Here is a 204,931-nt window from a genome sequence, read left to right as displayed (position 1 = left end):
GGGTGGTGAATTTGTGGAACTCGCTGCCCCATAGTGCAGTGGAGTGTGAAGCGATGAATGGTTTCAAGAGGGAGATTTCTAATAAAAAGAGGGATATTGGGAACGGGGGAGGTGGATTGGAGACTAGGAAAGAGATCAGCCATGATCTGATTGCTGAATTTGCCTACTTCTGCTCCTAATTCCTATGTTCCTATTCCTGTTTATATCACTGCCACCTCACAGTGACAGAGACCCGGATTCGATTCCCGGCTTGGGTCACTGTCTGTGCGGAGTCTGCGCGTTCTCCCCGTGTCCGTGTGGGTTTCCTCCGGGTGCCCTGGTTTCCTCCCACAGTCCAAAAGACGTACTGGTTAGGTGCATTGGCCATGCTAAATTCTCCCTCAGTGTACCCGAACAGGCACCGGAGTGTGGCGACTAGGGGATTTTCACAGTAACTTCATTGCAGTGTTAATGTAAGCCTATTTGTGACACTAATAAATAAACTTTATTCTCAGTTTGTTAGGCTTATTTTAAAATTTGAGGTATAATATTTTCATCCCATACAATTCTGATTTTCTACCTTGGATTTTCGACTGGCTCTGATTAACCTTGTATTTACTTCACTTGCTGAAATAATTTATTTTAATGTCTTAATCATTTCAGTATTGCCTTTTTAATATTCACTCTCCATTAGCACTTTTTCCTCCCTCCCTTTTGTCCAGTGGCCTGAGAATGGCATAACTGGGCCGTAGAGAGGGAATCATGTGAGAGTACATTTCATAAGTTGAACAGAGCAAGAGCAGGGTAGCGCTATGAGAAATGATCGGAAGAGACAATGCAAACATAATTCAGGGTGCTGCAGAGTGTGGAAAATGGTTTTAAAGAAAGACAGAATTAAAGGTTCGGTATCTAAATACACACAGCATTCATTACAAAATGATGGATGAATTGAGAGCTCAAATATGAATAAATATGATGGCAATTAGAGAGATGTGGTTACAAAGTGACCAAGGCTGGGATCTGGGTATTCAAGAGTATTTGGCATTTCAGAAGGGCAGGAAGAAAGGAAAAGGTGGTGGGGTAGCTCCGTCATTAAACAATGAGGTAAGTATCTCCACATCATTAAACAATGAGGAAAGTATCTCCACATCATTAAACAATGAGATCAGTGCCATAGTGAGAAATGATCTTGGTTTCGAAGAAGATGTAGAATTGGTTTGGTTGGAGATGAGAAATAGCAAAGAAGGCACTGATGGGAGTAGTTTATGCCGCCCCCCCCCCCCCCCCCCCCCCCCCCGGCCCCCACAACAATATCTACACTAAGTACGTATAGATGAAAAAAAATAATAAGGGCTTGTTTTGGGGAAAAAAAAGGTACTGCAATACTTGTAGGAGATCATAATTTTCATTATTTTTGGGGGTTTCTCAGGCAGCGAGGATGAGCCTCCCAGAGTGTCCAAGGCCCAACCCGAGGCCGGGGCAGCTGCAGAGGCCCATCTCCAGGCCCCAGGGTCGCCCAACACCAAACTCCTGCACACCAAGCGGCTGTACCAGTAAGAGAGGGGTCCTGAGGCCAATAGGGGGGTCCTGAGGCCAATAGGGGGGTCCTGAGGCCAATAGGGAGGTCCTGAGGCCAATAGGGGGTGTCCTGAGGCCAATGGGGGGGGGGGTGTCCTGAGGCCAATGGGGGGGGTGTGTCCTGAGGCCAATGGGGGGGGGGGTGTGTCCTGAGGCCAATGGGGGGGGGTGTCCTGAGGCCAATGGGGGGGGTGTCCTGAGGCCAATGGGGGGGGGGTGTCCTGAGGCCAATGGGGGGGGGGGGTGTCCTGAGGCCAATGGGGGGGGGTGTCCTGAGGCCAATGGGGGGGGTGTCCTGAGGCCAATGGGGGGGGTGTCCTGAGGCCAATGGGGGGGGGTGTCCTGAGGCCAATGGGGGGTGGGGGTGTCCTGAGGCCAATGGGGGGGGTGTCCTGAGGCCAATGGGGGGGGTGTCCTGAGGCCAATGGGGGGGTGGGGGATGTCCTGAGGCCCGGGGGGGGAGGGGGTGTCCTGAGGCCAATGGGGGGGGGGGTGTCCTGAGGCCAATGGGGGGGGGGGTGTCCTGAGGCCATTGGGGGGGTGGGGGTGGTCCTGAGGCCAATGGGGGGGTGTCCTGAGGCCAATGGGGGGATGTCCTGAGGCCAATGGGGGAGGTGTCCTGAGGCCAACATGGCGGGAGGGGGATGCTGAGGCCAAAGTCGGGGGGCTAGCTAAGGTAAATGCATGGGGTTATGGGGATAGCGCCTGGGTGCGATTATGGTCGGTGCAGACTCGATGGGCTGAATGGCCTCTTTCAACACTGTAGGGATTCTATGATTAGATAAACCAAATTGGCAAAGGTAGCCTGGTAGAAGAGTTCATAAAGTGTATTTGGGACAATTTCTTAGAGCAGTACTTTGTTATTTTAAACTTAGCGATGTGTACCAAGACAGGAATACTTAATTACCTCATAGTAAAGGATCCTCTGGCATGATCAAAACATGACAGAATTTTGCATTTAGTTTCAGTGTGAGAAATGTGGATTAAAGACCAATATCTTAAGCTTAAAGGTAATTACAAGGTGTTGGAGTAAACTTGAAATTAAAAGATACAAAATGGTTACCTGGCACAAAATGGACTCTGTGAAAAGATATTAAGATGTGCTGACTTAGGCACAGACATTGCACAACGAGTTAAATCCTGTTAGTGTCTAATTGCTACAGGAAATAAATCAGACCTTGAGGCCCAGATGGTCACCTTAGCTTGAGATAAAGCAGAACCAAAACAATGAGTTTTGGTAACGAGATCAGTCGTTGATGGGGGGGGGGGGGGCATAAATGTATAACGATGTGATAACTGCTAATGTCCGTACTTGTCCACTATTTGAAAATGTATAAAAGAAGCTCAGCTGCCATTTTAAAGTTGAGAAGGTGACTGCGTGCACTGCGGAGAGCCCAGCGCTTCTCCCAAAACTTTGTCCGATAAGACTGCATGTTGAATCTTTAAATCTGACTCCGAGTGGTGATTTTCCCACAACAAATTGGCGTAGTCAGCAGGATCTCTCTGCTGGTGAGTTGATCGGTTGGCCTCGATCGGCGAACTGGAGTAGAGATTATTGAACCTGTGGGAGTCAGACTGACCCAACAATGCAGTTAAAAAGGGGTGAAAATTAGGGGAATTTATGGGACTATCGGATAGAAACAGGAATTGATTGCTTGTGCTGATCGACTAAGGACAAGGAAGTGCCTGGTTCAAACGCGCAGCCTTAGGCCGGTGGATAAGAGGGGAAACCCCCCATGTGAAGGTCAGGACCCTGAAGTGGGCATAGAGGCACCAAGGCACTTAGAATCGTGAAGCACAAGTGATAAAGGTCATTTAGCATCAAACTCTGTAGTGGCGAACAAACGCAGTGTTTGCCACCTGTTTGCATAAAAGTTTGTGTACTTGTCTGTCACGTTGTAAAGCGGTGCGGTAAGGAGCAGATTACCCTGACCTAGAGCCGGACTCCGGTGGAGGAAACACGTTGCCGAAGAGGTAATCGTGGCCGGGGCATAGAAGTCTGCAACATGGCAGGTAAAGAAACTAAGTGGGGACCTGCGGGTTCCCTTATTGATAAATATATGACAGACAGACACTCGTTGATTAAGAATATGCAAAAGGAATGGCTGGGATGTTTCTCAGACCTTAGAACAACAGAGAAAGTGGGTAGATGGGGAAAAGAGAGACAAAACAAAAAAGGCAGGGGTATTATTAGTACATCAGTTAGCTGGACTAATTGAACAAGTAGTCGCTTCCACTAAAAAGTGGAACGAAGATAAGGATAAGATTAAAAAATTAGAATCCAGAGTAAGGGAATTGGAGAAAAGGAATCGAGTATTAGAGGAGAATCAATGGGGAGGGGAAACTGTTCCTCTGCCCCCTTATGAGTCCATACAACAGGGACCAACCGCCCCTCCAGAGGAAGGGGAAGGGCTAGAACACAACTTGGTGCCAGTAACCCGAGGGGGAACAGACGCGCAGCCAACAGCAAATTATAAACCATTCACCTCGGGCGAAAGACAACAGATAATGGCCTCCCTGGGTAAACTACAACCCAGAAGCATAAATACGAAATTTTGGGCAGAATTAGATACGGTTTGGGTAGACACCAACTGCACTTAAGGGATATACACCAATTGGTTAGGGCCGCATGTCCAGTGGATAAATGGAGGCAGGTAGCCAGAGGGCCCGCCATTCCCCCGGCACAGGACTACAGTGGGGGACGTTGGACACACGCAGTAGCCCTAACAACAGAAATAGATACCCAACAGGCACCCTTCGCCCTGTTTAAAACAGAAGTCCAGAGAGTTTTAGGAAATGCCCCTACCAATTGGAGTAAAATCACAACGACCAAGCAACAAAAGGGGGAAGGGGCCTCTGAATATGGGGAACGGTTGTTCCAAGTATACCAGGAATGCTCAGGGCAAGGAAACCCAGGCCGTGGGATCAAGCCTTCATCCAGGCTTTCAAGGATGGGCTCTCCGGTGCCCACCAAACCATCTTAAAAATGGGAGTGATCATGTCCCAGGATTATGATGAACTGGTGGAATGGGCTAGTGATGTACACGGAGGGAGGGAGGAGAAATCTCAGACCAGGATAAAGCAGGAGAGAGTAGCCGCCTACGGTAGCAGGAGTGGAACTAAGCCCAAACTGACCTGTCACAATTGTGGCCGACAGGGGCACTTTGCAAAGGAGTGCCGGGTCCCAAGGAAAGGAAATAAATTTGGAAACCGTGGGAGACATTGTAATTATTGTAATAAAAATGGACACACGGAAGCAATATGTTGGGACAAACATGGGAGACCCCCGCCCCGATCCATGTCCAAGGCAGAATTGGAGGAACTAAGGAACCTCCGAGATCAGCAAGACTGACGGCCTGCAGCCCCCATTCAAAAGGGTAAGAAGGAGGGAAGGATCTATGTGTCTGCACTGGTAGGGGGCAGGCAATGTGAGATGCTGGTGGACACAGGAGCATCCATATCTGTCACCGACCTACCCTTACCCACTACAAGTAGGATGATTTATCTAACAGGGATAGGAGGGAACAAAACACCCGCCCACCTGAGCGAGATCACGTTAGTAGAAATAAATAATTTGTATATAACCTATGAGATTCTATGTATGTAAAAATAACGAGGGTACAATAATGGGAAATGATTTAATGAAGGAGTATGAAATTTTGATTGGCTGTGGGAAGGGAGAGCTAATCTGGCTGAAACGGGACGGTCGGAAAACCGGAATGGGAAACCTCACGAGTCTCCTCGAGACTATCAAGGTGGCCACACCCACCACCAGAGATTGGTGACTAGAAATAAAGGGGTTTGGAGCCAACTGTGCCTCCGTCCCCGGAGTATGGGCTGAAACGAAATTAGATACTGGGCGGCACGGTAGCACAGTGGTTAGCACTGCTGCTTCACAGCTCCAGGGTCCCAGGTTCGATTTCCGGCTCGGGTCACTGTGTGGAGTTTGCACATTCTCCTCGTGTCTGCGTGGGTTTTCTCCAGGTGCTCCGGTTTCCTCCCACAGTCCAAAGATGTGTGGGTTAGGTTGATTGGCCAGGTTAAAAAAAAATTGCCCCTTAGAGTCCTGAGATGCGTAGGTTAGAGGGATTAGCGGGTAAATATGTGGGGGTAGGGCCTGGGTGGGATTGTGGTCGGTGCAGACTCGATGGGCCGAATGGCCTCCTTCTGCACTTTAGGGTTTCTATGATTTCTAACCAAAACTGACCCGATAAAGGTGCCCGGACTGGAGCATAAGCCCCACTGACAGTACCCAATAAAACCGGAAGCAAAGGCAGCTGGAGTAGAAATAGTTAAAGGGTTAGTGGAGAAAGGAATCCTGAGGGAAACTACGAGTACCACTAACTCCCCTACCTGGCCAGTGAGCAAACCCGACGGAAGTTACAGACTCACAATAGACTACACTGCCCTCAATAAAGTCACGTCCAAATTGCACCCCATTGTAGCAAGCCCCTCGACAATCCTGAATGGATTGTCACCGGAGCATAAAATCTTTACCGTATTAGATACAGTCAATGGATTCTGGTCCCTACCCTTGGATCCTGAATCCCAAGGAAAATTCGCATTTACAGTGGGAGACAAACAGTACACTTGGACTCGCCTACTGCAGGGATTCCACAATAGCCCCGCCATCTTCCATTGAGTAAAGAGTGACATCCTGAAAAGGGTGGAACTACCAAAGGGTAGCACGATTCTACTATACGTGGATGATATATTAATAGCCTCAGAATCTAAGTCAGGACATCAGGGAGCACTATACCTAGTGTTGAATGAACTGAAAACCACAGGGTTAAAGGTGAGCCCCAAAAAGGCACAAATCGGGAAAGCACAAGTCCTGTACCTGGGACACTTAATATCACAAGGGCTTAAAGAAATGCCAACAGGCCGAAAGAAGGCGGTACAACAAATGCCGCGGCTGGTCACCGTAAGAGGAGTCAGGAAGGTGCTGGGACTGTTTAATTATAGCCAGAAGTTTTATCCCAGAATTTGCAAAATTGGCAGAGCCTATACAGAGGCTAGTTAAAGGGGGAAAGCCAGCTTTAAACTCCGTAGAATGGGGACCTGAGCAAGAAGAGGCCTATAATAAGTTAAAGGCAGAACTGATATCAGCCCCCAGACTGGGACTACCAGATTCCAATAAAGATTTCCACATACATTGTAACAATGAAGGGGGGTTCTACTCTGCAGTCGTAACGCAAGATCATGGCGATAAACGGAGACCAATAGGTTACTATTCAACAGCGGAAGGGCCGGTAGTAACCGGACTGCCAAGGTGCAGAGCTGCCTTAGATTGCGCCGCCTGGGCCGTAAAGGTTAGCGAACCGATAATAATGACAGGGAACATAATCCTCCACACCAAACACACCTTGGTGGAAATGCTAAATACAGGAAAGTTAAGGTCCGTCTCGAACATGAGAAGGGCCAAATGGGAAGCCGTCCTCCTACCTCCCAGCAAATCAGTTATAATAGTAAGGGACACAGGAGATAACCTAGCAGAAGGAATTTTGGATACAGGAGAACCACATAACTGTGGAGACGTAGATATGGATATAGAAGAAGGTAGGGTAAAGGATGTACCTTTAGCAACAGCTGAAGAGACCCTTTTTGTAGATGGCTCACGTAAATACGTGGAAGGATCACCCCAGACAGGGTGGGCAGTAGTAAATGACAGATTGGAAACGGTAAAGTCAGAAAGAATTGACGGAGGTCTATCCGCGCAGGTGGCGGAACTAGTGGCACTCACAAAGGCACTAGAATTGTCCGAAGGAAAGACGGTAAACATATATACCGATAGTAGGTACGCACTCGGGGTAATACACGATTATATGACGGCATGGGGTAGGAGGGGGTTTGTAACCACGGTAGGAACTCCTAATAAACACCAACAAAGGATCGTGGCATCACTAAAAGCCAGCAAAAAACCCCGAGAAGCGGCAGTAATAAAAATTAAAGCGCATCAGAAGGAACCAGAAAGGTAAAACCCCGATTGGTTAAAATACAAAGGGAACCAAGCCGCAGATAGAGCAGTGCAACTAGCGTTAGAACAGGAGGCAGTTGGCGAGCTGCCAATAGCAGTAACGGGACAGACCGGGGACAAAATAGATATTCGGGACTTACACGAGGATACCGTGAAAGAGGAAAAGGGTAAGTGGGAAGCACAAGGAGCAGAGGGACTAATAATGTTTGGAGACACAATGACAAGGTAATGGCACTGGAGTGCATACAAAACACCCTCTTGGAACTACACCATGGACTCTCACATGCGGGAAGAGAGGCCATGGCAACTAGTATAGGAAAAGAATGGTGGTTTGGAAAGGGATGGGAAGGTACATTGCCCGACATTGTCACCGATGCGTGACATGCGCACAACACAACCCCGGTCGACCCATAAAAATTAAGATGGGACACCAACCCCAACCAAAGGGGCCCTGGGAACATCTGCAAATAGATTTCACAGGGCCACTACCACAATCCCATGGCAAAACCTATTGTTTGGTTGTCATAGACCAGCTTACCAGGTGGGTAGAAGCGTTCCCTACCACGGGGTTACTGATAGTGTGAGATAGTGTGACAGTAACCCCCACAGCTTGCCTCCTGGACTTGCAGAATCTCACTGGCTGTCCTGTCTGGAGACAATACACATCTCTTTAACCTGTGCTTAATGTTCCCTCCACTCACATTGTCTGTATCTTTAAGACCTGGTTGGCTGTAGAGATTCGCATTCTAATCAGTATTCTGTAACTTGATTTTGTGTCTCTGTGCCCTGTTTGAGAGCAGATAGCCACTCCATCTGATGAAGGAGCAGCGCTCCGAAAGCTAATGGCATTTGCTACCAAATAAACCTGTTGGACTTTAACCTGGTGTTGTTAAAACTCTTACTGTGTAATTATATGGAGAGACCTTGTATGTTACTGGTGTGTGATTAAATGAAGACTCAGCACGTCATTTCTACAAGGTTGCTGACCCTTGCTATAGAGGATTGGAAGTATTTGATGATTTCTTTAGTTCCTGTGGAATGATGCAAAATATTATTTTATTTATTTAAATGTTTTGTGGAGAGATTGTCAAGAGTATTTCACGTTTCTGTTTCCCAGCTAAATGCTGCCCCTCAGTGGCATTGTCCGTAAGTACATTGATACCCAGCTTTACCTCGCCACCTCCATGTCTAGGTTTTCACAATTGTCACGGACATGCAGCTGTGATATTATAGATTTTGTAGAAATGCTAATCTTCCTTTTTATATGGACACAAGATGGCTGCCAAACGTCACCTGACCTTTCGCACTGCAACGTGATCAAACTCCCAGCAAGCTCCATGTGGATTGCAGATCGACCTATCCAGACCCATGAAGACATTTGAAATTCAACTGGTGTTTCCACAAGGGATAAACAGAAGCTCATTGGAGCATCCGTGCAAGTGTGAATTACTCTTATCTCCATCCTGGGACAATGGGAACCATTGAAGTTAATGGCTGAGACCATTAAAAGTTCAATTTTCAGCGAAAAAGACAATGGGGTGGGATTTTCTGACCTCTACACCAGGCAAATTTGGAGAGCATCCGACTTTTAACAGCTCACTGAATTTTCCTATCCAGCTCGCCATAATGCCCACATCCTGTCAGGATTCCATCCCATCCTCTTAGCTCCTTCACCCCCCTCCGCAGCTGTTCCAATGATGCCACTTTCCATAATGACGCTGCTTATATGTCTCCCTTCCACCCTAATCATGGTTTTCCATCCATTGTGATTGACAGGGCTCTCAACTGTGTCTGACTGATCTTCCATGCCTCTGTTCTCACCCCCTCCCCTCCATCCCAGAACCAGGATATCCCTTAACCTCACTTTTCACCCCCCCCCCCCAAGCATCTGCATTCAAAGGATCATCATCTGCCATTTCTGCCAACTCCAACATGATGCCACCACCAAACACATCGTCTCTTCACCTCCTCTGTCAGCATTCCGCAGGGACACCCTACTCTACTCCCCCATCACACCCAACACCTATCCCACCACCCATGGTACCTTCCCGGGCAATCACAGTAGGTGCAACTGCTGTCCCTTTTCCTCCTTCCTGCTCACCATCCCAGGGCCCAAACACACTTTCCAGTTGAAGCAGCACTTCACGTGCACCTCCTTAGTCTGTTCTATTGCATTCGCTGCTCCCAATGCGGTCTACTCTACATCGGAGAGACCAAACGCAGACTGGGTGACCGCTTTGCAGATCACCTTCAGTCCGTCCGCAAGCAGGACCCAGGCCTTCCTGTCGCCTGTCATTTCAACACACCACCCTGTCCATGTGTCCGTCCTTGACCTTTTGCAATGTTCCAGTGAACCCCAACACAAACTGGAGGAACAGCACCTGATCTTCCGATTAAGCACTTTACAACCTTCCAGAGTGAACGTTGAGTTCAACAACTTCAGAGCATGAACTCTCCCCTCCATCTTCATCCCATTTATTTTGTTTCATTTCATTTCTTTGCATCTTATTAATCCATTTTTATGACATCACATTCTTATTATATATTTTAAATTTTAATTTCTTCTGTCGTTTCATTTGTCCACTCCTAAATCTCATTTTCCATCTTGTCCACACACCCCCGCTCCCCCATCGCCCCCACCCACCTCACCAAGGCCATCTGCCACATTCCCCAGGTTTATCCTGCACTTTTGCTCTGCCATTTACACATTCTGATCGGTTAATGGATGCTATTAGTCCCATTCGCAGCCTTTATGACCACCATTTACGTTCCCTTTGTCCTTTTGTCTATGGCATCTTGGTGAGTTACACCCCCCACTTCCCCCCCCCCCCCCCCATCCATATACAGTATGAATCTCGTCCTATTTTCTTTGTCTTTAGCTCTGACAACCGGTCATCCAGACTCAAAACATTGGCTCTATTCTCTCTCCACAGATGCCATCGGCCCTTCTAAGACTTTCCAGCATTTTCTGTTTTTGTTTCCAATTCCAGCATCCGCAGTATTTTGCTTTTTTTTTCACACAGTTTAAGTAGGAATTTCCCTTCTGATCCAAAGCTCTGAACTCTTTCAGGACTTCCCTCTTACCAAATAAGATCCAATCCAATAGATCTATAAGTAATAGTTACCACCTGTATTTAATTGAGTAGTTATTCTGGGGAACATCTCTTTTTGGTTCAGCGAGGATATGGGTTTTAACTGCCTCCATGAAAGGTACTCTAAATGTTTGCTTCTGGTCTGCAAACCAGCACTGGCTTACAGGCTGCTAGCTGGACTCCGTCCCTCAGGCTGCTGGATGGATACTCCTCTCTGCTTCCACAAAAGGATTGCCAATTATATCATTGTTTCCCTTTGAAGATGCTCTCTGCAGGGAAATTGAGGGACTGGTCAAAAGGAAAAGAGAGGCGTATGTTAGGTCCAAGCAGCTAAAAACGGAGGGAGCTCTGGAGGAGTACAATGAAAGTAGGAAAATACTCAAACGGGGAATTAGAAGAGCAAAAAGGGGTCACGAAATGTTCTTGGCAGACAGGATTAAGGAGAATCCCAAGGCATTTTATTCATACGTTAGGAACAAAAGGGTTGTTAGGGAAAAAATCGGACCTCTCAGGGACAAAAGTGGGGACTTATGCTTGGAGCCCAAAGAAGTAGGGGAGATCCTAAATGAATACTTTGCGTCGGTATTCACAAAGGAGAGGGATGTGTTGACTGGGAGTGTCTCGGAGGGGAGTGTTGAACCGTTGGAGAAAATCTCCATTACAAAGGAGGAAGTGTTAGGTTTGTTAGAGAATTTAAAGACTGACAAATCCCCAGGGCCTGATGGAATCTATCCAAGGCTGCTCAGGGAGACGAGAGGTGAAATCGTTGGGCCTCTGACGCAAATCTTTGTCTCGTCACTGGACACAGGTGAGGTCCCAGAGGATTGGAGGATAGCCAATGTGGTCCCATTATTTAAGAAGGGTAGGAAGGATAACCCGGGTAATTATAGGCCGGTGAGCTTGACGTCCGTGGTGGGGAAGTTGTTGGAGAAGATTCTTAGAGATAGGATGTATGCGCATTTAGAAAGGAATAAACTCATTAACGATAGTCAACATGGTTTTGTGAGAGGGAGGTCATGCCTCACTAACCTGGTGGTGTTTTTTGAAGAAGTGACCAAAATGGTTGACGAAGGAAGGGCCGTGGATGTTGTCTATATGGACTTTAGTAAAGCGTTTGACAAAGTCCCTCATGGTAGGCTAGTGAAAAAGGTTGGATCCCATGGGATAAAGGGGGAGGTGGCTAGATGGGTGGAGAACTGGCTTGGTCATAGAAGACAGAGGGTGGTAGTGGAAGGGTCTTTTTCCGGCTGGAGGCCTGTGACTAGTGGTGTACCGCAGGGCTCTGTATTGGGACCTCTGCTGTTTGTGATTTATATAAATGATCTGGAAGAAGGAGTAACTGGGGTGATCAGTAAGTTTGCGGACGACACAAAACTGGCAGGACTTGCAGATAGTGAGGAACATTGTCAGAGGCTACAGAAGGATATAGATAGGCTGGAAATTTGGGCAAGGAAATGGCAGATGGAGTTCAATCCTGATAAATGCGAAGTGATGCATTTTGGTGGGAATAATGTAGGGAGGAGCTACACGATAAATGGAAGAACCATAAAGGGTGTAGAGACGCAGAGGGACCTGGGTGTGCAAGTCCACAGATCCTTGAAGGTGACGTCACAGGTGGAGAAGGTGGTGAAGAAGGCATATGGCATGCTTGCCTTTATAGGACGGGGCATAGAGTATAAGAGTTGGGGTCTGATGTTGCAGATGTATAGAACGTTGGTTCGGCCGCATTTGGAATACTGCGTCCAGTTCTGGTCGCCACACTACCAGAAGGACGTGGAGGCTTTGGAGAGAGTACAGAGGAGGTTTACCAGGATGTTGCCTGGTATGGAGGGGCTTGGTTATGAGGAGAGATTGGGGAAACTGGGGTTGTTCTCCTTGGAAAGACGGAGGATGAGGGGAGACTTAATAGAGGTGTATAAAATTATGAAAGGCATAGATAGGGTGAACGGTGGGAAGCTTTTCCCCGGGTCGGTGGTGACGTTCACGAGGGGTCATAGGTTCAAGGTGAAGGGGGGGAGGTTTAACACAGATATCAGAAGGACATATTTCACACAGAGGGTCGTGGGGGCCTGGAATGTGTTGCCGGGCAAGGTGGTGGAGGCGGACACACTGGGAACGTTTAAGACTTATCTAGACAGCTATATGAACGGAGTGGGAATGGAGGGATACAAAAGAGTGGTCTAGTTTGGACCAGGGAGCGGCGCGGGCTAATTGTTCCTTGTTTCTCGTTTCAAGGCCTCATTCTATGATCATCTTGCTGGTGCCAGTACAGAGCGAGTCTGCGGATAGTTGGGAACCTGTCTCGGGGGCAGGGAATTCATATGGTGTTCGTGGAAGTGGAAATGACTAGGGTTGGGAAGCATTTTCCGATCGGGGCCATTGTGATCTCCTGGACTCGTTTCGATCGCCTCAGGGGGTCGGAGAGGAATTTCCCAGATTTTTTTCCCCCATATTGGCCCTGGGGTTTTTCACTCTGGGTTTTCGCCTCTCCCTGGAGATCACATGGTCTGGAATGGGGGGGTGGGGGTGAGTTAATAGGTTGTAATGAACAAAGCATCGTAGCTGTGAGGGACAGCTCGGTGGATAGGATATTGGTATGTAGATAGGCTGGAAAATTGGGCGGGGATCCTGGATTCAGGATTCAATCCTGGACCGGGGAGCGGCGCGGGCTTGGAGGGCCGAAGGGCCTGTTCCTGTGCTGTATTGTTCTTTGTTCTTTGTTCTTTGCATATTTGGCTGGCTGTCCCTTCAATTAATTTAATATTAGCATAAGAAATACTTTGGGGTAGAAGATGGTACCATTCAGACATACAGAATGCTGTATTTCTTTTTTTGTCTCTTCACATCTGCTAATTTTATTGGGATTTGCATGCTTTTGATTTGATTTATTGTCACATGTTTTGGTATATTGGTTACATGTAAAGTATTATTTCTTGCGCACTATACAGACAAAAAAAACATTCATAGAGAAGGAGAGGGTTCAGAATGTAGTGTTACAGTCATAGCTAGGGTGTGGACAAAGATCAACTTGTGGAATACCTTTTGAAGCGCTGCTGGTCTCTAACCTGCTGCACATTTGTGATTTTGTTTTTCTTGCAACAATCTTCAATCCTTTATTTAGAAGCAGCAGAAGTGCAACTTTTAGAAGCTGAGGAAGTTTATTCCATCAGCAGTAAGTTCCTTTCTTTCACAGAGAGTACCTTTCACAGGGAGTATCCATCCACTAGATCCGGGGAAGAGAATGAAGTTATGAACCTTTCAGTTCTTCATGGAGTAAAGGTCAAAGGATGCAGGTACAGAAGGCACTGTGACATGATGACAATTCCCATGAAGATCTGCGGATCCGAATTGGCTCTTTCCAGAGAGTAATAAGCAAGAATCCTTTGGAGTACTGAGTGACCTTTCAGAGGATGAGGTCCTGGAGAATGAGTCTAGAAAAAACAAAAGAACAGATGAGGATTTCAGCAGTAGGTGAGCTAAGGCAGGGATGTAGTGATTGTAAGAGGTCTTTGTGATGGAGAGGAGATGGAAATATAAGGTTATTGTCATTGAGATCATATGAATTAGTAGCAGGAGCAGGCTGCCTGGCCCCTTGAGCCTGCCCCGCCATCCAATAAGATCATGGCTGATCTGATTATAACCTCAACTCCACATTCCTGCTTACCCTCGATAACCTTTCACCCCCGTGAAAAGTTATCTATCTACCTCTGCCTTCAAATTAGTGAAAGACTCTGCTCCCACCACCTTTTGAGGAAGAGAGTTCCAGTGACATATGACCCTCTGAGAATTCTCCAGTAAAACTTCCCTGAACTGTTTCCAATAGATTTGCATTCTTCCTTTAGAACAATACAGTACATGGCACTCCAGTTATGATTTTCTCTATGCCCTGTATAACTGAAGTATAACCTCCCTACTTTGCATCTAATTTCCCTCGCAATAAACCTTTAACATTCTTAGTTTTCCTAATTACTTGTTGTATCTGTATACTAACCTTTTATAATTTATGCAGTGAATCTCAGAGCTCTGCAGTCTCTTGGCATTTAGATAATAAGCTTATTTTTCATTCTTCCTACCAACATGGACAATTTCACTTTTTCCCACATTAATACTCCATGTGCCAGATCTTTGCCCACTTAATCAATAATAACTTAATAATTTTCAATGTTAAATGCCAAGAAACAAAGCAGGAAGGAAATATCAGCACGCATTGGATTTCTCTATAGGTATTAACCAAAAGCATGAGCAGTGGGTTTGAAGTCTATTTCATTTGTGGGACATGGACGTTGCTGGCTGGCCAGCATTTATTGCCAATCCCCAGTTGCCTTTGGAGAGCAGTTGAGAGTCAACCACATTGCTGTGGTTCTGGAGTCACATATAGGTCAGACGAGGTAAGGATGCCAGATTTCCTTCCCTAAAGGACATTAGTGAACCAGATGGGGTTTTCTGACGATCCAAAATGGTTTCATAGACGTCGGATTCTTAATTCTAGATATTTTTTATTGAATTCAAATTCCACCATTTGTCATGGTGGGATTCGAACTCAGGTCCCCAGAACGTTAGCTGAGTTTCTGAATTAATAGTCTATCAATAATAATAGTCCATCAGCTCCTCTGCCATTTGAATTGAGTGCAGACTGTTTTCTCTGTGGTTCTACGGTTTTGGTTAATAAACTTTGCAGTCTGAATCCAATTCCTGCTGGATGTGGGCCAATGATCAAACAAAATCCCTTAGTTTAGCATTAATTCAGAAAGCAGAAAGTTTAAGTTTATTTATTAGTGTAACAAGTAGGCTTACATTAACACTGCAATTAAGCTACAATCCCGTAGTCGCCACACTCCGGGTGCTTGTTCAGGTTCACTGAGGGTGAATTTAGCATGGACAAAGCACCCAACCAGCACATCTTTCGGACCATGGGAGGAAACTGGAGCAGCCAGAGGAAACCCACACAGACACGGGGAGAATGTACAGACTCCATAGAGACAGTGACCCAAGTCGGGAATCGAACTCGGGTCCCTGGTACTGTGAGGCTGGAATTGAACCTGGGTCTCTGGGCACTGTGAGGCAGCAGTGCGAATCACTGTGCCGCCCTAATGTCATATTGAAGCAGTAAGGAGTGTCCCAGAGGCAGCAGAGAAGAGATGGGAAAAAACAGAAAACGCTGGAAAATCTCAGCAGGTCTGACAGCATCTCAGTGTCTCTCTCCCCAACCCCCAGCTCAGCTGCAACGAAGGGTCATCCTGAAAAGAAACGTTGGCTGTTTCTCTTCCCCAAAGATGCTGTCAGACCTGCTGAGATTTTCCAGCAGTTTCAGATTGCAGCATCCGCATATTTCGCTTTTATATTGGAGACAGTTCACCCAGCAGTGATCACCCTGAGGCAGGTTGAGCTGAGGCTGACACTGATTCCCAGACTGACAGCAGCAGCTGCCTCCAGCCTGAGCCACCTGCAGACTCACTTCCGGGTGTCAACGTCATTGCGTAACCGCGGGGCTACCGGGACCACGTGTTTCCGGTCTGGGCGGAAGTGGGGGTTACCCGGGAGACGGGGCCTGCTGAAACAGGCTGTCTGAGCGGGAGAGGGTTAAACAGGCGGTAAGTGAGGCTGGCCCGGGACAGCGCTCCGATATCGGGGAGAGAATCTAATCCAGGCCCGGGAGAGGCCGTGTCCACCCCGGGGGGGGAGACACTGTGTCCACTCACTGTCCACTGGGGGGGGGGAGACACTGTCCACTCACTGTCCACTGGGGGGGGGGAGACACTGTGTCCACTCACTGTCCACCCTGGGAAGAGACACTCTGTCCACTCACTGTCCACCCTGGGAAGAGACACTCTGTCCACTGACTGTCCACTGGGGGGGGGGGGGGAGACACTGTGTCCACTCACTGTCCACCGGGGGAGACACTGTCCACTCACTGTCCACCCTGGGGAGAGACACTGTGTCCACTCACTGTCCATCCCGGGGATGACACTGTGTCCACTCACTGTCCATCCCGGGGGTGACACTGTGTCCACTCACTGTCCACCCTGGGGAGAGACACTGTGTCCCCTCACTGTCCACCCCGGGGAGAGACACTGTGTCCCCTCACTGTCCACCCCGGGGAGAGACACTGTGTCCCCTCACTGTCCACCCCGGGGAGAGACACTCTGTCCCCTCACTGTCCACCCCGGGGAGAGACACTGTGTCCCCTCACTGTCCACCCCGGGGAGAGACACTGTGTCCCCTCACTGTCCACCCTGGGGAGAGACACTGTGTCCACTCACTGTCCACCCTGGGGAGAGACACTGTGTCCCCTCACTGTCCACCCCGGGGAGAGACACTGTGTCCCCTCACTGTCCACCCCGGGGAGAGACACTGTGTCCCCTCACTGTCCACCCCGGGGAGAGACACTCTGTCCCCTCACTGTCCACCCCGGGGAGAGACACTGTGTCCACTCACTGTCCACCCGGGGGGAGGGAGACACTGTGTCCCCTCACTGTCCATCCCGAGGGTGACACTGTGTCCACTCACTGTCCATCCCGGGGGCGACACTGTGTCCACTCACTGTCCACCCTGGGGAGAGACACTGTGTCCCCTCACTGTCCACCCCGGGGAGAGACACTGTGTCCCCTCACTGTCCACCCCGGGGAGAGACACTGTGTCCCCTCACTGTCCACCCCGGGGAGAGACACTGTGTCCCCTCACTGTCCACCCCGGGGAGAGACACTCTGTCCCCTCACTGTCCACCCCGGGGAGAGACACTGTGTCCCCTCACTGTCCACCCCGGGGAGAGACACTGTGTCCCCTCACTGTCCACCCTGGGGAGAGACACTGTGTCCACTCACTGTCCACCCTGGGGAGAGACACTGTGTCCCCTCACTGTCCACCCCGGGGAGAGACACTGTGTCCCCTCACTGTCCACCCCGGGGAGAGACACTGTGTCCCCTCACTGTCCACCCCGGGGAGAGACACTCTGTCCCCTCACTGTCCACCCCGGGGAGAGACACTGTGTCCCCTCACTGTCCACCCTGGGGAGAGACACTGTGTCCCCTCACTGTCCACCCTGGGGAGAGACACTGTGTCCCCTCACTGTCCACCCTGGGGAGAGACACTGTGTCCCCTCACTGTCCACCCTGGGGAGAGACACTGTGTCCACTCACTGTCCACCCGGGGGGAGGGAGACACTGTGTCCCCTCACTGTCCATCCCGAGGGTGACACTGTGTCCACTCACTGTCCACCCCAGGGAGAGACACTGTGTCCCCTCACTGTTCACTCTGGGGTGAGACACTGTGTCCACTCTGTCTCCCTCCCCCGGGATGGACAGTCTGTCCACTCAATGTCCATTGTCCAGGGTGTGAGTGACCTGGCTCTGACTATCCACAAAGCTCAGTTTGGGTTCCGCCAGGACCATTTGGCTCATTACAACCTCTGTGAAACATGGAACACAAGGCTGAGTTCAGGGGGTGAGGTGTAAGTGTCTGTATTCGACATCAAAGAGCCCTGGTCGAGTGGACGTCATTGGGAATCACTGTCCACATGATCTATTTCCTTTTCCTTTTAGATGCTGTTGCAGTTCGATCAGTGGACACGTTTGAGTTGGTCTGGCTCCTCTTATCAGCTGATTGCTCAGTGAGTGAGCATCATGTCGTTGAGTCACTCTATTAAAGAACGGACAATTGCAGAGAACAGCCTCATCATCCTTCTCCAGGGAGTGCATGGCCACATCACCACCGTAGACCTCAGGGATGAGAGCTCTGTCAGGGGGTGTTTTGTTAACGTTGATGCCTTCATGAATATCCGGCTATCTGATGTGACATACACTGACAGGTGGGGCAGAGTGTCTCAGCTGGACAACTTCTTTGTGACTGGCAGGAATGTACGTTACGTTCACATCCCAGACGAGATCAATATCATTAAAACCATCCAGAGTCAATTGGAGAAAATCCACCGAGTACGCAACTTTGGGGGAAAAGATCGAGGGAGAAGAGAATTCCCATCAAGAAAGTAACAATGGGTTGATCCTGGAGATATGGCATCAGAACTGGGTGCAGAATTGGGCAATAAAGGAGAATATATCAGGGCTGGATGGTGGTGGGGAGGGGTTATTACGACTGGAGCGGGTGTCTGGACAGGGTGGCTGTTGAGGGGTTATCAGGACTGGGTGGTATTTGGCGGGGTTTTATGGAGGTGTATTGGGCAGGGGAGATATTGTGGGGGTTTCAGGACTGGATGGCGTTGGGGTCGTGTCAGGACTGGGTGGTTAATGGGGACAGGATATTAGGACCGGGTGGTGTTGGGGAGATAGCGGGAGCGGGCTGTCTGGACAGGGTGGACGTTGAGCGGGTAATAGGCCGGGGTGGTGTTGGAGGTTATTACTGGGTGGGGGGGGGGGGGGGGGGGGGGGTGTTTGGAGGGGTATTAGGGTAGGGGAGATGTCATGAGGCTGTCGGGACTGGATGGTGTTGAGATGGGGTACGAGGTCTGACAGTATCAGGGTGGGGTGTGAGGACTCAGTGGGATCAAAGTGGCTGCTGATCAGAACAAGCTGCATTTTGGCTCATTTGGCAGAATCCTCACCCCTCGGCTGGAAAGCTGTAGTTTCACTGACAGTCTGTCAGCCTGCATTCCAGAGCAGCACCGAGAGAGAGCTGCAGTTGGGGTTAAAGTCAGTTGTTAAAGTTGCTGTCCTTGGAAACATTAAAGCACTGTACCATCTGCTTGGTTTTGTGGGTGATGTGGACAATGCAGCCCCTTTGGCCGTATCGGAAAGACACAAAGTACTGGTTCCAGGGCAACGTCTTGACCAGGAGTATCAACACACTTTGACCTTGGGATCTTGCTGTGCAGAGAGGAGCCGCTGCATTCCATTACAGAAACATTTTGGGATATCTCTGTAAGGTGGGACAAGATGAAATATAAATGCAGTTCCATCTCTCACACTGTCACTGTGTTTATCTGTGCTGCCTCCTAATAGATGGGTTTTTGCAACAATGGTTTTATGGTCACCATTACTGAGATTAGCCTTTTAAAATTAATTCCAAATTTATTAATTGAATTGAAATTCCACCATCTGCCATGGTGGGATTTGAACCTGTGCCCCAGAGTATTAGTCTGTGTTTATGGATTATTTGTCCAGTGACATTACCGCAATGTCACAGCCTCCACCAAAAGCTTCTTTAGTGTTGTTGGAACTGTACTCATCCAGGCAAGTGGAGAGTATTCCATTGCACTCCTGACTTGTGCCTTGTTAATGGTGGACGGGTTTTGGGGAGTCAGGAAGCGTGTACAAAGAAAATTACAGCACAGGAACAGGCCCTTCGGCCCTCCAAGCCTGCACCGACCATGCTGCCCGACTTAACTAAAACTCCCTACGCTTCCGGGGACCAATATCCCTCTGTTCCCATCTCATTCATGTACTTGTCAAGGCACCTCTTAAAAGTCACTACCACTACGCCATCGCCTCCCCCGCACAGACTGAAGCCATTTGGCCCATTGCGTCTATGCTGGCCAAAGCAAGATACCCAGCCTAATCCCAACTTTAATTGTTTGGTCTGTAGCCCTGTCCTGACAGGTCCTGACACTTCAAATGCATATCCGAGTATTTTTTCAATATGTTGAGCATTTCTATCTGTACTCCTTTTCAGACATAGAGTTCCAAATGCTCACCACCTGGGGGAAGCATTTCTCTTCAATTGCTAATCGTCCTGCTAATTATTTAAACGTATGCTCCCTTGTTAGAGACAACTCCACTCAGGGACCTAAGAGTGTTTAGGAAGAAAGTACTTTGGTCCTTCATTCCCTATGTACCTCAATCAAATCTCCCTCACCTACTCTGCTCCAAAGAAAACAACCCCAGTCTATACAATCTTTCCTCGTCACTTAAAACATCTTTGTTCCTAACAACATCTATAAATCTATTCCATAATCTCTTGGTACAATCCCGTGCTCCCTGTAATGCAAAGAAAGAACAAAGAAAATTACAGCACAGGCCCTTCAAGCCTGCACTGACCATGCTGCCCGACTTAATTAAAACCCCCTACCCTTCTGGGGACCATATCCCTCCATTCCCATCCTATTCATGTATTTGTCAAGATACCCCTTAAAAGTCACTACCCTATCCGCTTCCACTACCTCCCCCGGCAACGGGTTCCAGGCACCCACCACCCTCAGTGTAAAAAATCTGCCTCGTACATCTGCTTTAAACCTTGCCCCTCGCACCTTAAACCTGTGCCCCCTAGTAATTGACTCTTCCACTCTGGGGAAAAGCTTCTGACTATCCACTCTGTCCATGCCTCTCATAATCTTGTAGACTTCTATCAGGTCTCCCCTCAACCTCCGTCGCTCCAGTGAGAACAAACCAAGTTTCTCCAACCTCTCCTCATAGCTAATGCCCTCCATACCAGACAACATCCTGGTAAATCTTTTCTGTACCCTCTCCAAAGCCTCCACATCCTTCTGGTAGTGTGGTGACCAGAATTGAACACTATATTCCAAGTGCGGCCTCACTAAGGTTTTATAAAGCGTCAACATGACTTGCCAATTTTTAAACTCAATACCCCAGTCGATGAAGGCAAGCATGCCGTATGCCTTCTTGACTACCTTCTCCACCTGCATTGCCACTTTCAGTGACCTGTGTACCTGTACACCCGGATCCCTTTGCTTATCAATACTCCTAACGGTTCTGCCATTTACTGTATATTTTCTATCTGTATTAGACCTTCCAAAATGCATTACCTCACATTTGTCCGGATTAAACTCCATCTGCCATCTCTCCGCCCAAGTCTCCAACTGATCTATATCCTGCTGTATCCTCTGATGGTCCTCATCGCTATCCGCAAATCCACCAACCTTTGTGTCGTCCGCAAACTTACTAATCAATCCAGTTACATTTTCCTCCAAAGCATTTATATATATATATTACTAACAGCAAAGGTCCCAGCACTGATCCCTGAGGAACACCACTTGTCACAGCCCTCCATTCAGAAACGCACCCTTCCACTGCTACCCTCTATCTTCTTTGACCAAGCCAGTTTTGTATCCACCTTGCCAGCTCACATCTGATCCCATGTGACTTCACCTTCTGCACCAGTCTGCCATGAGGGACCTTGCCTTACTGAAGTCCATGTAGACAACATCCACTGCCCTACCCTCATCAATCATCTTCGTCACTTCCTCGAAAAACTCGATCAAGTTCGTGAGACACGACCTCCCCTTCACAAAACCATGTTGCCTCTCACTAATACATTCACTTATTTCCAAGTGGGAATAAATCCTGTCTTGAAGAATCCTCTCCAATAATTTCCCTACCATTGATGTAAGGCTCACCAGCCTGTAATTACCTGGATTATTCTTGCTACCCTTCTTAAACAAAGGAACAACATTGGCTATTCTCCAATCCTCTGGGACCTCCCCTGTAGCCAGTGAGGATACAAAGATTTCTCTCAAGGCCCCAGCAATTTCCTCTCTTGCCTCTCTCAGTATTCTGGGGTACATCCCATCAGGCCCAGGAGACTTGTCTACCTTGATGTTTCTCAAGAACCCCAATACCTCTTCCTTTTTGATCTCAACATGACTCAAACTATCTACACATCCTTTCCCAGACTCATCATCCACCAAGTCCTTCTCTTTGGTGAATACTGACGCAAAGTACTCATTTAATACCTCGCCCATTTCCTCTGGCTCCACACATAGATTCCCTCCCTTGTCCTTGAGTGGGCCAACCCTCTCCCTGGCTACCCTCTTGCTCTTTATATACGCGTAAAAAACCTTGGGATTTTCCTTAATCCTGCTGGCCAATGCTTTTTCATGACCCCTTTTAGCTGCTCTTACTCCTTGCTTAAGTTTCTTTCTACTTTCCTTGTATTCCACACTTGCTTCGTGTGTTCCCAGCCTCCTAGCTTTGACAAATGCTTCCCTTTTCTCTTTGACTAGGCTCACAATATCTCTCGTTATCCAAGGTTCCCAAAACTTGCCATACTTATCCTTCATCCTTACAGGAATGTGCCGGTCCTGAATTCCTTTCAACTTACACTTGAAAGCCTCCCACTTGCCAGGTGTTGATTTGCCCTCAAACATCTGCCCCCAATCTACATTCTAATATTGTTGTAATTAGCCTTCCCCCAATTTAGCACCTTAACTTGAGGACTACACTTATCTTTATCCATCAGTATCTTAAAGCTTACTGAATTGTGGTCACTGTTCCCGAACTGCTCCCCTACTGAAACATCGACCACCTGGCCGGGCTCATTCCCCAATACCAGGTCCAGTATGGCCCCTTCCCTAGTTGGACTATCTACATACTGTTACAGGAAGCCCTCCTGGATGCTCCTTACAAACTCTGCCCCATCCACGCCCCCAACACTAAGTGAGTCCCAGTCAATATAGGGGAAATTAAAATCTCCCACCACAACAACCCTGTTACTTTTACACCTTGCCAAAATCTGCCTACACATCTGTTCCTCAATCTCTCGCTGGCAGTGGGTGGCCTATAGTAAACCCCCAACATTGTGACTACACCTTTCCTATTCCTGAGCTCTACCCATATTGCCTCGCTGTATGAGCCCTCCGAGATGTCTTCCCGGAGTACAGCTGTGATATTCTCCTTAACCAGTAGTGCAACTCCCCCACCCCTTTTACATCCCCTTCTATCCCGCCTGAAACATCTGTATCCTGAAATGTTAAGCTGCCAATCCTGTCCTTCCCTTAACCAAGTCTCTGTAATGGCAACAACATCATAGTTTCTAGTACTAATCCAAGCTCTAAGTTCATCTGCCTTACCTGTTACACTTCTCGCATTGAAACAAATGCACTTCAGTCCACCAGACCCTCCCTGATTTGCAATCCCACCCTGCCTGCTGTTTCTCTGAGTCTTACTGGCCCTACTCTTTCGTTCCCCTTCAGCTAATTCATCTTTGCTTTGGTTCCCACCCCCTGCCAAACTAGTTTAAATCCTCCCGTGTAACATGCCGCAGGATTCCTAGCCTCCCAGCTCCTGTAGCCACAGCATATATCTGCCCCATTTACATTTCTGTTCAGTGCTGACTCCCCATTAAATGTCATGGGGAGCTGGTTCGATTCTCTCATTAGCAGGGACATTTCCTGGTACTTGTGTAGCAGGAATGTTACTTGCCATCTCCTAGCCCAAGCCTGAATGTTGTCCAGGTCTTGCTGCAGGTGGGCAAGAACTGTTTAATTCTGAGGGAGTTGCAAATGGTACTGAACACTGTGCAACAATCAGTGAACACTTCTAACCATTAAATAGAGGGAAGTTCATTGAGGAAACGGCTGAAGATAATTAATCTTAGGACACCAACCTGAGGACCTCCTGTGGCAATGTCCAGAGGCTGAGATGATTGACCTCCAACAACCACAACCATCTTCCTTTGTGCCAGGAATGACTCCAACCAGCGGAGGGTCTTTCCATTGCCTTCAATTTTTCTAGGGATTTGATTTCACACTCGCATTCTGGATGTCAGGGACAGTCTCACCTCTGCTCTGGAATCCAGCTCTTTGTCCACATTCAGCTGTAGTGAAGTCAGGAGCTGAGTAGCTCTGGTGGAATCCAAACTGAGTGGGTTGTTGCTGAGTAATCATAGAAATCATAGAAACCCTACAGTGCAGAAGGAGGTCATTCGGCCCATCGAGTCTGCACCGACCACAATCCCACCCAGGCCCTACCCCCACATATTTTACCCACTAATCCCTCTAACCTACACATCCCAGGACTCTAAGGGGCAATTTTTTTAACCTGGCCAATCAACCTAACCTGCACATCTTTGGACTGTGGGAGGAAACCCACGCAGACACGAGGAGAATGTGCAAACTCCACACAGACAGTGACCCGAGCCGGGAATCGAACCCGGGACCCTGGAGCTGTGAAGCAGCAGTGCTAACCACTGTGCTACCATGCCGCCTGTAAGTACTGCTTGATAACAGTAAGTGCTGCTTGATAACACGGTCAATGACACCTTCCATCACTTTGCTGATGATTACGAGTGAAATGATGGGGTAGTAATTGGCCAGTTGATTAGACCCTGTTTTCTGTGGATAGAATACATCTAGACAACTTTGTAATTTATTCAGTAGAATTCTGCGTTGTGGCAACTGGCGAACTGACGAAGGAGCAGCGCTCCGAAAGCTAGTGGCATTTGTTACCAAATAAACCTGTTGGACTTTAACCTGGTGTTGTTAAAACTCTTACTGTGTTTACCCCAGTCCAACGCCAGCATCTCCACATTGTGGCAACTAGAACAGCTTAGCTCGAGGCATGGCTAGTTCGGGAGCACGAGTCTTCAGATATTGTCAGGGCACAAGTTATATCCAGTACCTTATACCATTTCCCGATGATACGTGGAGTAAATTAAATAGGTTGAAGACTGGTTTCTATGATGCTGGGGCATCAAGAGGAGGCTGAGCTGGTTCATCCATTCAGGACTTATTCCTGACGATTGTTGCAAATGCTTCAGCCTTGTCATTTCACACTCACATGCTGAACTCCCTCATCATTGAGGATGGGGATATTTGTGGAGCCTCCTCCTCCAGTAAGTTGTTTAATTGTCCACCACCATTCATGACTGGATGTGACAGATATTTTACCTAATCTTTTGGTTGCAGTCACTTTGTGTTGTCTAAAGCACGTTGCTTCCACTGTTCAGCTTGCATGTAGTCTGCATTCTAGTGCCATCATGTTAGTGTCTCGTGTGCCAGGTTCTGCTTTTGAGATGTTCTCCTATGCACCTCTCTGAAAGAGGGTTGATCCCCTGGCTTGATGGCAGTGGTAAGAGTGATGGATATCCCAGGCTATACGGTTACAGATTGTGGTTGAATATAATTCTGCTTTCTCAAGACTATCTTGGACTAATGCATCTCCACAGCTCGAATGGCCAGACCCACCGTTTTTAATTCCTCTACCCTGCCAGGGTTTCATTGTGTTTCAGATCAGACTTCACTGGCTATAACACAAAATGGGCAGTGAGTGAGAGAATGGCTTTGTGATGTTGCTGATTGCCAGATTACACACAGCAACAATGAACTGGATTTATCTATACTGAGCAGATTAACAGTGAGTCGTCACAACTTTAATCCAGCCTTCCTGAACAGAAAATCCAATCATTTTTGAAATCTCTGAACAGCCTGCTTAATAAACCTTCAAAAGGTTTGTGGGTGAAACTTGTCCACCTTCCATTCAACAATCTGTTCAAGATTTTTAAATAAAATGTAGTTTTCCTTTTACAGCTATTTGCCACATAGTGTCACCATTTCCTACTGGTTCCCAGAGTGCTCCCGTGAAGGTGGCAGCTTATTTTCTTTATAAGAATGAGGCAGAGTACCCCTTGGCACAGACACACTTAAAGATACAAGAGCCAAGTACTGCGGATGCTGCAAATCTGGAATGTCAAGAAAGAAAATACTCGGGATATTCAGCAGGTCTGGCAGCATCTGCAGAGAACAAAGCAGGTCACACATCAGAGTGCATCACTGATCTGAACCATTAACTGTGTACATATACACACACACACACACACACACACACGCTGCCTGGCCTAATGTGTACTTCCAGCATTTTCTGTTTAGCAAACATGCACCTCATCGCAGTCCCAGGATGTTTTTTGAACCGTGCTCTGAATTCAGCCCTCATCAAGCAGCCTGTGACAGACCGGTGACCACCGGTACCAGTTCACCCTGGTGTTGCGCAGCTCTGCTGGTGGAAACATGATATTTAGGGGGTCGCTTTATCTCAGTTGGCTGGACAGCTGGTTTGTGATGCAGAGCGACGCCTACAGCTCGGGGTTCAATTCCCGTACCGGCTGAGGTTATTCATCCCGTCTTCTCAACCTTGCCCCTCGCGTGAGGTGTGGTGACCTTCGGGTTAAATCAACACCAGTCAGCTCTCCCCCTCAAAGAGGAGAACAGCCTATGGTCATCTGGGACAATGGCGACTTTACCTTTTTTACTCTATATGATGTTTCGCTGTCAATCTGATCCCTGACTGACGTGACGTGTCAGGTTTCATAAAGGTGCAGCATCATACTGGAAAAACAAGTTATTCAGACAGGATGGAAAGCTTTTAAATATCTTTGGTCACACAAGGATGTTTGAAAAAAACATACTTTATATTGAAAATATAAATTTTCCCTTACCATAATAATGTCCCCTTTAAACCTTTTGAGCACTCTAAGTTCCTATGCTGTATTTCCCAAATACACCTCCTCGAAAGTAAACCCATCGTCTTTTTGTTTGTTTGATTACTAATCCATTTTTACCTTGCATCATCTCTTTTGACATTCAGTCATTCCTGCCCTCTCCGCCCCGTCATTTTTGCAACTTGCTTAAGAGCTGTTTCTCTCTCCAACTTCTGCCAGTTTGGATGCAAGGTCACAGACTGAACCCCTAACTCTGTTTCCCTCTCCACAGATGCTCCCTCACTGCTCTGCTATTTCCTGAGTTTTATTGCCTTGCCTTACTTTGCAGTCCGCATGAGTAAGCAAGAAATCTGTAGCTAATCGTGTTTGTACACAGTGTTGGTACATGTTCATTCAGAAGCTAGTTGTTAAACAGAGTGAGACAGCTGCAGAGTGCTCGCTGATGCAGAGTACCTGTAGTCAGAATTCAGATGGGGAATCAGTGCACATTTATGATGCCAGCTGTTTAACCAAGGGTGCAGAGTGACTTATTTACATCTTATTAGTGTGTTTCCTTCTTGACTGACTGCCATTTAATATGCTGAACAGCACATTGCCTGTAGTGCAGCCTTGTCACATACCTACAGACACAAGCACACACTTGTCACACACTCAATAGACGCACAAGCACCCACACACGGTCACTAGAGTTGCCAACCTTCCCAAATTGCCCCAGAAATTCAAGATTAATTTCATGGACACTGCTTGTGAGCAACACAGGAGAAAAATTACAGGCATTAAAATAGTTATTTTCATTTTCTTTGAAAACTTGTTTATTAGTTATAGAGCACAGTGGTTAGCACTGCTACCTCACAGCACCAGGGACATGGGTTCAATTCCAGCCTTGGGTGACTGTGTGGAGTTTGCACGTTCATCCCGTGTCTGTGTGGGTTTCCTCTGGTTTCCTCCCACACTCCAAAATGTGCAGGTTAGGTGGATTAGCCAGGCTAAATTGCCCCCTAGTGTCCCAAGATGTGTAGGTTGGGATTTGCGGGGTAAATGTATGGGGTTACAGGGATAGGGCCAGGGTGGGACATTCTATCGGAGAATCAGTGTAGACCCGATGGGCCAAATGGCCATCTTCTGCACTGTAGGGATTCTATGAGTCTATGAGAAAAATTGGTGATGGGAATAAGGCTGTTTGGCTGATAGTCAAGCAGAATTTGTTTTTCAATTGGAGTGGGAGTGCGTAGCACAATGATAGCGGATAAAACAGTGACTAGGGCCATTTGGGGGAGGGTTCACATAACAACTGGAATACACGAAGCCAAATCTGGCAAGTCGTATTCAAGATATCAGCTCAGTTACCAGCAGAACATAGTGATATGGAACAATCTGATCTCAGCAACAGGCACATTGCAGTCTGCACTCTGTACTCCTAGTACGTCCAACTGAAATATCAATCATTCCTCACTGCTGGACAGTGCCTCCTGCTGTAAAGTGCGAGTGTAAGTGGCTATCAAGCAGAAATAAAGAGTGCTGAGTTATGATTTGTAACCTCATATGACGCTGTCTATCCCTGCACATGCCGATGACCTTAACGATGAGGTTAATAGGAACTGTGCCTCGATAAAATTCACAGCCTTCGAGAGCAAGTAGGGAAAGCCCCAGAGGACAAAGCAGAGGGTTGATAGATTTCTAGATACCAATTACATTGAGATACGGGGATTGTGCTAATGGATGGCACTGAGTTAGAAGATCAGTAATGGTGTAGACCTGTGTCTTGCAAACTTTTTTTCCGGTGACCCACTTTCAGCAAATGGCCGTCCCTCGCGACCCATGTCACATAGATGTGTAATGAAATAAGACTTTTCCACTTTATTCTAACATTATACAATATATTGAACATCATGGGGTCCGTTTCAGATCCATTTTCCAATTTATTCCGGCCATATTCCAGCACAAAGAAAATGGGTGTCAGTATTTTGCAAACTCCTCTTGTCAACATATACATTCAAAATAAATGTCCAAAATCAGACAATACACTAGTTTTCTGTGCCTGAGCCATCCACAGGAAATTGACTGCCGTTTATTTGTGACAGATTTCTCGTTTATAATGCACTTCGGAATGCGGATTTCATCAGATCAACATGCTGTTTTTTAGGTGGAAACTAAGTTTCTTTATTGGTGTTACAAATAGGCTTACATTAACACTGCAATGAAGTCACTGTGAAGATCACCGAGGGCAGCACAGTGGTTAGCACTGCTGCCTCACAGCGCCTGGGACCCCGGTTCGATTCCCAGCTTGGGTCACTGTCTGTGCGGAGTCTGCACCTTCTCCCCGTGCCTGGGTGGGTTTCCTCCGGGGTGCTCCGGTTTCCTCCCACAGTCTGAAAAGATGTGCGGGTTAGGTGCTAAATTCTCCCTCAGTGTACCCGAACAGGCGCCCGAGTGTGGAGACTAGGGGATTTTCATTTCTCTATATAATGCACTTTTGTAATGCGGAGCTCATCAGATCAACATGTTTTTAGGTGGAAACTTAATAGAGCCAGTCGCCAATCATCTCTATCTGTTACCATCCCATCAATAAGCCTCCCTGGTAGGTGGGATATGTCACGTTGATCCGACCAAAGAACACACCCGTCAACTCAACACTCTGATCAAGACCTTTGATCCGGACCTTCAGAGCACCCTCCGTGCTCTCATCCCACGTACTCCCCGTGTTGGAGATCTCTACTGCCTCCCGAAGATACACAAGGCAAACACACCCGGCCGTCCCATCGTATCGGGCAATGGGACCCTGTGCGAGAACCTCACGGCATCTCCACATCATGACGTTGTTAAGACCCAGGCCAGAAACTCCAAGATATTTTGTGAAGTTAGCCTAGATCCAAATTTTACACTAGATTTTGGCATTGGTGAGTGTAAGGTGTTTCACTCCAGGTATAATTCAAATGACCCAGTGGAAAGCTTTTATCAAACAAAGTTTATTTAAGAACACAGAATATAACACAAAGTATTGCATAACTTTTACCAATTCCAAGACTTAAACATGAAGCAGTATAATTCTTAACAGCTAAGCTATCTATGTTGTTCTAATTTAAAATAATATCCCACAGACATACACCCTTCTTCAGAATTAGTGAACACAAAGACAAGAATTCTCATGTGATGCTGGATTTCACGCTTTTAAACAGTTCTGGACAGAGATCGTGACAGCAGTTTTCAGAGAAGGATATATCCTCCAAACAGCAAAACTTCAGAGAGGTAAACTTACTCTCTGGTAGTTCCCAGACTTCAGAGAGGGGAAACGAGAGAAACTTCTCTCTCTTAACTTAAAAGCAGCATCTAAAACAGCAACACTTTGACAGCAAAAACCCCAACTCCAGAGAGTGGGAGAAACACTGCTGTCTCTCTCAGCTCCAAGCAGCTTCTGAAAAACGAAACTAAAACTGGACTTCTCTGTGAACACAATAAGAAGTCTCACAACACCAGGTTAAAGTCCAACAGGTTTATTTGGTAGCAAATACCATAAGCTTTCGGAGCGCTGCTCCTTCGTCAGATGGAGTGGAAATGTGCTCTCAAACAGTGCACAGAGACACAAAGTCAAGTTACAGAATACTGATTAGAATGCGAATCCCTACAGCCAGCCAGGTCTTAAAGATACAGACAATGTGGGTGGAGGGAGCATTAAGCACAGGTTAAAGAGATGTGTATTGTCTCCAGACAGGACAGCCTGCAAGTCCAGGAGGCAAGCTGTGGGGGTTACTGATAATGTGACATAAATCCAACATCCCGGTTTAGGCCGTCCTCATGTGTGCGGAACCTGGCTATCAGTTTCTGCTCAGCGACTCTGCGCTGTCGTGTGTCGTGAAGGCCGCCTTGGAGAACGCTTACCTGAAGATCCAAGGCTAAATGCCCGTGACTGCTGAAGTGCTCCCCCACAGGAAGAGAACAGTCTTGCCTGGTGATTGTCGAGCGGTGTTCATTCATCCGTTGTCACAGCGTCTGCATGGTTTCTCCAATGTACCATGCCTCGGGACATCCTTTCCTGCAGCGATATCAGGTAGACAACGTTGGCCGAGTTGCAAGAGTAGGTACCGTGTACCTGGTAGATGGTGTTCTCACGTGAGATGATGGCATCCGTGTGGATGATCCGGCACGTCTTGCAGAGGTTGCTGTGGCAGGGTTGTGTGGTGTCGTGGTCACTGTTCTCCTGAAGGCTGGGTAGTTTGCTGCGGACAATGGTCTGTTTGAGGTTGCACGGTTGTTTGAAGGCAAGAAGTGGGGGTGTGGGGATGGCCTTGGCGAGATGTTCGTCTTCATCAATGACATGTTGAAGGCTCTGGAGGAGATGCCGTAGCTTCTCCGCTCTGGGGAAGTACTGGACGACGAAGGGTACTCTGTCCACCGTGTCCCGTGTTTGTCTTCTGAGGAGGTCGGTGCGGTTTTTCGCTGTGGCATGTCGGAACTGTTGATCGACGTGTCGAGCACCATATCCTGTTCTTATGAGGGCATCTTTCAGCGTCTGGAGGTGTCTGTTGCGATCCTCCTCATCCGAGCAGATCCTGTGTATTCGGAGCGCTTGTCCGTAGGGGATGGCTTCTTTAACGTGTTTAGGGTGGAAGCTGGAGAAGTGGAGCATCATGAGGTTATCCGTGGGCTTGCGGTACAGTGAGGTGCTGAGGTGACCGTCCTTAATGGAGATGCGTGTGTCCAAGAATGCAACCGATTCCGGAGAGTAGTCCATGGTGTGTCTGAAGGTGGGATGGAACTTGTTGATGTCATCATATAGTTGTTTCAGTGATTGCTCACCATGACTCCAAAGGAAGAAAATATCATCGATGTATCTAGTGTATAGCATCGGTTGAAGGTCCTGTGCGGTGAAGAAGTCTTGTTCACTGTGAAAACATAGCTGTCCCTCGTCATATGACCTGACTTGTTAATACCCCCAATCAAGCTTTACTCTGCCATGCTATGGGAACAGAAAAAAACAACACAACAGAGCCACAGCTGCCATCTTGTTGAGTTTCTTGGTCGTGTTGAACTTGTACATTTGTCAGCTTGTGCTGTGTTGCTTCTTGCCTGTCAACCACAAGGTGGCACCAAAGTAGCACATTTTACACGACACATTCACACCAAACCAGCAATTGGAGCAAGATTCCGAAACTCAAATGGGACAAAGTGAATTGTGTTATCACAGCCCTGAGTCATAGCGATCGAAAGATCATCAAATTTGGCATTATCTGAGATTCAGTCTCACTGGCATCTGTGGCTCAGTGTTAGCACCCGCCTTTAAATCAGAGGGCAGTGGGTTCCAGCCCCTCTCCCATTACAGAAACACAAATTGTGAGATTTTTGTAAGAGAATAAGCAATAAGAGTAAGTGGCCCCTCTAGCCCGTTCCACTATTCAATGAGATCACGGCTACATCAACACCACTTCCCCGCTCCATCCCAAAAACCTAGTGGTCTCAGTCTGAAATTTATTCAGCATCTATAGCCCTCTGGGAAATTCCAAAGATTCCCCCCTCTCTGAGTGCAGATTTCTCCTCACCTCATCCTCATTGGTTGATTACTTATTCTGAGATTATGATCCCTCGTTTTAAACCCTCCATTATAACATTTTTACAAAATCACCTAAACTCCAGAGCATTTAGGCCCATTCCAGGACAGCCCTCCCATAACAAGAATCAATTTAGTGAGTATTCATTGCATTCCGTCTTAGGGCGAATTAGATAAGGAGAATAAACTGTACACAGTTTGCTCTCGCAAAAGCCCCCTATAATTACAGCAGGGTTTCCTTTCTCTTACACTGAAACCATTGCAATAAAGGCTAACCTACCACATCTTCCCAAGAGCATGCTGTACCTGCCTATTGACTGTGTGATCTGTGTACAAGGACACCTAAATCCTTCATTTCATCCCAACAGTGTAGTCTCTGGCCTTCCAAAAACTTCTCCTTTTCTATTCTTTCCACCAAACTTCCCTATATCATACACCCATCTTCTTGTCACCTTGCTCAGTCGCTTAACTGGCCTACACCCCTAGACAACCACTGCTGCCTCACAGCACCAGCGATCCGGGTTTGGTTCCTGGCTTGGGTCACTGCCTGTGCAGAGTCTGTGCATTCGCCCCGTGTCTGTGTGGGTTTCCTCCGGGTGCTCCGGTTTCCTTCCACATTCCAAAAGACGTGCTGGTTGGGTGCATTGGCCATACTAAATTCCCCCTCAGTGTACCCAAACAGGCACCAGAGTGTGGCAACTAGGGGATTTTCACAGTAACTTCATTGCAGTGTTAACGTAAGCCTACTTGTGACATTAATTAATAAACTTTAAAACTTTCCTCATGGCTAACTTTCCCACCAAGATTTGTACTGTCAGCAAGCTTGGATACATTACACGCAGTCCCCCTCGCCAATGTCAGTGAGACAGTTTGTAAACAGTGAGATTAAAGCATCGATCCTCTATCTGTGACACCCTGCCACTCCGAAAATGACCCGTTTATTTTATATTCCCCAGTCACATGAGTCCTAATCCGGTGTAATCTTCAATTCACTTACCAGAAGTATTTACGAAATGTGCTAAATACATTTTCCAGTTCTGGAAATGTACAAATATTTCCTCCTCTATCAGTTGGCAAACTTTTAATGCTAATATGCTGTGTGAAAGTAGTGGATCTTTTCATACAATTCTCTTCACCTGATGCAGATTGTATTAGCTTTTCTGTATCACAAGAAGAATACAACATGATAACATTTGCAGCATATTGACTTTTGTGTGAAGGAATAGATGTGTTATTGTTTAATATTATACTTTGCCTAATTTAGCACAAAGACACTATAAAGTTATGTTCATACTAAAAATCTAAAGAATGTAATATTCTGACTTGTTTATCATAAGACTCAATGGAAGATGCCAACAATTTATAGTAACAAGAACGGAGGAGTTAGGAACAGGAGTCGACCATTCGGCCCTTCCAGTCCACTCCAGCATTCAATTAGATCATGACTGATCTTGTTGTGGTCTTGGCTCCACTTTCCAGCCTGTCCACCATTACCCTTGAATCCCTTCAACACTAATCAGCCTTGAATACATTTAAAGATCCAGCCTCCACTACCTTCTAGAGCAGAGAATTCCACCCTCCAATGACCCTCTGAGAGAAAAAAATTCTCCTCATCTGTAATCTTCAATTCACTTCCCACATAAAAGGGAGGCCTCTAATTCTTAAACCATGCCTTCAAGTTCTAGTCTCCCCTACAAGAGGAAACATCCTCCCGTTATCCACTCTGCCCAGGATCTCCGCGGGATCTTATATGTTTCAATAAGATCACCTCTCACTCCATCAAACTCCAGTGGGTACAGGCCCAACCTCTTCGACCTGCCTTTGTAAGATAAACCCTTCATCCCAGGAATGAGTCCAGTCAATCTTCTCAAAACTGCTTCTAAGCATCAACTTTCCATTTGTTAACCATGATGAGGATTAGAATGTGCATGTTATAACATTGACCTACACACTGATTGAAATTCTGAGTCACATTTAAAAGCATTTGAGTTCATTTGCAGGGCATGGCTGGTACTGGGAGTACAATATTTCCCCCTCAGCGAGTAATCAAAGTTCGGTCAGACTGACAACCTGAAGGACAGAGACCAGAGCAACATCTCAAGCATCAGCCAAGCTTTAAAGCATTCATTCACTCAGGAGTCAAGAGTGAGGGGCATTGGTCACAAACTTGTTTCCCCCATATCATCAAACTAGTAATCACCAATGTTTGGCATGTTATCAGCAGTGAAGCAATGGCATGGTGTGACAAATATGACCTCAAAACAGTTCTGCTGCATAGAAAATAAAGCTGTTCTGTAAGATATTTTGTGACAATAAAGATTTATTTTTCAAAACTATGATACTAAGTATTCAACACATCTTCAATCAATTGTTGCAGAATTGATTTGTCTGCTGCTCGGTATCAATCCCCTTTACACTTTATTGGGTTAATCCTTTGATTGGCGGTTGCAGGCGTTTGATCTTTCCCACAGGATGTTTGCCTTTGGGTTGCTTTATGCAAAGAGAATAGTGCAAAGAAAACAACTTTTGAGAGGGATCAAACATCTTCCGCTGTCAATCAAATAGATTAACTCCAACCCAGCACAACAGGAAATATTAAAGACTTTCTGGTTGATTCTGCAAGGATCCATGAAATTAATTCAAGTGATTACATGACAGAAATTAGATTGTTCTTTTTTAACCAGCACAGCTTTATAAATATATTTTTTTGCAATGGTCCCCTCTTTTCCTCAGACCCTCTGCTCTTTCTGTAATTGGGCTCCACCATCGACAACTTGACCCAAGGGACCGTTATTGGCAGCGGAATGTTGTCAGGTAATAGAACCATCAAAGTCATCACAGACAAGCCACCCGATAGTCACGCTCAGGGATTATTAGATAACAACAAGATTTAGGTGCTTCTAGTTAACCTTCTATCATCCCGGTGACCACAGGTTATTGAAGATTATCAAAGAATCATTGACTATTCACTGATGTCAGTTCCTTCCAATAAGTCTCCAGTGGGCTCGGATGGGGCAGCACGGAGGCACAGTGGTTAGTACAACTGCCTCACAACACCAGGGACCTGGGTTCGATTCCCGGCTTGGGTCACTGTCTGTGTGGAATCTGCACGTTCTCCCCATGTCTGCATGGGTTTCCTCCCGTGCTCCGGCTTCCTCCCACAGATCAAAGGTGTGCAGGTTAGGTGGATTGGCCGTGCTAAATAGCCCCTTAACGTCAGGGGGATTAGGAGGGCAAATATGTGGGGTTACGGGGGTAGGACAGGGCCTGGATGGGATTGTTGTGCAGACTCAATGGGCCAAATGGCCTCCTGCACTTTAGGTTCTATGATTCTATGAGGTGAGGAAAACGCCAGTGATGGAAACCGGTCCACCTGTTTCTCACATTTATACAAACATTGGGGGGGGAAGGAGGGGGGATTTTATGGAGCCCACAAGAGCGAGAAACCTGGCATGTGGAGTGACTGAATTAGGCAGGATGTTAAATTTCAATATCCAAATAACAGGGTTGAGATTCAGCCAGCGACACTTTTGTGTTGTGTCAGGACCCGTACTGTCCTGTAATGTGTTCATACTCGGAATACATTTGTAAGCGGTGAATACTCATTCACACAAAACCATTTCTTAATAAAGTTTTACTTTTCAGATAAAGTCAGCGGCATGTGAGAACCCTGCCAGACCCAGCTCTCGTTTGTTTGGAGGTGGCATTCACCAGGCAGCTTGGTGTAGTTCTGTCAGATTTTCCTCATGGAGCTCTGTGCCACGAGGGAAGGGAGCAGGAGAATGGCAGCTTGCACAGAGGCTCAGGACTGGCAGGGATGAGGAAGAGATGTGGAGTGGGGTTAGAGGCATGGAGGAGTGCAAAAGGGGTCCAAAGAAGGACATAGGGTGGGGTGAGGGACATGAAGGAGTGAAGCTGGAGGAGGTTGGTGTGGTGTGTTAGTGTCGAATAGGTTCTTTGGATGGGTGTTAAAAACTTACTAGTTTAAGGTGAACGGGTGTTGGGTAAAAAAAGGTAAAGTTGCTACAGGCTGCTGTCTCTTTTGAGGGGGAGAACTGACTGGTGATGATTTAACCCAAGGGCCACTACAACTCAGGCAAAGGGCAAAGTTGAGAAGGCTTCATGGATAACCTCAGCCAGTACGGGACTTGAGTGACTCACCAAAATGGCCAATTGTTTCCCTTCTCTACTGGTACCCTGAATAAAACAGACTTTAAACAGACATCTCTCAATAAACTCAGAACGATTGTTTATTATAAAACAAAACTTATTTTTTAGCAAAAGAGAAAATGCTGGAAAATCTTTCTTTTTTAACAAGTTACAAGACATGGTCTAACACTCAGTTTTGCTTGAGATATAACTATCTCCTCCTAAAACTTCCCCTAGTGCATGCACACACACACAAACAGGTAACAAGGGTCTCTCTGTAGAGGTGGGTTTTAGAGGATAGCCATTATAAAACAAAGGATAAAGTCCACAGGGTCTCAATGCTGTTGATTTGGAGTTCCCTTGTGTGAAACCAATAGTGGACATCTGGAAGTTCTCACTAACGGAACTTTGACATAGAGGGGACGATAGAACTGGATCAATTCTTCTTGTCTCAGCTTTGCAGGTCCAGATGTAGACAAGTTACACTCAGATAGGATTCTCTGGCAGCAGGTTGAGAATCACACACAGTTTCAGGTAAGGCAGAGGGAGGGAGAGAGAGAGAGATACTGGTAGGGTATCTTTCCCTTCTCAGCTTATTCCCCAACAAGTGTCATGGACAGAAGGGAGGGGATCAATATAAATTGCCCTGATTTCTCCACTATCTACCCACCCTTAAACACAGGGATGTTTTTTTATTGTGATTTTCCCTTTTATAAATGTTGGCATATTTTCCCCAAGCCTTACAGTTGGAAATGTTCCAATCCTCTGTTAATAATTGGCACAGCAAACTCGAAGTAAGATCAAATAAAAGGGTTGGTTTATTTTTACACCCACAAGAGGGATTTCACAACATCCACACCATTTACACTCACACAATAACTCCTCGAATTCAGTTCCACTGAACAATGTGACAAATGTGCTTGGGGGTGGTCGTGTGACACACTTCCTCAATGTTGGACAAAAAGACACATGTTCCCATGGCTGGAGTCTTGAGGTGTTTAAGTGGAGTCAGGATTCCTTTCTGTTTTCGGGAGACACTGGTTTCGGTGTAACTAACTAAACGCTCTTGTTGAAACTGTTGTGTTTGGACTGCTAATGCCCCATTATGGGAGATTAAGACCTGCGAAGGTTTGCCTATGTTCAGAGGTGGCTGGAGCAGACTCACTGTGCCCGTGGCCATTGTTACTTTGAATCGGCTGCAAGGCATCAGGCGAGCGGCTGGAGACATTCTGTCAGTCCAGCAATTTGTAAATCACAAAGAAAGTACTTTATAAAGTAGTCCAGCAGATGAATTTTTGTTTTCTGTCACGCCTCAACTGTGACACACGACTGACTTGAAAACCATCAGGTTCAAACCTTGAGTGTTGTCTCTGCCGTGTGATTTCCTGTAAGTGACTCTCCTTGTCTTTCAGTTTCTCTCCTATCAATTAAAGTGACTGCTGTTCGAAACCAACAAACAATTTTCCTCAACTGCCAAGCAGGCCGAGTGATTCCTTGGAAGAAATCAGGCTTGCTCCCAATCCAAGGTGAACTTATGATCCAAAAATATTCCAGGTTAGTCTCCAAGTGTCCAGATAATGCGACTTATTTCCATATTTAAACAACAAGATATAGTGTTGAAAGAAATGACTTTCCCAACAACATCCCGTGGCCATAAGTTGAAGATTGAGAATGGATGCAGCGGTACTGGATGAGGAATAGGCTCATTGAGAATATTAGTGAAAAATATGATATTTGTGTAAAGTACAGGAGAATGCCATTGCAACCAGTAGTAAGTCGTCTATTGGTGAGAAACTTTAATGAAGCCATAGTGATCAGCCTCAGAGTATGGGATAAAGAAAAGGTATTTTTCTTCTACATTTTGTAGATGTAGCGACTAGGTTTAGCCAGTCAATGGTAAAGGCAGGAAAGCAATTAGCAGCGAGAGAATGGAAAGGTGGATAGGGCCAGAGCTAGGAGCAACAGTGGACTTCCTAATGGATGATGGAGGAGAATTGGCCACTGATGAATTCAGGGGCATGGTGTGAAATTTTGAAGATTGTAGCAATGCACACAGCAGCAAGGGTACACAAGAGACATCATCACAGTGATTGACAAATACTCCTGAAATACTTTAGCTGACTAACTGAATTCCAAATTGACAACTGCTCTGGCATGGGCAGTACATTCAAAAAAACATGTTTCAGATGGTTGGGGGGCTGCAGCCCCTATCAATTAGTTATATTAGGTAGGAATCCTAAGGTACTTTCGACAATGTGGGACTATTCCCCACCTTTGGAGGAGGCTATCATTAGTTCCATTTTTGCAGAACATTTGAATGCTGTGCATGCGGGGGGGAGAGTGTTTGTTAAGGTGGAAGCTTCAGTAATAAATCAGCAGAGCTTTGAGGCATCAAGTCAGACCATCAGGAATGAATTTTAAGCCTGGGTTCATGGCGAAGGGCAGAAAGAATTTAAAAACCCAGAAAAAGTTGTAGGCACTGATAGCAAAATGGTAATTTTGTAACATGGCAACCAGACTGTTAGAGTACATTCCACGTGGCTTACTAACATTGATTACACATCGACGGAACCTGAACAGATGATGAAAACTGAAGAAGCACCATGTACTTTGCAAACATACATACCGGACCTGTACAAACAACAGATTGTGGCAGATAAGGAGCTAATTGAAAGAAAGCCAAGTGATAGCGATGATCAGGGTAAGACCATTTGTCACAAAGATCAGCTACTCCAAGTTGGAACTTGGGTGGCAGTTTTGCCAAGGGGGGGCTAGTGAGTGGAGGGAAGCCATCATAGTCGGAAGGGCAGGAAACACAAAACACTGTCTGAATGTATAAGACAAGAGGCAGAATATCAGATCTATGGATTGGTGGAAGGAAATAAAAATGTGGAAAGCCCCAAATTTAGTTTAAGTTCAGACAGTGGGGCTGATGGTGATCACAGCCCTGGAAAAGATCAATAACTTGTGAAAGGAAGTTTAGTCACAGGAAGGACAGGTCAAGCAGTAGTCATCCAGATAGGGACAGGAGATCTAGTAGAGCGTGCACTTTAACAAGCGCAAGGACCAAAGAACAGGTGAGGTGAGAGAAGGGGGGTGATTCTCCCATCCTGCTGCGCTAATTTTTTAGCGTAGTGGGCTGGGAGATTTCAGCGAGGCCGAATTAGCACGATCCGCGTTGGGCATCCAGCCTCGAGTGCCTCTCCCAGGCTGAATTCCCAGCGCTGACAGTTCCATGCTGAAAATAGACACGGAGCTGCATTAGACATGCAGAAAGCCATTTAAATATAATTCGCGGGCCCGGGACTGAAGTCTCCGGACCCGCTAGTGTCTCCCCTCCCCGCCAGAGTGTTCCTCTCCAGCGGAGTTTACAGTGGCTCCCCACTTTCAGGGAGCTGGCAGTCTGACCCCTGGAGTGAAGGGGCGCAATCGAGGCTCCCAGAGGGTTGGGCAGCAGGGGGGTGGCCCCTGGGCATGGGCACCTTGGCAGTGCCAGCCTGGGACCCCTGGCAGTGCCCTAGGGGCAAAGTGCCAATGCCCAGGGGGCATCTTGGCACTGCCCACCGGGCATCAGACAGTGCCAAGGGGACAGGGCCTGATGAGGATGGGGCCTGGGTGGGGGTGGGGAGTCCCGCTACCACTCTGCATGGGATTGGCGTGGAAGAGAGGGAGGCCCCAGTGATTGGGGCTGGTCATCGGGGTTGGGGGGGTCTGCCTGCTGAGTGGGGTTGGGACTGCCGGGGTTGTGGGGGGGTGGGGGGGGGGGCGGTTGGCACTGCAGGGTGGAGTGGGGAATCGAATGGGGGGGAGGGGTTGTGGCTGGGCCCGGGACATGTCGGGGGGCCAACAATCGGGGCGTGGGGGCAGAGGAGGGCCAGAGGAGGTCGCAGGGCTCACCAGTGATCGAGCTCGGGATGCTGGCAGACAGGATATAAGGTTGGGCGTTAGGCAGACTAACCCTAATTCAACAGCCTCTACATTGCTGAGGGTACCCAATGTTACTCAGTACACAGCACACTATCAGATAGGGTGAGGTGCACTGAACCCTTCATGACCACATTGCCCTCTCTAATTACCAACTCCAGCATGAGCTCTGAACTCACCAGAGTGGATTTCCTCCTTTCCCATTCTCCTGGCTGTCTACATGGTTCTTGTAATGACCAGGTGAGGAAGGGTGAACTGGCTCCTCTATATTCAACCTCCGTCATCAGTCACAACAAAGATTTCACTTTCTTTTTCACAAGGAGATGCCTGTTTTGAATCCAAATGAATTTAACTATTTAAGCTGTGAGCCAATCAAACAAGATTTTCTTGAGTCAAAGAAAGAGCAAATTTATAAACCACTAAACCCAAGAAAAAAATAGTGAAAGGCGACGCCATACACCCAGATATCAGAAATCAGAAGTACAATTAAAAAAATAGACACTTGAGTGTCCTTGAGGCATAGATTTCTAAACTTTGCAGCCAATTTAGATTAGCTGATGTTGTAAACAGGGTCAGATGTAGAAGATGTTGCAATAATTACAAAATCTCAGTTCTCTTGTAGACTTCTAGTAATGTTGGCTTCCAAACTGGTTAATATCTTTGTTCCAAAAGAGAGAGGGGGAGAGAGCCCAGCTTTCTACCTGTTTCCTCAGCCTTGAACATTCTTGTATTCTCTGCGATGGCCGCATGCTGGCCTGTTATACTTCACCCATTGTGAATTTCCAAGAGATTTTGGGCAGGTTTGTCTGCAGCAGCCATTGTTTCAATATCCAATACTTTACATTTTAATGTCTCTTCCTCAGACATTGACATATTTTGATGGGTCTCTGAATTATAGGAAATGTCTCTCTCTTCCTGAAAGTGACTTGTTTGTTTTTCATCTTGGAAGGTGGCCTTGCATTTTTAAGTAGTTTGTTTTGTCTCATTTGGAATTGCAAACTTTCCAGTCAGTTGAAACTTTGCAAATCATGTTTTCAAAATTAAAGAAGCGAAGCTTTGCGACACTCTCTCCCGCATTGCAATACCTGCTGGGAAAAATGGCACCTCTCCTGCCATCTCAGCCTTTCCTGTGGAGTATCTTTCTGTAGCAAGAATATCAGAGAAGGTGATTAGACACTGCTGTCTCCTGTGGCCAATGACATGTGTGTCTATTCATTAGAAGCTGCATGTCTCAATAGGTACAAGTTCTCAGCAGTCATTCTGAAGTGTAAGTAGGTGCCCTGGGCACATGTCCACCCATATTCAGGAGCAGCATGTGTCCTGAGGCTCCTCAGATGATGTATCTGCTGCAGGGTGAATACCCAGAGGCTTGTCTTGAGGGTAGGGGATTGCACTCACCTTGTCAGACCCTATCAGTTCACTGAGCTTTTTCTGGCACTCGATCCAGGTCTTTCTCACCATGTTCCACCCACTGACTGAGAGTGCCACCTGCACCGAGGCCTCCATAACCCGGATAGGTCGCCTCCTCCAGCCACTCTCCAGGGAGGGGACCTCCCTTGTCTCCATCATGGCCTTGAACATGAGATCAAGTTCCATATCCGATAACCTTTGGGGCAGAATTGCCCTGGGCGCAATTCTTCTGGCTTTGCTGAGGCCTCTGGCATGGCCCCAGTACTACCCAAGGTCCGATAATATCTACTGCTTTCTTCCTTCTGTCAAACGGCAGCCTCTTTAGTGACTTCCATGGTGAGTTTAAATCGGGCTGCTACTCCTTTGACCCGCCTCCATTCCTGCCCCTGTGGCCTCCAATTGGATAGCAAATCTGTTTCCATATCAACTAACAGGTCACCTCCACCCCATGAAAATAGTGACATAAATCAATTTCGCCCCAGGGGGATTTGGGACCTGTAAACAATCCCAAATCCTGTTTTCCTTCACCCAACCTGAAAATTCAGCCCAGTGTCACAGCGTATCAGGCGCACAGTGGTGGGTCAAATGCTGACACGGCCTTATTGGGGCGGCACGGAGGCACAGTGGTTAGCACTGCTGCCTCACAGCGCCAGGGACCCGGGTTCACTGTCTGTGTGGAGTTTGCATGTTCTCCCTGTGTCTGTGTGGGTTTCCTTTGGGTGCTCCAGTTTCCTCCCACAGTCCAAAAGACGTGCTGATCAGATGCATCGGCCATGCTAAATTCTCCCTCAGTGTTCCCGAACAGGCACCGGAGTGTGGCAACTGGGGTATTTTCGTAACTTCATTGCAGTGTTAATGTATGCCTACTTGTAACACTAATAAACTTTATATCTATCTGAGAGAGGAACAACCTCTCCCCACATTCCAGATAATAACCTACACAGAGATGTACACAGCCTCTTTCTCACACCTATACTGGATTGTGTTAACAAGAGCAGAAAGTGCTGGAAAAGCTCAGCAGATCTGGCAGCATCTGTGGAGAGAAACAGAATTCACAGGTGGGATTCTCTGATCTTGTCAATTCCTGCCCCACTGCCAGCGAGATCGGAGAATCTGGCACTCAGCCAAAACTCCATTCATAGAAGCGGGGCAGGAGAATCCCAGCCACGGGCGAGGGTTCTGGTGTACGTTCCATGTCTAATGTGACTCTTTTTTGGAACTGGGGCCACTACAGTGGAGCGTGGAGAAGGATCATTTTGATCAATAGCAGCAGTGAATTGAGGGAGTTTGCTCTTTGGGAGCCTGTTCTGGGTCTTGCAGCAACTGCTGATGGCCTAACTGCAACATCCTGTCTGTGATATCAGACAGCACTGACCACACTTCCTCTGGTGTCTCACTGGAGGGCAGGGTTGTGGGTAACATGCCCGTTTGAGGAGCTGTGTAACCTCACATGCCCATTGTGACAACTAAACAGGGGCAGGACGGGCGGCACGGTAGCACAGTGGTTAGCACTGCTGCCTCACAGCGCCAGGGACCTGGGTTCGATTCCCGGCTTGGGTCACTGTCTGTGCGGAGTCTGCACTTTCTCCCCATGTCTGCATGGGTTTCCTCCGGGTGTTCCAGTTTCCTCCCAGAATCAGAAAAATACGCTGGTTAGATGAATTGGCCATGCTAAATCCACATCTGGCATGTGGGAGTCTTTTAAGGAACAGTTGTTAGGGCTGCAGGACAGGCATGTGCCTGTAAAAAAGGATAGGAAGGGTAGGATTCGAGAACCGTGGATAACCAGGGAAATTGAGGGACTGGTCAAAAAGAAAAGAGAGGCGTACGTTAGGTCCAGGCAGTTAAAAACGGAGGGAGCTCTGGAGGAATACAAAGAAAGTAGGAAAGAACTCAAACGAGGAATTAGAAGGGCAAAAAGGGGTCACGAAATGTCCTTGGCAGACAGGATTAAGGAGAATCCCAAGGCATTTTATTCATACGTTAGGAACAAAAGGGTTGTCAGGGAAAAAATCGGACCTCTCAGGGACAAAAGTGGGGAATTATGCTTAGAGCCCAAAGAAGTAGGGGAGATCCTAAATGAATACTTTGCATTGGTATTCACAAAGGAGAGGGATATGTTGACTGGGAGTGTCTCGGAAGGGAGTGTTGAACCGTTAGAGAAAATTTCCATTACAAGGGAGGAAGTGTTAGGTTTTTTACAGAATATAAAGACTGACAAATCCCCAGGGCCTGACGGAATCTATCCAAGGCTGCTCAGGGAGACGAGAGATGAAATCGCTGGGCCTCTGACACAAATCTTTGTCTCGTCACTGGACACAGGTGAGGTCCCAGAGGATTGGAGGATAGCTAATGTGGTCCCGTTATTTAAGAAGGGTAGGAAGGATAACCCGGGTAATTATAGGCCGGTGAGCTTGACGTCCGTGGTAGGGAAGTTGTTGGAGAGGATTCTTAGAGATAGGATGTATGTGCATTTAGAAAGGAATAAACTCATTAACGATAGTCAGCATGGTTTTGTGAGAGGGAGGTCATGCCTCACTAACCTGGTGGAGTTTTTTGAAGAAGTGACTAGAATGGTTGACGAGGGAAGGGCCGTGGATGTCGTCTATATGGACTTTAGTAAAGCGTTTGCCAAAGTACCTCATGGTAGGTTGGTGCAAAAGGTTGGATTTCATGGGATAAAGGGGGAGGTGGCTAGATGGGTGGAGAACTGGCTTGGTCATAGAAGACAGAGGGTGGTAGTGGAAGGGTCTTTTTCCGGCTGGAGGCCTGTGACTAGTGGTGTTCCGCAGGGCTCTGTATTGGGACCTCTGCTGTTTGTGATTTATATAAACGATCTGCAAGAAGGTGTAACTGGGGTGACCAGTAAGTTTGCAGACGACACGAAATTGGCTGGACTTGCAGATAGTGAGGAACATTGTCAGAGGCTACAGAAGGATTTAGATAGGCTGGAAATTTGGGCAAAGAAATGGCAGATGGAGTTCAATCCAGATAAATGCAAAGTGATGCATTTTGGTAGAGCTAATGTAGGGGGGAGATATACGATAAATGGCAGAACCATAAAGGGTGTAGATACGCAGAGGGACCTGGGTGTGCAAGTCCACAGATCCTTGAAGGTGACGTCACAGGTGGAGAAGGTGGTGAAGAAGGCATATGGCAAGCTTGCCTTTATAGGACGGGGCATAGAGTATAAAAGTTGAGGTCTGATGTTGCAGATGTATAGAACGTTGGTTTGGCCGCATTTGGAATACTGCGTCCAGTTCTGGTCGCCACACTACCAGAAGGATGTGGAGGCTTTAGAGAGAGTGCAGAGGAGGTTTACCAGGATGTTGCCTGGTATGGAGAGGCTTAGTTATGAGGAGAGATTGGGTAAACTGGGGTTGTTCTCACTGGAAAGACAGAGGATGAGGGGAGACCTAATATAGGTGTATAAAATTATGAAAGGCATAGAAAAGGTGAACGGTGGGAAACTTTTTCCCAGGTCGGTGGTGATGTTCACGAGGGGTCATAGGTTCAAGGTGAGGGGGGGGGAGGTTTAACACGGATATCAGAAGGACGTATTTTACACAGAGGGTGGTGGGGGCCTGGAATGTGCTGTCAGGCAAGGTGGTGGAGGGAGGCAAACTGGAAACGTTTAAGACTTATCTAGATAGCCACATGAATGGAGTGGGAATGGAGGGATACAAAAGAATGGTCTAGTTTGGACCAGGGAGCGGCGCGGGCTTGGAGGGCCGAAGGGCCTGTTCCTGTGCTGTATTGTTCTTTGTTCATTGTTCTTTGTAAATTCTCCCTCAGTGTACCCGAACAGGCACCGGAGTGTGGTAACTAAGGGATTTTCACAGTAACTTCATTGCAGTGTTAATGTAAGCCTACTTGTGACTAATAAATAATAAATAAACTTTAAGAAAGGCATTTTGGACTGGGCATTGAGCAACAGTGAAAAAAGTCACTAATGTGAATGGGCGCTGGTGGAATAAAAAAGGGCAGTAACAAACTTAGTCATGGGCGACTTCTTAACTGCTTGGGCACATAAACCTGAGTTGAAGATGGTGGGATAGGAATGAGACCTGCTCCAGTGAGATAGTCACTGCAAAGTGATGCATTTCGGTAGATCTAATGTAAGGGGGAGATATACAATAAATGGCAGAACCATCAGGAGTATAGACACACAGAGGGACCTGGGTGTACAAGTCCACAGATCCTTAAAGGTGGCAGCACAGGTGGAGAGGGTGGTCAAGAAGGCATATGGCATGCTTGCCTTTATTGGATGGGGCATAGAATATAAAAGTTGGCATATGATGTTGCGGCTGTATAGAACGTTGGTTAGGCCACATTTGGAATGCTGCGTCCAGTTCTGGTCGCCACACTACCAGAAGGATGGGGAGGCTTTGGAGAGAGTACAGAAAAGGTTTACCAGGATGTTGCCTGTTGTCTTAGCTATGAGTAGAGTTTTGTAAGAGGAAGGTCGTGCCTTACAAATTTGGTGGAGTTTTTTGAGGAAGTGACAAAAACGGTTGACGAAGGAAGGGCCGTGGATGTCGTCTGTATGGATTTCAGTAAGGCATTTGACAAAGTCCCTCATGGCAGGTTGGTTAAGAAGGTTAAGGCTCATGGGATACAAGGAGAGGTGGCTAGATGGGTAGAAAACTGGCTTGGCCACAGGAGACAGAGGGTAACAGTCGAAGGGTCTTTTTCCGGCTGGAGGTCTGTGACCAGTGGTGTTCCGCAGGGCTCTGTACTGGGACCTCTGCTATTTGTGATTTATATAAATGATTTGGAAGAAGGTGTAGCTGGTGTAATCAGCAAGTTTGTGGATGACACGAAGATGGCTGGACTTGCAGATAGCGATGAACATTGTCGGACAATACAGCAGGATATAGATAGGCTGGAAAATTGGGCGGAGAAATGGCAGATGAAATTTAATCCAGATAAATGCGAAGTAATGCATTTTGGAAGAACTAATGTAGGGAGGAGTTATACAATAAATGGCAGAGCCATCAAGAGTATAGAAACACAGAGGGACCGAGGTGTACAAGTCCACAAATCCTTGATGGTGGCAGCACAGGTGGAGAAGGTGATGAAGAAGGCATATGGTATGCTTGCCTTTATAGGACGGGGTATAGAGTATAAAAGCTGGAGTCTAATGTTGCAGCTGTATAGAACGCTGGTTAGGCCACATTTGGAGTACTGCGTCCAGTTCTGGTCGCCGCACTACCAGAAGGACATGGAGGCTTTAGAGAGAGTGCGGAGAAGGTTTACCAGGATGTTGCCTGGTATGGAGGGTCTTAGCTATGAGGAGAGATTGGGTAAACTGGGCTTGTTCTCCCTGGAAAGACGGAGAATGAGGGGAGACCTAATAGAGGTGTACAAAATTATGAAGGGTATAGATAGGGTGAACAGTGGAAAGCTTTTTCCCAGGTCGGAGGTGACGATCACGAGGGGTCATGGGTTCAAGGTGAGAGGGGCGAGGTATAACTCAGATATCAGAGGGACGTTTTTTACACAGAGAGTGGTGGGGGCCTGGAATGCGCTGACAAGTAGGGTGGTGGAGGCAGACACGCTGGGATCATTTAAGACTTACCTGGATAGTCACATGAGCAATCTGGGAATGGAGGGATACAAACAAATGGTCTAGTTGGACCAATGAGCGACACAGGCTTGGAGGCTGAAGGGCCTGTTTCCTGTGCTGTACTGTTCTTTGTTCTTTGAGAGATTGGGTAAACTGGGGATGTTCTCTCTGGAAAGACGGAGGATGAGGAGCGACCTAATAGAAGTGTATAAAATTATGAAGGGCATAGATAGGGTGAACAGTGGGAAGCTTTTTCCCAGGTCGGAGGTGATGAACACAAGGGGTCACAGGTTCAAGGTGAGGGGGGCAAGGTTCAACACAGATGTCAGGGGGACGTATTTTACACAGAGGGTGGTGGGGGCCTGGAATTCACTGCCAAGCAAGGTGGTTGAGGCGGACACGCTGGGATTGTTTAAGACTTATCTAGATAGCCACATGAACAGACTGGGAATAGAGGGAGACAAACGAATGGTCTAGTTGTGCACATGAGCGGCGCAGGCTTGGAGGGCCAAAGGGCCTGTTCCTGTGCTGTATTGTTCTTTGTTCTGACCCTGTGGCATTTTCTGCAATTATCTGAGTTTCTGGTGAGCTTCCAGACTGTTGTGCCTGATTGGGGGCTTGTCATTTGAAAGAGGGGCAGGAGATGGTGAACTCTTGCAGAATTTCAATGCCTGCTGCAGCTTAAAGAATGAAAGATCCTTCTAACAGCATTAATCAGTGACGCTCGCAAGCATGCAGAGCTGATGGACTGGAATAGATCATCTGCTCTGTCAAGGCTGCCCCAGACCATAATGGCTGGAGCTTCACAGCTTCAACCAGGCCACCTCTGAGTCTATTCCGGCGTAAAATAATAGAGCCAGCTCCTTGAGTTTATCTGGATTACCAATATTCTTCAAGCTGGAATTGGAGCTCTGGTCTGGACATTTTCCAAGGAGACCATATTACCCACCATGTGAGGGGATCAGAATTGTGTGCTGTACTCCAGACGTGCGCTGTAGTCCAGATGTGCACTGGACTCCAGGTATGGTCTGACCAACAGTGTCAAATTGCTGTTCTTTGTATTACCTTGAATGATTCTATCAATGCGCAGTTTGTGTTAGCTAGAACGTTGGTCATGAACTTTCACAATACATGCACAATAAAGCATGACCTTTTTCTCTCTCAGCCACCTTCAGTATTAGTCTCTGCAGGTCTGAGAGGTGTGCAGGAGGGTTAAGCTCACTCCCTCATCTCACCCAGTTCAACAGGAAGCAGAGCGTTGGCCTGCACACATTGAGTCAGGACAGCAGTGGTAGGAAGTGGCCAGGACAGCGAGCGTGTGAATAATATCATACCACATATGACAGCTTAGTGCTGTGAAATGTTGATCAGCAGAGGCAAGAAAAGAGAAGTATGTAGAATCTTACAGAATTGCATAGCACAAGTCTGTTATCTATTTATTGTGTGTTGAGATGAGGGAATTGCTTATGACCAAAGGTCAGGAGCAGGATATTGCCATTTGTACCATTTACTTGGAAGCAATCCTTCCTCACAACCTTACATATTTATGCTCCATTAAAATACTAACATGGGGTTGCATTGTATGTGCCCTCAGCAGGCAATGTCTTGTGGAGGGAGGGACATGTAAAATGGGATAAGTGCCCATCTGACTACCATCCCACCCACCTCCAGACTCACCCCCATAAGGTGGGCAAGTGCCAAAATTGGCAGCCCGTCCGTCATATTTAACTGAACAATTAAGTGTCAATTAGGTTTGTTATCAAGTTAATTGATCCTGATAATACATCGATAACACTTGGCCTGATTTTCTACCTCATGTACTTAAAGGCTGGGAAGGAAAGGGGGTGGGGCACTCGTTGGGGGCTGCCCTTTGCCAATCATGGGGCAACCCCCTTAGCTTATGTTAGGGCGTTTAGGATAATCTGGGACTAAAAATACAAATAGATCAAGATAGATTAATTTAGAATCAATATAGTATAGAAAAAGTACAAAGTACCTATTTATAAAGGTACAGTTGTCATAGAAACACATATAACCACTGTTAGAGAATCTAAACATGTATTTTTATAGTCTGTATTAAAAGCACATACCTTGGCTAATGACACTCTAGGGCATGATGGGATACAGCTGAGTGAGAAGAACCACATTATTTTAAAACAATACAGCTACTGAGTGAAACAAAAAGAATTCTCTTATCAGTATAGGCTTTAGAAAGTACAAGCTTCCCAGACAGTAGAGTGAATAGAATAATACCATTTTCCCGGTAAGGGGTTGCTAAGTAGACAGTGGGAAAAGAACGTTTGAACTCTTATCGACCTACGTATTCAGGGCTGCTAGGAGATAGCGGGCAAGAACTTTCAGACTCCACGGATCTATGTATTCTCATGCTGCCAGAGAGTAGAATGTTATTGGTTAAGGTAAATGATTCATATTAAAATGATTGGCTCGCATCCGGTTAGGTGAGCAGAGTAGGTGGGAAAATAATTTCTGAAAAATGTATCATTGTAATATTGATAACAATGCAATTTAGACTAATTTGGGTTGCCCCAAATCGTTCTTCTATGCGTGTGGACCAGGCCTGGGCACCAAAGTGTGTCTACAACCAGAATTACTGTCTCCATGAGTTCTTTGTATTTGAACTGTAATTAATAAAGCTCTCTTAAAAGCTCCTACAGCTTGAAACTCTCTTCCATCCTAACCACTCCCTCCCTTAAATCCCTCTCCCCCCACCCCCTATTGCCCCTCCCCCTAACCTACTCAAACCCTCCCAGCCCAAGACTCCAGGTTTACCTGCTCTGGGGATCCAAGGCCTCGGGGTTTTTTCTTCTTCAGCAGTCCTGGCAGTGACCATTCATGGCTGCCTGATGGAGCAGCTGACCAATTGGATTGGCTGGCCGTTCAGGAGGATGGAATTTCTGTTCCAATGAGGGGTGGAAGTCCCAGGTGGTCCTCTGTAGTTTGGTAGTTTGTCTCACAGCGCATTAAGGCTCTGGGCCAGGATAACATGGAGAACATTGTCTTCACACTGACGTGGTTGGCATGTAATGGGGGAGGGGGTGGGGGGGGGGGCGGGGTGCATGTCAGGCAGCACAAGTGAATATTTAAATACTATTATAATGTTACAAGTTTCTGGCTCAAACACATTTTAGGCAGTGAGCTCCAGACTCCCAGCACCCTCTGGGTGAAAATGTTTCTCCTTAACTCCCCTCTTAACCTTCTACCTCTTACCTTAAATCTAAGCCCCCAGGTTATTGCCTCCTCTACTAATGGAAAAGTGCCTTCCTATCCACCCTATCTATGCCCTTCATAATCTTATCCACCTCTCAACTTTCACTGCTCCAAGTCTACCCCATGTCTATCCAATCTCTCCTCATAGCTCAGACTCTCCTGCCCAGGCAGCATCCTGGTAAATCTTCTCTGCATCTTCTCCAATGCAAGCACATCCTTCCTATAATGTGGTGACCAAAACTCCAGCTGTGGCCTAACCAGCATTTTATACAGTTTCAACATGGCCTCCCTGCTATGCCTCAACTAATAAAGGCTAGTAACCCATATGCCTTCTTAATTACCTTATCTACCGACTCTGCCACCTTGAGGGATCTGTGGATATGCATTCCAAGGTCCCTTTGATCTTCAGTATTATCCAGGGTCCCACCATTCATAGTGTAATCCTTAGCCTTCTTAGCCCTCCCAAGTGCATTAACTCACACTGTTCCAAGTTGAATTCCATTTGCCACTGCTCTGCCCACCTGACCAGTCCATTGATACTGTTCTGCAGTCTATGGCTATCCTCACTGTTTACCACCCTACCAATTTTCATGTCTTCTGCAAACTTCTTGATCATCCCCGCTACATTTAAGTCCAACTCATTAATGTACATCACAAACAGTAAGGGCCCCAGCACTGAGCCCTGGGGAACTCCACTGGAAACAGACTTCCAGTCACAGAAACATCTGTCTACCCCCACCCTCTGCTTTCTGTCTCCCAGCCAATTTTGGATCCAATGAGCCACTTAGGCTTGGATTTCATGGGCCTTTACTTTCTCGACCAGTCTGCCATGAGGGACCTTATCAGAAGTCTTCCTGAAGTCCACATAGACCCCATCAAATGTATTACCCTCATCAACACTCCTGGTTACTGCCTCAAAAAAGACGATCAAATCTGTCAAACACGAACTTCCTTTAACAATTCCATGCTGACTATCCCTGATTAATTTGTGTCTATCCAAGTGCATATATATTCTATCCCTCAGGATTGTTTCTGGTAACTTCCCCACCACCAAGGTTAGACTGACTGATCTATCATTTCCTGGTCTACCCTTGCTTCCTTCTTTTAATAATGGAACTATGTTAGCAGCCCTCTACTCCTCTGGCACCTCACCTATGGCAGGAGAGGATTTGAAAATTACTGCCAGTGCCCCTCATATCTCCTTCCTCAACAGCTTGGGATACATCTCATCTGGGCCTGTGGATTTATCCACTTCTAAGGCCGCAAAAACTGCTAATATTTCTCTCTCTCTCTCTGTTAGTTTCCCAGTCTTCCACCCTGATATCTACACCTGCGCTGTCCTTTCTGTTGTGGAGACGGACGCAAAGCGTTCATTGAGGACTGTACCCTCGTCTTCCAGGTCCACACATTACCCATATGGTTCCTAATTGACTTTACTCTTTGCCTCGTTATTCTCATGCTCTTGATATAGGTTTTAAAAACCCTTTGAGTTCTCCTTTATTCTACCCACCGAGCTTTTTCATGCACTCTCTTAGCTTTCTGAATTTCCTTTTTAAGTTCCCCCCCTGCACTTTTTATACTCCTCTAGGGACTGTGCCATATGGGCTCTCAGTATCTGCCATAAGCTTCCCTTTTTTCCTTAATCCTGACCTTTAAGTCCCTTGACATCCAGGGTTCGATGGTCTTGGTCCCACCCTTTGTGTTTACAGGGACATCTTTATCCTGTACTCTCGCTCTCTCCTCCTGGAGGGCCTCCCATTGCTCTGACACAGTTTCATCTGCAAGTAGTTATTCCCAGTCCACTTGGGCCATATTATATCTTATCTTAGTAAAATTAGCATTTCCCTAGTTAAGAACTTTTATTCCCAATCCATCCTTATCTTTTTCCACAACTATCCTAAATCTAAGTGAATTATGATCAATATCTCCAAAATGCTCGCCTATTGATACGCCTTCCACCTGCCCAGGCTAGAATTGCCCCTTCCCTTGTTGAACTTTCTACGTAATGGCTAAAAAGTTCTCCTGGATCCAATTTAGGAATTTTGCTCCCCACCGACCTTGCACACTAAAACTATTCCTGTTAATATTTTGGTACTTAAAATCCCCGACTATTAACTTATTACTACATATTTCTGAAATGTAGTTACATATTTGACCCTCTGGGCAAAATTTTCCTGTCCCGCCTGCCATGGGAATCGTAGCAGGCGGGGGATGGACCATGCAAAGGTCTGTTGACCTCAAGCGGAATTTTCATGGTCCTGGAACGAGCGCGGCCGGAAAATCCTGCCCTCTATCTTTCACTGACTGTTTGGGGGTCTATTGTACACACCCAACAGTGTGTTTGTCCCTTTTGTGTTTCTTACTTCTACCCACATGGCCTCATTCAATGATGCTTCCAGGGTATAATCCCTCCTCACTGCGATAATTGATTCCTTGATTCTGAAACTGTTTCGAGAGGAGGTTGATCCTGCCATGGTGCTAAGTATTTCTGCTCCTGTATTGATGGTATATCCCGACAAAAAATTCATTCTAGTTCCTCACTTTTGGAATTTCCTCAGTTTCTTTTCACACATTGGGCTACCTGCAGGTAGATGCAGTGCTCACGACAGGTCCGCTCTTGTACTGGGTGAACAACTCCCCCTCAACACAAGTGAATGCTGGCAGGTCAGGTATGACGTTAAATTCAATGTCCTTGTGCAGGAAACAGGACATGAGACTGAGTGCGTAATGTATGTACACGGTGCGCCCACTTTAAACTGTGACCCTGAGAGACCTTGTAAATTTCCACTGGAAAAATAGTTTAGTTACGACTGCAACCACAGAATGGAGCCTGTTAGAAACTGTTCCACCTGATGTTTGATCAAATGTGCTCGGCAGGTGTTGCCATGGTGAATAATCGCAAAGCTCTATTTGACCCATATTCTTATATTTCCTACGTTACTGAAGCTGTTCTGCAGTTAAAACTAATGAAGGCAGACAAAGGCAACAAACAACAATCTACATCATTAGTTGGGCTGTTCAAATGGACATGTCTTGGTATTAATGTAAATGTCAAGGTTATTTACCAATCATTTCCGGGCTTCCAATCTGGCTGTCTCGAGTTTGAACGTTCGACTATTTACAGATGACACAAAGCTTAGAATCGTACTCGTGAAAATAGTGGCAGGTTTCAGGAGGGCATTAGGCACATTGGTGAAATGGATCATTCCAGAGTAAATTATGTGCTACATTTTGGAACATAAAATGAAGAAAGGAGAAATAAATTAAATGGTACAAATTCAGAAAAGGGTTTGGGAACGGAGAGAATTGGGAGACTGTGCAATGTTCCTAAATAAATGCAGGCACAGAGTATAATAGCAAGGTGGGTATGCTAAAATCATTATAAATCACTGACAAGGCATCACTACAGTGTTCTGTACAATTCCCCACACCATACTTCTGGAAAGATGGATATTAAGGCTTTGAAAAGTGTGCAGGAGAGATTTACCAAAATGGTTCCAAGGATAAGGGACTTCAGATATATGGACAGAGGAGAGAAAATGACATTTGCCCTCCTTAGGGCAGAGAAGGTTGAGGAGAGGTTTGAAAGAGGTATTGAAAGTTCTCAAGTATTTTGCTACGAGTAGATGGGGAGAGACTGTTTCCTGCGCAGAAAGGTTGGTAACCAGAGGACACCAAATCCAGAAAGAACTTGCATAGCAAACTGGTGTAATCTGGAATTCACTGCCTGAAAAGATGGTGGATGGCAGATTTAACAGTAAATTTCAAAGGGGTTTGGATATATATATTTGGGTAGCACGATGGCAGAATGGTTAGCACTGCTGCCTCACAGTGTCAGGGACCCGGGTTCGATTCTGGCCTTGGGTGACTGTGCGGAGTTTGCACGTTCTCTTCGTGTCTGCGTGGGTTTCATTCCAGGAGCTCTGGTTTCCTCCCACAGTCTGAAAGACGTGCAGGTTAGGTGGATTGGCCGTGCTAAAATTACCCCTTATTGTCTAAAAATATACATAGGTTAGGTGGATTCACGCAGGATTATGGGGGCAGCGCAGGGAGATGGGCCTGGGTAAGATGCTCTTTCAGAGAGTCAGTGCAGACTCAATTGGCCGAATAGCCTCCTTCTCCACTGTAGGGATTCTATAGAAAGGAGAAATGTGCAAGGCTATAGGGAGGTGGCAGGGCAGTTGAACCAGTTGCACAATGCTTTCATAGAGATAGTAAAGGTAAAATTGTACTCCACTGTGAATTCTATATTGTATTTACACATTGTTAACTGAACACTGATGCTTCCCAGATGGGACTAATTCCATTGTGATAATTGCAGTCCAAGATATCACTTGTTTGAATTTGACCAGAATTTTCAAGAAGGTTTGGGGAAAAAAAGCATTAGCTCCTACTCCACTATTTTGAGTGATTGTTCAGTTATTACAATAGGGAATTTTAATAAGCTTGGGGAAATGAATAGACTGGTCGAGGTCATGGGGGAGAGACATGTTTGGTGTTATTGCTGATAGCAACAAAATCAATTTGATCCTAGTTTACCCTTAACAGGTAGTGAGTGTCTTCACCTGTATAGTCTTGTTCATCATGGCATTTTACATGGCAAGTATTTCATATGAACACATGAATTTGGAGCAGGACAAACCAGTTCCACCAATTGACAAGGTCATAGCTGATCTGATTGGGGCCTCTACCTTCCTCTCTACCCCCTATACATTTTGACTCCCTTGTCAGTCAAGAATGTACCGGATTCCACCTTAAAAATATTCAATGACCCCCGCCTCCACTGCTCTCTCTGGAAGAATTGCACAGACTGATGACCCTCAGAGAAAATTGTTCTTCTCATCTCCATCTTTAAATGGGAGGTCCCATATTTTTAATCCCCTAGTATCCATGTTATGATGGCCACAGGGAAACATTAATAGATCTCCCCGTGGGCCTCGTAAAATACGAGTTTCCCTATTAGATGAGTGGAGCCTCACCCAATCGGGAAGGAGCAGCGGGGAGTTTAAAATCACATTGTTCCACTCAGGCCGGCAGTCAAAGGCATGCACTCTGTAGCTGCTGAACGGCAATTTGAGCACACTGTAAATAAAGGGTGATGGTACTGGAAGACTGGCCTCGGTAAGATCATTACATTGGCGACGAGGGTTAAAATGAATTTTTTTCTTCCCTCTCGACCATCTTTACTGTCAAGACAAGTAATCCCTGGGTAAAAAAAATGCCTCTTTTTGGTAAACCTGAAGTCTATGATGAAAGCATAGAAGGCTGGGCCCAATATGCAGAGTGCATGCGTTACTTTATTCGGGCCATCAGCATTGAGGGGGATGAGAAGCAGAAAGTGGCCCTGTTGAGCTCAGGAACTACAGAGGATGTCAGACAACAGTATCCTCCGATTGGGGAAAGGGGTCTCATGCAACATCCATCTTTCAACTGAGAATGATGGTACCAGTAAAATACCTCAGAGTCCTTTACAGCAGTGGAGCGCAAGCCTTCCCAAAAGTACATGCCAATTAATATGCACAAAGGTCTACACACTTGCCTGCCCTTCGGGGTCTCATCTGCATGCACCATTTTTCGATGAGTCTTGGAGGTCAGAATATGCCTAAAAAGGAAAAATGTGTCTTCCAAGCAAGTGCCCTGGCCTATTTGGGCTATCGGGTGGATGGCAAGGATCTTCATCCAGTGAAGGACAAGACGAGAGTCATTAAGAAGGCCTGAGGTTAGTGACTTATTATGGGAAGTTTATTCCAAATTTAGCTTCCTGACTGGTCCCCTTGCGTATCCTACTACAGAAACATCAAAGGTGGTCTTGGGGTCGCCACAGCTGCAGGCTTTCAACAGCATTAAGCAGCAACTTTTATTGTCTAGTTATTTGTCCATTTTGACCCCAAAAAGGACCTTATCTTGACATGCGATGCCTCCCCTTACGGGGTTAGGACAGTACTGGCACATTGCTAGAAAGATGGAACACAGAAGCCTATTGCATATCCATCTAGGACCATCTCGGGTGTGGAGCAGACGTATTCCCAGATCGGGAAAGAGGTATTGGCAGTTGTCTTTGGCATTAAAATGTTCCATCAATACATCTATGGTCGGCGCTTTCTCATAGTACCTGATCATAAGCATCTGCTGGGAGTTTTTAAAGGAGGCAAGGCAATAACGCCATTGCCTCCACCTGAATAGAGCTTTGGGCCTTGTTACTGGTGGCTTATGAATACCACCTAGAGTACCTGGATAGCTAATGCCAATGCACTGAGTTGTCTGCCGTTGCCCATGAGCCCAGCTTCACTACCAGCTGTGGAAGAGGTCACGATGACCCTCAATTCTTTGGACACCTTGCTGGTGAGCTCCCCTATGAGGTGAGTGACGGCTCGCCCAATAGGGAAGGAACAGTGGGGGGTTAAAACCAGCTGGCTCCACTCACGCCAACAGTCAATAGACTTGGGACTGATCCGCACTTTGTAGTTGCTGAGCGGCACTTTGAACACATTGTAAATAAAGGGTGATGGTGATGGAAGACTGGCCTCAGTAAGATTATTATAGCCCTGTATTTCTAGCCTCTCCCACAAGGGGAAACATCTTCTCAGCATCCATCCTGTTAAGTCCGTTCAGGATTTTATATGTTTCAATCCAATCACCTCTCATTTTTCTAAACTCCAATGGATACAGGCCCAACCTGTCCAACCTTTACTCATAGGACAACCACTTCATCCCAGGAATCAGCCTAGTGAAGTTTCACTGCTTCCAATGCAATTAGATCCTTTCTTTTAAGTAAGGAGACCAAAACTGTATAGAGTACGCCGGATATGGGCTTGCCAACACCCTGTACAATTGTAGAAACAATTCCTACTTTTATTCTCTATTCCCCTTGCATTAAACATCAACATTCCATTTGTCTTCCTGATCACTTTCTGCACCAGCAAACTAATATTTTGTGATTCATGTACCAGGATGCCCAGATCCCTCTGTACCACAGAGTTCTGCAATCTCTCTTATTTTGATAATATGCTATGTCATGGATTTGACTGGTAGCAGTAGGACCCAGAATTAATAAAGGGAATGATAGGATGTAATCTCCGCAGCAACAGGGGAGAACATGCCTGGCAACAGCAGTAACCAACATTCAAAGGGGATGATGAAATGTGCCCTTTTTCAAGTAATGAGATCAGCAGACATCTAGGCAAGACTAGATGTAAATAGCTCTATCATCAGGAAGTAGTTATCCTAAACGACAGAGAGATCAGTGGAGGCATACAGATGCTAATTTTCAAGAGTCAAGGAATGTGAAAGACACAGGCTGCCCAATATACAGCTCTGATGAAGCATCATCCAGACTCGAAATGTTAGCTCTAGTCTTTCCACGGGTGCTGTCAGACCTGCTGAGATTTTCCAGCATTTCTGTTTCTGCCCAATATATGGTAGGCAGAATCAAAGAGAGAATCGGGGTATAATTGCCAACTCCTGCAGCAGCAGACAGGCCAGCTTAACATCTAACCAGCAAGCCAGCTAACAATAGAGGCCACTTTTAAAGTCTAACTGCCAAGTTAGTGCAGAACCCTTCTTAACTTTGCTGGACCAGACAGACATTTCCCAGACTGGATCATCCTCCTGGTGCGGTGTGGTAACAATAAAGCGGATTTGAATTCACTTTGTTTAATTTACATGTTGTTTGGGTAACAGGGAATTCTTAGAGTTCAGGTATTGAGGATATTGTCTGGAACAATGGGTAATTTATAGATAAAACAGTGTATGTTTATTACTTCTGATGTTTACTTGTGTTATAGAATTATGGTCCTGTTCATATTTATTTGCCTTTTCTTTAATTTATTGAATAGTCTTTAGTAAGTGTTGCACTGCAACTGGGCTGCTTATTCTCGAGGGTGGTTTCATGTGACTCCTCACACCATTTCAGAACAAACCTATAAACCACCATGAACCGATGTCTCACCTCGCAGATAACATCAGTGTAGTTTGTGACAGCTGCTTTTCTATTCTTCCTCCCCTTAGAAAAATTACAATGCAAAAAGAGGCTCTTCAGCCCATCATGTCTGTGCTGGCATAAAAGAGAAATTAGCTGCTCATTTTAACCCCATTTCCAGTGCCTGGCCCATAGTCTTGCAGATTCCAGCACTTCAGATGTAGACCCAGGTACCCTTCAAATTAGTTGAGCATTTCAGCCTCAAACACCAACCACTAGTCCTTCCACCTTCAAGGGCCTGTTGTCATGCATTCCAAGGTCTTTCACTTCTTCAACCCCTCTCAATATCTTCCCGTTTATCCTGCTTATTCCTTTGCTTTGTTTGCCTTCCCAAATGCATTATCGCAGACTTTTCCAGATTGAATTCCGTTTGCCACTTCTCTGCCCACTCAACCAAGCCATTGATATCATTCTGGAATTGACAGCAATCCTCTTCACTGTCAACTACACCCATTTTTGTATCATCTGCAAATTTCCCAATCAAGTCTTCTATATTTAAGTCTAAATCACTAATATGTATTACAAACAGCAAGGGCCCCAACACTGAGCTCTGTAGAACACCACTTGAAACTGTCTGCCATTAGCAAAACATCCATCGACCATTACCCTCTGTTTCTGTCACTGAGCCAATTTTGGATCCAATCGGCCACCTTCTCCTTTATTCCATGAGATCTCACCTGGCCAGTCTGCCACGTTGAACTTGTCAAATACCTTACTGAAATCCATATAGACAACATCCACTGTGCTACCCTCATCAATCCTCCTAGTTACTTCCTCAAAAAATCCTATTGAGTTAATATGACATTATCTTCCTCTAATAAAACCATGCTGACTATTGCTGATCAATCTGTGTCTTTCTAAGTGATGCTTTATCCTGTCTCTCAGATTTGTTTCCAATATTTCGCCCACCACCAAAGTCCGACTGACCATCACACCCTTTTTAAATAATGTCACACTTGCAGACCTCCAAACTTCTGGGACCTGTATTTGGGGAGGATTGGAAAATGTTCCTCAGAGCATCCGTTATTTCTTCCCTGGCTTCCTTGACAGCCTGGGATATAATTATAGAATCCTACAGTGCAGAAGGAGGCCATTTGGCCCATCGAGTCTGCACCGATCACAATCTCACCCAGGCCCTATCCCCATAACCCCATGCATTTATCCTACCAATCCCCCTGATACTAAGGGTCAATTTAGCATGGCCAATCCACCTAAGCTGCACATCTTTGGACTGCGGGAGGAAACCGGAGCACCCGGAGGAAACCCACACAGACACAGGGAGAATGTGCAAACTCCACACAGACAGTCACCCAAGCCGGGAATCGAACTTGGGTCCCTGGCGCTGTGAGGTAGCAGTGATGACCATTATGCCACCCTCAATCCATTTGACTCTGGTGATTTATCCAGCTTCAAGGATGCCAGTCCCTCCAGTAATTCCTCTCTCACTATATTTATTGTATCTAATATTTTATACTCCTCCTCTTTAATTAGAACACCTGCATCATCCCCCCCTTAGTGAAGACAAAGACATTGAGAACTTTGCCCACATTTTCTGAGTGAATCCATAAGTTACCAGGTACATCTCTGATAAGATCTATTTTTTCCTTAGTTATTCCTTTGCTATTAACGTGCTGGTAAACCATCTTTGGGTTTCCTTTGATTTTATCTGCCAATATTTTTTCGTATCCTCTCCTTGCTTTTCTAATTTCCATTTTTACCTCACCATTGTACTTTCTAAAGTCTACAGTATCAAGCTTTTTGTGACTGTCATAAGCTTTCTTTTTCTGCCTTTTCTTACCCTGAATGCTTCTGGATAACCATCACCCTTTATCTTTGTGGGGGACATGTCGACACTGTGCCTGTAGAATTTCTCCTTTGAATGCCTCCCACTGCTTTGACAGCTTTTCCCAAATGCATTATCGTTATTTGTTTGCATCCCAATTGATATTCAGGTAGTTGAATACCCCAATGATTACTTCTTTTTGCATTTAGAAATCTCTCGACATAGTTGCTCTTCTAACTCCCTTCCACTATTTTGAGGTCGATAGTACACTTCTAGCAGTGTAGCTGCCCCTTTTTATTTCTGAGCTCAACCCAAATGGCCTCATTTGATGCTTCATTTAATGTATAATCCTTCCTCATAGTTGTAATTGATTCTTTCATCAATAATGCTACATCCGCACCTTTTATATACCCACCCCCCAAACCCCGAGACTACTAACAGCTATAGCAAATCTTCCTACAAGGATTTTCGTCCCAGTCCTGTTCAGACGTAGATCGTCCACCTTCCCTAGAGCCAGTCCCAATGGCTCAGAAATCTGATGCCACCCCTCCTTCACCAGCTTTCCAGCCCCGTGTTTAATCGTTAAATTCTCCTATTTCTATGTTTGCTTTTGTTAGGGACTGGAAGTCATTCCAAGATTACTGTTTTAGAGGTCCTGTTTTTCAATCTCCTTCCTAGCTCCCTAAAGTTTGTTTTCAGGAACTCATCCCCTTTCTTACCTAAGTCATTGGTATAATCATGGACCATGACCTCTGGCTGATCACCCTCCCCAGAAGAATGTCCTGCAGCTGCTCCAATACATCCTTGATTCTGGTACCAAGGAGGCAACATACCATCCTGTAGTCATGTCTACGACCACAGGAACACATCTCTATTCCCATAATTAATGAATCCCCTATCAGTACTGCTCTTCCCCTCTTTCTCCAGCAGAGCTTCCTGGCTGCTCTCCTTCAAGGAACAAACGTTCTCACTGGTCTCCAAAGTAGAAAACCAATTAGTGGAAGGGACCATAGGAGACTCCTGCCTCATTTTCTTGCACTGTCTAGTGGTCACCCATTCCCTTTCTGTCTCCAGGCTCCTGAGTGGCAGTATGATCACCTCTCTGGACATGCTATCCATGTAGCTCTCGGCTTTGTGGATATGCACAGTGACGCCAGGTGATACTTGAGCACCAAAACCCACAGCTCAGGGTTCTACAGCTGGTGACATTTCCTGCATTTGTGGTCACAGGCATGTCATGACTTCCCACATATTACAAGACATGCATTCCACATGACTGAGCTGTCCTGCCATGACTTCAATTTACTTCCCTTATGTTAACTTTATTTTACTTTGGTTTACTTATGAAACATTATATTACTTGGTGTTAATTCAACTTTATTTCATTTTTGTTTGAATTTCTTATTTAAATATAAGCAGCCCCTTTTAAAAAGAATACTTTTTTCTAATTCTCAGCTAATTGAAGACTTTCCCTCTCGGCAGTCTCTCTCCAACCAATTAACTTATATTTCTCCTGTGATGTTAGGTGTCAACTGTCTGGCTCTGTGTCCTCCTCTCTCACTCTCATAGAATCCCTACAATGCAGAAGGAGGCCATTCAGCCCATCAAGTCTGCACTGACTACAATCCCACCTAGGCCCTATCCCCATAACCCTACCTATTTACCTGACACGAAGGGCTAATTTAGCATGGCCAATCAACCTAACCCGCACATCTTTGGACTGTGGGAGGAAAGCCAGAGCACCTGGAGGAAACCCACGCAGACACGGGGAGAACATGCAGACTCCACATAGATAGTGACCCAAGCCGGGAATTGAACCCGGGTCCCTGACGCTGTGAGATAGCAGTGCTAACCACTGTGCCACCGCATCACCCACTCCTTTAGGTGCTGCTGACGGCCTGTATCCTCCTCTCACACTCTCCTCTGGGTGCTGCTGACTGACTCTCCCAGGGACCTCTCCTTGCAGACTTTCAGTCTTGAATCCTTCATTGCTTTGAACCTATATCTTCAGATTCAATTGTTGATCACTTCCCTTGAAACAGCACTCTTGTATTACCTTCCCTGTGAGATCTTAGATACAGTTCAGCCTCCTTTTAATATTGAAGAGCCTCAATATCTCCAGTCTTTAATGTTAAGTCTCAGCATCAACCTCCTGGCTGTTCCATGTCCAGGTTTTGAATTACTTCCTTTCTGTCTTGATAACAAGCTTAAACAAAGCAGTCTGACAAGAATACCTTACAGCTCCGACATTAATTCCTTTGATTTATACTCCATTGATTTACCAATGCAATTTACACTCCATTCACTTTCTTTGTTGCCACATTCTAAAGTGAGTTGGAAGGTTAAGTTTCTAATCTATCACATTAGATACCTTTCAGATACTTCAGCTTAAAAAGGCAACCATTTTTCCAATCAATGTGCAGTATTTTACATGTGCTTTTACTAAATTTTATTTATCTGGCTCCTTTACAGATCTCCTTTTGTAAGTCATTGGCTACTTTCTTCAACTCTGCAGCAGACTCCCCAATCAGTTTTAACAATATATGCGAACTTAACATTCTGCATTGATAACTTGAATTCAGAAAGTCAGTGTAGATTAGACATTGTAGAGATCCCAGCACTGAGGGAATGGACACCAAATATTACTCTGTTAACAGCTCCTGCTACTTCCTTTCATGAAATTCTTAGTTCTTTTCACTTTTCAGTGCTTTCAGTTTCTATTGTTGATTGGAGAAACTTTATAGATTTCGAGAAATTTGTCATATCATATGGGTTATCACAGTCCATCTGAGGCTTTACACTGCAAATGTCAATTTGCTTAGTCAAGCAGGAGTTCCCATCTGAACTAGTGTTGACTTGTGTTCACTCAATTATGTTGAAACAAGTAAGCTACGTTAAACCCCAGGAGGTCCATGGGGAATCAATGATTGATTTCCCCGTGGGGCTTGTTAAATATGAGTTTCCCTGGTAACAGGCAGAGGCCTGCCCAGGTGGTACTCATTATGAGCCTTTTATAAGGCAGGCCTAGGACTGGGCCTGCTGAAATGTAGTCGCAGCCAGGGACTAGTGTGTGTCCACCACAGTAGTGGTTTTACTTTTCATTCTGTAGTAAACTATGTTCCTTTTCAGTTGGACTTCATGACTCATGGGGCGGCACGGTAGCACAGTGGTTAGCACTGCTGCTTCACAGCTCCAGGGTCCCGGGTTCGATTCCCGGCTCGGGTCACTGTCTGTGTGGAGTTTGCACATTCTCCTCGTGTCTGCGTGGGTTTCCTCCGGGTGCTCCGGTTTCCTCCCACAGTCCAAAGATGTGCGGGTTAGGTTGATTGGCCAGGTTAAAAAAAAAAATTGCCCCTTAGAGTCCTGGGATGCGTACGTTAGAGGGATTAGTGGGTAAAATATGTGGGGGTAGGGCCTGGGTGGGATTGTGGTCGGTGCAGACTCGATGGGCCGAATGGCCTCCTTCTGCACTGTAGGGTTTCTATGATTTCTATGATTTCATTACATAACCTCAAGTTTGATGCTGATTATACCAGTGAAAGAGTTATGCCCGTCCCTCCCACCTATTAATACAAATATAATAAGTGGGATTCTCTCGCCTCTCAGTGGGGTGTTTCTCAGTAATGGGAGGTGGCTCGCCATTGGGCCGACGGAGGGATCTTCTGGTCCCGTTGCAACGGGATTTTCCATTCATTCCACCCCATGCTGCCGGGAAACCTGTGGCAGAGGTGATCCGTCAGTGGAACCAGAAGATACCACCGGTGTGAAGAGCCGGAAGATCTTGCCCAAAGGTTTCTAATTTTGGCTTTCCATGTATTTATCCAATTCCATTTAAAAAGTTTCTAATGAATCTGCTTCCACCCTTTCAGGCAGCGCATTGCAATTCATAAAAACTCACTTCATGGTTTTCTTTTCCCTCATGTCTCATCTGGTTCTATTGTTATCTGCCTTAAATCTGTCTCCTCGGGTCACCTGCCACTTGGGACAGTTTCTTCTTTTTTCATTCAAGCAAAACCCTTTTGAACATTCCTATCAAACCTTGTCTTCACTTTCTCTGTTCTAAAGGAAGCATCTCCAGTTTCTTTATTCCTCCATGTATTTCATCCTTGGTACAATTCTGGTTAATCTTCTTTGCACCCTCTCTAAAGCCATTCTCTTAATGTGTGGTGTCTAGAACTGGCTATAATAATCTTTAAGACCTGGCTGGCTGTAGGGATTCGCATTCTAATCAGTATTCTGTAACTTGATTTTGTGTCTCTGTGCACTGTTTGAGAGCACATTTCCACTCCATCTGACGAAGGAGCAGGGCTCCGAAAGCTTATGGTATTTGCTACCAAATAAACCTGTTGGACTTTAACCTGGTGTTGTGAGACTTCTTACTATAATAATCTAGCCAGACTCTAACCAATTTATTATAAATGTTTAGCATAACTTCCTCGTTTTTGTGGTTGATGCCTCTTTTTACAAAGCAAAAGATCCTGGCTGCTTTATTAACAGTCTGATTGAATCATTCAGCACAGAAAGAGGCCATTTGGCACATGCTGGCTCTCAAGTAGAGCTACCCAATGAATCCCACACCTTTGTTCTTTCCCTGTGGCCCTGTAATCATTTCCCTCCCATGTACTTTTCCAATTCTCTTTTGAATATTAATATTGAGACTGGTTCCATCAGCAGGTTTGGCCTGAACTCATTAGAGTTTAGTAGAATGAGAGGTGATCTTATTGAAACGTAGAAGATTCTGATGGGAAAGGCATGGTAGAAATTGAGAGGACGTTTCCCATCATGTTGGAATTTAGAACTGTGGGGGGTGGGGGGTACTCTTTCAGAATAAGGGAGATTCCCATTTAAGATGGAGATGAGGGGAAATTTCTTGTCTCAAAGGATCATTCCACCTGGGCCCGGATGGAATGCATCCCAGGGTACTGAAAGAAATGTCAGAGGTAATAGCGGATGCGTTAGTGGTTATTTATCAAAATTCATTGGATTCTGGGGAAGTGCCGGTGGATTGGAAAACAGCTAATGTTTAAACCGCTGTTTAAAAAAGGAAATAGACAAAAGGCGGGTAATTACAGGCCGGTTAGCTTAACGTCTGTAGTTGGGAAAATGCTGGAATCCATCATTAAAGAAGAAATAGCAGGCCATCTGGATAAGAATGGTTCGATTAAGCAGACGCAGCATGGATTCATGAGGGGAACGTCGTGCTTGACGAACTTGTTGGATTTTTATGAAGATGTGACTAGTGCGGTTGACGGAGGGGAACCGGTGGATGTGGTGTTTTTGGATTTCCAAAAGGCGTTTGATAAGGTGCCTCACAAAAGGTTGCTGAAGAAGATTGGGTCACACAGAGTTGGGGGTAGGGTGTTAGCGTGGATTGGGGATTGGCTATCTAACAGGAAGCAGAGAGTCGGAATGGGTGCTTTTTTGGTTGGCAGATGGTAACTAGTGGCGTGCCGCAGGGATCGGTACTGGGGCCTCAACTATTTACCATTTATATAGACGATCTGGAGGAGGGGACTGAGTGTAGGGTAACAAAGTTTGCAGACGACACAAAGATAAGTGGAAAAGTGAATCGTGTGGAGGGCGTAGAAGGTCTGCAGAGAGATTTGGACAGGCTGAGTGAGTGGGTGAGGATCTGGCAGATGGAGTATAATGTTGACAAATGCGAGGTTATTCACTTTGGAGGAAATAATAGCACATTGGATTATTATCTAAATGGAAAAAAATTACAACATGCTACTGTGCAAAGGGACCTGGGGGTCCTTGTGCATGAGACGCAAAAACCCAGTCTGCAGGTGCAACAGGTGATCAAGGCAAGTGGGATGTTGGCCTATATCGCAAGGGGGATAGAATATAAAAGCAGAGATGTCTTGCTGCATCTGTACAGGGCATTGGTGAGGCCGCAGCTGGAATACTGTGTGCAGTATTGGTCCCCTTATTTGAGGAAGGATATATTGGCCTTGGAGGGAGTGCAGAGAAGGTTCACCAGGTTGATACCAGATATGAGGGGTGTTGATTATGAGGAGAGACTGAGCAGATTGTGTTTGTACTCGTGGGAATTTAGAAGGCTGAGGGGGGGGATCTTATAGAGACCTATAAGATAATGAAGGGGCTGGATAGGGTAGAGGTGGAGAGATTCTTTCCACTCAGAAAGGAAGCTAGAACTAGAGGGCACAGCCTCAAAACAGTTTAGGACAGAGTTGAGGAGGAACTTCTTCTCTCAGAGGGTGGTGAATTTCTGGAATTCTCTGCCCACTGAAGTGGTGGAGGCTACCTCGTTGAATATGTTTAAATCACGGATAGATGGATTCCTGATCGGTAAGGGAATTCGGGGTTATAGGGATCAGGCGGGTAAGTGGAACTGATCCACTTCAGATCAGCCATGATCTTATTGAATGGCGGGTCAAGCTCGAGGGGCTAGATGGCCTACTCCTGCTCCTATTTCTTATGTTCTTATGAATCTTGGGAATTCATAATCATATCCCCTGCTTGCAACTTCAAATCATTGATGTAACCACAAAAAGCAAAACATCTAGTCCTGAACCCTGCAGAACTCCAAACAGCTTTCAGTCACATTAACATCACTCTTTGCTTCCTATCTCTGAGCCAATAATGGGATCCAACTTGCTACTTTGTCTTGGTTCTCATGGGCTTTTACTTTCATATTCAATCTGACATGGACTACATCAAATGCATTACCCTCATCTACTATCACCGTGCTAAATGGAATAGACTTCCAACAAATCAAACAGCTCAAGGCTGTGAGGAAATGTGAGGCGATGTGGTCCATCATCAGCAGCAGAATTGTACTCAACCACAATTTATAACCTCATGGCCCAGCATATCTCCCACTCCACCACTGTCAGGACCTTCAGTACAGTTCCTTCAGCCATTTCTTGATTTTAGGTGGAGTGAACTGAATTGGCTGAAGATTGACATCTGTGACGCTGGCAACCTGGAGGAAGCTGAGATGGATCTTCCACTATTCACTAACTGCAAGCAATTATTTTGATTCAAATGGCAGTCTCATTATCGATGTTAACAAGTGCAACTTGAGACAAATCAATAGCCAACACTATTTTATTTACAGTATCTGAATTAGTGTCCAGAATAATAACAGCCCATCAAACCTGTTCCATCAGGGTCCATATACATTATTCTATTGTAATATCTTTCTCCATCTGTTGACTCTTGACTGAGTTTATTTCTGCTATCAGCAGTTCTGTAACACTCAATTGCCTTTCTTGGCTGGAGGTCAATTGTAGACACACTAGGATTGAAACTTGGTTGTTGCATCTTTATTTGGATTCGTTAGACACAAATCAAGGTCCTACCCACAAAGTCATGCAGGGACCACTCAGGTAAACTCTGCCAGGAATATTTATTCAATTCTCATATTGTTATATTTTTAACTACTAAAATTAGAGATCATTTTCAAAACACAAAACTTGATTTGCTTAATCTAAGGTGAATTGGGAAACCCCCGAGAAAATGCAGAATAGGTATTTTAAAGCTATTTATGTAGAGTCAACACCAATTCTTTATTCCCAATTTTTTATCTATCGCCCTACATGAATGGTACGCCTTCAGGTTTGGCTTTTGCTTTTATAGTCCACCCAATTTCAAAATAGATGGTAAAAGGGACATTTGAACTAAACTCAGGTTGGTTAAGTTAATCATGGAGTTTCCAATGCTATACCAGATTGTACATGACTATATGGGTTAGCAAACCTATCTTATCCACAGATATAACCAGAAAGGTTATGGACATTCGTTTGTCTCGCTCATCAGATGCACCAGGAAAAGAAGGAATATACATTGGTTTTTATATTGGATAGACCCCATGTTGAACAGTGAGCTCTTTTTCTGGTTGTTTTTGGCGTGTGATCTCAACAAATGCAGCAATTTTACTTTGGTATTGCTGTGCAATGCAAGACTCATCTATCAGATTAGCGACGCCAGCACAAGTCCTCAACTTAATACAGCTGTGGTGATTGTCCCTTTAAGGATCAAGTCACATGACCCAAAGAACCAATCGGGGAGCAGGGTGGGGGATCACCTTGGTGAACTCGGGTTTCTGTTCCAGAACCCCCTCGGGAGCTGATTGCAGCCATGAGACTGCAAGTCTCTGAAAAGCCTTTACCTGTAAATAAATGTGTTGCTGTTTTTCCCCTAACTGGTCAATAAAAATTATTACAACAGCCTACACATCCATTCAACGTGAATGCTGCTGCTAGATTGTAGTACTGAACCCATGCAAATGTTTTCATTGGTTAGATTTTGCTTCAGGTTCATACAAATGCATCATGTTTCTTCTGAATCAACCCATTCTTACATTGTTATTTCTTACAACTTTACAACCTTACCTTCCAGGCATAGAAACATTGCAAGTTTTAAAAAACATCATATCCATCTGGCAAAAGCAACTCATCCGACTTCTCAAGCTACATCGAGATAAAAAAAATTACCAGCAGCAATATGCCCCCAGTATTTCTACCCAAAGGAAAATTTGTAGGTTTATTATTTTCCACATTGTGATTTCCCAAATCTCTCAAATGCCACAAGGAAAAGGCCAAGTCCTTCCAACAATAAGAATTTGCATTTGTATACTGCCTTAAATGTAGCAAAATACATACTGGACATAAAGCCACATAAAAAGATATTAGGGCTGATGACCAGCAGCTTGGGCAGAGGGCTAGATTTTAAGGAGAATCTAAAAGGAAGACAGCGATAGTCATCATAGGAATCATAGAAACCCTACAGTACAGAAAGAAGCCATTTGGCCCATCGAGTCTGCACCGACCACAATCCCACCCAGGCCCTACCCCCATATCCCTACATATTTACCCACTAATCCCTCTAACCTACGCATCTCAGGACACTATGGGGAATTTTTAGCATGGCCGATCAACCTAACCTGCACATCTTTGGACTGTGGGAGGAAACCGGAGCACCCGGAGGAAACCCACGCAGACACGAGGAGAATGTGCAAACTCCACACAGACAGTGACCCAAGCCGGGAATCGAACCCAGGTCCCTGGAGCTGTGAAGCAGCAGTGCTAACCACTGTGCTACCGTGCCGCCCATAGTGAGGCAGAAAGATTTAAGGAGGAAGTTCCAGGGATTAGCTGCAAACACACTGAGCAACGATGGAACTATTAAAATCAGGGACGCTCAAAGACAGAATGGGAAGCATGTAGAACGCGGAAGAGATTAAAGAAACCGGGAAGGGTGAGGCCATGAAGGGATTTAGAAACAAGGATGAGAATTTTAAAATTGAGGCATTGTCCGATTGGGATCCAGTGGTAGGAGAGCATGGAATAGTCAGATCTGGTGATAATAAAACCATGCAAGAGGATTATAGTAGCTGATAAACTGAGGCCGAGGCAGAATCAGGCAATGTTATGGTAGATGCGGTCGGCAATCTTGATGACGGAGCTCACCTCATGGCAAAATACAACACCAAGGTTACAGACAGTCTGATTCAGCCTCAGATAATTGCTCGAGTAAGGAAAGGAGTCAGTAGCTAAGGAACAGAGTTGGTGCCAGGACAGACATTGGGGGGATTTTGCGCCCGTGTTCACGAGCACATACGGTGATGTGGACACAAAATCCCATGAGAGACAGGGAATGAGATTCTCGCCAGCACTGAGTATCAGAAAATCTGGGCTGAAAACATGGCTGCATCTGGAGAGATACTCACCGGTTTTCAGTCAGAACCTGACACTGACAAATTTTGTCTAAGTGTCAACTTGGGCAGGAAAAGTGGAAGGGATCCAGCTGGCTACGTTGCTGGCTTTTCCCATCGTATTTTAGACACTTGGTCAAATAAAATCGGAGTGCCCTCATGTAAAACAAATAAAAAGGAAAGAAAAAACTCATGGAACTTCCCCCCCCACCCCATAGAAAGCCTCCCTCCTGGCGCTACCCCCTGTCCCTGTCCCCCCTTCTGGTGGCTGTACTCACCTGTGCATCTCCCTGCCATGATTCACATTGGTCTGCCCTCACTCTGAATGGAATGGACGATTTGGCATGGGGGACTATCAGGTGTAAAGGACTGACATGCATAATTAAATAGGTGCAAGTAGGGATCCCAACTTTTAAAGTCAGGATTCCCATTATGTCATTGCGGGGAACTGGGGCACTTGAGTGGAGAAATTCCACTGGCGTAAGAGCCACTTTGGGACTCCTGCTCTATTCTCCGTCTCTGTTCCCACCTCTGAAAATATGAGCAGAAGATCTCCCCACATGGTTTAAATCTTCCGGATATTTCAAAGGAGGAAATTTCTGCTCCTCCAGCAGAATCATAGAATCCCTACAGTACAGAAGGAGGCCATTCGACCCATCGCACCTGCACCGACCACAATCCCACCCAGCCCCTATCCCCATAGCCCCACGTATTTATCCTGTTAATCCCCCTGACGCAAAGGGGCAATTTAGCACGGCCAATCAACCTAACCTGCACATCTTTTGCACTGTGAGAGGAAACCGCAGCACCCGGAGGAAACCCACGCAGACACGGAGAGAATGTGCAAACTCCACACAGACAGTGACCCGAGACTGGAATCGAACACAGGTCCCTGGCACGTGAGGCAGCAGTGCCAACCACTGTGCCATTGTGGATATTGGACAAGCAATCTAACAATTTAGACACAGGTGGAGGGATTGACAGAGGTCGGGGTAACGTAGAGCTGGATGACATCAGTGTACATTGAAAATTAAGGGTGATTCTCTGGCCTCCCCTCAGCATTTTTCTGGTGGCAGGAGGTGGCAGTTCGCTGTCCCGTCACCGACAATGGGAATTCCCACTGAAGCCGCCCCACGCTGCCAGGAAACCAGTGGCGCGGGTGTGCCACCGGTGGGGCCAGAGAATCCTGCTGGCGTGAACGGCCAGAGAATTCCGGCCTAAGTGTTTTTGGATATCACCAAGTGTGTCGATGAGAAATAGGAGGAAATTTACACACAGAGAAAGGGATTATCAGCATGTGAGTAATGCTGGGCCTCTGCTAATGACTTGTGTGTCTTGATAAAAGTATGGGGAAAAAGTTGCCTGTTCACAAAAAATGACACACAGCATGGGGGTGAGCAGAAGACCTAAGTAGAAAAGAAAATAAATGTCAATGTTATCTCCTCAGATCTATTAGGTTTCCCAGAATTTAGATAAGCTTTATTCTTGTCAAGGTAGCATATTCATCTCTAGTGCCATATAAACAAAGAAATCTGAATTATAACTGTTCTTTATATACATATTTTAAACATAATGAATATCAATTTTCAGTCAGCCTATGATTAAAGGTAGTGTCCTTTTCTAGAAATTTCATTAGCAGTAGCAAACATGACTGTCATGTTACAATCTCATGGCCACACTGCCTGATAGTTGCGGTCGGCAACTATTACAGATTGCAATTTTACACTGGCTGGCCAAATAAACACGCGCTGGGAATGGCTCAGCGTTGCTAGGGAGGGCAGAAAGAGGGTGGGCGTCTCAGGGTGCTGCAGACCCCAAAAAGCTCACGTGCGCCCACCAACCAAAATATTGCTCGGCTGTGATGACATCGGGACACGTGCCTGTTGTTTTCTTCAGTGATTTCATAAGCTTCCAAGTTGGGCAAACTCTGGCCATAGTTGCTCTGCAATTCTTACAATGCACTGTCTCGCAATCCATTGAGTGTCTTTAAGACAGAGATAGATAGGTTCTTGATCACTAAGGGGATCAAGGGTTACTGGGAGAAGGCAGGAGAATGGGGATGAGAATCATAACAGCCATGATTGAATGGTGGAGCAGACTCAATGGGCCAAATGGAATATTTCTGCTCCTATATCTTATGCTCTAATCTCACTTATTCTATTCAGTTGCTGACTGTTCCTCTGCCATCTTTTTTTTCTACTTTCTTTTACTTAAAACCAGTGTCATTAATTTATTTTAGGGAACGTAACACAAATGGATAATGCTAAAAGCCTGAAAAGTAGTGAGTAATGTTTTAGACAAAGCAAAATTGAATTCTTGAAAAAAAGTATAGAACGACCATTATTGTGAGCAGAACACTAGTTATTATCTTATCTTAGATTTTGCTGTCAACTTTATAAATTGTATGTCACAATTACTACTTGCCCCTTTGTCTTCAAAGCTCACCAAAATCAATAGCACACCCATAACTTAGTTGTTGGGATGAGGTAATAGATCATTTTACAACCGGGATGGCACAGTGGTTAGCACTGCTGCTTCACAGCACCAGGGTCCTGGGTTAGGTTCCTGGCTTGAGTCACTGTCTGTGTGGAGTCTGCACATTCTCCCCATGTCTGAGTGGGTTTCCTCCGGTTTCCTCCCACAGTCCACAGTTAGGTGGATTGATCATGCTAAATTGCTCCTTAGTGTCAGGAGGATGAGCTAGAATAAATGCATGGGGTTATGGGGATAGGGCCCGATTGGGATTGTGCTCACTGAAGACTGGATGGGCCGAATGGCCTCCTTCTGCACTGTAGGATTCTATTAACTTATGCCAATTAGATATTGGTAGCTCTTGAATGATGGTTAGTTATTGTGGTTACCGAAAATCATTATGAGTTAGACTCTGCTGTTTTTCTCCATTCCATAATCTGTTTGGATCGTCACCTCCATAATCTTAGGCCTAAACTTTTCAGATGACAGAATTTCATTTTTCGCCATCTGAAGAGTCAGCAGGGAACAGATTGCCACCCACTCCTACTGCCCCACAGCCATCACAAGCTCGAATAAGTATGAAATGGCTGCAGGTGGGAATTCTGCCTCTCACTCGGGAGGAAGACTGGCCTTAAGAAGCTGCCGGCTAATCAGATGGGCTGGTAGCTCTCCAGCCCCTGCAGCGACAGTGCCGGAGTGGACAGAAGAAATGCAGGAGGACATCGGAGCCTCAGTCTGGGCACCGGAGGCCCAGGAATGTTCAAGGAGTCCCAAGGGGCTACTCTCTGGCAAGAGTAGGGAAGGCCTAGGAGGGTGTGAAGGGGATGATCGGGGTCTCGGGGAGGTGCTCAGCCCTTCCCATCCAAGATGTAAGTGCTCTTTTTGGGCGACCCCACAGAAGTTCAATTCTCCTGTCAGCCTAAAAATTGAGGCTCAGTCGGAAATGGCCCTTAAGTGGCCAATAATTGGCCACCTGAGGGTCTCAATTGGGCCAAAGACTGCCTTCCTGTCCAAGGCCTTGCCTGCTGCAGTGTCAAATTGCTGTGTGGTCAGAGCGAGCAGCAACCTGGAAGGGATCCCGTCCCTTCAATTTCAAGTTCCCCTTCATCGAAAAACCCTTTGGTGGGCAGTGTAGAATTCTGGCCTTAGTGTTTCAATCAGAAAAATTACCTTTACATTTGTATCTTTGAATAACTGGTCAGATCTTGACGTCAGGACACTTTCAGGTCATAGTTTGACTTCTTTTGGATATAAAGGAAGTTTTATTTTATTCCTTTCTCAGAGGTACAAAGCCAATGCAGAGAGTGGACAGGGTAAGTCCCTAATCCATTTCCTTGCTTGCTCCAAAACCCAATTTGAATTCAAATTCAATCCAATTCATGATCCCCATAAGAGACATACGAGGTCGAAGGTGATCTTGGGCTTGATCCTACACTTTATCTTAGCCAAAAGGCCGAGAGTGATTTTCTTCTCTTTAGTCTTGTCTCACCTGCATTGGGCTTTTCCAGTTATGAATGAAATGGCAGCGAAGCATTTGACTCAAAGGTAATGATTCAAGACTGAGTGCCCACTCGATTATGAATTCCAGTGGCTAGCACCAGTACACGTGTGAATTAGCCAGTGATCTGGCAGTCCCTTGCACCCATAACCCTTCAGGAAGGCCATAATACCTGTTGGTCCTTCAGTAATAAAACTGTGAATTGTTTGATACAGTAGCAATATGAGAGTCTGGACACCCCCATACCAGGGCATTCAAAAATAGAGGTACTACTACCGAGATCCAGGTGACAAATTCATAAGTTGGATCCTATTTAAGTATTCTCTAGCCAAGGCCCCTTCCATTCTGAAACAGTGAGATGTTGAGCTGTGGGAAATAAGAAGGACATGCGGCGTGGCTCCTTGTACACCTGAATTTTAGAAAGCCAGGGCACAGACCTGGGTTAACTGCCAGAGAAGGTGGCAAAGGCACAGAAAAGGACACAGACTACAACAGAATAGGAGTGATCCGAGCGAATAACACAGATCAAAGTGATGGAAGAATGCATATTATGGTTTGATAATGCCTCCAGTTAGTCAACCTGGGGAGGGGGAGTGATAGAAGAGTGAGTCAGATGGTGGAATGGTTAAAAAGATTGATGCAAGTGGTTATACCAGGAAGTTGTGCAGCAGCAAGATGTACATCTATATGTGATTGTACACACTATGGTATGTAATTCTAACTTGTCCACAGTTTTGCAACCATCTTTAAACATACAAACCACAGCAGATAACTGGAGGGCTGGCCATGCAATACTTACGCTCAGAAAGGAAGAGGAAGATAAACAAGTAACTGCAGATCAGTTTGCCCCAATATCAGCTGAGTCTACAATTTGAGATCAAAGTAGACAGCAATTATAGATGCAAATGATTATCAACCACGGCCAGTATGGTTCTGTTTACGTCCAGTTTTACAAACATAATAAGCAAAATACAGTGGATCTGAAACAAGAACAGCGAATGCTTGAAAAACTCAGCAGATCTGGCAGCATCCACCTGTAAGGAGATAATGCAGAATTAGTCCTTTTGGCTCTTCATCAGAACAGAAGGGAGGGAGAATGAATTAGGTATTAAAGTGTAGCTGTGAGAGATTGCAACGAAAGGTAGCAACTTTAAGAACAAAAAACAGAGGGGGAGGCACGGTGGCACAGTGGTTAGCACTGCTGCCTCAAAGCAGCAGGGACCCGGGTTCAATTCTGGCCTTCGGTCACTGTGTGTGGAGTTTGTACATTCTCCCCGTGTCGGCGTGGGTTTCCCTGGGTGCTTCAGTTTCATCCCTCAGACCTAAGATGTGTAGGTTAGGTGGATCAGCCATGGTAAATGCATGGGGTTGTGGCGCATTAGGGCAGGGGTGGGGTGAGGAGAGATGGGTGGGTCTGATTTCAGAGAGTCGGTGCAGACTCAAAGGCCTGAATGGCCTCCTTCTGCACTGTATGGATTCTATGGCCTGGTATGGGAAAGGAGGGATGAGATTCTGCCCCTCCAGCAAACATCGGGTTTTACTGGAGCATTGCAGCAGGCCGCAGACAGACATGTGGGCACGAGAGCAAGGTGCTGAGTTAAAAGGCAAAAAACATGAGGTATTAAATGAGGATTTTGCATGTGTTCACTATGGAGAAGGATAACGTAGGTATAGAAAGCAGGGAGGGGGACTGTGATACAATTGAACAGATTAGCATTGGGAGGGAGGAGGTGTTTGTGGTATTAGCAGGCTTAAAAGCAGGAGATTTACAGAGGATTTGAGAAAAAACATTGTCACTCAGAAGGTGGGGAATCTGAACTCACTGCCTGAAAGGATGGAGGCGGGAACCCTCACAATATTTAAGAAGTATTTAGATGAGCACTTCAAATACCGTAGCATACAAGGCTACAGATCAAGGGCTGGAAAATGGGATTAGAGTAGATAGGTGTTTGATGGACAGTGCAGACACGATGAACCAAAGAGCCTCTTTCTATGCTGAAAGACTCTATGACTATGACTTATGACAACAGGAAGGTCAGAGTCATGCTTGCAGATGGAGCGTAGGTGTTCTGCAGAGTAGTCACCCAGTCTGCGTTTAGTCTCCCTAGTGCAGAGGAGACCACATTTGGAGCAGCGGATACCCCACTGGCCTCTGCATTCCTTTGCCATTTCTGCCAACTCCAGCACAGTGATACCATGAAACACATCTTCCCCTCACCCGTCCTGTCAGAATCCTGCAGGAACCACGCCCTCTGTGACACCCCGGTCCACTCCTCCATCACTCCCAACTCCTCATCCACTTCCTAAGGTACCTTTCCTTGCAATCACAGAAGGTGCTATACCTGCCATTTTAACTTCTCCCTCCTCACCATTCAAAGCCCCAAACGTTCCTTTCCGGTTAAGCAATGTTTCACTTGCGGTTCCTTCAATTTGTTTTGTTGTATTCGCTGCTCCCAATGTGGTCTCCTCTACACTGGGGAGACTAAACCCTGACTGGGTGATTGCTTTGTCGAACACTTTCACTTTGTCCGCGAGCATAACCCCAGCATCTCACTTTGTGAATAAATCTAAAACTGAGTAAAGATTGACTCCTTCACCAACTGAATACAAGAAGTTTAACATGAAGGGACATGAAAGGGACGTGGGGGATATGAGTGGGTATGAGGGGAGGCGGGGTGGGTTCGGAGATGACAGTGAGGGTTAGGGGTCAGAGGAACAATGTGAAGAGCTGGGCTAATGTCTGGGCCACCTCGGCAACCACCTGTTTCCGATGCTGTCTTGGGAGGTGACAGACACAAACCTTGTCCTGACCACTTCCCAGGGAGTCAAAAACATGGTGGTAATGGGAGGAAATCACAGATTCAGCTTAATCAAGTCAGGGACTACCCTGACTCGTGTTTGCTGAACCCAGAATGAAAATCTAGACTATTATCTCTATAATTTTCTGTTCTAATTTATAAAATTTCCAGCATTCACAGCATTTTGCTTTTGTATTAATGATAAGGTAACTTAAAGATATCAATTGCAAGATAGCTCTCTTCATCTTCTTCAATGGTGCCAAGGGATCTTTTATGTCTGAGTGGAGAGATGGGGACTCAGTTAACATCTCATTCAAAAAAGGTGCTGCATGTCAGTACTGCATGTCAGCCTTCTGCACAAGTCTCTGGAGTAGGCCTGAAACACATGGGGCCAGATTCTCCTACCTCACCCTCAGCTGGGATCCTCCAGACCCGCTGCAGGGAACAGAGAGTTGGTTGAGCGCCAAATTATCTGTTCTCGTTGGCAGCGGCATGGGGTGTGAATGCCCGGATAATTCCGGCCATAATTTGCTGACTCAGTGTAGCCATGACTTGCAGCAAACAGTACTACTGAGTCCGTGCCTCCTACCCTGTCTCCTTCTACCCTTTCCTAAGATCAGATAGACAATTTAACTATACTGTCTTTACAATACAGATGACTATCCACTTTTCTGAGTGGAGTCCCTTATGATTGCAACTCATTCACACTTGCAGACTTCGGGCAGAATCTTACCAAAAAATAGCAAAGAGGGGATTTTCCCATCCCGCCCACCACGGGAATCATGATGGGTGGGGGGGGTAACCATGCAAATGTCCGTTAGCCTCAGGTGGGATTTTCCGGTTTTGGGGCAAGTGTGGCCAGAAAATCCTGCCCAAAGTGTCAGGATCTGACTAAAAACCTGTGGGAGCGATCGTATCGGCTCGTCCCACCAGTCAATCTGCGAGGTGAGCTGGTAAGATAGGGTGAAAGGCAGAAAATCAGGTCCACACACAATTTTTCACCTCTCGTGATTTTACGGGCACTGATTTGCCAGTGAAATCAGCTTCGTGCCCAAAAAGGGCAATTTAAATATGCATGACATGTCGTTAATGAGTCCTGGACACTACTGTCCAGGCTCACTTGTACTCATCCTCTTGACAGTCAAGGTCTTCACCGGTGAGAATTATATGGTTCCCACCGATGGAGGGGCCTCATCAGTGGTACCGGCGGCCATTGAAGCTCCTCCAGTGGTCAGGGGCAGGGCTGAGCAGTGTCAGCCTGGCAGTCCCCACCTGGCACCCTGGCATTGCCCATTAGGCAGCTTGGCAGTGCCCACCAGGCACCATGGCAGTGTCAGGAGCAGTGCCAAGGGATGGGACCGAGTGGGTGGGGCCTGAGAAGGGGTGAAGCCATGGTGGAAGGAAGGCAGGCAGGGGGCTTTGGGGGGGAGGGAAGGGGGAACTCTGCAGGGGGTTGATCAGTGGGTGTGGTGATCAAGGGGTGGGGGAACTCTGAAGGGGCGGCGGAGGGTGGTACGGGGAGTCAGGCACAGGCGGCAAATGGTGACAGGTCCTGACGTCTGTGGGGGGCGGGGTGGTGTGTGTGACAGGAGATCTCCAACTACACTGGCCAGCTTCACTGGAGAGATTAGGCTCTGCCCCTCACCCTACTGGTGAGAATTGCATCTGTTTTTTTTTAACTAAGTGCCATACGATTTTGACTGGGAGCTCACCCAAAACATTCGGCACGATTTTCTCACGTCTTGATGCTCATTCAGCATTTAGAATTTTGGTTATAAAATTCTGCCCTGTGTGTTTCTCTCCAGACAGGTTTCCTCTCCAGATCTAATGGAACTTTGTTAAAACAAAAGCACGGTGTCATGTTTCACACCTTCTTTTTGAGAGGTGGGGCCTAAAGACACCGGAAAAGCCAGCCCCCAACATCGGAGTGCCCTGACCAGAGCAAAAAATAACCTTCCCTCCATCCCAGCAGGGAGGCATTAAGGGCTCCTCCACCCACCACCCCCGTCAAACAGCTATCACCACCACCATCTCTCCCCTCTCCTGCCCCCAATCATTGCTGGAAATTCACTCTCACACCGCCTTGCCCCCAACTCCCCTCCCCACATCGTCGCCAGCATTTCCCTCTCCCCTCCCACCATTGCCACCCTGCCCCGCACCCACCCCACCCCCCACCCCCCCCATCACTGGCATCTCCCTCTCCTCCCCACCCACCCCCCCCATACATCATCGCCGGCATTTCCCTGTCCCCTTCAGTGCATTCTCCCCCCCCCCTCCTCCCCCAACTACCTATATATTATCCCTCCCCCTTGAGGCTCCCACTAGGATCTGCCCCTGACACTGCCCCCTGGCACAGGTTAGCACAGCCAGATTGGTGCCATCCCAGGCATGTCCCTCTCCTCTCAGGGCTATACTCACCTTTGTGGTCCCAGAGGAGCCCCCCACAACAGGTTCACGTCTGGGTGAAACTGTGTGTTTGAAAATACAGAGAGGGGTGAAAATATGGCGGGGGGGTGGGGTGATAATTATATTAGAATTTATTCAAATACATTCAGATGAGGAGTGGGGGAAATTGCAGAACTCGATCTCTCCGGAGAGAATCGCATTCCCTGATTCTCTCTGGATGTGGAGATGCCGGCGTTGGACTGGGGTAAACACTGTAAGAAGTCTCACAACACCAGGTCTGGATTGTCAGCCTGCGTTGCCGTTCTGACGGCAAGCGCAGGCTGAAAATTGCCCCCTTCACCTTTGTTCAACCACTCTTTGATTTTCCAGTAATTTCTTGTTGCCTCACAGCCTTCTGCACTGCATTGCAAGCCTGCCATACAATGTAAAAGAGCATGGATCAACCAATTTATAAACATGAGCTCTACCATCGTTCTCCATCATACACAAACGTATTGGGAATAAATACTTAAACATTCGACAGGAACAAAAGGACTGGAAAGTTCCATAGGAATCTTTCTGAGCAGTCTCTTGATACTTCAGTATTAGCTTCCTAAACATTTTTCCTTCTTTAGTTCACTGATTTCCATTTTTTTTCCAGATAGATTATCATAATTTAGATTCAGCTGCATGGTTGACAGTGACTTGGGATTCACTTAATGAGCTGACACAGGATAATTTCACAATTGAATTTCTATTAGTTTTAAAATCTCTGTCCTCCATGGTTTTTATCTGAGGATAAAGGACATTCAAATGGTGGGAACGATGCAAGCAATGATGACAATGAGAAGCACAACAAGCAATTATATGGATCATTTAGTGTCGAAAAACCTCTTAAAGTATTTCACCCAAACTTCAGCAATGGACTTAGTCAAAGGAGGGGACATTTAAAGGGGTGAGCAAATGTTTGTCCAAAGTGGGTTTTCAACAGTGTGTTAAAGGTGGAGAGGAAGATGAAGAGGAAAGGGATTCCAGGAAGGAATTCCAGAGCATGGGCTGAAGGTACAGCTAGCGAAGGAGAAGTGAAGGGAAGTCACATAAGAAACCAGATTGAGTGTTCCAGTCTGCGTTATAGATGCCCTACAAGAAATAGGAAAGGGCAGAACCATTTCAATGCAAGGATGAGGAATTTAAACTTGAGGCACTCAGGACCACGAGCCAATATAGCTCCAAGACAGCAGGGGTGATGGTGAGGAGGACTTGGTTCAGGATAGGATACAAGCAGTCAGGTTTGAAGCAGCTGAAGAGAACAGACGAGGGAGGATATGAAACTGGCCAGGAGAGCGTTGTTGAATCTGTGTTTTATGAAGGCATGAATGAGTGAGTCAAAAGAACCGGATGTTCTGGAAGATGAATTCAGGTTTTTAAAAAATAAACAAAATATTATAGGTTTAATAGGTCTCTTATTTAAGATGGAGATGAGGGTTGTTAGTCTGTGGAATTATCTTCCCCAGAGGGCAGTGGAGATTAGCTCCTTGAATATAGTCAAGACAGAGTTAGACAGATTTTTGATTGACAAGGGTTATGCGGCTCAGGCAGAAAAGTAGAGTTAAAAGGCAACAATTCGATCTTATTGAATGATGCAGTCGGCAAGAGGGGCTGAATGGCCTATTCCTCCTCCGATTTCTTATGGCAGAGTATTCCAACAGCAGTAGGTTGAGATAGGGGTTAAAATGGAAGGAAGTAATCTTAGTGCCATAGAATCATAAAATTATACATCACAGCAGAACATCATTTTGCACATCATTTGGTAGGGCTATCCAATTAATTCCACTCCTTTGCTCTTTTTTTCCATAGCTCAGTAGTTTTCTCCCCATCAGTTAGTTGTCAATTCTCTTTTAAAGGTTATTATTGAATATGCTTCCACCACCCGAGCAGGCATTCCAGATCACAACAACTTGCTGTATAAAAAATGCTTCATGTATTTTCTGGTTCTTCTGCCAATGTGTCCTCTGGTTACCAACACTTCTGCCACAGAAACGGTCTCTCCTTATTTATTCTATCAAAAATCATTCATGATTTTGAACACCTCCATCCAAAATCCTCTGAACCTTCTCTGCTCTAAGGAGAACAGTAAGGGTTTTAACAACACCAGGTTAAAGTCCAACAGGTTTATTTGGTAGCAAATGCCATTAGGCTCCAAAAGCTAATGGCGTTTGCTACCAAATAAATCTGTTGGACTTTAACCTGGTGTTGTTAAAACTCTTACTGTGTTTACCCCAGTCCAACGCCGGCATCTCCACAACATGACTAAGGAGAACAACCATAGCTTATTCAATCTAGCCACATAACTGAAGTCCCTAGTTCCTGGTGTTATTCTAGAGATCTTGGTGGCGATTCTCAGAGGGCCGGGAGATTCCAACGGCGCTCGATGTGTGGGATCCGCGCTGGACATCCCAGCCCGCTAGTGTCTCCCAGCGCCGATTTCTGGCGGTGTCACACCCACACCGTAAATCAGCGGGGAGATACCTAGATTATGGTAATGCACATTACCATATATTTTAAATGTGATTAGCAGGCCCGGGACTGAAGTCTCCGGAACCATTAGCATCTCCCCCCCTCCAGATTGGTTCACTCCAGTGGGGTTTAAAGCAACTCCCCACTTTCAGGGAACAGCAGCCCAAACCCGCAGGAGTAAAGGGGGGGGGGGCATTCGGGGTCCCCTATAGGATCAGGGTGGGGGCCCTGGGCATTGGCACCTTGGCAATCCCAGCCTGTGCATCCTGGCACTGTCCAAACGGCAAAGTGCCAATGCCCAGGGCATTGGGGCAGTGCCAAGGTGGCGGGGCGATCGGTGGGGTGTGGGAGGACCCGCTGCCATTCTGCATAGAGATCCGTAGGGGAGAGAGGGAGGCCAGTGATTGGGCGGGCTGGAAGGTGAGAAGCCTGCTGGGGGCCGGGGGGGTTCAGGGCTGCCGACGGGAGGCAGGTGGCAGATCGGGGCTAAGGTGGGGGGGTCATGGCTGGGCCAGACATGGTCGGGGGGAGGGGGCGAGTGATTGGGCCACGGGGGAGTGGAAAACCAGCAATGTGGGGGTTGCCGAGCTGGCCAGCAATCGGGAGGCTGGCAGTGCGGAGCTTACGCAGTTGCCCACTCAGCGCTATGCTGCAGTGGGAATAGGCCCCGCCAGTGAGAATAGGCCCTGCCCACTGAATCCTCTGGTGCTCTCTGCAGTGCACAGAGTGTGGGAGGCCCACTGAAAAAGTCAGCATGATTGACTCCAGCTTTCACACAATTAGAATTTTTTTGGGAGAATTCTGGCCCTCTTTTACGGCCACATCCCAGTAAACAGGAAAACCAAACCAGGTGAGGGTAGCCATCGGATCTCCTAACCTCATGGACTTAAGGATTTGTCTACCCCGTCATAAGGAGGGTGATTCGTAAGGACTGGGCAGAGAGACCAATGTAAGTTCTTGGACTGTTAATATTCCCCTCATTGTTTACGACATTCCCAGTTCCTTATCATCTGCAAATTTTGAAATATATGCTGTATATTGTACCCAAATCCAGATCAGTGGTATGTAAGAAGAACAGCAGTGATCCTAATACTGACCATTATTTTACCTGCTAATCCCTCTAACCTACGCATCTCAGGACTCTAAGGGGCAATCTTTTGGGAAACACAGTCTTATATTCCCACAATTTCATTGGGAAACACAGTCTTATATTCCCTCCAGTCTGAAAAGCAACCATTCACCAATGCTCTCTGAATTTTGTTCCTTAGCAAATTTTGAATTCATGCTGCTGCTTTGCCTTAAATCTTATGACCTACAAATCTGCTAATCAGTCTATTTGTTCAATGCCTTTTGTAAGTCCATTCATGTCAACTGCAGTACCCTCATAAACTCTCTTCACTATTTCACCAAAAATACTTTATCAAATTAGGCAAAAATTGATCTTCAGTAAATATGTGTAGACCTTGTCTTTTTAGTCCATTTTGTTCCAAATTTCAATTAATTTTGTTCTGGGTTACTGTCTTTGAAAATCTCCCACACCATTAATGTTGATTGTCCTGCAGTTGCATTTTTATCCAGAGACCCAGGGTAATGCTCTGGGGACCTGGGTTCAAATCCTGCCATGGCAGATGGTGAAACTTGAATTCAATAATAAATCTTGAATTAAAAGTCTAATGACCATGAAGCCATTGTTGATTGTTCCAAAATCTCATCTGGTTCACTAGTGTCCTTTAGTGAAGGAAATATGCTGTCCTTACCTGGTCTGGCCCACATGTGACTCCAGAGCCACAATAATGTGGTTGATAATTAAATGCCCTTTGAAATGACCTAGCAAGCCATTCAGTTCATGGGCAATTAGGGAGGGGCAATAAATACTGGTCCAGCCCAAATCCCATGAACGAACAGGAGTAGTGAGGTCTTGCTTCAATTGTACAGAAGTTTGGTTAGACTGCATCTGGAGCACTGTGTGCAGTTTTCATCCCCTTACCTCAGAAACGATATTATTGTCATAGAGGTCGTGTAACAAATATTCACCAGTCTCGTTCAGGGCTGTCAGGACTGTCATTTGAAGAGAGATTGGGCAAACGAGGCCTGTATTCTCTAGAGCAGTGGTTCCTAACCTTTTATATGTCATGGCACACCTCTATCATAGAATCATAGAAACCCTTCAGTACAGAAAGAGGCCATTCGGCCCATCGAGTCTGCACCGACCACAATCCCACCTAGGCCCTACCCCCACATCCCTACACATTTACCCACTCATCCCTCTAATCTACGCATCTCAGGACACTAAGGGCAATTTTAGCATGGCCAATCAACCTAACCCGCACATCTTTGGACTGTGGGAGGAAACCGGAGCACCCGGAGGAAACCCACGCAGACACGAGGAGAACGTGCAAACTCCACACAGACAGCTGAGACACACCTATTTTCTGAACTGTCCTCTGCAGAATACTTTTTTGGGGCAATTTTCAGCCCACATTCACTGCCAAAGAGAACAATGACACGGGTGGAAAATCTGCAGAGAATCGGGAAACATGGGTTTCCATGTTTTACTGTGCCTGTGTGGATGCAAAAAATCTGATTTCCACCATATAATCCTGAGCACTGATATCTTCAGTTCGAGCTATAGCAAAACCTGGGCCGTTGACTTGGAAAAATGTAAACAATACATTATAAATGTAGGCCCGAATTATCTGGCTGTTCACTGCTGTCAATGAGAATGGAGAATTTGGTGCTCAGCCAAATCTCCATTCTTAGCAGAGAATTCCAGCTGTGGGTGAGCTCGGAGAATTCTGGTCATAATCTACATAAAGGGAGCCTTGATTTCCTTAAAAACACAGTTCACAAATTGTTTATCCAGTTCATACAAGATTTAATATTTTGAGATGGTCATCAACATGAATGTTGACTGTTTCTCTTCACAGATGCTGCCTGATTATCTGAGTTTTTCCAGAACTTTTTCTTCTTAAGTCAGATTTCCAGCGTCCGCAGTACTTTGCTTTTGTATTAATATTTTGAGTACCTTTACCTCAGGTAGAAAAATGAAGTGGGAGCGGTGACATAATTAAAAAAGAGGAGAAATTTGAAGTGCAGGACAGAAGCCTTAGCATAATACTAATCTCATATCTGGCATTAAATAAACATAACTATAGATACAGTTATTGGCATGGTTTCAATATTGTGATTTTTAGAACAACTTGTGCCATTTTTTACCTGTCTTTCTCCTCGGGGTTTTTGCACCCTTTTTTGAGTTTCCTCTTTTTGTGCGGGTGAATGGGACCTTTGTCTTCAGCTCCAAGTCCCATTGGTCATGTGCATGGGCCTGACCAACGTAAAAAACCTGAACGGTGTGTGTGCAGTTCTTTCCTGGCCAGCGCTTGCAGGCCGAAAGATTATCAGATCTGGAGATGCTGACCACACAGCTGAAGACAAAGGTTAGTTTTAGTTTAGTTACATTCATTTTTAATCATTTTGAATCTTTTTTCAGGGCACACTTGGGGGGAGGTGGGCCTTCAGGGCATATTGTTGGGAACCACTGCTCTAGAGTTTTGAAGAAAGAGAGATAATCTCACTGAAACCGACAAAATACTTAAAGGAATAGACAGGGTAGATGCAGGTAGGATGTTTCCTTTGGCTGGGGAGCCTAGAACCATGGGGCACAATTTCAAAATAAGGGAGGTGCCACTTAGAACTGAGATGAGGAGAAATTTCTTTACACAAAGAATTGTGAATCTTTGGAATTCCCTACCCCAGAGGGCTGGGAAAGCTCAGTCATTGAGTATGTTCAAGGTAGACTGATAGTTTTCTGATTAACAATAACTTAAAGGGTTATGCGGATAGTGTGTGTAAAGGCATTGAAGTGTCTGATCAGCCATTATCGTAACGAATTGTGGAGAGACTCAATGGGCTGAATGGCCTACTCCTGTCCCTATGATGCCAGCACCATAGTCGAGGCCATTGATATATAGCAGGAAGAGCATGGGTCCCAATCCAGATTCCTGGGAACTCCACTACAAACCTTCCACCAATCTGAAAAAACAACTATCTCTCACTACTCTCTGGTTCCTGTCACTCAGTCAGTTTCTTATCCATGTTCCTACTTTCCCTTTTATTCCATTCAATTCCAGCTCGAATTCTGCTCACAAGCGTGTTGTGTGGCACTGTATCAAATGCCTTTTGAAGACCTTAAGATATAGGATCCCAAGTAGACCATTTGACCCATCATGTCTGCTCCGCCATTCAATTCGAACATGACCAATCTGATAATCCTCAACTCCACTTTCCTGCTTTATCCCCATAACACTCGATTCCATTACTGATTAAAAAGCTATCTCTTCTTTGAACACACTTAATGATCCAGCTTTTATAGCCCTCTTTGGTAAAGAATTCCACAGATTCACTGCTGTCTGAGAGAAAAAAATCCTCCCCATCTGTCTTAAATGGGCGATCCCCTTACTCTGAGATTATGCCCTCTGGCCCTCCACTTTCCCATAAGGGGAAATAATCTCTCAGCATCAACCCTGTCAAGCCCCCTGAGAATCCTATGTTTCAATAAGGTCACCTCTCATTCCTCTAAACTCCAATTGGTACAGGCCATAACACCATAAGACATAGTAGCAGAATTAGGCCACTCGGCCCATCGAGTCTGCTCCGCCATTCAATCATGGCTGATATTTTTTCATCCCCATTCTCCTGCCTTTTCGCCATAACCCCTAATCCCCTTATTAATCAAGAACCTATCCACCTCTGTCTTAAAGACACTCAATGATCTGGCCTCCATAGCCTTCTGCAGCAAAGAGTTCCACAGATTCACCACTCTCTGGCTGATGAAATTCCTCCTCATTTCTGTTTTAAAGGATCATCCCTTTAGCCTGAGGCTGTGCCCTCTGGTTCTAGTTTTTCCTACTCTTGGAAACATCCTCTCCACTTTCACTCTATCCAGGCCTCACAATATTCTGTAAGTTTCAATAAGATCCCCCCTCATCCTTCTAAACTCCAAGGAGTACAGACCCAGAGTCCTCAATCGTTCTTCATACAACAAGCTCTTCATTCCAGGGATCATTCTTGTGAACCTCTAGACCCTTTCCAAGGCCAGCACATCCTTCCTTAGATACGGGGCCCAAAACTGCTCACAATACTCCAAATGGGGGTCTGACCAGAGCCTGATACAGCCTCAGAAGTACATCCCTGCTCTTGTATTCTAGCCTTCTCAACATGAATGCTAACATTGCATTTGCCTTCCTAACTGCCCACTGAACCTGCACATTGACTTTAAGAGAATCCTGAACAAAGACTCCCAAGTCCCTTAGTGCCTCTGATTTCCTAAGCATTTCCCCATTTAGAAAATAGTCTATGCCTCCATTCCTCCTTCCAAAGTGCATAATCTCACACTTTTCCACATTGTATTCCATCTGCCACTTCTTTGCCCACTCTCCTAACCTGTCCAAGTCCTTCTGCAGCCCCCCCTGCTTCCTCAATACTACCTGTCCCTCTACATATCTTTGTATCATCTGCAAACTTAGCAACAGTGCCTTCAGTTCTTCTTCCAAATCATTAATGTATGTTATGAAAAGTTGTGGTCCCAGCATCGACCCCTGAGGCACACTAGTCACCAGCTGCCATCCTGAAAAAGACTCTTTTATCCCCTCTCTCTGCCTTCTGTCAGTCAGCCAATCCTCTATCAATGCCAGGATTTTATCCTTAACACCATGGGCATTTAACGTACTTAACAGTCTCTTATGCGGCACCTTGTCAAAAATCTTCTGGAAATCTAAATAAATCACGTCCACTGGTTCTCCTTTATCTAACTTCCTTGTTACCTGCTCAAAGAACTCTTAACAGATTTGTCAGACATGACCTCTCCTTGACGAAGCCGTGCTGACTCAGTCCTACTTTATCATGCACTTCCAAGTACTCCGCAATCTCATCTTTAATAATGGACTCTAAAATCTTGCCAATGACCGAAGTCAGGCTAACCGGCCTATAATTTCCCGTCTGCTGCCTCCCTCCCTTCTTAGACAGCAGTGTTACATTAGCTACTTTCCAGTCCTCTGGTACCCTCCCTGCCTCCATTGATTGCTGAAAGATCACCACCAATGCCTCCACAATTTCCTCAGCTATCTCTTTTGGAACCCTGGGGTGTAGTCCATCCGGTCCAGGTGACTTATCCATCTTCAGACCTTTCAGTTTCCCCAGAGCCTTCTCCTTAGTGATGGCCACTGCACTCACCTGTGCCCCCTGATTCTCCTGGAGCTCTGGCATCCCACTGGTGTCTTCCACCGTGAAGACTGATGCAAGGTAACGATTCAGTTCCTCTGCCATTTCTTTGTTTCCTATTATTACTTCTCCAGCCTCATTTTCCAGAGGTCCAATGTCTATTTTTGCCTCTCTCTTACCTTTTATATATTGAAAAAAACTCTTCCTATCTTCTTTTATATTACCAACTAGTTTACACTCATCTTTCATCCTCCCCCCCCCTTATTGCTTTTTTAGTTGTCCTCTGCTCACTTTTAAACTCTTCCCAATCCTCTGGCTTCCCACTAATCCTCATCACTTTGTACGCTTTTTCTCTTTTGTTTTTATGCTGTCCTTGACTTCCCTCATCAGCCATGGCTGCCTCGTCCTTCCCTTAGCGTGTTTCCTTCTCCTTGGGATGAATTTCTGTTGTGCCTCTCAAATAACTCCCAGAAACTCCTGCCATTACAGTTCCATTGTGTTCCCTGGTAGGCTCCCTTTCCAATCAACTCTGGCCAGCTCCTCCCTCATGTCTTTGTAGTTACCTTTATTTAATTGTAATACCGTTACATCTGATTCCAACTTCTCCCTCTCAAACTGCAGAATAAATTCTATCATATTGTGGTCACTGCTCCCTAAGGGTTCTTTCACCTTCAGTTCCCTAATCAAGTTTGCCTCATTACACATCACCAAATCCAGAACTGCCTGCACCCTAGTAGGCTGTGTCACAAGCTGCTCCAAAAAAACCATCTCTTAGACATTCCACAAATTCCTTTTCTTGGGATCCACTACCTACCTGATTTTCTCAGTCCACCTGCATATTGAAGTTCCTCATGATTATTGTAATATTGCTTTTTAAATGCCTTTTCTATCTCCTGATTTATTTTCTGCCCCACATCCTGACTGCTGCTAGGGGGCCTGTACATAACTCCCATCAGGGTCTTTTTACCTTTGCCATTCCTCACCTCTACCCACAGAGATTCTATGCCTTCTGATCTTATATCGCTTCTTGCTATCGATTTAACTTCATTCCTTACTAACAATACAACCCCACCCCCTTTGCCCATCTGCCTGTCCTTTCGATAGGACACATATCCTTAGGTATTTAGATCCCAGCCCTGATCCCCTTGCAGCCACATCTGTGATGCCCACAACATCGTACCGGGCAATTTCAATGAAGGCCCAACCTACTCAACCTCTCCTCATAAGAAAATCCCTCCATATCTGGGTTTAACCTTGTGAACCTTCTCTCGACATCCTCCAATGCCAGTATATCTTTCCATAGGGGGCCAAAACGGTTTCCAGATGTGGTCTAATTAGTGCTTTGTATAATTTTAGCAAGACTTCCTTATTTTTATTTCCATTACCTTTGAAATAAAGGACAACATTCCATTTGCCTTCCCTATTACCTGCTGAATTTGCATGCTAGCCTTTTGTGATTTATGCACAAGGACTCCCAAATCCCCGAGCTGCAGCTTTCAGCGATCTTTCTGTTTAAATAATATTCAGTGCCTTTATTCTTCCTATCAAAGGAATATCACATTTTCCTACATTATATTCCATCTGCCAAGTTTCTATCCATTCACTTAACCTGTCTATATCCCTATGTTGTGTGTTTTTCATCCTCACTACTTGCCTTCCCACCTATTTTTGTGACATTTCCAAACTTGGCAAATGTACATTCACTTCCCTCATCCAAGTTAATATATATTGTAAATAACTGTGATCCCAGCACAGTGGAGTGCTCCCTGCGGGACTCCACTAGTTGCAAGTTGTCATCTTGAAAATGCCCCTCGTATCTCAACTCTCTGGCTTCTATTAGTTATGATGTGGAGATGCCGGCGTTGGACTGGGGTACCTGATACGCTGCAAGAAAGGATGTCCCGAGGCATGGTACATTGGGGAAACTATGCAGACGCTGCGACAACGGATGAATGAACACCGCTCGACAATCACGAGGCAAGACTGTTCTCTTCCTGTTGGGAGCACTTCAGCGGTCACGGGCATTCAGCCTCTGATATTCGGGTAAGCGTTCTCCAAGGCGGCCTTCGCGACACACGACGGCGCAGAGTCGCTGAGCAGAAACTGATAGCCAAGTTCCGCACACACGAGGACGGCCTCAACCGGGATATTGGGTTCATGTCCCACTATTTGTAACCCCCAGAGTTTCACTGGCTGTCTTGTCTGGAGACAATACACATCTTTTTAGCCTGTCTTGATGCTCTCTCCACTCATGCTGTTTTGTTTCTTAAAGACTTGATTAGTTGTAAGTATTCGCATTCCAACCATTATTCATGTAAATTGAGTTTGTGTCTTTATATGCTCTGTTTGTGAACAGAATTCCCACTCACCTGAAGAAGGGGCTTGCAGCTCCGAAAGCTTGTGTGGCTTTTGCTACCAAATAAACCTGTTGGACTTTAACCTGGTGTTGTTAAACTTCTTATTCTATTAGTTAGTCAATCCTCTAAAGCAATTGGAGAATGCTTGAGATAACTAGTTGAAGTTATGTTAGATATAACCAGTTGGGGTTATATTAGAGATTACCAGTTGGGGTTATATTGGAGATAACTAGTTGGAGTTAAGAGATAACTAGTTGGGGTTATATTAGAGATAGCCAGTTGGAGTTGAGATAACCAGTTGGGATTATATTGGAGATAACCAGTTGGAGTTATATTGGAGAAAACCAGTTGGAGTTAAGAGATAACTAATTGGGATTATATTGGAGATAACCAGTTGGAGTTATATCAGAGATAACCAGTTGGAGTTAAGAGATAACTAGTTGGGGTTATATTAGAGATAACCAGTTGGAGTTGCGATAACCAGTTGGAGTTGAGATAACCAGTTGGGGTTATATTAGAGATAACCAGTTCGAGTTGAGATAACCAGTTGGGGTTATATTAGAGATAACGAGTTGGGGTTATGTTAGAGATAACCAGTTGCGGTTATATTAGAGATAACCAGTTGGAGTTGTGATAACCAGTTGGAGTTGTGATAACCAGTTGGGGTTATATTAGAGATAACCAGTTGGGGTTATGATAACCAGTTGGAGTTGTGATAACCAGTTGGAGTTGTGATAACCAGTTGGGCTCCATGCCTGTCTCTTGTTCAAACCATGCTGGGGGTGGGGTTTACAGATTGACAGGTGCCTCGCCAATAGGAAAGCAGCAAACCAGCGGGATTGGCCAATGGGAAGCTGCCCTCCCGCGAGGCGCGCGAAGGTACCAGCTCCATTTTAACCGCCGCTCCGCCCGGGAGCCCGAGGCCAGCCAGTGAATCCCGCTCTTTACCGCCTGCAATCTGCCGTGTTTCCCGCCGATGGATCACCCTGAGGTAAATGAAAGGAGGAGATGATAAAACCCGGAATCTCTCCGGCGCTTCCCCCATGTTCTTGGGACCTTCTTGGAAGGAGCCGGGCTGCTTCCGAGCGCGATCGGCGGGAATTCGTGCCGCCTGGGCGGGATTCGGAAAAACTCGGGGAGGGGGCGGGATCCGTGAGTGTTCGGGGAGGGGGCGGGGTCCGTGTGCACTCGGGGAGGGGGCGGGGTCCGCGAGCCCTCGGGGAGGGGGCGGGGTCCGTGAGCGCTCGGGGAGTGGGCGGGGTCCCTGAGCGCTCGGGGAGTGGGCGGGGTCCCTGAGCGCTCGGGGAGGGGGCGGGGTCCGTGAGCGCTCGGGGAGGGGGCGGGGTCCGCGAGCGCTCGGGGAGGGGGCGGGGTCCGCGAGCGCTCGGGGAGGGGGCGGGGTCCGTGAGCGCTCGGGGAGGGGGCGGGGTCCGTGAGCGCTCGGGGAGGGGGCGGGGTCCGTGAGCGCTCGGGGAGGGGGCGGGGTCCGTGAGCGGGGTCCGTGAGCGCTCGGGGAGGGGGCGGGGTCCGTGAGCGCTCGGGGAGGGGGCGGGGTCCGTGAGCGTTCGGGGAGGGGGCGGGGACCGTGAGCGTTCGGGGAGGGGGCGGGGTCCGTGAGCGCTCGGGGAGGGGGCGGAGTCCGTGAGCACCGGGGAGGGGGCGGGGTTCGGAATGAATCGGGCACAGGGTGTTGAAATCGGGAGGGACTCGGGGACGGTACGGAAACACTCGGGGGCGCAGTCGGGACGGCTTGGATTGGGGGCGGAGTCGGGAAGGTTCGGGATGACTGGAGCGGGGGCGGAGTCGGGAGGGCTCGGGGAGAGGAGGCGGGGTCGCTGAGCACTCGGGGAGGGGGCGGGGCTAGTGAGCACTCGGAGGCAGGGTGTTGGATTCGGGAGGGACTCGGGGTTCGGATGAACTCGGGGGCGGGGTTCGGGAAAGCTCGGTCGGGTTCGGGAGCACTCGGGCTGGCTCGGGGCGCTGGGAGCCGCCAGTCTCTCGGAGACGGTGAGAGAGTGTGTGCGAGGTGGCCGCTGTGGGAATCGCTGCTCGGAGTCGCATTGTGTTCAGTAGTTTTCAATGACCAGGCTGGTTACTGTGAGTATGGCAGGGACTGTGCCCGCGGATTCGGGTGGGGGGGTGGGGGGGATTTAGCAGGGGCCACCGTTTGTCCGGAGCCCCTCTCTCCGGCCTGTCCGGAGCCTCGCGCTCTCGGGGTGTGGGTGCCGGTCAGTCGGTCCGGAGACCCGCTCCCGAGTTAGTGGCTCCCGGAGGGGGTGGAGAGTATTGGCGGCTGCCCGAGGAGCTCTGAGTCCTCCGGGGGTCGGCGGGGAGTGGTGGGGGGGCCTGGCCCCGGCTGCGGGAGGCAGAGCGCGGCCGGGAACACACGCGAGGCCCCAGGGAGGCAGCGGGCCCCACACAACAGGTCGAGGGCAGGCCGCTGGAGTTGATCCCGGCATTGTGATCCAGACTGCCCGCTGAGTGAGCGACTGAGTGATCACAAACTGCGGCTTGGCCCGGGAGGAGGAAAAGGATGTGGGTTAGTTAGTGCTTGAGCAATTTTTGTGGCTGGTGAGAGGAAGAGTTGGAAAGAGATTGAACTGAGTCAGAGGAAAAAGAGAGAAACTCAGGTGTGGCAGCATCTGTGGGGAGAGCAACAGAGTTAACATTTCAAGTCCAATAGGACTCTTCGGACTCGATCAGAGAATAAAGCTCGGAGTGCAGTGTAAATGCTTGACAGGAAATGATCTCTTTTGGATCTATGGTCTCTCCAAAGCTCTTCACCCCAGGATTTTCCTCACCTGAGTGCAACTGATGAAGATTGATTGCTAGGTGTACTCAGTCCAATTGTTGTCGTATCATGCGTTGTTAGGGTGGTAGGAAGGGAAATTACTCATTCCCCATGTGCCTGGGGGGACTACATGTGTGTGATTTCTGAGAAGAGCAATGAAGTCTTTCTGAGCAGGAAGTATATGGTGAGACTGGGTGGAGAGGAAGAGAGACTCTCGCATGGCCTGGGTGAGTTTCCTCTACATTGGTGTAATAAAAGTGTGCTTTTAAAGAGTCAGTTTATAATTTTGCTGTGCATACTTCATAAGAGGAACTCTTCTACCAAGCACACATTAATGTAAGGGAGAGGAATAGAATGTTGTATTAAAGAGTGATGGAGGGAAGTAGTATACGGTCAAGGTCATGCTCTGAATGAGACTGAGCAAGCATGTGACCGGTGAGTTCCTGAAGCATGTAAAGTGCCAGACAAGAACATTGTAGGGTGAAGCACATTCTCCGAATGTGACCCAGAGTTGATGAGGGAAATAATTTCTGAGAAATGAACAGTGTGTCGAGGCAAAAATTTAGTCTCGGTAGCATGCAAGGGAAAGGACAGCTCTGTGGCGAGAACATGCTGATGTAGAGGGAAAAAGTAGAAAGGGAAGTGTTGAGAGCTGATTTGGAGTAAAGTGGAGGCAGAAACTAATTTTAAAAAGTCCTATGCCATTTTAAACTTTGGAAAATGTTTTACTGTATATTCCAAAGATGTAATGATGGTGTAATTTCCTGACATTTTCTCTGACCTGTCTCAACAGTATGGAGATCAAAGTATTTTTAGGCATGAAACTTGTTTGAACGAATGTCGGTATGACTACTTAAGTAAGACTATTGGCATTGAATTGGGATTGTTTCCCTGTTGGTGAGGCTGCATATTTAAAATGTTTTTAAAACTTTAATACTTGGAACCCCATTGTGTGTTCGTACTGCAAGTTATATTAATCCCATGGCAAATATTAAAAGTGTATTCTTGGATCATGTCTAGAGACTTGGGGACTGGAAACATAATAGTTTAAATGGCTGAATGAATTGTACAAAGCAAGAAATGCTTATAGAGCAAGCCTATCTTATCCCCACAGAGTGTTCTAAATTCCATTATTATACAAATTTGTATTTGTGGGAAGTGGGAGACGCAGTAACTTACGATAAATTGATACACACATTGCTGCACTTCCTGACACTGACTGCACATACTGGTAACTCCTTGTTCTGCTTTCAACCCCTCGAGACACCTGACCTGTCACATGGACATTTATTGTTTTGGGATTTCAATAAAGTGAGCAGGTGAAGTTTCACATCATACTTTATTTTTAAATGACCCAGCAGTTCAAGGATTTTGTTGTTCCAAACTTGATCTAAAGAGTACAATTTGAGATATGACACTGGAGTGACGAATCAGTTCCAAACTGGCAAATGATTGAAGTAGCATTGTGCAGAACTACTGATGTTGAATCAAGAGCATTGCCACCAGCAAACTGACTGAGAGAATATTGGCATCGGTAGTCCGAGTAATCTCGATGAGAAAACTGGTCACATGGAAGATTTAGTACTATGATTCCTTCTCCATGTCCACTCTGGATATTAAGCTGTAACCAAATGATAGAGACACAGATAATCTCGTTCTCCTAAGGCTGCTCACCACATGCATCCGAGAGGCAGGGCCAGCAGTTAGCTTCCTCAGGTCTGAGGATGTTCTGTTACAAGAGTAAGGGGATAAGCTATTAACAGCACAGCTAAAGCAAAACTGAGGTAAAAGTAAGGGTGTTCAGAGTGTAGTATCGTTGGTCAGACAACTGGTGTTGAAATGCACAAGGTTGGATTCAGAAAGAGGCTTTGAAGATGGCCACGTTAATGGCAAGTTACTTGTATTCAGAAGGTTAATTATTGGCAGGTTCCTGCATCTTCTCTGCATGGCAATGCTTCGGTTTGGGAGTTACAAACCTGTGTGGTGGATGCTTCCCTGCTGTAGCAGGCAGAGCTGATCCTCTGCCCAAAGCTTTTAATTACTTGTGCTCTTTATTGAGAAGAAAATGTTTTTAAAATCTGCTATATTATGAAGAGTGCCTGCAACATTAAGTGGGATACTTGCCTGCATTCCTACTGGCTAGATTTATTAACTCAATGGCCATTGTTCGGTGTCAATGGATGAAATGACCTGCTTATTGCTAGTATTTCTCGGATGGTAAGGATATAGTTGAAACAGGAGGATTTAGAATTTGTCATGTTTCAAATTCTATGTTCCACTAATTTATAATTTATGGTAAAGACAATGTCATTGTTTTGTGCACTGGCTTCTGATGCATTTTATTACAATGCTTTTGGTTTCCTTGAGAATAAAGAGGGAGTGAGCTGTCAGTAATGGATTTTTCAGTGCCAAAGCACAACATATAAACAGACAAATAAATAGTAGGTTACATATGGGATCTAAGAAAATCCTTATCTAGACTGTACTAATTTAGTACTGGTCATTCTTTAGTGGGTTAGAAGAGAACTGTAATTGTGTGCTGTGCCTTAAGACGACGGAAAGTGAAAGCTTAATTCCATATGAGACTTGGAACATAGTTCAGGATTGTGTATGTTCTGGGGAGTGGTTATGAGTTATAAAGCTCCTCATTTAGTGCAGGATCACCTGTTTCAAAACCTTCTCTGAAGGCTTGTGGGTTGTCAGTTTGTTTTGGGGTTTGTTATACAAATTAAGTTTTTCCAGATTGTAGACAATGGCTTTTGTTGGGCTAATCAATTATTGAAAAATTGGTGATATTTTAAAATGGAATTGGTTTTGGAGTTGAAATAAGTTTTTAAGGTTAAATAATGAGACGAGGTATCTCTTCTGACACTTTGTGGGAGGAGAGAGGGACTGAAAATCTCTATCAGTAATTCAAATATGATAGTAGACAGAATAAATTTCCTTCTAATAACCTATTTGCATTAATTATGTTCATTGTTATAAGTTTGTGGTGTGTTTGCTTCAGAATACAACTTTCATGAAGGAAATTCATTGTAGGAAAAACATAAAACACTTTGCAGAAGAGGCCCATAACAATAAAATTACCTTTTTTATATGCTGCATTTTTGGCAGAGGTGCAAAGTACACCTGGTGCTAATAGTTTATTTCCTAGACGGGAGCTGATTTAATCTTGAAGCTGGTAAGCTGTGAAAATGATTAGTTTCTCATGAATGCTGGAGAAAGCAGAAACCAGTCTGTTGCTCTTAATCAGACCACATGCGATCTGTTGATGCTGGTAATGCTTACTAATGGATCACTTGTGCTTACATTCATGCGGCACTGCAATGCTGCCATTAACATTTTATGCTTGGCTGTAGCATAATCATGGTAGTGTTTCTATGAAGAAGGTGAAAGCAATTGATTTTTTTGCCTCCGAAGTGTTTCACTGCTATTTTGAAACATGTTCCCACCCAGTTACTGGAGATGGTGAAACTTTGGACAAGATAAATTGTTTAATTAAAGGGGCCATATAGGTTGCAACTGAAATACTGACAAGTATTGAGTATTCAAAAGCCAACAGACTGCTTAACATCGGGGTGACATCTTGGCCCATGTTTCCAGTTAGCAATTTGGCTTAGAGCACCAGGTTCACAAGCACAGCTTTCAAGAACCAAATAATATTTTGGAACCTAACCATGCATTGTGTTGTGCTGGTTTAGTGAAGGCTGAGGCACCATTGCCATTCTAGATCATTTTCAGGGAACCATGGTGAAGCTGGGTTTTAACTATTCATTGTCTGCATAACAAAGTCCAAAGATGTGCGGGTTAGGTTGATTGGCCAGGTTAAAAAATTGCCCCTTAGAGTCCTGGGATGTGTAGGTTAGAGGGATTAGTGGGTAAAATATGTGGGGGTAGGGCCTGGGTGGGATTGTGGTCGGTGCAGACTTGATGGGCTGAATGGCCTCCTTCTGCACTGTAGGGTTTCTATGATTCTATTTCTATGATAACGTTAGCTGCAATTGTAGAGTGGCTAAAGAAGAATAGCTAACTTTGGAATCCTCATCTTTTACTGGCTCAGTATACTTCAGCTTGTGCATGGAGAGTTTGGAACTTTACCAGGCCATCTGATATTAACTGTACAGATTCATTTCTGGCAAGAATGTCAGCTATCTTGTAGATTTGTTTTCCAGTGTTCTGTAAGCCTCTTCAAACTTTTACACCCAACTACCAGAAGTTGAGGCAGCTTTTAAAAATCCTGTTGCCTATGGAGCTTTGTCATGTCTTTGGACAACAGATTAACATCAGTAAGAGAAAAAGGTCTATATTTTGCAAAATTGTGATTTTCACTTGCTGCTTCCTATGTTAAACAGAGTGAGTTAGATAGGATGGCGGTCTATAAGATTATACATCTTTATTGAAGTCATTTTCCATCATCTGGAAGATTGAAGTTAGCCTATTGACAAAACTTGAACACCTAAAATATTGTTTTGGGAGGTTAAGAATACGCATCGAATTCGAAAATGTTCAGTCCATGCTTTTGTGTACTTTTAAAAACCGACAACATCTTGTAATTTCATAGTGCCCTCAACTTAGTAAAACATCCTGAGGTGCTTCAGGGGCGTTGGAAAACAAAATGTGGCACTGAGGTATATGAAATAATGTTAGAGCAGATGCCAAAAGCTTAATCAGTCAGGTTTTAAGTATAGCTTAAAGGGAAGGAAAATGAGGTAGGTTTGGGAGAAAATTCCAGAGCTTGGGCCTGGGCAGTGAAAGACATGCCCACTGATGGTGGAATAATTAAAATCAAAGCTGCTCGAGAGGGGAACATTTTTTAGGCTTGTTGGGCTTGCTACTAGAGTTGGGGAGAAATGAGACTATGTACAGTTTTGAAAATAAGGATGATGAGTTAAAAAATTTTTAGTTGCATAGATGATGTGAATGAGGTCTGAAAAATGCCACTGTCGTGCCCTATTATCTGTTGGAAATTAACTTTTCCAGCTCAATATTTTAGCTGTCAGTGCATAAACCATCCATGATCATAATGAAAATGTTCTCAGTCACTTGCATATAGCTAAGTAATAATAATTAACATGGCCCTATAAACACTCTGGTAAATAAACCTTTGTGTTGGGCCTTGACTCCCATCGCATCACTTGACACCAATTAACAAATGCATTGCAGGTGGATAAGCAAACCTGATCAGAGTTAAAGGCCTATAAAAATAGCATCAATGCAACTTCATAAACGAGGCTGTGCTGGAAGCTGCTCAAGTCTTTTGTAAGTTGATCTCAACAAGCTCATTATGAAGTATCATAAATATTCTAGTTTCTACTTTGTTGGGATGCTGTTTTTGACCAAACACTAGCTATTTATTGTTCAGGCTGTCCCAGAGGTTTGTAGCCTGTTATGGAACTCTGTTTACTGTGTGTTTAATTAAATTCCTAACACAGCATATTTGATGTTGTAAATGTTATATTAAATGGTATGGTGGAAATCAATATTTGATTAACTAAATATATTTTTACATGAACAGATTGCAATTCAGTTGTCTTTAAACAATTGGATAACTTTGTTAGTAATAGAAACCGAAATGTGCAGCATTTGTGGAGAGAGAGAGTGAGAGAATGTCAATGTTTTAGGTCGATTAACTTTAGTTAGAACTGGGATTAGTTCAGACGTGTAATGGCTTTTAGGCAAGTGAATGGGGAGGGGGGAGAAGAGGAGGTGTGAAAACCAATGTTTGACATAGGAAGCAGGCTAATTGACACGAGGGTTGATGGTACATGGCCAATGGGAGTGGTAATGGGGCAAATACAGGACAAAATGTTTGTCTGGAGGTATTGGCAGAATAGTGAACAGCTTCATCTAAAAGGGGGGGAAAAGAAACAAGAAAAATACAAAATTGGTGGCTATTTGCAATCGTGCAAAGGTGGAAATGATTTCTCAATATGAGGGAGCTACAATGAAGAGCAACAGTGATATTGGATTCTTTCTTGCATAAGAAGTCAGGATGTGGGTGACTGTACAAATGCTTCCTCCGCCCCCAGATTGATGGGTATCTTCAGAGGTAACAAGATCACATTTTTCCTGTACTGTTACATATGGGGAATTAAGGCCTGATTGCAATCTTCAGTTCAGGTGGCTATGAAAGGGGGAGGGTGTGCAAATGTGAATTCAATAAAAACCTTTATTACTCTGACTGCTGTGGACTAAGTTCCTACAGAATATGACTGTTATCATGGAGAGGCTGTTATCTAATACATGTTGACATGAGCACAGGGGAAAATCTTGCTGGGAACCAGAAAGGGGGATATTTGTCCTCTTGCGTTTAGGCTCTGAAAAGGATTGTTTAAATTGGAGAAAGGGTAATGGAGTTAGTGAAGAACTATTTCTAAAAAAGATGGCATCAAGTGATTTTGCTTTAGAATTTTCAAGTGGTTGATGGAACTTTTACGTAGATGTCTGTCTGATTGTGCTGAGCTGTAACACTAATAACGACCATGCACTCTTTATAATTGTGTTAGCAGCATCGTGATCTAGTTAAAGCTAAGGTTCAACTTGCTGCCTGGCACTGTTGGACTAATGCTATAACAACGCTTTAGTTTCTTTTTTAAAATGTCATTTGCAGTTTTAGAAGTCGCATCTCCATCTATTTAGGAAATTTTTACAAGATTTTTAACATGAGTTTGGCTTTGCTTGTTACCTCATCTTTATTCAGGACCGCATGTAGCTGTTGGCTGCTAGCAGGACTGGTGACTAACCAGATTTGGATAGAAAACTGGGTCAAACTGATCAGAGATAAATGGCAAACTCTAAACAGTAGCTGTGATTTTGGACAAACTGTGAGCTCCAGCATCTTCAAAAAGGTGTGAGAATGAAGGTGACAACATTATTCAGTATAATTCTGTTAGGCATGGGCTGGGTTTGAGATCAGCTTTGTACTTGATAGACCAGAAAGAGATTTTGAAAGTAAAGTATTGAATGGAACATGATTCTAATGTTCCCATTATGGAATATAGTCTCACAGCCCCAGTGCACATTACATAAGGCCTGTATGTGAAAACGTTGGGTTTGGTTATGGATACATTAGCTGATTCATCAAAAGGTAATCTTGGCAGAGCAGAATCATCAGTGATTTGCTTTTACATAAGGCAAAACAAAAACACATTTGCGAACTAAGGTACAATAGCAGTGACTTCGATTTTGCACTCCAGGCAGTCTACTGTGAACTTTGTAATTGAGGAAATTTTGTCAGAGTTGATGCAGATAAACTATGGTAATGAAACTTTTTTCTTTAAAATAAATGCGTAAAATGACCTAGTTTGGGCAACGAGTGATCTTAGTACTTTTAGGCTTTGCTCCATATCTGACTAGACATTTATCGTTTACGAACTGTTTCCCGTCATTTCAAAAAAAAACAATTCCATGAATTATCATAGCACCTAATTAAATTTATTTTGGATTCCCTCATTCCATGCTTGCTTGTTGGCACTGAGTCAGTACCACTGAAATGTGGAGACAAGAAATAGGACCATATGAATTGTGTGCTTTATTTTATATTTTGTGGATTATATTTATTAAAGATGAAGTAAAACTTTTGAGGTTGAATTCCTGTGGGGTTTTCAGCAGAAAGCTCCATGGAAACACCAGAGAGGCTGCAACAGTTTCCAAGCCAATCAGTTTAACTTCAGTGGTGGGAAAACTTTCAGAAACAGTACTCTGGTCGAAATTAAGAGACACTTGGTTGAGTGTGCATTAGTTAAGGAGAGCCGGCAGGAATTTACAATCCCCAGAAAACCGATAACTTTTAAAATAAATGCATCTGAATTCCCAGTGACCGAATAAAAGGAATTGTACAAGATTTCAAATCTTAAGACTTGCTGTAACAAACAAGCTAAAATCAACATCTTGTAAAAATTATCTAGGAGGCAGTTAATATTCTAAACTGCTGAAAAGATAACCCTTATTAATGTTTTAATGTGACGAATAACCTCAAGCTGTGTACATTACAATGCCATTTCCAATCGATTACAGTCTTTGTGGGTAACCGTCCACAGTCATTCGCAGCTTCCAGAAGATTCACTTTACCCCGTTTCGACGAGTTTTAATGTCACACGACAGTTGAAAGGCATTTCCCTTGGTTTTCGGCCAATTACCAGTAAGGTCCACTCAGCGGTTTCTGATAAATCTTCTAGGGTCTTTAGATTGTCGCAGAAGGCATCTCTATGATCAGGGACCATCCTCCAGCATTCAGCTTGGTAGCTCACTGAAGATTTGCAGCCTTCTCAACTCAATTGTCAACACCAGCTTCAGCCTTTTGTCTCTGTGAGACCTCTCTTTATGTTCAAAAACTCTAGAGACCATCCACAGTCAGCCCACCTGCTCTTGCCTTTGTTTTCAGGTGTGTGAACACATTGCACCTTCCTCCTACTAAGTCTCAACCTTGGCCCTCGCCCCTGTGGCCATTGTAACCCAACCACCCAGGCTTGTTGTCTGGTTGAATTTGAAGCTGATCGCATGACTTTCCATTCCTCCATTTTACCTGAAATGAAAGAGACAGTGCAAAACATAAACATCTTAAAACCTCACATTTGCTTGTTGGCACTAATGTGTGATTTTTTGAGGTAATAGTTGTAACAAGTGACGGTATTGTGGTTTTGTATATAGACTTCCACAAGGTGTTTGATAAAGTGCCACATAATAGGTTTGTCAACAGAGTTGGAGCACATGGAATAATAGGGCAAGTGGCAACATGGCTGTGAAACTGGCTGAGTGACAGGCAGTAGAACACAAAATGGTTGATTTTCAGTCTGAGGGAATGTATTCAGTGATGTCCCCTAAGGGCAATACTAAGATCACTTTTTCATGATATATATTAATAACCTAGACTTGGTGTTTTGGGCACAATTTTAAGATTTGCAAAGGGAACTAACTTTGGAAGTAAATTAGAATTGAGAGGAAGATAAAAGACTTTATAAGGGCACAGGCAGATTTTTGAAATGGATGGGCAGGTGGCAGATAATATTCAACGCAGTCAACAACTTATTTATAAACGTCTTTAGTGTGATGAAATGTCCCAAGGTGCTTCACAGGAGCATTATACAACAAAGTATGATATTGGAGCAGATGACCAAATACTTGATCACAGGTAAGTTTTTAAGAAGTGTCATACAAGAGGAAAGTGAGGTAGAGAGGTTTAGGGACAGAATCCCAGAGTTTGGGACCTAGGTGACTGAACGCACAGCCACTAATGGTGGAGCAATTACAATTATCCTTTCCTCATAAGGTCAGAAGTGGGAATGTTTGCTGATGACTGTACATTGTCCAGTACCATTTGCGACTCCTAAGATTCTGAAGTTGTCTATGTCCAAAGGCAGAAAGACATGGACAATATCCAAGCTTGGGTTGACAAGTGGCAAATAACATTCATGCCACACAAGGCAATTACTATCCCTAACAAGAGAGAATCTAACCATCGCCCCATGACATTCAATTGCATTACCATTGCTGGATCCCTCACTATCAACTCCTTGGGATTACCATTGACCAGAAACTGAACTGGACTGGCCATGTGGCTACAGAAGCAGGTTACAGGCTAGGAATCCTCTGGCAAGTAACTTCCCTTCTGACCCTCCCAACATCATCCAGGACAAAGCAGCCCGCTTGATTGCTACCCCCTTCCACAAACATTCAATCCCTACATCACTGACAAACAGTGCTAGCTGTGTGTACCATCTACAAGATGCACTGCAGCATCTCTCTAAGGTTCCTTAGCAATCTCTAAACTCACGTTCGCTACCATCTAGAAGGACAGGAGCAGCAGATACCTGGGAACATGTTGCAAAACACGCTGATGTTATCTGCGTGGGCGTCTCAATGTGAGACACCAGTTCGTGGTGGCATATAGTTTTGTTTTGAAATGGTGCGCAGTGTCATGTGAAACCACCCTTGAGAATAAGCAGCCCAGTTGTAGTGTACCAATTGCTAAAGGCTGTTTATTAAATGAAAGAAAAGGCAAATACACACGAACAGGACTATAATCCAGAGAGACACAATCACCAGACATATATGCACACAATTTTATCTAGAAATTGCTCCTTGTTCCAAACTATATCCCCGATACCTGAACTCTAAGACTTCCCCGTTCCCTAAACAGCATCAAAGTAAATAAATCTCTAAGTTAAATCCAGTTTATAGTTACCACACAATATCAGGAGGATGATTCAGTCTGGGAAGCGTCTTCGCCTGATTCAGTGAAGATAAGTAAACTGCCTTTACAAAGGTTTCTGCATTAACTTAGCTGTAAAATATAAAAAGGATCTTTGCTGTTAGATGATACCCTGGCGAGATGTTAAACTGGTTTCTCTGCTTCTGCAGGAGTTGACACTTGTATCTCTCAGGCACCACCTAAGACACCATATATTGGGCCATCTGTCTCTCCTACAATCTTGGACCCTTGAAAATTAGCATCTGTATACCTCCCCTGATCTCTGTCATCTTGGTAAACTGCTTCCTGATGATAGGGATATTTACATCTGATTTTATCTAGATGTCTGCTAATACTGGAAAAAGGATGCCCCTTTAAGTGTCAGCTGCGATTCTCCCCTGTTGCTAGGTGGATCACATCCCATCGTTCCTTTATTACTTCTGTGTCTTGTTACCTGGTAAATCCATGACAAACACCACTATCTGGAGGTTCCCCTAAAAAAAAAATGGGGAGGCAATGGCATAATGGTATTGCCACTGGTCTAGTAATACAGCGACCCAGAGTAATGCTCTGGGGATCCAAATTCAAATCCTGCTGTTTGAAACCCACCAAGGCAGATGGTAAAATTTGAATTCAATAAAAAATCTGGAATTAAAAGTCTAATAACTATGAAGCTATTGTTGTAAAATCCCAAGTCACTTACCATCTTGACTTGGAAATATAGTGCTGTTCTTTCAGTATTGCTGTGTCAAAATCCTGGAACTCCCTTCTTAACAGCACTGTGTGTGTACCTACACCCCGGAAGGCAGCTCACCACCACCTTCTGAAGGGAAACTCAGCATGGGCAATAAATCTGACCTAGCCAGCCATGCCCACATTCTGTAAAAAATTTAAAAATAAGGATGCACAAGAGGCCGGAATTAGAAGAGCGCAGGTATCTCGGCAGGTTGTAGGGTTGAAGGAGCTTCCTCAGGTAGGGAGGGGAAAGGTCATGGAGGGATTCAAAACATAGATTGAGGATTTTAAAATCCAAGAATTTGCTTAACTGAGAGCTAGTGTGTGTCACTGAACAGGGGTAATAGGAAAAAGGGACTTGGTGTGAGTTAAGGCACAGGCAGCAGATTTTTGTAAGATGTTTAGTTTATAGAAGGTAGAAAATGTGAAATGAGTGCATTGGAATAGCCAAGTCTGGTGGTGTTGAAGACCTGAATGAGGGTTTCAGCAGCAGATGAGCTGAGAAAGGCGAAGTTGAGTATTGTTACAGCGGTGGAAATAAGCTTGTTTGTGATGAATGAGGTCAGAAACCCATCTCGGGATCAGATATGACCCCAAGGTTGAGAACAAGTTGGGCTTCATCTCCGACTGTTGCCAGGCAAGGAGCTGGAGTTGGTAACTGGGGAATGCGGCTTGGAGCCTAAAAACAGTGGCTTCTGTCTGCATCCAGTACTGGAAGTCAGATTAACAATCTGATAATTTAGCAACAATGGAGGAGTCACAGGAGGTGATGGTGAAATAGAGCTGGTGCCACCAATGTGAAAACTAACGCTATGCCTTCAGATAATATTGCCTTGCCAAGGAGCAGCATGTAGATGAGAAACAGGAAGGGACCAAAATAGGTCCTTGGAGATCAACTGAAGTGCTACATTTTGGCATGAATAATGAAGAGAGGCAATATAAAATCTAAGGGGGCTGTGTCAGAGCAGAGACCTGCACACACCATTGAAGAACATAGGGCAAGTTGAGGAAGCAGTTAAAAAGGCGTACGGAATCCTGGACTTTATAAAAGTGAGGATGTTACGATGAACCTTTTATTAATCACTAGTTTGACCTCAGCTGGAAGCCTTGAAGATACAGAGATTTACTAGAATGTCACATGGATGGTGGACTTCAGTTATTTGGAGAAACTAAAGAAGCTGTAGCATAGTGTAAGCAAGGAGGAATCTTTCACTGGCAGAAGGCTCGGTAACCAGAGGACAGTTATTAACGGTAATTGGCATAAAAGCCTGAGGTGAAATGAGAATTTTATTCACGCATTGAGTTATTGTCATGAATACAGTGCCTGAACTGTTGGTGGAATCAGATTCAGTGGTAACTTGATAGAGGAACTGGATTCGGGAGCAGGGGATTTGGACTAATGAATAGCTCTTTCAAAGAGTCAGCACAGGCATAATGGGTCAAATGGCTGCCTTTGTGCACGAGATTCTATGAACTCTAAAATTAAGGTCTGTTCTGGACAGCAATAAGCTATGTGCAGGAATTTGTAACGTGTTGCCTTTGTAAGCCACGTGTGTATTACACTAACCAAAGGACAATAACCAGTGCTAACTGATTGACATCAGATGCCTTTTTTTGGAAAATGTTTTCTTAGCTTTTTTTATACCCTACAAGTGCTGATTCTTGCTAAAGAGTCATCTCCCAGTTGTGAACTTCTCTCTGGTGCCTTCCTCATTTGACCATTCTGCGTGTGAGCCCACACTGAGAAGGATGTTAGGCTCTTTGACAGTGGAAAGAGGAACACAGCTGAGCCCAAGCTGCCCTTGCATGACATTGACATATAACACACTTTTCATCAGAGCTCTTTGAACAAACTGTAAGGCACCCTGACCAGCTTCTATTTATTTTCCTTACCAAGGACACTGGCCAATTAAATGTCCATCTCCAGGAGGTTAACTTGACACTGACAGGGTGTTGAACCAGAGACCACCTTTCTGGTCTGCATAGTTTAATATTATACCAGGTTTACCATTGCTTACTGAGCAAGCGATCAAGCATTTTCAGTACCTTTTTTTGATCATTTTTGTCAGATAACACTCCTGTAAAGCACCTGAGACATCTTTTTAATTGTTGTCCAGCTACATCATTCAGTGAAGCTTTCTTACCTAGGCTGCATTCTACTGCAGCTGTCTAATCTCTGTTCAAGTACTTGTTGGCCTGTGGTATACTTATCCTCACTCAGTAAATATTCCATGCATCCAGTAACTTTTATTTTTAAAGATTTAAAGATTAGTTTTTATTGCTGATTTTTAAAAAAATAATTTTTTTGTAGCAACAAATTGCAGGCTGAGTAAAAATTGGAGAAAATTGAATTATATTTGGCGCATTGCATCTAAAAACAAGCAGGAATTATAAAAAGGGACAGTGAAACTAAATGACAACCTCCTATTGTTTCTGCTGGCTGTTAAAGCAATATATATTTAGTCCCATACTCCTACCTTTACTCCATATCTTAAAGTTTTATCTCTTAAAAACAAAGAAATGTTTAAAAGTTATAGATTCAGGTTCCACCAGTTGTTTCTGTGGAGAATGCTGTGTTGATTTGTATAGAGAACTTTTACAACCTCCCTTCTGTCAGTGATCTTATCTCTAGTTTAGTGCCTAGTTATTTGACCATGAATGCATAGTTTTTAACTTCAATCTTTAGCTTCATTATTCATAAATACATTTTGTAAAGGTCACTTAATGTAAATTACACAACCTAAATCATTGATCCATAACATAAACTGCACGGAATTTGACAATACTTTGGTATCTTTCTTAAATTACCAGGATGACTGATTAGGGAAAATGGATTGTCATTAGTGCTGCCTTGACTTGGAATACTTAATACTGATAATGACTAGAAAAAGTGAAATGCTTTCATTCTTTGCAGTAGATTTTCAGTCCGGAAAATACCCATTCCAGAACTTCTCGGAGCGAATATTGAATCAGACTAAAATTTCTTCTTCAGTTACTTGGAAGGGGAGGTTCCTTTTTTAACATGTAGATAAAGACTGAAAAAAAAGCAAACTCTCCTATGTCGCCCCTTGTCAGGAATTCCAGCACAAAAACAAAGATGAACTTAGAATTCAAATGTTGTTTGAAAACATCTGGCTTGCTAGACTACTTAATCTCTTTGAATTCATACGAATATGCCTTTGGAGGAAAAATAGATACCACAACTATGACAAACTTGCCTCAAATCAATACTTACTGTAAAAAGTGGCACTAATAATTGTGTCCAGGGGTCTGCATTAGTGAGATAACCACAGATGTTGCATGAAATTCAAGCTGCAGATTACACATGCATATTTGTCGCCATCGTATGTGTGATGGTCAGAAGCCAATTTTAATTTTTATGAAGGGTAGGGATTTTTCTGTTTGTGCCTGAAAAATTGGAAAGGGAACTGTTCTTAATATCCAAAAAAATCCCGCAATTGCAATTATGGACCATAAATAGAGAAATGTATATTTTTTATCTAGTAATGTTTTGTTCTGTGTAGCTAACTAACAGTGATATAAAAAATATGAATTAAACTTTCGTTTTAAAAGCAAAGCTGAAGTTTGGTAGGCATTTGCCATTGTAATTTGGATTTACAAATCTTTCAAACTGTAGATAGCTGGCTAGATTTATTCCAAACCCTGCTGCGATTTTATAGTATGATTATAGCTGGAATAGAGATTAAAATAAACTGTTATGATGTTTTATGGTTGGACATCTGATTTTCACTCCCCTCCACCGAGGGCTGTAGCTAGTTTAAGCATCATGTCGACTGATCTTTGAGGCCTGAGCACTGTGTTCATGCAGATTGATATGATCAGTCAAGTTTCTATTTGCTTACTGCTGTCATCACTGTTAAATACAGTCCATGATTGTTGAAATAAAGGTTCAATTTCAAACATTGAAGGACTGTATTTCATTGCTCTTCTTTTCCTCTAGTTACACTTCTCTGTCCTAGGAGCTATTTAGCGCTATCTCTTCAAAGCAGAAATCTACATTTGAATTAACACATCTCATCCAGCTGAGACAATTGACAGTTGGGCCAGGGACTTGAGCTGTTAATCTCCATGTTGGTAGGTAACCACAATTATTTGATGCCAGTTGGAATAATTGTCCAGTTATCAAATTGGAAAGATATATTACTGTTTCAGGAACATGTACTTTTTAATTAAGCAACACAGTGCCTCTCATCAGGTATTGAAGGAAACTTTACTTTGTTTTGTAATTTTTGACTTTGGCTTATTTTCCCATCAAACTGTTTCTCAGCATTTGTACCTCAGCTTTGGCTAGTGGCTTTGCTGAGCAAAGTATACATCAGTACAATTTAGTGTTGTATAGTTTTTAAATTGCCATTTTAATTACTAGTAATTCTATTTATGTAAGGAAGTATTCAGTTGTAAAGTTTGCAGTAGTTCTAGTTGAAGCTTGCACTGATATGACTGTTTATTTACTGAGATAGATCTGAGTTGGTGACAAGTTTATAAATAAAATTATGGATTCATAGCAGTAGATTGAGAAGATATACCGTGAATAACTTTGTTGATGTCCAACATTTGTTTTCTTTTCCACTTCAGGTGGGAAGTGGTAGAGTGGCTCCCCTCTTTTTTTTAATAACTCAATTGACTATAAAGAGGTATTTTAGAAGAATTACTTTTACCAGTTTAAGTGCTGTTTATAAGGCTGTAACAGACTAGGCAGATTTTCTTGCAAATTTTTGAGAGTAGGTTTTATTGTACTTTAAACTCATGAAAAAATTATAAAAATGTTGCAGTCCCTTGCACACATGCACTCGAGTTCACACAATGCACACACACGTAAGTTACAAAGTGGGAAGATAAATTAAGTAGTTAACAGTCCAAAGGTCAGTTGTTTACCCAGCTTTTAGATTGATGACTTAGGTGGTTTCAGACTCGGATCAATGATCTTTCTAGATTCTGTGTTTTGACAATTCAAATATATTAATAGCTCATTTATATCTTCATTTCCTGAGTCAGCAGCTGCTGAGTTGATTCTTAAAAATATTGCCTGTGGTGTGCAGATGGTTAATAACAAGCAGGGCTCAAGTTTGCAGGATGGATGGAGAGGGAAAAAGAAGCCCATTCAATGATGGATGGAGAGAGAAAAAAGAAGCCCATTCAGTGATGGATGGAAAGGGAGAGAGAAGCCTTTTCAGTGTCCTGCTTTTAATTTTCTTCTGTTCTCTATTCTGGAGAAAAGCCGTCCCAAAAGAGGGTTAGTTGGCTCATCACACGATCCCCTCTTGCCAACCGGCCAGTTACCCAAACATGGTCATCGTAAATTGATGCCAGGTTCATGGTTTAAATATGATTAGATTATGGCTGGAAGAGATTTCCTTTTCAGCCAGGATCTGTTGTCCAGAGCGATTTCTTCTACGACTATTTGAACACCCAGTTGAATGCACGGGTGCTGTCTGAATGTTTTGTGACTAGGTCAGGAGGGGGGCCATTTGCATTCCTCTAAGGTGATTGCCTCTAATGGATTCTTCTCGACAGCCTGGCTCTGTTTTAATAGATTAGATTCAAGTGCAAGCAGTCATATTGATTTAATTTGCAAAGATGTACGATAAGTTATTTGTCATCTTCATTAACTACATTGGTCAAATCTCACTTGCAAAATTTCAAAACCATACATGATGAGTTTTCTATGTAAGATGGATGCACTTCATTTGTGGCACATCGACGTGTCGAACACTTAAAAGAGAGCCAAACGTATTTACAATGAAAAAAAACCTTTAATTGCTTAAGTGTAGTTAAATCCTGGCTTGATTTGAGGAGTACTCATCTGATGCTAAAATATGAATATTGGAGTCAGTTTTTCTTCTAAAATGAAACATAAAATGCCACTGTCATAGGTTCCGCATTGATGTCTGATTGCCCTCTTGATTGTATTTGAAAAGTCATTGATTATGTGTAAACCATGATAGTTTGCTACCGTCTGTGTACAACATTACAACCAAACGTTAAACCAATTCATGGCTGCCTCCCAGCCCAATGACTAACAGCAGTCAGTGTATATCAAAAAAGGAGTGAGAACCAGAGCAGATTTGCCAGATGACCCAAGGAATCTGAAAATGTAGCACCCCTATTATGTCTCTGGCTTTGTCAACTTTGTCACCACATCCAGGTGCCTTTCCAGATACTAAGAATGAGATGGAAACTCAAACCTCTGAGTCATTTGACAGCTGCATTAGTGGTTTCTTGAAATTTCTATAGTTGAAAGGCAAGTTGAAGGACAAAATAAAGCTGCACGGAATTCCAAAGGTTACTTTTTGATCCCCGATGCATACTCTTGAACTTTTCCAATTGCAGTAGTCACAATGAAGATAGTAACTGCTTGAATCCTCTAAATTAAGTACATTGAGTGAAACTTTCCATTAGAAATACAATTTTTACACGCACAGTGACCTTGGATAAGAGTGGGTGTGATACTGTTGAAGATTATATCACGGTACTACTTCAATGGCCTAGTTAGCAAAAACGGGAAATGACTCACCAGCAGCATGTGCTGGATTTAGTGTGCAGCCGCTGAGTGGTTTGCTTTGAACCAAGAGCCAAGGAATTATTGTTACCGAAGCCAAGGCAATATAAACCTCTTGGGCTATCATTTCTTCCTGGTTTCCTTGATCTTTACACATTTTCATTATAACTGGATATTTGTCTACTTTGCAGCATGTAGAACTGTTGGAAGCTTTTGAGGTTTTGCTGTTGGCACTGTGTATATAGTCTGTTTGAAAATAGTGATTAAATATGTAAGAATTTAAATGCACCATGCCCCACCTCAGTTTTTCTTGATAATGGATTGCAAAGAACAGGAAACTTTGCATATGGAGAATCATAGTCTCAAATGCAAACTCCATTGTACTGCCCTGATGCAAACATAATTCAAATTAGTTCAGCTGCTAAAATTGCTGGAAATGCTTTACTGATGGCACTTAATACTTTAAATATTCTCCAGTATACTTTAATATTAAACTTGGGATTGGATCCCTTTTCCCAGATTGCAGATTCCGGCTGGAACGCTCGATTAACACATGTAACAAATCTTGTACGTGGTATCCCTGTTTGACAGCTGGCTGGCCTGGAAGTCTGTTTGCAAACTATTCCTAGTTTCTGCTTCTGGCTGGGGCCTTCTGAAATTGTTACAAAATAAATTTGTATAAAAATTCAAAAACCTGTTCATGCTGCATGGGTTCGGGAGTGGAAAAAATTTCTGCATTCCATGCATGAGCAGGCTGAGTGTCCTGCTGCAGTTTGCTTAGGCTTTGACTCGCCCTGCTACCTCTAACTTCTTTGACCAGTTTGCTGTAGGGTTGTCAATTGTAACCAAATATATTCCTGGAAGTTTTATCACGCTCCAGCCATCCGGCCAAAAATCCACCCTTATGATGTACTGCCTTCCTCTGCCAATTGGAAAGGAAAATAACCCTATTGGATGATGCTTGACTGTCAGCCAAACAATCTCCACCCACCACCATTTTCAATTTTTCAATATTTTTGTATCTGGTTAGAGAATTTACAAGAAAATTACAGAAAAAATATAATGTTCATATGATTTTTTTCTCCAGGAGTCGTGTCCTGGAGATTGATCCAGGAGACTCCAGGCCATCCCCGGAGGGAGGGACAACCATAGTTGGCTGTCCCTCCTTTGGGAACACACCAATTGCTTTCCCCCTCCAGAAACAGACCAAGGGATTGAGTCTCGGTAGATTAATTGATCTTTTTGGAGTAGACTGGTAGGATTGCTTCGGGTTTGCCTTGCTGGGGTGAATGGGGGTGCTCTGAGAGGTTCACTCTAATCTACACGATTGCCCAGCAATCTGAGTGTCCCCATGCGTGCTGTACACTAGTTGGCTCCTTTAAAAAAAAAATACTGCAGCCACACAAAAATGTTTAAAATTGCTGCACACTAAAATAAATTGCCTGCACACTCCAAAATAAAAGTTAGAATGTTGGTGCCAGGTGCAGTTCCTGCCCATTAGGCTGTGTTCTGGTTTGTATAGGGTTATTTTTGGGTGAGTTGAGAGTGAACGCCCTTGCCGGCAGACTGAGGGTGTAATTTATTTTGCTGCAGAGTTTCATTTGAACATTGTGCTGTCAAAAGCTTGGTAAACCTTTTAAATTCATTTGAATGCCTTGAAGTAAATTCCATGACATCCTTTCAGGGAAATGTTAATAACATTTTAACTATTTGTATTGAATCATTACCTTCATACTAAATAGCTTATTTTATTTATTTGTTAATGATTTTAACTTTTGTTTTTAGCAGAGCTTGCTCCTGCATGGAGCTCTATTGTCACGAATATGACCTTAATTGGGTTAAACCCTACTAGCTCTGATCTGCCTAGTGCAATAGCACAATGGTTTTCTGATAGGCCAGATGGTTACCAATGCAATATCAAAGTAGCAATGAACCACTGACGCTAAAAGCTAAGTTTAATGTTCTTAATTCTACTTAAACATTCAGAATCAAATTGTGATTATTTGAATATTTTACTTTCTTAACATTTATTTCTAACAACATTCCAGGATGCTGCTTTGGAATCAGCCACTTGATAAGTCACAAGTAATACTGCACCACACAAGTGCCAGACAGTAACTATTTCCAACAGGAGAGATTTAACCATCTTCCCTCAACGTTCAAGAGCAACACCCTGGGGGTTAGCATTGGCCACAACTGAACCGGACCAGCATATAAGTCCTGTGGCTATAAGAGCATATCAAAGGCTAGGAATTCTGTGTAGAAGAACTCGCCTCTTGATTCCCAAAGCCTGCCCACCATCTACAAGGCTCAAGTCAGGAGTGTGATGGAAAACCCACTGCTTGCTTGGATGAATACAGCTCCAACAGCACTCAAGAAGCTTGGCATCATCCAGGACAAAGCAGCCCACTTGATTGGCACCGCATCCACCACCTTAAACATAACACTCCCTCCCATCACTGATGCACAGTGGCAGCTGTGTGCACCATCTGCAAGATGCACTACAGCAACTCACCAAGTCTCCTTCAACATCACCTTCTAAATTTGCAGCCTCTACTGCCTAGAAGGACAAGGGTAGCAAATGTAAGGGAACTTCCACATCGCACACCATCTTGACTGGAACTATATTACTATTCTTTCACTGTGGCTGGTTCAAAATCCTGAAACTCCCACCCGAACAACACTATGGGCATACCTACACCACATGGACTGCAGTGGTTCGAGAAGGTAGCTCATCACCACCACCTTGAGGGAAATTAGGGATGGGTAATAAATGCTGAGCTAGCCAGCAACACCCACATACACAAATAATGTCAGGCAATTAAAATGTCCAGTTTCAGAAAAAAGAACTGCTTCCTAAATGTTGTGTTCAGCAAGTGCTGACAAATAGAATATAATTTTAATCATGCAGCATCCACATCAGGTAATATTGAGGTCAGTAAGAACACAGCTGGTTTGCCAGTTGCAAAGTAATCATGCATCTTTTTGTCCACTCCATTCTATAAATATGCCTCAATCAGCGCCAGGGACGTATACACCCTATTGCATTGGAGTAACACTTATATTGGTGACATCCTGAGATCTTTTTGAATGAGTGGCAATTAGCACTAGGAGCATTTTAAGTATAAGTTAAGAGTGTGCTGGAATATTCTCCATTTGCCTGGATGAGTGCAACTCCAACAACAATGAAGCTTGGTAACAGCCAGGACAAAGCAGTCTGATTGGCACCCCATTCACTCCCTCCACGACCAACACATGGTGCCAGCAGTATGTACCATCTACAAGATGCACTGTAGCAATTCACCAAGGTTTCTTAGACAGCAACTTCCAAACTCATGGCCCCTATCATGTAGAAGGACAAGGGCAGCAGACACGTGGGAGTACCACCTTCAGTAATACCCCTCCCTTCAAGTCACTCACCATCCTGACTTGGAAATAGGTCACCAATCCTTCACTGTCGCTGGGTCAAAATCCTGGAACTCTCTCCCTAACAGCACTGTGGGTGCACCTACACCACAACGGTTCAAGAAGGCAGCTCACCACCACTGTTTCAAGAACAATTGGGATGAGCAATAAATGCTGGCCTAGCCAGCAACACTTGTATCCCATGGATGAATATTTTAAAAAGACCCAGCCATTGGTATTACAGAAGTTTAAAACCACTGGTGCCTGTGTGATTTCCCCACATTATAACCCAAGCAGTCTTCGCAGTATCTGCTTCCCAGAACTGGTATCGCAGAATGCTTCCTGAAGTGCACAAACAGCAACTTGTGGAAAATAAGAGGAGCTTTGCTCTGCTGCTGGCTGTGCTGTGCATGAATTGCTGAGGCTTGATATTTACAGAAGCTGAAAGTACCAACTTCACCCAAAAATTGAGAGAAATTGCTGTTGGCAAATGCTGAACCCAACAATTCGCATGTACTTTTCTTTAAAACGGCATTTGGGCCAAATTTATGGCACAAAATGTCTTCAAACTTTGCTTCAAAAAAAGCATTGTTAATTTTGGATTTCTTTTCTGGCACAGTGTCCCTGAAATTGGCTTTGCCAAAATTATCTTTCTTCTTATTGCTGTACTATCCTTTGAGGAAAGATGATGCTGTGGTGAAATGTAACATTTGTTACAGTAGAAACTCTGGTGCAATTCTTGTGGTAACATTTTCTGCTAACTTTAAAAAAAATTTTGATCTGATCTATAATACAGTGTGGCTGTACCGTCAATGTAGTTTTGCATTTCTGTACTATGCAAAGTAAATAAATATGGAAGGCGTGTTACAAGGCTGCCAATGTTCCCTTTGATAGTCCAAACTGAATATATGGAAGCAGCAGTGCTGGTGTTAATTTCTGACCTGATCGTTCACAGAACAAAGTTCTAACTAAACTTAAGATATGGCTTCTTGGATTTGTTTCTGAAATAGACGTTCTAATTTTATTTTTGTAGTTAGATCTTCCTTTGGTACTGAGTTAATTAAGGTCAAAACTTTGTGCAGCATGGTGTGTATGAAGTTACAAATCTTGCAGAAGTGTTTATCTTTTCACAGTTTATTAATGATAAAGTAGGACGAGAAGCATAATATTTATATCGGGCTTTCTTTCCTCCTCTTCATGATTGTGACCTGTGCTGGGTACAATTCCACGGGCTCTGCCAGCTTTACATCAGATTGTAGAAATAACATTGCTCATTCCTCCCCTATCCTATCCCATATTTTTTTGGAACCCTCATTCAAGCTTCTGTTGCTTCCAGACTTAACTATTCCAGTGAAATCTTGTGCGGCCTCCCATCTCCTATTGTGTTCAAACTTGAACACATCCAAAATTCTGCTCCCCCTATTGCTATCTGTGCCAGGCCCTACGAAGGTCCTCACCTGATGAAGGGGCAGCACTCTGAAAGCGAGTGGCTTTTGCTACCAAATAAACCTGTTGGACTTTAACCTGGTGTTGTGTGACTTCTTGCTGTGTTTACCCCAGTCCAACGCCGGAATCTCCACATCAGGTCCTACACACCAGATGCAACAATACTCGCTAACCTATGTTAGGTCCTGGTTCACCAATGTCTCAAATTTAAAATTCTTATCCCAATGTGGATCCAGAACTGGCTTGCCCAAAGAAGGCAGAGAGTGTGTATAGATGGGCCTTTTTCTAATTGGAGGTCGGTCACCAGTGGTGTGCCCCAGGGATCTGTTCTGGGACCCTTTCTGTTTGTCATTTTCATAAATGACCTGGATGAGGAAGTGGAGGGATGGGTTGGTAAGTTTGCCGACGACACGAAGGTTGGTGGGGTTGTGGATAGTCTGGAGGGATGTCAGAAGTTACAGAGGGGCATAGATAGGATGCAAGACTGGGCGGAGAAGTGGCAGATGGACTTCAACCCAGATAAATGCGTAGTGGTCCATTTTGGCAGGTCGAATGGGATGAAGGAGTCCAATATAAAGGGAAAGACTCTTAGTACTGTAGAGGATCAGAAGGACCTTGGGGTCTGGGTCCATAGGACTCTAAAATCGGCCCCGCAGGTGGAGGAGGTGGTTAAGAAGGTGTATGGTGTGCTGGCCTTTATCAATCGAGGGATTGAGTTTAGGAGTCCGGGGATAATGATGCAGCTATACAAGACCCTCGTCAGACCCCACTTGGAGTACTGTGCTCAGTTCTGGTCACCTCATTACAGGAAGGATGTGGAAAAGATTGAAAGGGTGCAGAGGAGATTTACAAGGATGTTGCCTGGATTGAGTGGCATGCCTTATGAGGATAGGCTGAGGGAGCTCGGTCTTTTCTCCTAGGAGAGACGTAGGATGAGAGGAGACCTAATAGAGTATATAAGATGTTGAGAGGCATAGATCAGGTGGACTCTCAGAGGCTTTCTCCCAGGGTGGAAATGGCTGCTACGAGAGGACACAGGTTTAAGGTGCTGGGGGGTAGGTACAGGGGAAATGTTAGGGGGAAGTTTTTCAGAGGGTGGTGGGTGAGTGGAATCGGCTGCCGTCAGTGGTGGTGGAGGCGAACTCAATAGGGTCTTTTAAGAGACTCCTGGATGAGTACATGGGACTTAATAGGATGGAGGGTTATAGGTAGGCCTAAAAGGTAGGGATATGTTCGGCACAACTTGTGGGGCCGAAGGGCCTGTTTTGTGCTGTAGTTTTCTATGTTTCTATGTAATGTTCTGAGCCCTCTATGGAATTGTAACCTCTGCATTCCTTCTAAAACTTCCTGAACTTTTACTGCCTTTCTCCTCCTCTTCGAGACCCTGCATAGAATTTACCTTTTGAACAAGTGTTTTATTACTTGCCTAATAACTCCTTTGCTTGGTCACTTTTTAGTGTGAGGTGCCTTGGGATGCTTTCCTACATTGAGGAAGCTATATTAATACAGGTTGATGCTTCCTTTATAATTGAGCAGAGCTTTGTGCATTTCGTTGAGGAAATGTGTGAACAGGGCAGTGTTCAAAGTATTGTTGGTGTGAAAGTCAATATATTTGCACTCAGTGTTGCTGGAATAGTTTAAGCTTTTGTTGTTAAAAACACAACTGGTTCAATAATAGTTTAAGCTTTTCCTTGCATTGAACTGACAACAGAATTGCTTTTATAAATGGCAACGGAATAGAAACATCTTGATTTTTGCAGCTGGACTTTGATTTTCTATTACATAAAAGTTGATTACTCACCAGTCATCTAAGGAAGGGTCTGAGAGCTGTTTTTTTTTCTCTCCAGAGTACTGTGTTGCATTTGATCATAGATCGTAGAATCCTACAGTGGAGAAGGAGGCCATTCGGCCCATTGAGTCTGCACCAACCACAATTCCACCCAAGCCCTATTCTCAAAACGCCACATGTTTACCTTGCTAATCTCCCTGACACTAATAGACAATTTATCATGGCTAATCGACCTAACCTGCACATCTTTGGATTGTGTGGAGAAAACCCACGCAGACACAGGGAGAACATGCAAACTCCACACACAGTGTGTAACGGTAAATGTTACATGTTAGTTACTTTTTAGCAAAGCATGGAATACAGTTACACAAATGTTTGGGTTCTTTCTTTGTTGACCTGGTAGCAGTTCACGTTTGCTAACTATTTTGACAACGGTATTAGACGAAGCAGACATCATCGTCTGCTTTCAGTTCATGCAATTTTTAAACCTTTTAAAGGACTTGGTTGCAAGGCATTGTCCGCTTGAGAGCATTCACATTTCTAAAACTTGTATCTATCATATAGTTCTTGGATCAAGTGCTTCATAAATGGAACACATTATTTTTCTCTTCAAAAACAGATTACTGGCAATACATTTTGTTGTTTGTTCTTGGAATGTGTATGCCATTGGTAAGACAGTCATTGGTAAGGCAGTATCAGTTGCCCCAAGAGTGTGACTTTGCAGTGGCAAGTTATTTTTTCCCTTGAAGGACATTACTGAACCAGTTGTGTTTTTAACAACAAACTGCAGCTTTCATGGTCATTTTCTGATGTAAACCCACACATTACCAGAATTATTGAATATGGTTTTACAAGTGCTAAAGTGAAGTTTAAACTCATGATCTCTATATTGTTAAATCCAGTGTTCTAGCCACTAAGTTACACCAACCCAAGAACAAATGCTAACTTCAACTAATTCAACTGAAAGCAGTCATTCTTTATCCCTGCGATTGTCTGCAATCATACATGTTTGGACATGAACTTAGGGGCCTGCTTCATCAGTCGATAAGATCATGGCTGATCTGACTGTGGTTGCAACTCCACTTTCTGGCCTGGTTCCCTGGTCAATCAAGAATCTATCAAACTGCCTGCAAGCATCAGATTTTGATCCAATGCTGACTCTCATGAATCTCAGCACTTGATCAGAGAGTAACCAAACTAGATAGCAACAAATTGCTAATGGCACAAATTCCTAGTAGGACATGGGAAGAGCAGAGGCACGACTGGAGTAACTTTGTGCACTTGTCATTTGATGAATAAATAGTATACAACATAACCTCTCAGACCTATCCATAGAGTCATAGAGGTTTACAGCATGGAAACAGGCCCCTCAGCCCAACTTGTCCATGCCGCTCTTTTTTTTAAACCCCTAAGCTAAACCTAATTGCCCACATTTGGTCCATATCACTCTATATCCATTTTACCCATGTAGCTGTCTAAATGCTTTTTAAAAGACGAAGTTGTACCCATCTCTACTACTACCTCTGGCAGCTGGTTCCAGACACTCCACCCTCTGTGAAAAAATTGCCCCTCTGGACACTTTTGTATCTCTCCCCTCTCATCATAAACCTATGCCCTCTAGTTTTAGACTCCCCTACCTTTTGGAAAAGATATTGACTTTCTAGCTGATCTGTGCCCCTCATTATTTTATAGACCTCTATAAGATCACCCCCCAGCCTTCTACGCTCCAGAGAAAAAAGTCCCAATCTATCAAGCCTCTCCTTATAACTCAAATCATCAGGTCCCAGTGGCATCCTAGTAATTCTCTTCTGCACTCTTTCTAGTTTAATAGTATCTTTTCTATAATAGGGTGACCAGAACTGTATATAGTATTCCAGGTGTGGCCTCACCAATGTCTTGTACAACTTCAACAAGACTTCCCAACTCCTGTATTCAATGTTCTGATCGATGAAACCAAGCATGCCGAATGCCTCCTTCACTACTGTCCACCTGTGACTCCACTTTCGAGGAGCTATGAACATGTACCCCATGATCTCTTTGTTCTGTAACTCTCCCCAACGGCCTACCATTAACTGAGTAAGTCCTGTCCTGGTTCAATCTACCAAAATGCATCACGTCGCATTTATCTAAATTAAACTCCATCTACCATTTGTCAGCCCACTGGCCCAATTGTTCAAGATCCCGTTGCAATCGGAGATAACCTTCACTGTCCACTATGCCACCAATCTTGGTGTCATCTGCAAAACTTACTAACCATGCCTCCTATATTCTCATCCAAATCATTAATTAAATGACAAATAACAGTGGACCCAGCACCGATCACTGAGACACACCTCTGGTCACAGGTCTCCAGTTTGAAAAACAACCCTCTACAACCACCCTCTGGCTTCTGTCATCAATGGTAGTCATGATGTAGTCACATGAGGACGGCCTCAACCGGGATCTTGGGTTCATGTCACACTATCTGTAACCCCCACAGCTTGTCTGGACTTGCAGAATCTCACTGGCTGTCCTGTCTGGAGACGATACACATCTCTTTAACCTGTGCTTAATGCTCCCTCCATTCACATTGTTTGTACCTTTAAGACTTTATTATCTGTAAAGACTGCATTCCAATCATTATTCTGTAAATTGAGTTTGTGTCTCTGTATGCCCTGTTTGTGAGCATTTCTCCACTCCACCTGACGAAGGGGCAGCGCTCCGAAAGCTAGTGGCATTTGCTACCAAATAAACCTGTTGGACTTTAACCTGGTGTTGTTAAACTTCTTATTCTGTCATCAAGCCAGTTTTGTATCCATTTAGCTACCTCACCCTGGATCCCGTGAGATTTAACCTCACGTAACAACCTACCATGCGGTACCTTATCAAAGGCCTTGCTAAAGTCCATGTAGACAACATCAACTTCACTGCCCTCATCTACCTTCTTCGTTACCCCTTCAAACACAAAAACACAAATTTGTGAGACATGATTTTCCACTCTCAAAGCCATGCTGACTGTCCCTAATTAGTTCCTGCATCTCTAAATGCCTGTAGATCCTGTCTCTCAAAATACCTTCAATTTATCCACCACAGATGTGAGGCTCACCAGCCTATAGTTCCCAGACTTTTCCCTGTAGCCCTTTTTAAACAAAGACACAACATTTGCCACCCTCCAATCTTTAGGCACCTCACTTGGTGTTGTCAATGATTCAACTATCTCTGCTAGGGGACCTGCAATTTCCTCCCTAGCCTTCCACAATGTCCTGGGATACACTTCTTCAAGTCCCGGAGATTTACCTACCTTGATGCACTTTAAGACTTTCAGCACCACCCCCTCTGTAATATGTACACTCCTCAAGACATCACTATTTATGTCCCCAAGTTCCCTAACATCCATGCTTTCCTCAACAGTAAATACTGATGAGAAATATCATTGGAAAACTAACGCTGTGTTTGCGGATAATGTGATCAAGATGCAGCATGTAGATGAGAAATACGAAGGGATGAAGAATAGTTCCTTGGGGGTATACCAGAAGTAATGTGTGATTGGAAAGTGGAGAGTTGCTGGGCGATGGTGGGGAACGGCTGGGTGGTGGTGTGGTCAATGGTGTCAAAGGTTGCAAACAGGTAGAGAAGGATGACAGTTTAAAATATAAGAACGGGTAAAGCAAGTCAGCTACTCAAGCCAATTTAATTCTGTTCCTCCAGTTGCTTTACCCATCATTGGATATTTCTGATACTATGAATCTAACAATCTATTAATTTCAGTTTCAAATTTCAGTTGACCCAGCATCTTCACCTTTCTGGGACAATGAGTTCCATTTCCTTTACATCAGGGAAAACTTGCTGTCTGATTTAACATCTTCACACGATGGCACAGTGGTTAGCATTGCTGCCTCTCAGCGCCAGGGACCCAGGTTCAATTCCTGGCTTGGGTCACTATCTGTGTGGTGTTTGCATATTCTCCCCATGTCTGCGTGGTTTTCCTCCGGGTACTCCGGTTTCCTCCCACACTCCAAAAGTTAGGATAGAACCTGCTGGTTAGGTGCATTGGACGTACTAAATTCACCCTCCTGTGTACCCGAACAGGTGCCGGAGTGTGGTGAGTGGAGATTTTCTACAGTAACTTAATTGCAGTGTTAATGTAAGCCTATTTGTGACACTAATAAAAGAAACTTTATAAACTTTAATTTTAATACCATGTCTCTTTGTTCTGGGATTCCCCATCGGAGAAAGTTTTTTGTATGTATCCAATTGAATCTTCTTTTTAATATGAAAGTTCAACAATGTTTCTGGAACCTGTCCTGATAACTTAACCCTTTAAGCTCTTAGACCATTCCAGGGAATTTGCATTGTACCCCTTCCAAAACCAACATATCTTTCCTGGGGTTTTGTGCCCAAATCCTCCTTTTCCTCACCTACCCTACTGAAACTCCAGTTCCTAACCCTGAGGATGTAGTTATACCAGATGGACTGCAGTAGTTGAAGAATTCAGTTCACCAGCACCCTGTCGAGCAATTAGGGGTGGGCAACAAATGATGGTATTCAAATGCTGGGAAAGGGGGGGGAAAAATCCATTTGCATAATTTTTAAAAAATGCTTGTGTTGGTTAAGAATGTAGGTGGAACTTTCAAATGAATCATTTCACATGAGCTAACTTTGGCTTCTAAAGTTTTTCACTACACATTGTGGCAGAATTCCCGTTATTTTAAGAAACAAGTTTGAACAGGAGCTGCTTTCCTCTGATAAATCTAGAAGTTAGTGTTTCTGAACTAAGCTGTTCTCAGCCTTTAAATATTTTTCACCTTCAATAAATTCAATTTTTTTCCTATTTTTCTCCAAGTAGTTAATTCTAATAGGCGTTAATAATGATCAGAGGAGACATTGAAAACTACTTTTGCTAAAATGATTTGGCTGCTGCTAGATTCCATTAGTCCACAGTAGTGGCAGCTCAGACAGTTCTTTAGATGTGCCTGCATTCTGTTTGGACTGTCTCAGTTATTTTAGTGCTGGTGATGAGATCTTTTTAGCCTGTAATTTTGCTATTTTTGCGCCAGTGAATTGTTCTGTATGAATAGAGTCTATGTGGCTTGGCTTGCCCATTGTGCATTTATGAGTAATTAAGAATCTGTTCCCAGCAAAACAGAGTCACTGCAACATCATCAGACTCCGAGTAAGTTGTGTCCCCACTCTTGAGTGACTACTGGCTATTTTTCGGAAAGCGTGGTAGGTTCCATTCAGCTCTTATTTTTTTAAAAGTTGAAGATTGTCAACTGCTATTTCATGAATGTAAGACTATAAAAGATGATACTGCAATTAGCAGAGACAGACGGACTTTGGACAAGAGTTTGTATGTTGTAATAGTTGACCTAGTAAAATTGAAAAATGTTGGTAAAGGCATGACCAATAAAGGCAAGAAATATTACGTGATTGTAGTAGGATCATTAGCAAGGGTGGGAGCAATTTGCAGTGAATTGAGTTTGTACTAAGTATGTTTTAAACTGCTGTGGTACTAGTAGGCACTAAAACTGATACCACACTGGGAAGTATACTTTTAGTTCCTATGCTCCCACAACTTAGAATGCAGAATTCAAAATACATAGTTTTGACTTAATTTACAACTGTATGTATCTTTGAGATTTTCTCCCTGTGCTTGTGGAATTTTTAAAGGGATACTTACTTTTTAGCATAGTGGAATCTTTTCCTTAACTTTTGGATCTTTAAGTTGCAGACAGCACAAGAAAGTCAAGAGTAGATTGAGTGTTGGCTCCATGGAATACACTTGCTTCTGAGTCAGAAGGTTGTGGGTCGTTCCGTTCCAGAGACTTGAGACCAAAATCTAGACTGATGCCTCAGTGTAGTACTGAGGCTGTGCCTACTTTTTGGAAGACATTTAATCAAGGCCTTCTAGCATAAAGGGTCCTTTGGCACTATTTGAAAGAGAAACAGGGGAGTTGTGTTTCCTATAGTCACGACACCGTAAAATGTTTGGCTGTAAAGTGCTTTTTGATTTACTGAGATGTTGAAATGCGTTATATAAATGCAAGCTATACAGTGGAAATTCTAGAGGATTGTGACCATGGAAATTTTCAAATGGACCAGAGAACCTCAAAACTTCAACTTTTTAGATTTTATTTGTGTTTTGCAGCATGTTTGAATTGGCCTTTTATATATGGGTAAATTTAACACTGAAGCCAGCAACAAGTTACAAGAAGGCATTAATAAATTGCAGAATTATCATCTAGTTGGCAAATGAATTTCAATGTTGATATGTACTACTAAGAAAAATACAGAGGTCACATCCTTGGAACATGAGAATCTAAATAGGGTAGAAGTAAAAAGGGATTTTGGAGGACAGATAGACAAGTCACTAGAAGTAGCGGTACAATTTAATAAGGCTAAAACAAAAGCAAGTAAAACACTACTGTTCGTTTTTTAGAGACTTAAAACTGAAAGCTGTCATAAATTGTATTGTACCTTAGGCCACAATTGGAGAATTATGTAGTTTTGGTCACCAAATAGAAAGAATGGCGATTCTGAGCAGGATGCAAAAAACATTTATAAGAATTTTACCAGAACTGAGTGGCTATAATCAGGAAAGGATGAACAGGTTATGTTTCCGTTCTTGAAAAGAAGACTTCGGGTGACCATTAGAGGCCTTCTAAACTTATGAAAGGGTTTGATAGGGTAGACACAATATGTTTCCACCTCCAGGGAACAGTAGAACTAAAGTCCATCAATAGAATATACTTAACAAGAAATCAACTAAGGAATTCAGAAGAACTTTAGTCAGAAAGTGAAGATTATATGGAACTTGCTACCATCAGGAGTGGTTGAGACAAATGGTATTTAATAGTAATAGAAAAGCATCTGAGAGAAATAAATAGAAGCAAAATGCAACATGTCAGCATCGACTGGGCTGAATAGGCTGTAAATTTGGTAATGTATAAACTAGTTCTTTTTTTAAAAAAAATTGATTTCTGCCCGAGTTCCCAGTCTACAAATTAATGTTTGTTTTTCCAAATCTTAAAATTATAAGTTTATATTGTTTTGATGAAGATAAAACCCTTGGATTATACACAGAAATATTGGACTTTATAAAGATGTGAGTTTTATATTATAAAGGACACAGACCCCAGCCACTGACAGGAATGACTGCAGGGGTTTTCTCTAAGTAACAATGGAACACCTCCCTGTGGTTCCAGACACCATAATTCCAAAAATTTCCAAAGACTGATTACCATCTCTGGTAAAGACAAAGGAAAATAATGACCATCTCATTCAAAGACCCTGGGTATAATTACCTGGACTGACTAGTGGACTCAGATAAAGATGAGTTCATAAGCTAGCCAAGAGAGCAGGTACACACTGAAGAATCAACTATTCTCCGGCCGAAATCAACTACTGGAAGCAACGTGCATTGGCCACAACATGTCATCATCTACTTCTTGCAACTCGAGGACTGTTTGAATAATTTTTTATTTATATTTACTTACTATTGGACTCAGTTCTTCTAATCCACATGAATATAGATGCATGTGTTTTATCACTTCAGTTTACCTTTTTAGTACTTAATTAACTATCTTAACTCAAAGTCTAGTTAAATTGGCTCCTTTTTAAATTAACTGTTGGGTCTGGGAAAGGTATCCAAGGGAAAGGGAACCATGTTAGATTAAACCTTTGTTGCTACCAGCAGAAGGTGTGTTGAATAGATATATGGATCCAGTCACTCCTCACCCAGGTTTGTACAATTCGGGAATATCCTAGCCGGATGCTGATAAATCTCAAGGGAGTCTTACCCAGATCAACAACCTTTGGGAAACCTCACTTGGGGCTGGTTGTAACAATTACTTTGAAAACAAAAATGTCAGTGCATTGCCTGATTTATTTTTCCATTGAAGCTAATTGGAGATATATCAAGGATTCCAATTTCAAATTAACATTTCTCAAAATTTTAAAATTTAATCTCTGAAAGAACAAAGAACAATACAGCACAGGAACAGGCCCTTCGGCCCTCCAAGCCTGCACCGATCATGTGTTCCTAACTCGACCGTCCGTTTGTATCCTTCTATTCCCAGTCTGTTCATGTAGCCAACTAGATAAGTCTTAAATGATCCTAGTGTGTCTGCCTCAATCACCTTGCTTGGTAGTGCATTCCAGGCCCCCACCACCCTCTGTGTAAAATACGTCCCCCGCATATCTGTATTGAACCTTGCCCTCCCTTGCCTTGAACTTGTGACCCCTTGTGTTTGTCATTTCTGACCTGGGAAAAAGCTTCCAACTGTTCACCCTATCAATGCCCTTCATAATTTTATAAACTTCTATTAGGTCACCGCTCAACCTCCTGGGAGAACAACCCTAGTTTACTCAATCTCTCCTCATAGCTAATACCCTCCATACCAGGCAACATCCTGGTAAATCTTTTCTGCACTCTTTCCAAAGCCTCCACGTCCTTCTGGTAGTGTGGCGACTAGAACTGGACGCAGTATTCCAAATATGGTCTAACCAACGTTCTATATAACTGCAACATCATATGCCAACTTTTATACTCAATGCCCCGTCCAATAAAGGCAAGCATGCCACATGCCTTCACCACCTTTTCCACCTGTGCTGCCACCTTTAAGGATCTGTGTACTTGCACACCCAGATCCCTCTGTGTGTGTCTATACTCCTGATGGTTCTGCCATTTATTGTATAGCTCCCCCCTGCATTAGATCTACCAAAATGCATGACTTCGCATTTATCTGGATTAAATTCCATCTGCCATTTCTCCGCCCAATTTTCCAGCCTATCTATATCCTGCTGTATTCTCTGACAATGTTCATCACTATCCGCAACTCCAGCAATCTTTGTGTTGTCCGCAAACTTACTAATCAGACCAGCTACATCTTCTTCCAAATCATTTATATGCATCACAAACAGCAGAGGTCCCAGTACAGAGCCCTGCGGAACACCACTAGTCACAGACCTCCAACTGGAAAAAGACCCCTCCACTGTTACCCTCTGTCTTCTATGGCTAAGCCAGTTCTCCACCCATCTAGCTAGCTCACCTTTGATCCCGTGAGATTTAACCTTTTGCATCAGCCTGCCATGAGGGACCTTGTCAAATGCTTTACTAAAATCCATGTAGACGACATCCACGGCCCGCCCTTCGTCAATCATTTTTGTCACCTCCTCAAAAAACTCAACCAAATTTGTGAGGCATGACCTCCCTCGTACAAAACCATGTTGTCTGTTGCTAATGAGATTATTCAGTTCTAAATGTGTATGGATCCTATCTCTAAGAATCTTCTCCAACAATTTCCCTACCACAGACGTCAAGCTCACTGGCCTATAATTACCCGGGTTATCCTTGCTACCCTTCTTAAATAACGGGACCACATTTGCTACCCTCCAATCCTCTGGGACCTCACCTGTGTCCAATGAAGAAACAAAAGATTTCTGTTAGAGGCCCAGCAATTTCATCTCTTGTCTCTCTCAGTAATCTAGAACAGATGCCATCTGGCCCTGGGGATTTGTCTACCTTAATGCTTCCTAAAACACCTAACACTTCCTCCCTTGTAATTGAGATTTGTTCTAACGGGTCTACACATCCCTCTGAGACACTACCAATCAACGTGTCCCTCTCCTTTGTGAATACTGATGCAAAGTATTCATTTAGGATCTCACCTACTTCCTTGGGTTCTAAGCATAATTCCCCTCCTTTGTTCTTGAGAGGTCCGACTCTTTTTCTGACAACCCTCTTGTTCCTAACGTATGTATAAAATGCCTTGGGATTCTCCTTAATCCTGTTTGCCAAGGACATTTCGTGACCCTTTTTTGCCCTTCTAATTCCTCGTTTGAGTTCTTTTCTACTTTCTCTGTATTCCTCCAGTGTTTAATCTGTTTTTAGCTGCCTGGACCTTATGTATGCCTCTTTTTTCTTTTTGATTAGACCCACAATTTCTCTGGTTATCCACGGCTCTCTAATCCTACCTTTCCTATCTTTCCTTTTTACAGGCACATGCCTGTCCTGCACTCCTATCAACTGCTCTTTAAAAGACTCCCACATGCCAGATGTGGATTTACCCTCGAACAGCCTCTCCCAATCAACAACCACCAAATCCTGCCTAATCCGGCTGTAGTTAGCCTTCCCCCAATTCAGCACCTTACCCATAGGACAACACTCATCCTTTTCCATGACTATCCAAAAGTTTACAGAATTATGGTCACTGTTGGCCACATGTTCCCCCACTGAAACTTTGATGACCTGACCGGGCTCATTCCCCAGTACTAGGTCCAGTATAGCCCCCTCTCTAGTTGGACTATCAACATATTGTTCCAAAGAACCTTCCTGGACACATTTTACAAATTCCTCCCCGTCCGGACCCCCAGCCCTTAGGGATTTCCAGTCTATATAAGGGAAATTAAAGTCTCCCACTACAACAACCCTATTTTTTCTGCACCTGTCCAGAATCTCCTTACATATCCGTTCCTCAACTTCCCGTGGGCTGTTGGGAGGCCTGTAGTATACCCCCAGCATAGTGACTGCGCCCTTCCTGTTTCTGAGCTCTACCCACAGTGTCTCGTTACATGATCCTTCTAAATTGTCCACCCTTCAATCCTTGGTTACCATTTGGAATTCTTAAGTCTTTTGATAGGAAAGAGGTCAAAGGCATGGATTACCCTGAAATGTGTTCTGAGCCAAAGCCTCATTCAGCTGATTCGTGATTTCTTAGATATACAAATAATCATTAATCTATGACTGGGATGATCAGGCAGTTCATTAGCAATGTCTGGACCTTCAGAAGACATTAAAACTTTACTATTGACCGATGGATCAAATTATATCCAAACAAATGCCAAAATGGTTGGCAACAGCAGTCTGTAAGGTATCAACATTTGGCCTGCTCAACAAGAGATTACTTTAGTAAGTAAAACATTTGTAACAAAATGCCAGCAGAATATATGTCTCTCATCATAGTCAGTGTTCTATGTGTTTTGCCTTCTGTGGAATAAAATAGCTTGCTGATAAAACTGAATATCACCTTGCCTATTAACCTGTCTCTACAAGTGTGTAAATGTAATGCACAAAATTCTGGTTCTGAGCACAAGGCGGTTTCATTGTCATGATCCTGTATTTCGCTGCCATGCTTGCAGGTGCAGAAGCATTTGATAGATATCTGCAGCAGATCTGAATTTGTAAAATCCCTTTTTAAAAAAAACCTACAGTATTTACATCCTGGTCTTTCTATCCATAGGTTGTCAGCCCACTATTTAGCATTAATGTTATGATGCAAACCTGTTTCAAGAAAAAAATACTGAAAAATAATGCACATTAAATGGGTGATTTTGCTTAATGCCTGCTGCTTTTAAGATGATTCCAAATAGTGAGCAAGTCAAACTATAGTATGGTCTTCTCAGTTTGTAAAGATGTGGAGCTGAGAGAGGAAGAGGTGCAATACTAATAAGCTGTGGGAGACCTGGGCCATAGAAACATAAAAGATTTTTATAGGCAGGATTTATTTGGGACATTATTTATTGTGAAGTGCCAGCTGGTCAGCTCCTATTACGCAGTTATTTCCTTCCTCAAGGGAACATGCCATGCATGTGGGCATATTCCTCCCTCTACTGTGTACAGGTTCAAAATAAAATGTAATGCTAATGCTGATTGACTCCTAGGCCACACTGCTCACATTATTGCATTCATATGCTTCAGACAATTTTGGTGATGCTGATTCTTTGCTTAGGGGATTTGGTCATAAAAATCATTATAGAGGAAACAAAACAGTTGTTCGACAGTTAAACCTTTCACTTTTGGGCAGAGGGCAAAACAGTTTGAGAGCAACTGTATTCAGTTCTTGGAACTGTACCTCTAAATTTATGTTGGTTTAGAAATGGGTGTCATGAAAATTCATGAGCATGATGGAGATGGTTAAAGGCTAAGGGCAATATTATGAGGGCAGGTTGCTCATACTTGACTTAGAACATAGAACAGTACAGCACAGAACAGGCCCTTCGGCTCACGATGTTGTGCCGAGCTTTATCTGAAACCAAGATCAAGCTATCCCACTCCCTTTCATCCTGGTGTGCTCTATGTGCCTATCCAATAACCGCTTAAATGTTCCTAAAGTGTCTGACTCCACTATCACTGCAGGCAGTCCATTCCACACCCCAACCACTCTCTGCGTAAAGAACCTACCTCTGATATCCTTCCTATATCTCCCACCACGAACCCTATAGTTATGCCCCCTTGTAATAGCTCCATCCACCCGAGGAAATAGTCTTTGAACGTTCACTCTATCTATCCCCTTCATCATTTTATAAACCTCTATTAAGTCTCCCCTCAGCCTCCTCCGCTCCAGAGAGAACAGCCCTAGCTCCCTCAACCTTTCCTCATAAGACCTACCCTCCAAACCAGGCAGCATCCTGGTAAATCTCCTCTGCACTCTTTCCAGCGCTTCCACATCCCCTATAGTGAGGTGACCAGAACTGCACACAATATTCCAAATGTGGTCTCACCAAGGTCCTGTACAGTTGCAGCATAACCCCACGGCTCTTAAACTCCAACCCCCTATTAATAAAAGCTAACACACTATAGGTCTTCTTTACAGCTCTATCCACTTGAGTGGCAACCTTTAGAGATCTGTGGATATGGACCCCAAGATCTCTCTGTTCCTCCACAGTCTTCAGAACCCTACCTTTGACCCTGTAATCCACATTTAAATTAGTCCTACCAAAATGAATCGCCTCACATTTATCAGGGTTAAACTCCATTTGCCATTTTTCAGCTCAGCTTTGCATCCTATCTATGTCTCTTTGCAGCCTACAACAGCCCTCCACCTCATCCACCAATCTTGGTGTCATCAGCAAATTTACTGATCCACCCTTCAGCCCCCTCCTCCAAGTCATTGATAAAAATCACAAAGAGCAGAGGACCAAGCACTGATCCCTGTGGCACTCCGCTAGCAACCTGCCTCCAATCCGAAAATTTTCCATCCACCACTTGTATGTCCTTCAGTTGAGGAGGTTAAGGGGGGTTTAGCAAATTGGTGTAAATGATAGACGTTGAATGGGTGAATAAAGCAAATCTCTTTACCCTGATGAGGGAGTCCAGAACTCAGGAGTTTAATCTTAAAATCAGAGCCACAGCCTTTAGGAATTCATTGGGAATTTACGAAGATTAGTAGAAATTAGGTTCACCCTCCCAAAAGGTGACAAATGTTGAGATAATTGATGCTTCAATTCTTAAGATCGATTTAGAATTTTGATCAGTGAAAATATCAAGGGATATAGTGCAAAGGCATTTTAATGGGGTTGAGGTAAAGATCAGAACAGCTTTGAGTGGTTGAAAAAGCCTTTTCCTATGTTGCCAAGTCAACCTCTGCCGTGTCTATCTGCCTCCTAGATACCATGCTGTACATTAAGCCTGGGCACAGTTAGTGAATGCCATCTTAATGAGAGACTTAATTATTCACAACATGTGTAGCATTTTAATTAGTGTTTCAAGAATGATGGTAGTGGAATCCTGTAGTAGTTCTCCCTTGTGCTGTGTGAGAATGGGATTAGCAACACAAGGACTTGAAAGACTGGATCTTTTGCAGCATTTGTTGTTACATAAAAGTTTAATGAAAGTACCAGGAGGTGGCATGTACTGCCAGACAAGTTGTAACTTGTTCTCTGCCAGCCAGCCTGTGTAGCTAGGACTCGGATAATTTAGGACATTTTCTAAAATATCATTGTTTTGTTTGACTTTTAAACCTCTAGTTTCAGGAACTCTTATAGAAATTACTTTACCATTCAAATATCTTTCCTAAATAGGGAGCACTGATATCTGGAAGAAATGGTCTTTACTGCACGAAGTTAGTGCTATTTCTTTGGCACCTTAGCTTTATTCTGTTAATTGTTTAAATCTGCTAATTCTGATTTATGAACATATTCAACATATGTTTTCTACGCAGGAACAAAGGGTTCTAACCCTGCTTCTTCATTTGAATTACCTGGGAGCTTGGGGAGCTGATAGTTGCCTGTTGTTTTCTCCATGGCAAAACCATGGTCAGTTGCAGACTATGGAGATAACTCACCAACCAGTCAGCACCTTTCCAGTAGCATAAGTTGTCATTGTTTGAAATTTGGCATTCTTGCATTTGTTCCGATGAGTGCAGTTCATTTTCAGTATTGGAATGATGTAGAGGCAGAAGTTTCTGTAAAACAAGGTGGGTTATTACTGCTATAGTACTGTTGCTTGTTAATATTTCTGACCTTTTTGTTGTAACATGTAGTCACTTCAGAATTTAAGATCTGATTACAAACCTAAATATTTCAGTATTCACATTAGCAATTCTATTCCTAAATAGTTTTATATCTGTATTTTAGAAATGGGAAGGATAGTTAGACAAACAGCTGGGACCCTTAGTTATGTGGCCACTCGTAGTGGCCATTTTGTCACTACTCATGTCCTTATCTATGTGTATTTTGTAATATACCTTTATGTATGACTGGCCGATTCACTGCCACAAAAAGTAATTACTCTTAAAGTGTGTGTGAAAATCTGTTTGAAGAGTAAGTCTATTTATCAGGATAAATGATGAAATACTTGTCACTTGCATGAGTGCATCTACAGCAACACAACGTTCAATGCACAGAAGTTGCAGTGTGTACTGTCCACAGGTTACATTGCACCAATTTGTCAAGGTTTCTTCAGTAAAATCCCAAAACCTATACCATCAACTAGATTGAAGGACAAGAGGAGCAGATGTATGGGAATGCGATCATTTCCAAGTTCCCTTTTGAGTTGCGTGCGATTCTGCCTTGGGCATGTCATAGCCATTCCCTCATTGTTGCTGGATCAATCCCTGGACTCATTACCCAACAACACAGACAATAACAGTTCATTCAGAAAGATTCACCGACACTTTCTCGAGCAAACTGGCCTTGCTCGGTACATCGAAAATCCCTACAATAAATTATAAAATGCTTGTTGCTCTTCTGTTGCTACGATTGACCCGCATGGTAAGACCATTTCAATTCATCTTTGTGGAATCCCACTTCTGAAGTTGGGCATGTTTGACTGTGTAGTTTGGTTTGAAACAAAATGCTGCATTTTTAGGAGTGGGAATCAGAGTATTAGGCTTGTCACTTTTTCAGACAAATCCCATATACTCATGCTCAATCTCTTCTTTGCCTGTTTTGTCTTTTGAACCCATTTATAAAATGCTTCAGTATCCTTTCCTAGCAAGTAATTTCAAATAACAGACATCTAGGTAGGTAAGCAGTATTACAAAGATACAGTTGCTATACTTTCCTGGGTTTTTACAGAAAAATAAACATTCTAAAGTTTTAAGTAATCCAAATACTGGTTGGTGGTGTTTTTTGGCTGGAGACTAGGTGAAATAAATACTGCAGACCATACCAGGCGCTGTAGTTACTTTAACACCTGGTCTCTGTTTACTGTAGCAGATGGTACAAAATAATCTGAAAATCTTTTGACTATATTGTGTAGATCCTTTTCTCCCTGCCCACAGTGAAAAAGGCATGTTCTTGTCACATCTCAAATGTCGTGCATACAAAAATGAACATTTTCAGATACAAACATGCATGTAACAGGGTTGCAGAAAGTAAGAAACTCAATGAACGCAGTCAAACCCATGCAAAAATATTGAAACAACATCCAGTCTGAAAATGAGGAAGCATGCAAATATTCCAAGACAATAGCACAAAAATAACAATTGCAGAATGATATGCAAGTGCAGACAAGTCAGGCAATTTTTAATTCTCCATCAAATACTGCTAGTAAGTTTTCTGTGTAGTGTATTTATCCTGTCTCACTTGCTGGAATATTTTTGTTTAATGCTTCACTGTCGCATCAACAAATTTATTCCAACTGATGAAAACTTATCCTACCATGTCTTCATTACTTTCCTCCACACCTAATGGGCTCTCATCCCTGGCTAACACATTTCAGAAAAGCAGCAGATCATGAAGTATGTTAAAACAAGCTGCAAACTATTCCATACTAAGTATAAATGTAGGAATTCTTCTATAAATAATGTTTGTAATAGGTGGAATAATTTTCACTTTCTACCTCCTGCATTTGGCAATCTTAAAGATCTCAAAACAATCTTTAAAATGCTGCTACCTTTCATTCATGCAAAATCCTGGAGCCACTGTACATATAACATTTTCATTGCTGCCTTGATGAAACAAAATCAGGATTGTAATCTGTGACCTGAGAACTCCAGGTGAACCCATCTTCTATTTCAAGAATGCAATGAAATTACTCTTCCAGCCTTAAAGGAATGCATTCCTACGTTCGATTGTTTTCATTTTAAATACTGAAATATTATACCATGCATCTTTTTACTTACCACGAGCAGTGCCATGAGGGATTTTCAAGTATTGTGTTTTTAAAAAAAGCTGCAATGTGATCTAAGTAACTATTTTAATAACCAATTTAGAATAGTTAATATTCTGTATGGTTAAAGTTATGTGAAGGAAACCATGATATTGGAATTACTGCTATGTAGTACTATTATGGGATAAAACCAGTTTGGGGGGGGGGTGGTGACTTAGTGATATTGTCGCTGGACTAGTAACCCAGAGACCCAGGGTAATGCTCTGGGGACCTGAGATTGAATCCTGCCACGCCACGGAATTACCATGAAACGATTGTTGTTTGTCTCAAAAACCCATCCGTTTACTAATGTTTGTCAGGAAAGGAAATCTGCCACCTTACTTTGTCACTCCAGATCCACCACAATGTGGTTGACTCATAAATGCACTCTGAAATGGACAATAAATATTCGCCCAGCCAGCTATGCCCACATCCCACAAAAAAACCAGCTTAACCCATGCACCAGAAACAACAAAAGTACACCCAGCCCTGTTGTGTAAAGCCCTTCTCTCCAAAATATGAGTTGTGCCAAAATAAGGCAAGTACCGAAGCACGTGACTCTCAAGGCGCAAGTTAATGTGTGATCAGTAGTCTGAACTTAGCTGGATGAATGTAGCACCACGACACTTGAGCTCGACACCATAAGCAGCCCACTTGATTCAAACTCTCTCTGCCACATTGCAACAACTTTTACTATCTTCAAGGCATTATATAAATATACCACCCTGCAGGTATTTTACAGAGACATTATAAAACAAAGTATGGCACCAAGCTGTATGAGATACCAGGTCAGATGGTCAAAGATGCAGCTTTTAAGGAGTGCCTTAATAGAGGAAAGTGTGGTAGAGAGATTGAGAAGTGTGCCCTGATTTTGGGACCTTGACATCTGAAGGCATAGCCTTAACGGTGGACCAATTAAAATAGATAAACAAGAGGCCAGAATTAGTGGAGCGTAGGTATTTTGGAGAATTGTGGATCTGGAGGAGGTGAAGTAGGGAAGGACAAGGCCATGAGAGACATTTGAAAACAAGGGTGATTTTAAAATTAAGGGTTCTTAACCAGGAACTAATGTATGTCATGGAGTACAGTAATGATTGGTGAATGGGACTTGCTGCGACTTAAAACAGGGGCATTTTTGGCTACCTCAAGTTTACAGAGGATAGAAATTATGTGGGAGGCCAGCGAGGAGTGCATTAAAATAATGAAGTCTGGAGGAAACAAATACAAGAATGAGGGTTTCAGCATATGAGCTGAATTGGATGTTGTTACGAAGATGGAAGTAGGCATGAGGTTAGAAACCCACCTTGGGAACAAAAGTAACACAAGTTACAAACTAGCTGGCTTAACTTCATGCCAGGGAGAAGATGCAGTTTGCAGTGGGGATTGAAATCAATAGCTTCAATCTGCCCGGTATTGAAGGAAATTAATTCCCACCCAATGTGGCATGTTACATAAGCAGTGGAAAAGTCAAGAGAGATCATAGTGAACTAGAGCTAGGTGTCATCAACGTACATACATAAACATGGACCTTTGGGTGGTATTGCTGAGGACCAACATGTAGGTGAGAGAGGAGGGAGCCGAGGATAGATCCTTGAGGGTATATCAGAAGTAATGGAACAGAAAAAAGCCATTGCAAGTGGTTCTCTGGCTACCAATAGATCAGAATGAAACCAGGTGAGAGCAATCCCATCCAGCTGGATGATAACAGAGAGGTGCAGCATCGCTTTCCTCTGCTATTTTTGCTTCCAGTTTAGGTATTATAGACCAGGTGCTGTTGCTGAGACAAGGTTGAAAGTTGCTCACTGGGAAGCCCTTTTGATGAAGGTGGAGGAGCAACATCATGGTCAATCTTTTTGAACAATGAAGTGTCGACTCTTTACAATGTGCCATCTTGAAGCTTGTATTATTTATTACTTGACTGCTGGATCTCCAGTGGAGTTCAGGATTAATTAAAAGCTGTACCATTTTATAAGGCAAAAACTTGTATTAATGGCTGAAATGATTTGACTGCAGTTATTTTAACTGACTCAATGGGCAGTGAGATACTGTACTATTGATATATTTTATGTTTTAAAGTTCAGTTTTGTTCTACATGCAGTCGGTATGTCTGGAAAACATGTAGCTGAGATGCTGGGAAGCAGGATAATTACTCATTTTAGCCATGTAGTATTTATTTAGGAGAGAGATAATAGTGTTTTGTTTATAGATGAAAAAGTCCCCTGGGGTTTTTTGATTAAAGGAATGGAAGGTGGGTTTGGGTATACAGGGTTATGTGATAATGTGGTTAATGGGAGGAGCTAGGTCTGTAGCAAGGATTTTGTGCTGGTTTAGTTTCAGTTCAGAATTCCGTTTCAAAACTTTTTGAACGCTTTGAGGCTTTTGACACATTTTATCACAAGTATGCCGAGGTTTGCGAACTATTTAAAGTGGCATTTGCGTCTAAGAGGAATGTTGCTTATTTGGAACTAAAGTAGTGATAAGTTTCTTTTTAACTATTGTTCAACTGTTAAATGTTAAACTGCTTCATTTTGTTACATTTAATCTCGAGTAAAGCTTATTTTGATAAAAGATTCCTAATTTGTCAGTAGAATTACTCTTGGAGTGAAACATCCTATCCTCACATTTATGCCAAAATAGAAAAATTGTTGGCTTCATAATATACCATGGGGTTTGGGTCCAGGATCCTAACAGCAGTGTGAAGAATATTATCCAGAAGATACTTGGTATTTTGAAATGAGAACTGGATTATAAAACCTATTGCGATTGTTTGCACTGAAAATCTGAAACACATTTGCCTCTTATTCAGTGAGCTTGAATATTTAGTAAATTGGACAGTTGGGAATTTATAGATCTGCATTGCCCACTCGGTTTTATAATATTTACAGACTTGACTAGAAAGATGGGCATCAACTAGATTGACATCATCACACATTACTAGGAATCTGTCAGCTATATCAAGTGATGTAATTGAGCCGAATTTGGGTGGCATAAACTAGAGGAATACAGCTTGATTGTTTCATTAATATTGTCTGGACTTGAATTGAATTTCTGCCTTCAGTCCAATCCCTGTTGGTATATATGTGTATGCATGACTGTATTTATGCATACATAAGTTTTTGAAACTGCAGTTACCTGGGCATTACCTCAGTTATTTTGATTTTCCTCCGTAATTCGCAGTCACTCAATACACGAGAAGAGCTCTCAACCGGAGGACTCTGATTTCATGTTACATAAGCAGTGGAAAAGTCAAGAGAGATCTGTTGCATATAAAATCTAATAGAAAAATAACTTTATGCATAGATATTATATATAATGTGGGCATTATAAGGCAGTAATGCATTGAGGGGTTCAGATGAAATTCTGAATGTTCAATTAATCAAAATCTCTAGACTCTGTTGCATGTTGCTGCTTTGAAGCATATTTTCAACCATATCTTGCCTTGAATTTTAAAAAATGTTTCGTATTTTTATTCGGGTGAACAAACCATATTCCTGACTTTCACAGACAGAGCATATTACATATTTATTACTGTTTGGATGTAGTGCTAAATAGGGACAGTATAGCGAGGGGGATTGGCACTTTTCTGAAACAGAGCGAGAGTTCACGCAGCTGTTACTCTGCCCAGTGCGAGGGTTAGGGGCATTTGCTCAGATCTAGAGAGGAACTTGCAGTAAGAGGGGGAGGATCCAGTATTTGTGGTTCATAGAATCATAAAACGTTTATGGCGCAGAAAAAGGCCACTTGGTCCATTTGTGTCTGTGCCAGCTGAATTCAAGCCACCCAGCCGAATCCATGAAATCAGAGTCCTCCGGTTGAGAGCTCTTCTCGCCCACCAATGACGTAGGTAAAACTAGGAAAGGGACTTTGCATAGAGAGAATGAGGAACTAAGCACTAAATTAAAAAGCAGAACGTGAGCTATGTGCAGATTGGCATTGGATACATTAAGTTAAAGAGATAAATACATGGCTCAAAGACTGGGTGGGAGAAGTGGGTTCCAGTTTGTGGGGCACTGACACCAGTATTGGGGAAAGTGAGGGCTGTACCAATGGGGTGATCTACCTCTAAACCGTACTGGGAGCAGAATTCTTGTGAATCGCATAACTAGGTAAGTAGAGAAGGTTTTGAACTAAATAGTGGGGCCATGGGATCAAATATGGGCAGATATGATGGATCAAAGGGTAGAGACAAGGGAAGAGAGGAAGGTATTAACATGGGAAATGATAGACTGTGATAGGAAGAGACAGAGTACAATTCTAAGAATAAATCAACAGATATGGCTAGAGGTTACAAAATTAATCAAAGGACAAAAATCTGAATGCATGCAGTGTTCAAAACAAAAGAGGTGAATTGATGTTACAAATAGAAATTAGTAAGTAGGATCTAACATCCATTAAAGAGACATGGCTTGAGGATGATAAAGATTGGGAACTGATTATTGAAGGTTATGTGAAAGATAGAGTTGAGTAAAGATGAAGGGGTAGCTCTGTTAATTAAAGATGACATTAGCACAGTAAGTTCATGAAACCAGGATATAGAAGTGGTTTGGGTTGGGATGAGGAATGATAAAGGCAAGAAGTCACTTGTGGGAGTGATGTACAGGCCCCTTAACAGTAACACATTGCAGGATGGGATATCAAAGAAGAAATAATGGGAGTTTGACAGAAAGATATTGTGATTGTCCTGGGAAATTTGGCAGATTGTGTTGCAGTAACTCTGAACTGTCTACATTAATCCCAAAACAGACATCCACAGCATTTAGCATGCATGGCTTTTCTATTTAGTGGTTTCACTGTCAGTTTTGTGGAAGTATAATCTTTCTCTTCCTCCTTTAGTTCTGAATTTACAAAATATATAGCTCACGTTTCCTATAGTGAGTTCAGTGAGAGAATGTTTGGGAATCAGTGAACTAGTTCAACCTTTAAATCCTGCACTCTGCTTCTCCACGTGGAGTTTTTTTTGTGACAGTTTCCATTTTACATTGCCAGACCATTGGCTCTAGTCAGATACTGATTTTATCTTCCAACTCCACAACCTTAATTTTAGCTTGCTAAGTATCATTATATTATTTATTTAAGTTAATTGCAGTCTGTAATTGTTGGGTTCAGGGAAGAGTGGGGGCATTTGACTTTGCCAAAACCACCAGGAATTTTAAAATGATTTGGAAAATAATTTTAGAGCAAATGGTTCAACCCGAAGAATGGCATGCCATGTTTTTGTTAAAGTGATAGCACAAAGGTTCAGAAAAGATCTTAAACTATAAATGTGAGCTTGATTTGTTGTGAAACCTGACTCTCATTACCAGTTTGCCCTGTATGGAGTTTCTAGAAGATTGTGCTGTCCTGTGACAGTAGGTAGACTGCTATCGAGTAGAGCAACAAATACACATTTTAGTAAATGTTGAATAGATGTATCTCAATGCCTTCTCTTAGCAGCAATGAGAATACAAGCATTGATTAAAGACTGCAGCACATTTTGGCCTGATGGAATATCTTAATTCCCTCTCTGTTACTGTTTACCCTGCATCTGTCTCTTCTCTTTCCTCCCTCGCCAACTCCCATTCCATTGAAGCATTAAATCAGATTGAATCAAGTAACTGGAAAATGTTGCCTAATACCCATGAACCTGTGCTTGTCAGTACGCCAGAAATGCAATCATACTCCTGATTTGCAAAATGACCTTCCTTCATTGCAGCTTTCCCTTTTTTATAACTAGGTTAATGTGTTTATTGGGAGCAGTGTGAGATGGAAACCGATGTCTGTACTTTACAAAAACAACTTTAGCTCTTCCCTTGCTCAGGAAGCTAGACTTGCACAGAAAAAACACTGTCACTAGGTTGTCATGTGCAAGTTGCTGTATTGCTTAGTTTCCAATCTTTCCAAGCTAGTCTGAGGATAATTTTACACGGAGGTGCAACATTTAATTCATACAAGGAAAATAATTCAAGGCCAGTTTTACTTGATTACCTACTTCTGATTGTTTCAGAAGTAACTTCCCTGTTTCTGTTGATGAATTATGTTAACCATATGGTGGAGCAATTAATGAGGGTTGGCATTTTTCCCCTCTTTGCGTGGAAGCTCTTGTTCATGTTGCATCTGCGTGAGGTTTATTGCTTTTTTTTTGCCGCCGCCTCTACTTGCCTTCAAAAGTCAAAACACTCCCAGAGTTTTAACGGCAGCTTTAAAAATGTGACCAACTTTAACCTTCACAAAGTCAACTGCACATGTGAGAAACCCCTATCTGTGTTCAAATTGCATGGTGACTGACTTCAGTAATGTTTATAGTTAGTTACTGAAAACATACCTTGTGGCAAACAATTTGGGTGGCTGTGGCAGGAGGTGGGGGGGGGGGGGGGGGGGGGGGGGGGAATGCTGGCATTGTTGGGCAATGAGCCAGTTTCCCCAAGCAGTTAATTTCCCTTTGCTGTTGTGATTTCTGCTGTTTTGTTGCTGATGAACCATTTGGAAGATTTTAACTACCTTTCATAAAGCTAGAAAGCTCATAAAATAATTACCATGTTTAAAAATTATATTTTAAATTAGTTTTCCTTGCTGTACCATTTCATTTCTAAGCCACCTACAACAGAGACCTCCAAGAATGTCACACCTTGTGTATCCTACCCAAGTATCATGTTGCATGTTGAAGACATTAAATTTTTGATTCTTGCTTTTGTTGATCTTTGACCTAACTAGGTAATACACTTCTGGTAGTGCAGTCAGAAAGTCTACCGAAACTGTCAGGGAACTTGAAGCACAAGCTCCCTTCTGTCTGTGGATTAAAATGCCAATTGAGGAAACATTGTAAAAGTGAGGTAATTCATTGTCCCCACTGGTACAAGGGTTTAATTGCAATTGTGACAAGTTTCTAGAGATAGTCAATAATCACACAGGATGGTTACACCACAGTGGAGGCCATTGGGCCCATTACATCATGTCAGTTCTCAACGAGCAATTTAGCTGGTCCCACTCCGCAAGCCTTTCTCTTTGACCTACAAATCTTTACTCTTCAGGTGCTAATGCAGTTAACTTTTGGAAGCCAGATTGAATCTCTGTCCACCACAGACTCAATGCACCCCAGATCCTAACCAGTTGCTGTATAAAACGGTTTTATGACATCTTGCTGTTAGTTCTTTTTCCAGTTATCTTAAATTGCTGTCCTCTCCACTAATGGGAGCAGTTTCTCCCTTTACTATGTCAAGGTCCCTTAATTTTGAACATCTCAAATGTCTCTTTTAAAGAAAGCAACCCTAGCTTCTCCATACTATCCTCATAATTGAAGTCCCTCATCCCTGGAACCATTCTTGTGAATCTTTTCTGCACTCTTAGAACTTTCATATCCTTCCTAAAGTGCAGTGCTTGGAATTGTACATGATATTCCAGTTGAGACCAAACAGTGTTTTATAACATTTCATTACGACTTCTTTAGTTTTGTACTCAATGCCCTTCGGTTTGTAAAACCTAGAATCCCATATGCCTTTTTAAGCATTTTCTTGGCCTGCCCTGCCACGTTAGATGATTTGTACGCATAGACCCATTGGATGTCCCTGTTCCTGCATTTCCTTTGAACTGTGCTATTTATTTTATACTGCCTCTCCACTTTTGTCTGGCCTTAATGTATCGCTTGATTCCTCTCTATTCAGTTGCATCTGCACATGTCCACTCATTTCATCATCCTGTCTGTATCCTCTTTGAAATTCATTACTATCCTCACAGTTCGCAATACTTCCAAGTTTTGTTTCATATGTAAATTTTGAAGTTCTGCCCTGTATACTCCAGTATAGAATCCCTACAGTGCAGAAGGAGGTCATTTGGAATATCGAACCTGCATCAACAACAATCCCACCCAGGCCCTACCCCCGTAACCCCACGTGTTTACCTTGCCAATCTCCCTACACTAAGGAACGATTGAGCATGGCCAATCCATCTAACCTGCACATCTTTGGACAGTGGGAGGAAACTGGAGCACCCAGAAGAAACCCACGCAGACACGGGGAGAACGTGCAAACTCCACACAGACAGGTGATCTGAAGCCGGAATTGAACCTGGGTCCCTGGCGCTGAGAGGCAGTAGTGCTAACCACTCTGCCATCCAAAAGTGTAGATCATTAATGTATATCAAGAAAAGCAATGACCTTGATCCAACTCCTGGGGTTCCCAGTGCATAAACCTTCCTCCAGTTTGAAAAACATCTGTTCATCACAATTCTGTTTCCTGCTTTTGGACAAATTGGTATCTGTTGCTCTTTTTTTCCCAGGGGTTTCCACTTTGCTGCCATGTCTGTGATGTGGCATTTTATCAAACATCTTTTGGAAATTCTATGTAAACCACAAGACCCATATCAATCCTCTCTCTCTTGCCTCTTCACACTCAATCAACTTTGTTAAACAGTTTGCCTTTAACAAATCAGTGCTGGCTTTCCTTAATTAATCCACACACCCAACTGGCCACTAATTTTAATGTTCTGGATTATCATTTGTAGAAATTTTCTCAGGCTAAACTGACTGGCCTGTAGTTGTTAGGGTTATTCTTAATATCCTTCTTCAGAAGGGTGTATTATTTGCAATTTTCTAGTTCCCTAGCTGCCACCATGCAATCTAAGGAGGATTGAAAGATTATGACCAGCGCCTTTGCAGTTTCCAACTTCACTTTCCTGGGTATCCTCTGATGCATCCCATCCAGTCCTGGTTACTTATCAACTTTATGTGCAACTCACCTTTCCAATACTTCTGCTTTAATCAATTTTTGCTCCATCCAGTTTATCTCAACTACCTCCTCTCCCACGCAAACAGGAAATGCTGGAAAATCTCAGCAGGTCTGACAGCATCTGTGGAGAGAGAATAGACCCTGAGGGTCATCCAGACTCAACGTTGGTTCTATTTTCCAGTATTTTCTGTTTTGTTTCAGATTCCAGCATCCACAGTATTTTGCTTTTACTGCCTCTCCCACTATGACTTAGGCATCATCATCATTGCTAAAGACCTAAAAGATGTCCTTTTTACTGTTTATATGACAGTTGAGGTTGGATTCTCTATTATGTTAGCTACCCTTCTATTCTCAAACCTTCAATTTTCCTTTCTGAATTCCTTTTTCAATTGCTCTCTGGATTTTTTATATTCAACCTGGTTCTCACTTGTATTGTTAGGTTTGCATTTTTCTTCATACACCCATATTTCTGCTGCTGCACCTTATACTCAATCTGTTTCATCATCCAGGGAGCTTAGGCTTTGGTTACCCTAACTTTTTATCTCATGAGAATGTATCTTAACTGTACCTGAGCTAGCATCACTTTTAAAGGCAGCCATTGTTCTGTCACAATCTTTAAATCGAATTTACCTGTGACTGGTCTGTTATCACCCATAGAAATTGGCCCTCTTGCAATTAAAATAGTTTTACTCTGGAAAAGGGGCAAGAAGCAACCTGTACTTAATCACTGTTCCCCAAATGTTCCCCTACTGACACTTGATCCACCTGACGGAGCACACTCCCCAGAACCATAACCAGCAATGTATTTTTCCCTTATTGGGCCAAAACTATTGAACAAAGATATTTCAAGGCCATTTCAGTGGACAGTTAAGAGTCAACCACATTGGTGTGGATCTGGAATCATATGTCAGCAAGACCAGGTAAGTATCACAATATTGTTACGATGCAGAAGGGGGCCATTCAGCCCATTGTGTCTGCACCAGTTCTTCAGCTGACTCACTGTTGAAAACGGTTTTTCTCTCATCATATTTGCTCCTTTTGCAAATCACTTTAAAACTGTGTCCTTGTTCCCTTTTAGAACAGAACTATTCTGTCTAGCCCCCTCATGATTTTGAACATGACTAGCCCCTCTTAGCCACCTTTCCCAGGGTAAACAGTCTCAACTTCTCCAATCTGTCCTCAACTGAAGTTTCTCATCCCAGCAACCATTCTTGTAATGCTCTTCTGCACTCTCTCTAAAGTAAGAAGTCTCAACACCAGGTTAAAGTCCAACAGGTTTATTTGGTAGCACAAGCCACAAGCTTTCAGAGCGCTGCTCCTTCATCAGGTGAGTGGGTGTTCTGTTCACAAACAGGGCATATACAGACACAAACTCAATTTACAAAATAATAGTTGGAATGCGAGTCTTTACAGGTAATCAAGTCTTAAAAGTACAGACAATGTGAGTGGAGAGAAGGTTAAGCACAGATTAAAGAGATGTGTATTGTCTCCAAGCCAGGACAGTTAGTGAGATTTTGCAAGTCCAGGCAAGTCGTGGGGATTACAGGTAGTGTGACATGAACCCAAGATCCCAGTTGAGGCTGTCCTCATGTGTGCGGAACTTGGCTATCAGTTTCTGCTCAGCGATTCTGTATTGTCGTGTGTCGTGGCGAACACTTACCTGAAGATCAGAGGCTGAATGCCCGTGACTGTTGAAGTGTTCCCCAACAGAAAGAGAACACTCCTGCCTGCTGATTGTCGAGTGGTGTTCATTCATCTGTTGTCGTAGCATCTGCATGGTCTCCCCATTGTACCATGCCTCAGGGCATCCTTTCCTGCAGCGTATCAGGTAGACAATGTTGGCCGAGTTGCAAGAGTAGGTACCGTGTACCTGGTGGATGGTGTTTTCACGTGAGATGATGGTAGTTTGCTACCCAGCCTTCAGGAGAACAGTGACCACGACACCACACAATCCTGCCACAGCAACCTCTGCAAGACGTGCCGGATCATCGACACGGATGCCATCATCTCACAAGACAACACCATCCATTAGGTACATGGCATATACACTTGCAACTCGGCCAACATTGTCTACCTGATACGCTGCAGGAAAGGATGTCCCGAGGCATGGTACATTGGGGAGACCATGCAGACGCTACGACAACGGATGAATGAACACCGTTCGACAATCACCAGGCAAGAGTGTTCTCTTCCTGTTGGGGGACACTTCAGCAGTCATGGGCATTCGGCCTCTGATCTTTGGGTAAGCGTACTCCAAGGCGGCCTTCACGACATGCGACAACGCAGAGTCACTGAGCAGAGACTGATAGCCAAGTTCCGCACACGAGGACAGCCTCAACCGGGATCTTGGGTTCATGTCACACTATCTGTAACCCCCATGACTTGCCTGGACTTGCAAAATCTCACTAACTGTCCTGGCTGGAGACAATACACATCTCTTTAACCTGTGCTTAACCCTCTCACCACTCACATTGTCGGTACCTTTGAGACTTGATTACCCGTAAAGACTCGCATTCCAACAATTATTTTGTAAATTGAGTTTGTGTCTTTATATGCCCTGTTTGTGAACAGAACTCCCATTCACCAGATGAAGGGGCAGCGCTCTGAAAGCTTATGGCTTGTGCTACCAAATAAACCTGCTGGACTTTAACCTGGTGTTGTGAGACTTCTTGCTGTGCTTACCCCAGTCCAACGCCGGCATCTCCACATCATGGCTCTCGCTAAAGGACAGTGGTGAACCTGCTGGATTTCCAACAATTGGGTCGTGTCATGATCATTAATAATGAGATTTGCATTTTATCGCAGAGTTATTAAGTTCAATTTTCTCCCAGTTGCCTTGATCAGATTTGAACCTGTCTCCGAAACATTCGTCCAAGCCTCTAGATTACTAGTCCAGTAATTTGACCACAATGCTACTATTCCTGTATGCTGTGCAGCTGTCTTGTGAGGAGCAGATTGATGAGACGTGAAAAGTGCTGTTAAGAGGTGGAGAAGTGAATACAACTAAATCAAATAGTTAAATTGCAAGTATGTGTATACTGACAAAGTCTGGATGTTTATTGGCTGCTGGTCTATGTTTCCATTTTGATCAGCTCAAAGTAGAATTCAGAGCTTAGATTTTAAATCAAGGAACCTCTTGATATTGGCAGTAAATCCTTGTTCCAGGAATTCAAGTACCTGTGCAGAGTGGCCATGTATCTGCTTTTCTTAGCTGCTTTACTGAGTACAAGATACCAAGAATTAAGTATGACTGATGAGGTGTAAACCTAAACATTATTTTGCAGAATTCAGCACGTACTGCCAGACAGCCAGATATACCACAAACCTACCTGCGACTTGGCAGTACACTTAAGCTGTTAATGCAGTTTTAGAAATTGAGGCATTCTTTTTAGTGGTTTATAGACCGACTCTACTGAGGAGATTAAAAATAACTGACCTAATTGAAAGTTGCATATGTCGTTAAATGTTGACGAGAAATACCTGCCTTTGGAAATTAAGAGGAATTCTCTTATTTGAACCATGGCTATAAATCGTACTCGACTCTAGTTGAGAAAGTTTTTATTATGGAAAGTATTCCAACGATCCAATTAGACAGTACCTTTTTTTAGCCTGTGCAGTAATCACCAAGCCAGGCAATCGCTTCCACAGTGGTTAAATAGAACTCTGAGCTGTCCATGAATTTTGTCAGGGGGCAGTCTTCAATGATGCGAGTCATTGATTTGGGTGCATCACAGCTGCAGTCTGGGTGCTCTGCAAGACTCCACTTGTGGCAATTTGCCACACAAAGGCCTTGGTCAATGTGGAAATGGTTGAGGAATATCCAGCACTGGCGTTGCAGGTTGAAGCCGGGTGGGCAGGCTGTGAGATCAGTGATGAGGAAATGGTGTTTAATGGTGGCGTGTTGATTGCATTCCAGCTGCCACCGGGCCTCTGCTTTTATTACTTGGCACGGTGGCAGTAGCCATGCAGGTTGGTGTGGTGGGAGATGAGCAGCCAGTGTATTAGTAAAGTTGATATAGACATTCTCCAGGAGCTTTCTTGTTGCAGTCTCCCTTATGTGAGATGATGAGATGTTGCTCAGGACTGGGAGTTTAGGGGAGTTGAGTTAATTGGAGGGTATCTGAGTTGATATATATTGTTGTGTTGAGCTGGTTATCTATAAGACTTGTATGGGGTGAGTTGTACCCATACTGGTGCATAGTACTCTACAGTTGAGGAGACAGACGATGGCAAGAGGATTGAGAATCTGCACCCCATGAAGACATAGCAAGTTTGCTGAGGAGCTTGTTTCACGTTTTGGTCTTTGCTGCTGTCTTGCTCAGGTGATGAGATAAATGGGATGTTGTTTGTGATTGAGTCTCTTGCCATTCAAGGAGACTTCCATTATGTTACGCCTTTCAAAGCCACATGACATTCCAAAGTACTTTCTAGCCAATACTTGTGTAAAAGTCGGGCTTTTTAGACCAAATTTTTAGGTTAAAAGTCACAGCATTGACTTTTACATGGGTAATGTTATTGAAGGATTGACAAGTGCTTGATTCGGGTCGAAAGAGGACCATCACAATAGAATAAAGTAAAAACTAGTAATGCCCAAGAATTCATAATTCTGTAACATTTATTTACTTCATAACATAAGAACTAGGAGCAGGAGTAGGCCATCTGGTCCCTCGAGCCTGCTCCGCCATTCAATAAAATCATGGCTGATCTTTTCATGGACTCAGCTCCCCTGACCCGCTCGCTCACCATAACCCTTAATTCCTGTACTGTTCAAAAATGTATCTAGCCTTGCCTTAAAAAAATTCAATGAGGTAGTCTCAACTGCTTCACTGGGCAGGGAATTCCACAGTGTGAAGAAGTCCCTCCTCAACTTAGTCCTAAATCTGCTTCCCCTTATTTTGAGGCTATGCCCCTAGTTCTAGTTTCACCCGCCAGTGAAAACAACTTCCCTACATCTATCTTATCTGTTCCCTTCATAATCTTATGTTTCTATAAGATCTCCCCTCATTCTTCTGAATTCCAATGAGTATAATTCCAGGCTACTCAGTGTCTTCTCGTAAGCCAACCCACTCGACTCTAAAATCGATAACATTGCAAACTATTCATTTCATCTAACACTGTACAAGTATCTACAGCACTCCACAATTGAAACCCTTCTAAATCGCTGAACAATTCATCCCTATAGCGTGGTTGTATAACATCAATGGATCTTCATCATCACTGATAACGCCGGTAATCTTGGCATCATCATTCCACAACTAATCATCCTCCGTACCGTTAAGCACATGTGATATTTTAGAAATTATTCAGAAATGATTCATTGACAGTATTGGGATTGAGTTTATTCCACGAGTCCATGACCCATCGCTACAATATTGAAAGTGAGTCTGCTCGCGTACCTCCACCTTTTAATGAATGTGGTTTTCACCATACAACATCCAATTGTTCCACATCTTTCTGATGCTGTGCTGGAATTATTTATTTATACACACATCCAAGAGCTGAACAGGCTGCTGAGAATAATTACCATGCCAATATCAGTTGATCTCCCATCACTGACTACATCGTCGACAAAGTGGATTGAGTATGTCCCAGATGAGTAAACCTTTCTCTTTGCCTAGTCCTCCTGGTCTCAAATTCTTTGGTCCATTTCTTGCAACCGTCTTTTATGAATGTAGTTGAGGAGACTGGGTAGGATACCAGGAGGTCCCTTGCTGTATAGATTATTGCGGTGTGAACTTTTGCATCCACCAGATCTAAAGTTTATTTATTGTCACAAGTAGGCTTATGTTAACATGTCAATGAAGTTACTGTGAAAATTCCCGAGACGCCACACTCCGGCGCCTGTTTGGGTACACTGAGGGAGAATTTAGCATGACCAATGCACCTAACCAGCACGTCTTTCGGATTGCGGCACGGTAGCACAGTGGTTAGCACTGCTGCTTCACAGCTCCAGGGACCTGGGTTCGATTCCCGGCTTGGGTCACTGTCTGTGTGGAGTTTGCACATTCTCCTCGTGTCTGCGTGGGTTTCCTCCGGGTGCTCCGGTTTCCTCCCACAGTCCAAAAGATGTGCGGGTTAGGTTGATTGGCCATGCTAAAATTGCCCCTCAGTGTCCTGGGATGCGTGGATTAGCGGGTAAAATATTTAGGGATATGGGGGTGGGATTGTGGTCGGTGCAGACTCGATGGGCCGAATGGCCTCTTTCTGTACTGTAGGGTTTCTATGATTTCTATGATTGTGGGAGGAAACTGGAGCATCCGGAGGAAACACGCGCAGACATAGAGAACATGCAGACTCCGTACAGACAGTGACCCAAGCCGGGAATCGCACCAAGGTCCCTGGCACTGTGAGGCAGCAGTGCTAATCACTGTGTGATCGTGCCACCCTTAGCAGACACAGATTCTGTTTGACAATAAGACCAGCAAGTGTCTTCAGTACAGCATTCCCTGAACTGTCAGCCTAGATTTTTGTGCTCGGTACCTGGAGCTGGACTTGAACCCATAATATTATAATTCTGAGGCAAGAGTGCTACCACTGAGCAAAATTGCATGGTTTTATGTTTATAATGTCAAAGGTGGGTGTGGATAGAACATTGAATAATTTGCACGAATGGCTATTACTTGTGGGAGAAACAGACACATGGTTGCTTATAACTGCTTTCTATTTGTGTAGGAATATGTATCTTATCTTTTAGTTGTCCAAACCGCAACATTTTGAATGGACCAAATATGGTTGCCTCAGTATGTTTTGCAAGTAATTGGCAGGAAAGTTTCCTGTGTTCCTGAATGGTTTACCATATTATTTCCGTTTTGCAGTAAGGGTGTTTCAGCAGTGAATGATAGCAGCCAACTTTGTGGTAACAAGGTTCCATCCTAAAATTTCTCTGCAGCCGTGTACCACAGCTGTTCAGAAGGGGAACTCACTCCTGACTTTGTATGCAAAGTATGTAGAAGAATAAATAGCATCACAGAAATCAAGTGACCGGTCTTTCAAACTGCAAAGTACACAAGCTGACACGGCTGATTGAAGAGTGAAGTTGTAATTTTGAATGTGACCAGTATTGAAGAATAGCACAGAAATGTAAGCTTTCAGTTTAAGACAACTAAATCTCATTACTGACTGATGGCTGGGGAAATAAAAAATAGTAAGAAGCCTCACAACAGGTTAAAGTCCAACAAGTTTATTTAGTAGCGCAAGCCGCTGGCTTTCAGAGCGCTGCTCCTTCATCAGATAAGTGGGAGTTCTGTTCACAAACAGGGCATATAAAGACACAAGCTCAATTTACAAAATAATGGTTGGAATGCGAGTCTTTACAGGTAATCACAGGTAATTGATTACGTGTAAAGACTCACATACCAACCATTATTTGGTAAATTGAGTTAATTCTTCAAATTTAATTCCATTACACTCTAAGTTTTTATACTGTTGGAAAAGTTTTGACCTGATTTTATGATGCCTTCTTAAGACTCCTGTCAATACTTCAGCAATGTCAGCCAGCTGAGTCAGGTAATTCACGTTAGGGGGCTGAGGGAAGGCATCATTAATTCAGACATCAGTCTGCTAACAGTGAACTTTGGATAGATCTCTCTCTGCCTTCATTGAAATTTAATTACAATAATTTTTGGCGTTCTAGTGTATAAAAATAGCATTCAGCTCTCAAAGGCCCATAATGAATGGTCATTCAGTAAATAGACCAAATGCTCCATTTAAGAATTTGTTGAAACAGGCTTCTTGAAACCTTGTTCTGTGGCATTAATACAGAAGGTCTTATGCAGGTGAAGGTTGCTGCTCATCTGTTGAGGGGAGTGATTTAAACTCTGATCCATTTGCCGAGAGGCCAAATTGCAGTGATAAGGTATCTGAGCACTAAATAGAAAGGCCTCTGATCTAATTGGTAAATTTTACAATGCTCTGTTCATATATCCATAAAACGTAAAATACCTGCAATGCTGAGCCATATTTGCTAAGTGTTAGTTGCATATTTTAAGAACAAATACTGTTCCAGTTCTGAACATGGTAAATCTGCAAGTTGCCAATTAATTTTTTCCTGTGTGGGTAGGGTTCAAAATTGGGGGGAGTATTTTTATTCAGGATTGACCTATATGAACAAAATACAATAATTGTTATAATTGCTTATCTTTTATAATTGAGCAGTAATCTAGGCTGTGCAATTTATTTCAATACACACAAACATATGAATTAGGAGCAGGCGTAGGCCACTGGCGTCCCTCGAGCATGCTCTGCCATTCAGTAAGGTTTTGGCTGATCTGATTGTAACCTCAACCCCACATACCTGCCTACCCCCTTGCTAATGAAGAGTCTGCCTATCTCTGCCTTAAAAATATTCAAATTCTCTGCTTCCACCACCTTTTGGGGAAGATTTCCAGAGACACACGGTTGTCTTGAAAGAAAAAAATTCTCCTCTGTCTTATGAGTGACCCCTGGTTCTAGATTATCCCACAAGAGGAAACATCCTCTCCACATCCACTCTGTCAATACCCCTCAAGATATTGAAGGTTTCGATCAAGTTGCCTCTCCACCTCTCCAACCTTTCCTCATGAGACAGCAATTCCTGGTATTAGTCTAGTAAACCTTCTCTGAACTGTTTCTAATGCATTTACATCTTTTTGTAATCAATTTCTCTCACAATAAACAACATTCTATTAGCTTTCCTAATTACTTGTTGTATCTGTGTACTAGCCTTTTGTAATTCATGCACCCAGGTCCTCCTGCATCTGAGTTCTGCAATCTCTCACCATTTAGATAAACGTATTTTTTATTCTTCCAGCCAAAATGGACAATTTCACATTTTACCCGCATTATACTGCATTTGCCAGATTTTTGCCCACTCAACCTACCTATGTCTCTTTTTAGCCTCCTTGCATCCTCTTCACAACTTACTTTCCTATCTATCTTTGTGTTGTCAGCATTGCCAAAGTAGGGACAAAATTTGTGTTTGCCACCCTACCATGCACAATGGACTAGCCCATCAGTTATAGCCATTTTGAGGTTACGTGAAGAATAGTCGCTTGCACAAAGTAAGCAAGCAACAGTCATTTGAAGAACCATTCCACCATTTTGGATCAACTATCAGGCAAATGTGGATTCTCTTTTTAAAGTTTTTATTTCCTGCCTTCCTTTTCTGAAGATACTAAGTTGTGGGGATACAGTTCCATGATAACTTTTATGGGCCATTGTTAGTGTGTTGGCCCAGAAGGCAAAGTGCTGGTAAGCCAATTGAACTGTTGAGCCTGGTGATATTCTCACCTCATTATGATTCACGGAATAAGACCAAGTGTCTGACTGCTTGACCCACTTTTTTCTCAGACCAATGGTAATACTGCTGCTTACATTTCTGCTGTGATCAGCTACCCAGCACAGACCAGAAGTGAGACTAGTTATGACTGGCCTCTACGCCAGTCTCAATCTACTAGTTCAGGGTGTCCAAAGGGCAGGTTTTCGATCATGTGTAACCCTGGAGCTCTGACAATTCAGTCTTGTTGCACTTCAGGTTCATATTCATTCGTTTGTTGTGTTTGTTTTTTGATCTCCTACTTTTAGAAAGGATCTTGATTTTATCAGTGTTTCCATCCTAGTCAGAACACTGAAATCTATGCTATTAATGTAAGGTAAATGTAAAGTGTATTCTAAACATGGACTGAAGCATTAAATAGCTCCCAGAACATCTTTTCATTGCAACTGTGAGGTGCTCTCAAAGCTTGGACAATCCTACACTTGGATCATTTGGGGTCCTTTTTATTTTGTAAGCTTTACAGGTTATAGCACAAACTGCATTAATCACCACAGACATAACAATGAGCAATCCCTATCTTTCTAGATGTGTTTTATGGATATTTAGGCATTTGTCAAAATCATTTAGGACTAAGATGGGAAATGCCTTCACTCTAAGGGTTATGAACCTTTCCAATTCTGTATTCGAGAGTTATGGGTGCTCTATCTTTGAATATATTTAAGGCTCGGATAGTTGGATTTTTGGTGCCTCAAAAAAAACAGCAGGATATGAGGAGCAGGCGGGAAAGTGGCATTGAAACCCAATATGAGCTTTGATCATATTGAATGGCAGAGCGGGCTCAACAGACCATATGGCCTTCTGCTATTTTTGTTAATCCCTTCCTTACAATTAAGTATCATTATTGCAAGAACCTTTGATAATACAATTATTGTCTTGTGCAATGTTAATTGAGTTGCAGCCAAGAGATTTGGTTGGCAAGTTTTTAATAAATTATGGCCTGATGCCAGTTAGAATTTTGAAAGTAAAATGTATCTATTATTATACTCGAGAATCTGCCTAGACCTGCCTTTGTCACTTTTGTTCAATGAAATATTGCTCAAGTGAATAGACTTGTGCGTGCATCCCCCATTTCCTTTGCCTCTTGGTTGGCAACTGTTCCTTGAGCCATCTAACCCCTAAGCTCTGAAATTCCCCAAACTTTTCAGGCACTCCGCCTCTCAATTTAAAATTCCCCTTGAAATGTGCCATTTTAGTCATCTATTCCTATATCTCCTTTGGCTCAATCTCTGTTTTTCTTGTATGAGCCTGTGGCTCCTTTTTCTTATTCTTTGCTCTCATCATGTTTCAGACATTATCACCTCTACCATTTTAACCTTTCTGATCCCCACCTTAGCACCTGCATATTTCCTTTCTTCCCCTCCGCTTTTTGCTTGTTCTGTTCCTCAAATGCTGATCATCTGGAATATCTTCTAGAGTGTTAGCTGTTAGCCATAGCAAATGTGTGGGGTTACGGGGATAGGGCAGGGTAGAGGGCTTGGGTAAGATATTCTATTAGAGTTGGTGCAGACTCAATGGGCCAAATGGCAGCCTCCTGCACTGTAGGGATTCTATGAAGAAGGGTTTGCATCTGAAATGTCAACGGGCTCCTGTTTTCTTGATTTTGTTGTCTGATTTCCTTGGCTACAAGTTCAAAAATAAATTGAAAAAAAGTCCTATTGTGATGTTGCTTTAAGGGGTGATACAAGCACTAATCAAGAACTTGTTTATGAAAAGTCTGCTAAATTGAAAAGGAATATGTGGATTGTTACAAGAACTCGCTCGGATCCTTGCAGTTTTAAGTTAAAGATTAAATGTTTGACCACATTTCAGTGTAGATGTTAGCTGTAGTGTAGGTTGAGGTATATGGAGAAAAACCCTTTGTAAATAGGTCATAACACTGCGATACGTGCCATCATAGAATCATTCAATGATTCCAGCACATTTGGCCCATTGTGTCCTTGTTGGCGCTCTGCGGTAGCAAAGCACCTTGTGCTACTTCCCTGTCTTTTTCTTGGTACTGCTGCAGATAATGATTCATTGCCTCTTGAATGCCTCGATTGAACTTGCCTCCACCACACTATCAGGTAGCATGTTGTAAATCCTAATTACTTACTGCGCAAAAGATGTTTGCTTCATGCCACCATAGCTTCTTTTGCCAATTACCATAAATCTGTCATAGAGTCATAGAATCATAGAGGTTTACAGTACGGAAACAGGCCCTTCGGCCCAACCTGTCCATGCCGCCCTCTTTTTAAACCCCTAAACTAATCCCAATTGTCCGCATTTGGCCCATATTCCTCTATACCCATCTTATCCATGTGACTGTCTAAATGCTTTTTAAAAGACAAAATTGTACCCTCCTCTACTACTACCTCTGGCAGCTTGTTCCAGACACTCACCACCCTCTGAAAAAATTGCCCCTCTGGGCACTTTTGTATCTCCCCCCTCTCACCTTAAACCAATGCCCTCTAGTTTTAGACTCCTCTACCTTTGGGAAAAGATATTCGCTATCTCGCTGATCTGTGTCCCTCATTATTTTATAGACTTCAATAAGATCACCCCTCAGGCTTCTACGCTCCAGAGAAAAAAGTCCCAGTCTATCCAGCCTTTCCTTATAACTCAAACCATCAAGTCCCAGTAGCATCCTAGTAAATCATTTCTGCACTCTTTCCTAGTTTAATAATAACCTTTCTATAATAGGGTGACCAGAATTGTACACAGTATTCCAAGTGTGGCCTTACCAATTTCTTGTACAACTTCAACAAGATGTCCCAACTCCTGTATTCAATGTTCTGACCAATGAATCCAAGCATGCTGAATGCCTTCTTCATCACTCTGTCCACCTGTGACTCCACTTTCAAGGAGCTATGAACATGTAACACTAGATCTCTTTGTTCTGTAACTGTCCCCAACACTCTACCATTAACTGAGTAAGTCCTGCCCTGGTTCAATCTACCAAAATGCATCACCTCACATTTATCTAAATTAAACTCCATCTGCCATTCGTCAATCCACTGGCCCAATTGATCAAGATCCCGTTGCAGTTGGAGATAACTATCTTCACTATCCACTATGCCACCAATCTTGGTATCATCTGCAAACTTACTAACCATGCGTCCTATATTCTCATCCAAATCATTAATATAAATGACAAACAACAGTGGACGCAGTACTGATCCCTGAGGCACACCGCTGGTCACAGGCCTCCAGTTTGAAATCCAACCCTCTACAACCACCCTCTGCTGGTTGTAGATTTTGTATCCATTTAACTACCTCACCCTGGATCCCGTGAGATTTAACCTTATGCAACAACCTACCATGCGGTACCTTGTCAAAGGTCTTGTTAAAGTCCATGTAGACAACATCAACTGCACTGCCCTCATCTACCTTCTTGCTTACCCGTTCAAAAAACTCAATCAAATTTGTGAGACATGATTTTCCACTCAAAGCCATGTTGACTGTCCCTAATCAGTCCTTTTAATCCTGTCTCTCAAAATACCTTCCAACAACTTACTCACCACAGATGTGAGACTCACTGGGGAACAGTTTCTCTTTCTCTCTTTACTCTGTCCAGATCCCACATGACTTTGAATGCCTCAATCAAATCTCCCCTCAACCTTCTCCGAGAACAGCAGTGCAGCTCCTCCAATTTATCACTGAGCTGAAAGCTTTGCGTGGAAGTGTTGTTACAACATCCCCGTATTCTTAGTAACCACTCTTAACTTCTGCATCTTTTTAATTTGGAGTTTAGAAACTGGAGAGAACCTTAATTGCTGGTTACAAGAGCTGAAGCAGGACGTTCTGGATTTGTGGGGGAAGGAGGAGGAGGCAAAAATGGCACATTTATATCACAATCACTTCGGGCTGCGACGGCCCAAAGACAACAGAAAAACAATGTATGGCCTTCCCTATTGAAGGACACTAACCCAAAATTCATCTCTCTGATATGCCAGATTCTCGCTCCAAGCACTTCAGTTTGCAGTTGTAAGCGTATAATCTGGGTTCCAAGTTCCTATTCTCCAGGCAAATTCCAAATTATCACTGGGATATCAGAAATTTGCTGCCTTGTACCGTGATTCATTCTCAAAGAATCACTATACTGTGCAAGAAAATATTTTTCAAAATCAGGAAAAGTATCATCTTGCATTTTATTGATGTTATTTTTCACACCGCACCCTCGGGCCTGTAGAAATTCAAGCTCGCCTTTGGAGTAAACACATGTGTCTGGTTTAGGAAGACCACTTTTAATCTGAAATTTTGCTCGGGTATGAAGAATATTTTGAAAGCTGATCTTTATAACCTTTCCTGAAGCACAGTTGTAATGTAAGAGTAGAAAGCGCTCAGCTGTTGTTGCCAGTGTTTGAGAGCTTTTTGAAAGCCCAATGGTAGCGACTTTTTGAGATATGAAATCTAGCCGAGTGCTCAGAGCTCCAGTTTACAACTTGTGCTGAAAGGCTGTGTGCAGTATGTATATGGAATGCAATGCACCAAGACAAGATCTTGCCACGTAATTGCAGAACTCGAGCTGCCTTTCTGATCTGCAACAGCTCACTGAGCTGGGGTGCCAGCAAGGGGCTGAACTTCAGCTTAAATGTGAAGCTGAGCCTCACCACAAGACGCTTAGTGTAGTTTGTTCTTAAGCTTCGAATTCTGCTGCTACTTTGAGAATAGAGAAATGGAATACAGGGACTTAATTTCCTGTCTGCCCCCAACCTTGTGGAGTGCCTCAAGTTTTCAGCAGAAGTTAGCAGGTCTTTTTTATTACAAGCCATATTTTGGTTGAGGATCTTTTATTTTTAACTTGATATTCATATTATGTTTATACAGTCGGATTTTTATTACTGCAGCAATAGTTCAGTTATGTGATCTATCATTCTCTATAAAGCATCCACTGTGTGGCATACAAAGGGAATGGTAAGCTTACACTGGATTCATAGGCACCTATCTCCGCAGAGACTCAACTGTAAGCGTGCAACAAAATCATACAGAACAGGATTCGATTCCTGTTCAGTTAATTAATCTTGGAGTGGCAATAATGTGCTTCCATTTCCTTCAGTTCCAGTATTATTATTTATTGCCGTCTCTGGGGATGCTGCTGAAGAATTGCATGTCTTTCCATGATGAGGACAGGATTGGTCTGGGTTGAGACAACGCTCAAAAGTTGCCCCTCAGCCAAGGTTGTCATTGTTTAGGCCCGTATAAAGAATGGCCAACTTGGACAGGCACCAGTGAGAATCTTGTGGAAAGCTAAGAATCAGAGTACCGTCAAGGAAGGCAGAAAAGTGGGTAAAATTACAAAAGACAAGCTACTCTTGTCGCATAATTGCCACCACAGGGAAAGGTAAACACATTTTCCAGGCACCTCCAGTTAATTCCCTCGTGACAGTGTCAAGCTCAGTTAGTTATTCTTGACAGCCAAAAGCTCAGTGCAAGCTTTGGACATGACAAAATCCCATCAGGATTTCCTGGGAAAAGGCCTCTGAAGAATTGATTAAACAGCTTCAGCTATTTGGAAGTCCACTACATAACATTTTTTGGAGATGCTGGGGAGAGTTGTGTTTTGTACAGTAATGGAATTGGGATAGAAAGTAATATGCTTGGTGAGAGTAATGTGGAAGGGTTCTTTGTATGTGGAAAGAGTATTAATGTTTGTACTTAACGCCTTCCGGCATCAACATTCAAAACACTTCACATAATGAGTTTCATGTAATGAAAGGTTTGACTGTTATTTTGGTTGTACTCTGTATAAGCTGTAATCCTTTACTGAGTGATTCCTTCTTTTCTTCAACAGAAATTCAGTGGTATTTCCGGTTGCTCATTTATGGAGTTTCTGAAGGGCAGCAGGGACTATTGCCAGGCACAGCACGGCCGCCTCGCAGACAAGTGAACTCGAGGTCTCTCCCGTCTCCACTCCACGAAGAAGCCACCTTAAGCATAAAAGTGCCAACAGCAAACTGGGATTCACCTGGATACTGGATTTAAAAATTGGATAGTTTGTGAGAAGCAGAGGACATTTGTTCTTTCGATGACCTAGTCTGGATGGGGTAAATCTGCTCGTGTTTTCTGCAATTGGATGCTTTAAAGAGCTCCATTGCACAGAGACACCAACTGAAACGTGCCAGTCTGAATTGGACTTCACATCACGTGTGCTGAGTCCAGTTGTGAGAGTGGAGGTTTTAAAAGCACAAGTACCAACAGTGAAAAAAAGCACGCGGTGCTACTTCAGAGGCTCTCCCTTTTTTTAATATCATTTTTTTTTCTGAAGTTGTACAAGTATTGCAGCCACAATGAACCGCCCGGCCCCAGTAGAAATCAGCTCCGAGAGTATGAGGTTTCTCATCACACACAACCCAACCGATGCTACCCTCAACAAGTTCACAGAGGTAAAAACAAACTTATCTTCAGATCAGCTTCGTAAATAATGTGATCAACATGGAAACTGATGCAATGTTTTCACTGCACTGTGCAATCCTCTCTGGGCTTTTGGTTCAGATGTAGCCCTGAAGGAGAGATAAAGCCCTAAAAGGAAACAAATGGTACTGTGTGATTGTCGTTCACCTTTGGCACTTCAAATCGAGCACAGTTAGAGGAAGATGGTCTCCTCTCTACACATAACCCCCCCCCCCCCCGCCACGCAACCCAACAAATGCAAGAACCCTAAGTAAACATATTTGTGCATTCCTGGCCAGCACTGGTGGCCAAAAGTCCACAAGACAAAACAGTCTTTGCATTTAGCATTCATAGACAGCCAGTGGGTGGTCTTACTGGAAAATGGCATGTGGATGAGCATGCACAAATTGAAGTCAGCTTGCACAAGTGGAGGCTTTTCTCAGGCAGCATTGCATTATCAACAGTGTCAAATTGCTGGCCGTTTGCCGGTGTTTTTTCAGCCTGCCCTTAATGCCTGGCATGGTGATGTGCGACAGCAACAATGTTTAACTCTGCTTAATTTTGAAAAGAAAAACCCTGCCCCAATTCTGGTGCCTTTTAATCATCTTTTCCAAACAGTAATCCCCTTAATACTTTGCAGAAAGAAGCAAAATGGTACAAGAGTATGAATTCAAAGGACTAAAGGTTGCACCTAAATTAATAGATACAGCTTAGTAGAAACCCTTTAATTCAAACTTCTGGAATGGATGTGCTTTTATTCCATTTACATAATAAATGGTTAAATGGCACTGAATAATTAGTCTTAAACAGTACAACAGGTTCTCCTCATCTCCCGCATCCTCCCTGTCTCTCTCTCTCTCTCCTCCCCAGCGGGCTGTCTCTCTGGCGCCCCTTCCCGTCACTCCCCTTTTTCCTAGTATGTAACTGGTATTGGTAAGTTACGTTGTGGAAATTGTGTATGAATCTGTATCCTTCCATTATATCCTACAATATGTTGAAGTTGCTGATTTCTGGTAACCATATTCCTCTTGTCTTCATTTTGCAGTGTAAACAGATGGTTATGTCCTCTGAATTCAAACCTTTGGGTTGCTCTAGCATGCCAAATTGTGAAGGTTTCTTTTGTGCTGGCTGTGGAGTCCTATGAAATGGGTTTATCAGTCAGTACAGTTTGTAACCTAGAAAGGTATATGCTGTAAAACTGCCAGATTTGGTTCAAATCTATCATCTCTCTGAGGATATTTGGAATGCCACACTTGTGCATGACGTGAGTTGTGCTGAGCTTGTTGAGTCTCATATATTGAGGTGATGTGAAGGAAGCTTTGCTCTCTTTTCTGCTCTTCACCAGGTGCTTGAGACTGTCTCTGGGTACAAAATATTTAACTCAAAGCAGGGTAGAGTGAATGATCAGGCAGATTGATCTCCCAGGCTAGGATAGAGTCAGTGATCAGGGTAGCCGATAAGGTTAAACCGAGGCATCGCCTGATTAAATATTTCAAAGCCATCTCGGCCTTTTGGCTAAAATGAAGCATTAGATCAAGCCCAGGATGGGATGCAATGCCTCATCTTGTCGGCTTGGATCTTGTTTGTCCCTCTCACAGGGACCATGAATTGGAATCGATTTGAATTTGGAATAATTTTTTTTTACAAAGTTCTGCAAACCAGGGCCAGCAGTAAAACATGGGGAGTGACTTGTTCATGTGAATTAATGGTAAATGTACGCTGTGGTTCTGCAGTGGAAAATTCTACATTTGTTTGCTTTGTCCACAGTGGCTGCAGGAGATCATTTTTAATTATTATGTTTGAAGTGGCATTTAACATGTTTCAGCCAGGAATTACATCGTTCCAGGTGTTTACTCAGACATGGCTCAAGTTATTATCTCATCACCATACATCAATTCTGTCTTAATACTCTGTCTTCCCTCCAGTTAAAGGGTATTCATTTTTGTTAACCATAAAGATTTTTATTGGTTTATTCCTGTGATTTCTGCTGCCCTGTTTAGCAGTACTTATTTTTGCAAATTAAGTTTTCCATATGTTGCACATTTTTTTTTCTGGTCCTTACTGTAAATGGCATTTGTGGGCAAATTTAAATTTAGGTGTCAGGAATGTTACTGTTGTACGATTGGTTTATCCACGTTAAAAAAAATTAAGATAATTAAGTGAGTGCAAGACTATTGATCCAGAAACTTGGCTAATGTTCTGGGGACCTGGGTTCGAATCCCGCCACAGCAGATGGTGGAATTTGAATTCAATAAGAAAAAATCTGGAATTAAGTATCTACTGATGACCATGAAACCATTGTCGATTGTTGGAAAAACCCATCTGGTTTACTAATGTCCTTTAGGGAAGGAAATCTGCCGTCCTTACCTGGTCTTGCCTACATGTGACTCCAAAGCCACAGCAATGTGGTTGACTCTCAACTGCTTCTGAACAAGGGCAACTAGGGATGGGCAATAAATGCTGGCCAGCCAGCAATGCCCATGTCCCATGAATGAATTTTTTAAAAAAGGTTCCGCAACTTGTGGCAATTATCTGAGCACAATTTCACATCCAAAATTTTCACATCCAAAGTATGATTCTGTGTGCTCTCACATATGCAAACACACAGAAGTTTGAAGCCTTCATTTAGGTTTCATTGTGTCTGAATGGTAATTGCCTCGTTATCTATAAAAATGTTATAGATTGCATGTATGTAATAGATGTATTTGAAGAGATAAATCTGTAATGAAGTAGTTTAACTTTAGAATCCAATTGGTTTATGCATATTGTAGATTACTTGCATCACTAAAAGTATCATCAAAGTTCAAGTCTTTATGAAGAGTTCTGTTCTATGTATACTTCATGTGATGGCCTTTCCTTTGCCTGTTGATCTCCTGAATTGAAGCTGGTACCTAACTGAATCTATGAGCTAAGTACATCTCAGCATCGGGGCCTGAATTGAAGAACCATTTCAAGTGGCATACATTGGAATTTTTATCAACTGAATGGTTGCTTTGTATTTTGCTTGGTGTATTCTCCCCCATTGAAGGTATTTTTTCACAATGTCGCTGCACCTGATGAATACCTTAAGCCGTCAGATTCTTCAAGTTTTGACATTGAGGAAACTGGAACTATGATCATAAAACCAACTTGTAATCTATAAATCAGACCCTAAACCTGTCATAAGTTCCCCTTCAAATTTTGAAGCTGCTTATAAACAGCATAATGGTCAAATGTAAAGATTTCAAACGCTTTCCTCCTGGATAAAAGAAGAGGTTTTATGTTTAATGGGTTTGGTTTGTACAACTCTGCATTTGAAAAGTACAGTTGATGGGAGGAAGAAATGGATTGCACAGGAACACTAGGACCATCCACAAAGAATTTTAATCCATTTCATGCCCTCCGTGGCAACTTCATTCACTTCTTCATTACCTCCAACATCCCATCCCCTTCCCATGGCTTTCCCATGTAAATTGTGGAAGGTGTAACACCTGCACCTTTACCTCCTCCCTCTTCACTGTCCAAAACCCTAAATACACTTCCCAGATGAAGCAGCGATTTACTTGCACTTTGTTCAAGTTAGTCTACTGCATTCGCTGCTCACAATGAAGTGGTCTCTACATTGGGAGACTAAACGCAGACTGGGTGACTGCTTTGCAGAACACCTTCACTCAGTCCGCAAGCATGACTCCAACTTGCATCTCGCTAGTCATTTCAATGCGCCACCTTGCTCTTGTGCTGATATTTCTGTCCTTGACCGACTACAGCGTTTGAGTGAAACCCAGTGCATATTGAAGGAACAGCACCTAATCTTCCAATTAAGCACTTTGCAACCATCATTGAGTTAAGTCAACAACTTCGCACCATGAGCTCTGTCCTCTATTTTGATGAATTTTCTTCCCAATCGCCCAACAGGGCCATTCCGTAACATTTCCTTATGTTTTACTTTCAGAGAGTGCTGACAGTTTGCTACTAAAATATTCTGCTATCTGATTTTTTATGCCCGTTAGCATCCGACTTAGTCTTAACACTATCGTTTACACTATCTTTGTCTTTTGCCCACAACATCTTTGTGAAGATCTTAGACTCTTCTAGTTCCTGCCTATCCATGACCTTCTGTTTTGTTCCACCTGCTCCAGCCCCCCTCTTCAGTACCAAGCCTATCACATTTCTACCTCTCCAGCTCTGAAGAAGAGTCCACACTAACTCTGCTTCACTCTTCACAGATGCTGCCAGACCTGCTGAGTTTTTCCAGTGTTTTTATTTCAGATTTCCAGCATCAGCAGTCTTTTGCTTTTACTACACAGACTCTGTGGCTTTCTCCCAAGAAGGGACTGACTTAACCAGGCTACATGTATACCAAAAAACAAAATACAGCAGATGCTGGACATTTTCAATAAAAACACAAATTGTGGGAAACATGCAGCAACATGAGTAACATTCGTGGAGAAATGTTTCAGGCTGAGTTTTTGTTTGAACCAGTTCAGGTGATGGGTCACTAACCTGAAATATTAACTCTACTATCCATAAATGTTACCTGGCCTGATGAGTGTTTCCAGCATTCTCAATCCTAACGATCGCACACTTCATGGTTGGCCAGCTTCAGAATGTCATTGTAAATGCCTGGGAAATTGCCATTCATTTTCCATTGCAGTTTTATGCCCTACATGTTTCTCAGTGATAATGCAACTTACAAGTCTAAAGCATAAAATTGCTGGCTTTTATGGCCCGTCCTAGTTGCCCTGAAAAGATGGTGAGGGAGCTTTTTCTTGAACCGCTCCAATTTCTATGGTATTCTTCATAGAAATTCCAAACAGCTGAATGGCTTGTTAAGCTGCTTCTGCGAACAGTTGGGTGTCAACCACATTAGTGTGGGACTGGAGTTGTGTAAAAGACCAGAACATATTTCTTGGCTCGGGATTTCCTCTTTGTTTCAAATATGCGCTTTCTTAGGAGGCCACACCATTTTTTTACTTAGTTGCACCAGGTACAACAGATACGCCCACCCAGGACTTGCAGTTGATGTCAGAACTCCAGCCTTCCAGAGTGTCCTTTTGAAGTGTTTCCTTTGACTGCCATGAGAGTGCAGCCCAAATTCGAGTTCTCCATAGAAGATTTGTTTTGGTAAGCGAATGTCAGGCATTCTGGCTACATGACCAACTCAACTCAGTTGTGACTCTCGCAATATGGTGTGGATTCTTGGCGATGCAGCTTGGGTAGCACCTCGGTGGATGGTATTTTGTCCTGCCATCTGATATTCAGAGGCTTCTGAAGGCAGCTCAAGTGAAAGTAGTTGAGCTTCTTAACATGGCATTGGTACACAGCCCAGTCTTGCATATGTAGAGCAGTTTGGGCAGGACTATTGTTTACAGTTTGTTTCACCCCTCTTCATACCCAGACTAATGTTCAAAGTCTGCTGAAGGCTGCACTCGTTTTGGCAATTATTGATGTCTCATCATCAATAAAGAAAGCTTGAGAGAGAATGTGCTGCCGAGATAAGTGAACTTATTCTCTCCTGGCAGGTTCTTGTCATGGACTGAGACCTTGTACTGGATATGGGGCTTCCCTCTAGCAAAATAGTCCATTACTTCAGTTTTCTTCATGCTGGTCGTACTGTTATGAAGTATGACCAGCTCTGAACCAGTAGCTAAGGCACAGTCATCAGCAAACAGGAAATCGTGAAGTAGGTCCCTGGAGATCTTGATCTTTGCCAGGTGTCGTCTCAGGTTGAGGTGCTTCCCAATCTGATTTTGATGCCAGGACCACCATTGTGGAAGCTATCAGAGAGCATGGTGGAGAAAACCATGCTAACATAGAGTCATAGGGAGTCAGCACGAAACAGGCCCTTCGGCCCACCTCGTCCATTCTGACAAGTTTCCTAAACTGAACCAGACCCTTTTGCCTGTGTTTGGCCCATATCCCTGGAAACCTTTCCTATCCATGTACCTGTCCAAATGTCTTTTAAATGTTGTAATTGTACCCATCTCTACCACCTCGTCTGGCAGCTAATTCCATATATGCACTACCCTCTGTGTGGAAAAAGTTGCCCCTCGTGTCCCTTTTAAATCTTTTTCCTCTCACCTTAAACCTATGCCTCTAGTTTTGGACTCCCCTACCCTGAAGAAAAGACCTTGATTATTCACCTTACCTATGCCCCTCATGATTTTATAAACCTCTACGGTCACTCCTCATCCAGCGTATCCGGCCTCTCTATAATTCAAACCTTCCAATCTCGGTAACATCCTTGGAAACCTTGTTTGCACCTTTTCCAGTTTAATAAAATCCTTCCTAACAGAACATGACAGAATAACCATTGGTCTGAAATACCCACACCAATCTTTAGTTCTTTTGATGGAGTTGACTGGCAAATCTTGTTCAATATCCACATGGCCATCTTCATGCTCACGTGATTCAATGAAAGGAAATGACACCATCAAGCTTAAAAAAAAGTTCCATGGCATCGCGATGACACCGTTGCAATGCCTTTCACATACCATGCTCAGACTCCTTTAACAACTTCAAATGCACTTTTTAAATCCTTGGAATTACAGAAATTCCACTGAGTTACAATAGTTATTCAATTTGCACCAAGTCCATAGAGCCATGGAAAAGAGACTTTCAGCCATTGTGTACACCGGCCAAAAAGAGAAAAGAAACAAACTAGCCGCTCATTTTTAATTCGCTTTCCAGCACCTGGTCTGTAGCCTTGCAGGTTACAGCACTTCAGGTACAGATCCAGGGATCTTTTAAATGAGTTGAGCACCTCAGCCATCAGTTTCGGCAGTGAACTCCAGATGCTCACCACCCTCTATGAAAAAGCTTTTCCTCATGTTCTCTTTAATCCTTCTACCAATCACCATAAATCTGTGCTCCCTGATCATTGACCCATTCAGCTGGGGAACCAGGCCTTTCCTATCTACCCTATTTAGGCCCCTCATAAATTTTTAGACCTCAATTAGGTGTACACCTCAACCTAAAGAAAGGGATCCGAGCTGATCCAGTGTTTCCTCATATGACAGTTTTCATGCCCTGCCAACATTCTTGTAAATCTCCTTTGTACACACTCCAAAGCAATTTTGTCCTCCTTGTAGTATGGTAACCAAACTGTGTATACAATTCCAGCTGTAGCCTAACAGTTCCAGCTTTGCATCTCTGCTTTTGCATTCAATGCCCTGTCCAATAAAGGAAAGTATTCCACATGCTTCCTTTGCCACCTTATCCACCTGTCTTGCCACCTGTGGACATATACTCCTCAACCCCTCTCAGTATCCTCCTGTTTACTGAGTATTCCCTTGTTTTTTTTAGCCCCCTCCAGATGCATTACCCCCCGCATTTCCAGATTGAATTCCATTTGCCACTTTTCTGCCACTCAACCAAACCATTGATATAATTTTGGAGAGCACAGCACTTCTCCTCTTCACTATCAACTGCATGGCCAGTTTTTGTGTGAGCTGCAAATGTCCCCATCCTGCCTCTCGTATTTAAGTCCAAACCATTAGTACTTACAACATATAGTGAGGCCCCATAGGCAATCGAAACAACCAAAACTACAGTAAGCCTGCAGGTCTCCTTTGAATTGCCACTATACTATCCACACCATGAGACTCCAGTTGTGAATACAGCAAATGATCTGGAAGAAATGGATATTGTTTCAATTCCAACGATGTGAAAGGTTTTCAGTTGTCCCCTAAATCTGATAAAATTCCACTTGGGAGTAAAATTTGCCATCAGCATTTGCCAATTAAAATTTCTCAATTTGCAGGGAAAAGCATCAAGCCTCCGGTTTCTGGAATCTATGATGTAATTAAACTCTGTTGGCTTTCCCCGTGCATCAGTAAATTTGAGACTAACTTGATTTTTGCTTCTTCTGTTTTTTGTTTCCCTATTTTGCACTCATTTTTAAGTTTTTGATTAAACCAAAATAAATTTCAGTTTAGTGAAAATACAAAATGGTGTAAAGTAAAGCCTGCAATTACAAACATAAATCAGCCGCAAAACTCCAAGAATGAGCAAGCCTTTGAGTTATTGATCGCATTCCTGCCTCCAAATCACAAGTTATAGGGTTTGAACTTTCCTCAGGCCGGCACAGAAACCAATTCAAAGTTAGAGCTCTGAAATCTGGACCTGATAACCAGCCAGTTATTCGGTTGATAGTGCAAAATCACACAAACAAAGTAACCCAAACATGTAGTCGCATAGTGACATAGCTTCCATGTATAAGTAAAGGAGCAAATGATAGTTAAAGTTTGTATGCTGGTTTGAATGATTAGCTGTGGAATGTGGAGAACTTTGGAAGAGTATGTATTATATCTTTGAACAGATCGATCTCTCTTTGATATCTGAAAACTTTAAGTAGAATGTGAGTCTCTGCTTCATTTATCAAACAGCATATCACTCCCCATTGTAGACTGCACTGACCGTGTCTTTTGTCCTATTGCCCACTTTCCTGTCCCCTCTGACAAAACAAAAGTATGTATAAATCGAGACTAGTGAGGGAAAGCAGAAACAGAATGAAACTTCCCAACAATCTTATTTTTTTTAACGTGAACTATTTGTGCCTTCCAGGAGCTGAAAAAGTATGGTGTTACCACACTGGTTCGAGTTTGTGAAGCCACTTATGACAAGGCTCCTGTCGAAAAAGAAGGCATCCAGGTTTTGGTGAGTAGCTGTTAATTACAAATAGAATTATTTTAGATTTTGGAGCTAACCTGTTGACAAAGCAGTGGTTGGAACTGTTGTAGGATGTGGGTTTTGTCCCAGTGATTTGAGTTTCTGTTGAAACCATCAAGCCATTGAGCAAATCCAGAAGCAACCATGGGTTGTGAAAAGGTCATTTCCTCCACCAAGTTCATCTTTATGGTATCCCTATAGAAAGCAATGTCGTGCTGGGAGTTGACTTTGCTGCAGCTGGCTGGTTTTAGAGTCAGAATTATAAGTAGTTGGAGATGGTACACTTATCCTGTGGTTTTTTTTAATAAGTATAAAATGTGCACGATGGGCAAGGGGTCAAGGTGGGATAAATTTGTCAAAATTTGAGGTTTAATTCGCTTAATGATAGCACAGAGTATTTAAGCTCCTGACTCTGAGTTGTACAGGTGTGTATTACAGAACTTGTAGGATCATAAATGAAGTCCTCAAGTTCCAGAGATTAACCAGATCTTGATCTTAGTTAGAATTCATCAGTGAGGCAAAGGGGTGAAAAAAGAACTTCTCCAAAACTCCTAGGCCCCTAAAATTCAAATGGGTTGAACTGGCAGACCAGAAATAAGTGTTGAATAGGATTCAGTTGACTCGGCTTCAGTGACCAGATTGTGAGGATTTTGAGTTTGAGGTTGGGTGCACCTGATCAAAAATACAATGACTTCATTCTGAAATCCCCTGCTGCCAGTCCTTATCCAGTCCATCTCAAATCCTCCAATGAATTCCCCCAACCCTCCCAGAAGAAATACCATTCTTTTTTTAAAAAAGAGAGTTCAATATTGAGTATGTCTTGTATAGAAGGTAATACATCGAGGGGAATCTAATGATTTGATAAGTTGCTTCAACTTTGTTCCTGAGCTTTATTAGCACTTCAATCCCATTAGGTGCCTGAAAGTCATATATTAGCCTTTCTGTCCCTCCCTCTACTTTTATTGTCCCCTCTTCCTCTGTTTTAAATATGAATATTATACAGACAGGTCCAGATGTTTTCAGTTTACAGTTTAACTGAGCAGCAGTTACTATGACTTGAATAATGATCGAATCGGATATGACTTTGTTACCTGGAAAGTGTGCTCCCAAGATCTCTTATAAATCAAATAACCTACGATCAGCGTTATCATTCCAAGTATTGTATTGTGTTGAGAGACTAAACATTTTGTATCCTTCAGGATATTGCTGTTGCACTGGTGATGTGACGTGCTCTTTATCTGCTGGGAGGTAACTAAAGTTGTGAACTTGAATAAACTAATGTGGAATATTAAGTTATGATTTTCCAGCAGTTGTCACTGAGAAGCCCATGAACTTAGTTCACACAATTGCACCAAGGCAAATCGATCAGCTTTTCATCATGTAGTGATCACTCTAGTTTGCTTTTGGTGAATTCAGATGAATGTGATGGTTGGGCTTGAACTGGTTTTGGCTAGTAACTTTTTATTCAAGGCCATAACTTGCCACTCTCTAGCATGCTGCAACACCGTAACTGTACGAGTCTGTTCCTCACCTGCACAGCGGGAAGCTCCTCATTACATTCATGGCACTGAGCAATTGTTCAGGTACTTTTCTGTTGACGGGAAACTAGCTTTATACCATAGTGTTATTTAGGTACCTTCCACTTGCCGAATGGCAGGTGGAGCAGCCCTAAAACCCAAAAACTCTTGATTAGAGAAAATAAATCGCACTGAACTTTCATTTGATGAGCATTTTGCAATAATGTGAGCTACAAATAGTAGGCCAGGTTTGCTGGGAAGCAATGTTTACCTCGGGCAACAAGTGAGTAAATTTTAGGCATAAATGGACTCCTGAATCAGATGATGATTGAGTCAGATTGAAATTTTAAAAATCTCTTTAGTTGCTGTCAAATGGTATTATTGAGATTATTTGATCCTGCTTCCACCACCCTCATAGACAGAGTTGCAGGTCATTACCATTTGCCTCACAAAAATGTTCTTCCTCACTTCCCCACTGCATCTTGCATGTTTTGCCAACCACTCAAGGCTGTGCCACACCTTCAAGCATCTATGCATGTGAACCCCTAAGGCCTCTGCCCCTGTACACTTTCTAGAATTGTGCCATTTGGTGTATATTGCCTCTACCCCTTTGCCAAAATGCACTGCCACTCGCATCTCTCAATTATTAAGTATTAAATTCTGTCTAGCCTATCTGTTTCCTGGAGCAGAAACTTCATTCTCACTGTCTTCCACACCTTGTAAGTTTGATATCATCAAATTTTGAAATTCCAATATTCAAGTCATTTATATACATCAAAAAGGCACTGAACCTGAAGAATGCCACTGTCTACCATCCTCCAGTCTGAAAACAGCCATGTACCAAGATATGTTGTTTTTATCCAAGCTGACACTGACCCTCCTGTTCCGTGAGCCTCAGTTTTATATGGTACTTCGTCAGTTTTTTTCTTATCCAAATGGAGACAACATCCATTTCTTTCCCTTATCGATCTTCCCTGTTACTTCATCAAAAATTAAATTAGATTAGTCAACCGTGATCTGCCTTTTACAAATCTGTCCTGGCTATACTTCATTATATCAAACCTCTCCAACTACTTGTTGATTTTATTTCCTTCATTATTGTCTCTAAAACCTTACCACCACTGATGATAAACTGACCAGCCTCAAACGATGAGGAATGTCCTCACACCCTTCCTTGAATCAGGGTGTCACGTTTGCCATCCCAATTCTCTAGCACCTCCACATGTGGCAAACTTATCTGCTTTCTCCAATCCCAGATCCTTTAGCAGGTTGACTTGCAAGCCATTCAGGTCAGGTGATTTATCCACTCTAAGCAAAACTAACCTTTCCATATGTCCTTTCAATCAATTTTCACCCATCCAGTCTGCTACCATTTCTGCTACTAACATTTTGTCAATATTGTTTTGTTAGCAAATACCAATACAAAGTACTCATGAAGTGTTCCTTCAGGGCCTTGTCCTGTGACTCGGTAAGCCTACATCACCCTCTTTGTCCCTATTCAGCATCTGCATCTTGCTACCTACTTTTTGAAGTTTGGTAAAAGATATTTACGTTCCTTTTCATGCAAACTGCCATTTTATTCTCATATCCTTGATTTGCTGGTCTCAGTTTCCTCTTCTAGCTCCCTGTCAACTTAATTGTATTCACCCTGGCTCTTAGTTGAAGAATTCATCTGAAATGTATCACAATGATTTTTAGTTCTTCATATTCTCTATCTCCCTTGTCATTCCAGGAGCCCTAGCTTTGATTCCCATACCTTTCACCTTCATTGGAATGTGCTTACCCTGCATTGAAACATATCTTTTTGAAGATCACCCATTTTTCTGTTAGATTTTCCTGTTAACCTTTTGTTCCATTTTACCCCGGCTCATTCCCGTATTGATCCTCCCTATCTTATTTCTACACTCTCTCACAGGTAATGTTGGGAGTAATCCGGAGATTATTACCAAAGGTCCTACTTTTTAACTTTAAGTATCTGAAAATCTAATCCTCGGACTTGCATTTCTGTGCTATCTTTGTCTTTGGAACCGGTATATGCTACAACTAGCTCTCCCTTCTCAAGGAGAGTATTCTGCACCCTCTCCCTGATCTTTTATAAAGGCAGCAAGGTGGCAACATGCCATGCAAGACTGGTGTTTTTCTGTTCCCCCAACTATAGAATCCTGTTCAGCCCTTAGCTGTGCATTGTCCATTGGTGCCAGGTATGGACTGCATTCCTTCAAGGTACAAACCTCATTCCAGAGAGTTGCACTAACGTATCAGCTTGGATTACATGTTTATGTCCTCCCAGGAGGATTTAAAAGATACCCTGGCAGTATTTGAAGAAAAGCTGACCAATGTTTATTTTCAATCAACCTCGCACTAAGTTGATCTTTCTCTACACCCTAGCTGTGACTGTAACTCTGCATTCTCCACTCTCCTTTCTTTCTCTGTACGGTATGCTTTATCTGTATAGTGCGCATGAAACTATACTTTTCACTGTATACTAATACATGTGACAATAAATCAAATCAATGAAACAGATTAACTCGTCATTGTTATTGCGGTTTGTGGAACTTAGTTGTTGTTTGGTTGCCAGGTTTCCTACATTGCAACAAATGTCTACATTTCAAAAGTACTTCATTGGCACTTTTGCAAATGCAAATTATTTCCTTTTTTTAATGCCACTTAGTTTTGAGTCCATTTGAGGGCTGGGATTGTTGATATTTTACTGTTAACCTTAAACATTCCTGGAAATTAATCGTTTGCCCCTTGTTAATCTAGTTGTGTACTCCAGAAACCAGATAGATGAATGAATATTTCCGTGATTGATAACCTGTGTATGTTCCTGGAAAGCACTGTTTGTCAGTTGTTAGATCCCTGAGCTGTGACAAACAATCTGTTGCTGTTAACATTCAGTTCCCTTATCTCTATCCCTGTTGTATCTATAGGCTGTCATCCAGATGATTGGCAATTAATGAAAAACATGCTAGTATATGGCAAACCGCAGAGTATACCTCACAATGCCCTGTGAAGGTTAGATACTAAATTACTTTGCATTCTCATTTAAGATAAGAATGTCTGCTATGCGTGGAGGTCAGGCAAAACAGATAAGTATGTTTTTTCAGTGCAGCTTTGATACTACAAACATTTTCAGACTTGTAGTGGAAGGAATAGCTACTGCAAGTTGCACCAGCCAGCCTCCTTCACTTGCATCTTCCCTGAGCAAATTCAGGCAAGCTTTACCAATGCTGCTGTGAATATGGCAATGCTGCTGTGAATATGGCAACGCTACTACCCAACTGGCTCAGCAGCAGCATTTAATGGATCTTCAACAGTGACAATAAGCAATAACCTGAACTGAAATTCATGAGAATGAATACATTTTGAATCCTTTTGGTTAAAGCAAATAGGGTCCTCCATTTTAAATGGATAACTTTTGGAGCATGTCTTATTGCCTGTCAGATTGGAGAAAAGTAAAAATGCCCGGGCAACATTGATTCTCTCCTTTTATATCAGGGATGTTTCAATGTTACTGAACTCTTACCTGAAGTGGTCCTGTCATATCTCTCAGTTGTTGGAGCTCTGGAATCTGCTGTACTTGCATCACGGGCAAAATCTAGACAACTCCAAGAAGTAGAGACAGCCAGCCATTTCTGACCCATGAACCTTTCCTAATCGGTGATAGTCTGAGCAAGAAGCAGTGCTCAAGTGGTATTGGCCAGAGAATTGTTAGTCCAAGCCTTGCTGTCGCTGACTCAACATTTGATGGCACTTCTGTCTCCAGAGATACCTTAGAAAACTGCTTCATGGGGTGATTTTATGATTTTTGCAACAGCAACGCAGCCACTCTATCATTTCCATTGCCATGCTGAAGTTGGAATTGCTGGCAGTAACATTAATATAAAAAGGTAATTGAGTATCCCACTGTTTTGACGGCGTTTTGGCCATTCAGGTAAGAATTTTGTGTTTCAGAGCATTCTGACCGACTGTGGTGTTTAAAAATGCTGAACTTGCTGCAGGATTAGCCAGACGGTGGTTTGGCTTTGTTGTTCTCAGAGTAAGTCACTTTGCTTTCGTGCTGCGGTTCCAATTTAAACCCAGACTCCAATCTCCCCTATCTGGGGAAACAAAAAAGTCGAAAAATTGACCAACACTTTTTTCTGACACCAATGTCCGTTGAAAGACTGAGTAGTTGTTTGTGAGTAGTATGGTAATAGAGTAAAAATAATCGGGAATAAATTGTATTGAAACTTAAAGCTCTTGTGGGGTTGCTGAAGATGAGTCAGAAGTTATATTGTTGTTAGTGAATGCAGGGACAAGAAAAGTGGGGATTGGTAATCATTGCCAATGAAATTATTTGGGAAGAGGTTTGAGGGAGGCATGCTCAGACAGTGAGTAATTGGTTCCTGAAAAATAAATAGTGTTTTCCTTATCCATTTTATGTAATTAGATAAATTTATACCCTTATGTATCTCAAAAATAGATCTGTAAGTCAACATGGGAAAAGGCACTTCAATTACTGCGACACCAGACAATTGACATTCCGCAAGGGTGATCTCGGATGTGTTGCTGTCATTCTTACCTTTCTTGCCCCTCTCCTAGGAGTTAGCAGGTGTGGTTGAAACTACTTTTATTCAGCCTTTCTAAAATTACTTGCCTGTAATATCAAACGGACCACACACACTCCTGCTGTATTAAGTTTGTTTTTTTTTTTGTAAACCAGTTTTCAGATACTTTGGGCGAATTTCCACTTGTTTCGCTATTATTGGTAGCTTTTGTTCTCCATTTCATTGTTGTCATAATCATTAGTATTTTTTCTGTTGGCAGCTTAAGTGCTTTTGCTGTGCCCCCACTTCCTGAGTTTGATTTGTAGTTTGAGGAAAATGAAATTTATGCTGAACATAGTACGTGTTGCGAGTTTGCAGATACACCAGCGCTGGACATATTTACGCTGACAGATGTCTTTCAAGATTTTTCAGTGTGTCACTGTTATGAGGGGCTGCTGGGTGGAACTGGGGATGGAATGCCCTTCTGATGTGAAGGAACATGAGAAGTTTGTAAAGAATCCCTGGTGCGATGTTTCTAATTGGTTTAGTTGTGGAGGGTGGGTTGAGAGGGTGGGTGGATGGCAGTGGTAGTATTTTCTTTAACTCACTGAAAAGCACATACTGTGCATGTCCCTCCTTCCTCCCTTTTCATGTGCCCCAGTTCATGCACACATAAATCTCCTGCAAGGGCATCAGCATATTTCCTATCCGACCTTTTCAGAATGTGTTCTTAGAACGAGGAACAGGATCTACTTAACCTCCAAACATATCAAACTTCCTGCTGCTTATTTTTAATCATTTTGATTTGCTGGTTGTTGAGTTCTAACATATATATATAGCACAGTGGTTAGCACTGCTGCTTCACAGCGCCAGAGGCCTGGGTTCGATTCCTTGTGAGTCACTGTCTGTGTGGAGTCTGCACACTCTCTCCGTGTCTGCGTGGGTTTCCTCTGGGTGCTCCGGTTTCCTCCCACAATGCCTGTTAATGTTGGGGTAAATACGTAGGGTTATGGGGATAGAACTAGGGTGGGATTATTGTCTGTGCAGGCTCGATAGGCTTCTTTCTGCAATATAGGGATTCTATGATTATTTCGAGTGCTTAATTTAAGTGCACTGAGTTGCAGATTGTGGCTAAAAGAATTTGAGAGAAATATTTGAAGGGATTTGATTTGCTTTCTTTTTAATTGGCATTCTTTACTGACTGTTCTCGGATTTTGTTATTTTTATGTGCCCTTGTAATTTTTTATTGGAGTTTATGTACCCACAGTTCTATTTTTAAGCTTTTTATCCAGATGTTTTATGCTGAGCACTAAAGACCATGCCCAGCAACAAGCTCTCACTCAATAAAACCATGTGAATTTATAAGACACAGAATCCAGTAATGTAGCATCATGCAGGGATCAAATGCCTTGTTACTGTAGTTAGTCGTCTGAATTGCTTTGAATCTTGAGTTCTTGTTTTGGGATAACAAAAGAAAGGACATAATTTAAGCTGCAAATTAAGTTTAATAAAGAATTAAGCAGCAAATTTCACTTGGTTTCAGAACATTTTAAATTTTATTTATTAGTGTCACAAGTAAGCCTACATTAACACTGCAATGAAGTTACTGTGAAAATCCCTGAGTCGCAACACTGTGGCCCCTGTTTGGGTACACCGAGGGAGAATTTAGCGCAGCCAATGCATCTAACAAGCATGTCTTTCAGACTGTGGGAGGAAACCGGAGCACCCGGAGGGGCCTGCGCGGATGCTGGGAGAGCGTGCGGGCTCTGCACAGACAGTGACTGAAGGTTGGGATTGAACCCTGGTGCTGTGAGACAGCAGTGCTAACCACAGTGCTGCTGTGCCGCCCATGGTTAACTGCATAACTGCTCAAGTACAAAAGGAGAACCCAACTCTTAAAACTAAATCCAGACGCGCGCCTGTGTTATAAAAGCTGCATGTGAGATTTTGCCTAAGCATCAGTATTCATGTCTCGCTTAATTTGGAAAAGCTGTCTGGTATATCTAAAAATTCAAGAGCTTGTGGCCAATGAGCTGTCCATCAGGTGGAGTTCAAAGCTTCAGTCCTCACTCCCCGCTGTCTCTAGCCAACCAAGCTGACAATCAGCCAAATTTAATAAACTGATAACTTTGCAGGTAGCTGTCAGCAAGAGCTACTAATGAGATCAATGCCATAACCTAACAATTGAGAAGGAAAATCAAGGCCAGTTAGTGTCATGACAGGCATACGGGCTGCATAGTCCATGCTTTTCTTCAGGCAATTTCCGGTGATAGGTATAGAATGTAGTGTCTGCTCCCTTCACCCAGGGACGCTTGGCCAACAGTGATGCAAAACCCATTGACCATGTTGGGGAATCTACCTTTTAAATTTGCTCTGTGTGTTTTTGGGGTGGAGGCTGAGGGGTACAACTCCTGGCATGCATGGGATTCTGGCGCACAGCGCAGCAGTGGGATAGACTGCACAAGCTCGAGGATGGCAGAAAAACCTAACCACATAACCTGGAGTGGGGACTGTAAGGCGTGCGTGTAAATGAGCCCTCATGACAAGGTTAGCCCAGAGCTGAAGAGGCAGTAGCTGAAGTGCTGCCATTAGCTCCATGCAGCTGGGACTCAGAGATACCTGTGGGGAGCTGGGGCTCAGAGAAGCCCCAGCTCCCCACAGCTCAGTCAAGCTGCTGCATGAAGATGGTAGCTGGGGAGGGGGGGGGAAAAGAACCCATGATGAGCAGTGGTTATCTGCTTCACCAAACTTGATGGCTGCAATTGTGCAAGTGGTTAGATGCTGGGTGCAACCTGGCCAACCCAATAGGACACAGTGGTGGGTGAAGGGATTGAGCGACTGCTAGGTGAGCCATTGTTGTGGAAATTTGAGCTGGAGTCTGATTTCCTGGCAATTGCAGGCAGAAGAAGCTTTTGCTGAGGGAAATCAGGAGCAGGCTCCAAGAGCTGAATGTCCTACTCCTGCTCCTAAGTCCTATGTTGGTCACTTGTTTCTGTAGCGTAGTGGTTATCACATTCGCCTAATACGCAAAAGGTCCCTCTGTATATCCTCAAAAGAGAGGAGCTGAAATCCCTCGAGACCAGTTGAGTTTAAGGATTTTTTGTGACTACAGTCTGATGTCTGAGTGGGGTGCTGAGAAACTCAGAGGACCTGTGTTGGGTGTGTTTGTCCTTTGGTGTGCAGTTTGCTGTTGTTTGTGTTCAAATTTGCCTGCCAAGTCATCTTTGCCTCCTGTCAATTTTGGATGTTGAAGTATAAGATAGGTAATGCCTTGTTTGCTTTGCTGACTGAGTCGTAGAATCTCTACAGTGCGGAAGAGATCATTTAGCCCATCGAGTCTGCACCAAATCTGACAGAGTATCTTACCCAGGCCCCCCTCCCTTGCCCTATCCCTGTTACCCCACACATTTGCCATGGCTAATTCATCTAATCTACACATCTTGAGATACTAAGGGTCAATTTAGCATAGCCAATCCACCTAACCTGCACATCTTTGGACTGAGAGAGAAAACCGGACCCCACAAACATAAGGAGAACGTGCAAACTTCACGTAGACAGACATCCAAGGCTGGAATTGAACCCTGGCGCTGAGGCAACAGTGCTTACCATTGTGCCACCCATACCTAGCCAGCACATCTTTGGACTGTGGGAGAAAACGGGAGAACCCAGAGGAAATTGTATAGGAAAATTTATTCTATTTGTTTAAAGCCATGGAATCTTGTGGCTTTATTCTCTTGTTAAGTCACTGGGATTTCAAATTTCACCTATTTACAGCACCTGTTAGGTTCCAAACCAGATCGTAACATTTAATTGAGATTAAAAAATATACAGAATTGTCAGGATTTGCATTGATAGTATTCTTATGATCACAACCAATTTGATCTGTAGGCTCCACTTATTTGGGTTCAGGTTTGATCAACATAACAACAATTTGATGCAAATTTAGCAGTTTGCCTTTAAAAATTTGGCACCTGCTGTGATGAGCATAACCTCTCTTGGTGCACAAGGAGAAGCTGAACGATAATTACTGGAAATTGTCCATAAATTATATCTTCAAATTTACTGAGAAATTGATTTTGAATTCCCACAGTAAGGATAGTATTGAATCGGGGGGGGGGACAGGTAGTGGGTATCCCTGCACCAAAGGCACAGTGAATTCATACACTGAGAATCCTGTCAAAGGCAAAAAAATAACCGCTGTCTTTACAAATTAACTTACTCTGATCCCCTGTTGTAATATTTCAGTCTCTCTTTCCCCCCCCCCCCCCCCCCCACTACATTTATTCTCCATTGTCCCTGGAGAGACAATTTCTCACGAGTCAGCCACTTAGTAATGTAATCGCAAAAACTTCACCTAATTTATTATCTATAGAGGAATCCTGTGTTTCTTGAAAACTAGTCTGTTTCTGCAGTGTGCCTGATACGCATCTCAGAACCCATCTATATGATTAAGTAGAACAGTGCATTTGATATTATAAAGAAACACAGAATTAATTTGTGTAATATGAGAACTGGCTGGATACGAACATAAGCTTGCACTAAATTACCTATTATATATTGTATACATACACTAAGTTGTTAGAAAAAATTGGTATATTGACAGGCTACAGATGGGGTATAAAACTGTCCATGGAATCAAATCAGTCTGTGTGGCAGTTCATTTTACCTTCACATTAAAAAGGCAATAACATTGAGGTTATTGAAAATTATTCATGCACATCAATAAATAATTTGCCTAGCTTTTTCTATAATGCAAGAATTTCCCACTAATGGCATATAACTTAATTTAACAGGTGCATTTTGGCTGGAGAAGGGGACATTAATGTAGTACATTAAACCAATAGCTTGGGTACACTCTGGCAGTCGCATAAAACACTTACCATTGCTTTATATTGCGAGTCAAATACAAGGCAGTGGCGCTGTTAATATATGGTCTAGTCGCAATAATAGGAAGATCAAAGGATATGAAAATAAAGTCTGATTTTAAACAGATCCGAACTAAGGATCTGGCTCTATCCATAATGAATGGATGCAGCTCATTCTTCTGCTTCCCTTCCTGGTCCTCTCAGGTTTTTGTGACTTAAAGTGCATATGTGTGGTTGGGATTAATTGTAATCGAGCTAAACTGTTTCCCATATGCGTTTGTTTGCATACCCTTTTCTTGCAGTAAGTTTTGACTGGAAGTGTGTGTGCATTCCTTCATCAGTGTCCCTGCAAGTGCTGAGCAGGCGAATGTAGTATTTTAAACAATAAACCAGTATAAAGGAGTTCAGTGAGGATGGAGGTTTTACAATACACCTGTAACTGTTCAGGTGAGGTCTCAGCAGAGTTGTGGAGATGACCCAGGAATTTTGACAGGATGCAAAGTGAGGGTAAATCAGTCGCACTTTAGTTTCCTAGAACTTCTGTACAAGAATAATCGCGCACGTTTTCAGCATATATAGGACTATAAATACCATGCATAAAAATTAGGAGTAGGCCACTCGAGCCTGCTCCATTTGATAAGATCATGGCTGATCAGTTTGCGGTCTTGATGCCACTTTCCTGTGTAACCCATAACGTTTAACTCCTTTGTCAATCAAGAATCTATCTAACTTGGCCTTAAAAATACTCAATGACCCCGATATCTGTTGCTGTCTGGACAAGAAAATTCCACAAACCAGCGGCCCTCTGAGGAGAACAGAAATTCTTCTCATCTCTGTCTTAAATGGGAGACATGATGTGGAGATGCCGGCGTTGGACTGGGGTAAACACAGTAAGAAGTTTAACAACACCAGGTTAAAGTTGCAAAAGCCACCAAATAAACCTGTTGGACTTTAACCTGGTGTTGTTAAACTTCTTGCTACTAAATGGGAGACCCCTTATTTTTAGACTGTATCCCCTTAGTTCTAATATCTCCCACAAGGGGAAACATCCTTTCAGCATCAACCCTGACAAGTTCCCATAGGATCTTTTCAGTCTGATCACCTCTCATTCATCTAAATTCCAACGGGCACAGGGCCAAGCTATCCAATCTTTTCTCATAATGCCCCTTCATCCCAGGAATCAGTTGAGTGAACCTTCTCTAAACAACCATAAACAGGACTTAAAAAGTGCTAATTGTAAGAAGCAGTGTGATTTATTTTTTTTACATGATTTTTTTTAACCAAAATGGAGGGTAGCAGCCTGGATGGAGCAGAATAGTAAGATAGTAATATAATAATGGAGCCATGGGGTGAGGAGAGAGGTTGTGTGGGAGGCCAATTAATGGGATGACTGAAAGGTGATGGGCTGAGACGAGCTGCAACTGGAGCAATGGATTTGGGAAAATGTGTAAGAGCATCCTCTCATTGTTTCTTACTATTGTGATATTCTGGCCCAAGCTCTTACCACAGCCACCTACACCTTACACTGACAAATAGAAAACAAATTGAAAAAAACAGCAGATGTACAAAAGCACAAATGAAGGCAAGTGCAGAGAAAGCACCACGGTAGCAACAAAACAAAAGTAGACCGAGAACAAGAAGACAATGTGTGAACCTTGTGTACAAATAATATACCCATGACTTGTCACGAGCTCTGTTACAGTGAACCTGTTGATGTATTTGGTACGCAATGCTTATTTCTCATAAGCATCACACTTTAGTGTTTAAACTTTAGGCATCACACTTCAGCATATCCTTCGACTTTGTGAACCAGACCACATGATATCCTCAATATTGTATTGTGGGGCTTGTGGGGTTTAAATTCTGGGGCAACAAAATAGGTTTAAGGAAGGAGTGTGCATGCAGACATGGTAATGATTGGTCAGAATACTGATGGTGTATCTGAAATATCTAGTTCAAGAAACTATTTTGTGCTAATGCAATTAATTGCAAGTTAATACCGCTTGTGTGATGAAGGGAAGCAAATAAGATGTAAGTAATCGAATGTGCTCGATCACTTTTGTTGTTGTTTTACTCCTTTTGTCCTTGCCAACATATCCTCTTAAGATTCACTAAACGATTTAGGTGGCATAAGTAAAGTGGCTAATGAGAGTGTGCTGAGAGACAGATGACGGAGCAAGGAAGATATGGGTGGGGAGAGAATTGGAGATGTTGCTTCAGTTCCAGGCATGGTTTCAATGTTGTATTAACTCTGCCACCTTAAAAATCGATACAATTTCAGCCCTAATAATTGTTCAAAATTCAATTTCCTACTTGGCCCCAATCCCATAAAGTAGCTTTGCTGCCCCATAGTATGCCTGTTAATCCAGTGCATCAGTAGAGGGCTCAGCACCAGGATGTAATTTGTACCTGCATAGTGCCATGTAACTAGTAAAGAGACTTTGAGGGCCTCTTGCTAATGTTGGCTCTATCCCTGCACTTTAAATAGTGGTAGTGTTCTCTTTCCTGGTTGGGTGTCACAGAGCAGCCTTTGTACCTGAATCCAAGAGAGGTTGTATTTGCCCAGTCTGAGTTGGCGTACAGTGTAAATGATATCTGGAACAGTTCTCACAGCAACTGTATCTATTGGTTCTATTTTTATTACACATTTAATGCTGTTAGTGTTGCATTGACTCAAACTAACCGGAGGTTATAATCAATTCATTTAAAAAATCATTCTGTAAGTACAGATGTGCTTGGTCAAATATAAACCCAACCCAGACTTAAATCTCATTTCCCCATTGAAATTCTCTGTTCTGCCTGTTTGTACCTTTTGAACATATTGTAACCCATGTTGCATTCCTCATGCTTCCTTTGAATGAAGTGATTGGGCTATACGCCCTTAAAAGTCCTTTTGAAAGTGGATTTCATTGCTTGAGCATAACTAGCTGAACATCAGCTCTGCCGAAGGGTCATCCTGACTCGAAACGTTAGCTCTATTCTCACTCCACAGGTGCTGTCAGACCCGCTGAGATTTTCCAGCATTTTCTGTTTCTGTTGTAGTTGAACATTCTGTTGGTGAAAATATCCTTACGTTTAATTCCTCTGAATTTTATTCTGGAGGTATCGCATTTCACTTTTGATAGAAAATGGGAAAATATTGGTTGAAATTTCTTTACAGTTGAGATTTCTGAGTGCTATATTGTTAGGCCCTTAATATTTATTTACTAGGTTTGTTAGGCTCCATTGTTCAAGACTTTAAAAATAACCGGATAAAAGCAAATTACTGCGGATGCTCGAATCTGAAACCTAGAGAGAAAATGCTGGAAAATCTCAGCAGGTCTGGCAGCATCTGTAAGGAGAGAAAAGAGCTGATGTTTTGAGTCCAGATGCTTTGGCAAAGGGTCATCTGGACTCGAAACGTCAGCTCTTTTCTCTCCTTGCAGATGCTGCTAGAGCTGCTGAGATTTTCCGGCATTTTCTCTTTTGGTTTAAAAATAACCTTGAGCTGTGAGATGGCTTCCTTCCTTAGAGGGAGAAATTGGTGGGTGACTACATCTTTGATCTTCTGACTAGCTGCATTGACAGAGGCCATCATCTTTTATACTTCTAATTTAAACCCTGTAAAATTGCTCAGTGTTAAGCTGCACATAGGAAAAGAGAGGAGAAATGATAAGGTGATCAATTTGAACCATATTTCCCACCCTCCCCTACCTATCTGCAGCCTTTCCTTTCCTTACTGCCATGTGGGTGTACCTACACCACATGACCTGCAATGGATCACAAGATGCCTCACCTTCTCAATGGCATTTAGGAATGGACAACAGATTCTGGCCAAGCCAGTAGAACTGGCGTCACATAACGGACAAAGTTCTTTTACAGCATGTCTCCACCATTGTCAGACTGGATGGGACTGCGCTGATCTGGTTTCATTCCTAGTTATCCTGATCTGCGATGGCTTCTTTTCTCTCCCATCCCCTGAAATTGTGGTGTCACTTTCCATGTGTATGTTAACAATACCCGGCTCCACCCCTCCTGATCCCACCACCAAAGTGCTAAATAGAAGCCATTGTTTTTGTTCCACTTCACAAACACACTCTTGTCACTAGTTTCCTGACCCCCCCGGCAACTGCCTGAAGCTGAACAAGACTGTCCAGTTTGTTGACCTGAAACATATCTCTGTTTCTAGTTTCACAGATGCTGCCTAACCTGAAAAGTATTTTCAGCATCTCATGTTTTAATTTCAGATTTACAACAGGATCTCGTACACAGACCAAATCGGATCTATGTTTAACCATCCTGTCAATATATCCTAATAATTTGTCTGTTTTTCCAATGGCCTCACGTCACTGGTCATGGACCTACAATGGTTGATGCGTTACAGCTGCACTGCAGCTTTGGAAATTTACCTGTTATAAAGGTCTACACGGATCTGGATCTTTGCTGGTCAAAGACAAACAAAGAACAAAAAAGATTACAGCTTAGGAACAGGCCCTTTGGCCCTCCAAGCCTGCACCGACATGCTGCCCCACTGAACTAAAACCCTCTACCCTTCCGGGGACCGTATCCCTCTCTTCCCATCCTATTTATATATTTGTCCAGACACCCCTTAAAACTCACTATCGTATCTGCTTCCACTACCTCCCCCAGCAGTGAGTTCCAGGCACCCACCACCCTTTGTGTAAAAAAACTTGCCTCGTACATTTCCTTCAAACCTTGTCCCTCGCACCGTAAACCTATGCCCCCTAATAACTGACTCTTCCACCCTGGGAAAAAGCTTCTGACTATCCACTCTGTCCATGCCTCTCATAATCTTGTAGACTTCTATCAGGTCTCCCTTCAATCTCCGTCGTTCCAGTGAGGACAAACCAAGTTTCTCCAACCTCTCATAGCTAATGCCCTCCATGCCAGGCAACATCCTGGTAAATCTTTTCTGTGCCCTCTCCAAAGCCTCCACATCCTTCTGGTAGTGTTGCATCCAGAATTGAACACTATATTCCAAGTGCGGCCTAATTAAGGTTCTGTAAAGCTGCAACATGACTTGCCAATTTTTAAACTCAATGCCCCGGCCGATGAAGGCAAGCATGCCGTGTGCCTTCCTGACTACCTTCTCCACCTGCATTGCCACTTTCAGTCACCTGTGTACCTGTACACCCAAACCCTCTGCCTATCAATAGTCTTAAAAGTTCTGACATTTACTGTATATATCCTATCTTTACTAGACCTTCCAAAATGCATTATCTCACATTTGTCCAGATTAAACTCCATCTGCCATCTCTCCGCCCAAGCTTCCAACCGATCTATATCCTGCTGTATCCTCTGGTCCCCATCGCTATCCGCAAATCCACCAACCTTTGTGTCATCCGCAAACTTACCAATCAAACCAGTTACATTTTCCTCCAAATCATTAGCAAAGGTCCCAGCACTGATCCCTGAGGAACACCACTTGTCACAGCCCTCCATTCAGAAACACACCTTTCCACTACTACCCTCTGTCTTCTATGACTGAGGGTGGCACAGTAGAAAACAGTACCACTACAGGGAAGTCCATTGTCAACTTGTCGGACTACACATGCATCTCCACTTCTATGACCGAGCCAGTTCTCTATCCACCTTACCAGCTCACCTCTGAACCCATACAGCTTCACCTTCTGCACCAGTCTGCCATGAGGGACCTTGTCAGATACCTTACTGAAGTCCATATAGACAACATCCACTGCCCTACCCTCATCAATCATCTTCGTCACTTCCTCGAAAAACTCGATCAAGTTAGTGAGACATGACCTCCCCTTCACAAAACCATGTTTCCTCTCACTAATACGTCCACTTATTTCCAAGTGGGAGTAGATCCTGTCTTGAAGAATGCTCTCCAATAATTTCCCTACCACTGACTTAAGGCTCACCGGCCTGTAATTACCTGGATTATTCTTGCTACCCTTCTTAAACAAAGGAGCAACATTGGCTATTCACCAATCTTCTGGGACCTCCCCTGTAGTCAATGAGCATACAAAAATTTCTCTCGAGGCCCCAGCAATTTCCTCCCTTGCCTCTCTCAGTATTTTGGGGTATATCCCATCAGGCCCTGGGAACTTGTTTACCTTCATGTTTCTCAAGAACCCCAGTACCACCAACTTGTCGATCTCAACATGACTCAAACTATATACACACTCTTTCCCAGACTCATCATCCACCCAAGTCCTTCTCTTTGGTGAATACTGACGCAAAGTACTCATTTAATACCTCGCCCATTTCCTCTGGTTCCATGCATACCAACCCTCTCCCTGGCTACCCTCTTGCTCTTTATATATGTATACAAACCTCCTAACTATTTCTCATCCCCATTTTCCAGTACTTAGTCCATAGCCGTGTATGCCTTGGCATCACAAGCACACACCTGCATAACGATTCGTAAAATTCTGAGCAGCGCTGATTCTTTCTGATCCTAAAACAGAATTTTGAGTCATTTATGTCTGGATGTTAAATTGAGTCCAGTGGTAGATTTGGGTTCAATTCACTGAAAACCATAATGGTTAACCATAATTCTTACAAAAGACAATGACCAAGCTGTGCCTCCAAAAGCACAAAATTGGTATGCCCCAGACAGTAAGGATGGATATGAGCAACAAGTGGACTAATAAAAATCTTAAATAATGCATTCAAGCAACAAAGAAAGAGAAAGGAAACTTGATAAAAGGAAAAGGGGGGAAAAAACACTTGGCCCAGCATTTGACTTTACTAAAACCTTTGGAAATATTGCAGCCATGTTCATTTTTAAGTACAAAACCTTCAAACCAGAGGGAATGGCGGTCAGTTCCATTGAGTGATTTTGGCAGGCCTGTTTCTAGTGCTGTTAAACAGTGAGTATCTGTTGTCTAAAACTGCTGCTGTGTTTTTATTGTTTTTGAAATGTGGATTTCCTGTTTATTCAGCAGGGCGAGTATTCTCGCTGTGTGACTTTGCTGAGTTCCTGTTTATTTGGCAGGGTAAGGGTTGAACTAAAATGGGCTCACGTGGCTGACTTGGTCAAGCAGAGAGGTGCTCTCCTTCACCAATCCCCCATGCAAATTATGGTTGACATATTCTGCAGTTGAGGTTAGTGGCATGCCATATATGTGACGTTATAGTAATGCTGTAATTATCCGGTTCACAGATAATTCCGGCCATTTGATTTTTGTGGGGAGGGTGGCAAGGGGAAAAGAGTAACTTTTTGGGAGTATCAACGTTCCTCGGGACTTATAAAATAGTTTTTGCGCAAACTAATGTGATAGGTGAATGAGGCCCCTCTTTGATCTGTGTGTAAACTTGAAGTATATTATACTGAGCTGTTGCCTGATCAAGTTCACTTTCATTCAATGTCTCAATAGTTGAATTGTGGAGTGTATGCCTTAATGGAGAGTTCTCATCGTCCTGATGGTACAACAAGGAACCTTCAGAAGAAAATATCATTTATACATGTTAATTCTAGCTGACAGTTTTTTAAGCATATGTACGGCAATAAGAAATGATTGACAGCGAAGTGCACTTGCATCGCCTTCGTCATTCATTTTTATGGGCCATCCAGTAGAAGATGCTTCCAACTGTTCATGCAATCCCTTGTTGATAAGTCTACACATTGACCATTGTTGAGAATATTCTGCCTTCATAATGGTTTAGTGTAACATAGTGTTTACTTCAAGCACACAACATTCTTTACCTTGTCATCTTGAATGTAAACCAGTAAAGGGTTTGGGCAGGCTGTAATTCGTACTGGGCCATATGAATTCTGCTGTACTCATCTTTCATTTGTGTTCTGTTTCAGGACTGGCCTTTTGACGATGGAGCCCCGCCTCCCACTCAGATTGTGGATGATTGGTTGAACCTGTTAAGAGAGAGATTCCATAACGAGCCAGGATGTTGTATTGCTGTGCACTGTGTGGCAGGACTGGGACGGTAAGCAAGAGACTAGTTTACAAGATGACCTGAATTTTGCAGTGCCGTTAGTGCGGCATGATGGCACAGTGGTTAGCACTGCTGTCGCACAGCGCCGGGGACCTGGGTTCAACTCCTGGCTTGGGTCACTGTCTGTGCGGAGTTTGCACATTCTCCCTGTGTCTGCGTAGGTTTCCTCTGGATGCTCTGGATTCTTCCCTTGGTCTGAAAGACGTGCTGGTTAGGTGCATTGACCCAAACAGGTGCTGGAATGTGGCAACTAGGGGAATTTCACAGTAACTTCATTGCAGTGTTAATATAAGCCTACTTGTGACACTAATAAATGATAACAATGTCCAAAGGCACTTCATGGGTGGGTGTAAAAAGACGAAAGTGACAGGGTCAGCTTGTAGACCCTGTCAACTTCTAGAGGATGATGGCATCGTCCAGTTGGCAACACAACAAATAATTTCTCCTCTTCTCCCCACACACACACACCGCCCTCAAAGTAAAGGTTATCAGGAATTTTTTAGGTCTGTTATCAGAAAGAAAGATGCAGCTGTTTCCTTTGGCTTTTAGAACATGTGCAAAAGAAATTAACAAATTCTTTCTCTTTTATTACTGGTTATTTGACTGCAGCGTCCTGTCAGCTATATTCTCATTGTTTCCAACAAAAGACCAAAGCAGGTCAACAAAGCTTTTTACACCCAGCTTGTATGTCTTACTCATTAATTTCTTTGTGCTTCTGCTTTTAGTTAACATTTAATCCTGTATCTCCCACGTATTTTGCCCATCTGTTTAACATTACATAGGTTTATTTAGCTTTTGGCAGCTTCTACTTTTCATGAAGCTTAAATTATTCGGGAATCATCTGTTGCTGTCCTGTTTAATGGAAACCATTTAGCCTGGTGAGCATACATGCCAACCGAGTGTACTGGCAAAATCTACCAATCACTTGAAAAACTGACACAGGCTGAACAAGCTGACAACTCAAGAATGGTTGTGGTATGAGATCTACAAATTCCTCTACTTTCACCAGGGAAAACAAAAAGAACTGCATGAAACCTTAATCTGTAAATCCAAATGTTGAATCAGAAAACAACAGGCATGCAACAGCATCCTTGCCTTGAGAAAATTTAGTTTTTTGTACCGTTGTTTCATTTTAAATGTTTCCTCACTTCAACTGGAAGAACAGGGCAGCTCAAATGGTAATAAAAGGAATGGCGTAGAAAAATGAGGAACTGGATTGTACTGAGGGAGTGTGGAAAGGTACGTAACTTGAGCACTGCTTGTGGGGAGGACCGTTGGGAAACTGTAAGATGTGCCTGGCAAAAGGATGTGGGCAGTGTGTCCGCACAGTGGAGAGGTTGAGGGGGGGCAGTGTATCAGCACAGTTGAGAGGTCAGGAGGGGGGCAGTGTGTCAGCACAGTTGAGAGGTCAGGAGGGGGGCAGTGTGTCAGCACAGTTGAGAGGTCAGGAGGGGGGCAGTGTGTCAGCACAGTTGAGAGGTCAGGAGGGGGGCAGTGTGTCAGCACAGTGGAGATGTCAGGAGGGGGCAGTGTGTCAGAACAGTGGAGAGGCCGGGAGGGGGGCAGTGTGTCAGCACCGTAGAGAGGTTGGGGGCGGGGGGGGCAGTGTGTCAGCACAGTGGGGAGGTCAGGAGGGGGGCAGTGTATCAGCACAGTTGAGAGGTCAGGAGGGGGGCAGTGTGTCAGCACAGTGAAGATGTCAGGAGGGGGACAGTGTGTCAGAACAGTGGAGAGGCCGGGAGGAGGGCAGTGTGTCAGCACCGTAGAGAGGTCGGGGGCGGGGGGGCAGTGTGTCAGCACAGTGGAGAGGGCTGGGGGGGGAGGGGGGGGCGGGTTGCAGTGTGTCAGCACAGTGGAGAGGGCGGGGGGGGGGGTGCAGTGTGTCAGCACAGTGGAGAGGGCGGGGGGGAGGGGTGCAGTGTGTCAGCACAGTGGAGAGGGCGGGGGGGGTGCAGTGTGTCAGCACAGTGAATAACATGAGGGAGGGAAGAGCGTGAACTTCAACTTTGGGCAGGGAAGGTGTAGAGCATTAGAAGTGTCATCTTAAATTTCGTGTGACGGAGGGTAGATTTTTTAAAAAGTTGTATTGAGGGAATGGCATTACAAGTACCAGCTTTTCTGATTTGATGGGGAAGCGGAGAACCCAGTTGGACTGAGAAGTGAGAATATACTGATGTGAACGGGGAGGGTTTTTGGTAGAAAGAACATCTGTTGTACTGCTGCAAGTTGCCAAGCTACCTTCAGCAGCACTTTCCAAATCCCTGAGCTCTGCCACCTACAAGCTCCCCTCCAAGCCACAGACCATCTTCACTTGGAACTATATCGCCATTCCTTCACTGATGTACCCGCACCTCAGCGACTGCAATGGTTCAAAACAGCGGTTCACCTCTGCCTTTTTGAGAGCGATTAGGACAGGCAATAAATGTCAGTGATGTTCACATCCTCTAATAACGCAAAATAAATCTCCATCCTTAAAAATGAAAACTTATTGCCCGGAAGTGTGGTAGGGGCAGGAACCTTCACAATATTTAAGATGCATTTAGATGAGCACTTGAAATGCCTTGGCATATGAGGCTATGCTGGGAAATGGGATCAAAATTGAATCATAGAATCCCTACTGTGCAAAATGAGGCCATTTGGCCCATCGAGTCTGCACCAACTCTCCAACAGCGCATCCCATCCAGGCCCTATCCCTGTAATCCCACATACTTTACCCCACTAATCCCCCTAACCTACACATTTTGAGACTCTAAGGGGCAATCCACCTAACCTTTGGCCTGTGGGAGGAAACCCACGCAGACACCGGGAGAACATGTAAACTCCACACAGACAATTGCCCAAGGCTGGAATTGAACCCAGGTACCTGGCGCTGTGAGGCACCGTGCTAAGAACAGATAGGTGTTTGATGGCCAGTGCAAACATGATGGGCCAAAGGGCCTCTTTCTGTGTCCTAAAGCTCTGACTCTCTAAAGATTACTTCAATTGTTCTCAAATCCAGTTTCTGCTTTTCCCCCCTGTCCCTCACCACACCAATTCACAAAGACACTCGCCCTAGTTCTTCAGACCCAGTTCACGACATTTATCACTGTATCCCATATTGTCCCTCATGCTCCCCTCAGCTTGCTTTGTGTTCCCCCGCCTTGTTCTCCCCAAGCCCCCGGCTCATGTGCTCTCTTGTACCGAGATCCAGTAGCTAATGTCTCCTGTCAGCAATACATCTAGCGTTATTGAAAGGATTCTACTATTGTTTTTTTAATGTTCCCCCTACTGTACACAGAGGAGATAATTCTGTAATTAGCACTGAGGCCCATAACTTACTCTTAAGGTGGCTGATGTAGTAATATGCAATTTATGGGGCAGTGGGATGTCATAAAGTGCAGAGTAACTTTACCCTGGTCACACCGAATTAGTGCTATCAGGTCCCTGATCTTGGTTTCAGTAACAGTCTTTGCTAATTAGCATGGGGAATCGGAAATGATAGCAAGTTAAAGTTTATTTATTTGTCACAAGTAAGGCTTACATTAACACTGCAATGAAGTGACTCTGAAATTCCCCTAGTCGCCACAGTCTAACGTCTGTTCTGGTCAATGCACCTAACCAGCATGTCTTTGAGAATGAGAGGGGAAACCGGAGCACCCGGAGGAAACCCACGCGGACACGGGGAGAACGCGCAAACTCCACACAGACAGTGACCCAAGCCGGGAATCGAACCCGGGTCTCTGGCGCTGAGAGTGTCCAGTTTGTATTCTCACAGCTGGTGATCTCGCTCTCCTAGTCATGTGTAAAAATATATTTCCAAACAAGAAAACCTCTTTCTGTTAAGATATTTAACAAGTAACGGATATTTGCTTAATGGAATTTAAAAGGTAGTGCTCATTTCTGTCACTGAATCTATTTTTTAAAATGGGAAGCATGTGCTTATTTTTGAAAAGAAGGCTTCATACTTTTAATGTCACATGCCATCTCTTGATTGCCAAAACACTACTAATCCGATAAACCCAACTAGATTTTATAAGTTCCTGTTTAGGGGTAAATGTTTTGTCCTGATTCATCAGAAACCAATCAATTTGACCAAGATTCGAGCTAGTGTACGTAATCCAAGCAACAAAAACAGAGCTCTGACGAAGAGTCATCCTGACCTGAAACCTTAGCTCTGTTCTCTCTCCACAGAGGCTGTCAGACCTGCTGAGGTTTTCCAGTATTTTCTGTTTTTGTTTCAGATTCCAGCATCCACAGCAATTTGCTTTCATCTTGGTATGTAATCCACGTCCTGCTAATGCGTTATGACAATGGGGAGTGTAGGGTAGCATGTCAGGAACAACACAAGGCATACCTAAAGATGAAGCTGCAACACAGGACTACTTGCGTGCCAAACAGCTTAAGCAGCAAGTAATAGACAGAGCCACACAATTCCACAACCAATGAATTAGATCTAAGCTCTGCAGTCCTGCCATATTCAGTTGTGAATGGTGGTGGACAATTAAATTACTCGCTGGAGGAGGAGGTTTCACAAATATCCCCATCTTATTTGATGAGGGAGCCCAGCACATCACTGCAAAAGATGAGGCTGAAGCATTCCCAACAATCTTCAGCCAGAAGTGCCAAGTGGATGATCCATTTCGGCCTCATCTGGAAGTCCCCAGCATCACGGGTGTCAGTCTTCAGCCAATTCAGTTCACTCCACGTGATATCAAGAAACAGCTGAAGATACTGGATACTGCAAAGGCTATGGGCCCTGACAATATTCTGGCAATAGTACTGAAGACTTGTGTTCCAGAACTTGCTGTGCCCTCGTCAAGCTGTTCCAGTACAACGCTGGCATCTGCCCGGCAATATTGAAGATTGCCCAGGAATGTCCTGTACGCAAGAAACAGGACAAATCCAACCCCGCCAATTACCGTCTCAGCAGCCTACTCTCGATCATTAGTAAAGTGATGGAAAGTGTCATCAACAGCACTATCAAGTGGCACTTACTCAGCAATAATCAATGGGGTTCTGGCAAGGTCACTTAGCTCCTGACTTCAATACAGCCTTGGTTCAAACGTGGACAAAAGAGTTGAATGCCAAAGGTGAAGTGAGAGTGAGTGTGACTGCCCTTGACATGAAGACAGCATTTGATCGAGTGTGGCATCAGGGAGCACTAAGAACTGGAGTCAATGGAAATCGGAGGGGAGGAGGGGAACCCTCCCAGTTGGAGTCATACCTGACACAAAGGACGATAGTTGTGGTGGTTGGAGGTTAATCATCCCAGCTCCATGACATCATTGCAGGAGTCCCTCAGGGTGGTGTACTAGGCCCAACCATCTTCAGCTGCTTCATCAGTGACCGACCGACCTTCCATCATAAGGTCAGAAGTGGAGATGTTCACTGATGATTACACAAATGTTCAGCACCATTTGCAACTCCTCAAATACTGAAGCGGTCCATGTCTAAATGCAGCAAGACTGGGACAAAAATCTAGGCCTGAACTAACAAGCAGCAAATAACAGTTGTGCCATACAAATGTCAAGCAATGACTATCTCCAATCAGATAGGATCTAACCATCGCCTCTTGACATTCAATGGTATTATCTTCACTGAATCTCCCACTATCAACATTGTGGCCATTACTATTGACCAGAAACTGAACTGGACTAACATATAAATACTGTGGCTACCAGAACAGGTTAGAGGCTAAAAGAATCCTATGAAAAGTAATTCGCCTCCTAACTCCTCAAATCCTGTCCACTATCTACAGAGTAAAAGTCAGGAGTATAATAGAATACTCTCCAGTTGCCTAGGTGAGTGCTCCAACAACACTGAAGAGACTTGACACCATCCAGGGCAAAGCAGCCCACTTGATTGCTAGCCCTTTCCGCAAACATTCAATGCTTCCATCACCGATGAACAGTGGCAGCTGTGTGTACCATCTACAAGATGCGCTGCAGGAACTCACCAATGTTCACCAGCACCTTCCAAACCTATGACCACTAAAGGACAAGAGCAGCAGATGCCTGGAAATGCCTCCACGTGGAGGTTCCCCTCCAGATCCCCATCCTGACTTGGAAATATATCGCTGTTCTTTTACTGTGGCTGAGACAACATCTTGGAATTTCTCCCACCTCCTGAAGGGCAAATAGGGATGGGCAATAAATGCTGGACCAGCCAGCAACGTCCATGCCCCATAAAATGTATTTTAAAACATGAAAATAACGTGATGCTTCATTTCTTGTACCATTTAACACATTAATTAACGCAGAATGTTGCTTTGAAGTAAGACCGTGTGCAGTTGGATACTGCAATGGAAAATCTATGGTTCAATGGGCTGCGTAGTTTTTTTTTGCCTCTATTTCTCTCCTAGATTTTGTTTAAATGTACAACAAATGGTGCACAAAAAATTGTAGCCTTGCTAAACCAATGCACTTACTCTTCAATCTATCCATTTTCTTGCACTGCAGAGCTCCAGTGCTTGTTGCACTAGCATTGATTGAATCTGGAATGAAGTATGAAGATGCTGTTCAGTTTATACGGCAGTAAGTAAAGTATCTCCATTATTTGTAAAGATTGTTTTTGATCTTGTCTTTATGGGTAGTGATGGTGCTCTCTCAACAGTTTCCCCAGTTGGCTCAGTGGGCTGCTGTGCATTATGGAATTGAGCTGTGCATCCCACAAAGTTTTGAAATCTGACCCAATCTTTGCTGAATCAATTGCTCACCTTTCATGCTATTTTATTTAAAAGCATCGCAAAGATCATCTTATAGTAAAATTAGTTTTGAAACAAAGCAAATGGGAAAATGCAGCAGTTGCTCTAACTGAGCAACTGTGACCCATTGACGACCTCTTTGTTGATAACTGAGCATCCACGTGCTTGGGATAACCAATAGAATCTTCAACATCACTTGATTTCACATTTCAAATGATGGACAGTGATCCAATAATGTTAGCCTGAATTATTAGCTCAAACCCTAGTAGATAGTTCCTACGTGACTCCAGATCCACAGCAATGTGCTTGACTTTTAACTGCTCTCTGAAATTGCTGAGCAAGCCGTTTCATTCGAGAGCATTTAGGGATGGGAAATCGATACTGGTCTTGCCTGTGATGTCTACCTTCCGTGAATGAATTTGTAAAACAGGAATATATGCTGTTCTGAAATTCTGTTCATCAGCCACATATTCGGAAAGAGCAGAGATTAAAGTGAATTTTACTTTGTATGTAAGCAGAGTGCCAACTTCAAACTGGGACAGAGTTTGAGAGGGAATGCTTGTTAAGAGAGATTTACATCACATTTAACCTGATCTGGGAATGTTTGATGTTAACACCAGGAGTCTGAAGTAGAAATTATTCCATTCCCTGGCACTAACCACCTTACACTTTGAGTGTTAAACTCTCAGAGAAATGACATAAATGTAACTGCAGCTCTTGTGGCTGCCTGTCGGTGAGTGGGTCATGGGAATTTAGCTGTTCAATGTGCCGTTGGAATCCAGTTTTATCAAGTAACTGTCTGTAAAGAACATTCAGTTCTTTTGCATAAATCTGCATTAGTCTTGTCCCACCATCCTCAAAACTGACCTAATTATATAGGTATGAACATTACCTATTGAATTAGCCCAATTATCAAATCGGACTCCTGTTGAGTTACCTCATTCTGCTGACTCCATTTAAAGCTGGAACAGACGCCATTGCCAGCTGCAGGTCCTGCACTCGTAGCAGCAGCAAGTGGGCCAATTGAAAAATCCAGAATGCAGGCCCCTGGGGCAATGTTCTAAGCCTTTTCCAAAAAGAGCGGTGAAAATAAGTGCTGCAGTCTCCCGAGTGTCTTCCCTATGGGAACTATCAACTGCGAAATTAAATAATGGACATGTCAAAATATTACTTGGGCAAATGTTAGATGCAGGTAGTGGAAGACATTTGTGAGTATCAGTTCACTTGATCTTTGTTTTAAATGCGTGAATCCACTAAAACTCACCCATTTAATTCTTTCTCCATTTCAGGAAAAGGCGTGGAGCTTTTAATTCAAAGCAACTACTTTACCTCGAGAAATATCGGCCAAAATTACGTTTGCGCTTCAGAGCCACTAACAGCGCGAGCTGCTGCATCCAGTAGTAATCTGTCTCTGGACTGTAGATACCTTGGTGACGCAAACACAGAAATTGAGATATATTCGCACTCGGTGAAGTCAGGACCGTCAATCTTGGAGTGAATTTTAAAAAAAAGAAATCTGTCTTTGTGGTGAAGGAATTGTGTATTTTTCATATGATTGATCTTATCAGGGAGGTGTTGCATCTTAAAAATGGTCTGTATTGAAATAATTCACTGCCTCTGTAAAAAGGAGGTTAAGATTATGTCTGTGCAAAGCCCCGCTGTCACCTCACTTTGTAGACCTCACTTGCATTGCACAAAGACTACCTGAGGATATGGTTCGATGCAATAGTTTTTATCCCTCTGGTTACCGCAGGTAGGCAAAATAAAAGATGGAATTGGCACTGTAATTGTATTGTATTTGATTTCCAGAGATAAGCAATGCCAATCTTAGAGAATAAACTCTTAGTTTTGGTGTAATGCTTAGGTTTTTTTTGTTAAATGGAAGGATTAAGTGTATAAGCATCTGTATTTTAGGTTTTTTTAAATCTACCAATTTTTCATCCAGAAAAATGGAGGGGTAAGCGAGCACGTATGTCATTTTATTTTTTAAAAGTTTTTTTTTGCTTTAGATCCCCTATGCAGTGACAGTCTGCCACATGTACAAGGCATTTCCCAAGGTGTAGGATGTGTGCAAGTTAGTATTTCTGCAGTTATTGGGTTTGCATTCCATTAGTGGTAAATGCTCCAAACTGTATATCAATATTACGGTCATGGGTTCTTCCCAGCCAGTTCGTGACGACATGTTCCCCTATACTGCATCTTTCTGGAACAAGGCTTGGATGGACAGAGGAAAGAGTAAATTTTCCACACTGACTGTGGCTACTGTGTCTGCTTTTTTGGAATCCACAAAATAGATGGGTGCATGCACGAGTCAGTGACTGGTAAACATCACCTTTGCAAGAAGGTTATTGATCTAGAAACGTGTCCCTCTGAGCATTGTTTTGTGGACCTGATGGCAGAAGAATGATACCTCAGCAAAAAGTCTTTTATCATTGTTACTAACTCTTTGTAAATAGAAAATGGGGGAAAGCAGAAGAATATTAGATTGCGAGTCAGAAAAACATGGTTTGTATGGATTTGCCCAACCGGCTGATGAAAGTGTTAGAGAGTAAAAGGCAGGGATTAAACAAGATGGAAAATGGTTAAATGAAAAATGCAGATGTCTGTCTAACATCTGGCTGTAAATGTTACATTGAATTGTAAAACATACCTTCCGCAAAGACAAATGAATATCTGCTTCCTGCTCCTTTTTTTCCCCCCACAATTCTTAATTGCCTACAATGAAAGTTTTCCCTTTTATGGATGTTTTTGTTTGGATTTCGTGCTGAACCCCTCGCAAACATGTGCAGAATGTCAATTTATTGCATTTTTTTCTTGTAATAACACAATTTTCATCTCTTTATAAAACAAAGTGAAAAGGCTTATTTTAATTTTTATTCACTTCCAAGTGCGGAGGAAGGGCAGGAAATTCCTGATATGGCAGATGTGGAAAAATAAAATTGTCTCCTAGGTTGCTGTTGTGTAAGGGGCAGGGGCACTTTGTCCAATGATCAGCCTCGTACTTGAGAAATTCATCTGAATCATGGCTTGATATTTTTTCTTCATTTTTCCCCTGGTGTAACCTTTTTAAAAAACTGTTTCAGAACAGTTACTTCTGGATAAGTACCTAGTGTGGTACTAAATGAGCGACAGCAAATGTGGCAATTTAATGGTGTAAGGTGGCCAGAATTGTTGCTCTAGTAAAGAGTTCTCCAATTTTAGCTTTTGGCTGCTTCTTATTCCACACGTGTGGTTCTTGCAAGAGCCTGTATCATAGTCACAGCCAAATATGAAAAGATACACAGTGTGCAGAACAGAGACTTCCCAGTACCAATGCACAGCCTGTTTATAATTTTAAAGAAAATGATCTCTCTTTTAGAGGGTACTAATTTTAAAGAAGTGTGATCCTGCAACGCTCCTCAATAAATGTGGGGTCCAGCTGCGATTTGCCGACAATATTAAGTGAGCAATGCCTGTTACCTGAAATGGCACTAATACCCGAGGCCTTCCTGTTGTTAAACATTAAAGGACCCTGATCACTGCCTCCTGCTGCCTGCCATCCATTAGCCACAATTTGTTTGCTTGCAGCAGGTGCTGTGCGAAACATAATTTAAATCCCCTGAAAGCACTCAGCAAATGCTCAAGTGTAATTTTGGACCTACTCAGAGGAACAGTTTTGTGGCCAACCTGGTTGCAGTTATCTTGTATTTTACAGGATGTGACAAAACAGGAAAGAGAGCTGAGTGAGTAACTGGAACACACCAGTTATATCAGTCTAGAGCCTGGCTAATTTTTAACGGTGCCGGTCTGTCTAGTATGATCCTGTAGTATGTTAAATCTTACGCACACCCTCCCCACCCCCCCTCCAATCCCCCCTCAAATCATTCTTTGGCAAGGTTAAACCTGACATAACCTTGGAATAATGGTTGTGAAAAATTCTGGTGTGATTTGCCATTTTCCAATATTACAAGGAGCACCTGCAGAATTTTCTAAATCAATTTTATACCATTCTACTTTCTTAATAGTATGTCAGCAGGAATGGGTTACTTAGCTTATGTTTTGTTTTTGGGTGATTTCCAACTCCAAAAACGCATTCAAAAGATTATGCCTTAATTGCAGCACAATGAATGTGTCAGAATTCTGATTCTATCTGGTCCTAGATATTCTAACCCCCACACACAATCAAATTGTACCAGTGCAAATGACCACAGTAGTTCGTAGCTACATTAATGAACCATTGTTGTAAAGACTTGAAACAGCTGAACTGCTTGTTCCTGAAATGAATCCAGTGGTTCTATGTTTGCAACACTGCACTCTGACTTGGGTAGCTTTGTAACCAGCATGCTGCTTGGACACAGCATTGCTTCATGTCGCAACATCTAACTTAGTTTAGACATCAGGCAGAGTGTCAATACAGCGTGTGGTAAGCTCAATGTGTATTGGTTTGAATCAAGGGAATGCGTAGAAGTTAGTAAGGAGGTCTTCCCAGGCCCTATAGAGTGCACTTGCTCCTGGCTGAAATGAGTCAGGACATTTCAGACCAAACCAATATCCCATATCCATCTAAATGAGTTCAGGAAGGATGTGTTTTTAATCCAAGAGGATGTGGGATAATGTGATCTGGCCATTCTTGCCACCTCCAGTGTGAAAATTAGAGCTTGCATTTAAAAGGAAAGTTTCAAGACTGCCTGTATTGTATGTTTTACCTGTAATTGAAGGGTCTCAAATTCTGCCATATTGGAGTGTGCATTAATCGTTCCATTATGACTTTTAAGACCTGAACCAGATTTGTGTAAGGTTGTTCCCTGAGTTGATAGGGAAACCTGCATTGGAAATTAGTTGAGGCTCTGGAGGTGAGACAGCTTAATTACATTTGCAAATCACTCAAAACGTTTTCAGAATATAATTTTCTCCAACCTGAAAATGATTTTTGTTTTGACTCCAGGCATTAGCTGGACATCTGATTTACTCATACACACCTCAGTATGGCAGTTGGCAAATCCAGATATTTGGCTAGGCGAGTATAATTGAGTTAGAAATCTAGACTAGTGATGGACCAGTAGAAATACTGGACTGGTGCCGATAACCAGGTACTGTAAGTACTGGCCAGTGTTGGAAATATTCAGGTACAGATATGGGTTCATTTTGAGACCCTTCTAATGAGCTTTGTCCCAATACTTACACCCATGTTCATTTTTTTTCTAGTGGACTTTGATGTTACCAGACCTGCACTTTTTAGTGCTAAAATAAATGCCAAGGGTAAAATGATTACATTAATGGGTGGTCTGTCACTGTTTCAAATTGGTATTTAGAATCAATTTTCTGTCATTTGAAAATTAACAAGCAATGCTAAATGGTGAACTTTGAGTGATTTCTGTCCCAGAAAGACTGCACTCCTTTTTAAATTATCTCTCTCACTTTCGTGGGGAAACTCAAGTTGAAGTGAACAATTACCAAATCTGAAACTTGAGTGCAAGGTTTCCTGTTTGAGTTGGCATCCTGAGAGATCGCAGATGTCTTGTTATATGTGATTTGAAACAAATAGAAAGTGCTGTCTTTAAAACAGCAGCTTGACACTGCTCATTGCTGGCTGGAACCTTCCAGCTCAACACCGATGTTGTCATTTCTGTGAGCATTCTGTGTATGCCCAGTTTGCGCCTTAAGTGCCAGCAGCCACCTAGCTTTCCAGAAGTACCAGTATTTATATTTTTAACAATTGTTTTTAAATATATTCACTTTACCATTTTACAAAACAAAATCACGCAATGTGAGCTTCTTTTAACTCCTGTGGAGATCATAGGGGTGCAGTCTTTCTGGAATAGTGTTTAAGCATAAATTCTGCTTGAAATGATTCAATATTAAAGAGATCAAGTGTCTTTGACATTAGAGCTCTCTTACTTTGCGTTTTGTTTCATTTTTATGCAGCTTGCTCATCATTGGGCTAAATGTTGCTTTTGGTTTTGCTTTCAGAAGTCAGTTGTGCCAGTATCTACTTATTTTCTCGGTTTGTGACTGGTTGGATGTATCAACTCATTGTGTCTGGAAGCCAGCTGACAAGTTTATGTTCTTAAAACAGGAACTTAGGAGAACAAAGGGTGCTTGCTTGGGACTAGTGTAGGACAATGAGTGGGCCAGTGGAATAGTGCATTAAAAAATGCACTTTTGTGAGCATGTCTTGATCCTACATTTGTGAGCATGTCTTGATCCTACATTTTGGGCCATGGGTGATACCAAGCAAGCAAATGATGTAAACTTACTGTGCTCAGATCATTGCTGATGACAAGATCTCATCACAAACCTTTGTGACTGAATACTTTCATTGCCTCTGTTGCATATTCAAAGCCTTTTTTTAATGAAACCTAAATGCTTTTTACAAGCGGTTCCAAATTCTAACCAGCAGTTTAGTGCTGTGACCTTTTCTATGCTGATTCTAAGCTCCAAACAATGCTTTGAGTCGGCCACAGAACCATAAAAAATTTTAGATACTGAAACATATTGGCCTAGATTTCTTTTTAAAAAGAAAATGTGAAGCCATTATCATTCACAGTGAACATAGAGTAAACCAGGCAGCAACTTATGGTTCCACATTAGGAAGTTTGCTGTCCAACTTTCCTTGCACCACTACAAGCTATGCTTCCGACTTCACCTCACCAAGAGATTCAGTATTTAATGAAATGAAGGGTGTATTTCCAGACTTGCCTACGAGATACCCTCTCAATACACTGAGAAACGTTAGGACTAGGAGATTTTTTAAAAATAGTATGTTAAGTCTTAATTACAATCGAACAACCTCTCTCGCTCTGAAGATTTAATTTTGTGAATGTGCTTCATTACTTCAGAATTTAATTATTGTACGTTCAAAAAAACTAAACATTTTAAATTTTTCTTGGTCCCTTCTTTCCTCTCGTTCACTTTCTAAGCATGATTTTACATGGAATTGAATATGATAATTTGTACTTCCTGGTTTAGACTGCATGTCTCTGAATATTTAAAAAATCTCGAAGAGCCACAATGTTGCTTGCTCTGCTTATACACAAGTCCCTTGTGGGGAGGGTACTGCGCTGAAATGGATTTCTAACTAATGTAAATTGCCACTCAAAAGGTCTGTGGGAAGCTATAAAGTTAATGAACGGCAGATACCATTATTTTGCCACTGACTAAAATCAAAGCCAGTGTTTCTATCATATCCCTGAATTCCTCCACTCTTCAGAAATGCATCAAAACATGCTGGCATTAATTATATCTGTTTTAATGGCCTACCCCAGTAACTCGGTTTACGAGATTATTAGCAAAAGTATTAAAAGTTCCATCTGTCTTCTCCTTATTGCAACTAATTAGATCAGGGTGCGGTCTTTTTCAAAAGAAAATGGGCCTGATTTCTTTCGTAGCATAATAGATTACATTCCATTGTAGAAATAGGTTGATATTCTGCACAAATCGGGTGGAATGGGCTATGTTGACCCTGGTAGCAAGACTGAAATAGGTGGTTGTGTTAGCAAGCCCAACCTGACTTCAGTCAGCCAGATTGCATTCTCGGGTTCCTGCTACAATTTCATCTCTGCTTAAGCAATAAAGTCCAAAGCTGTTAATCCAGATTCCGAATTCACTTATTGATGTAGGATGCAGAATTCCACTTGGACTGAATGCTCTTTGTGTGGGTTGAGCATTGCCATGATAAACCAGAGCAAATCGTAATGGATAGGACACTGCCCCCAACCCCACCCCAAAGTCACTCTTGTTTCCAAAAAGCTTCAGCAATTTAAAACTGAATATCCCTGGTGAGGAAGTTCTGCCCCACACCTACGTTTAGTTAGCAGGCCTCTATTTTCAGTCATGGTGGTGATGGGACATTGCCCTCTGTGAACTTTGCTTAAGGATGAGTAAATAACCAGGGGCTCCTGATCTCTTGCACCCACTGGTGAAAGTGTGTACATGGACATCAGATGAGGATACACTTGTCATTCGCATGGACACTGAAGTGTGTCTACCTGCATTAGGAACATGTATTGGCCAAAAGGTGCTACATTGCAGCATGGAGTGAAGCACTGAGGATGTGCAGAGGGGAAGGGTGGTGTGCAAGAAAAGTGGGGTGGGCAAGTTTTTGGAAAATGTCCCTATTAAAAATATTTTTAAATCTTATATATACGCTTCTAAGACTATGAATAACATTGATCCAGTTGATAGCGGTCTTCAAATCAATTCTCATACCATGTGCCATCAAGGAGCAACCAGATTGTTGGGTCGACGGGGGAAGTTTAATGTTTTTTGGCCCCTACGATGATCTTTTTCTCCTGTTTGCTTCTATCTGAACATTTTTGTCCACTGCCTAGTTGCGGCTGTCGCATAGAAAGTCAGCTGTCATGTTTTTTCCTGATAATTTAATCAAGCAGTGGGGCTTAAAAGTAGGCAGCCAGGGAAAGCTTCTAATTGGGACCCAGGGACCTTGCCAAACCAGCCAATAAATTCAGTGCATCCATGAATGGCTAAGATGAATGAAGGAAATTGTTGCTTTTTTTTTCATCCACCCCAGAAATCTTTAGGTTGTCATGTTGATTCCACGGTTTACCCAAAATAAAATTCCTACCTATCTCTGGATTAAAATCTAAAAAACTAGAAGATACAAGTTGACCAAAGTCTAAGGTTCTTTCAAGTTTGCACTCTTCATCTGAAATCTAAAATTTAACGTAGGGTTCTGCCCCAAAATATCAATAGCACGCACACGTGTCTCCTTTTGCACAGATGCTAACTGAATGATTGCCTTCCAGTATTTTCTATTTTCATTCTCTTTTTCATCTCCCTGGATTGAGATTTGCATTTTCTTCATGTTCGGGTCTTTGCGCCAAGTGCAAACATCAGTTCAGCTAGATCTGGATTTCAGAGCTTTGACTACTCATCTGTTCAGTTATTTCTCTCTAAGAATCTGGCTGGAGTGCTGAATTTGCAGATTAAAACTAGTAGTGTTCCAAATATGTTTTATGAAACAAAGCGCAGCACTCTTAGATGTGGCTGTTACATGGTTTGAAGATTCATCGAGTCATCCTATTAGTGTGGTTGTTGCTATAGAAATGCAATATTGTATTTTGAACAAATTGAATTTGTAGCAGATTGCAAGACCTGGCTCCGCAACCATAGGAACATACAATTAATCAAGTTGCACACAGCATAAGATTCAGATTCGACTACTGAATGGTCTGCAAACTCAGCAACAACAATGGGGATGGAAAATAAATGACAGCAAGGATGTTTTTATTAGCAGTTGGTGCTGGTGACTTGGCCAACTCCAGCGTGACTCCATGTGCCACACTGTAGGAATTTAACTACTGAACTCCACAAATATTCCTGAAGTCTGCTGAGCATCTGTTCCACATCAGCTGTGTGGGGTGATATTGAATATGTCTTGGCATGAAAGTTAACACACTTTTCATGTTGATCCCAACAACGTTGTCTTTTTAGGCTACTGCTGACTTGCTCAGGCTGAGATGGGTGCAAATACCTATAAAGCCTGCCTTTATTATTTTTATAATGTGCTTATGATCAATCGGTAACTTCTATACTGGGTCTGGACATCACTTTGCTTTCTGAGCTAGGTTGAATATCTCAAGTTTATAAATAATGATTGAGCTTGTTTTCATTTTGCAATCAGAAAGCAAAACTTCTGTTTCTTCCATCACATCATCTTGCTGTATCTTGACTGAAAGGAGGAGGGCGGGGGGGGGGGGGGGGGGGGATTTTCCATCACTACCTTCTCTGGAAAACTATTCCAAGTATTGATTGATCTCTATGTGAAGATAAATCTGCAATGCACGCTTCTTTTGAAGAGGTGCTGCCATGATGCTTCGTTAAAACTACGGGAACTAAATTGCTACAAGAGTTAGCTTTGCTCTCGTGGTGTAAAGTACGATAGGTAATCCATTGAAGTGAAGCTGCTAAAGGAGTTCGCCAGTGAGTATTAAGTTTCATGATTTACATTTTAAACTTGTATACTCTTTCCCCTTCCCTAACCATGCTCTGCTCTTCACCCCGTTCCTAATCATGAGCAGCACCATGGCATAGTGGTTAGCATTATTGCCCCACAGCCAGGGTCCCAGATTCAATTCCCGGCTTCGGTCACTGTGTGGGTTTCCTCTGGGTACTCTGGTTTCCTCCCACATTCTGAAAGACGTGCTGGTTAGGTGTATTGACCATGCTAAATTTGAGGCATAGCCTCAAAATAAGGGGGAGCAGATTTAGGACTGAGTTGAGGGGGAACTTCTTCACACAAAGGGTTGTGAATCTGGAATTCCCTGCCCAGTGAAGCAGTTGAGGCTACCTCATTGAATGTTTTTAAGGCAAGGATAGATAAATTTTTGAACAGTAAAGGAATTAAGGGTTATGGTGAGTGGGCGGGTAAGTGGAGCTGAGTCCACAAAAAGATCAGCCATGATCTTATTGAATGGCGGAGCAGGCTCAAGTGGCCAGATAGCCTACTCATGCTCCTAGTTCTTATGTACCCAAATAGGCGCTGGAGTGTGGTGACGAGGGGATTTTCTCAGTAACTTCACTGCAATGTACACGTACTTGGGAATAAAAAATAAATTTTAACCATGGTAAATCAGCTAGTATATAAACCTACAATGTACACTGTACATTTTATAACATTTTTTATAATCAAAAGCACTAAATACCCAAAGGCTGATTTTAACATCACTGAAGTTACATTTACACTTACTACACATACCACCAGAACCATGAGGACTGTTAAGGGGCTGACTTGGCTTTGGTTATCCCCAAGAAAATCTGGCCTATAAAATTGGAGTAAGAAGTTTGCCAACACCAGGTTAAAGTCCAACAGGTTTATTTGGCCACATCACGACTATAAAATTGGTCCAGAGTTCAAATTGAAGACTTAAGCAGAATCTGATATAAAAAGAAGCAATTGGAACAAAGATGAAAAAATTCAGTTGGTGCAATATAATTTTTAAAACCAGCATATTACTGCCAAGTTCCCTTCACATAACACTGAAAGGCAACTTTCAATGCACTGGTGTAGGTAAAGCAGGAGATTAACCAGTGAAACGTGAGCATACCTAAGCACAACAACTGAAAGCTAGAGCTAGGAAGCTACACAAGATGTGAACTGATCCAGTTGCTAGTTGATCATTTAGACCTCATCAACCAAGTCTATGAGGAGTTCAACCCTGATCCCAAACCTCTTCCCCCGGCAAACTCGAGCTGGAAAAGCTCAAAATGCAGCTAAATTTCAGCAAAGATACAATCCCAGTTGATGGCCAGACCAACCACTGGGCAGCCTGTTGATTTGCTGAAAATGTTGTTCGTGTTCTGGAGGTGCGATACAACCTTTCAAAGGTTTCACGTAGTGTTGCCATGCTGTACTCTGTACTACAGAGAAGAGTAGAAGTGGTGCCAGAGGAGGTTGATCAGTGTGCTGGATCCCTGAAGAGGAAGACGATAACGCTCATACAACGGTCCTGCTGATGTCTGTGCCCATTTTCTCTCATGCCAGTGAAGCTTGCAATGTCCTCATCCAGCCATGAATCACTCCAGTGTGGGGCTTCCTGTACAGTACTCATGGCACACAGGTCCCTGTGACATCAGCTGTAGCTGGATTTGCAAGCCCACTGCAAACTATGAATCTCCTTTCGTGAAGACTTCCCATGGTGGTACCCATTTCACTTTAACGTTGTTATTTGTTAAAGTTTATTAAATTTAGTTTATTAGTCATAAGTGGGCTTACATTAACACTGCAATGAAGTTACTGTGAAAATCCCCTAGTCACCACGCTCTGGCGCCTGCTCAGGTACACACAGGGAGAAATTAGCGTGGCCAATGCACCTAACCACATCTTTCAGACTGGGAGGAAACCGGAGCACCCATGTAGAGACACGGAGAACGTGCAGACTCTGCACAGACAGTGACCCAAGCTGGGAATCGAACCTGGGTCCCTAGTGCTGTGAGGGAGCAGTGCTAACCATTGTGCCACCATGCCACCCCATGACATTCTTTGCTCTTACACATTTGACAATGAAGATTACCTGGATGTAATAGGTCACTAAGCAAGACATGATACTTAGCAGCTAAAACACATTACAGTAAAGTACATCAACATGACAGTGACATCATAAATTCCAGCCAAGCAAATCCCAGAGCTAAATTTAATGGCTGCCGCCATGGTCACATTGACTGGATTAACTGTGGAACCCGGCTGTGGCCATTCCCAGGAGTCCCAGTAGGCTCAAGAATTATCCAATTATATAAAGAGTCTGCTTTCTGATTGGCTGGGCAGGTGATAATTCACTTGTATGCACATGCTGGCTGACCAATGATTAATGTTCATGGAGACAGGAGTTTGGACACAGGAGGTCATGTGATGAAACCTCCAGGAATGAGTCTTACCAGAGTTGTCATTCGTTCCTGGGCACCAACATTAGGGTTGTCTAGCTCCCAGGGAATTCCAAACAGGAGGCCCCGAGGCATGGAGATTGTGCTGGAGGCAGTGGAGTAATGATACATCTTCTGTTTCTATACAAAACCCGGGTGGCACAATGGCTAGCACTGCTGCCTTACAGTGCCAGGGACCTGCGTTCAATTCCCGGCTTGGGTCACTGTGTGAAGTTTGTACGTTCTCCACGTGTCTGCGTGGGTTTCCTTCAGGTGCTCTAGTTTCCTCCCACAGTCCAAAGATGTGCGGGTTAGGTGGATTGGCCATGCTAAATTGCCCTTGAGTGTCAGTGGGACTAGCTAGGGTAAATGTATGGGGTTATGGGAATAAGGCCTGGGTAGGATTGTGGTTGGTGCAGACTCAATGGACTGAATGGCCTCCTTCTGCACTGTAGGATTCTATGAAATACAGCGGATGCTGGCATTCTGAAATAAGACTAGAAAGCGCTGGAAACACTCAGCAGGTCAGGCTAGCATATAGGGTTGAGA

General features: G+C 43.5%; 2 protein-coding genes across 4 annotated transcripts; both read left to right on the top strand.

Annotated features, from left to right (window-relative positions):
* Positions 1–16,126: 16,126 nt before the first annotated feature.
* Positions 16,127–19,318, top strand: lsm10 (LSM10, U7 small nuclear RNA associated). The gene is made up of 2 exons (XM_078237720.1): positions 16,127–16,217; positions 18,165–19,318. The coding sequence occupies exon 2, from the start codon at positions 18,246–18,248 to the stop codon at positions 18,609–18,611; it is 366 nt and encodes a 121-aa protein (XP_078093846.1). The 5' UTR covers positions 16,127–16,217; positions 18,165–18,245; the 3' UTR covers positions 18,612–19,318.
* A 71,797-nt stretch (positions 19,319–91,115) lies between these two features.
* Positions 91,116–197,251, top strand: LOC144509216 (protein tyrosine phosphatase type IVA 2-like). 3 transcript variants are annotated; one of them, XM_078237717.1, is made up of 6 exons: positions 91,116–91,250; positions 157,268–157,859; positions 166,411–166,503; positions 185,204–185,334; positions 191,781–191,855; positions 193,315–197,251. In XM_078237717.1, exons 2-6 carry the CDS (start codon positions 157,764–157,766, stop codon positions 193,424–193,426), a joined length of 507 nt encoding a protein of 168 aa, XP_078093843.1. In that variant the 5' UTR covers positions 91,116–91,250; positions 157,268–157,763; the 3' UTR covers positions 193,427–197,251. The 3 variants fall into 3 exon arrangements, with proteins under 3 accessions (XP_078093843.1, XP_078093842.1, XP_078093845.1); XM_078237716.1 differs by lacking the exon at positions 91,116–91,250 and adding an exon at positions 92,133–92,356; XM_078237719.1 differs by lacking the exon at positions 91,116–91,250 and adding an exon at positions 92,606–92,740.
* Positions 197,252–204,931: the final 7,680 nt, after the last annotated feature.

The sequence above is a fragment of the Mustelus asterias genome, chromosome 21, assembly GCF_964213995.1.
Source record: "Mustelus asterias chromosome 21, sMusAst1.hap1.1, whole genome shotgun sequence".
Taxonomy (NCBI): Eukaryota; Metazoa; Chordata; class Chondrichthyes; order Carcharhiniformes; family Triakidae; genus Mustelus; species Mustelus asterias.
The sequence above is the reverse complement of the archived record's forward strand: the minus strand, read 5'-3'. Positions and strand labels throughout refer to the sequence as shown.

Excerpts from the sequence above, each read along its gene's own strand:
- LOC144509216 (XM_078237717.1), top strand. The coding sequence starts at position 157,764 with ATGAACCGCCCGGCCCCAGTAGAAATCAGCTCCGAGAGTATGAGGTTT. Across the intron at positions 166,504-185,203 it reads AAGAAGGCATCCAGGTTTTG|GACTGGCCTTTTGACGATGG; the intron begins GTGAGTAGCTGT and ends GTTCTGTTTCAG. Across the intron at positions 191,856-193,314 it reads GCTGTTCAGTTTATACGGCA|GAAAAGGCGTGGAGCTTTTA; the intron begins GTAAGTAAAGTA and ends TCTCCATTTCAG.
- lsm10 (XM_078237720.1), top strand. The coding sequence starts at position 18,246 with ATGTCGTTGAGTCACTCTATTAAAGAACGGACAATTGCAGAGAACAGC.